At 40.7% G+C, this 288358-nt stretch overlaps 3 protein-coding genes and 1 pseudogene across 7 annotated transcripts; 3 read left to right on the top strand and 1 right to left on the bottom strand.

Moving 5' to 3' along the window:
* The first annotated feature begins 56680 nt into the window (after window positions 1-56680).
* Window positions 56681-69391, top strand: LOC127426401 (bromodomain-containing protein 1-like; annotated as a pseudogene).
* A 49053-nt stretch (window positions 69392-118444) lies between these two features.
* Window positions 118445-131090, bottom strand: traip (TRAF-interacting protein). Its single transcript, XM_051673479.1, has 16 exons — window positions 130951-131090; window positions 130710-130814; window positions 130377-130434; window positions 130177-130263; window positions 130041-130080; window positions 128269-128396; window positions 128051-128145; window positions 127742-127855; window positions 127413-127500; window positions 127097-127186; window positions 124872-124960; window positions 120292-120447; window positions 120176-120215; window positions 119963-120073; window positions 119776-119826; window positions 118445-119281 (listed from the first exon to the last, which is right to left on the bottom strand). Exons 2-16 carry the CDS (start codon window positions 130805-130807, stop codon window positions 119165-119167), a joined length of 1362 nt encoding a protein of 453 aa, XP_051529439.1. The 5' UTR covers window positions 130808-130814; window positions 130951-131090; the 3' UTR covers window positions 118445-119164.
* Window positions 131091-131113: 23 nt separating this feature from the next.
* Window positions 131114-164319, top strand: mon1a (MON1 secretory trafficking family member A). 3 transcript variants are annotated; one of them, XM_051673478.1, is made up of 6 exons: window positions 131114-131186; window positions 138380-138603; window positions 148405-148848; window positions 150895-151660; window positions 153638-153785; window positions 162950-164319. In XM_051673478.1, exons 2-6 carry the CDS (start codon window positions 138474-138476, stop codon window positions 163088-163090), a joined length of 1629 nt encoding a protein of 542 aa, XP_051529438.1. In that variant the 5' UTR covers window positions 131114-131186; window positions 138380-138473; the 3' UTR covers window positions 163091-164319. The 3 variants fall into 3 exon arrangements, with proteins under 3 accessions (XP_051529438.1, XP_051529437.1, XP_051529435.1); XM_051673477.1 differs by having other exon boundaries at window positions 131122-131405; XM_051673475.1 differs by having other exon boundaries at window positions 131122-131400.
* Window positions 164320-168360: 4041 nt separating this feature from the next.
* On the top strand, window positions 168361-235917 carry mst1rb (macrophage stimulating 1 receptor b). 3 transcript variants are annotated; one of them, XM_051673470.1, is made up of 22 exons: window positions 168361-168379; window positions 169276-169332; window positions 172743-174043; window positions 207780-207956; window positions 208092-208214; window positions 210600-210770; window positions 211148-211308; window positions 219610-219748; window positions 221278-221414; window positions 221492-221671; window positions 221796-221895; window positions 222579-222797; window positions 222899-223045; window positions 223189-223342; window positions 223460-223552; window positions 228723-228935; window positions 229167-229247; window positions 230343-230524; window positions 230755-230864; window positions 232598-232763; window positions 232890-233026; window positions 233972-235917. In XM_051673470.1, exons 3-22 carry the CDS (start codon window positions 172841-172843, stop codon window positions 234198-234200), a joined length of 4122 nt encoding a protein of 1373 aa, XP_051529430.1. In that variant the 5' UTR covers window positions 168361-168379; window positions 169276-169332; window positions 172743-172840; the 3' UTR covers window positions 234201-235917. The 3 variants fall into 3 exon arrangements, with proteins under 3 accessions (XP_051529430.1, XP_051529429.1, XP_051529431.1); XM_051673469.1 differs by lacking the exon at window positions 168361-168379 and having other exon boundaries at window positions 169103-169332; XM_051673471.1 differs by lacking the exons at window positions 168361-168379; window positions 221278-221414; window positions 221492-221671; window positions 221796-221895 and having other exon boundaries at window positions 169103-169332.
* Window positions 235918-288358: the final 52441 nt, after the last annotated feature.

The following is a 288358-nucleotide window of genomic DNA, read 5'->3' on the forward strand; positions in this document are numbered from 1 at the left end:
CCCCCTCCAAATACCTAGCGTGGCTAAACAGCGACACGTCACAAGGAGTCGGTAGTGATCATGTCACCAGGTATGATGAGTGATACTTGGGCTGAGCCATCACTGGAGGGGTCTCATCTGTAGCAAGCCTAGCGGTGTGAAGGTGGCTGCAATGGCCATTTAACCCAGTTCTCACTGAAAATGACACAATAGCAGGGTCTTCTCTAGCTTGAGATTTTTCAAGTGTATGAGAATGGACTGAACATGCTCATCGTTAAATGAGCCAACATTGCTACCTAGTTAAGTTTTATTCCTAGGAAGGAAACTTGCTGACTGGGCACCAACATGCTCTTCGTCCAGTTGACCCTGAGTCCCAACTGCTCCAGATGCATGAGCAACGATCTCTGTGCTTGCATGCCTGTGCCTCTGACTGAGCCAGTATAGACAATCTTCGAGGTAATTCAATATGCACATGCCAATTCTACACACTTCATGAATGTGTGAGGAGCCGGAGACACACCGAAGGGTAGGACAGTCACCTTGTAGGCGCAACTTAAGAATGGCCTGTGACAAGGGGCAATCTGCACATAAAAGTATGCATCTTTCAGGTCGATGAATACAAACCAGTCCAGAGGGCAGACATGAGATGTGATCTGTCTCACCATCTTGAACCAAGACTTCCTGAATGTCCGATTCAAAGGTCTCAAGTCCAGTTTGGGGTACAACCCACCGCTCTTTTAGGCGATCAAAAGAATGCTGTAGAAGCCTTTCTGCTCATCGCCTGTCGGTATGCTCTTTATCACATCTTTGTTGAGGAAAATCTGTACCACTGAACATAGAACTGGCGCATTCTGCACCAGTACGGTGAAGAAACAAATGCTGTTGAAGTGTGGCAGATGATTTTTTTAACTGAAGCATGCATCCAGTTTGGATTGTACCCAGCTGGAAATTCTGGGGATACCCTGCAAGTTAGGGGACACAGAGGCTGGTCTGTGACCATTGTGGTCCCTCGGGGGCATTCCCTCAGGTTCTCCCATAAGGTCAGTTTCTGACGCAAAACCTGTAATGAGCTACTACAATATTAATATAGTAAAACCTGTAATGAGCGATAGCAAGACAAACAGACCCAAATGCAGAGGAACAGTTCAAAGGATTTATTTGCAATAAATGTGAGTAGTCACTGTGGATGTCGTGGATCCCGGCACCGGCTGCAGCAGTGGGGAGAGATGACAGAGAAGTGTACGCGGTGGCCACGCTGGGGGCAATCTGTGAAGAGTGTGTTCGTAGAAAGAATGTGTGCGTTGTGGAAGTCAACCACACCCCCGACACGCAGGCAACCAACAGATACACGAGAAAGGACCAACTAGGCAGAAAGTGTGAGGTTAGTTACTTCACACCAAACAATAATGCTCAAAAACTCTGTCAACACTGAGCAACATTAAACATTTAACATCTAACTATATTTAACAATCCTGCCTGGACATGACACAAAGGGGATTAATATAGGCATGAACAAACAAGGGGCAGGTGCTGCTTACAGCTGAAAGTTGGTATGATCAGCATTCCCATGGAAACAATCAGGGTTCCCATGGAAACGCTGATTCCGCGTGCCAGTGGCACCTGAAACACACGAGGGCAAAACGTCCACACACTTGGAACAAAACAAATAGGGAACGATGATACCATGGTCCTCATCAGACAAAAACCCAACCTGACAAGGTGACAGGACCGTGACATCACCGGAGAGCACACAGCGGTAACTTGCGCACGGCAGTAACCAACAACCGGACCCGTGCGCTCACACAAAGAACATACATGAAACACGTGACAGATAGGGGAAGATAATGCCACGGTCCCTTCAGACAGAAACCCAACCTGACAAGGTGATAGGATCATGACAAAACTGTGGTTAATTTTCGCAAGGGGTAATCAAATAGGGGGGCAACATTAATTTGAAAATAAATGTATAGTTAATTCACTAATAAAAAGAGAAAACACCCTATTTTATTAAACTGAATCAAAATATAGTAGAACAGCAGCAATTAACTAAATATTTTGCTTCAGAAAAGAAAACTGACTTCTGGCACAGTACCAGTTATTTGAGCTCTGTGGGGCTCATGTAAATCAGCCAATCATTTATGTGAACTAGCTGATTTACAAGAACTCTCCGAAAGAAAAGACTCACTAAAATGATTTGGAGTTTCCAACTCTAAACATAAGGGAATCATTTATTTTAACCGATTCATTTATATAAATTTTCTCAAAGAATCCATTCACTTAATTTTTTCCCCCTGCGCTCTATGAAAGAGGGGACGGTTTAGGTGTGACTTTTGACTTGATTACTCCCTGGGCTCCATCATTGTGTTCACAGTACAATGTGACAAATGTTGCGTTTTGTGATGCAACAATTCTACTTGTTGGATAATGTAGCTTGTTACTGGAAAAGCTACACTGTTATAACAATAGCTGAGCTACTGTCACGCTACTATAAAAATGTATTCAAGGGCGGACTGGCCATAGAGAGAACCGGGTCTTTTCCTGGTAGGCCGGCTGCAAAACAGGGCCGAACCACATCCCAATCCAAGTTAATCTAGGATTCATTCAATTGTTTACTTGTTTCTTTTGAATTCTTGTTGACAAGTATTTCAAGTACTACCACTTAAATCTCAAACGGTTATCAATTGGTGAGCACAACCAGTTTGGTAAGAGTGAATCAATAATACAGGTAAAACCTTTCCAGTTACTACAGTTTTCTTTAACTGTTTTAATTCTAAGAAATATAAGATGTTTCATAATGCAGCTGAAGAAATGTCCCACAAATCATTAGTGGTACAATTACTTGATCAAGTACATGAGCCATTCATGACTGTTAACTGGCACTATTGGACCACTTCCCTTTTGGGAGAAATAAAAGAATCCACTGGACTATCTATTGCTTTCTCTCTTCCTTTCTCTCACACAAATAATATCCTTTGATATTCTCTTAATGTAATAAGGAGAAACCAGTATGAACTGATTGCTAAAATGAGAATCACACATTAACAATGTCCTGAAGTTGAACTCTAAGCAGTCATGTGGGTTATTGTCTTATTTTTGCCCTGAAGTGCCCTTATAGTACAGAGCTTCTGTAGAATCATTTGATTACATTATTTAAAAGATAGCTAACTAATCTAATCTGTTTAAGGGTTCATTTGTCCTTCAAATGTGAGCAGAGTGTCATTTCCTTTATTTGTGCATAACTGTTTTGGTGCTTGAAACTTTTGGGTGTATTCCTGAGAGGTAGGCCTTACATTAATGTGTCATTTTAAACCTAATATTAGCAAGTAAACCCAGTTATCTTAAACAAGTCTTCAAGGGCAATGTCACACCTGAAAGAATACATTCACATTACGACATTTGATTGTGTTTTAACGGTAAAACATACTGAGTAAGTGCAATGAGGTGAGTCAGCGAACAGTCATAACTTTAGTCTCAGTGACAGTGCCGCTACAGGGCACAAAGGATCGTGAGAATCAACTGATGCGGACATACCTGCAAAACCAGCTGCACTTGCAAAAGAGGAAGAAACCTCATCAAAAGTATCATCCAGAATTTCCCACAATAACAAACCTATTAATTATGTAGGTGTGATTTAAAAAATAATGAGTTGTTTATATATATACTGGCAGCCAAAAGTTTGGAATAATGTACAGTTTTTGCTGTTTCGGAAGGAAATTGGTACTTTAAGTGGCATTCAACTGATCACAAAGTGTAGTCAGGACATTACTGATGTAAAAAAAAACAGCACCATCACTATTTGAAAAAAAATCATTTTTGATCAAATCTAGACAGGCCCCATTTCCAGCAGCCATCACTCCAATAACTTATCCTTGTGTAATCATGCTAAATTGCTAATTTGGTACTAGAAAATCACTTACCATTATATGAAACACAGCTGAAAGCTATTTGGTTCATTAAATGAAACTTAACATTGTCTTTGTGTTTGTTTTTGAGTTGCCACAGTATGCAATAGACTATGTCTTAAGGTCAATATTAGGTCAAAAATGGCAAAAAAGAAACAGCTTTTTATAGAAACTCGTCATTCAATCATTGTTTTGAGGAATGAAGGCTATACAATGCTTGAAACTACCAAAAAACTGAAGATTTCATACAAAGGTGTACACTACAGTCTTCAAAGGCAAAGAACAACTGGCTGTAACAAGGACAGAAAGAGATGTGGAAGGCCCAGATACAACTAAACATGAGGATAAGTACATCAGAGTCTCTAGTTTGAGAAATAGACGCCTCTTATGTCCTCAGCTGACAGCTTCATTGAATTCTACCCACTCAACACCAGTTTCATGTGCAAAGTAAAGAGAAGACTCAGGGGTGCAGGCCTTATGGGAAGAATTGCAAAGAAAAGCCACTTTTGAAAAACAAAAAGAAAAGGTTATAGTGGGCAAAAAAAAAACAAAAAAAAAAACAGACATTGGACAACAGATAATTGGAAAAGAGTGTTATGGATCTTAACCCCATTGAGCTTTTGTGGGATCAGCTAGACTGTAAGGTGCATGAGAAGTGCCCGACAAGACAGCCACATCTAAGGCAAGTGCTACAGGAAGCGTGGGGTGAAATGTCACCTGAGTATCTGGACAAACTGACAGCTAGAATGCCAAGGATCTGCAAAGCTGTCATTGCTGCATGTGGAGGATTTTTGGATGAGAACTCTTTGGAGTAGTTTAAGTAGTTATTTTTATTTTACGTTATTAATGTCCTGACTATACATTGTGATCATTAGAATGCCACTTTGGTGAATAAAAGTACCGATTTCTTTCCATAAGAGCAAAATCTGTACATTATTCCAAACTTTTGGCCGCCAGTGTGTGTATATATATATATATACACACACACAACAGTTAGTTCCGTTCCTCGAATCTGATTGGACGAGAGACGTTCCATGAGCACTGATGGTCTCCCACCATCAGCACTCGGACACTTCACTGTGTGTATCATTCCGCTTGTGTTCGTGCCGTTCTAAACTAAAGTGTATGTGTTAAGAGCTACTGTATGTGTCTCTTTTTACATTGTCTATTTTTATTTTTTTTTACATCACATACGTTAGCCAGCAGGTGGTGGCAAAAGATCAATTTTGTTTGTAATATGAGCCAGTTAGGTGACGTGAAGTGAATCCGCGTCAGCCAGTGTTTACATACAGCAGCACTCCATGATCGCTCGTATTACTACTACACTACTAAAGCTAGGAAATAGCTTTAAATGGCTTTAAATTAACAACTTCAGCATTACGGCTTATCACAGCTGAGAGACACAACAGACTGATTAATTACAGAAATCAAAGCACTTACCTCTTACCGGAGTTTCCACATTGGAGAGGATGTGCTGTTTAAAATGGCGGAGGACATCGCGGTTTCTATAGTGAATGACTCTTGCGCACCAGCTACCACAAAACAGGGAGAAATAACCCCGCTTGGGCGGCTAATTTTCCACTGAGAAAGATGATCTTCAGAAAGTTGACAGCAACTCTGCTTGGGTGTGGCAACAGGTGATCGCACATGCTCTGTTTCTCTCTCTCTCTCTCACACACACACACACACATCCTTGTTTATCCAATAACTTGTTAGAAACAGCCCAAGCCGTGATACTGTTTCTGAAGTGACATTTTTTAATTACTAACGAAGGCTTGGACGCATCATTTGGTTTGAACCACCAAAGGCAGATTCTGATCCGTCGTGTAAGAATGTAGTTCCATGCACAAATGCGTTTTTATGATCGTACTAATTTTTTCCAAATTTTTTAAAATGTACTTGTTCATTGAACTGATATATATGAGCAATATCACACTCGCAATCGTGCTATATGGCCCAAAATCAGCACTGCTGTGATTACCTGCTGATGATGTAGGGCCATATCGCACTCTTGCTCGTGTGATATTGCTTAAATATATACTTTATTAGTTATTTAATGTATTTTATATTATATATGACAGGCTTTATCAAAAATAATTGGAATTTGCAATGGGCCGTATTTGGAAGAACATAAAATTTGGTCAAAAATATTGTATTGTACTGTTGTGGGTTTTCTATTGTTTTTTATTAATAAATAGTCTCAGCTTTTAAATTATGTCAATATTATCATGAATGTGGTTTGTTAAACCACTTTAGCTGTTGTTAATTCAAACGGAAGCACTGCATAGAAAAAAAAATAATAAATTGCCCCTGAAAGATACAGTGCAGTTGGTTGAAAAGATAATCTGTAATGTAATTAGCGAAACAGTGTTTCAACTGCAGCAAGAAATAAATGATATCTGTCCTGAAAACTCCCATCCTTCTCAGCTTCTACAGATTGTACTGACAAATTCCATCACTGTCTGCAACAGATAATGAAAATGGCACAGCACATAACCTTCCTGCCATAGAAAACATCTATGTTGTGCAGTGTAGAAGGAAGGTAATCGTCATCATGAAGGACCTAACTCACCCGTCACATGGCATGTTTATTCCTCTACCTTCAGAGACAACCAGACTAAAGCAAAGTTTTTCAGTTTCTTTCCCCAGGCAGTCTGAATTCTCAAAAACCCTGTCTGAATGCTCACACGCAAATACATAAAGCATCCACACGGACTATGAATCTCCCCCCGTATTCTGTAACAATGCTTTTCTTGCACTGATTAAACTACCTCACCCCAGCCACTTTACAACAATCAGCAAAGTATATTACCTAAGTCACTTTAAAAATGACAATTGCTGCAATAATACAATTTATCTGTCATTGTTACATGATGTTGAACAATGCTGTTTATATACCACTATATTGTGTACTGTTTTGCACCAATTGTCTATTGCTTGTGTTCATATGTCTACAGTCTCTATTGTCCCTCATGTGAATTACTGTCCATCTGTAACATGGTTACACATGCTACTGCGCTGCTGTTTCTTAATATTGAATGTATGCACCAAGGGTTCCCGGGAAACCATATTGTGATTTCTCTCTGCTCTGCAAAGGAAAAAATAAAAATAAAGCTGACTTTGACTTTTGACTTAGATCAATAACTTTCACCCAGGACCGGCGTTGGGTGATCGCTTATCCAATGTCCATTGTTAGTTAGTTTGAAAACTCTAGAGAAGAGCATAATACTACAGTTTTAAATGCCATCACTGTCAAAGATGCGACAACTGATGCAGAGTTGATACAACTCATTTCAGAGTATTTAACTGCTCCAGTGCCAGTGGATGCACAATCTCTGTGTGAGTGTGCGACAGCTCCATCAAGAATAGTACTGAGTTGTGTGAGTGTGTGTGTGTGTGTGTGTGTGTGTATGTGTATGAATTTAATGAATTCTCATTAGTGCACTGAACATCCAAAAGCAGTGTCCCTGCATTATATACTATATATATTTTAGGGGTGTAACGGTACATGTATTCGTCCCGAACCATCACGGTCCTGATGTCACGGTTCGGTGCATGTAGTCAGACGAAGAATACATCTGAGTCAGTCACAGGCGATCCACTCCAATCCAGAAGGGGGCACGCACGGTAATGCAACACTGTTTGTTAACCGCCACAACAGGAAAAAGAGCAGAAGAAGAAGAGACCATCTATGCGCCAACCCAAAACAAGAATGGCTTCTCCTAATGCACAAGTTTTATTTTTCATTATTCTATTTATTTTGTAATTTATATCACAAGAGATGCTTTTCAGTTTTGTAGCTGATTGTAACCAAATACCTTTTTTTTTTTTTCCAACCCTACAAAAAAATATGGCCTATGCAAGAGTGCATTCTGTTTGCTGCTTAGTGCTTAATACACTAAAGGAGGCAGTACTGTACCAACTACCTCAGGGGGGACTAAATGCGGCTAGGTGGAACAAACTGTAATTTGCACTACTGTCTGTTCAAAATAAATGAAAAGAAACCTAGAATTTGGGATTTGTTGCTTTTTCCTGTTGTACTGAACTCGTATCGAACCGTGACCCCAAAACCGAGGTACGTACCGAACCGTGACTTCTGTGTACCGTTACACCCCTAATATATACGCACATAATATATATATATATATATATATATATATATATATATATATATATATATATATATACACATATACATACACACACACACACCAATCAGCCACAACATTAAAACCACCTGCCTAAAATTGTGTAGGTCCTCCTCGTGCCGCCAAAACAGCACCAACCCACATCTCAGAATAGCATTCTGAGATGCTATTCTTTTAACCACTATTGTACAGAGTGGTTATCTGACCAGACTGGTTCAAACTGACAAAGTCTATGGTAACTCAGATAACCGCTCTGTACAATTGTAGTGAGAAGAGTGGCATCTCAGAATGCTTTGGTGGCACAATGGGGACCTACACAATATTATGCAGGTGGTTTCAATGTTGTGGCTGATCGGTATATAAATACCAAATCATGTGTTTCATCAGAAAGTGTGTAGAGGATGTTGTTCCGACCAAAACAATATGGATCTACCCAACCAGAAACCTTGGATTAATAGCGATGTTCGCGCGGCACTTAATGCGCAGACCTCCGCTTTTAATTCCAGGAATGTGGAGGAGCATAAACAAGCCAGTTATGCCCTGTGAGCAGCAAAATGCCAGTACAGGAACAAGACTGAAGGACAGTTTAACATCACCAACTCTAGAAGCATGTGGCAGGGAATTAACATCATCACAGACTTTAAAGGAAATAAAAACTCCGCCGTGAACACCACTGCCTCTCTCCCGGATGAGCTAAATACTTTTTATGCTCGTTTCGAGGGAAATAACACCGCTCTCGTGGAGAGAGCTCTCGCGGCCGAAGCTACAGAGGTTAGTTCACTCTCCGTCTCTGTAGCGGATGTAACCCGATTCTTCCGACGGGTGAATGTCCGTAAAGCCGTGGGTCCAGACGGCATTCCGGGCCACGTCATCAGAGTGTGCATGAACCAACTGGCTGTTGTTTTTACAGATATTTTCAACCTTTCCCTCTCCTTGTCTGTGGTCCCCACATGCTTCAAAACATCCACCATTGTGCCTGTACCAACACAATCCAAAATCACTTGCTTAAATGACTGGCGGCCTGTTGCTCTGACCCCCATCATCAGCAAATGCTTTGAGAGACTAATCAGAGATTACATCTGCTCTGTGCTGCCTCCCTCACTGGACCCATTGCAGTTTGCTTACCGCAACAACCGCTCGACTGATGATGCCATTGCATCTACACTAAACACTGCTCTCTCCCACCTGGAAAAGGAACACTTATGTGAGAATGCTGTTTGTAGACTACAGCTCAGCATTCAACACCATAGTGCCCTCCAAGATTTAGGTGAAACTCCGGGCTCTGGGCTTAAACAGCTCACTGTGCAGCTGGATCCTGGACTTCCTGTCAAGCAGACGCCAGGTGGTTAGAAAGGGCAGTAACATTTCCTCATCACTGACCCTCAACACTGGAGCCCCACAGGGCTGTGTTCTCAGCCCACTCCTGTATTCCCTGTACACACATGACTGTGTGGCAACACACAGCTCCATTGCCATCATTAAGTTTGCTGATTATACGACGGTGGTAGGTCTGATCACTGACAATAATGAAAGAGCCTACAGAGAGGAGGTGGACACTCTGACACGCTGGTGTCAGGAGCACAACCTCTCCCTCATCGTCAGCAAGACAAAGGAGCTTGTGGACTTCAGGAGAAGAGAAAGAGAACACAGCCCCATCACCATCAATGGAGCACCAGTGGAGAGAGTCAGCAGCTTCAAGTTCCTGGATGTCCACATCACTGAGGAACTCACATGGTCTGTCCACACTGAGGCCAGCTGACTTCATGACAGCTTCTTCCCCCTAGCAATCAGACTTTTGAACTCTTGATCTCTCACGATCAATATACATCAGCACTGCACTTTATTAATCTTATTATCTCACACTGGACTGTCATAAATTATATTCTCTCTTAACAACACACTGGCAACTGACTATCAACCGACAGCCTGAATGTCAATACAGTACAATACAACCTACTGTACATTTTATATATACTATATATACTATTTTTTATTGTATAATGTGTATTCTATATTGTGTGTATTATATACTGTACATTGTATGTTATTATTTGTATATTGTATTGTGTGTAATTATGTGTATATTAGATTTTAAATTGTGATGTGTAAATCTGTTTATTGTAAATTGGTATATGTCTCATCACTGTCATGACTGCTATGTTCAACTTGTAATGAAACATGATTTATGCAACTCAAAATCAAGGGCTAAAATATACAAAAAGGTCAAATTACAGTAAAAAGGGGGAATTATTCAAAAGAAAAATATGTATATATGCACTGGTATATAAAATATATGTCTGCATAAATGTGTAAGTGTAATTTTTATTGCTAGTTTTCTGAATTTCAGGTTTTATGCACAAAATCTGTGAAAGAAAGAGAATTCTAAAAGATGGGGTCATGTCTTTGTTGACCAAGCTGGCCTTGTCTTCTTTTCACTGGGCTTGTGGGTAGCTACAATCAATAGCTCTAAACATCTGACAGCACAAATTGACCACTGTCTGACTAATTACTCTGACCAGTGATCTGACCCTGCACTGCCCCTGCTTAGAGCCCATTAGCCATCATACACACACAGACTGCTCTGAGCTTTCCTTTGTGCCTTTACTCATTATTTAAATGCTCAGCATTTCATGAAATATAATAAAATATATTTTACCTCCCCAGATTAAGTTTTCATTTGCAGCATATATACTTTATACAGTATATATACACTCAGCGAGCACTTTATTAGGAAGACCTGTACACCTACTTATTCATGCGATTATCTAATCAGCCAATCGTGTGGCAGCAATGCATAAAATCATGCAGATACGGGCCAGGAGCTTCAGATAATTTACACGTCGACCATCAGAATTGGGAAAAAATGGCAAAAAAGAAACAGCTTTCTCTAGAAACTCATCAGTCAATCATTGTTTTGAGGAATGAAGGCTATACAGTTCTTGAAATTGCCAAAAACCTGAAGATTTCATACAAAGATGTACACTACAGTCTTCAAAGACAAAGGACAACTGGCTCTAACAAGGACAGAAAGAGATTTAGAAGGCCCAGATTCAACTAAACAAGAGGATAAGTACATCAGAGTCTCTAGGTTGAGAAATAGATGCCTCACATGTCCTCAGCTGACAGCGTTATTGAATTCTACCCACTTAACACTAGTTTCATGTACAACAGTAAAGAGAAGACTCAGGAGTGCAGGCAAAATCTGTACATTATTCCAAACTTTTGGCCGCCAGATAGATAGCGTTAAATAGCGTTAATAGGTCTTTTCTCCATCATTTTATTACTGACATGGAAGCGCTGTTGTGTTTGTGTATTGTGGTGTGTACGTCAGTGTAATGACTCCAGGCAGACACAAAAAGGTTCCGCCCTTCCAGCAAGTGTTTATGCTGGTTAAAGCTGTATTAACAGTAAATATGTTATTTTCGATTAAGCAAAAATTTAAATGTGTTAAACCTTTTTAATTAATCACATGCGTTAATGCGTTATTTCTGACAGCCCTAATATACAGTATATACATCCGGGGTAATTTCACTGACAAACACACCACAAACACACAACAGCGATTCTGTGTCAATGATTTCTGTGTAAGGCTAACTTGTTCTACCTTGTACGGTCTGTCGACGAGTGGCTCAAAGTTTAAACAATTTCAACTCTGAACCCATTGCCGCTGATGTTTTAAAGCATAAGCTAAAGATTACCAGACAATTCGGATGAAGTATCACGCGGGGAGTGCCAGTGATAAAAACAGAACAAGACGTTTGATGTGTTTGGAATGACATACTACTTTTACTATTTCTGCCATACATAGATATGCCAGAAGCAGTAAGAGTAGTATGGGCAGTTTACCATTCGGAGCTCGCCTCTTCTCTGCAGCACTTTTCATGTGGAGTTCAAAGTGGTGCTAAACGCTGGATATAAAGAGGACAGTCACATCCTGCCAGCTGATTAATATTGCAGAGGATGAGGGTTTCAGAGATTTCATGCCCATTGCAATGGATACTCAACCTATGGGGACTAGTTCTTTCATATAGTCAACCTCTCACTAAGACTTTGGGAAATATTAGCCGCTTTTACATTTACATTTATGCATTTGGCAGACGCTTTAATCCAAAGCGATTAACAGTGCACTTATTACAGGGACAATCCCACTGGAGCAACCTGGAGTTAAGTGCCTTGCTCAAGGACACAATGGTGGTGGCTGTGGGGATTGAACCAGCAACCTTTTTTCATTATTCAGATTTCCAGTTATGTGCTTTAGCCCACTATGCCACCACCACTCCACCTTTTCTACCATTGGGCCAGTGTGAGCCAGGGCTATCAACTGGTCAGCTGGGGCCAATAGCCTCGGACCTCGAGACCAAAACCAATCTGCATACCCACCATTAGGCCAATAGCCCTGCAGTGCTGCCCTAAAATCGACCCCTCGCTAACCCTCAAAATGAACACGGATTTGTACTGTGCCCTCAGTTTATTTTTTATTTTTCCCGAACCTGTACCGCTGTGCACTGGATACACAACTTGGCAAGTTTGCGACAAGATACTTAAACACGTCTTCGTTCGAAAGAAGCTGTCGATCTGACGTTGCACATTTTAATTAGCCCAAATATTCAGAAGAGCCCTGATTTTGTCTACTGACCAGTACTGATGATTCTCCATTCTCTATTGATCTGTTATGGTAAGATGGTATCTAGAAATTAAAAATTGGGAATGAGTATCCTAGTGCTGAAACCTCTGACTTGACTCAGCTACACTCCGCCTTTGACAATGACCCTGCCTTAATCCCCAGTTGGCCTTCTTTGGCCCAAGGGTAATCAGCAGGCCAAAGGCCATTGGCCCAGAAGAAGCCCCAAAGAGGCATAATGAAGCCCCTGAAGTGAGAGTGGGAATGCAACTGGCCCTGGCATGCACTAGCACGCCCTCATTTGGCCCAGTAGTGGAAACACGGCTATTTAGTGTTACTTGAATTGGTGCTGTTTTAGTGCATTTCTATCTTTATACTATAAAAGGCCTTGTTTGGAAAATGTTAATAAAAGTTATTATTACATATTGTATTTTCTTTTGTAAGAAGGAAATAAATGCATTTTAACAGAAAAAAGTATATATAAAGTCAGTTTTCAGCACTTTCAAAATCTACATTTAATTGCGATTAACTATGAAAAAGCATGCGATTACTCGCGGTTAAATATTCAACAGAAATATTTTATTCACAAACTAAAATGGCCCAAATTAACAAAAGACAAAAGATTGGTTTTTATAGCTGTTGCAAACATGTAAAACATATTCCAAATGGGATCTGGCATCAGACCAAATAGTTCAGCAGTTATTTGATCATCAATACCTATAACATGACTTCTGCAGTATGTGGACTTTGGTGTTTGTCGATGTTGATTTTTTCCTTAACAGAATACACAATGCGTACCCTTTTTGTCTATAACAGTGGTCTTCTCTACCACTTTAATCCTGTTATTAAAACCAGCACTGAATCACTTTCTCTTTTCCTGAGAAATCTCATTCAGGTAAACGAATACATGACTTGAGGTACAGCCAGACATGCGTGATGAGTAAACACTGATTAAAGCGATGTTGAGAGATTTTTGGCTGGTTTTCAGGGAATTTGTTGCTCTGCTCTGTTGATTAACGCATGTTTCATACCACTGATCACAGACACAGGGGTGAATGTAATCAAAGATACACAAACATGCATTCCTGGTGATTCTTGGGTTTAAATTGATTATGTACTGTAGTCATTGCAGAATCTGGTTGTATTCTTTTAAGTTGCAGTTTATTTTTAAGTTGCAGTTTATTTTAAGTATTAAACTTGTGTTTAACTTATCCTGCACTATTTGTGCTACAGACAAGAATTGTAGCCTATAAGCCTATAATGCAGCTTGTTGAGGAGAGATGTGCTATTACTGTACTATGCTTTTTGCCCAGTGGACGATAAAATGGGTGGAAAGAATTCTATACACTTACATTTAAGGACAAATCTGTGCCATGTAGGAATAGAATATTATAGACAGAGCTGGGTGTGAGTGGGTCCCGGGGCATGCTTCCCTGTGATTGTTATTTTTCTTTTTTTTCTTGCGGCTACATTCACCTTGGATCTGATATAAAAATAGCACGTCCAATGTATATCCACAAAAGATGTACACTTTCTACAGTAAAAGTGGAAAAAACATGGAAAGCAAAAAGTAAAAGTGGAAGCGTACAGCATTGTGTCGGCTTGAAGATGTTCACATTGAAAGCTTCACATCACCTTTAGAATGTTCAGAAACTACAGGCCAGACATCAACAACAGTACAGTGGGTATCTAAAATAGAATCGGGTTGTTCGTCAACTGAAGGCGTGATGCGGTGTGACGCGACACAATGGACGCGTTCATTGATTTTAATGGGGGCTATTTAATTAACAAAGTGACAAAGTAAAGTTGTGTTTTTGCTAACTATTTATTGATAGTTGTGGGACTGAATTGCAAAGAAGTAGCTTACTATTTGTAGTACATCTGGAGTTATTAGCTAGATTACATTACTATCCTAGCTCCTTATGAGTATAGGTTTTATTTTATTTTTTCTGTTACTCTTCGCCCAGCAATGCAAAATGGTCTGTTGGGCAGCACTTCTCTTCATCTTGTCATCACTGTGCTTCCCCAGACAGTGAAACACCAGTAATGATGTGTGTTGTAAAAGGAGATTGTGCAACACTAGTTGGACGTTACAAACTTGTACAACGGAGGGGAGACTTCTGTTTTTTGTCTGATTATGTCAGGCTCACAGTCATGCCATTGCAAGCCTTACCATCTCATATTTCATTTTTTTCATCTGTGATTAAAAAATATATAAACAAGGACAGACACATGATTGGGGAGGACAATTCGCCCCCTTCAAAGCATTGGGGGGTATGCTTCCCCCGCCCCCCATAATTCTACGCCAATGTGCAGATCACATACAAATAAATGGGTAGAGCCGTAAACTGACACCAGCCTGTTGCAAAATTGCCTGTGACATTTCTTATAAAACTCCACGCATAGTTCACTCCAAAAGGATTTTTTAGTATAGAACATGTTACAAATTTGCGAACAGGCAGACAATACATTAATCACCGGTCCTACTCAATCTGCTCCGAGCGCGATTCGAAGTGGTGTCTCCTGCATGGGAGGCGGGCACGCTAACGAGGATGCTGAAGGCTACAGCCTCTAGCATCAGCCACTAGTTCACCTCTTCAGTCCAGGGGAGAGAGGTTTACACATACTGCACAGCTATCACATACCAGCTGGCTTCCGTTACACTCACCCCCCTAAACCTCACCCCCATCTGGGTCACGGCACCTCTGTAACCAGTCCTACTCAACCCGCTTCGAGCAAGTTTCAAACCGGCATCTCCGGCATGGGAGGCGGGTTTACATATACCGCACAGCTATCATGTACCAGCTGGCTCCCGTTACACGCATAAAAAAAATATATATATATAAAAAAAATTGCATCTTGTTTTAAGCATGCTACAAACAGTCATATTCGCAGATTTCGTAAAATCACTGTAATGGTCAAAGAGGGTCTAACAGTGCTCTAATATGGCTTATTATCAGCCTGAATTTATTTGCTAGCACCTAGCAAGTAGGTGATTCAGTGTAAAAGACAATTACAGGTGTGTGCTGGAGGTGTTGATTGGATTTAGCCTTACCTGTTATCACGTGCTCCCCAGTGTCCTAAACAAGACAGGACACATATTGTTGAATGATGTTGCTGTCAAATATGTGCAATAGTGGCATGTGAGCATTTTTACTATTTTATTTTCCGCAAGTTCTCCTAGATAGGGTTTACCAAAATATGTACATAAAAATCAAGCAGTACGATAATGTATAGAGATACTTTGCATTTTTATTAAACTCTACTAATATTAAGTGATTGTTTGCCAGCATCTTTGCTCATGGTTCCTTATGTTCTTGCAGTTTCTCTTTCATTATACTGATAAAGACAGAACTGCATTGTTTATCTCAAAGCAATGTTTATTCATTTAACAGATGTTTTTAAGATGACTTTCTTTCTTTGAATCTAGCACTTCCACATACGATCGGTCAGGTGACACTTGAGAACCAATGGCATTCAGCAAAACAAAGCTATTGTATGATTTCAGACTTGGAATAGAGCATACTAGTTGCATGGTGCCCTGCAAATCACAGTAACTATGCTAACACTGAAACATAAAAATGGCTTGAAAGTGACTTTGGTGTGGATTTTGTAGTAACTTCAGATTTCACACTTTGTTTTCTCTGAATTTGAACATAGCTGAGCCAAACACGTTTGTCACTCAAATTTAATAAAATGTTAACGCATTTTGCCTTTGCACTGGATTATGGACTACTGTTACGATATTTCAGTGATTCTTTTTTGTCCTTTTTGGAGCTTGACAACCACTGGTCACATTAACCCCGTTTACATGCACATGCAAGTTTTTTTCTAGAATGCGGCATTATGAAATGTTAACAAGAAAACCATTTCCTTACGCCATTTTTTTATTTTATTTTTTATTTTTTTATCCCCTTTTCTCCCCAATTTGGAATGCCCAATTCCCACAACTTAGTAGGTCCTCGTGGTGGTGTGGTTTCTCATCTCAATCCGGGTGGTGGAGGACAAGTCTCAGTTGCCTCTGGTTCTGAGACTTTCAATCCACACATCTTATCACATGGCTCGCTGTGCATGACACTACGGAGACTTCGCACGTGGAGGCTCATGCTATTTTCCGTGATCCATGCACAATTTACCACATGCCCCATTGAGAGTGAGAACCAGTTATTGCGACCACGAGGAGGTTACCCCATGCGACTCTACCCTCCCTAGCAACCGGGCCAATTTGGTTGCTTAGGAAACCTGGCTGGAGTCCCTCAGCACACCCTGGATTTGAACTTGCGACTCTAGGGATGGTAGTCAGCGTCAATGCTCACTGAGCTACCCAGGCCCCTTCCTTATGCCATTTAAGAGATTAAGAGAAAGTGCTTTCACACATGGATTTCTACAGGAGAACGCGGCTTATGTGGCCATGAAATCGTAATTTTTTTTTCTAGAAAGCGCATTCTTACAGGTTTTTAAAGAATACGTATTTATGAGAAACAGACCGGATAAGTAACATCTTAGAATGTAACCCTGTATCATATCAACATGTCAACTCAGCAGAGAGAATTCAAGATTTCTGGGAGTACAGGGAAAAGGGAAAAGCAAACACACTATAAAGAGTTTTTTTTTTATTTTATTTTTTTATTTATATACATACAATATTATAGGCCTACACAATAGCCAAGTAAATAATAAGCCTATGCTAAATGTCTAAAAATATCTTTATTCCACTAAAATCAGCAGTACATTCTGCACTTATTTGGGCGCAGGAGCAAAACATTTTATTAAAATGACAATTGGATTACTTAACTGTTTTTGAGTCGATATTTGTGATAAACTTGCATAAAATGAGCCAGTCTCTGTCTCTGTGTGAAACTGCCCTTGTCACAAGCACATAAGATACGTCGACCCGATATCATGTTGAACTCATTGGACACACTGTGATTTTGTTCCACAATTTATTTATTTTTTTTTTACATATGTGCCACCACATGAGCTCTGAAAAATCCTTTATGCATCCTGGATAAACTTGTGCAGCTAAGTTTTCCTCTGAGGTGAAAGTCATAAGAATACGTGAGTCGCAACATATGTTCTTAGTTGACAGTTTATATGTAATTTGATTTGCTCACATCGTCGGCGAGCATCAGAATATCATTCTTACAATAAAAATTTTACCATGTCTTATGCTGCAGTTCCTAAAAAATGTTACTGGCTAAATTACAAGCTGATTCCTCAGTCTCTGATGTTGTTTCTTCCTCGATATACCACACGTACAGCGGCAGACTATTTGTACAAATTAAAAGAGCCAGAGCTATATGGCATTATAGAAGATTTGCAAGTGCACAGGACACATTTTGAGCATGCACAAGCACACTCTGAGTGAGAGCAGGGAGATTTCACAAGAAAGCAGCATATATTTGAGAGTGCACGTCCAGTTTTGTGCAAGAGCAAAATAAATCTGTGTATGAGCAGAGAGATTTGCACTCGCACAACCGGAACATGGATGCTCTCGACATTTAACAGTATTATAGCGGCATAGAGCTACGGCCTATTAAGCTGGACTATGGTCTATTAAGCTATTAATTTTAATTTACCTTCACAATACATTTTTATTAGAAATTACATTGCTGTGGAGCAAGCTGCTTACTTACTAGCTGCGTTTACATGGACCCTCATAATCCATTTATAATCTGAATGAAAAAGTCTCATGTAATAATAATTATAATTAATAATTTTCTTTATTTATCACACATTGTACATATACAGTGAAATTCTTCTTTTTCACATATCCCAGCTAGGCTGGGGTCAGAGTGCAGGGTCAGCCATGATACGGCGCCCCTGGAGCAGATAGGGTCAAGGGCCTTGCTCAAGGGCCCAACAGTGGCATCTTGGCAGTGCTGGGGCTTGAACCCCCAACCTTCTGATCAGTAACCCAGAGCCTTAACCGCTGAGCTACCACTGCTCCGTAACCACGTAAATTGGAATAAACCAGCCAAATACGATTTAAATTTCATTTGGATTGAAAGGGGTGGTATAAACCTTTTGATAATCCATTGAGTAGGAAAATATTAGCCATGTATACACTTGATCGGATTGCTTCTGCAATTGGGACTTCCTGACCATGTTCATTACAGACACAAAAATGATGTCATGACATTTCACGCACGCCAAAGTAGCTCTAATTGAAGAAACATGGCGTGTGGGAAACAAAATTGGTCTGCGATACTATGTTCTTGATAAACATTTTAAAAGATTAAAAAACAGTCGAAAGACTAGACGATTGCAAATCATGTAATACCAGTTTATTAAAGCAAGTGTTCAAAAAAACTGCAAGAAGCTGGACTAAACAGGCAATAGACCAAATAAAATAAAACGATGGAAAGGGCTGAAGAGCAGGCACTACAAGGCGAAATCTAAGAACAACAAAAGGGGTGAATCCCCGGCCAATTTTCAACAATATTGTTGAAACAACAAAGTAATAAAGTTGCACAGGTAAGACGAAGGCTAGCATGTGCATCTCTAAAATAATCTTGCAGTCTACTACATGTCAAAAGATTTATTCTGATTTAATGCTTTTGTTATGCACATTTAAATGCACACATCAACCCAATCACTTTATTTCGCGTTTATGTAAACAGTACATTCGGAATCATCAATAGGAATTACTTCATTCCGAATAAAATAAAAAGTGTCCATATAAGTATAGCTACTGAGCCGCATATACTGTATATGGGAGTAAACAGAAAGCCGATAACACAGTGCATGTAAACGCATATGCTGATTTTGAGTCTTAAGCAGCTTTCTCGCAATAAACTGCTTTCTGGTGTCCATGTAAACAAGCTCATTGTTCTCCAACATTGTTTTCCATTGTGTTTCACAGAAGAAAGAAAGTCATATGGGTTTGAAACTTCATTAGGGTGAATTAATGAATACAGAATATTCATTTTTGGGTGAACTATCCCTTTAATAACTTTAAATCTGGGCAGCCAGTGGTTCTTTTTAGAGAGAAAAAGAAAAGGAGTGAGTCTCTATATGTGGCATGCTGAGAAGTTGCACAAAGCCATATCACACACACCAAGACCTGGAGGCATCTGTCCATGTTACCACTCTTTAAAAGTGTTTCGTGAAGGATGTTGTGCACAAATAGCTGCTCTCTTGTTCCACTAAACACATTAGCATTTAAACGGCGGTCATGTGGATTGCATTTTCTCCTTTTCCTCTTTTTCCATTCATTTCTTTCCTTTTATGTGCCCATGTGTACAGAAGAGCTTTGACTGGTAAAACTAAAACATTCTTTGTCAATTATGGCATTAATATATTTCATGTTCCGCTTTGTATATTTCATCATGTCAACATGCACATGATTGGCCCTGTATACTTTGTGTTACCATGATTAATTCACTTTTGATTGTTTTTTTTTTTTTCTTTTCTGTTTATTTCAATGGTTTGTGAACATCTGGTAGGCGGTGGTCTGTTTGGTCTGTAACGGTCTCTGGTTTGGAGATATTTTTAGTTGGTCTGATGATAGATCTGAATAATAAAGACATTTTGATGTTACAGGCCACAGGAAATGGCGCTCACTCTTGACCTTTGACCCAGGGCGTAGCACAGAGCCCCAGTCTGGTTTTTGGGGGGTGCAGAGGGCCAGAGACATCAGTATGTGCGTGAGCATTTCAGTGTTTGTGTCTGGGTGAAGGATGGTGTGTATGTGTGTGTCTGTGCGTAACTATAGCTCTGTTCATTCCCAGTGATCTGTCTACTTAGAAAGTATTTTAAAGCAACAGACAGTAGGCTGTTCCCAAAGGCTGTTCCAAAAGTTGGCAGTTAAAATTATGTGGCTACGATTTTGTGGCCAAATTCTAAAGCATCATTGCATGTATTCTATGCGGAGAAGGCAATCCTAGAATGCAATGCTACAAACTCTGTGACAAAAAAATTATTTAAGATGGCAGAGAAATATTGATTTTAAGATATTTATGAAATACATAGAAGTATTGAATAAAATAGTTAAATCTAATTAATACGTATAAAAATACATAGCACACAAAATATTGGACCAATAGTTTTAATTTTTAGAGATTTGTGTTGTTAGTTTAGCAACAGCAAACTCTGTAGAACAGTGCCTGCCCACATTTTCAGCCATCTTCATTCCAGAAGTATTTTTCCCAATCATGGGAAATTAGGGATTCAGGGAAATTCAGGGATTTCATAAAATCCTTGATAAAAGAGTTCTAAGACATGCACCAAACCAACCAGCTCTGAAGTGAATCACAACATTACAAACTTGAATTGAAGCGAAAAAGTTTTTGAAAATTGGACAAAAAGACAAAGGTAAAAAGATTGTGTACTTAACGTTTTTCATGAGTGAATGAACTACAGTCCCATGAAAAGCATTGCAAATGACGTAATCAAAATTAAAAATGAAGAAAATGGTAAATCTATTTGATTTAAAGTTGTTGTTTATAAGTATTGACACAATGTATTTTTTTTTTATTGCAAAATATTCAGATTTTTGCAAATATACAAGCAGTTGGAGAGTGTAAGGAGACCAACTTGACTGAGTCATTCACAGTTCATGGGAGTGAGCGGTTGCTGCAGAACTCGTTTGCCGCACTTTGTTCAGCGTGATTCTCTGATTAATGGACATTTCCCTTCAGGATCATGGGTAGTGTAGTTCTTCACCGGAAAATCATCTTTTAAACTAGATATTTTTTTTAAATGAAGATGAAATAATGCAGACTGATGGCTTCAAAAGAAGCATATGCCATTAATTAGCAACCTCATGGCCCATGGTAGGTCTGTCTTTAAAGGTTTATAATTAATAATTCAAAATCAATTCCCCTACGGAAAAAAAGAGTGGGTTTTTTACATCTGGAACCAGAATGTTGCGCACTATTGAACTAGATTTGGAGTGGGAGTGATCAAGTGGCAGCATGTGGAGAACTATATGTGTGACTTGTGGAGTTGCTGCCTACAAAGTTAATTTCATATCAGTCACTTATGAGGTTCCATGGCAACAAGAATGCTGCCTTTTGATAAAAAATAAATTGAATGTTTGACCTTGTTACAGACACACAAGATGACACACACAGGTTTAATTGGCAATTAAAGTTTAATTTCCCACACCTGTGGCTTTTTAAATTGCAATTAGTGTCTGTGTATAAATAGTCAATGAGTTTGTTAGCTCTCACATGGATGCACTGAGCAGGCTAGATACTGAGCCATGGAGAGCAGAAAAGAACTGTCAAAAGACCTGTGTAACAAGGTAATGGAACTTTATAAAGATGGAAAAGGATACAAAAATATATCCAAAGCCTTGAAAATGCCAGTCAGTACTGTTCAATCGCTTATTAATAAGTGGAAAATTTGGGTATCTCTTGATACCAAGCCAAGGTCAGGTAGACCAAGAAAGATTTCAGCCACAACTGCCAGAAGAATTGTTCAGGATACAAAGAAATACCCACAGGTAACCTCAGGAGAAATACAGGCTGCTCTGGAAAAAGACGATGTGGTTGTTTCAAGGAGCACAATACGACAATACTTGAACAAAAATGAGCTGCATGGTCGAGTTGCCAGGAAAAAGCCAATGCCATAAAAAAGCCCGGTTACAATATGCCCGACAACACCTTGACATGCCTCACAGCTTCTGGCACACTGTAATTTGGAGTGACAAGACCAATATAGAGCTTTATGGTCACAACCATAAGCGTTATGTTTGGAGAGGGGTCAACAAGTATTGTGCTCCTTGAAACAACCACACCTGTCTTTAAATAAAAGACATGATCTTTTGCATGATCATTCATATTTTCAAAATCAATGCCAAAATTTCACAATTTCTGCCAGGGTATGCAAACTTTTGAGCACAACTGTATATTAAGGGAACATAAGATACTTTTTTTAATAGTTTCTACATGTGTTTAGGATACTGTTTTTTTCATTACAAATTATAGTTTTGTTTTGTTTTAAAGAAACCATAATTACAACTAAACATGGAGATGAAAATCATGGTTTTACTTGTGTTTACCAGAATCTTCCTAATACCACAGTTAATCTCTGGATACTATGCAAGAACTATGGTAAATTCTCATAAGAGCAAGTACAAAGGATAATTTAACAAAAGGGCTTCAAAGCCTGAACACCCATGAATTAAGGACGAAGTTATATGATTTTCTCTAAATATATTCAATTAATATCAGTAAATTTACATCTGCATTCCAACTCAAAATCAATGCTTTACTGACAAATGTGCATTCTATGTGACCAAAATATGAAGTATTAATATTGTTAACTGCATTTGCATTTCAATAATAACTGTTGTAGTCTGCGTTAACACGATACATTGTAAATTTTTTGGAGAGGTGCCCGTCATGCCATAGAAGTATAAATCAGCCTTGAGAGAGACAGAGACAAACTGAGAACTGACTTTGAATAATCCCCTTCGGGACACAGCAGATGTCAAATTTATTTTTCCCATTCAGCACTGTTCAGTAAGACTAAACCAAAAGGGACCTGCTGGTTTGAACCATGGCCCTGTCTCAGACGGTCAGTGTAGACTGTGCAAGAGAGATCATAATTACAGGGTAGATGTTTTTCAGTAAATAAGAGGAGTGGGAGGTGTTCAGAGCATTGCCCGGCACATGCCCAGGTTACTTTTGAAGTCTGATTAAAAAAAAAAAAAATGTTAAAACTTTTTACTAAAATTTATTTAATGACACTGCTGATGATTTGTTATATTTTTGAAAAGTTCTACTTCATTAATTGTAGGTTATAGACAGTATATTAATCTACTATAAATATACAAGATTTTAAACCAATGCAACAACATTTTTAACTCAGACCACACTGATTAAAAATGAACCAATCACCAGCGTGCATTTTTCTAGAATGCATCAAGGCGCTAAATCTACTGTGACGGTCTACCTTTACAATTGTCGTGCGCAATCGATTTCGTGAGGACAATATAAAGAGACATTAAGCGAGAGTAAGCAGACAAGAGACATTAATCCCACAAGTTCAAAATTCAGTTTTGAAGCGTGCCAGCACGTCAGAGGCCCACCCAGTTTCTCCCCCTCAGGTGCTCCCCTCCATCTCCGCTCTCTCTACATCCAGCACACCCACTGTTTAAGTGAATGCTGCAGGAATCTTACAAGCTAATCAACCAATAATAAAGGTAACGTCGTTGTCTTTAATGAAATTGAGGAAAACTCGAGTCTCCTCATCAGTTATCAGTCCAAGTGCTACTCTCCTCTATGCTGTTTGTTGTGAGGACAGATGTTATGTAAATTCTATCATGTGACACAAAATTATTATCATTAATGCCTTTTTTTTAATCAACAAAAAGTGTTTCCAAATTAGTTTTAACTAAATTTTATGTATCGACATGGTTGGCAGGGTTACTTTTGAAATGTATTCCACTACAGATTACAGAATACATGCTGTAAAATGTAATTTGTAACATATTCCGTTCGATTACTCAAGGTCAGTAATGTATTCTAAATACTTTGGATTACTTCTTCAGCACTGGTAGATTTTTTCACTTGTTTTGACTATAAAAACTCTGCCAGTACAGTAAGACAAAATACACTTGTTAAAAATACATTCTCTGAAAAACCTAAATATCTTATGCAGTGTTGTTTCTAAAACAAGATAAATCAATTTGATCTTGTTTTAAGGATTTTTTGATATTTTTACAGGAAAACAATACAAAAATTATTATCAAGAATAAGATTTTTGCCCTAATATAAAAGGGTCTACCTAGAAAAAAAGAAATTATGATCTAACATGAATTTTCATGCCTGGTAACATGTGGATGTAAAATGGCTAGAAATAGCATTTTAGCTTAGCGTAAAGCTGACAATTTACACAAGGTTTATTTCTGTTTCTTCTGCTCCAAACTTACTTCAAACTTACTTCTCTGTCTGCTCGTATGAATGTAACACATCATAAGAAAGTGTTTCACTGCTGTTCAAATGCGCTTTGGATCGCATCATTTATATGTATAAATGTTTTCCATCTGAAAGGACTAAATATTAAATAAACAAATAACAATAAAATGCAAAGTAATCTCTTCAGTAATCAAAATACTTTTTGAATGTAACTGTATTCCAATTACCAATTATTTAAATTGTAACTGTAGTGGAATACAGTTACTTATATTTTGTATTTTAAATACGTAATCCCATTACATGTATTCCGTTACTCCCCAACCCTGTGTATCAACAACATGCATTATTTTCATTCGGGAAGCAAACGTGAGACTTTTTTTTTCTTATGGTTTTATGTTTTCTTAGTCTACATAAAGTGTGATATGCAGTGATGGGCAGTAGCTTCGCCTCAAATAGCGAAGCTATTAGCTTAACTACATTTTTGAGTACCGAGGTGGTAGCTCCGCTAGTTATTAAATCAAGTAGCTTTTCTGTAGTGAAGCTATATTTTTTTATTAGGTAGCACTTAGCTTTGACATAAGCTACACTTCTACATTAAACATCACACTGGTGTTTACTATTGCCAGTTTTTAACAATGAATCGGTCACATATTATGGCAAAGCAGTCTGAATCGGTTCATGATTCAATCTGAATTACTCAAAGCTCACGCACATGCTGCTGAATCATTTGGTGCGCACTCTCACTTGCCAACAGGCTCACGGAATATTTTAAAATACGGAAAATAAAGATAACGGAAAATGGAAACCAAACCTGTCCTATCGTTTATTAGTGATGAAGAAGGTCTTTATAATGTTCAACACGTGTACAGTTTGAATGGCACTGCAGGTAAATATTTGACCACTAAAAGAGTATCAAAACACATCCAAAAAGTACCATGGCATTACCATGTTTTTTACCTGGGAGTGTATCAGACTCGCAAATGCTCTCAAAGAACTCAAGCCAGGGACAACGGATCGGGATCAGTTTATCTCTTTAATTCTGCAAAAACATGGGATACTTCATCAACAGGAATGATCGGTGCATATACGTTTCTCCCCATACACTATTCATAATATCAATGGGGGAGAGAAAGAGAGAAAAACATGTGTCTTGCCTCATCAGCATTCACCAGCGAACTGAGGCTGACGAAACTCCCGCACCAATAGGAATCTAGAGTGCACTGCTGATTAGTGCCCTACCTGAATTGAACACCCATCGTTTTGTTCCCAACATAAATAAAATGAATTGACCAAATGTTTCTTTTGAGTGAAATAAAAAAATAAATTAAAAAAATATTTTACAGAAAAGGTTTTTAGGAAGTTCACAAAAAATAATTGTCTTAAGGTATTTTATCCTAACAAACACCAACAGAAAATGTATTTAATATTTAACCAAGTTACATTCTTCCCCCTGAACTTCACAAAACTTGCCCAGTACTAGTGACATACTAGGGACGGGGAATAAGGGTCAATCCTCTCATGTTAACCACATTCTGATACGCAACATATATGTTAACCAACTACTGGGAAAGTGACAAAAGAAGGTTGGCCAGACTCTCTAATTTCCACTCACTAAAAGGAAGTGCCAGATACACTATCTCAGACTTACTTTGAATGACCACTACTCTAAAATTTGACCACAAATATATTGCACAGGGGACTAAATAGACTCTGCTTTAGGAGATACTAGGCCTTGGGACTCTAAGCATTGGGTTGCGCAAGAAGGGACTGTGGGTCATATTTTGAATCAGTTTATTTACTGGCTTCACAAGTCTGCCTACTCTTGTTCTGATCTGATTGACTACTTCAGAAGTGGGCGGAGCATTATCATTCTGATTGATCTTTTCAGATTTGGTTGGCTCTTGCGCATCATTTTGCACAAAGTCATTGATTACGGACTCAAAGCTTGATTTCCTATCCTCATATGCAGAACATAATTCTGGTTCAGTCAAGTCTGGCTAAATTTCTGCCCTGGGATATGTATCTTTGACCACTTCACTCTTATGACTATTGAGTGGATTTGGACAGGCTGGAGTGTAAACTCTCCGACCTCCTCGAAAAATCATCTGCATTTCATAATTCTATCAAAGTTGTGTCAGTAATACACTCATCACTCCCACAGTCAGATTCTGAATCATTAAAAGTCAGCTCTGAATTCTCATATCCTTCTTCGATAGGTAAGAAGTTGGCCTGCAGCAGCAAGTTCCTATGGACAACCTTTTCCTGGCCGGTATGAGTGTTTCTTACACAGTAGGTATAACATCTTGCATCTGCAGAAACCACAACATACAGGGTGGATTCCCATTTATCGGCTAACTTCCGTCATCAACACTTCCCTTTGTTAGCGATCAGCACATGGTCTCCTTCCTCAATGTCTCGTCCCTTTTTCCTCTTGTAATACTGCTCAGATTGGTGCTGTTGACTTGAGGTTATGTTAGCCTGAGTAAGAAGTAGCTCTTCGAGATCATCCTTCATCTTCCTTACATACTGTCGAAGTCCGTGACAGTATTATCCTGCTCTACATTTTGAAACATTATGTTGACTCAAAATCCAGTTGACACATGAGCCATGCAGTTTCAAGCAAATGTCAGAGTCTGCAACATTTAAAAGATCTTATCATATTGAATCTTTCGACTTTGCCATTTCCCATCGGGTGGTAGGATGTAGTCCATGATTTCTTCACCCCAGCAATCTGCAACAGTTCCTGGATCAACTGGCTTTCAAAATTTTCTCCTTAGTCTCTATGAATCCTTTGAGGGAATCCATAGACACAAAAGTACTTGTCCCACAACTGCCGTGCAATAGTAGATAATAACTTATGTAGATAATAAATTAATTGCAGCCTTCATCAGCCAAATAACAATAAACAATGCATTTGTTTGCACTTCCGCAGTTAATTAGGAATGTACATTCTAAGACTTTAGTCATTAATCTTACAGTTAATACAATATATTTTTGTTTAAACATTGGCCCCTAAAACTCACTTAGTTTACTAATTTTAAATCTTGACTTGTACTACACAAATAACTAATATTGGAATTATATTCATGCTGTTTAGTCAGAGGGGACTGGCCCCCACAGTGAGCCTGGTTTCCCCGAAGGTTATTTCTCTCCTTTAAACAAAATCTTATGGAGTTTTGTGTTCCTTGCCAAAGTCACCTTAAGCTTGCTCACTGTGGGTCTAAATATAAATATAATTGTTTTCTAATATTCATTTTAAGGCACAATTTACAATCATGTTTTTTTTTAACCACACTATTATGAGTCAAAGACATTACTATATTACATCATTTTCTGTTGAAGCATAATTTTCTGTAAAGCTGCTTTGAAATTGTGTGTTGTGAAAAGCGAAATACAAATAAAAATGACTTGACTTGACTTGGGAAGCGGACTGATTCTTACACTGGAAGGCGTGTGCCATTTTTGTAAAGTGGTCTGTCACCACCAATACATCCACACTTTTACCAGTGAACTCCTCAGCAGACCAGACTATCTCCAGTGGTCTAGTTGTTCGGATACTTTCAAGAGGGGCTCTCCCTTCTGGTTCTGGTGTCTTACTTTGTGTTCATGGATGCCTCTCTCCATGGTGACCCATGAGAAATGCTGCCTCACCAGGAACAGTGTTCTGCTTTGGCCCTGATTGCCCACTTCGTCGTGGACGCCACACAGGACTTGGCTGACAAGGGAATCTGGGACGACGAACTGATAGCATGTGGATTTCGTCAATGGATATTTGCAAACTCGGTACAGTAATTCATTCAGTAGTTTCAGCCTTTCCCATTCTTTCAGCACCTTCAGCACCCTGGATGATTCCTTAGACTTCTCCTGCCAGGATGGTCTCCTACCTCAGCTTATATAGAAGAGAACTCTTGACAAAATGGAGTCAGCTTGCTGTTTTTCCTGGAGTTCTTTCAGGGAGAAGACCGGCAGGACACGTTGACCTGGAGGCGTTAACTGCTGTACATCCTGTGCAAGCCAGGAAACAACTCTCTCTGGCACTCATGTCCAACTCTGTATGGTTCTTGAACAGCAGAGACTTGATCAGAGGACATGGAACATTGCCCCAATGAGCGGTCAACACACTGCTTATTTGCGCTCAGTATTTAGGCATACTGCACTGCCCCTTCCTTGATCTGTTCACTCTTCCAGCAAGGATTTATAGGACTCTGCTACTAGCCTCTGACTCATATAGTTGGCAAAGAACAGCTGTCAGCTGAAGGCATCGGCAACTACATTCTTGGTACCAGGTATGTATTGGATGTCAAAATTGTACGGGGCTAACTTGGCCACCCACCTCTGCTCACACGTACACTGGCATGCAAAAGTTTTGGCATCCCTGGTCAAAATTTCTGTTGCTGTGAATAGTTGAGTAGAAGATGAACTGATCTGCAAAAGGCATAAAGTTAAAGATGAAACATTCTTTTCAACATTTTAAGCAATATTAGTGTATTATTTTTATTTTGTACAATTTTAGAGTGAAAAAAAAAAAAGGAAAGGAGCACCATGCAAAAGTTTGGGCAGAGAAAGAGATTTGAGCTCTCAGTTTCTGGAAGCAAACATCACACTATCTGTAAAAAGCTGAAGATGAAAAGAGGATTGCTTCTACAACAGGATAATGATCCTAAACACACCTCAAAATCCACAATGGACTACCTCAAGAGGCGCAAGCTGAAGGTTTTGCCATGGCCCTCAAAGTCCCCCGACCTAAACATCACCGAAAATCTGTGGCTAGACCTCAAAAGAGCAGTGCATGCAAGATGGCCCAAGAATCTCACAGAACTAGAAGCCTTTTGCAAGGAAGAATGGGCGAAAATCCCCCAAACAAAAATTGAAAGACACTTAGCTGGCTACAAAAAGCTTTTACAAGCTGTGATACTTGCCAAGTACTGACCATGCAGGGTGCCCAAACTTTTGCTTCGGGGCCTTTTCCTTTTTTTGTTATTTTGAAACTGTAAAAGATAAATATAAAAAAGTAAAATTGCTTAAAATAATTAAAGAAATGTGTCATCTTTAACTTTAAGCCTTTTGGAAATCTGGCCATCTTTTGCTCGCTTAGCTATTCACAGCAACAGAAATTTTGATCAGGGGTGCCCAAACATTTGCCTGCCACTGTATCTAGCTTTGGCTTCGTTAGGAGGTAGGTTAGGGGATTATTGTCTGTCCAGACTGTGAAGGGATGACCTTTCAGGCAATGACTGAATTTATCGCATACAGACCATTTCAAAGCAAGGAATTCTAGACAGTGAGCAGGGTAATTAGACTGTGCTTGAGTGAGGGCTTTGCTAGGGAAGGCAACTGGACGTGCCTTGGTCTCCCCTTCGGCGACTTGGGACAGAACAGCTCCCAGGCCGTCCGACTAAGCATAAGTAGAATGGATAAATGGGTGACTAAAATCGGGGTGGGCCAACACTACTGGTTTCAAGTGAGCAGTCTTAAGTTGTTCAAAGGAGAGAACACATTCTGTTGTCCAGTCCTTGGGACTAAGACAGTACCACCTCTCGAACAGCCTCTCTTCCCATTTGCTGCAGCAGCCAATGTGAAGAGCGGTTTGGCAATACTGGAGCAGTTGCCCAGAATGACTTGATCTTTATTTGAGAAGGTGAAACTCCATCCTCCATCATTAGATCTTTTTCAGTAATGGCCGAGATGGCTGTGATTTTTGCGGGGTCGGTTACTACTCCATGCTCGTCTAGGATGTTGCCATGGAATTTGTCACTCCTTCTGAACAGATGACACTTTGGGGCTAGTTTCAACCCATGAGCTATCAACAGTTTTGCCCATACCAGGTGCTCTTGCCTGGGCAGCAATGTGACAGCTTGTGCCGACATCGGGCATTTCATTGCCCCTCCACCTATTGATGCCAGAAAGCATGTCAAGAAACTGTTCAACTTCTGTCTCTTTTATCGATACAGGCATACTCATAACGCGCCAGTAGCTTTGACTTTAAGCTGATTCAAGACATATTTAATGACATTGGTGCCCAAAATCAACAGATCTCACTGTCCTGGCATGACCAGCGTGGGCACACCGACTTCACTTCCATACACTCTCATTTTCAACTGGTATGCACCTTTAAGCGTGACTTGGACACCTCCACACCAAATAGTATAATGTCTGTGGGCATCTCACATTAGTCCAGGGACAGGCTGGCACTCTGTAACCGGCACTAGGCATCTTCACTAATGGTGCATGCCACTTACCCATGGTCCAATAAGACCTGTAAAAAGACTTTGTCATTGTTCAGTACATCAGTGTAGAAAAGGCTGTCTGCACGTTTTAACTTGGTCACATTATGGAACAGAATCATGTTGTTTTTACACATCAACTTACAATTTTCCTCATGTATACTTGATGCATCTTCATCCTGGAGGGTTTGAATCTCCTCACCCACACTGTCCCCTCCTCGGTGTGGGTAACTTAGTTAGACTCAGTGGTTGTCCTGGGGCAAGCTTTACGGTGGTGGCCAACTTCCAGACAATTCAGGCATCTCTTTTAAGCCATGCAGTGCGAGCATGTGGAGTGGGTTCTCTCACCACTGACACGACATTGAGATAAGCGGGTCCAGGAGGATGACTGAGTTCTGTCTGGGTGAGGGGCTGGCTGACTTGTGTGTTCGAGCACCCTCTCCAGCACTAAGCACTCATTCTAGTGTGCCTGCATTTGTGGTGTCAGATTTTGTGGCTTGGAAACTTGGGGTACATGCTGCTGCATTCACAGTGGTGCAATCACTTTGTGTAGAATCTGCATTGCCCATGGCAGAGGTGGTTACTTGGAATCACCGTTCCCGGTGGGAGGGAGGGACCCTCTTTTTTAATCTACACTCCCTTTGATATTCATCTATTGCTTCTTGTACTTCTACAAATGTCCAGATTAGTGATTGGTTTGTATTCGAACACGCTAGAAAGCTAATTATCAGGGTAGTTCCTAATGAACACCATGGCAATTTCAGTGGACAGTTCCCCATCTTGCTCCCTTGCTTTTTTAAATGACTGTCTGCAATGCCAGCTGCGTTGTTGAGTCTGACCCAACAGTCGACAGGACTTTCTTTACGTGTGGCCATGTAGCATAAAAGTCTGCTAGAGGGAGACATGACTCTGGGCTCTCACTGAAGTAATGCTTGAGCATTTTGTAAATTGTTTTGGGGGGAATAACCAAGTCAGGTGAGGAGCTACTTTTCAACACTACTCTGACTATATTCTTCGCTCTGCCCAACAGACGACTCAGAATTTCATCAGCTTTCTCTTTAACTGGGCAATCACGGTTATGTAAGTACACCTCCATTAATTCTATCCACTCATGTACAGTGTATTTATCCATTTCGTCACCACGGAATATGGGGGGTTCTCTTATGCCAGATCTCACAGTCAAATTTATTTTAGAAAGATCAAGAGTAATGTTTGGGGTCTGACTTTTAACAGCATCAGGGGCAGTTTGGGGGCTGAAGGCAGAATGGCTTCGATCAGCTAAGAGTTAGTCTAAAATGGAGTCACCAATTTGGTTACCTAGCTCTTCAATGAGCTTTATTAACTGTAACTGAAAATTGTCACTCTTTGGAGTAGGTGTGGATGAAATAGCACCAAAACTTATCTTTTTCTCTAATTTTGAGGGACTCAAATTGTCACCACAAATTTGAACCTTTCTTTACACCTTACAACACCATCTGGGCTGATTAGACCTCTGCCCCTCCCAAAGACTGGTGTAGATGCATCATACATTATACTTTTCATGTTACTTGTAAATGGAGAACAACAACAGAATGATCTAAATGAGTTGGAAGCAATCTGAACTGAATTATTTACACAAAAGTGAACATCATCACTATAAGAATTAAAGTGAAGTAACAAAGTCCATTGATTTGCAGTAGAGAATGGTACTTAATATGTGGTTAAGGTACTTGCAGTAGAGAATGGCTTTGGCTTGACACTTGATACCTGGTGATCAGCTGTGGCTGATCAGTTTGGATCTGGGTCACGGCACCAGTTTTATGTAGCAGACTCGCTAACACTCTCAAAGAACTCAAGCCTGGGACAACAGATCGGGATCAGTTCATCTCTTTAATTCTGCAAAAACATGGGACACTTCATCAACAGGAATAATCGGTGCATGTCCGTTTCTCCCCATGCACAATATCAACGGGGGAGAGAAAGAGAGAAAAACATGCATCTTGCCTCGTCAGCATTCACCAGCGAAATGAGGCTGACGTAACTCCCCCACTAATAGGAATCTAGAGTGCACTGCTGATTAGTGCCCCAACTGAATTGAACGCCCATCATTTTGTTCCCAACATAAATAAAATGAATTGACCAAATGTTTCTTTTGAGTGAAATAAATAAAAAAATAAAGCAAAAAATATTTTAAAGAATTTTTTTTAATTTATTTTAAAATGTATTTATAATTTTATCCCAATGAACACCAACAGAAAAATATATTTAATATTTAACCAGTTACAGGAGCACAATGTTAATACAAAGGAATACAAATAAGGTAGACATATAGTGAAGTACCATAGTAGTACCATGGTATTCTTGAATTACCTTACCAAGTTCATTCAATTGTATATGAATGTGGTAATCATATATCAAATTACCATGTTAGTACCATGGTATACTTTGAAGTACTTTGAAGCACCAGTACACAAATATGATAATTGTATCTCAAAGTACCATGGTATTACCACCTGATACCATCAGATATCACATTGTTATTGCCCAGATGTGCTCAGAGACACGCACACACACACACGCACGCACACACGCACACACACGTGCGCGCATCAGATTTGGCCTCTGATCAGAAGCTTCCAGTACATACAGAAATACAACAGCAAGACAGTATTACAGGATAAGATGAACAGTATATTGTTTGTACACAGAGTTTTTATACATGAATGTGCAAAGGAAATTATGTTCAAATGGGTATGGGTTTGTAGAGGTAGTAGTATAAATATGAAAAATAAAATGCAAAAATAGTGATTTTTCATATTGAACACATAGATTTGTAGAGGTAGTAATATAAATATGAAAAATAAAATGTAAAAATAGTGATTTTTCATTTTGAACACACTATTATATAGGTAGCATGCAAAAATATAAATTTACATGTTTTTTACAGGCATATTATATTGCACCATACTTTATACTTGTATACTCTATTGCACTAAACTGTACTATAATGTACCATGGCTTTGATAAACATTATGTAAGTATTTTAGATGCTTTGTCTGTGACAGTATGCTCCATGCATCTGGTTGAAAAAAATAAAATAAAAATGAAATAGCTTAAATGTAGCAAGCTACTTTTGGTGTGTAGCTTGTAGTGTAACTTGCTACTTTCTCTGAAGTGTAGCTTTTAGCTTAGCATAACACATTTTTATGTTGAGTAGTTGGTAGCTTAGCTTGCTACCGGTGTTGGGTGTAATGCGTTTCAAAGTAACGTGTTACTGTAATCTGATTACATTTTGTGTTAACGCAGTAATGTAACGCATTACTTAACAAAATAAGTAATCTGATTACAGTTACAGACATGAATGAAATTAAGTTTGGATTACTCATTTATTGCTAAAACAATAACTTTAATTACGTAGAATGCATTTTAAAGTGTATTACGTTCCCATGTTGGTACTTTTATGTGTGTTGCTGTGTCAGCTAATGAGCATGCACTCTAAGAAACCACCCTGGCACAGAGATGAGATGAGTGAGCTATGTTACTATGGACGCAGTGGAGTGTAGTTGTTTATTCAAATTGAAAACGAAAGTGAAGCATTTCAAGTTTTCATGCGCTCACAATCAATCTCAGCGAGCTCTGTGTCAGCATGCTCCCAGCCCTGGCTGAGGCATGCGAGGCTGGGCCACCGACAAATCCTCCTTAAATATTCGCACTCCACCCTATCGCTAGTCCCTCTGCAGCTGCCGCGGGAGGAGAGGGTATCGGTTTCAGGTGTATTTGGAAAACAGTGCTCGTTCCCATCTGACAGAGGGATATATAGCTCACAATGTGTGAACATTTGCAGAACGGCGTCTTGAAAAAGGCGTTGCTAAGCAAACAGCTTTTTATGTTCTTTATGTACTGTCCACAATAAAACACAAACGTTACAGATGCGCAAGTGATAAAGGATACTCAATTCGTCCGAGCACAAGCAGGGAGGTAGAAATAATCCACTCACTGTAAAGTAAATGCTGCACATGTACACACACAAACAGACATACATGCACACAGACATGCATGATACAACACACAAGCAAACCTGTCTATGCACACCGAAAAGAAACAACAAGCATTCAAATACACAATGGTTTTACTATCAAAGCTGTCTGCAAATGGGTTTTCAGAAAGGTATTCAGTTCATTATTATTCTTTTTCTGTCTTTTACACCAACGCAAACATAGGTAAACAAGCTTACTGTACACATACATTCCACACACAGCTAAGAAGGTTGTACATAGCGGACACACACACACACACACACACACACACACACACACACACACACACATACTTGAAGATACTACTACAGCATATTTGAGATAAGAAAGTTAAGTTGCATTTTTAGAAATGCATTGGATCTCTTTAGCCAAGTTTCTTTCTTTGTCATATTGTTGTAATTTGGTTAATATTTCAGCCAATATTAAAGTACTAAAAGAGCTATTAGTGTCATATTTGTTTGTTTTTTTCCGCAGGTTTGATTGGTTTTAGAAAGTAACTTCAATGTAAAGTAATTAGTAATATCATTACATTCCAGATTAAGTAATTAGTAAAGTAATCTTATTACAAATTTCCAAAAGTAATTAGTAATCAGTAGTGGATTACTTTTTTTTTTTTTTAAGTAACTTACCCAACACTGCTTGCTACATTTTTTGAGTAGCTTGCCCAACACTGGTGATATGTCTATCTCTATATGTGAAATGAAATGGTCCAGTGGGTTAAAATTATCGGCTCCCAAGTTTCTTGTGACTCATTCTCCTTAATCAAGAGAAAAGTAGTCAATCTTTAGCAGGCCAGCTCACCTTGGCTGTTCCCTGCTGGGTTAAGTGCAATCACTCCACCAATTTCCCCACATCCCTAGTGTGTTCCGCCCCCACTGTTTTCTCCTTATCCAGTTACCTTTGAGCTGTGCAGTTCTAGTTCTCACACCCAACCACACAACCAATCCATCTACACTACAAGCGAGCAATTCGACACATTCAAAACTAGAATGCTCTTAATATAATCAATAAAGCTGCACAATGCTTACATTTGTTCTCATTCAAAAACTGTATTATTATATTTTTCTTCTTCAACTGAACACAAAAAAAGATACTTTGCAAAATATCCAGATAGTTTTTTTCCCATACAGTGAAGGTAGATGGTGACATAGACAAAAGGACAAAACAGTACCAAAATACAAGGTATAATACCAAGTAGTCCATATATTTGTGCTCTAAAAAAAGACATGGGCCTTGATTTACTAGAGGTTTGCGTGCATTAAAACAAGTTTAAACTTGATAGCACACGCAAAAAATACCCGCGCTGATCTACTAATGTATGTTTTCTCAGGATTGCGTCTTTCAAATGTGCAAAATAGCATGTCTTGCCAATTTTTCAGTGTTTATCTAAATTAATATGCAATTTAGAAATGTGCCAATTATATGGGCAAAATAAAGTGTGGCCGCGGCATCGATGCAAATTAATTTAATTGTAACCGTAAACTGATTTAGCATGCCAGAAGGTCATTTCAGAAATGGTAACTATGAAAGCAAATTAATACCACTGAAAGGCACGTATTAATCTGATTCATGCTGTGCACCATGCAGTCATTGTGGCAAAACAGAGACTTTGAGTTTATTAATTAAACTGGGATATTTCTCAGGATTTCTTTTTTTTTTTTTTTTTAATTCAGTTCATTATTTTAGAAAACAAATCCAAAACTGATAATTATACAATTTGTATAAACTCAATTTATGTACAGGATACATCCTATTTAAAAATTTTAAACACTGATTTTAACTGGCAAAACATTGCTTGTAAATGGTGGCTGTCTAAATAGCAGGGATTTTATGATAGTTTCATTTAAAAATATAAATAAATATAAGCCTAATTTAAATGGCATTTATAATAAATCCATCTTGCATCTTACAAATCTTACATTATATCGAATAAAATAAAATAAAATGGTATTTAGTGAGTTGCATGGTTCCCCATTTGCTACAGTTACCACATGTAAGCCTTCTTTTGGAGGGTGTGTATGACATATTTGTACATGTAGTTATTTATGCATTTATTCTTAGTAAATCACACGCAATACACCCATGACATGCAAATGCAATTTGATAGATTGCACGAGCAAATAAGTACCAGTTATTTGGGATCTTAGTAAATTTAGGGCCTTGGAATGAAGTCACGAGACAGCTTTGTGTGAGGAATAGACCCAAATTTCAGTCGTTATTCACTGAAAAATGTTCCCCTTGTACACAGCTGTGAAATCTCAATACCACTTGTGCATATTCAAACTTGGCGCCTCAATGCATCGAACCAGGTTTGACATCAGTGATGATTGTGATGAGACAAGCAAGAACCAGTGGTGTTTGAGTCACTGATAATCAAATCCAAGTATGAATGTGTGCAAATGGGTTTTGAAATATTTTCAATTAGAAATGAAAGTTCTCTCATCATTTATCATCTTTTGACTAAAAACCTCAGCCACCATTCTCTTTCGTTGTATGAACAAAATATGCAATAAAAGTAACACTAGACTAACTATGCTGTGTAAAAAGGAAGAAATAATATTATACGCAATGGCGAGTAAATAATGACAGAGTAAATTTTTGAATATAACAACCTACATTTTCCATTTGTGTTATTCTAAAAATGACATGTTTCTTACCCACCATTGCCATCACATAGTTTTTTCAGTTACAGTTGTTTGACTGGAGCTGAAATAATCATCTGTTTATAAATGTTGTTCTAAAATGACCGTCCACATACTGGCTTTTAGAATAAGACGAATGGAAGCAATATGATGTTGTCTCTTGGTCTGCCTCTATATGAGATAATTTGCATGGCTCTGAAGTTTAGAGAGCTGCTTTCAACCATCTGGACCTCCAATATAAGACTGTCAGTACCTTATAATGAGGCTGAACACACACACAGACACACACACACACCACAAACCATTCACAGCCAAAACCACCAATTAGAGTGTAGAAATAGCAATCAGTTTGAAAGCTGAGAGAGGGAGATTGAAAAGCCAGATATCAGATTCAGATGCCTTTCTGCTCTACTTCTGTGCCCTTTTTTTTTTTTATTGATCTGAAAAGATTTTTAGAAAAGACCTTTTTAAGAAAGTGAGCCTATGGAGCTGGGCTTTGTTTCAGGGTGTTATGTATCTTTCTCTCTCCCTCTCCCTCTGTCTGTGTGTGTGTGTGTGTGTGTGTGTGTGTGTGTGTGATAGATCCAGTGGCGGGCCGTGCATTTAAAGTCTAGGCCTTCAGTGTGATTCATGCCATTAAGAAAATACAGTTTCAAAATGAATAAGACACCCTATGCCTTTGGGCATCATACATTATGTCGCAGCTAACTAGTAATACCAATTGACATTTTAAAAACACGTCCACGCACGAAAGCCGGAACTTGAAACAACACTTAATGCTCAAGCAAGCCTAATTTTAACTGCAGCATGACTGTTTTGTGAAATGAATGTCTCCCGAACAGACATTCAAAATCATAACTTTTCATATGAATCTACCAAGGTCTATAATACCTGGAAAAATCTATCTAATAATATTTGCGATTTAAATGTTGCTTGCAATAAATTTCGTTTCGTCAGGGTACACGGTTATGCTGCGTTCCATTCAAGTTGGATGTGGGATATTCCTACTTGATATCTCCGACCATAAATGCATTCCATTCGGAAGATGACGTTTAAGGAAACAAAACTGCAATGCTCCCGTTAGCTTAGCAGGGGTTTGACTCTCATTAGAGATGTATCCTAGCAACCCAACTGATAAACAATGCTGCAGCGCTTGCATTTGTGCTTCAGGTGGACGATTATCAAAAGAGATTATAATGTTTTATACACCTGTTTCTGCAGGTGTTTGTTAAACAAGCTTTAATATCATGTAATGTGGAAACGAACTCATCTGTCCATATTACTTAATAATGTTAATGTTTATCACTTACTTTGTATATCTCCCTGAGTGTCTACATGTTTGTGTGACATCATGCCCCTGCATCTAGGCGAAATGGGAGTTGAGAATTTCTGCACGAGCCTACAAGTTGCAATTCTAACTTAAAGATGCATTCCATTGCACTTTTTCTAGTAGGAAGTTGTAAAATCCGACTTTCCAAGTTGAATGGAATGCAGCACTACTTTTCAAAACTTGATCCAACACCGAATTCTCAAGCAGCTTAATTTACACTTAGAAAACTCCTGATGTTGCTATAACAATGCAAAAAGCACTTACCAATTTGATTGAAGTGAAAATCAGTCCTCCTTTCCTGTTTAATAAATTAAGCAATCACATGGTCATGCAGAACATCTCCTGTTTTTAAATCCATAAGGATATCTTTCTCAGTGGTGATGTAGCAGAGACAACCGACTCCTCAGCAAGATCTGGCGCTCTTCACTTTCAAATTACCTACATCACTTTAAGTGTGATTGCGTCACTCAAGGCCAGCTAGAAGGCCTCGACCGGCACATATCCTAATGATCACACCCACCAAGAACAAATAAATCAATCTGATTGGCTGATGAATCTGACAATCTGACTTTAGTTGCTCATTCATTTCAGAATCAGAATCAGAATCAGCTTTATTGCCAAGTATGCTTACACAAACAAGGAATTTGTCTTGGTGACAGGAGCTTCCAGTGTACAATAATACAAAAACAATACAAAAACAGCAGCAAGACATAGATAATAATAAAAAATAAAAAAATAGTTATACACATACGTACATACACACACAGACACACACATACATACACACATACACATACGTAGTGTAATCTAATACAAGTCTGTTATCTGTTATGTACAGTGCAAATACAAATCTGTTATGTACAGTGCAAAAGTTGTTTTTTTTTCAGAGGAATGAAATGGTAGAAGATGTTGGATGTGTTGGATAAATATTAAAAAAGACTAAGCTGTGTATTGCACATAGTTATTGCTCAATGGGGCAATTTAACTGTTCATGAGATGGATAGCCTGAGGGAAAAAATTGTTCCTATGCCTGACGGTTCTGGTGCTCAGAGCTGTCCGAATTGTCCTTTGTAGTCTTGAGCTTGTACAGCTCAAGGTTGTTTTGACTGCACCAGACAGCCAGCTGTTCAACCTCCCTTCTGTATGCAGACTCATCATCATCTCGGATGAGGCCGATGACAGTGGTGTCGTCTGCAAACTTCAGGAGCTTGACAGAGGGGTCCTTGGTGATGCAGTCATTGGTGTAAAGGGAGAAGTGTAGTGGGGAGAGCACGCATCCCTGGGGGGCACCAGTGCTGATTGTACAGGTGCTGGAAGTGAGTTTCCCCTGTCTCACAAGCTGCTGCCTGTCTGTCAGAAAGCTGGTAATCCACTGACAGATAGACATGGGAACAGAGAGTTGGTGTAATTTATTCTGGAGTATAGCTGGGATGATGGTGTTGAAAGCCAAACTGAAGTCCACAAAAAGGATCCTTGCATATGTCCCTGGTCTGTCCAGATGTTGCAGGAGATGATACAATCCCATGTTGACTGCATCATCCACAGACCTGTTTGCTCGATAAGCAAATTGAAGGGGATCTAGAAAGGGTCCAGTGATGTTCTTCAGGTGGGCCAACACCAGTCTCTCAAATTATTTCATGACCACAGATGTCAAGGCGACAGGCCTGTATTCATTAAGTCCTGTGATTTTTGGTTTCTTTGGGACAGGAATAATGATTGAGCGTTTGAAGCAGCATGGGACTTCACACTGCTTCAGTGATCTATTGAAGATCTGTGTGAAGATGGGGGCCAGCTGGTTAGCACAGGATCGAAGACACGCTGGTGAGATCATCTTCAGGCCATCTGGGCCTGAAGTTTCCTCGTCTTTTGTTTCCGAAAGACGCGGCTCACATCATCACAGATGATCTTAATGGCAGGTTGAGTAGCAGGAGGGGGGAGGAGGGGGGGTTGCAGGAGGTGTTGGTGTTTGTGTGAAGTGAAGGTCAGAGTGGGTGTGGGGTGTGAGACTGGGCCTTTCAAATCTGCAGTAGAACACATTCAGGTCGTCCGCCAGTTGTTGGTCCACCACAGGGTTGTGGGTAGGAGTCCTGTAATTTGTGAGTTGTTTCATGCCACTCCACACTGATGCAGGGTCGTTAGCTGAAAACTTGTTTTTCAGCTTCTCAGAGTATCTTCTTTTAGCCACTCTGATTTCCTTGTTCAGTGTGTTCCTGGCCTGATTGTACAAGACTTTATCCCCACTCCTGTAAGCATCCTCTTTGGCCTGACAAAGCTGCCTGAGCTCTGCTGTAAACCACGGTTTGTCGTTGAACTTTAAATAAGTCCTAATAGGAATGCACATATCCTCACAGAAACTGATATATGATGTAACAGTATCTGTGAGCTCGTCCAGGTCTGTGGCTGCAGCCTCAAAAACACTCCAATCCGTGCAATCGAAGCAGGCTTGTAGTTCCCGCTCTGCTTCATTGGTCCATCTCTTTACAGTTCTTACTACTGGCTTGGTTGATTTTAATTTCTGCCTGTAGGTTGGAAGAAGTTGAACCAGACAGTGATCAGAGAGTCCCAAAGCTGCTCTAGGGACACAGCGATATGCATCCTTTATTGTTGTGTAGCAATGATCCAGTATGTTCCTGTCTCTGGTGGGGCATGTAATGCGCTGTTTGTATTTGGGCAGTTCACATGTGAGATTTGCTTTGTTAAAATCCCCAAGAATAATAATAACTGAGTCCAGGTATTGTTGTTCCATGTCTGTGATTTGATCAGCCAGCTGTTGCAGCGCTGCATTCAAACACGCATTTGACCCGATATACACACTCACCAGAATAAATGAGGAAAACACCCGCAGCGAGTAGAAAGGCTTACAGTTAATAAAGAGCGCTTCCAAATTAGGACAGCACATCCTCTTTAACGTTGTTACATCTGTACACCAACTTTCATTGATGTAAAAGCATGTTCCACGGCTTCTCGTTTTCCCCGTTAACTCCGCAATGCGATGCGATCCACTCTGAACAGCTGGAAGCCCGGCAGATGTAACGCGCTGTCCGGAATGGCTTCACTCAGCCAGGTTTCTGTGAAGCACAAGGCAGCAGAGGTTGAAAAGTCCTTGTTTGTGTGGGTGAGGAGATGTAGTTTGTCTATTTTGTTAGGATTTGAGTGGAGATTCGCAAGATGAATGCTCGGCAGCATTGTTCGAAAGCCCCGCCGATGGAGTTTGACCAGCGCACCGGCTCGTCTTCCTCGCCTGCGTCTCCTGAACAACAAAGCCACGCCTCCAACTAAAATGTCTAGCAAAACGTCTGAATATAAGCTGTCGAATGTTCAGCAGTTAATCTCTGGTAAAACTGACTGGAAAAAGATTACTAAACACAGGACAAACAAACAAAAACAACAAAACAATAGGAGCACTCCACACCCAAGCGGCCATCTGCGGTGCCATCATGATGTCATCATGATACATCATTTGCACTGTTGAGGGATTCTGAAGAAATTCTGAAGGCCTGAGGGGGTGGAGCTCAAACTCACGCACTGCTTTGGGCATGCGATTTGTGAAACAGTTGTCACACTTTGCTTGTAAGCATCAAGGAATAAATTTTGACTGGATAAACTTTTCATTTTTCTCTATTTGTTTGTAGATTAATTAAGAGTGGAAAGCGGTTAAAAATACATAGGCAAAAAGGTGACTGAGAATGAAAGGATGAAAAAATATTTATTTATTTGGCATGTTGGGCCAGCAGAGAAGGTTGGCTGGCCCTGAGAAATCGCCACTGTATAGATAGATCTATCTATCTGTCTGTCTGTCTGTCCGTCCGTCTGTCCATACATCCATTCATCCATCCATTTAGGCAGAAACTATGGTTACCATGGTCAGTTTTTGTAATAGAAAAGTTTCCAATATATCTCATATATAGATAATTAAAGGCTGATAGTCAACCCTACAGCTTCATTGACTTTGAATGTTTCAAATACTCTTTTAGGCTTATTACCCTTCAAGCTCAACTAATTGAAAGCAGAGAATATTTACAGCAGCAGTTGGTTTGAGGATACGCTGTAACCCTCCTGCTTTAGTATTTTGTCACAAGCCATTCCAAAAGTAACTTGCCTCTTTGAACTCTGTCAAAGAGCCTGTTTATTCTCTGAACAACTTGGTGTACAAATATAGGCAAAATCCAAGGAACAAATTGATATATTGCAGCCAGTATTTCCCGCAGCTTGTTAGGGAAACATCTCTGCTGCTCTTGCCAAAATTTTTGTGTGTTCTGGCGCTGTGTGGCTCAGCTAAAGAGATCCAGGTTGAGTGTGAGTGAATTTACCTCGTAATTTCACCCCTGGATTTGTGTGTGTGTGTGTGTGTGTATACAGTATGCTGTATTTGTAATAAACTCAATTAGATCTTTCTTTTCTTAATTTTTTGGGGTGTTTCCAGTGACACAACCACACACAATTTCTATGTAGGACAGAGATAGGTGCAGCCCTTGATTGACTGCACAATGGATGTCTGGGTTTCCAGCTTAGTCATACTGCATCTTTAGTCACATCGTACAAACTCATTTTTACCCGTTTTCCACCAAAATTTTGCTGATGCCAGAGCCTTGGCCTCTTGGCTGGTGCTCGGCCAGGGGATCTGTAAACCTCTCGCAAAACCGCTTCTAAACGATAGTGATAACATAACTACATTACTACGTAACCTGCCCACAAACATGCCAACAAATGCAGTTATTCGTTTTCATTTACATGCATTTTAAAAGTTAGATTACTGTCTAAACAAAAAATTGTTGCTCAACTTTGTCCTGCAGAGTTCAACAGATCACAACTGGCCTCGGCATTGTGCACATCCTCCAAAAGAAGGAGGTGACTCCCAACTTGTATTTAGGTAAATTGACTGAAACAAAATGGCTAAACTGACCAAAATATTTGAAAAAGGGAGTGTGGGTCATTTTTTCCTTATAAAAATATATTATTATTAATAATTATTATAATCATTATAAATTACGAAACATTAGACACAACTTGTGAATGAAGGAAAAACAATGTCAAGAGAAATGGAAAACAATATGCAGAAAAACCTTTTATGCTGCTTTGTGGGTAAAAAACAATGGAAAAAAGACAGGAAAGCCCCCTGTCTACTTGTTCTCCCCCTTTATGATTCCACTTAAATCATGAAAAAAAAACAACATTAACACTACTTGCTTTACTATAGTTTTGTGCTTACACTTCTGTAGTCCTTGCAAACCTTGCAAGTCCTTTTCACACAATATACACTGATGAGCCAAAACATTATGATCACTCACAGGTGAAGCAAATAACATTGATCATCTCCTTACAAGGCCACATGTCAATGTCTGGATAGATTAGATGGTAAACGAACAATTAGTTCTCGTAGTCAACATGTTGAGTGCAAGAGAAATGGGCAGGGGTAAAGACCTGAGCGACTTTGACAAGAGCCAAATTGTTATGGCCAGACAAGTGGGTCAGAGCATCTCTAAAACGGCAAGGCTTGTGGGGTGCTACCGGTCAGCAGTGGTGAGTACCTACCGACAGTGCTTCGAGGAGGGACAACCCACAAACTGGTGACAGGGTGTTGGGCACCCAAGGGCACCCGATGAGCAAGGACAATGAAGGCTATCCCATCTGGTCCGAACCGACAGAATGTCCACTGTGGCACAAGTCACTGAAAATGTTAATGATGGTTATGGGAGGAATGTGTCACAACACACTGTGCATCACACCCTGCTGCGTATGGAGTTGCGAAGGCGCATACCAGTCAGAGTGACCATGGTTACCCATGTCCACCATCAAAAGTGCCTACAATGGGCACGTGAGCGTCGGAACTGGACCTTGGAGCAGTGGAAGAAGGTTGCCTGGTCCGATGAGTCCAGTTTTCTTTTACATCATGTGGACAGCCGTGTACATGTGCGCTGTTTAACTGGGGAAGTACAAGCTGGTGGAGGTAGTGTGATGCTCTGGGCAATGTTCTGTGGCCATTCATGTGGATGTCAATTTGACACGTGCCACCTACCTAAACATCGCTTCAAACCAGGTACACCCCTTCATGGCAATGGTATTCCCTGATGGCAGTGGCCTCTCTTTAGCAGGATAATGCGCCCTGCCACACTGCACACATTGTTGAAGAGTTCAAGGTGTTACCCTGGCCTCCAAATTCCCCAGATCTCAATCCGATTGAGCATCTGTGGGATGTGCTGGACCAACAAGTCCGATCCATGGCAGCTCCACCTTGCAACTTACAGGACTTGAAGGATCTGGTGCTAATATCTTGGTGCAAGATACCACAGGACACCTTCAGGGGTCTTGTAGAGTCCACAGTGTCAGCACTGTTTTGGCAGCATGATGAGGACCAACAACATATTAGGCAGGTGGTCATAATGTTTTGGCTCATCGGTATACATATTTACCTTCAAGACATTTTGATAAAAACAGAATTTCTATCATTTTCGGGACACACTGTTTGTCTCGCACAAATTGCCTGACTGACTTGTGTCTGACTGGCAAGATTCTAAAAACTAAATGTAGATTCTGCTGACTGCAATAGGACTACCACTCCGCTGGTGTTCACATTTCATACTGTTGTTGCACTTGTGGGTGATATTTCACTTGTTGAGCATTGATTATGATTAAATTTCACCATAAGTGCAAATTACTTTACCTTTGTTAAACATGTGTGAGTAGTGAGAGAGAGGCAGAGGCAGAGGGAGGGAGCAGCGCTACTTCTCCGATTCAATCGGCTGCGATTCCAAACAGTTTTTACAAAATCACACCAAAAAGAATGAAACATTTTGAAGTCAAATTTAATATATGCAATCTAGTTTTGTTTTGTGTTAATCTTTCCAGATTGAGTTGTTGTTGTTATTAAAAGACTTAACTTGTTGCAGATATTATTCAGCCACCCCCACCTATCGGCCTCTGACATTACTGGTTTCTGGTTTGAGTCCAGCAGGTTTTAGTGGCTGGTGCAGAGCCAGTTTTTCCAGACCACAACTGCCTTTTCTTTGGAAAATGGAAAATGGTTCCAGATTGGGCACTGTCATTTAACTTAATAAATCATAACCAGTCAGATCTCAACAGCATGTACAATGATTTTGAACTTATACAGGTCAATCATAGGCCATGTGTTTTCATTTGAGACATATTGGCGGCACTTACTGTTAGTCTCCCCTATTTGTGTGGAACCTGCTAATTTAAGTCACAACCACTCAACATATTAACATCTGCCTGCCTCGGCTTACCCTCAGCCCACCTGCTGGGTTGCTAGGAAACATACGCCTGGCTGCCAGCACCTGCCCAGGTAAAGTTGAGGGCTTACTTCACTGTCCAAGGAGACAAAAGGCTTTGAAGACGGCTGGCTATGCACTGGTGCAGAAAAAGCATCTCAAAGGGAAGAAAAGGCTAACAATGATATGAAAATTCTAGGAAGTGAAACAAAATACAGTGGAGAGAAAAGCTAAATAGACTGCCGTTAACTTGCTTAGATAAACAAAGAATGAAAATTAGCCTTGAATGCTGAAATGTACTGGCTGGCGAGAGCAATAGTTAAAGACAGTAAGAATGCTTTAATGATTGGGTGTACTGTGTCTAAATGTTTTTAGACTTACAGAAATGCAAGTTGTGTCAGAATGACTCAGAAAGGTATCTTTAATCATGTTTCCTTTTGGCTCTCCTGTCATTTTAAACTAATTGCACCTCCACATGTTACTGCAGGGAGCCTTTTGTAAGCAGAGCTTACGCAGTTAACAAAAACATTCTGGAAGGACAAATCTTTCCATTGGCTAATTTGAATTTTTCCAAATGGCTTAACACTGAAATTTGACAACAGTTGTTCGAAAACAGCCAAGAGTTACTCAGCTATGTGTATGGAAAAGCTGAAACTCAGATGGATTTCAACTGAGTCAGACATAGAATAAAAACAAACATTGTTGTAGATCATAGAGTTATGTAACGATAAGTCAAACTTTGCAAAAGCAAAGCTTCTCACTTTGTTACTTCTTTGTCGCAGTGTAGGCTTATGGAATCTTACAATGTAGTTTTGCAATATTTAATGAAGAACACATGCAGTAATGTGTGGTAAACTTTTATTTGTAGATTTATTGTGGCCCCAAAAACTAGTTGGACAATTAAGCCACACTTAAATATGTATTAATTAAATTGCATTATACAAAATATGAAACCAATTGGCATCTCCAAATAAATGTTAGACCTTTTCTCAGGACCAGTGTTGGATGTTATTTAATTACAAAGAAATTAAAAAATTTAATCTAATTACGATTTGGTAGTGTAGTGCATTACATTTCAAATTCTTGTAATTAGATTACAGTTACTGATTTTCAATTAGAGATATATTAATTGCTTTACTTTGGTTACACATATATCTCTAAAATAATATTATAAATGTGAAATACATTTAAAACATGAATTATCTTAATACATACATCTGTTTGCATTTTGTGACAGCTGAAGGCCCTCTAGTGAGTCATCAAATGAGGAAATATAGACCTTTTTTAAATTAGTTTATCGGAAAAACAGAAGCTTTTCTGTGTTTTAGAAAGTAACTTAAAAGTAATTAGTATTGTGATAACTTTTCCGATGAAGTAATCAATAAAGTCAGTAATCTGATAACAATATTAAGAGTAGTAATTTATAATGAATTACTTTTTTGAGTAACTTACCAGACTACTCCCCTGGTAATTTATGGACATGTTCCACTAACATTTGAAAACCAGAAATACTTTTTGTCTTATTGTTTAACAGAAAATCTATTGCTTTGTCCTTTATAACCTAATAAACCTTTTTCTTAAAATGGGTTCTTAATGTTTTTCTGCTTGTGCTCTCTACCTATCTTTTCAAATAAATGCCACTTTGTTTGATAATTTGTTACCTAATGCAGTGACATTCATACATTTTAAAGGGGTCATGAAATGCTCTTTCCCTATCAGTCGCTCACTCGACGTTGTGTCGATGTAATGACACTAGGGGTCACTCTTGGGAGCCCGAGACACCTCTGGTCTTTGATGAAAGGCCAATGAAAATTGGCGAGTGGTATTTGCATGCCACTCCCCTGGACATATGGGTATAAAAGGAGCTGGTATGCAACCACTCATTCAGATTTTCTCTTCGGAGCCAAACGGTCATGCTCACTAAGCTGAATTCCCACGACTATTCATTCACCTCTGCTGGATCTGACAGCGCATTTCAGCGGCTTCTCCCTCCTCTGCACTGGTGCACTGAAGAGAATGCCCCTGTGCACTTCGGCAGAAATAAGAGTATGTTTCTCTAAAAGAATATATTTCTCTAAAAGAGCGGCACACACAGAACGTCTTTTTAAAGACGCGTCTTTTTAAAGATGCCTTTCCAATTGTGTGTTATTCCTGGTTGCGCCCGTTATCTCTCGCCTTCTGACGGTCATGATCACTGTCTTTCGTGTCTGGGCACTGCTCATGTGGAGACAGCATTCATGGATGGTCATGTACGAGGACATGTCCATGGCAACAATGTGGTCGCGGCTCACCTTCGTAAGAAAGCAAGCCACCCCAGAGGCTCCCCGCCTCGGTCCTTTTACCCACGGGTATGAGGCCAGCGCGGCTAGCACTGGGGGCAATTTGGGGACCCCAATGGGACCGCCTCTGCCGGGTATCCCCCCGCAGACCTCCCATTCCCCAGCATGCTCATCTGCCCCAATCAGGCTTCTGGATGAGTCTGCCGGCTCGTCTCACGGCGAGTTCGACCTCTTATTCGGAGCCCGTGAAAGTGATGAGCTCTTGAGCACAGCATGGGAGAGCAGGCTCGTCCAGTCGGACGCGGAAGCCTCAGCTGGGCTTCTTCCTTCGGGGACGATTGCCCAGTCATAGGCTGATGCGGAGATGACGACATGCTTTCCCGGGCAGCCACGAGCGTCGGCTAGAGTGGAACCCTCCGCTCTTCCCTGAACCCTTGCGGCTCGATGATTAGTTCCTGGGTTCGCGGCGCCGCTCAAAGCCATGCCCCGCCCCCGTTCCTTTCTTCCCGGAAGTGCATGAAGAGCTGACAACTCTTTTACTACCTGGTCCCGATCTTTTCAGCTTCCCCGCCCTCACTACCCTTGATGGTGGGGTGGCCAAGGGCTATTCGGCAATCCCCCGGTGGATAAAGGTGCTCGCGGTGCACCTATGCCTGCAGAGCGCCGCAACCTGGCGCAGGTGCCCAAAGCCCCCGTCCAAGGCCTGTAGGTTTACGTCATCTCTGATGGCCAAGGCCTAAGGTGCAGCTGGACAAGCTGCCTCTGCCCTGCACGCCATGGCTCTCCTGCAAATCCGCCAAGGCGCTAAAGGAACTGTACGTGGGTAGTTCCACCCCGGGATTGATGCAGGAACTGCGCTTGGCGACTGACCTCGCTCTCCGAGCGACGGAGGTCATGGCGCGGTCTCTCGGGTGGACGATGTCCACATTAGTGGTCCAGGAGCGCCACCTTTGGCTCAACCTGGTTGAGATGGGTGAGGCCGACAGGACACGGTTCCTTGCTGCCCCCATCTCCCAGGCTGGCCTATTCGGCGACACCATCAAGGACTTTGCCCAGCAGTTCCCCTGCGGTGACTGCACCGGCTCCACCACAGCCCGCCCCTTTGGCCCGGCCCTGGCGTGGAGCCCACCGCAGGAAGCAGACGCCACCTGTTTCGTGGCCGCCAAGAACCCGTGAAAGGCTTCAAAGTGCCCTTGAGATGGGCAACCCAGGGATGACGAAACCCGCTGCTCTGGAGCTGGTTAAGCAGACCTCTCCATCCCCCCCGTCGAAGGCCGGGAGGAGAATCTTCTTGTTACCTTTGCATTTAATTGCGTTGCATGCCCAAGTGGCTGCAGTACTCAAGAGTTCAGCAAGAGCGGTTTCCTTGTTCCCTGGGTCATGTATCCGGTGTGCACAGCCATCATCACGACCACTGTCCACCACTCTATTTGGCAGGTTTGGCGCACCAGCGGCGGTCTCCCGCCCCTGAGCGCCCAGCTGTGGCACAAATCTGCCCCAGATGTGACAGTCTCCACAGGTCACGAGGACAGACCTCTTCCTCCCCTGTCCCAGGCTGTTCTGGGGGTGGTCACAAGGAGCCAGGTAAGTGCTTCGATGTCCCTAGACTCAGCACGGCCACAACATGGTGTAGCACCTCGAGCTCCACCCCGCCGTGAGGCCCCACCTGCCGGTACGTCCGACGACGTTGTCCCTTTGGTCCCCCTTGCATGGAACTTGGACGCGTGGCTTGCACTTTCCAATCCGTCGCGATGGCTGGTCCGGACCATATGACTCAGCTACGCGATTCAGTTCGCCAGGCGTCCGCCCAGGTTCAGCGTTATCCACTTCTCCTTGGTGAAGGACGAAAACGCTGCTACCTTGCATTGCTACCTACTCTCCTACGGAAGGGCACGATAGAACCTGTCCCTCCGGCCGAGTTGAAGAAGGGGTTTTACAGCCCCTACTTCATCGTACCGAAAAAGGCGGTGGGTTGCGGCCAATCTTGGACCTGCGAGTACTGAACCGGGCTTTACACAGACTCCTGTTCGAGATGCTGACGCAAAAATGCATTCTGGCGAAGATCCGGCATCAAGATTGGTTCGCGGCGGTAGACCTGAAACACACGTTCTTCCATGTCTCGATCCTTCCTCGACACAGACCCTTCCTGCGGTTTGCATTTGAGGGTCAGGCATATCAGTACAAGGTCCTCCCTTTCGGCCTGTCCCTGTCTCCTCGCATCTTCACGAACGTCGCAGAGGCAGCCCTTGCCCCGCTAAGGGAGGTGGGCATTCGCATTCTCAACTATCTCGATGACTGGCTAATCTTAGCTCACTCTCGGGACATGTTGTGCGCACACAGGGCTTCGGGTCAACTGGGAAAAGAGCAAGCTCCTCCCGGTTCAGAGCATCTCTTTTCTCGGTTTGGAGTTGGACTCAGTCTCTTTGACAGCGCGCCTCATGAATGAGTGTGCACAGTCGGTGTTGGCCTGTTTGAAGGCATTCAAACAGAAAACAGCGGTTCCACTGAAACTTTTTCAGAGGCTCCTGGGGCATATGGCATCCTCAGCAGTGGCCACACCGCTCGGGTTGATGCATATGAGACCGCTTCAGCACTGGCTTCAGACTCGAGTCCCGAGATGGGCATGGCACCGCGGGACACATCGCGTGGTCATCACGCCGATCTGTCACCGTCTTTTCTGCCCTTGGACCGACCTCTCGTTTCTACGGGCAGGTGTTCCCCTAGAACTGGTCTCCAGGCGCGTCGTGGTCACCTCGACGGACGCCTCCAAAATGGGCTGGGGCGCTGTTTGCAACGGGCACACTGCCGCCGGCTTGTGGACGGGCCTGCGACTGCATTAGCACATCAACTGCCTCGAGTTGTCGGCAATTCCGCTCGCCCTGCGGAGGTTTCGGCCATTGATCCAGGGCAAGCACGTGTTAGTTCGGACAGACAACACGGCAATGGTAGCATATGTCAACCGCCAAGGCAGTCTGCACTCTCGTTGTATGTCACAACTCGCCCGACATCTCCTCCTCTGGAGTCAGCAGCACTTCAAGTCGCTGCGAGCCACTCACATCCTGGGCAACCTCAACACTACAGCGGACGCACTGTCACGATAGGTTACCCTCAGGGGAGAGTGGAGACTCCACCCTCAGGTGGACCAGCTGATTTGGAGTCGATTCGGACAGGCACAGGTGCACCTGTTAGCCTCCCAAGAATCCTCCACACTGCCCGCTCTGGTATGCCCTGACCGAGGCCCCCCTTGGCATTAATGCACTGGCACACAGCTGGCCCCCTGGCATGCGCAAATATGCGTTTCCCCCAGTGAGCCTACTTGCACAGACCCTGTGCAAGGTCAGGGAGGACGAGGAGCAGTTTGTCCTGGTAGCACCCTACTGGCCCACTTTGTCTGCTTTGGTGCACAGCGGAAAGGAAGCAATGTCTCCAAGCAGAGGATCGCCCACTGGCTCATTGATGCCAAAACTATGGCATATCATGCCCAGGACATGCTGCCCCCTGTAGGGCTACGAGCCCATTCTACCAGGGATGTAGCGGCCTCCTGGGCCCTGGCCAGGGGTGCCTTTCTAACAGACATTTGCAGAGCAGCAGGCTGGGTAACACCCAACACCTTTGCAAGGTTCTACAACCTCCGGGTGGAACCAGTTTCGTCCCAGGTAGTGGCACGCAATACAAGCGGATAAGCCCGTGATAGCCGGCCGAGTGTATCACTTGCACATAGCACCTTCCACCTCCTTTTGAGCTTAAGACTTGCGCCATTAATTCCCAGTAGTGTTCACAAACTTTGTTTCCTGGTTGACTTCCTCCGAGCCCTGTGGCAGTCGAGTTTTCGGAGAGACTCGCTGCTGGTCCAGTACACGTGCTAACTAAGATTCCTGTTCTGGGGTAGGTGCTCCGCATGTGGCGGTTCCCTGTAAGGCTAACCCCATGCGATATATATCTTCCGCTAATTCATTTCCCTGTTGGCAAACTGCTTCCTTGGGCAAAGCCCCTCTGCCCCAATCTCCATATTTATAGTAACTCCTCCCCCGTTGGGTAGGATCAAACTTGAAGACTCCGTGGTGTCTTCCCCTTGGGAGGGACACCTCCCGACTAGACCTGGCGGCCCAGTCAGATAATCACCCTTCTTTTTTAGGGAGTGGAAAAAAAGTAGGGGAAAAGAGGCCACGACTGGGTTAGCCTGTCTCTATCTTTTGGGTAGTCGACTTGTACCCAAAGGGCTGTTCGACACTCAAAACTATGTTGGGGGAAGTTACGTGTCGACCTGGTGTGCTGACTATGAGGCACACAGTGGTCTGCCCACCACACACCGCTAGTTCACTTAACACAGTTCAGCCAGTTGTGGCGTTTCGTATAGGGACCCCTAGTGTCACTACATCGACACAACGTCGAGTGAGTGACAGATAGGGAATGTCATGGTTACTTGTGTAACCTCCGTTCCCTGATGGAGGGAACGAGACGTTGTGTCACTCCTGCCGCAACGCTGAACTATCCGTTGAAATGGCCGGACCTTGTCTCGGCTCCTCAGCATAAAACCTGAATGAGTGGTTGCATACCAGCTCCTTTTATACCCGTATGTCCGGGGGAGTGGCATGCAAATACCACTCGCCAATTTTCATTGGCCTTTTATCAAAGACCAGAGGTGTCTTGGGCTCCCAAGAATGACCCCTAGTGTCACTACATCGACACAACGTCTCATTCCCTCCATCAGGGAACGGAGGTTACACAAGTAACCATGATGTTTTTTTAAGTTTTATTATCTTCCCTGAGGTCCACTGATAATGTTAGTAAATTTATATATATCTATATCTATATCTATATATATCTATATCTATATATATATATATATATATATATATATATATATATTTTTTTATTTTATTTATTTATTTATTTTTTGCATTAAAAATTCATAATTTAGCAATATATGATCATTTTCCACCCTGTCTCTGGCCCTCTCTCTGAAATGCTTGGTTTTGGCCTAAGTGCCTCCTTTAAACGTCGATGTAAACTCCCACTATTATGACTGGCTAACATCGTGCAGCCCCTCGAATATAGCCATTTCTGAACTCAGTTGGAAAAAAAAGCACCAAAACATTATAAAACTAAATGTCAGGGTTTACACATAATGCACATCCAATATATTGCATCCGAATATATAAAACTGTTCATCTCAAACACGACTGTTAACACTCATTCCCTGTCTACACCGGACGTGAGAGTCGCGTCAAAAGCAACAGAACCAATTATAATCAATGATGCTGTCTACCACTGAAGCGTCCGTTGCAGTGTGTTGCATTGTGCCAACAGTAAACAGATTGCCTTGTTCCATTTTGTGCAGCACGCGGTTGCGCTACTACTGCCAACAACACAAATAAATGGTGCCCCGTGTTGACATCCTCAAGCAGTTGCATTGCATCGCGTCAACAGATGCTCCCGGTGTAAACAGGGTGTCAGCACCACAAACTATCACACAGTCATTACATATGAAATATACATGAATGAAACGGTTTACTCATGGTTTTTGCGATTGCATCCAAGTGTTTTTAACTGGCCCATCCTTCAATAACAGTTCCTTTGCAAAGCTTGAATCGTATTATGACTGGTATGATATGAGCCGAACATACAATCCACTCTAAAATAAGCTGAAGACACATCCACATCCAGTTTTCAGTATCATTCCATTTCATACACCAAAAACTAAAAATAGCGCAGATGGGCAAAGAATGCGCCCATGACGTGTTTGTGCTCAAAACAGCAAGAGACAGCAGCTGAATGACAGAGAGCTTCTCCTCTTCAGAGTTGTAACTGGACAGCACGTTTTTAAAAGCGGCCCTAGTTATGTATCAAACAGTCAAAGATGTCTGTCTGTGCATGTTTATGTAGAAAAACAGTTAAATCCAGATCCACATTGGATGAATCTCCCATGACAGGCGCCATCTCTCGCCACTTCAACTGTGTGACTGACTAAGTACCAGTGGGCAGGGCCAAGGGTGCAATGATGGAAAAATAGGCATTACATATGCAGATGTATTTGTGACGTCACAAGTTCCACGAATTCCAAATGAGCCATTTTTTGCAGCTTGGTTTAAATAAATGCTCTTTTTCTATTAAGGAGGAAGTTTTCAGTTCTGAAACTTACAGTATGTTTTTATAATACAATGACCTCTTATATATTAAAAGATCAAGAAAAATTTGATTCCTCATGTCATGACCCCTTTAAGGGTGGCTTAAGTGTCTAAATGCTTTTTGGGAATACTGTAAACAAAGATATGATTTTCAAGAAGCACTGTGATTTTCAAAAGCAATAGTGCTTATTTATGTTCAGCTTGGTTTGTGCTACTAAGAATTTAAACTATAGCAAATTTTTCAGAAATACCTCAACTTGTCTGTAGCCAAATGTTATCTAGGCAGACTAGGTTCATTTATGCATGATGACTTCAGACTTGCATTGTTTAACAAAAGAATGGTGGTTAAGATTGGAATCGAGAACGTTTAAAAAAACATCTAATACACCAATGCCTTTTTTATGCCTTCTTGTGTAGGTTTGCCACATTCTTACTTAAGGGAAACATGAACAAGGCATCACCAGTGCTATAGTAATGTACACAGGGTGTAACCAGGTGTCCTACCTCAGTGTGGGGGGTCCTTACACTAGCACACTTTCTCTGACCCCAGGGCCATCTCTGTGGCAACCAACATCTACGGCTCCAATAGGAAACGGTTATTGGATTGTATTCAGATGATCTTAGGCAGACCGTAGTGCTGTCTGGCTGTATTGATTCAATAGTTTAAAGGTTATTAACTAATGCAGCTTCCAGTGTTAACAGTATCATCTAAAACATTGTTTGGTAGTAAAGATGGTGTGTGTGAGAGAGTTTGTCTTGTATGACTAGTTTTCTGTGTATATCTGTACAAGAGTAACTGTAGTGTTTATTAATGTCTTGTTCAATGTGTATTTTATTTTAATAAAGTATTCATAATGTTCTTTAATGTCTTGTCAAATTTTATTTTATGATTATGATTATTATATTAGTTTTATTTATTACCAATATTGCCACCTTACTTTTTATTTATTTATTATTGATTCTTTGGATATATTGTATGCAAAGAAATCATACTAAAAAGAACTTTTAAAATTGCAAATTGAGAGAGGGAGAGAGTTGTGGAACACATGGATATCTGCTTCCGGGTGTGTAAGTGTGTGTGCAAGAAGTTTCATGCTCTTTCTAGTACTGCAGGAAGGTGATGTTTGGGTTGACGCCAGGGTCAGTTGGCTCGGCTTTGACAGTTTTATATTTACCCAATAGATGGCTGGCTGCATTCAGTGGAAGGTTTCATATCTTCACTCCCACTGGTTTGGGTTCCTGCAGGGACTTTCTCTCTGAATCTGAACTGGCTGCAGTATTTATGTTTGTAGAGCTTATGAGACTCAGCCTGTGCCTGTGTGGGCGGCCACTGTCTCCTTTCATGATTGGATGCCTCCCATATTTGGCTCTCCTATGTGTTTATATTTGAAAATCCTGCACCGATACAGGAGCAAACTGCAGGAGAGAAAGAAAGAGAGTTATGAAGTGATCGAGTTGATCTTTTTAAACAGATAACAATATTAAGAAGGAGGAAGTGGAAAGACACAGCGGATTAGTTTCAAAACATCCCTTTTCATCCCTGTTTATTATCTTACTTTTATAGTCTTTTTACTTTACTTTTAAAGTCCTTTCTCTAGCTCAATTCAAGTTCTCAATTTAACGTGCTTTATTGGCTGACAAAACTGTACATTTGTATTGCCAAAGCAGTGTGAAATTAACCAAATTAAATATCAATGTTGCAAATGGAGTAAAAAGATAAAATTACAAACTGTACAAACTATGGTGTAAAATAAAATAAAATGGAAGAACTGACTTTGACTGAGTTAAGGCTTAGATACTTTGTTTATTTCAAAGGAGAAATTGGCATTGTATGAAAAGGAAGACACCATTTAAATATTGTAAGGGGCCTAAGTTTGTAATAGGAAACATTCATGTAATTGTTTTGTTTTTATTCTATTGTGTATTTACCTTTTTGCTGTAAATAAAAAAGTATATGAGATAAATAAATTATAATAAAAATAAAGTAATAAAAAATATAAAACTGCAGAATAAAATTCGAAATGAACTGGAATAACAAAAGAATAAACAAATTAACATTACTTAGTTAAAAGTTATTAAAGATTAAATTAGGCTAAAGATGAAAATATTGGCTTGATGTGCCAATAATAGTAATAATGAGCATAAGTTTAGTAAAGAGACACATCCTCAAGACAGATCACTCATCTTCCCTCATACTGTGCTGCTAACACACAGCAGTCCTTGTGTTCCTCTAATAAGAAGTTCTCTTTCTCCCTTTAGCATTTAATACAGAGCTCCAGATCAGACACAGACGGGCGAGCAAATCTGTTTTCAATATGACTTCTTCCTGTGAAGGCAGGAAATGGCCCTTCACTCTTAAAAGCCCCAACAAAGCCTCCCTGTCTTTTACCACAGCTCTGGAAACTGCCTTTTCAGTGTTTCTGGGGTCAGTTGCTCCCCAGGCAGCCTCATCAAAACTCAAAGCCCGCAGCAGCAGCCTAAGGTGAGGCCATACAAGCCCACCTTCAAAGGTCACCAAAGTCACCTGAAAAATTTGATGCCCGTCAGCAACATTTGGAGCTGATCCGACACCAACTCAATGATGATGATATTTTTACAGGAATAAATATGTGTTTTTCTTTCAGGCGTGCTTGACACACCTTTCTGTGAAGCATTCAGGAGGTATCAGTTCGAAAACATCCACTGGATAAATACCTGCGATTTGGGCTGCATCAGATCCCAGAATTCTTTTTTTCTCAGAGGTTGCTCTTTCATAGCTCAGGAGATTGAAAAGGATATTTCACACACAAATTATAATTCTCTTATCATTTACTCACCCTCATTTGGTCTCAAACTCATATGACTTTCTTTCTTCTGTGGAACACAAACAAAGATATTTTGATTGTTTTTGTACATAACATGGCTCCAAAAAGGACATAAGGGCAGCATAAAAGTAATCCATATGACTCTACTGGTTTAATCCATGTCTTCAGAAGCGATACGATTGCTTTGGGTGAGAAACAGACCAAAATTTAAGTCCTTATTCAATGTAAATCTTGACATTCGCAGTCTCCTTGGAGTGTTCATGAGAGAAGCTCGTTCACACTTTCTCGCGCTTGGTGCATGCGCAGACTGCATGTATAATTCGACAAATTTGTGGTCTCTTATGAGGTTCCACTTTCACAGAAAACTCCACAGCTGTTAAAATTCCAAAATCTATTTAAAATATATGCAGAAAGGATATATGTTATATATGGATATAAGCAGATGTGTTTGATGGCAACAGAATATTCCTCAAGGAGCCATCTGATAAAACATCAAAGTCAAATGTTTTCTTTGTTTGACTGATTTAAGCAAACAGATCTCTTCCAACATGGACATGGCCACATTCTGGGTTCATAAACAGCTACAAAAATCAATCTGGGTCACTTTTTTTTTTCTAAACAATTTTGAGATTCATTATTAGTCTTGCATGCTAAGCCAAGCATCATTATTATTTCTCATATTTTAGGGTAAGGTAGGGTATCTAAACTTCTTACCCGAAGTATCAAAATTCTGCATATATGTGCAGGGGTGGACTGGGAAGAGAAATCAGCCCTGGATTTGAAATAAAACCAGTCCCTTTTCACGGCTGGCCCACTTGGAAAAGTCCCAGTTCTCCCTATGGCCAGTCCGCCCCTGTATATGTGTGATGCCTCAAATATCTCTCTATGCACTTCGGCGGCAGATTTTGCTCACTTCTGCACCACTCACTTCCCATTTCTTAATGTAAAATTGAGTTGTTGTAATAACATTACTGTATTAATTATTTATTGTTAAAGACTGCTACCAACCTCATCTAGGCTAACTACACTGTGCATACTGTTTTATGTATGTTCTGGGACTGTCCACCCACCCTCTATGCCAATTTGAATTGATTTTCAATTCTTTGTATACTGTTATGAGTGCAGTTTGCCTCAGTGTACTTTGTATTCTATTTCATGTGCTGTATTGTGTCTTGTTATGTCTTGTGCTTGTTGTGGGATGCTTTGCGTGTACTAGGTTTACTGTGTATACTTTTACATGTTGAATAATGTCACAAAATGTCCTTTTTAATTGTCTATTTTTTTCTTCCATGTATATTGACACATTTGAATAAAAATAACATTTGCCTTGACTTGACTGTTCTCTGGTAGTTTCTAACAGTTTTAGTACAGTATTAAACATGTTTCTTTGAAATCAGTTGGTAGACATTGTTTGTCTACATCATGTATTGCACGGAATGTTTTCTTCTGCCATAAATAAAACCATCTTATTGTCATTGCTCAGCACACTTACTATGTTTTGTTACTTGGGATATTGTGAATGAACAGTCTCTCTTTCTCTCTCTCAAGGTGATTAACCTGAGGTCAAGCCACCTAATGGCTGACCCCTTTCATTATTTAGCAGTCTGATATCACACCTCCTGCAACATGATTAGGTTCTTAGGTTAGGTATGCCACTGCTAAAATGCCTTTAAACATTCTGAATGCATTTTTTCAGCATGCGCACTGGCTTTATTCAAAAGCAAAAACACATAAAGGGGAGTTTGGCAAGCTCTGTATGGAGAAATGAGGAGTATGTTGCACATGTCTAATCAAATTTTTTCATTTTCCCCAAAAATGTGGGTCAATGACGTGACATTAATTTTTTGTCCAGATGTATTAACCCGTCTACTGCGTTCAGAATATTCATACACCTTTTGCATTCACGGGTCAATTTTGACCAGGTAGAATACATGCTTATAAAGAATTCATAACCCTATGGTTTTCATCTAAAACTATAATGTAAGTCATTAATATGTTTGTAACTGTTCATACATGTAAAAAGATTGATGTTAACTGACAAATATAAAAGTTATTAATTAATATAAAAAAATTTAAATAATAAAATGTAGAAATTGTTGGGCCTCATGTATTCAGATAGAAGACAAAGGCTGGCCTAACACAGTCGTAAAAACCTAACTCAAGCCCCCACATTCCAAGTCGTAAATTATACTGATAAAAATCACACCAAAATCAAACAAAGGGAGTCCAAAACAGACTACAAATCCCATGAAGCCTTGCTCACTAAAGAATCGAACTCTCAACTCCTATTGGATGAGGCACACAACAGAATGTCCCTCAAACCATGACATCATCAGGAGTAGAAATACCTCTGAAATGCTTCCGGGATTTGCTTCCAGCAACTTTGTTTGCAGTGTGTAGACGCAGCTCATCGCTGCTCTCAGGTGCAACCTCGTGGCACAAAGAAGTAACGTCCGACTTGAAACTGTGGCCATACAATCTCCATCTCGCTGGACAAGTTGAGATTACTCTGTGTTCAACCGAATACTCTACGGATCCGAAGGAGACCGCCGAGCAATCCGCATCTTCATCCGTTTGCCTGCAGAAGTGAAGAGATTAAAGATTTCTCTTCCATCTTTCATCTTCAATCAAGTCGACATTTCTGAAGTTCTCCGCCAGCCCGCCGAGAATCAGCAGCCGTACCACCCGCCAACAGAGCGAGGAAATGGCCTCCCGTCATCACACGAGCCTCAAGGAATCGGGTCAGATTTAAAGGATGGATGAACACACATTTTACCTGTGTCCTCATGCGATTCAAGTAAGAGGTTTACATCTGGGCAGAGATAGAATATTATAGTGTGTTATTCTTGTGTATCAAGGTTTTTGCTTGTACAGTTTACGGACCGCCATGTCCGCTCATTATTAATACTCAGGGTATTAATTATCATGAATTTGTTTTGCTGTATTGTGGTCCAACCAAATTGGACTGTTGTGCATTTTCGTCATCGCGGGTGAGACCTGCAAGCTGTTTTGATCCATTAAAAGTCAAAGAACGCGGGACTGTTTACGAGCCGTCCACCGCATCTCTGAGCGATAAACTAACAGCTGCTTTCTCTCCCACGATAGCGAAATCGGCTTTAGGGCCGTCACTTAATTCTCTCTCTCTCTCTCATACTAACCACACACACACACACACACACGCATGCACGCGACCCCTCACAAACATTCAGGTACACATTTTTGGCTCGTAGATAGCTTAATGCTAAAGCCCAGCTTTGTCCCTAAGCTATCGTACAAACTTTGTTTATATTACAAAGAGAAGTGTTTTGGTTTGTTTTGCATACGCTTGTGTCATGCTGACGGGATGTCAGTGCTCGGATTTAAGCCTTCATTCATGGCTTTTTTCCCCCGAAAATTGATATTCTTCGGATGTCGATTTTCCTAAGAAAACAATCTAATATTGAGACTGTTTTACTATCTGGTTATTAGTCCCTGATTCCAGGGTGGTGCCCCGTCAGTGTTAATCCTTATTAATATTCTGTTGATTTTTGATAATTGATAATTATCTTTGATGATTGTTGAATTTGAATGATCAATAAGCTAGTGTTAATTTTAATCAATGTTTCATCAATGTTAAAAATTAACGATTATCTTTGATAATTGTTGATTTAAAGGATTAAAAAAAAAGCTAACACTGATTCTCATCAATGTTCTATTGATTTTAATAATTAATAATTATCCCTAATAACCAAACTTGCTCCTAAACGTAGCACACTACATTTACTGGAGCCCCATATGAGGTTTTAATGACTTAGATTCAATTAATTAATTTAAATATTAATTAATAACTAAATAAATAATTATTAATTATTTCTGAGAGTAACACTGATCTAAACAACCAGTAAAGCCCTACAAAATTATTTGACATTTCAAAATATACATTAACTACAGCAAAACCAATGTTATACATGTGAAGACATCTTTTGATCTAAATATAACAATTATATACAATTTATATTAATATCTAATGTGGGAATTACTAGAAATTTGAATGAATTTCCTATTACTCATAAATGCTCAATACAACTTGGTGTCCAAAAGTTATGAAGCCAACATTTTTTTTTTGTTGTTGTTCAACTAAACATACTCTTTTTTTAAAGTAAAATCTATCCTATTTACTTGAATGAACTGCCGAATATTGATGCGTAAGTATGCTGCAAGCTGGTTCGACATCAGATGGCTGCACAGTAAAATGTGGACAATATCCTCTTTCAAACCTTATTTTGAATGTGTACATCTCTATGATGAACATGTTTTCAGTTACTGAATTAAAAGTCATTTTGATATTTTTTCTGAGGCTTAAAGTAAAAAATTACATGTGGTGTAACTGTCCGGAGACAGTCTCATTAAAAGCTGAGATTCTTCAAAAAAGAAATGTTGGCATAAGTGCAGAATAATCTTTTATTATTATTTCTTAAAAACTAGTGAAGCCATTTTGTTTTAGAATTGTATTAATATTTTTAAAAAAATCCACCAAATCAAAGTCATGTGGTGTAATTACAACATGTATGTAGCCATTAGGTGTGTTCGAACTGAATTGTGCCTTGCCTTACCAATTGGAGAGAGATTTGCCGGTTGCAGTCGAGGGAGGAGTTGAAAAGAGAGCTGTCAAGCTTCCCGTCTTGTACTAAACCTACATCAGTCAAGGCAGATTGCGTGATGTTTGCTTTCTTTATTGCAGACGAAGTGGATGCGATAGAAATTCAGATAGATAGATGGTTGAATTTGATCATATTATAACTATAAACACATATTTATGCAATAAGGCATGAGAGGCTGTGCTATATTGTGAATATAGTCACGGCTGAAGGGTGTTGTTAGGCACAGTGCAAAGCGGATGCCTGCAACCCTTTCAGCTGTGACTATATTCACAATATGGCACAGCCTCGAGTGCCTTATTACTTTTATAAAATGGTCACCACATATTAAATATATTAGTGACAGAAATGTTAGTAAAATGTTATATTTTGTAAGTAAAATCATTAAATGCCATCCTTCCATCAGAAAATATAGTCCCTGGCAGTAAACAGTAAACAGAACGTTACTAGACAACAAAAATAGCTGTCAGCTATGAGTGCTGCGGAGTGATACAAATTGAAGTTCCATGATAGGTCAGAGCTGTGCTTTATCATGAATAAAGCATGGCTGTTGACAGTCAGCATCCAGGACCAGAACTATCCATTTTATTATAATTTATATAGGTTACGTGCTGCTTAAAATAGCGCCTGTGTGTACAAGAAGAAAGTCTTATATAAGCCTATATTATTTTTATACAACATCACAGATAGGGGCATTTGGGTCTTGAAGGTACAGGCAGCATTTTCTGCAGTGTCAGAAAGTGGGCTAAATACTATAGTTGACCACAAACTGCTTTCTGGTAGCCTTCTGCCCTTCACAAAGAAAAACATTAGAGTCTGAACCCACATCTAATTTAAAGAAACTAGCTATTCAAAATAACTTAGATGTTAAAACCATAGGTGTAGAGTTAGCGTAATTTATGGTAGGTGAGCTGTAGACTTTGCTGAGTTTGTGTGTGTGCACGCGCATGTTAGTGAAGGCCACTGGTGCAGATCAGGTAGCCCTGTTGAACAGTAATCTGAGAGGCCAATTTGTGTGCCCCATGCACCTTGCCAAATGCCATGTTTCTCTCTGCCTCATTAGGCTAACACACACCACTCTGGCCATTTACAAAAAACTGAAAGGTGCCAAGAATATCTGTAGACTGTTTTTAGGTCAAGTAAACAGCTTGTGAACTCTGGGGGATCATCCCTGCAACAATAAAACATGCAGCTTTAAAATATACAGTATATTCTTTGAATTGAGCTAAGAGGTCAGCGTGTGACATGCGATGCATTTGAATGGGACTGAATGGAGCACGAAGTGTATTGTGACCACCCCCTTAATGGTTGTCATGTGTATTTTCTTGATTCATGTCTTTTATTTTGAAAAGTTTAGTTCCTGTTTCCTGATCATGTGATGTGCTATTTTCCCTCCTTGTTCATGTGTCTTGTTTTCATTGGTTTATTGGTTGATTATCTTGTTATCAGTTCTGTCTGTTCATTGGTCATTTTTGTCATGTGTTCTCCCATGTCTAGTATTTAAGCCCTCAGGTTTTCCATTGTCCCTTGTCAGGTATTGTTGAATGTAACTTTGGTTGTGTTTGGTAACGTAGTCATAGTTTATGTCAAGTCAAGTCAAGTCCATGTTTATGCTTATGTTTCATGTTGAAAGTTAGGGTTATTTGGATATCACTTTTGTTTAATAAATTGCACTTGGGTTCTTCATTCCATCGTCATCGTCTTCATTGTCAGTGCCAGCAGCATCGTTACAGAATACCTGACCTACAATGAACCCAGCAATCCAGCTCCTCCGCCTATGTCAGGGGAATCGCCCCCTGGAGGACTATGTGGAGGACTTCTGCGCTCTGGCCTGCTGAGTGGACTTCAATGAGGTCGCCCTCAAAGTCTGTTTCCATTTTGGACTGAGTGAGCCAATCTCCTCTTTGATGCCTGTCGGTCGCAGTTCCCTCAGCCTGGCTCAGTTTATCGACCTCGCCCTGCAGATTATTGGTTCCACGTTCACTGTGGGGGAGGCGGATGCAGAGCCAGAGTTCCACGACATGGCCGCCAAAGCCAGAGTTCCACGACATGGCCACCAAAGCCAGAGTTCCACGACATGGCCGCCAAAGCCAGAGTTCCAATACATGGCCGCCAAAGCCAGAGTTCCTCATCATGGTCGCTGAGCTAGCGCCATCTTTTGCTCCTGATCCTGAGCCTGCTCCATGCCACATCACAGCCACGCCTGAGCCTGCTCCATGCCATGTCACAGCCACGCCTGAGCCTGCTCCATGTCATGGCCACATCTGAGCAGTTGGACCTGGAGATGGTTACCGCACTTGTACCTACCCTTAGTTCTCCAGAACAGGCAAGGGGAACTTTCAACCCTCCGAGCTCTGGACTCCGCCTTGGCCTGTCAGTCCCTTGACATCGCCTCGGCTCTGCGTTCTCTCGGCTCCACTGTGGTCCTTCTGCCTGTCAGCTTTGCTGGGGTCCCTTCGGCTCCTCCTTGGTCTGTCGGTCACCTGGCTCTGCCTTGGCTCTCCGATCCTCTGACTGCGCCTCGTCCCTCCGATCCATCAGCTCCACCGGGGACCTCCTTCCCTACGGCTCCACCTCGGTCCTCAGTCCCACCGGCTCCACCTCAGTCTTCTGATCCCCCAGCTCTGCCTTGCTCCTCCAAGCCTCCAGTGCCGCCTTGGTCCTCCCTGCCATCGGCTCCACCCTGGCCCTTCGAATCTTCGGTTACTCTCTGGGTACCATGGTGTCACCCTTCAAGTCTCTCACGGCTCAACTTTCCATGGCTCCGCCCCTCGAGCCTCTCAGGGCCCCACCTTCCATTGACTCTGCCCTGGTTCCATGCCCCACGCCCTGTCTTGTCAGGCCATGCCCCACGCCTCAAGACCCCCCCCCCTCCCCCAGCTCCCTACAGAACTTTGGAACTATGTCATGTTTAATGTGTGTGTTCATGTTTTGGGGCGTCGGGATATGTCATGTGTATTTTGTTGATTCATGTTTTTCATGTCTTTTATTTTGAAAAGTTTAGTTCCTGTTTCCTGGTCACGTGATGTACTGTTTTCCCTCCATGTTCGTGTGTCTTGTTTTCATTGGTTTATTGGTTGATTATCTTGTTATCAGTTCTGTCTGTTCATTGATCACTTTTGTCATTTTAAATTTAAATTTTGGTCTGTTCCTCACACAGAGCTATTAGCCCCTTTCCCACATACGGTCCTGGTACTTCCCCTTTGAAATTTCTAGATGAGAACAATTAAGAGGAACGGCACACTCAAAGAGACTATTCCCTCTCTTGCATTTGCAAAGACAAAGGAAGACGTAGTGACGTCAACTTTTTTCTGACGTTGTTTGCACACGTGATTCAATAACAACACAGATGGAGGATAACAGGATCAGAGCTACACTTTTTTAGGACTGTTTTACACAACCTGTGTCTTCAGGTTACCGTCTTTAAACTGGACACGTAAGCCAGACGGTGCTGCATCCTTGAAGTTGCAATGAGGCGCTTAGCCTAATGTAACCACCAACCACACACTGAACTCAACAAAACATTTTGAAAATGCACTATAAACCTATTTATCCATAAAATCTTTTACAATTAAAGAATTCTATGACTTAACATAAAATACTGTACTGAACTTCTCACCCATTGACTGAAAAAAAAATTTATTGATGCAAGTAAAACACGCAGTAACAGGCACGCAACACTTTCCTCATATAAATTAGATTTCACGATGGTTAAGTTTATCATATATTTAAAATACCCACTCTCGATAAAAATCGTATTATTCATGTCCGTTATCCTAGGAAAAAAATTCAATGTAGTAATCCAGAAATAACTTTATTTTCTGTATAGTCACACAGTACACACAGTCACACATAGGGTTGCCACCCGTCCCATAAAATATGGGATCATCCCGTATTTAAGCTGGTCAGATGGCGTCACGGTGAAATCGTTCCAGATCGCCAATTAACACTGATATAAGTTGGAAAATTTGCCTACGGTGGGTAAGGGACCATCTGAAAAGTCCACACATTGTGCTAAAACGTGCTAATACTGTGGAGGGTTTGGTAAGGAAGAATCTGAAAAGTCCACAAATGGTGGTAAAACTGTGGAGTTTTTTTCTATATAAATGTTCAGTAAGATCAAACAATGTATGAATAAAATCATAAAGACAAGAACAGGTGAAGGAAAAAAATAAACAAATAAAATAAATAAAAATTATATATATATAAACAATATGTAGAAACCATCCAAAATGTATACATAAATAAGATAAAGAAGACAAATAATCAAAAAAATGTAAATAGGGAAGAGATGCGAGTTAGCCTGCTAGCATAGGGCGCCACACACGGCCAGCGCAATAAGGACTGATAAACAGCCGCATTAGCATGGTCGAGCTGCTGCTACCGTGAGCGAGTAACTCCGGCTTTTAAATGTGTATTTTTGAATGTTTTGAATTCACCCATAAAACCCTCACGCAACCGTGAGACCTTGACTTACGCCGAGGCCCAGCGTATAGTCGAGCTGGAGATGGATGGACGTGTTCACAGGCTCAGCATTTACGACAAACTGGATGTTATTGAGAGTGATGACCCTTTAGCTCAGGAGATCATCGAGTGCACCAGCAACAAGGAGAACACGGAAAAGTCACAGCAGGTTCTGGTGCGCTCGGTACGGCTGCAAAAAAACCAGCAGAAGAAGAGTGCCGCATTGACGACTGTGCAAGGTTCACCAGCTCAGGGCAGGCTACCGGAGCCAAAGATCCGAACGGTTGAATATAACCTCCCGGCAATGCTACGGAGGCCGTCTACATACTATACTTATGTGGAGAAGACACCTGATGAGCTTGATGAGGTGGCTGAGTATGATATGGATGAGGAAGATCATGCATGGCACGAGCTAATCAATGAGAAGAGGAAGAGTGATGGTCACAGCCAGGTCTCTCAGAACGTCTTCGTGTTCCTCATGGACTGCTTTGAGAAGGAGTCTTTCTTTGAGACCCAGGGTCAAGGTGACCCCCAGCCACTTATCAACGAGGATGCCATGTGCTGCATCTGCATGGATGGCGAGTGCCAGAACAGTAATGCTATTCTGTTCTGCGAAATGTGTAATCTTGCAGTGCATCAGGAGTTTTACGGCGACCCCCACATCCCCAGCTGACGGAGTGTATATTCTGCCCCAATAAGGGCAGAGCCCTTAAGAGAACAGACGATGACCGCTGGGGGGCACGTTATTTGTGCCATCTGGGTCCCCGAAGTCAGCTTTACCAATACTGTCTTCATCGAGCCCATTGACGGTGTGGCGAACATTCCGCCATCCCGCTGGAAACTCACCTGTTACCTGTGTAAGAAGAAGGGAGTTGGTGCTTGTATTCAGTGCAGCAAGGCCAACTGTTTCACTGCTTTCCATGTGAGCTGTGCTCATAAAGCTGGCCTTTACATGAAGATGGAGACCATCAAAGAGGTTAATGAATTAGGAGCCACCACGTTCTCTGTAAAGAAAACTGCCTATTACTGCTCGCATACACCCAACGGTTGCGTAAGGAGTCCCCTTGCTGTATACGAGGACTCCAAACCCAAGAACGGTTTATGTCAGAAAGGTGCTCATAGGGGAAGGAGGGAAAAGGCAAAGGGATGCCAGAAAAAGAAGAATATAACGCCAGAATCGATGAAGCTCCCACTGTTTCTGGGCCTAGTATTACTACTAAAAGTTTCAACACAATACTCAATCAAGTTTCTCTGCAGGAGAAGAAGGTATTTGTGGAACATGTTCTCAGATACTGGATGCTCAAGAGGCAGTCAAGAAACAGTGTCCCACTAATAAGGTGCCTACAGACTGCAATACAGATGCAAAAACCACCAGAGCAGGTGCAGAGGGAGGATGACTATCAAGATCTGACGGAACAGTTAAAGGACTGGCATCGTTTACGGCATGACCTGGAGCGAGCTCGCTTGCTGCTGGAGCTCATTTGCAATAGAGAGATTAGCTAAAGAGGGAGGAGATGAAAATGCAACAGTCAGTTTTGGATATGCAGCGCTCTCCATTTCCTATCTTGCTGCGAGCGGTGCTTGATCAGCTGCAAGAGAGGGACCAGACCAGAATCTTTGCCCAGCCTGTCAGCATCAAAGAGGTTCCTGACTATCTAGACCACATCAAGCACCCCATGGACTTCACTACCATGAGGAAACACATTGAAACCCATGGATACAACAACTTGGATGAGTTTGAGGATGACGTCAACCTCACTATTAACAACTGCATGAAGTACAATGCCAAGGACACCTACTTCTATCATGCTGCTATACGTCTACGAGACCATGGTGGAGTAATCCTTCGGAAGATGAGGCGGGACGTTGAGAAGATAGGCTTGGACTTTGCCAGTGGAATGCACCTCGCTGAGCCTCCTAAGATTGAGCCACCTCCATAATTGTCCTGGGAAGATGTTGATAGACTGTTAAACCCATCCAATCGAAAACACATGTCTAAGGAGGAACAGTTGAATAAACTGTTGGAGACACAGGATTCAGTGAGTGCCATGAAGTCATGCCCTTCCAGGAGCAAACGGCTCAAGTTACTCAAAAGGACCATCGGTGACATACGGATGGAAATGTGTCGCAAAACTGAGCCCCCTTGTTTGGAACAGAACAGTCCAAAGGAAGAGGAGAATATGCCTCATTAACCCCAAAACTGGAGCCTTCAGACTCTGTACAGCTTCTGACAACTCAGAAAGTCCCTCTGAACCTCCAACACTGAAACCTGTTGACTCCAGCCCTGAAAAGTGGCCGAAAAAGGTCACATTCAAGACGCTTTCTACCTCACTTCTAAATGGATTCTCTTCCCTCTGAAAATAACATGTTTGCTACCTCTACTGTTACCGAACCAGCAAATGCGGTCAACCGATGGACGGCTGTGCTGTTCCGGAAGTCAAAGAGTCCACAGAAGGGGTCAAACATGAGTGAATCCCCAGTAGACTGCCCTCAGCTGGGCTCTAAGACCTTTCTATCAGTAGTCATATCTCGCTTCGAAACTTTACTCCAGCACAGGGAGAGGACACGTAGTGCGAGCGGAGACAGTCAGGATGAAGAGGAGGATGAGTGTCCAATCAAACGCTTGGATACTGGCTTGTCTAATGGCTTTTTGGAGCCGAAGAAAGGGCTAACTGTGGGTCGACCGTCAGAGCCTCGTCGTCGCTATGCTTCAGAGTCCAGCATCTCCTCCAGCAGAAGTGGAAGTGCCCAGGAAAACAAAAGTGATGTCAGTCATGTAAGGAGTGGGAAAGGGAAGCTGGCGATGGCAAGACGAAATACGACAGACGATAAAAAAGAGCTGGTCAGTTGCATGGAAACGGGGAACATTTCCAAAGCCAGTGAGATGGCAGCAGATCATAGGTCCTCAGATGCCTCGACCGGGTTGCCAACTCAACGGCGAGTTCATTCCCACTCCTCCAAGGGATGTGCTCAGGGTCGGAGAGCTGATGCAGTTCAGGTCCAAGGAGAAACTCTTCCTCATCCGTTTCTTCGACAGCATACGCAACTGTGATGCACCAGCAAGAGAAATTATGACAAATCTGTCATCAATCACACTGTCCTAGCATCCCTACCAAGGAAACCCAGATGTAAAGAGCAGACCTGCACTTCTCAGAGCTTCCAGGGTCTCCAGAGTTAAGAAGTCACAGGCGAAAGCAAACAATTTATAAGCACATTTTTTTCCATTTGTTTTAGGAAAGTTTTCATTTGAGATCCAAGTGTTCTAGTCTGCAAAAAGAAGGATCAAGGTATTTGTTCTGCAGGTTCATATACAGAAGTGCAGAGCAAACAATGTTGTGCTCCTCAAACCATCAAGTTATAGATTAACGGCTCTGCCGAACTGAATCTATATAAATATTAAAAAGCATCAAAAAAAATAAAATAATTAAATAAATATATTTTTAACATATAAATGAAGTATTTTTTTATATAAGTCATGGGTCAGGAAAGTTCTTATTTTAGCATAAGAAAGGATATACAATTTTTATTAATTTAGCATATTAACTCAATGCGTTTATTGCTAAAACTGTGGAGGATGTGGTTAGGAGCTGTGATCCCATGAATTGTAATTTTGCAATATATGTAGGAACTGATGACAACTCACATTCAAATGAAGACACAGATCACAAAAGTAACCTTATAAAAGCTGTTTTATTCTACATGGAGAGGGTCCGCACATGGGGGCTGCCATGTTAGAATCACATGACTAGCCAAATACTACTCACTTAATCTCAGTTACCGTCCTGTTATTTGACACTTTCACTCATTGATTCAAGTAATCATAGTTGACTGTGAATACAGAATTTCTACAATGGCATCTGAAACAGAAAACTGTTGATTTTAAATGATGCTGCATCCAAGCCGCTAGGTGTCAGTGTAAGTCCAAGATGACACAAAGACAAAAGTTACTGAGTGCACCTTTAAGTTTTGCTGCTGAACAGCATGACTATGCTTGTCAAGCAGCTAGAACCAGAAAAAGAAAACATGTACGAACAATTCTTTATTGTGTACTCTCTGTGTATTCTGCTAAATCCTAGTATTCATTCAAAAAATCTAAGCAGAAGGCAAAGTTTTTCCACAGAAGCTGGACAGCTTTATGAAAGCACAATAGAGAGGATTACGTTACCAGCATGGACTTTACTTGAAAGGTAAAATAATCTCTGCCTCTTCTTCCTTTAAGAACACTCGTTCACCCCCACAAGAGAACTGTGTTCATAATTTTCATCTTAAACAGAAGTGCTAGTCCAATTCCTCAACTGTCAGAAAGAATGTGATATTGGTTTGGATCAGGGGTGGAAAAAGTATTGAAAAATCATACTTAAGTAAAAGTACTGTTACATCCCAAAAAATGTAGTGTGAGTACAGTAAAAGTACCAGTCCTAAAAACTACTCAAGTAAAAGAGTAGGTCATTTCACCCTTTCCAGCCGGAGCGTTCAAATTTGGGAACAATTATTCCCATGGTTCCTGTTTCAATATCTTCACCGTCCAATCACTGATTTTATTTCTGAAAACTGCCAGATACTCATGACAATATAAGCTAAAAGCACATATGATTGGTTAAGGGGTTACTGGGCGTGAATAATAAATGTATCGTCATCCGAGTCATCCTCCATTTGCCTGGGCGGAGCCAGAGAGGATATCCCGGGAGATTACCTCCAGTGATGTACTTACTGCTTCAAATTGAAAACTGAGATGATCTTTCGAGGTAAGACAAGTTATTTAACATGTGTTGTCAATATTGTTTATTGAAAGTCAAAACATTTTAGTTACGAAGCATTTATTTGTAGGAGTAACGCTAGTTATTTCTGGAAAAAATTACATGACCATCGGCGTTCATTGGACAGGCAGCTAGCCTCTATTTTTAAGCAAATTTCTGTGAAACTTGCTAAATAAACATTAGCTTGCAATACTATGTAAATTTTTAGCTAAATATCAATAACTTTTTTGGCCAATTTTGTCGCTTGTGGAAGATGGTCAAACTTTTTTAGTAACGAAGCATTTATTTGTAGTAGCGCTAGATAGTTTTTTTTTCTGGAAAAAAACGTGACCGTCATCGGCGAGCCTCTTCTTTTTATAAAATGTTTTTTTGGCAGTTTCTGTGAAACTTGCTAAATAAACATTAACTAGCAAGACTGAAGTAATGTGAGACAGAGAGCAGATGCTGTTCAGACTTTTTTTTTTTTTTTTTTTGACGCTGTTCAGACCTGTCTGGAAATTGGCCTGCCAGTTAGATAAGTTATCTAGCTTGTTGATTTTCCCATGTAATAAAAAAAATGGTAGATATCTTTCTATAATTTAGCAGATAGCCTTACCTATCCATCACACAGACATGATTTTAGATTGTGTGTAGCTTCCTGTTCACAAGGAAAGTGTGAGAGGGCTGTCTGCAGCTGGACATTCTGCTTAGTCTGCAATCCTTTGGTGACTATTCAGTGTATGGATTTGTGAAGAACACACTGCTGGCTACCAATTGTGTACTTTTTCTGTTGTAGAGATGGATAGAGACTATAGCTCCCTGCTTTTGAGGGCATGAGCACACAGGAGAAAGATCTGCTGGACCAGGAACTACTGCAGGAAGACTTGGACCACAAGGAGATGGAGGATGAGCTGGAACCTGATCCCCAGCCAAGACCATCAACTGGTTATATATGAATGTGTATGTATAGTTTGTTTCTATTTCTCAAATGACTGATACTCACAGTAACACTAAAACTGTTACTAGCCAGCTAGAAAGCGTAAATGCTTCCCTGACTCTGTTTCTTATCCCTCGTACTCTGACATCGATTCACAGGCACCAAAACCTCTCCCATTTAAGCCTAGCCGTCCATTCAGTATTGACTTAGGTAGCGTGCGTCAGGTTGTGTGGTCAACCTCCAATATGATGTTGCGAGAAATTGACTTTTTTATGCTGTATTTTACTCAGGTTGTAGTTGCTGAGATATGCAGTGTAGGATTGAGGGGAATATACTTGTAATTCAGTGGAAGGACACGTGTGCAGTTACATGCCTCTCCAATTTCCACAGTGCAAATGGCTCAACCAACATTACTAGGTTTGTAAAAAATTATGGCGACTGGACAAAAGAAGAAGCCCTCCAGCCCACTGTCATCAGCGATTATAACAAAAACATGGGCGGTGTTGATAGGTCAGACCAAATTATAAAATCTTACGATGTCCTACAAAAAACTGTGGTAGAAGACTCTTTTTTTTCCACTTCATAGACATTGCTGTCATCAATAGTTTTATATAGTTTAAGGAATGGCAACGCATTCATGCGGCACCAGGGGATGGATGTAGACTGGTGAACTTAACCCAGATAGATTTAAGAGAAAACCTGGCTCGTCAGCTGGGAGGTATCAATATTCATGCAAGTTTCCCTTTGCATACACTAAAGCCTGTAGTCCCTCCTTCGTCATCACTCCACACAACCCATGTCCCTAAATTTGAAGAGTCCTCTAAGAGATGTTGGCTATGCTATCGCAAAAGTAGCATACTAAAGTAGCTTGTTGCGCGCCGGAATGTAATGGCAAAAGACTTTGCTTGGTTCGCTATAGGAACTGTTCCCTATCTGTCACTCACTCGACGTGAGCCGCAAGCATCGGGCTAGAGTGGAACCCTCAGCTCTCCCCTGAATCCTCGCGACTCGATGATTGGTTCCTGGGCTCGCGGTGCCGCTCAAAGCAGCCACATCCTGCTCCAGTTCCTTTCTTCCCAGAAGTGCATGAGGAGCTGACAAGATCGTGGGAGGCACCTTTTACTGCCCGGTCCCTCACTACCCTTGATGGTGGGGCGGCCAGGGGCTATTCGGCCATTCCCCCGGTGGATAAGGTGCTCGTGGTGCACCTATGCCCGCAGAGCGCCGCCACCTGGCGCAGATGCCCAAAGCTCCCATCCAAGGCCTGTAGGTTCACGTTGTCCCTGATGGCCAAAGCCTACAGTTCTGCTGGACAAGCCGCCTCCGCCCTGCACGCCATGGCTCTCCTGCAAGTCCACCAAGCCAAGGTGCTAAAGGAACTGCACGAGGGTAGTTCTGCCCCAGATTTGATGCAGGAGCTTCGCTCGGTGACCGACCTCGCTCTCCGGGTGATGAAGGTCATGCCGCGGTCTCTCGGGCGGGCAATGTCCACCTTAGTGGTCCAGGAGCGCCACCTTTGGCTCAACCTGGTCGAGATGGGTGAGGCCGACAAGGCACGGTTCCTTGCTGCCCCCATTTCCCAGGTTGGCCTATTCGGCGACACCGTCGAGGACTTTGCCCAGCAGTTCTCGATGGTGAAGCAGCAAATGGAGGCTATCCAGCACATCCTGCCCCGGCACAGCTCAAGATCCTGCACCCCACCTGCTCGTCGCCAAGGGCGTCCCCCTGCGGTGACTGCACCGGCTCCATTGCAGCCCGCCCCTTTGGCCCGGCCCTGGCGTGGAGCCCACCGCAGGAAGCAGACACCACCCTTCTCATGGCCGGCCACCAAGAACCCTCAGAAGGCTTCGAAGTGCCCCTGAGATGGGTAACCCTGGGACAAGGAAACCCACCTTGGAGCTGGTAAGCAGACCACTCCATCCCCTGGTGGAGGGCCGGGAGGAGAATCTTTTGTTGCCTTTTCATTTAATTTCGCTGCATGCCCAACAGTTCAGCAAAAGAGCGGTTTCCTCATTCCCTGGGTCACATACCCGGTGTGCACGGCCATCATCACGACCACCCTCCACCTTTCCATCCTTGCAGGTTTGGTGCTCCAGTGGCGGTCTCCCCACCCCTGCGTGCTCAGCTGTGGCACAAATCCGCCCCGATGCGACAGTCTCCATGGGTCATGAGGACAGGCCTCTTCCTCCCCTGTCCCAGGCTGTTCCGGGGGTGGTCACAAGGAGCCAGGTAAGTGCTTCAATGTCCCTGAACTCAGCATGGCCACATCCGACGAGATTGTCCCCTTGGTCCCCCTCGCTCGAAGCTTGGATGCATGGCTTGCGCTTTCCAATCTGTCATGATGGCTGATCCGGACTGTCCGACTTGGCTACACGATTCAGTTCGCCAGGCATCCGCCCAGGTTTAGCGGCATCCACTTCACCTCAGTGAAGGGCGAGAACGCTGCTACCTTGCGCGCGGAGATCGCTACCCTCCTACGGATGGATGCGATAGAGCCTGTCCCTCCGGCCGAGATGAAGAAGGGGTTTTACAGCCCCTACTTCATTGTACCGCAAAAAGGCAGTGGGTTGCGGCCAATCTTGGACCTGCGAGTACTGAACCGGGCTTTACACAGACTCCCGTTCAAGATGCTGACGCAAAAACGCATTCTGGCGAGCGTCCGGCATCAAGATTGGTTCGCGGCGGTAGACCTGAAGGACATGTACTTCCACGTCTCGATTCTACCTCGACACAGACCCTTCCTGCAGCTTGCATTCGAGGGTTGGGCGTATCAGTACAAGGTCCTCCCTTTTGGTCTGTCCTTGTCCCCTTGCGTCTTCACGAAGGTCCCAGAGGCAGCTCTTGCCCCGTTAAGGGAAGTGGGCATTCGCATTCTCAACAATCTTGACGATTGGCTAATCCTAGCCCACTCTCGGGATATGCTGTGTGCACACAGGGACCTGATGCTCTTGCACCTCAGCCGACTAGGGCTTCTGGTCAACTGGTAAAAAAGCAAGCTCCTCCCAGTTCAGAGCATCTCTTTTCTCGGTTTGGAGTTGGACTCAGTCTCATTAATGGCGCACCTCACGAACAAGCGCGCACAGTCGGTGCTGACCTGTTTGAAGGCGTTCAAACAGAAAACAGTGGTTCTACTGAAACTCTTTCAGAGGCTCCTGGGGCATATGGCATCCTCAGCGGTGGCCACTCCGCTCGGGTTGATGCATATGAGACTGCTTCAGCACTGGCTTCAGACTTGAGTCCCGAGATGGGCATGGTGCCGCGGGACACATCGCATGGCCATCACACCGATCTGTCACCGCCTCTTCAGCCCTTGGACCGACCTCACGTTATGACGGCCAGGCATTCCCCTAGAGCAGGTCTCCAGGTGCATTGTGGTTACGAAAGAAGCCTCCAAAACGGGCTGGGGTGCTGTTTGCAATGGGCACGCAGCCGCCGGCTTATGGACAGGCCCGCGGCTGCGTTGGCACATCAACTGCCTTGAGTTGCTGGCAATTCTGCTCGCCCTGCGGAGGTTCCGGCCATTGATCCAGGGCAAGCATGTGTTAGTTCGAACAGACAACACGGCAACGGTAGCATATGTCAACCGTCAAGGCGGTCTGCGTTCCCGATGTATGTCACAACTTGCCCACCGTCTCCTCCTCTGGAGTCAGCAGCATCTCAAGTCGCTGCGAGCCACTCATATCCCGGGCGACCTCAACACTGCAGCGGATGTGCTGTCACGGCAGGTTACCCTCAATGGAGAGTGGAGACTCCACCCTTAGGTGGTCCAGCTGATCTGGAGTCGATTCGGACAGGCACAGGTAGACCTGTTCACCTCCCAAGAATCCTCCCACTGCCCGCTCTGGTAAGCCCTGACCAAGGCACCTCTTGGTATAGATGCGCTGGCAAACAGCTGGCCCCCTGGACTTTGCAAATATGCATTTGAGCCTACTTGCAAGGTCAGGGAGGATGAGGAACAGGTCGTCCTGGTAGCAACCTACTGGCCCACCCAGATGTGGTTCTCGGACATCACGCTCCTTGCGACAGGCCCCCCCCCCCTGGAAAATTCCCCTGAGGAAGCACCATCTGGCACCCATGACCAGACCTCTGGAAACTCCATGTCTGGCTCCTGGATGGGACGTGGAAGACCTAAGCGGTCTACCACCCGTGGTGGTAGACACGATCACTCAGGCTAGGGCCCCCTCTACGAGGCACCTGTATGCCTTTAAGTGGTGTCTGTTCGCTAAGTGGTGTTCTTCCCGACACGAAGACACCAAGAGATGTGCAGTCAGTTTGGTGCTTTCCTTCCTGCAGGAGAGGTTGGAAGGGCAGCTGTCCCCTTCCATCTTGAAGGTGTATGTAGCCGCTATAGCGGCACACCATGACACAGTGGGCGGTAAGTCCTTAGGGAAGCACGACCTGATCATCAGGTTCCTGAGAGGCGCCAGGAGGTTGAATCCCTTCAGACCACGCCTCGTTCCCTCGTGGAACCTCTCTGTAGTTCTTCAGGGTCTACAGAGAGCCCCCTTTGAGCCTTTGCAGTCAGCTGAGCTTAAGGCACTCTTCTTGAAGACTGCCTTCCTGACTGCGCTCACTTCCATCAAGAGGGTAGGAGACCTGCAAGCGTTCTCTGTCAGCGAAACGTTCCTGGAGTTCGGTCCGGGCTACTCTCACATGATCCTGAGACCCCGACCGGGCTATGTGCCCAAGGTTCCCACGACCCCTTTTAGGGACCAGGTGGTGAACCTGCAAGTGCTGCCCCAGGAGGAGGCAGACCCAGCCCTGACGTTGCTGTGTCCGGTGCACACTTTACGCATTTATCTATTTGGATCGCACGCAGAGTTTTAGAGCCTCTGAGCAGCTCTTTGTCTGCTTTGGTGGACAGCGGAAAGGAAGCGCTGTCTCCAAGCAGAGGATCACCCACTGGCTCATTGATGACATAACTATGGCATATCACGCCCAGGACGTGCCGCCCCGGTAGGGCTACGGGCCCATTCTACCAGGGGTGTAGCGGCCTCCTGGGCCTTGACCAGGGGCACCTCTCTAACAGACATTTGCAGAGCAGCAAGATGGGCAACACCTTTGCGAGTTTCTACAACCTCCGTGTGGAACCGTTTCATCCCATGTGGTGGCACGCACAAACAGGTAAGTCCGGGACAGCCGGCCGGGTGTATCGCTTGCGCATAGCGCCTTTCACCTCCCCTGAGCTGAAGATGTGCGTCGTTAACTCCCAGTAGTGTTCACAAACTGTGTTCCCTGGTTGATTTCCTCCAAGCCCTGTGGCAGACGAGTTTGCGGAGAGACTCGCTGCTGGCTCAGTACACGTGCTAACTAAGCCCTGTACGGGGGTAGGTGCTCCGCATGTGGTGGTTCCCCGTAGGTAACCCCATGTGACGTATATCTCCTCTAATTCGTTTCCCTGTTGGCAAACTGCATCTTCCTTGGGCAGAGGCCACTCTTGCCCAGTCACCATGCTTGTAGTAACTCCTTCCCTGTAGGGCAGACCATGTGACGTATTTCCACTTAAATACCCCCCCCCTCCCCCCTCTCTGGGCGGGGTGTGGTCTCCGCGGTGTCTTCCCCTTGGGAGGGACACCCCCCCCCCCCCGACTAGACCTGGTGTGCCCAGTCGGTTAATCCCCCTTTTTTTAGGGAGTGGGGAAAAAAAGGGGATAAGAGGCCACAACTGGGCTAGCCCGTCTCTATCTTTTGGGAAGTCGACTTGTCCCCAAAGGGCAGTTCGACACTCATAACTGTGTTGGGGGAGGTTACGTGTCGGCCTTGTGCGCTGGCTATGAGGCACACAATGGTCTGCCCGTCACACACCGCCAGTTCACGTAACACAGTTCATCCAGTTGTGGCGTTTCATATAGGGACCCCTAGTGTCACTACATGAACACAACGTTGAGTGAGTGACAGATAGGGAATGTCCTGGTTACTTGTGTAACCTCCGTTCCCTGATGGAGGGAACAAGACATTGTGTCCCTCCGACCACAACACTGAACTACCCACTGAAATGCCTGGGACCTTGTCTCGGCTCCTCAGCATAAAACCTGAATGAGTGATTTCATACCAGCTCCTTTTATACCCGTATGTCCGGGGGAGTGGTATGCAAATACCACTCGCCAATTTTCATTGGCCTTTTATCAAAGACCAGAGGTGTCTCGGGTTCCCAAGAGTGACCCCTAGTGTCACTGCATCGACACAACGTCTCGTTCCCTCTATCAGGGAACGGAGGTTACGCAAGTAACCAGGACGTTTTCAGTCTTGGCACTCAGCTGAGTGTGACCAGTTTCGCGAAGAGGCCTAGGTTGGGCTGTATTTACTGGTGTTGTCCTCCCTCTCCCCCTCCCCAGGTATTGCAGTTGTTGAGTATTTATGAATTTATATATATTCTGTTCCTGCACTCTTTATTAAAAATGTATTTACTGTAGATAGTTAAAAAGTTTGATTTTGTATGTTTTGCTGTATAATTTGTGTGTAATTCTAATGTTCATATTAAATAAAGTGTGTGTTTTATTGAACACATAAAATGTATATTTCAGTGTTTGTGTCCTTCAATTTCAGATGCAATTTAAATTTATTATTACAGGTGCTCAAAAGGAGTATTTGAGGAGTGGTCATATGAAATGTATCTTAACATTCTAAATGTTTTTTTTTTTTTTCTGTTTTCCCACTAATCACTAGAATGGTCATAACTTTTAAACAATAGATTATATTTCTAATCTGTCTGCTATTCTACATTGCCCACAAAATTATGTATATTTCATACACTCTAAGTTTCCCTCTAGCTTGTAATTAAAATGGTTGAAAATGCAGTATTCTGATGAACTATGGTGGCCTGAGAGGATTTTTGTAAAAATTGCTGTGTGAATTCTTATTGATAAAGGATTATAAGCCTTAAATGATCATACATATATTTATATCATTTGAAAGCCCTAGTTCTTCTCTTCAGTATGGTATATACAGTTCAGGTGTGTGATGTTATATGAATATCATATTCTGGCACAGAATGGAATTTTCGGAATTTAAGGCTCAGGCTTTAAAGGGTTAAAAGTACTCATGAGTAAAGAGTATTGACTACTGAGTTGCAAAGCTTTGCCCCATTATAATAAAAACTGTATGCTGCAATTTCAAAATGTAGCACACATACCATCATTTACATTCCCTTTTATGACTTTTCATTGCCAGAAAAAAGTATTTGTGACTGCCAACTTTTTTAAAATACACCACTTATCTATGATAAACACTACATGAATCTGATTCCAAAAAATTAAAGTGCGACATGATTACAGAAATGAAAAGATGAAAGTTATTTTAAATAAACTGATCACTATTTTAAATTGTAATGTATGAAACAGTTACATTAAAATCAGTTTGTGTAGGGTCTACAATGCCATTAATGCCGACAAATTGAGTTATTGTTGTGCATAAAACATGTTCAAAACAATGCAAGGAATGCAAAAAAAAAAAAAAAAAAAAAAAGCAGGGTCACTTGGCATGTCATGTCCAGCACAATAGAGGAGGTAGAGCAGGGGTGGGAAAAGTTGTTCGGTACAGAGGCCACGTCGGGCACTAAAGGAATAATTAACCGAAAAATGAAAATTCTCTCATCGTTTACTCACCCTTACATGCCATCACGGATGTATATGACTTTCTTCAGCAGAACACAAATGAAGATTTTTAGAAGAATATCTCAGCTGTTTTGGTCCATACAATGCAAGTGAATGGGTGCCAACATTTTGAAGCTCCCAAAAAAAAAAAAAAAACCCACACCACCACACAAGCCATTATAAAATTAGCCTAATCCATGTGACTCCAGTGGTTAAATCCATATCTTCAAGCAAGATGATAGGTTTGGGTGAGATCAATATTTAAGTCCATTTTTACTTTAAATTCTCCTCCCTGCTCAGTCAGTCTCCACTTTGACTTTCACATTCTTGTGTTTTTGGTGATTCACATTCTCTATCTCACCCATATCTATCATATCACTTCTAAAGTCATGGATTTAACCACTGGAGTTGTAATGACACACCAACTCAGGAGCTGAGATGAACCCAGATGCGGGAGTTTATTGCACGGAACACAGGAAAAGCAGATAAGCAATGGGAGGCAAGTATTCAAGTAAGGTACAAAGTCTTTGATCATACAGTGAACTAAGGCAGTAGGCACAGATCCACCAATGGTTAATTCCAAATCAGTATGTGCCCAAACAGGTAACTTAAACTTCAGACAGGGTCAAAAGGGGAGTCATTTTCATAAACCGAGGAGCAGGTTTGTATAACAAGACATAAAGTACATTCAGAGTTCTCAAAGTCATGTTTCCAGCACATTCAGAGAAGTTTGTTGTATAACAGGCAAGTTTCAAACAGGTGAGTGGATATGCAGTAAACTCAGGTTTCACAAAGTCACTTATTCTTGCATGTCTGGAGCAGATCATTGACAAACAGGTGAGGTTAACACAGGTGAGTAGGTATGCCATATTCTCAGAATTCTCAGAGTCTCTTATCTTGTATATCAAGAACAGATCGTTGACATTCAGGTAAGTAATAAACAGAAAAGCAGTATTCCACTGCAAAAGGGAAATCCAAGGTACCTACAACAAGGCCAGGCACTGACTGAGTGTGAGTGTGGGGTTTAAGTTCACGTCCAAACGAGATGATAATGAGCTGCAGGTGTGCGTGATTAACACTCAGGCGAGTGAGAGCAGGTGACTGACGGTGAGGGAGAGCCCAGTGCACTCCTGACAGTAGTTGTATTGATTACTTTTATGCTGCCTTTATGTGCTTTTTGGAGCATCAACATTTTGCATTGTGAGGACCTACAGAGCTGAACCTACAGAGCTGAAAATTTAAAAAATCTTAATTTGTGTTCTTCTGAAGAAAGAAAGTCATATATATCTGGAATGGCATGAGGGTGAGTAAATGAGAATTTTCATTTTTGGGTGAACTATTCTTTAAGTAGTAAACGGGGGTTCACATTATACTCCTTTTGAGATATAATGCACCGCATTGATTTAGTTCTTCTTTTAAGAATATTTTAAGACAGGAGTCACGTGACACCATGCGAGGAGCAGACGTGTGAGCGGCGAGCTCTGCGCACTTTGCTAATTTTATTACTATTTGTGTCATAAACTGGTGAGATTCGATACACCCTGATTTTTAACTGTTCTAGGAATCCTCGGGCTCTGGAGATATTAAAAGGCACTTACGTGCTCAGGCTGATTCCCTGAAGAAACAGGCCGAAAGCCCCGGACTCAGATCGGATGGTGAACTGAATGAAATCCGGCATGAATTGATGAATGTGTCGACAATGCTGACAAAATCATTGCAGACTTGGAGGATCTTGCTGTAATATGTCGATCAATTACTACCATGGAGACGAAATTCTCTGATTTGGTTACAAGACTGACGGACGTCGAGAGACGCATCGATTATCTGGAGTCATCGGAGAGGGAATTAGCTGCTAATCTGCTAGCAACCAAGATAGATTTGGAATGCATTTGGGAAAAACTGGAGGATTTGGAGAATCGTAATCGATGAAGGAACGTCCGAATTGTTGGAATTCCTGAGTATGAGGAAGGCCGAGATATGGTGAAATTCCTAGACGAGCTCTTCCTGAGTCTGCTCGACATAACAGGCCATAAGCTGGAAATCAAGCGAGCTCACAGAGTCCCGGCTCGCAGATCCGCTGAGGGAGACAGGCCCCGGTCAATTCTAGCCAAATTTCTGAGATCATCTGACAAAGATCTTATGTTACGCGAGGCGAGGTGCAAAGGAAAGCTTTCTTGGAAGAACCATAGCATTTTCTTGCTCCCAGACTTTGCGTATTCGACAAGAGAGAAACGTGATCAATTCAAGGGATGAAATAATCTCTTATATCAACGTAAGATCGCTTTTGCACTGATGTTTCCAGCCAAATTGAGAATAGATACTAAGGATGGACGTAGAGAATTTACATGCCCACAGCAAGCACTGTCTTTCATAAAAACATTGAAGTGAGTATGCCATTTGGTGATTTTCATGTGGCGCCTAGTTGACCTGTCTCATTGAACATACACTCAACTGTTCGAGGAAGCTGGGTGCCTTTTTCGTACATTTTTGTGCTGGTTCCGCCTAGTGGCTGGAGTTTGTTTTGTGTAGTATCATATTTTCGGGACAGCTTATGGATACATCTGCTCGTTTTGGGTGCATTATGCCTCCTGTTGGCTGGAGTTGGTTTTGTGGAATATTTCTTGCTGGACATTGGAGTGAGTTTGAATGTCCGAAGAACTGAACGGCTGTTGTTTTTTTTTTTTTTTTTGCTGGTTACGCTAGCGGCTGGAGCTTGTTTTGTGGAGGCACACACCTTCGAGACAGTTAAGTGGATGAATCTACATGTTTTTTTTTTGTTTGTTTTTTTGTTTGTTTTTTGCTTACTGGCTGGAGTCTGTTTTTATAGACTATCATCTGTTGTGTAATTCTGTCTTACAAATTTTTGTATAGAAACACCGGACTTGAGCAATCAGATGGCAAATGTTTGAGTTTAGAGGGATATGCGCACGTTTTGTTCTGGGGAAAGTTCGGGGGTTGATTGTTGCACCAATGTGGAATGTGGTTTTATAATTTTATTTTTGACATGCAATCTATTTTTTCATATATGTCAAAATGTCAAATGTTAATATGAGTGGATTGTCTCTTTCCACGTGGAATGTGAATGGGTTGGGGCACTCCATAAAAAGAAAGAAGGTTACTTCTTTTCTTAAACGTAAGAAATATGATATAGTGCTTCTTCAAGAAACACATCTTTCTCTGCAGGAAGATGAAAAATTTGGGAAGATATGGGGTGGGCATGTTTTCTTTAGTACGGGCTCAAGTAAGAGCAGGGGAGTCATTACATTGGTAAGTAAACATCTACAATTCAAATGTTTCAAACAGATTAAAGATTAATTAGAAAGAGTCATTATTGTTTTAGCAGAAATTCAGGGTCAAAAGTTGAATTTGGCTAATATTTACGCACCTAACATTGATGATCAGGGCTTTTTTATAGATCTTGAAGGGATGTTACAAGCCGCTGGCACCCTTCATGATATAATATTGGGAGAAGACTTTAATCTTTTGATGGACACAGTCCTTGATCATAGTAAAGCAAAAGTGTGTAAGCCACCTAGAGCAACAGTGATGCTTCACAGGATGTGTAAAAATCTTGGTCTTACAGATATTTGGAGACTTTTGAACCCATCTGGTAGGGACTATACATTTTTTTCATTAGTCCATAAGATTTATTCTGGAATAGATTTCTTTTTGATATCTAAGTCCCTCATTCCATCTGTTGTTGATTGCTCAATTGGAAACATTTTAGTCTCAGATCATGCCCTGGTGAGTTTAGAGGTGATGCCACATATGGAGAAAAAGAAATCATATAGTTGGCGCTTTAATGTATCCCTTTTGCTGAATTCTGAATTCCAACAAATGTTAAAGGCCGAAATCAGTGTTTATATGGAGACCAACTGGTCCTCAGTATCCTCTGTGGGTGTGGCTTGGGAGGCACTCAAGGCGGTTCTTAGGGGTCGTATTATTCAGTATGCCTCATTCACTAAAAAATCCAAAGCACGAGAACTCGTGGAGTTGGAAGGGAGTATTAAAAGTGCAGAGGCAGAGCTGAATCGCCGAATGTCGTCTGATGGCCAGATTGAAATACAGATATAATACTATTTTGTCGCAGAAGGTGCAGTTTTGGCTATTCAGGGCAAGACATTCATACTTTGAGTCGGTAGACAAGGCAGGGAAGCTTTTGGCTAGATATATAAAGCAGAGAGAGTCTTTTTCTACCATTCCCTCAGTGATTTCTGCTGGTGGTAAAATATTTACCTCAGCCATTGATATTAATAATGATTTTAAAGAATTCTATCTTGATCTTTATAGTTCCAGGTCTTCATCTACTGACGAATTAGAGCTCCCTAAACTGACGACTGAGCAAAAAAATTATCTTGATTCTGAGATAACCTTGGAGGAGCTTGATGAGGTAATTAAGGTCTTACCTACAGGCAATACTCTGGGGCCAGATGGTTTTGCTGCTGAATTTTTTAGATCTTATGCTACAGAACTGGCTCCACTTTTGTTAGAAGTCTATACAGAATCATTAAAGAACGGAAAGCATCCGGCAACCATGACATAAGCCCGGATCAGTTTGATTCTTAAAAAGGACAAAGATCCAAGTGAATTTAAGAGTTACCGTCCAATTTCTCTGATCCAACTAGACGTAAAAATATTGTCAAAAATCTTGGCCAACCGATAAAGTTATTACATCTCTTATACATATAGATCAGGTGGGGTTTATTCGGGGCTGCAGCTCTTCTGATAACATTAGGCGTTTCATCAATATCATGTGGTCAGTGGCGAATGATCAGACTCCGGTTGCTGCCATCTCACTTGACACCGAAAAAGCATTTGATATGGTAGAATGGGATTGTCTTGGAAATATATGGGTTCGGGAATACTTTTATTAGTTGGATTAAAGAGCACCTATTATGGTTTTTCAAATATTACCTTTCATGTAGTGTGTTATATAGCTGTTTGTGAATGTAAAAAAGTCTGCAAAGTTTAAAAAATCTAAGTGCACAACAAATGGAGTTATTGACTCCCAAAAGAAAGAACCGATTCTGAACACCTGCAACAAGTCGTTAGTAATTCCAGACTTACTTCTTGTACTATCCTACGTAATTTGGTAACAAAAAACCCGCCTCTGGTCTTCATTGGCTGCTCGCGAACAGTTTTGACCCGCCCTCAAACACAACACTAAGCGGTAGACCAATCACAACAGACTGGGACATCTGACCAATCAGAGCAGAGTAGGCTCTCTGAAAGGAGGAGTTTAGAATGAATCCTTTAGAACGGATCATTGAACGAGTCATATTTGACACTGGGAAAAAATGGTAATGCTACAATTTAAATTATGAGCAAATTAAAGTTTTTTTCGAACTTGGATGCATGTAAATCAATTGTATGAGACTTTTAAAACAAAATTAGGCACGTTTAAAAACCATAATAGGTGCTCTTTAAGTTACTTTATAGACACCCGTTAGCGGCGGTTCAAACAAATGGATAAATTTCAGATTATTTTACTCTGGATAGGGGCACCCGGAAGGGTTGCCCTCTTTCCCCATTATTGTTCTGTCTTGCCCTGGAACCATTAGCAGCCGCGATAAGAAAGGAAGATGATTTTCCTGGGGTGGTGGAGGGAGGTTTAACACAAAAACTTTTGCTTTATGCAGATGACATATTATTATTGGTTTCCGACCCCACTAGATCTATACCTTGCCTCCACAAAATTATTAATTCCTTTCTTTTAAGTTTTCAGGATAGAGAGTCAACTGGTCTAAAGCTGAAGCTTTGGCTCTGACAGCATACTACCCAGTAACGGCTTTTCAGCCGGGCACCTTCCAGTGGCCCAAACAGGGCATTAAGTATTTGGTATTAAGTATTAAGCATTTTATTCCCAGCAAATTTGTGTGAGGGTACCAGTGGGGGTCTTGCTATTGCGATCAACTTAATGAACATCCCTGGTCTAGATGTAGAACATATAGGCTAAGTATAGAAAATACTCAAAAGATTATCATCGATATTGAGGACATCTCTTTTTTTACGATAAACATCAAGATCTTTTATCAACCAAGGGGGGGTGAGTGTTATATCGTCCGACCGGGGGTTGGAGGGGGGGGGGGTGCAAGTGGAGTGTTGTCCGACCTGAGGGGTAGTGTAATTTGAACTGTAGTCCAAATCCATAATCTATAGCACCAAATCTACAACTGCCATTCGAATTTTATATACATGTTTTGATTTGATGTTTTGATTTTGATTTGATTTGACTCTCGTAGCCAATCATGTTGATGGATAAAAATTAAATCAGGACAGGGAAGTTGTGAACACAGACAGAGGGAAAATAGTGCAGCAAAAGTACAGTTACAGCACTTAAAATGTACTCAAGTAAAAGTATACAATTTTTAAACTACTTAAAGTACAATTTCTGGGAAACACTACTTACAGTAATGTGAGTATTTTTAATTTGTTACTTTACACCCCTGGTTTGGAAAAACATAAGGCTGAGTAAATGCTGACAGATTTTTTAATTTTTCTTTGGGTGAACTATCACTTCATGGTTATTTTATAGCACCCACTATGGAAATTTGTCATATGATGTAAATCCATCATAGAAATGAGACCCAGATTCCTTTACTCATTATCACAGGTCTGGTGCCCGGGGTGCTGCTTGAAGATGCTGTAATTCATTCCAGATGAATGTCAGTCAGCGAGACTGCCACTGGTTCAGGGGTCACCAGAGGTCATAGAGAGGGTTTACATTTGCACAAGGGGGCCAGAGGTGACGGCAGCTCTGAAACATAGACACTTGGGTTACCCCCTACTCGGTGATCACTTCGACAAGGAGCTTTGAGTTTTTGACAATTTGGATGATAACAGCCTGTATCTTATTCTAGATCTGATCTTCATCAAAGCACCGTTATCAGACCTTCAACCACACTTTTACCTTCAGCCGTCTGTCATTCAGTGACCCTGGTGGACAAAACTGTGTTTAATTAAATCTGATAGTAGTCTTTAACCTTGTCAGATCCATCTAAACATATTAGCCTGATATTTTAATAATAAACACATTCACTTTGGATAGAGCAATCACTGACCATGATTTTTGTTCTTTAGCTTACAAAACAGCCATGGAATTTAAGTGAAATGGCGTTTTTTGTGAAAGGCCCATTTAAAACTGCTAGAGAAACACTTTGCCCTTCAAGCGTGGCTCTGAGCCTGGACTTGCTCCCCTGACAAAATGTATTATGTCAGTGTGTGGGTTAGAATCAGTGTATAGGGCGAACAGAGACGGTGTGTAGTAAAATGTTTGGAGTGTGTAGAGAGTTTTCAGTTAGGCTGGTGTGTATGGTGAATGTAAAGTTTGTTCACTCAAAACTAATGAATGAGCTCTGGACCAGGCTGACATATGGAAACCATATGGTGGAGAGACAAGTGAAATGTGAAAAGAAACTGAAGGATAAAAAAAATTATAATTGTATAACCATGATTGTGGTTATTCTCCAGAACAAGCCACTCAATTTTAGAAATAATTTAGAGTAAAGAAGGACTTAAATATTGTTCTGTTTCTCAGCAATTCTGAGTAAACTTCTCATCACCTTTGAAGGAATGTAATGTGAATGTTGTACAAAGTAACATTTATCTTTAACAATGCTATCAAAGTCAATAGCAGACACAACATCTCCGCTACAACATTGGCCACCATCTTGATTGTTTTGGGTTGAATGGATTATATGGCTGCATCACATGACAACAAATACTTCATAATTTTCAGATATCTTCATTTCCCCTGTCCACACTACAACGCGAAGACAGCGTTTTCAAATGTACCCACTTGGGAGAGCGTTTTTGAAAAGCTCAGTTTTCACTGTCAAAAAAAAAAAAAATGTGTCTCAATGTGGACGGAAGGAGAAAAATATACGTTTTCAAAGAAAACAAATTAGTGTGGACGTGGCCTTAATGGAGAGCGAATGCAGACTTTTGCTTCTCAGATTATTCTCTTATTAGCGAAAAAAACCCTAGTAATCTTACATGTGTCTCCTCTTGGTTCAGAAGAGATCTCAACAATGTCTCAAACTGTGCACAGACTTTCCAAGATACCTAAGTCTGTGATTAAAAGTCAGAGATGTTATTAAGAAAGGAATATTCAGGGTTTTATACAAGTTAAGTTCAGTCAACAGCATTTGTGGCATAATGTTGATTACCACAAAAATTTATTTCGTCTTGCCCCTTTTCTTTAAAAAGCAAATATTTGAGTTACAGTGAGGGACATACAGTACAATGGAAGTGAATGAGTTCAATCCATAAATGTTAAAATACTCACTGTTTCAAAAGAATAGCCACAAGACGTAAACAATATGCAATGTGTTAACATGATTTCAGTGTGATAAAATCACTTTCTGACCTTTTCTGTATAAAGTTATATCCAATTTTACAACTTCGCTGCCATGATGACGAAACACTGTAAGCCCTAAAATGACAGTAAAAACATTTAGCTCAAATAATACACAAGTTTTAACAGAAGTATTAATATATAATAAGTACTTTTATACAATTTTAAGCTTCACATTTCTGCCTTTAAACCCTCCAAAAATCATCCTGATTCACTTCCTTTATAAGTTCCTTTTTTTTTTAAAAAAGGAGGGACGAGATGAAATTATTTTTTGTGGCAATCAATATTATGCCACAAATGCTGTCGATTGAGTTTAACTTGTATTGAACTTGGAATATTACTTGAATTCAAATTCTTCCAAGACCAAATGATCTGAGCCTTGCTATCAAAATGTTATTGTTTCATATACTCTTACTGTATGTCAAATATTGTCACATTTGTGTCTCATTTTATGTCTCCTGAGGAATTTTAGGAGAAACATCTGAGACAAAGTTGAAATTAAACAAAACATAATTGAGAACTCCATTAAATCTTCTAAGCTATGAAAGAGCAACCCATAAGCAATAATAATAAAAAAAAAAATCCCTGCCTTCTTCTCAGTTTAGCTAACAATTTATAACACTCTAAAATTGTTGCCAAGTTCAACTCCCTGCTGCTGCCACATTAAAGATTCGTTGTTTTCCCTTCCCTGTAGAGGTGAAAAATGAGGGTGAGGTATCAACAGATATTCTGGCACGCTGAGATATAGCCGCATTAAAATAATTACTGTGATTAATCAGAGAGTAAACACACGCAGGTCTGCTCATTATCTCTCTCAGAGAGGGAGTTTGATGACATCCGCAGTCTGTTCTGCGGAGCTCAGCTGGAAGTCTAAAGAATGAAGCCGCTTCCTCTGTCGCGCAGAGATGAATAGACACTCATTTGTATTTGGTCATTATCTACATGTCCAAACGAGAGAAAGCAAAGAAAGACAGAGGATCTTGGGTAGACTTCAGTCGTAGGGTTATAGACAGACTGCACTTGGCTCAGACAAATCTTTGAGTCCTCGATGAAGAAGTTGTGGAAAGAGATTACAGTGGTGTTCTGTTTGAGAACCTAGTGAGCTGCATCATAGGCGCGCTCCCGAGTTGAAGGCTGTTCCAAAAAGTAGGAATTAGGATTATCCTGCCTTGTCACCTAGGCTGCATGAAGGTACTGCGGGGCCCTGGGGCTTACTGCTCTGCTGGGCACACCATCTCTGTGTTTATATTACCGTCTCCCACTGAACATGTTTACAAATAAATCTAAGCTTCAGTGGCGATTCATGCTTTCACTGATATTCACTGATAATGCAAACTTCCTGGATTCAATGCGGGATCCAAACCTGGGTCTCTGACACTGTTGATGCAATGCGAATCCGGTTGTGCCACAAGGGAAGGTAAATATGCTTGAGCCGAAGCAAAAATGTCTGATGGGAGATGTTGCTTGTTGGTAAGTCAACATATTGTGGCTGATCCTAGAGTACTGGAACTCTCTGAAACAACATGCCTGATCAAGCAAGATCCTGAATCTGTGGCATAAGAAAGTAGTTTGACACACAATTCACTTGTTTCGTTGAATTGTTGCGTAATAGCAATAACACAGTATCACAAAAAAACATGCTTTGGTCCGTACATCAAACAGCTGTGGTTACCTGTGGCCTCGTGCCTATGGGCGAATCACAGCCTTGCTGATGTACGGTAACAGCACTCTTGCTCGTGTGATTTTGCTTTAATATATATATAAACATGGCAACAAAATGGCAGACAAGTCAACAGAGATATTGATTATACGGTAAATAGAATTAATTAATTACTAAGAAGTTGGTCCAGCAGTATTTTAGTGCAAAAAAGCAAGTCATTTGTGAAAGGCTGAACTGCCTGCCCCCTCTCTGCTGTTCTAGAGATTCATTTATATAAGGAGATACCAACCTACACTGCTCTACCATAGGACAGAGCGTAACGGTCAACTTGGCTCATGTGTGTCTTTTTAGCCAATCATATAATGGCCCTGATATCAATAAACCACAGTAAATCACTGTTTGCAGATACCATACAAATAACTGGGGAGAGCTGGAAACTGACACGTACCTGTCGCAAAATTGTCCGTGACTTATCTTATAAAATAGCCGTTTTATTGTATGAACCTCCACAAATAGTTCACTACAAAAGGTCTTTTTAGTGTAAAACATGTTAAACATTAGCGGACAGGTGGTCAGTTCATTAAGTGATGAGCTGTTTCCTCACAAAATCAGTCCTCTGGACTTTTTGCTAACTTTAAAGGCTCCCCCTGGCTGCTCTTGTTGACTGTGTCTTGTTTGGAAGGCTATGTCCTCCGGAGGTTGCATTTGTCAGCCGCATATGTCAATGAGGCTGTCTCGTTTCTGAAAAGCGAGTAGGACATGCAGCCTTCGAATGAGACCTTCTTTCACGAGAATTCGGAAGATGCATGAGGTGTATCTTTCGTGGACACTCACAACCCACAATTCTTTGCTTCAACGGAAATGTAAAAAAAAATGACGCCAATTTGCCCGTAAATATGATGTTCAAATGCAAGGCATGTTAATTCCCAAGTTGAAGTACCTCAGTAGATGGGTGCAGAGTATATAATATGTATAATTATATTAATATATAATTAAAATAAAGTATTAGACTAAAAGTACACCTGTAATATCTATTTTCTTTTCTCTTTAAATCATTATAACTCTCCTAAAATGTACCTCATACATTCCCTTCTAAAGGGACTTTGTTCCCTTCTCATTTAAAGCACTCGTGCTTGTTAAAGAGTGGTGTGCTGTCATAGTAACCATGTTACCTTCCGTTTCTGTTTGTCCTTCTTGTTTAAATGAGGCTTGTTTAAAGGAGGACGCTCAGTATACGGCAGCCTTCAAAGGACGCGTCCTACCTAGCACGCAGCCTTCCAAACGAGACACAGCCATTGTTTTGATGAGGTTCGTTGCAAGCTGAGGTGGTGCTGACAGCCCCCTCCTGGCCCTGATTGGTCCAAAATATCAAGGCAGTACTGCAACCTTAAAATGCTCCGCTCATAGAAGAATTCCTTATTACGGAATTGATGTATGGTCAGGAGCATGATACTTTTTTTTTTATGTCATTTTTCAAAGAATTTATCAAATTAAATTAACATATTAAATTTGATAGCCATAATTTTAAAATCAAAAGAAGTTACACACTTCAGCTTTAATATAAATAAAAAGGACTATTTTACCCCAAATGTTGTGTGTGCAATTAATATTTATGCTTAGAGTATTGTGTCATTATCTTAGCAGCAGATTTGGGTCTCCTGAGTTTTTTGTGTGAGGAGCATTATTTGTATGATGCACAAAGTTGCTACTTACAGTATGTTGAGTGTTCCAAATTAGTCACTGAGGTTTCATATCAGTTAAGATGCTGCATAGAAGACAGCTGCCTGTAGGCAATAGGAAGTGAGGGATCTCACTAGGTTTTAGAAACAGAGCCTGGGTGTATGAAGAAAACAGACCCCTCTGATGTGCCAAGCAAATGCATTGCTCATGGTGAGTGAGTATGTGTTCAGCAGACTTAAAAAGAAGTCAGGCAGTCTGTCAGCTGTGTCGGCCGGGGTCTTGGCGAGTGGCCCTTATGGGTGGGAGTCGAATGTGTGTGTATGTCTGTCTATGTGTGTAAAAGGTCCAGACCCTGTTTCCTGTATGTTTTAAAGTGGGTTTCAGGGTGTTTCCGGTGTGTGACGGGTCCCAGACCTCAAGGTCAGCAGGCTGCCCTACTCCAGAGAAAATCCAGCATTACTGTAGTCCTAAACCTAGCATTCATCCAAGGTCCAAACCCAGCAGGGTTTTATAGTTTATGGCAGTGCATCTTTTCACAAACAGCCAAGCCAGGTGGAGGAAAGTCATAATCTATGTGTGTGTCTATGCGCTTGACCCGACTCCCTCACACATTCCCTTGGCAGTCGTGTGAAGGCCGGGCAGTCCTCCAGAGACGGCACACATAAACATTTTCAAGGACACACACACACACACACACAATGCATCTAACAAAAGCATTTTGCTCATTTGCACATGACAAAAGCTTCCATTTTAACCCTACAGTACATTCACAAAGCTTCAACTAATTTAAAAATATGTTTTATGTCTTTTACAAGTATATAGTCTATACTTGCATATTCTTAAAGGGATGGTACACCCAAAAATGAAAATTCTCTCATTTACTTACCCTGCTGCCATCCCAGATGTGCATGACTTTCTTTTTTTCTGCTGAACACAAATGAAGATTTTTAGAAGAATATCTCAGCTCTGTTGGTCCTTTCAATGCAAGTGAATGGTTGCCAGAAATGTGAAGGTCCAAAAGCAGATAAAAGCAGCATAAAATTAATCCATTAGACATCAGTGGTTAAATCTATATCTTCAAAAGTGATATGATAAGTGTGGGTGAGAAACAGATAAATATTTAAGTCCTTTTTTACGGTAAATCTCCACTTTCACAGTCACATATGGCGCCTGTTTAGTTTCACTTTTACATCAGAAAGTGTTTGAGCACGTGTGAGGTCTGTTTTCTGAGTGAAATGTCCATGAAGGGCCGCCAAAAGCAAGTTCTGAAGCACGTTTTTTTTTTTTTTTTTTTTACTGTAAAGGCTGTAATACAGTTAAGAGGAAAGCATATTTTATAAACTGTAACCCTCAACCCAAACCCATAAGCTAAACCTGGGTTTATCAGTGGAGTGAAAAATGCAACCTCCGAATCACGCTTGTCACTGATTATGTGAACGCGAATCCTTCCTGGTTTCAATGCAAACCCGGGTCTCCCACACTGCACATGCCACAGGAGAGGGTCAACACAGTGGAGCCAGTGCAAAAATGTCTGACAGGAGATGGCGCTTGCCTGTGAGTTGGCATAATGTGGCCGATCCTAGGATACCGGAACTATCGGAAACAACATGCCGACTTCCCATGTGATCATGTTGAGTAATTACACAGACTATCTACGTAGGGCAATTTGGGGTTAAATGCCCGGCTCACAGGGGCCTAGTGGTGATATGGTTCTCTCACTAACTCTCAAGTTCACAGGTAGGGTTGCCACCCTTCCCATAATATACGGGATCGTCCTGTATTTAAAGATAAATTGATGCGTCCCATATCGAATCAATACGGGACACGATTTGTACCGTATTTAAGCTGGTCAGATGGCATCACTGTGAAATCATTCCAGATTGCAAATTTAACATTGGCAAGGGACCGTCTTAAAAGTCCACATATTGTGCTAAAGCTTGCTAATACTATAGAGAGTGTGGTAAGGGACCATCTGAAAATTCTATATAAATGTTCAATAAGATCAAACAATGTATGAATACAATCACTGAGTCATGAAGACAAGTACAGGTGAAGGAAAAAACTAAACAAATAAAATATATAAAAAATATTAAAAAATGACAAAAAAAAACTTATAAACCAACCAAAATGTATACATAAATAATATAAAGAAGACAAATAATCGAAAAAATAGAAATAAATATATTTTTAACATATAAAAGATGTATTTTTTATAAGTCATGGGTCAGGAAAGTTCTCATTTTAGCATATAAGAAAGGATATACAAATTTTATTAATAACGCATATTAACTCTACACATTTATTGCTAAAACTGTGGAGGATGTGGTTAGGGGCCATGGTGGCAACCTTATTCACAGGTCGCCCCCACTTAGGATGAAACATGTGACAGAATAAACAGTATATGGCTCTCATACTGCAGACAGAGAGAAGGAAGATATGAGTGGGTGGCTTCTCTTCAGCATGTTCAGACAGTTCCAATGAAACTGACACACCACACTGACTTCAATCAGCAACTCTCCCTCACGTGAACCTACACACACACACACACACACACACACACACATTCTGAATCATGCTGACTGAAAATCTGAGGGGCCAAGTGCCAAACCTCATTCAAGGCAATCCATAGCTGCAGGGCAGGTGTGCACAGGTACACACACAAACACACACACACACACACACACACACACACACACACACACACACGCACGCACACACACACACAAACACACACACATTAACACATACTTAGTTAAGGGGGATGGTGTTTTCTGTCACCTCTCTTTTCTTCCTTGACTAAAGAGTGCTTGTTTGTGCGTGTGTAGATGATCGTGCCAGTTTTTATCTCCTCCAGTTGAATTGCCTTTGGCTACAAGTTTTTTGTATTAGAGGGCTGTGCGCAGTCATAAAGCCAGCAACAAAAACAGAGTGGTTTTGCACAATAGGACTTCAATCATTTAAAGGTTTAGTTCACTCAAAGATTACATTTGTTACATTTGTTAATTAAAGTAACCCATTTGACTCATGCGCTATATTTCAAGTCGTATTAAGCAATACGATGGTTTAATGAGGAACAGACCAAAATTTAAGTCGTTATTTAGAAATGTCGAAAAATGAAGACCGTTTCTCACACAAAGCTACCATATGGCTTCAAAAGACTTATAAAGTGCACGCGTTTTATGAACTATCTTACGGTACATCTTTTTCTTTATTTTTGGAGCGCAATAACCCCAGTCCCCATTCACTTTCATTCCCCATTTAGAATCTTCTAAATTTCTCATTTTGTGTTCCACGTAAGCAATAAAGTCAACAACATGGTGTGAGCAAATGATGACAGAATTATAATTCTTCGTTAACTATTCTTACGCCTCATCATCCAAGTGAGCGAAACAAAACACAAAATTCAATTCATATTATTTCTCAAAAGAAAGCCTTTGACTAAATTTATGATGTTGCTTGAAATGGCTTAGAAAACTTGTTGAAAGCAACACTAAGCAAGTAAGCAAACGAATACAGTGTAATTTTCACAGCAGCTACAGACTGACTTAATTGTGTGTGAAATATTGTTGACATGAGGTCACTCTCCTTGCATGCATGTGGGTTTAAATGTGTATAAAAAGACTCAGTGAAGTGACTACCAGAGCCAGAGGGCTATTTGCTGGCTGTCGTCATTTGTTTTGGGGAAATCCGACACCTCTGGAATCCCAAAGCATTGATTCTGTTCAGTGCTTGCCTACCTGCACAGGTACCTAAGGTTGGTGATGCATGCTCCAAACCAACACCTCCACTCTGAAGTCATGCGTCCTCTATGCACTCCGTCATCTCTCTCTCTCTGTCTGCTCACTCCCTGATCTGTGTCTCAGCTTCAGTGTGGGGCAAAAGCAGAGCTTGGAACAATAGGACCGCCACTCAAACAAAACTCCTGCAGTAGGGTATGTGTATGTGTGTGATGCTTCAAAGAATGGAAAGACTGTGGTGTCATCTAACTGCAAGGAGTTCTTCAGAAATGCATGTATGATGTTTTACTGGAAGCCCCCTTCTCTCACCTCATATTCTTTATTCTGTTATTCTATTCATTTTCCACCTTAAAAGATAAAACACACACACGCACACACTGGGTTGCTTTGAGAGCGGTGCACAGTAATGGACTGGAAGAAAGAGAGTGAGAAAAAAACAACAGAGAAAGAAACCTTGCCAACAAAACTTTTTCAAAGAAGAAACAAAATGTGTGGGTGACTGATCGAGAAACAGATAGAGAGGGTCCTCTATCTGTTCATCAGCAGCTTATTAATTACATGTCAAAAGAATCATAGGCTATGATCGAAATGAAATACTAGCCTACTGCTTACTGCACATTACACAGTAAATACTGCCTACTATTTAAACTAGTATGTGAAACAGTATGCAATATGCAATGACACAGCCTGTGTCCAAAATTATGCACTATACACTTACACTGTATGCATTTAACCATCTAGTGTATACATTTTCAAATTGTGGTATTGTTTAAAATAGAAAACTATTGTTTTTTTACTACATGGAAGCATTTGCCATTTTCATTTGATGGAAGTGACGTTTCAAATGCACATGATGTGTTGCAGCCAGCTTTAACACGTTAGCCAAACTCATTCTAACACTTACAGTATATCTTAAATAACGTACATATTCACACAGCGTAGGGTGATGGTAAAGCATTGAACTCACATTTGAAAGTGCTGTCCTCACAAATGTTTCGCTATTTGCCACATTCACAATAGTTTAGTCAGGCCAGTATCGCAGCCATGTAACCCTGCCCCTTCCGCTAAGTTGGGCATGCTGCGAGCACTGAGTGTATGAAGCGTCTAACATTCCACACTCAGTTATTTCGGTTGAAGGAGTATATCATCCAAGTACTTGTAGTTTAGTGTGAACTCTACTACTTATACACTACTTACACTATAAAATGGCAAAGAATAATATGGAAGTATGCAATTTGGGAGGCAGCTTATGCTCGGAATAGCATACCACTCTTACTAGGGGTGTGCAGTGAAGCCATTATCTGTATCTGTTCATATGACAAAATTATCTGTATCTGTCTCTGTATTCAGATAGAACTGGATGTGGGTGGGGCTTAAACTGGAAATGTGTCGAAATGAAATAAAAATGCCCATTTTTAAATGTTACTCTTCATTTATAAACATGCCTTGTAAATGATTTTTTATAATGATAGCCTAATAATAATAATAATTAATATTATTATTACTATTATTATTATTATTGTAGGCTACAAATATTGTTTAGTTAAATTATTATTTTATTAGTTTTTACTTCCAGATGAAGCTGAATTTGTAGGCTACATTAACTATGGAATATGTTAACTGTGGATTCTCCTGGTATTTCTGATATTAATATCTGCCGAAACAGCATTTTCATAGAATGCATAATATTACTCTGGAGGCAGGAGGTGTCAAGCAAAATGTGAAATGTCAAGCACACACTTTGCAGTGAATATCAAATACAAATTCAAACATGAAAATAAATTAAAATAAAATCAATATAGCCTACAAACAGGTGAAAGTTCCTTAAGTCTATCAGGAATTTTTAAGATAGGACACCATTATTTAGTTAAATAATAATAATAATAATAATAATAATAATAATAATGTTAAATTTATATAGCGCCTTTCCAGAGCTCAAGAACACTTAACATTTTCAAATTTAGCACAGTTTAAAAAAGAAGAAGAAAAGCAAGTTTGCGTTTCTTCATTTACACGAGCAGGAATATTTAGAATAGATGAATACTCTATGGAGCATTTAAACCTTTATGGAGCATTTTTAATTTTTTCGGAATAAAGTCTTAACCAAAAAATTACCTTAATCGCTGATGTGAATATAAATGTGGTCAACTTTAAAAGACGGATATACGAGCTCCAATGTGAAATCATCTCTTTAGGTCAGGAATTTAACATCGCGCTCAGGTTTAGGCTATAAATAAATACATGGGAATCATTACGTGTGAATCGTGTGATACATTAACATAGAATTTCAAGAAGTGGAACATGTATGTGATGTCGTATCTTAATTATTGTTACACTTGATAAGCTCCAGATGCGCACAATTTACAGAGACCGCAGCCATCCGATCTGAAATCACAATGTGCGCATTTTCATTCATAAGGTTTACACTTTAGAAATATTGGCTGCACAGATTCATAAATTTGTTGTAATTTTGGATATGTTTATTTAAAATGTTGCTTTATCCTTGTGCTTCTTGGATAATCAGTCAAACTAATATTTTTTCTATTATTCGGATGAATCCGTTATTCGTTTTAAAGTCATTATTCGTGCCTTTCCGAATAAGGTATTCGGCTTCAGGCACATCCCTAACTCTTACTATTTTTGCAGTATAGAGTTTGGTATATTGTATTTATGGTGTGCACAGTATGCAAATTTTCTCTATGCACAAAATTCAAGAAAAAACTACTGCCTGCTATTTGTTAAAATGTGATGTATACAACAATGCAATGCACCTGACTTGACCTTCCTTTTCTAGTGGGATCAGTGAATAGGAAGTAATTACTGCAACGATTTTTAACATCTCTGTTTTTAAATTATTTCACAAAATTTAATAAAAAACACAAATACCCATTTTAATTTCAAATATAATAAGATGAAGAATCATGTGTATTGGATATTACTGTCAGTTAATTTGTCACACTTGAAGCATTTGCTGATGATGGGGGTCAGAGCAACAGGACGCCAGTCATTTAAGCAAGTTATTTTTGATTGTTTTGGAACAGGCACAATGGTGGATGTTTTAAAGCATATGGGGACTACAGACAAAGAGAGGGAAAGGTTGAAAATGTCCGTAAAAACACCAGCCAGCTGGTTCGCGCACGCTCTGATGACGCGGCCCGGAATGTCGTCTAAGCCCGCGGCTTTGCGGATATTCACCCGTTGGAAAGATCGGGTTACATCCGCTACAGAGACGGAGAGTGAACTAACCTCTGTAGCTTCAGCCGCGAGAGCTCTCTCCACGAGGGCGGTGTTATTTCCCTCGAAACAAGCATAAAAAGTATTTAGCTCATCCGGTAGAGAGGCAGCGGTGTTCATGGCGGAGTTTTTATTCCCTTTAAAGTCCGTGATGATGTTAATTCCCTGCCACATGCTTCTAGAGTTGGTGGTGTTAAACTGTCCTTCAGTCTTGCTCCTGTACTGGCGTTTTGCGGTTCTGGTGGTTTTTCGGAGGGCATAACTGGCTTGTTTATTCTCCTCCGCATTCCTGGAATTAAAAGCGGAGGTCCGCACATTAAGTGCCGCGCGAACATCGCTATTAATCCATGGTTTCTGATTCGGATAGATCCGTATTGTTCTGGTCGGAACGACGTCCTCTACGCATGTTCTGATGAAACATATTACGCTATCAGCGTAAAGCTCGATGTCGTCATCAGAGGCGGACCGGAACATCTCCCAGTCCGTGTGATCAAAACAGTCTTGTAGCGTAGAATCTGATTGGTCCAACCAGCACTGGATCGTTCTGAGGGTGGGTGCTTCCTGTTTCAGTTTCTGCCTGTAAGCGGGCAGAAGCAGAATGGAAGAGTGGTCCGATTTGCCAAATGGTGGGTGGGGGAGGGATTTGTAGCCATCCCGGAACGGAGAGCAGCAATGGTCCAAAATCCGGTCCCCTCATGTGTTGAAACTAATGTGCTGGTGATATTTTGGTGCGACTGATTTTAAACTGGCTTTGTTAAAGTCCCCGGTCACAATGAATGCGGCCTCAGTGTGCGCAGTTTCCTGCTCACTTATAATCCCATACAGTTCCTTGAGTGCCCGGTCTTTGTCGGCTTGTGGGGGAATGTACACAACTGTGATAATGACCGCTGTGAATTCCCTTGGTAGCCAGAATGGTCGACACAGAATCATGAGAAATTCCAGATCAGAGCAGAAAGACTTGACAGAATGTACGTTCCTCTGATCACACCAGGATTTGTTGATCATAAAACATACACCACCTCCTCTGCTTTTACCTGAGAGGTCTTTCGTTCTGTCCGCTCGGTGCACGGAGAACCCCGCGGGTTCAGTGGCTGAGTCTGGAATCTCCGCAGACATCCAAGTTTCCGTAAGGCAGATAATGCAGCAGTCCCTTGTATCTCGTTGGAAAGAGATCCGCGCTTTCAGCTCGCAGAGCTTGTTATCCAGAGACTGAACATTTGCCAGTAGAATAGTGGGTAGCGGGGGTCGATTTGCACGGCGTCTTACTCTGATGAGAACGCCGGCTCTGTTTCCCCTTTTCCTTTTGCGTTTCCGCGGCCGGGCTGCCCAGACAAAGGGCTCCGCTTGCGTGTTTGTAAACAGCAGGTCGGCATTGAGGAATGTGAAGTCCGGTTTACGGTGTGAGATTGCTGAACTAATGTCCAAAAGTGTTTGTCTGTCGTAGACAATAAGGCAGACAACATCCAAGACAAAAAACATAAGAAAAAACAAACAAAACACTACTATGTTGTGTCGGAGCTCGCAACGCAGCAGCCATACTCGGCGCCATCTTGAGTCCAATACTGTATATTGTGTTATATTACCTTTGCATTAATAAAACAAAACAAAAAATCCCAACACTGCTAGGGTGTAGTTTCAAATACAGACCTGACAGGGAGTGACGCTAAATTTAAATCTTTCTCTTTTCTGATTGGTATAATCCAGTGCATATTTTTTACTCCTTTGGAAAGTTTTAGAAATGTAATAGTAGAGTTTTTGTTTTGTTTTTGCCTTTAGAGGTCCATTCTATGCATACAGAACATACTATTCACATTATACATACTACACTGTATACTACAAATAATACTGCGTAAAAGTAGTATGGTTCCAAACATTTCAAAGCCTTGGTCAAGCTCTGAGAAACTAAAAGAGAAATCTTAAGGCCCAGATATACTTCATACAAAATCAAAGAACAAACAGGTGTGACGTCATTTAGAACTAAATCTGGCCAAAAAGAAGGTGTTTTTGCATTCGTTTCAGTGGTTTGTAACAGCTCGCCTGGGCGAACTTTTAGGAAAAATTCTTACCGACTGCTAAACACCTTCTTACTGCCATTGGCCCACATCAGCGGTAGGTGTGACCTGGAGCTCCACCTACCTGGAAGCAGACAGCTAATTTTTTTACATAGTTCAGTCAGTCAAGTTCAGTCAACATAAACACAGTAGCTTGCAGACTTAGCAAGCTGGTGCAAATGTATCTACATCTGTACGATCGTTCGCTTAGAGATATTTTCCAAAACCATGAATATGCAACTTTTTTGTTTTTGTTTAATTAGTCTACAAAAGGAATCAAATCTTCTCAAATATTCTAATGTGCCCATTCAATCATGTGCCTTCTGCAGTGAAAGCCATTCACATATCTTCCCATAGTAAGATATGCATCGTCATTCTTTTGTCTTTATTCTACACATTAACACTTTTATACACTCATCTTTGCAATAGTATTGGTGTCATCACAAATTACAACAACAGTGTAACCGATGCATATTATGGCAGTGTATAGTGTGTTAGCACATTAACTTCATAAATTCAAAGTGTAAACAAGACAAATTAAAAAAAAAAAAACATTTTAAATGACACATTTTAATGTCACATTTGTTAAGGTTTTACATGTAGCGTCCTCATATTTAAATGTACTACTAAACGCCTCCCACAGCGGTGTGATGGATGTCTGAATGTTCGCAAATAGTATATCGTTGCTGTTTAGAACATCTTTTTTCCCCTAAATGAAGAACAAAGAAGAACTTCTCCTGAAGTATATCGGGGCCTTTACTCTGCTCGTACCTTATTTTCTGTCTCTTACACACCAACACCTCCACACTACCCCCATTCTGAGGAGACAGGGATCTGGATCCATTTCACATATCAGTCTAAACAGTGAAATAAGCAAACCTGAATAGTCAGACTGGGTTTGATCATGTATATACATAAGATATTAGTCACCTGATTTCTGTGAACCTGTTGTCTATGTATTTTCATTATTTGCAAAACTGTCTGTTATGTCACTGAGCAGACAGGCCCAGACATGGATCAGGTCAGGTGAGAGGTGGGGTGGCAGAACAGCCCAAAAGGCCAGTATACAATCACTCGGAGACCAGAGGCTTTTTAGGAGTGATCACCATTGTTGTGTTGGAAGGGAGGGTCAACTTGTTTTCTCTGGTTTACTGATTGACTAACATATTGTGAGTGGAGATTATTTTTGCCAACTTCTATTTAAAGGTGCATACATTTTTTGTAGGTTTTATAAAAAAAAAATAAATAAATAAAAAAAATAATTGATAGCACTTTTGAAAAATATTTTTACTAATAAAATGACTTACACTCACATTAGAAGAAGACTCCAGTAATATAAGTGTCCCAGAAAAATCTGTTTTATTCTACATAAGGTGGTCACTCCTCATGGTTAAAATCCAGCCAAACATATAGTCTGTGTGTGTTTGCCCTGTGATGGACTGGCCACCTGTCCAGGGTGTTTCCCTGCCTTTGGCCCGAGACAGCTGTGATAGGCTCCAGCACTACCTGTGACCCTATATAGGACAAGTGGCTTTAGAAGATGGATGGATGGAGAATATCATAACAGCTTTGAAAATCATACTGGTCATTCATTTGGATGAGAATAGACTGATCATGGATAAGAGTTCTTAAATCTATGTTGCTATACTGTATATTGGACTTGGATTTTCTATATAATTTTATTTGCAGCTATGTTATTACTGTATGAGTTTTGCAGGACAGGTTTCTTTGTTTTGACCTATTGTCAAACCTAAGATCAGTTAAATAAACATGAGCACTGTCTCAGATAAAGGTCAAAGCATTAAGAAACTGGCATAAAAGTGCTCTTAGACAAAACAAAAATGTGTCATCAACAGTGGATGAGTCATGGTCAGTCTGGCTTACACGTGAGCTGTGACATTGAATTAATACACTGAACTGAGACCAGCTTAGCTGTTTATTAGGAATCACTCACGGGGGAATGTTTCAGGATCAGAGCTGAAGACAACATCTATCTGGACTTGACATTTAGAACCATAAATGAAAAAACTGCCTTTTAAAAATTACATGCAAAACTGCAACCATGGTGCTAGGGGGTACTGAGTGTGTTTTAGTATGTACTTTATGTGTTGCTAAAGTATGTGGTTGCTAAGTGGTTACTTACTGGCCCAAATCTAAAGACCCCACCCTTCTATGATACTCTCTTTGATATATGTCCCTAAACATGGCTTGGGTTCCTTCAATGCAAGTCGATGATTTTTGTTGTTGTCTGTTTTATCGTCCACCATGCGAAAGTCCAATCACTTTGATAAGTACTAGCATAACTCTTCTCAAGAAGTTGCACAGTTTGGGGTATCATTCACGTTTATAGCACAAATGGTGCAGGGCTGCATTTCCCAAAAGCATTGTAAGCCTAAGTAGATCATAGAAACTATTGGCGCCAATGTTTCTATGATCACCTCAAGCTTGCGATGCTTTTGAGAAATGCAGCCCAGGACAAGTTATGTGACAAAGTGTAATACTTAGGGTTAGGGGTTTATTCAAATTCCTAATCCCAATATGAGCAATAGAAAAAGTGATGCTTACTTATGTGACCATTTCAACTGAACTTGAAAGTACCCATGGTTTCATATAGTAAATGTATATCGACTGACTCTCCTTAATACTCATCCCTTGTACCATTTATTGATAATAAGAGGACAATCAACAGAGTAGTCAAAATTGGACAAGAGAGAGAGACAAGCATACAGAACAGATATTCCCTCTACAATACAATGTCACAACTGAAGACAAAATGTCTACAAAAACCTGTACATTTAAAAAAAAAAAAATAATTAATTAATTTGAAATCAAAAGCATAGATAACCCTCTGCACATGCACTGTGTTATGTTGAATTCAGAGTAGGTTACTTTATTTTAGAAAGCAGCTCAATGGGAGTCTTTCCTGTTTATGGCTCTTTGGTCTTAATAGAGTTTATTCTCGCTTCCCATGATAAAAATACATTTTGACACAGGATGTGAACTTTTGACTGATGTGTCCATGAATAGGTCCAGTCAGACTTGGGGAAGTGGACTGTGACAGAAGCTTTCACACTGTCCTTTTCTGTTTTGTTCTATCATTTTTCCCCCAGTCACCCACATACAGAGGTTTTATCTCATTAGGACGTCCATTTTCTTTTTAACAGGCAAACTGTAATATTGACAGTGATGGTGTCTTGTTGGACTTCCTGGACAAAGATAGTCACTCTTGATATAATTTTATAATTTAATCTGTATAATTAATTTCTTAGGATGATGAAGTTAAAAAAATCACACTGCAAGGCATTAGGATTGAAGAATAAAGATCCACTTAATAAACTTTAAATTTAAAGGGTGAAGTGTGCTGTTTTTTCCAATGTTAAAATCTTAATGTGCAGAGACAGCTATAAGTAAGCCATTTGTAGGTTGATTTCCACAAAAAGTGTAAACACTATGGATCTGTAGAGATTTCAACATTGCTCTGTTTGTTTGAGCAGTTTAACATAGCATCACTGGCTCAACCAATGACATGAATTTGGGCCAGTACAACCTGTTTAACTGAAGAATGGCAACTGGGGTTGACGTATAATAAACCTCATTCTGCGATCCTCTAGCGAGATTAGTATTTGCCACTACCAAGGAAAGGTTAGGTTTGGGTTAGGGTTAGTGTTGCTGTGTGACTCAAAATAAACATTATATAAATGTTGCATGTAAATCTGACAAGACAGAACAAGGGTTACCATCTAATCACAACCCAGATGGGAGTGTTTGGGAAATCGGTTTAGGATCAGCCATAATTTTTGCAATTTTGTTTGGAGCTACTAATGAGAAAACACTGCTCCTTCAAGTGAAGTAAAGTTAATTTTACTGTTTCGTAAGCCAAACACAGTAATTGGTCTATGCTAATGAATTAATTGGTCTTTTCCCAAGCACAGTAATTCCAAAATTGATAATATATATAGAGCTCAGATATAATGCAATTTCAGCCGGGAGCAACAAAACCTGTTATTTAGGATGCAAAACTCTGTAGTCTCACTGAAAGATCCCACAGGCTTATACCACTTGTTAAGTGTTCCCCACTGGAGTTTAGAGATGATAAAGGATTTGTTTGGATGAAAAAAGATCTCAGCAAAGATCTAGGTAATCTAGAATCAATCTCCTGCCCAAAATCCAAACCTATATCATAAGAAAAGACACATTAGAACCAATTTCAGATCTGTATGAAATCTAAGACTGACATGACAGGAAGTGGGGAGTTGCTCTATAGCAGAGACCCTCTCCTGCTTTAGCTCTGCCCACTCGCTGTGGTTCACATGCTTGTCTGGCTGTGCATTCCACCACAGGCTCTATGTAAACACTCTGGGATATGCTTTAAAACAGCCCAAAGGAACAGAACTATCAAATCAGCCACAGATGTTTACACTGCTGCTCCAGCTGCTGCCCTGAACAGGAAGTGGCCGTGGCCTGAGCAACTTAACTCATCTGTAAATATGGCAGTAAATATTCCTCTGTTTTAGAGCAGTGGTACTCAACTGGTGGGTTGCAGATCTGTTTTTATAGGTTTGCTAACAGCAGGGGAAAACTATACTAAATGCAAATAATAAAATACAACTATCCTAATGATCATTCATAGCTAGGATAGCAAAATAAATAGGCTTATTAACAACTTTTGAAACAGGGTTTTCGTTAATGATTTCACAGGCTATGCATCCAATCAAACTATAAGTTATTTTGGTGCAAATTCAGCTGTCACTCTGGTAGAATCCTGTCAATTTAGGCAGATGACAGGTTGCATGATATGCCCTCATCCTCAAAATCCTTGAACAAAACCATGAATTGTTAAAGAAAACACAACCCAGACTACATTAAATACAGTTTACATGTGGTAGTGTTGGGTTGCCAACAGAGATGGCAGAGGATTAGGTGGGTCACTACTTATGAATGGGAGAAATTGCATTAAGGGTGCAAAGGGGGCACTCGCGAGCACACTAATATCTTCTTAATCCTTGTTCCAGAGGTTTTTTATGAAGGTCAAAGCATTCTGAAGAGACCAGGAGGTCAGAGAAGCTGATCAGTTAAATTAAGTTTACAGAGAGATGTTCTGTGGGACTGTGTTGGGTTTGCATGCACAACTTCCTGTCGGTTCTCCTTTCCCATGAGCCTTGTGGACCATAAAAAGACCTTGTATCTTATCTCCCAAAGCTTCATTAACCTAATGAAAACAATTACAGACTATGAGTCAGCCCAGCTGGTTCTTTTAAAGCCAGTTCATTGATTTGATGGGAACATGTTCTGAGAAATGTGCAGTTTTTTTAAGGAACAAAAATTTTTGAAGGGATACAGCATGACAAAACTTTTGAATAAATAATTCACTTAATTGTAGACTTTTGGGCAGTGTGTAATTTCTAGCACACTAGCATCACCAAATGCTAAAGTAAAGAGCAAATGTTGCTATGTTAAGCTGGCCGGGTTACAGTGTTACAGTTTATAGTTAAATCAACCTACGATTCACGTTTATGTCACATAAAAATTTATGAATTTTATTGCATTAAACAATTTTGTTGCATCTGCAAATAAAATGCAAGACATTTTCTCAGAAACGAACTTAATTTTTGTTGAGCTTTTTCACTTTTTGAAATTACTTTTAACCAGTGGCGATTTCTTAGGGCCAGCAAAGCCTTCTCTGCTGGCATAATATGCCTAATAAATAAATATTTCTTCATCCTTTCATTCTCATTCACCTTTTTGCCTATGTATTTTCAATCGCTTTCCACTCCTAATTCATCTACAAATGAATAGCAAAAAACAAAAAGTTTATCCAATCAGAATTAATCCTTCAATGCCTATAAGCAAAGCGTGTCAGCTCTTTCACAAATTGCATGCTCCTTAGCTAAAGAGCACCGTGTGAATCTGAGCTCCACACTGTTAGGCCTTCAGAATTTCTGCAGAATCCCTCAACAATGCAAATGAATGGGCATCTAAAGTCAGATTGTCAGATTCATCAGCCAATCAGATTGATTTATTTGTTCTTGGTGGGTGTGGTCCATTCCAGGCCTTCTAGCTGGCCTTGAGTGATGCAATCATGCTTTAAGTGATGTAAGTCATTTGAAAGCAAAGAGCACGAGATCTTGCTGATGAGTCGGCTATCATCACTGCTGTTATTGCTATTGAGAAAGAGATCCTTATGGATTTAAAAACCTGAGATGTTCTGTATGATCGTGCAATTGATTAATTAAACAGGAAAGGAGGACTGATTTTCACTTCAAGCAAATTGGTAAGTGCTTTTTCCAATGTTATGGCAACATCAGGAGTTTTTTAAGTATAAATTAGGCTGCTGGAGCATCCAGTGTCTGTTCAAGTTTTGAAAAGTAATCGTGTACCCTGATGAAACAAAATGTATTGCAAGCAACATTTAAATCGCAAATATTATTAGAGAGCTTTTTCTTTGTATTAGACCTCCTTGATTGTGGCCTTCGTGTGTGGACGTGTTTTTAAATGACAATTTGTATTATTAGTTAACTGTGACGTATGTATGCATACAGTGTCTTATTCATTGTGAAACTGTGTTTTCTTAATGGCATGAATCGCACTGAAGGCCTAGACTTAAAATGCACAGGATGCCACTGCTTTTAACTAGTTGGTCTCAAGGTCATTTTAACACTTAAATTATTGTTTAATCATTTGAAACCTGCCAAATTTTTTTGTGAAATATTTTGCTTGAAAAGTGTGCTTGTGTGCTATCTTTCTTTAAAATAAATGCCACTTGGTTTTATGTTTTGTAATATAATGCAAAGATATTTATGCATTTTTAAGTGTGGCTTAAATGTCTAAATATTTTGGGGGCCACTCTATATGGGTTGCTTGAGTGTCTTAGTAAAGCAAGACCAACTGACATTATTCACAGCAGCACCATCCTTGATTTTTGATGGGAATGACAAGGCGCAGGCTATGAGGGATAGACACACAGCCTCTTCAATGGGTTGTACAGTTGTTTACAGTGTTTCTGGATTGTTCTGCTGATGAAAATATTATAATATAATATTATAATAATGTCTTTCCAAGAAATTTTAGTAGACAAAAAACTCCAGACAGCATAAGTTGTTGAAAATTAGATGTGATCTTGGAGCTTTTTGATAGCTTTATGCAGTGCATGTCATTGAAGAGATGATTGCCCTGTCCCAGTACTTGCACTTGTGGTCTCGCCCACTTAAGTGCACGTGCACATGGCACCGAGTAAGTCTGCAAGATTGTCCCATGTCTAAAACATGCCAAAGCTCAGTGCACTTAACCCACACTAAATCCACACTAGGCCGAATACCGCTTCTAAACAGTCTTTCAGGCTAAATGTATCCCAGAGTTCACAGATTCAGGAAACCAAACCCCGCCCACCCAAGCAAAGTAGTGTGTTTTTGCCAAGATGATGTCAAGGGAAGCTTTTCAATGTAAGTTATTCATTATAATCAGATAGTAAAACATAAGTGTAGCATACGTCTTTGGTGTATATCTGAATATATTCAATATAAAGCGTTAATGTTCACCACTGATTAGGATGAATTAATAGCATCATCACAATTACTGAAGAAGTATTTACGGATATTTATATTACTTTTTTTTCTTCTCATATTTTACAGCAATTACTGACAATGCAATTTTACAGTTTTAATGTCTGACATATTTTAAATATTTTAATGTGCAAAGTATTGAAAATCAAAACGAGTAAAAAAAAATAACAATTAATTTCACACAATCAACCACAGTAAAAACTGTAATAACATGTTTTTAATAACACACAACACTTAACAACCAGTAGTGTGATGATAAATGAAAGAGTGGGTAAACTGTTCAGTTTAACAAGGCAATTTAACAGTCATCACTTCCAACAACTATCAGTCCTCTGAGAAAAACGATAAAATTAGGGGTAGCAATCCAGACCAACATTGTTAAGTCTACGAGTGTCCCACTGTGTAATCAAAAGTCTTATGCACACTCACAGTCTTCACGTCTACTTGCACACTGTGGCCGAACACTGAAAATATATCACACAAGTGAACAAGTGAAAGACCGGAAGTGTGATTATTGGGACAGGGCCGGTAAATCTATCCCTCACAACAAAGATGGCGTTACTATGAATAAGGTATATGGCCTGTCCTTCCAGATGCATGCAGAACTGCTTCCTGAAGGAAGAACAAAAACTCTATTCTAGCTAGGGGCGGACTGGGACTAAAAAGTGGCCCTGGACTTTCTTGCCCAGAGCGGCCCATCAAACCCAGCCCGCAACACACCACACCATAACACACCGGCTCATTGGTTGCATTTTCAGACTCAATTTAAAATTTTTAAGTTGAAAAAAGATATTTCTATTGACTTCTATTCATGACAACAGGTCCAGTGCAAAGATTGTCATAAATTTAAAACATATTTAACTACTGTAAATGTGATGAGTGGATGTTTTGGAGAAAGCCCTAAAAATAAGCACTTTATAGCTCAGACAAATAACATTTTTTCATAACATAAAAAACTTTTTTCCCCAACATACAGATATTGGTTAAAATGTAAATGAAAGTACAAGGGGAAGTGTGTATTTTAGGTGATTTGACAAGTCTTCAAAGTGTTTAAAGATCTCAACTTTTTTCTAGATGTGCAAATAAACTATTGTCTTAGTAAATATGAGGTTGTGGAAACAACAAGTATAAAAAAAATTATATATTATATACTGTATGTATATATAGTTATACAAGATCATAAAATGTTGTTTAAAATAGTTAGATGAAGAAAGTGTCACAGAAACCCAGACTCAATGATGGTGTTGAACCCGAAGGCAGGAATTTATTGACACACAACACAAACAGTGAAAACAGGTGAGTGGTGAATAAGCAGATCTGTGCAGATGTAATGAACTGAAACCTGATGATGGTTCATGTTGATGCAAGTAGTGATAATCCTTGGGGTGACAAACACACAGTGGAAGGTAAATGTAGGAGTGGAGGCTTGGAGGATCGTTGGAGTTACGGTGGAGAGGAATCGAGGAGAGATCGCAGGTAAGTGAGTCTGTATTCTGAGTTGAGATCAGACAACGAGTGAAGGGAGAGTGGGGTTTAAGTAGAGGAGCTGACTGATGCAGTGATGAGAGGCAGGTGCAGGTGATCAGTATTCAGGAGAGAGGGAGGGTTGTGTATACGTGGCAGGAGGGTCAGGTGAATCCATGACATTATTCCCCCCCCCCCATGGACCGCTCCAGAGGGATGTGCTTCCTGATGTCGTGGCTGATCCCGTCCACGAGGAACTGGACGTTTTGGGTGAGTGTCGTGGAAGTTGGAGAGTAGGATCGGGTCCAGGATGTCATCTCGAGGTATCCATGATCTTTCCTTGGGACCGTAGCCTTCCCAATCTACGAGAGACTCGAGACGACCCCTGCGGTGTCGGGAGTCCAGAATGTCTCGGACTGCATAGACCGGTCCATCTTCCAGGATTAGTGGCTGGGGGGGTTTGTCAGCCAGATCAGGTTCTGAGGAGTGAGGAGAGAGAGATGGGTGGTAAGGTTTCAAAAGGGAGATATGGAAGGTAGGGTGAATGCGATATTCAAGGGGGAGTTGGAGTTGGTACGTGACAGGGTTAATTTGTTTGGTGATAGTGAAGGACCAATGTAACAAGCTTTTTTACAAGGAAGGCGAAACCTGATGTCCCTCATGGAGAGCCACACCTTCTGCCCAGGCTGGTAAATAGAAGTTGAAGATCTCCGGGCATTGGCATGGCTCTTCTGGTGGAGCACTACCTGTTGCAGGTGGTGGTGAGCCAAGTCCCAGACCCTCTCGCTCTCTCTAAACCAATGGTTGACCGCTGTGACGTCTGATGGTTCTCCAGACCAGGGGAAAAAAGGAGGTTGGTGGAAGGCTGACACAGGGAGTTCTGTGCGTACTCGGCCCAGGACAGGAAACGACTCCAACGGTTCTGGCGGCAATGACAGAAGGTTCTGAGGAAATGGCTTATCTCCTGGATCTTCCATTCCATCTGCCCGTTACTCTGCGGATGGTACCCAGAAGAGAGGCTGATGGTCAATCCCATAATAGTAAAGAAGGCCCTCCAGACTCTAGAGATGAACTGGGGGCCTCTGTCGGAGATGATGTCCTTGGGGATCCCATAATTCGGAACACATGGTTAAAGAGGGTTTCTGCGGTTTCTAGGGTGGTGTGAAGTCCCTTGAGGGGAATCAGCTTGCAGGCTTTGGAGAAACGGTCCACAGCCACCAGTACTCAGGTGAATCCCACAAAGTATGGCAGATCCATGATAAAATGGACCCCTAGGTGTGACCAGGGTTGACGCAGGACGGGCAGCTGTAGGAGTTTGCCAGCTGGTAGTTGTCGCGGGGTTCGAGATATAGCACAATCCGGACATCCCTGGACGAACCTTCTGACATCTTTCCATGTGTGGCCAACAGAACCAGTCCTGGATGAGCGAGAGGGTCCTATTGGTCCCAGGGTGGCCAGTGCCCAAGGAGGAGTGTATGGAGTCAATGAGTGTCAGACGTTAGGAAGAGGGTACGTAGGTCTTGTTCATGGGGCAGCCCGGCGGAGCAGGTTCAGTGGCGGCGGCTTCCACGATGCTATCGTCCAGAGACCATTGGATGGGGATTACTATGACGTGAGGAGGAAGTATGGTGTCAGGTTCCTTAGGGTTTTCCTTGGGAGCGTAGAGACGGGAAAGTGCATCCGTCTACATGTTCTTGTCACCTGGACGATAGGAGATGATGAAGCTGAAGCGGGTGAAGAAGAGGGCCCATCGTGCCTGGCGAGGATTGAGACGATGAGCTTCCCGAAGATACTCAAGATTTTTGTGGTCCGTCAGCACCAGGAAAGGATGTTGGGCCCCCTCTAGCCAATGCCGCCACTCTTCCAGGGCCAATTTGATAGCCAAAAGCTTCCAGTTTCCGATGTCATAATTTTGCTCCGCGAGGGAGAGCTTTCTGAAGAAGGCGGCGCATGGATGCAGTCTAGATGGTTTCCCCTGCTGCTGAGGAAGGACGGCTCCTACGCTGTTAGTGGAGGCATCTACCTCCACCACAAAAGGTCTGCTTGGGTCAGGATGGATGAGGAGTGGAGCAGTGGTGAAGGCATCCTTGAGATGCTGGAAGGTGTAGGAGGCCTTGGGGGTCCAGGACAGAGACTTGGGCTTGGACTTGAGGAGGGAGGTTAACGGCGCAGTGAGGGAGCTGTAGTTCCTGATGAACAGGCGGTAGAAGTTGGCGAATCCCAAGAAGCGCTGGAGTTCCTTGATGGTGGTAGGAGTGGGCCAGGATCACACAGCTTCTACCTTCCCCTCGTCTATCTGAACATCTTTGGGGCTGATGTTGTAACCTAGGAACTGGAGGGATGTCTGATGAAAAGAACATTTCTCAGCCTTGATGTACAGGTGGTATGGCATCACCCGGTACTCGTAGTGGCCGGTAGGAGTCACAGAGGTGGTGTTCCATTCGTCTCCCTTCCGGATCCGAATGAAGTTGTACATGCTGCGAAGGTCCAGCTTGATGAAAATTGTAGCTCCTCTCAACAGTTCCAAGGCAGCTGGGATGAGGGTAAGTGGATATCGGAACTTGACAGTGATCTTGTTGAGGGAGCGGTAATCAATGCAGGGCCGCAGGCCTCCGTCCTTCTTCACCACGAAGAAAAAACTCGAAGCAGCAGGGGATGTGGATGGCTGGATGTAGCCCTGGCTAAGGGCCTCCTCGATATATTCCTCCATGGCCTTTTGCTCAGGGATGGAGAGAGGGTATTTCTTGCTGCAGGGCACTGGCTCACCGGGGAGAAGGTCTATTGCGCAGTCCCATGGTCGATGAGGAGGTAGTTGTGAGGCACGTAGGGGGCAGAAGACATCCTGAAAGTGGGAGTAACAGGAAGGGATCTCCACAGAGGTGGAACTAGTATGGCTCTCGATGGTGGTAGTGTTGAGACGGAGTGGAGGAGATTTCTTGACAGATGCCGAGGGTTTTGGAGTGGGACGATTGGGGAAACAGGAAGGAAAGCACTGGGGTCCCCACCTCAGGATGTCACCGGTGGACAGGAGATGACGGGGCAATGTTGTATAAGCCATGGACGTCCCAATCCATAAACAATCAAATACAAGTTTCAAAAGAAAAGACAAAAGCCAATATCTATCTATCTATCTATCTACACACACACACACACACACACACACACACACGATGGACAGCCGAAAAGCATCCGAAAAGCATGGGTTCGCCGTCTGGTTCTGGAGAGTGGACAGAGGGTTGCTGCTGAGGAATAGGTGGAGGCTCTAGCCCTATGGTGCCGTCGAAGGAAGAGAGATGCAGCCGCAGCCTAGGTTCGAGCCCCAGATGGTAGGTGGTGAGGAGAGCGGGCTCATTCCATCCACTGGAGGCAGCTAGAGAGCAGAACTTGAGAGCGTAATCGCTGATGGAACTTTTGCCTTGATGGAGATTATAGAGTTGTTCACAAATGGATGAAGCTCCCACTAGGTGTCCAAATACTTCCCTGAAGTGTTGGGGAAGCTCTCAAGTGACTGAGATACAGGGCTGTTCTGCTCCCAGAGTGATTGGGCCCACTGCAGCACTCTTCCTGCAAGCAGGGAGATGATGTAAGCTATTTTCACCTGCTCTGTGGGGAATCGATGCGGCTGCATCTCTAGGGCGAGCGAACATTGGAGCAAGAAGCCGCCGCAGTTCTCTGCCGATCCAGAGTATGGCGCTGGATTGACCACGGGACTGGCAGAATAGATCGGTAAAGAAGAAATTGCGGAAGTGCTGGTCAAGATCGGAGGTGCAGAGGGGTTGACCTATGGGGTAAGTGCTCAACAGAGAGCATCAACCAGCTCCTGGAAGGGGTCCGGAACTGCTGAGTTCATGGTTTTGGTTGGTCTGGTCTTCTGTCACAGAAATCCAGACTCGATGATGGTGTTGAACCCGAAGGCAGGTATTTATTGACACACAACACAAACAGTGAAAACAGGTGAGTGGTGAATAAGCAGATCTGTGCAGATGTGATGAACTGAAACCTGATGATGGTTCCTGTTGATGCAGGTAGTGATAATCCTTGGGGTGACAAACACACAGTGGAAGGTAGGAGTAGGAGTGGAGGCTTGGAGAGATCGTTGGAGTTACAGTGGAGAGGAATTGAGGAGAGATCGCAGGTAAGTCGCAGGTGAGTGAGTCTGTATTCTGAGTTGAGACCAGACAACGAGTGAAGGGAGAATGGGGTTTAAGTAGAGGAGCTGATTGACGCGGTGATGAGAGGCAGGTGCAGGTGATCAGTATTCAGGAAAGAGGAAGGGTTGTGTGTATGTGGCAGGAGGGTCAGGTGGATCCGTGACAACAGCAGGATGACAATGCTTAAAATTTCATGTCAATTACCCATATAACTATTTGTAAATGTTTATTTAAAAACAAAAAACAACAACAACAACAAAAAACAATGAAATCAAAGTTGGCCAGAATATGTACATATATAAATATAAATAAATATAAATATATGTAAAACAAAACTGTATGTCAAATAATGAGGTCCACACGAGATACGAAGATAATATTAGGACTGTTTGATTCCAGAAATTTGGGAATCGACTTCTGTTCAGATTCTTGGTTTTGAAATCATTGGAATCGATTCCAAGACTAAATTCCAGATTCAATTATTTGATTCTTTATTGATTCGGAAAAGAAACCAGGAGGCAAAGTTAAATCTCGCAATATCTAGCGCACTAAAAAGTGTTTTTTACACTGTTAATAACAGCATGAAAGGCATTTACTATTAATAGATCCATTCTAAAATTAAATCAGGACCTACACTATATTGCCAAAAGTATTCGCTCATCTGCCTTTAGACGCATATGAATTTAAGTGACATCCCATTCTTAATCCATAGGGTTTAATATGACGTTGGCCCACCCTTTGCAGCTATAACAGCTTCAACTCTTCTGGGAAGGCTTTCCACAAGGTTTAGGAGTGTGTTTATGAGAATTTTTGACCATTCTTCCAGAAGCGCATTTGTGAGGTCAGACACTGATGTTGGACGAGAAGGCCTGGCTCGCAGTGTTCGCTCTAATTCATCCCAAAGGTGCTCTATCGGGTTGAGGTCAGGACTCTGTGCAGGCCAGTCAAGTTCTTCCACACCAAACTCGCTCATCCATGTCTTTATGGACCTTGCTTTGTGCACTGGTGTGCAGTCATGTTGGAACAGGAAGGGGCCATCCCCAAACTGTTCCCACAAATTTGGGAGCATGGAATTGTCCAAAATCTGTTGGTATGCTGAAGCATTCAGAGTTCCTTTCACTGGAACTAAGGGGCCAAGCCCAGCTCCTGAAAAACAACCCCACACCATAATCCCCCCTCAACCAAACTTCACAGTTGGCACAATGCAGTCAGACAAGTACCGTTCTCCTGGCAACCACCAAACCCAGACTCGTCCATCAGATTGCCAGATGGAGAAGCGTGATTCGTCACTCCAGAGAACGCGTCTCCACTGCTCTAGAGTCCAGTGGCGGCGTGCTTTACACCACTGCATCCGACGCTTTGCATTGCACTTGGTGATGTATGGCTTGGATGCAGCTGCTCGGCCATGGAAACCCATTCCATGAAGCTCTCTACGCACTGTTCTTGAGCTAATCTGAAGGCCACATGAACTTTGGAGGTCTGTAGCGATTGACTCTGCAGAAAGTTGGCGACCTCTGCGCACTATGCGCCTCAGCATCCGCTGACCCCGCTCTGTCATTTTACGTGGCCTACCACTTCGTGGCTGAGTTGCTGTCATTCCCAATCGCTTCCACTTTGTTATAATACCACTGAGAGTTGACTGTGGAATATTTAGTAGCGAGGAAATTTTACGACTGGACTTGTTGCACAGGTGGCATCCTATCACAGTACCACGCTGGAATTCACTGAGCTCCTGAGAGTGCCCCATTCTTTCACAAATGTTTGTAGAAGCAGTCTGCATGCCTAGGTGCTTCATTTTATACACCTGTGGCCATGGAAGTCATTGGAACACCTGAACTCAATTATTTGGATGGGTGAGCGAATACTTTTGGCAATATAGTGTATATGCAAATACCAAAGCACGATGATTCAATCCCATGAGATAAATTTGAGGGAAGTTTGAGTAGATGCGCCTATATTTCCAAGAACTACCGAAAATAGTCTAAAAAGCACCAATTAACCAATATTGAAATTGTCTGTTACCACTCATGAGTTCTTGTTTAGAAAGAGGTTTAAATTAGAATGTACAGTAATTGTCCACTAACTTTTGCACACTGAATAAAATGTCCAAACAACGCACTTCAGTTTTATTTTAAAAATCCACTACAGATGAACAAACGGAGTGGATATGACTCAGAGTCAGATTGTTGATCGTTAAGATGCAGTCATTTTATAATAATTTTGTAAATTGTATTAGTGCTGTTAGGCTTCTAAAATGTGTAGTATTTCAATGGTTGAGGAAATAAACACAGTCTGAAAATATCAACCGGTGTCCCCGGAAGGAATCGACTCCAGCTTTCAAGTTGATTCTCGATTCCCAGTGCCTCGGAATTGATTCTTTTTGGAATCAGTTCCCAGCCCTAGTTAATACGCACTTATGCATATGCGCTCCGATGTGTATGTAATTTCAAAATAAAAGACATAAAAAAAATCAAAATAAAAGCCATTGTATTAGCTTAAACATACAGAGTTTACTGAATATTTGCACGGGTATGTTGGAGCCCAGGGCAGCTGCCTATATTGCCTGTAGGACGAGCCGATACTTGCACAGCAGCAGGCCGGCCCAAATTACCCAGCGGCCCACAGGAAAAACACCCTGTGCTCCTGATGACCAGTCCACCCGATTCCAGCAGATCAATTTTTATAATCTCCCCCTTTTTCATATACAGAGAAATAAGTGTTTAATTTGCACTGTGAGCTGTAGAGAGTGACCATGTAAGAAAAAAAAAAAAAGAAAAAAATGACACATTAACAGCTGTTACTGGTTTCTCTCTCTCTCTCTCTCTGTGTGTGTGTGTGTACAGGTACCTCAAACAGAATTATGAGTACTCAGGAAGCACCACAAGAGGCTGTGGTGAAATAATAACCTCTACAGCACAATGACCTACTCCATGACAGCCTTTCAAAATCAGTAATGATACCATCAACAAAAGATTCCCTTTGTGTTTGGTGAGTAAATCCCAGACTCCTTAGCCTGATGGAACCCTTACAGAGTATGAACACCATTCAGCAGGTAGTCCACACACCTTATAAATGAAAAAAAATTGACAAAAAAATACGAAGCCTGGATTTGCTTGAGGGGCCACTCCACAAAAAGGCTTACAGGCATGTAATGATGTTGAGTGCCAGAACTGTAGGTAAGATTGAAATGGTTCTCCACAGGATATCACAAAGGTCTTCAATGTGATCTATAAGCTCTGGCTTTACATTAGCTGTCTTAATGATAAATATTTTAAGAAAGGGTTTTTGTTGTGTATGGATGTTAATACCATTAATTATCTTTTTAAGGAGTTCTAATCATTTTCATGATTATTATGTGTTGAAATAAATCAGTATGGTAGCTCTTGCACGGAAAAACATGTCAACATGAAATAGATGCATTGAATGCACTGGTTCTTAGTACTGGACTGACAACATAAAGTAGTTAATCAATAAAAAAAGGAATATACATTAAAATTTAATCACTTTAGATTTTATTTTCTTAATTAAAATGAAATATCTATCTATCTATCTATCTCTCTCTCTCTCCATACACACACACAAATGTGTGTATGTGTGTGTAGATAGATGGATAGACAGATATTGGCTTTTGTCTTTTCTTTTAAAACAGTTTGTATTTTATTGTTTATGGATTGGGCACATTCATTGTAAGTACCTTACTGTTTTTGTTTAATAAATGATGGATTAGTCTAAATTGTTTTTGAGGTAATCAACATTATGCAACAAATGCTGTCGATAGACCTTAATTTGTTTTGAACCTGGAATATTCCTTTAATTTTTTTTAATTTACTGATGTACTTTTGCATGTATCCATCAATTCACTAAATGAATTAGTGATTTGCCAAATGATTTATCAATTGCTTGAATGGAACAAATGACCCTTAAAATAAATGTTCAACTGTCCTTAAAGGAATAGTTCACCCAAACATGTTCTGGTCATTTACTCATCCTCATGCCATTCCAGATGTATATGACTTTCTTTCTTCAGCTGAACAAAAACAAAGATTTTAGAAGAATATTTCAGCTCTGTAGGTCTTCACAATGCAAGTGAACCAAAAGTGGGTTCCAACATTTTGAAGCTCCAAAAGCACAAAAAGTAATCCATACGACTCAAGTTGTAAAATCCATATTTTCAAAAGCGATATGATAGGTGTGGTGAGAAATAGATCATCTTTTTTTGCTATAAATCTCCACTTTAACTTTCAGCTTTTGCCAATTCGTATTCTTTGTGCATATTGCCACCTACAGGGAAGGGAGAGAATTAATAGGAAAAAAGGACTCAAATATTGATCTGTTTCTCATCCACACTTATCATATCGCTTCTGAAGATGTTGATTTAAACACTGGAGTCTTACGCTGCCATTATGTGCTTTTTGGAGCTTCAAAATATTGGTACCCATTCACTTGCAATGTATGGACCTACAGAGCTAAAACATTTTTCTAAAAATCTTTGTGTTTAGCAGAAGACAGTAAGTCATTCACATCTGGGATGGCATGAGGGTGAGTAAATGAGAGAATTTTCATTTTTGGGTGAACCATACCTCGAAATATACTAACTCTTAGCTCCCCCTGCTGGCTATATCAATGAACAGCAAGTACTAACTTGACTGGTGTACTGGGCTTTTGGCAAATAACTCCAAGCAAGATTCAAAAATATGTCCCACCTCATTCAATATTTTTTCTAATTCTGCTTGTTACTGCATATGTAGTAAATAACTGATGTCTAGCTTATCCAATATGTGACATGCTCTATCATTTTGAGTTTTATGAACTAAAGTAAAAAAGGAAAGCATTTATAATAATTACATCAGCCAACATTTAAATGAAATTAACAACGGTTTTGCTAGAAACACAATCATATCATTAGGAAGCTGAGACTTTCATTTTTACTTTAGTGCATAATACTCAAAATGTGTTTTTGGGTCAAAGTGACAAATTTATGAAGCAAGCGCATTTGAATAAATATGACAGATTAAGATTGAGATTAACAAAAAAGCTACAGTTTATTGCTTGTTTCAAAATATACTCATCTGTACAGAGACAAAAATGACACATAAACATACATCTGGGAGAAAAATCAAAGAAGACAAAAAGGGTAAAAATTCAGGGGGAAGACAAATAAACATAATAACAAAAGCTAATTAAATATATAAGCTGCCCATACTAAACCTAAAACTTTCAAAATGTTTAATTAAAGATACTTTAATAAGAGAAATATAGCTTTGTTAAATTTTGACCATGAGTCATTTACGATGGCAAAGTCACAGACAACTCATTAAATAAAATTCTTGTCTGTTGAATGGAGACACACAAAAGTACAATATATTTAAATCAGCTTCAGTCTGTCTATGAGCTAAGCGTGTTGTCAAAGCTCTTCTCATGAGTGGTCTCCCAAACACAACAGTACTGGTCATTTTTCATCATAGATTTTCAGTCTTTGCTGAAAATTACAGAAAAAGGCATTTAGAATATTCTGCTTATAACTGCCTCACTGTGGATCCAGTATAGGCGTCTCGTCCGTGAAAGAGCCGGGACTCACCCAAGGAATGATTGTATGACTTTTCTTGGCTATGAATGACCAAGAATCAACATCAGCAGACATCCCCACTTCCCATATTAAAATTGCTCTAGTTGGGTCAATAGTTCAGCAGGCAATATGGGACAATATCTATTGCAGAAGTCTGAAAAGTGAAATTTTTTATTCCAAGAAACTATCCAGAGTGGTCAGACTGGAGGTAGGCTTGCTTGTAACAGGTCTTGAAACCTTCTTCCTCTTTGACTTCATGGCGAGGGGTCGAATCTCAGAAAGAGGTGACTAGTGCACATACTACTGTTAAGAAAACATTAATAAAGGCAACGTGGGTAGCTAATGCATAACATGCCCGTGGGAATTATTTTTTTAAGGTTAAAATATAAATGAGTGTATAAGGGAAAGTGTACATCTCTTAGGTACTGTAACCGGTCATCATTTCTTTTAAGTATTTTTTAATCGTCTTTTTGTCTTCACTAGTTCATTTTATCTTTATCCTGTGGTGTGACAAATTAATTTGTAAAAGTACAAATATTTCATGTAGTCTCCATTAATGAGCTCATAACAGCTACATAATAAGCAAAATGCTGTTTAAAATAGTTTTAGATGAAGTATAGCATGTCATACCACACAACATGTAAACTTTCAATGTTTACTGTCAGCTACCCATTAACACATATCCATGTTGACAGTTAAACTTACCCAAATAAAAAGAACTTCAAATATTTATCCCCAAGAATAATTGTAGAAATACAATTATTATCATGGAATAAGGATACAGGTTGGATAAATTTGGCTCTTCCTCCAAGTCCATCATAGCCAGTTCTTACCTGGTGTGAATAAAGTAATAGTGCATTAAAGTTGGGAAAAAAGCACATAAATAAGATACAAGTTTCAAGATGTATGCACGTGTTAGCTCAGAATTGTTTAAGGGAAGTTACAAAAAAAGAGAGATATAAATCTCACAGTGCCAAATTTGGATGGGTCCAGCATGCTCCCAAACGTGTTCTTTCTGAAGAGTAGAGAGTTCCGTAACATGGGGCCCATCAATACGCCTTCATCTTTAACACGAGCGTTCTGAAAGCAAAGAAATAAACATTAAATCTGTATACTACTCAAACTGCCTTAATACCAATTTTGCTGTATTCTCAAATATAAATATCTTGATTTGGTACATACATTACGTCCCAGTGCATTTTCCATGTTGTTGGATGAGGATCTGTGGAAATATTTTAAATTAATTAATTTCTGTAATGAACCAGACAACTAAATAACAATACAAAATGGAAACCCACACTGAAGGGTCGAGACGCATCTTCTTAGAAGCGACCTGGACAGGCTTCTTCTCCACATGTTCAGGTGTGTTAATGTCAAAGGTCAGGTTGAGGTCAATTTCCTGAGAGTCTGTGTGCGGACCATGACCCAGAGGCTTCAACTCCAGAGGAGCAGGACTGCAATACAGAGATGAACAAAGCATTAAACTAATCAATCAAATCAATTCTCCTGGATCAAAGTATCTGATCTACCAAAGGTAAGATGTAGCTAAAGGTCAAATAGCAGGGTTTTTCCTGCAGCCGCCAAAGTGATATTTCGGGCCGCAGAAGCAAATTCCATGATATTCATCTCGCATTCAGCTCTTTAAATGTGTCAAATATGCTTCTCGTCTGAAACGCGCATGAGTGTGGCACGGGCCATCACAGAACCTCGCACCGCTCTGCTTTATCCTACTGTATCTCTGTAGTGCTCGCACCTGAGCTGGCCTTCCCATCGTGGTGCAGACCATAAAACGTACAGTATGTGACCCATTTGAATTTTACTGAGAATTTTCTAGTTTAAAGCATTATTTAACAATGGAAGAATAAAAACAGCCAGCCTACTAGGGCTGGGTTGATACAGATTTCCCAATTCGATTCCAATTCATAAGCTCTCGATTCAATTTAATTCCCATTCAATATCGATTCTTATACCACGGGTCTGTTAAAAGAAGTTCTCTCCCAGCTAATGCTGTTAATTATACAGAGGCCCTTTTAACTAGATACATTAAGAAAATACTAATGTTACTAATTTTATTTGTTTTTAATCATTCTGGTCACATTTTAGCTTTTTAAAAATGAACAAATCCATGTATTCAATCATAAATATGATATTATATTGCAAATATTATATTTTGTTACATCTTTTTTAGTTGCATAAATGTACTATTTACATTGATTTGTTGAACACATGCTAAAAATCTGGTACTGTCCGGCATTGCTGTAAAGAACATCGTAAATGAGCGCATGTTAACGAGAGACTGAAATGGCTTCACCTCATCCATGCTATGTAGGGTTAGAATGTTCGTTTATTTTTATTTTTTTATCAACAACTGACTGTAGAGATCAGAAAGGGTATTAAAAGAGACATTATTCAATGACAAATGGGTTGCATGGATCTTGTCTTTGGACACACATTACACAGAAGTTTTTCTCTCAACATGCAGTGAAAGGATCTTGCTGCTGAATACACCACCACTATACTACACAATTACTGGTGAATGAAATCTAAACATTTACCAGCCAGTTACCAAATATAGAAATTTTTAGTCGCATAGTGTGAAATTTGGTTGCAAATGCGAGTGATTTCCTCTCATCGTAGTAGAGGGTTGCGCGAACTTGGGATTTAAGAATCGATATCGTTCAAATGAAGACTGCGATGCATCGGAAAATCTATACTTTTACCCACCCCTACAGCCTACTCACAAATTGTGCTTCTGGGAAACCCTTATTTTTGTTTAGAACATACACTCACCAAGCACTTTATTAGGAACACCTGTACACCTACTTATTCATGCAATTATCTAATCAGCCAATCGTGTGGCAGCAGTGTAACGCATAAAATCATGCAAATATGGGTCATGAACATCAGTTAATATTCACATCAACCATCAGAATGGGGAAAAAATGTGATCTCAATGATATTGACTGTGGTAATTGCTGTTGCCAGACAGGCTGGTTTGAGTATTTCTGTAACTGCTGATCTCCTGGGATTTTCACGCACAACAATCTCTAGAGAGTTTACTCAGAATGGTGCCAAAAAAAACAATAATAAAAAAAAAACAACCAGTGAGCGGCAGTTCTGGGCTTGTAGTGAGCAGAATAGCATCTCAGAATGCACAACACATCGAACCTTGAGGCCGATGGGCTACAACAGCAGAAGACCACTTTATTCGGACCATAGTGTTCCTAATAAAGTGCTTAGTAAGTGTATACATATATATACATGGGCAGGGGTCATTATGGTGCGCAGTCGGTTGACGGAAAGCCGGCGACTAAAACACACTCCGAAAGCACTGATGTCCCGCCGTGCATCACAGTCCCATCTCCCATGCAACATGAGTGAAATGCGGTGCTGTAAACATATGCTCTTAGATGTCGGGGCTTGCAGATGTTTGTTTTTATATGGTACCGCATTGTATTGTGCTATTACTAAACTTTAAAGTTTAAAGTTAGTTTAAATATTTCCACTACTAAGCTTTATAGTCCTATTTGCATCGGAACATGTCGTCTTCGGGACGATATAGTCCCACAGCTTCATATTTCCTTGTCTTTCAGACTGAGAGGATGACAGTGGTTTACGTGTTAACAGCGCTCTTGTGTGTAGATAACATGCCCTACGTGATAATTATTTTAGAGCCTGTTGGATACACCCAAGAAATTACCTCTATGTTGTTTCTTTAATCAACCTCTCTGTTATTTTTTTTAACTGATAATATTTGTCAAACAAATTGTTAATCGGTTAACCGTCTACATTCCTAGACTTCCCACAGGTGTAATTTGTATTACACCTGTGGCAGTTGTAATAGTAGTAGTTTTTAAATGTGTTTATGCTACTTTTTTATTTTTATAACAAATACAAATACTGCTAAGACTAGCATGGTCTTACCTATGCTTATGGCACTGCACTGCAAATATAAGGGCAAGTACATATTGGGCTTTGTAGTCTGAACCTCCAAGACTTATGAACTAACTTGGACAAAATTTTTCTTGTGTAAATATGTTCTGTTCGAATGCTGTTTATTATAAACTGCCCTTGTCTTTGGATATTCCTAAAAATCACTTAAATCATTAAGAGGCTGATAAAAGGAAAACAATATCTGCTATGGAGTAGGAAACAAATATTTTCACTTGCGCAGTCCTAACTCAGTAAAGTGGTTTACTAATGGGTACAGTCTGAATATTATAACTAGTCCTATAATATATATAAGTAATAAGGTGTTAATTAAATTAAGATTCGTTTGATTTGATTTCAAAGCACCATAAAGTAAAAAAATCTGTGCCAAATTCCAGGAGCTTAGACGATGAAAAATAACTAACATCCAATGTAAACATGAAATGCATTTAATTGTTACATATTAATTAACTGCAATTATTTAACAAAAAACAACTATGAGCATGTCTGTTTACATCAACTACCACCAAAGACCCTTTTTGACCAAAGAAAAATATAAAAAGGCTGGGTTGGTTCGTATGTTTGATGCATGTTTTTACTAGATGTACCAATGTAGTCGCAAGTTCAGAACCCAACTTGATCCGCTTTTCCATTAAATAAATTCCAGATCCTGACACCTAGGCCTATTACAATACTGATGAATATAGAAATGCTTACATATAATTAAAAAAACAATATCCAATTATATCAAAAATCTAAAAGGTGTGCATTATTGCTGACACCTACATGCACACTTTGGAGTTGGTTGTATGCCTGTAAGTCATTTGCTTCAAATGTTACTGAAGTTGTATACTCTATGTTATGGAAATGTTTCTAAATGTTTTGGATATGTATGCGCCAATGTTGCTGTATCTTTAGAGATGGTCCCTAAATTTGCAACTATTTGTGAATAAAGAACATCCAACGTCAAGCCAACTTCATTGCATTATTTATTGACGTGGGGGCGCTTGGTCACTTGTTTCTGATTTCGCTGCAGTATTGTGGAGAAAGAAACTACATGTAGCCGCGCCAACGATGCCAACGTAGGATCAGTACATAACGGCACATTCAGCAACATGGAACAGCGGATCAAGTTGGGTTCTGAACTCGAGACTACATTCGTACAGCTTGTAAAAACATGCATCAAACATCCAGACCAACCCAGCCTTATTTTTTTTAAATATGCATCCAATAACCTACAAACAAGGAAGTCCTAAATAATACCTAAACTAAAGACTCTTCTAACTAAATTCATCTGACTCGATACATGTGCTAACGGACTATGATAATGGGCCACTCGGACAACACATTGTTCCCTAGAACTGGCAGATAATACTCAAAACAGACACAAGCAGCATATCTATCAACCACAAATAATATAATATTGAGCAGCACCGGAGTTGCATTGGAGTGACATCACCTCCCCTCTTCGAATGATTGGCTAGAGGAGGAGCTGTCGATCAAGAACTAGAGGACCAATAGGGATGCAAAATGCCCCCTGATTTACATGAAACTCTACTCACAAATTTTGGAAAACCAAGCACAGAACTTGGAAACAAAAGCAAAGAAAAATACAGTGTAAGCTTGTCAGAGAGCACACACAAAAAAAAATAAATAAAAAAAATAATAAAAAAAAACAGTAATATAACCAAGGGAAACATGATTTTGTTTGCGGTTCTGATGACTCTGCTTTAATATTTCTGTTGGGTTTTTTTTTGCAGCATATTTTAAATGTGTTTATATATTTTTGATTCATGCTTGTTATGTGTTGATCTGCAATAATTATTTTGATCTGTGCTTATTATTTTGATCTGCGATTATTCTTTTTTTATCGTGATCGCAATACTTTTGACGGAATTTTGATCCCATAGAAAAACCCTGAAGAGAAAAAATAAACCTGATTCCACACCTTTCAAACACCAGTCTGCTGATGGCCTCATTAGTGCGGGTGGGAGTGCTTAATGTCCTCTGCAGAATTTCCACCTTCTTCTTCAGGCTCTGTTAAGAATCAGATTTCATATCAAAAGTTTAGAACCACACAGTTGAAAGTGAAATCCAAAGGGTAATGTACGCCCTCTAGTGGCTGTTCTGAATAGCAATTTGTTTGCAGCTGCTGTTGACCTACTACACTTGACTGTAAAACACCAAAAGGTATTTTGATTCTCAAATGCATTTTTCTACATACACACTAGGATTATAATGGAAATTCCAAGTCAGTTCATCTTTTCCTTCCATTTCATTTCATTTGTGTACAAATTATGCAACTTTTAACCTTATGATCCTTTTAAAGGAATAGTTCACCAAAACATTTAAGTTCTGTCATTATTTACTCAACCTTATGTCGTTCCAAAATAGAGGTTGACCGATAGTGTATTTTTCCAATACTGATAACTAAGGTAGCGGAAAAGACAGATAACCGATTAATCGGCCGATAGTTTTCAAAATCTATTTATGAAATGTTAACAAAAGAATTCTAAGTCTTTCCTTACAAAGATGGGCATAGACATAGTGTCTAAAAGAGTCCAAAATGAATAAAATCCCAGATGCAGTTTGTTCAACCAAAATCCCAATAATAACCAGAAACAAATGAAGATTTGCTGCTTAACATGGGAGTTTAAAATATAAACAGGCCCAAAACACACAAGGGACTCTTATTTTGAAATTACAGAGACTTGGCTCAGTTACGATCTATATTTAGGTATTTACCATATTAAGCCTTTTATAGCATATATATTTACCAGATGAAGAGTTTTATCTATTTATAGATGAAACCAGATGAGGTTCAATGTGCAACTATCGGCCTAGATTTTTGCCGATAACCGACATTTCCAAAAAAGCCACCATCGGCACCGATTATTTGGTAAAACCGATATATCGGTCTACCTTTATTCTAAACCCCTATGAATCTCTTTTTTCTGTGGAACACAAAATGATCTATTTTTTTTTGTTTTTTTTTTGCAATTGCTGATTTCCATACCATAGCAGTTTATAGTAACGTGTAATCAAAGTAGTCCACGCGACTTGTGCATCATAAGTCTTCTGAAGGCATACGATCACTGTATAATAAACAGATTGAAGGTGCGTCCCAAGCCGCACACTTCTACACTATTTTACCATGTTTTGTAGTGTAAGTAGTGTGAGTAGTATGTTTACACTGAAAATGCAGCAAAAAGAAGTGTACTTTAAGTACCCGGATGATGCACTTTTTCAACAGTCAAAACGGAGTATGGAATGTTGGAGACTTCATGCACTCAGTGCACGCGGCTTGCCGTACATAGTGGAAGGGGCAGAGTTACCTGGCTGTGCCGCTGGTCTGATAAAACTGTTGTAAATAATGAAGAATGTAGCAGCTAGCGAAACTTCTTTGAAGACAGCACATTACAAATGTGAGTTGAATGCTTTACCATCACCCCAAGCTGTGTGAATATGTACATTGTTTAAGAGACACATGCTAAAGCTAGCGGCAACACATCACGTGCGCTTGAACAGTCACTTCCATCAGCTGTTAAACGGTGAATGCTTCCGTGTAGTAAAAAATCGTTAAGTGTTCCATTTGGGACGATACTACACTTTGAAAAATCAGCTGAGTGCATAGAATATTTTGTAAGTGCATAGTGTACTGTGTGTTGTTTGGGACACAGCTTGAAATTTAAGTTGATATTCACTCTAAAATCAGATTATTGATCAATTTGGGTAAACAGAGCACAAATAATATTAATGATGGCGACACATCAAAAACATCAGTCTTTTTTGGCTCTTGCACATCTTCTGTCTAAACGTCATGACACGAACCAATCTGATTTGATTTGAGAGTGATTAATGACTTACATTTCTTTAAGTCTGTTCATCAAACAAAGTGATCGTATGCCTTCAGAAGACTTGGAATGATGCACACTACTTCTATGACACTTTTAGGTGTTTTTTAAGCTTTAAAGTGAGTTACTATTTACTACTACTTTTATATGTAAATCGGTGATCGTGACATTCTTTTGTGTTCCGCAGAATCAAGAAAGTCGTATGGGTTTGGAATGACATGATCATTATTAGGTGAATGATTCCTTTAAATTAGTTTCTATCAAACTGGAAAAACATGATCAATACAGTTAACCAGATAAACAATTTTGATTATCTCACAGTGATCTCTTTGTCTGCGTTGGACAGATCGTTCTGAAGTGCCTTCATGTCCTCCTTTGTTCTGTTTGTCTCTGTTGTGGCTTTCTGCAACTATAGTAAAAATAATAATAAAAATAAAAAAAACATATAAAAGTGTGCGAATGAGACACTTCCACAGTAAAAAGTTTTTTTAATTAGCAATCAGACACAGAATTCAGTGTCTTGACTGTAGGGCCATCGCTAATATTCACAATTTTTTTTTATGTTTGGGCCATAGAGACAAAAGATGACAGCTCGATTTGATTGATATTTTTGATGGACAGTTTCAGAGAGTGACCTTGCTGTTAGAAGAGATCAGTTCCCGTTTTAGCTTCTCACACATCTCATTTGAAGTCTTCAGGCTTCCTTTCAGGTTGTCATACTCCCTGAGGAAAAAGAAAATATGAATTTGAGCACGGTTCTCTCTTTGTTCTCTGAATATAACAAAAAATGCAGCATTTGAGGGGAGGCAAAACTAGTATGTGTGTTTATTAAAGTTTTAATAGGTTGGGGAAGTAAAACTAATGAGGTCTGAGGTTCCAAGCTAAATGATTACACAACATACCAAAATATACAGCAGTAAGAAAGTGTTTTTTGTTGACTACAGGGCAGGAGAATAGATCTTACTTTTTCAGAGAGATGCAGTATATGGATAGCTGTTCAACAGCTGACTGACCAACACCCATATCAGTGATCATGGCCTCCACCTCTGCCCTCTGACCCTGTAACACCAGATCTAAACTACAGGACAAAATAACACAGTAATTAGATCTGCATTTACAACATGCCATGACCCTAAAATGTACAAAAACGGTGACATTTGTTGGTCACTGATGTTGCACTATCTGACAGCATGCAAGATGGAGCAACTACAGGTTTGTTATCTTTATAAAGCAATTGTAATTCAAACATTTAAAAAAGGCACATGATTGGTACCTCTCATATGTTTTCATTTTCACTCTGAGTCGCTTGGCTTCCTCCTTGGCCGCCTGGCTCTCACTTTGTTGACTCTCCAAGTAGTTCATCTGTTTCTGAATTTCAGATACAACACAACGCAGAAAGATGCTGAACTACGACCGCTAGATACAACTGGGCAATTTACCTTACAAATGTACACCAAAAATGTCCAGGTAGTAGAGGATGAAGACACATACCCGGAGGACAGAACACAGCATCTCTTTGTCTCCAATTTCTTTCCTGACTCTATCCAGGTCTTTCTTCTGTCTCTCGATTGTCTCTTTTAGAGCATCCACTGACTTCTGCTTGTCCCTCCATTCTTTTTCTGAAATACAAAACGAATGCAAAGGTTTAATAAAAGCATAGCAGCAGAGTACATCTGATTAAAGGGGTCTTGTCATGAGGAATCAAATTTTCCTTGATATTTTGACATACAAGAGGTCTTTCTACTATAAAAACACTGTAAATTTCAGTACTCAAAACTTAATCCCCTATGCAATAAAAGCTTTTATTGAAACAAAGCTGCAAAAACGCCTCGTTCTGTACTTCCGTGACTACCCTACGCCTTAGGGGGAAATTTATTCATGACCGCCTCTACAGCTCAAAAACATCAATGCCTACTTTTACATCAACACACCCTTGGCACCGCCCACTAGTGCTTCAGTTCGTAAACAGAAAGAGAAGGACAAACAAGCCTACTGTGTCCTAACTATTCCTGAATACTAAAGGGGACCTATCTGGACTATTTTAAATTATTTTTGTATTTAAACATGCACAGACTGACGTCTTTGACTGCTTGATACATATCTCAGGCTGCTTTTAAAAGACGCTGTGTGAAGTTACAACTCTGAAGAGGAGAATCCATTCTCTGTCATTCAGCTGCTGCCTCTTGCTGTTTTAAGCACAAACACATCATGGACGCATTCTTTCGCCCATCTGTATTATTTTTAATTGTTGGTGTATGAAAACATGCACTGTATGGACGTCTTTGACCGTTTAGATGCATTTCCAGCGATGTGCATTTCAGTGCAGGATGATAATGGAAACTGGATGTGTGTGGGTCTAGCTTACACTGTGCTTTGGACTATGTATGTGAGTAATGTGGATGTGTCTTCAGCGTATATTGCTTGTGAACAGTCATAAAATGATTCAAGCTTTGCAAAGGAACTGTTATTGAAGGATGGGGCAGTTAAAAACATTTGAACCTGATGCAAACCAGTAAGTAAACAGTTCCATTCATGAATATTTCAAATGTCATGACTGTTTGATAGTTTATGGTGCTGATATCCTGTTTACACCAGGCACGTCCACCGGGCACAGCTTGAGGCTGCCTACACCGGGTGTGTCGACACAAACTTTCTAAACCATTTATTTGTGTTGTTGGCAGAAGTAGCGCCAGCGCATGCAGCACAAAATGGAACGGGACATCTGTTTACTGTCGGCGCGACGCGCTGCAACGGATGCTTCCATGGTAGACAGCATCATTGATTATAATGAGTTCTGTTGCTTTTTATGCGACGCTCGTGTCCAGTGTAGACAGGGTGTGAGTGTTAACAGTTGTGCTTAAGATTAAGAGTTTAAAATATTCAGATACAATGTGTTGGATGTGCATTATGTGTAACCCCTGAAATTTTGTTTTATAATGTTGTGGAGCTTGTTCATTTTCTTCAGATTAAGTTAAAAAATGGCTGAATTTGATGGGCTGCACGATGTTAGACAATCAGAACAGTAGGTATTGAAGTTTTAAGGAGGCGCTTATGCCAAAACTGAGCATTTCAGACAGATGCCAGAGACAGGGTGGAAATTATAATATATTAACAAATTATGTCTGTTTTAATGCAAAAAACTTAACTAACATTATCAGTGGACCTCAGGGAAGATAATAAAACTAAAAATAGAGAATTTCATGACCCCTGTATGTGTGGGGATGGATGGACATATCAAGATGAACAATTTTGTTTTGTCTTACCTTTTTCACTAAACACTGCTTTCATTCGGTCAAGCTCATTCTGCAATCAAAACAATAAGAATTGAGCCAATGCTGTCAATATGTTGTTTTAATTAACTCTAAGCATAGAGTGAATAAAATTGTAAGGTTTTATCACCTGTAAACTTTCAGGATCCATTGGCATCCCGTCATCCTCTGGGACTATGTCAAAAAACAGTTTACTGATAATGTGTCGCGTGCTGACCTAAAAACAGAAAAAGTGAGGGTTCCAATTCAGTTCAATTTAATCCTCTGATACATAAATACATAGTTTATTCCGAAGATTAAATCAGTTCACAAACTAAGCCAGTGGTTTACCTGTTTCCTGCATTGTGGACAAGTTTTGTTTGGGGCAGACTGAAACCACTGGAGAAGGCTTTGTTGAAATGAATAGAAATGTGAAAAGTCATTACATGTCATTAACAAACATTATATAACATGTAATGTATCCATAATTTATTTACATTCAAATATGAACATAAATGAATCAGTGTTTCATGATACATTGTTTAAACATGCATAAACTAGTGATCTGTGTTGCATTGCATTAGACAATGTTATGGTATTTAAATATTATAAAATGAATTAAAGTGTTACCAATAAAATCGCATCAAGTAGAAATAATCCAGTATGATGGCAGATAACACTCACCAGGCATGGTGAAAAGTGTGACCACAGTGAATTGCAGCAACATCTTTGGAGTTATCAAAGAAATCCGAGCAGATGGTACAGTAAGCTCGAATGGGCATCGTGGATCTATTAGATAATATTAGACACATTTAAGGTCAAAATCACTCTTCTGATTGCAGGTTTCTTGTGTTGTGTTTATTACTATGAAAGTAATACCCTGTACCACATATTTATATCTTTATCTGCATTCGTTTTTACTCACCCAGACGATGCTGAAACGATCGAGAGATATTATATACACAAAGATGATTAATTAAATTAATGTATCATGTTTGTAATGTCAGGTATGTCTTTAGTGTAGATTCGAGGCTCCCGGGTGCAGTGAATTGCCGCGCTTAGTTCATACGTAATGACTCCACCCTCGCGTCATCAACATGAGCCCAAGCGCTGAGAAAATTCACGGAAAACTTATTGGTATCAAGTTAACTGTAGAAAAAGGTAAACGGGATTTATAAGATTTACGTGACTACATTTATTTTTACATGAGAATAATTACACATAGCGGACGTATTACTAATTTACAAAAACATATATTTTCGAGAAACAAACTACATTTCCCGTAGTGCGTTTGCTGCGTGATGACTTCGGTGACAGTTCCGAGTTGATTTTTGACCCAAGACTTGTACACTGATTTGGATTAGGACACTTGGAGGTACAGTAAGTGAAAATCATGATATAATTAGTGCCAATACTTTATGGGCAGCATTAGATAGACGTGGATTAGTTACATATAGCGAGCTAAAGATGTTTTAAAGTGAAATTCAAATGTTTTAACGGTTTAGCCTCGAGGGGTAGCGCTACTGCGTTAGCCTGTGTCGTGGGAGGATTTACACTAGGACTGGGAGAAAAACCGATTCTGTTACAAATCGCGATTCTTGAGCCAAACGATTTTAAAATCGTCTCCCTGATTAAAAATCTATTTTTATAAAAAGTTTGGAATAATGTACATATTTTGCTGTTTAGGAAGGAAATTGGTACTTTAATTCACCAAAGTGGCATTCAACTGATCACATAGTCAGGACATTACTGATGTAAAAAACAGCACCATCACTATTTGAAAAAAGTCATTTTTTATCAAATCTGGTCAGGCCCCATTTCCAGCAGCCATCACTCCGACACCTTATCCTTGAGTAATCATGCTAAATTGCTAATTTGGTACTAGAAAATCACTTGCCATTATATCAAACACTGCTGAAAGCTATTTGGTTCGTTAAATGAAGCTTAACATTGTCTTTGTGTTTGTTTTTGAGTTGCCACAGTATGCAATAGACTCGCACGTCTTAAGGTAAATATTAGGTCAAAAATGGCAAAAAAGAAACGGCTTTCTCTAGAAACTCGTCAGTCAATCATCGTGTTGAGGAATAAAGGCTATACAATGCTTGAAATTGCTAAAAAACTGAAGATTTCATACAACAAAGGACAACTGGCTCTAACAAGAATAGAAAGAGATGTGGAAGGCCAGATGGACAACTAAACAAGAGGATAAGTACATCAGAGTCTCTAGTTTGAGAAATAGACGCCTCACATAGCTGACAGCTTCATTGAATTCTACCTGCTTAACACCAGTTTCATGTACAACAGTAAAGAGAAGACTCAGGGGTGCAGGCCTTATGGGAAGAATTGCAAAGAGAAAGCCACAAAAAGAAAAGGTTAGTGTAGGCAAAGAAACACAGACATTGGACAACAGATAACTGGAAAAGAGTGTTATGGATCTTAACCCCATTGAGCTTTTGTGGGATCAGCTAGACTGTAAGGTGCGTGAGAAGTGCCCAACAAGACAGCCACATCTATGGCAAGTGCTACAGCAAGTGTGGGGTGAAATGTCACCTGAGTATCTGGACAAACTGATAGCTAGAATGCCAAGGATCTGCAAAGCTGTCATTGCTGCATGTGGAGGATTTTTTGATGAGAACCCTTTGAAGTAGTTTAAGAAGTTCTGAACATTTTTTTCAAATTGTAATAGTAATTTTTCACATTATAAATGTCCTGACTATACATTGTGATCAGTTGAATGCCACTTTGGTGAATAAAAGTACCAATTTCTTTCCATAAGAGCAAAATCTGTACATTATTCCAAACGTTTGACCACCAGTGTTTATATCTTTACCTTAATGCTACAATGATTAATAAATAAATATAGGAAGCAGAGTTCCACATTAACAGGTTAGCTCTGAGAAGTTTTGTCTCTTTTAATTCTTTGTTTAGTCCTTTAATGCAGGGTTTCTCAAACTTTTTGAACCCCAAATTCTTCGCAGACCCCCGCCCCACCACCACCATCACGACAAATATTATATTATTTACTAGACGTATAAAAATTATCTCAGTGAGTCCCAATAAGAACGGCCAGGCACTGCTGTCCTTTTGTGTCAGACTTCTGTGCAAAGTGTTTCAATTACATTTACATCCAGCAATTGTACAGCAATTAACAGGTGAGAAATACAACAATACAAATGATCCAAATCAAAGACAGCAAAAACAAACACCATAAAATGTTGCTCAGTTGAGGTTTTAGCACCATCTGCAGGATTAAATATCACGGAGAACCAACATGATCACACTTGAAGTCGGCATGATGTTTCCAATAGTTTCGGTACCCTAGGATCGGCAACTGTATGCTAACGCGCTGACCTGCAGCATTCTTATCAGACATGTTTGCAGCGGTTTCAATATGTTTATCTTTCCACCTGGCACAACTGGCAGTGCATTGCATCAGTTGTGTGGGAGACTAGGGTTCAAAGCTTGGCAGCAACCACTTTTGAATAATCAATGACAAGCATGTTTTGGATGTTTCACTCTTCCCTCTAACATTACTTTTTTACTCAACTGATGGTTAAGGTAAGGTTTGGGTTTGGGCTGGGGGATAGAATCTATAAATGCTTTTCTATTCATTGTATAATGTCCTGTAAAAAAACAACTTGCTTCACTACTAGCTTTTGGTGACCTCTCCTGGACATAAATGGAGCTCACACTTGCCCATGTGCCCTACAACACTTACCGCTTTGGCCACTGGGGGCAGTGTTTTGAAATTTTGGTCAATGTATACCGATTTGACGAAAGAAAAGTCGGTCTACTCTTTCCGATTTCACTGGGAGATCAGGCTGGGAGAACACCACAAAGCTCAAACAGTAGCTTATTGATTTTTTCATAAATTATTATAATTTCCTCCATAGTCAAAGTATGAGTTTAAACATGAGTAAAGCACCATATTCTTATGAAGAAAAATAAACAGTTGAGGATTGATAAATTCATTTTATTTGTTACTATCATATCACATTATTCTTGATAATTAAACAACAGTAATAATACAGTAACACAATTTAATCATTATTTAATGTTTCAAATTATGTCATTGTTAACTGTCACTTTTTGAATTAAAAATTTAATCAAAAGTTTTAATAAGTAGGCCTATTCCTACAGCTCTCTTCCTTTCGGCCATGTGATTTATATTCACATAAATGACAGTTATACTAAAGTGAAAAATAAAATATTTATATATATATATATATATATATATATATATATATATATATATATATATATATATATATATACTACATAAATACAATGAAATATTGTTTTTAAAAATATTAAACCTAATATTGACCACTATTAGAAAGATGGAATGGTTAAAATAAGGGACACTGTGTGAGGAAATATATGATCACATTTGACGTGAAGCTGGATCGTCAATTGTCATATTATACTAACTTATAATTTTATAGTAGCATATTTTAGCAAGATTAACCAAAATAATTGTGTATGTATGTGTATATATATATATATATATATATATATATATATTATGAATATATGCAGTCAGAAATGGGGACCTTGCTAAGCCAGTGCTAGTCTATGGCTTGTGAATATTCACCCTCATTGTGGTCGATAACTTAAAATACATGTTGTTAAACCCCTTCTTCTTTTTACTGGATGGAGCAACAGCTCCGTGTCTTGATGTCAGATGGATATTGTCCAATGTCATCAGCAGACTCTTCTGTAAATAAAGCGTGTAAAGCGATATTCATTCACCAATAAGAGAAGTTGCTGTCACAATGGAAAAAGGCGGATTTCCCCACATTTAAATTTGCGGTCCAGAATCTACAACTTATAGACTATAGGCTGTTTGATTATATTGTTCAAAACTTCTGTGTCATATTTTTATAGTAGTCAATAGCTTTTTATCGAGTAGTTTATTATTGATTTTCATTGCCTATTTGCTTACAACAATGCAACACAATGTTCACAATTCAGGGATTTCCCACGGACCCCCTGGCTATTTTAAAAGGACCCCAGTTTGAGAAATGCTGCTTTAATGCACCGCTGCTGCAGCCACCATGTGCCGTTTGTTCACTGTCAGACGTCAAAATCCTCTGCTGTGATCGATGTTCCTGTTATTATGCATAATCCAAAAGTTAATTTGAGAGGAGTTGTGGAAAGTATTTGTCAGAAGTCATTCTGCAGATTCTGTTTGACACTGCTTTAATAAATAGTTTAGCTGTTAAAAGGTTTATCAAACTGTTGGATGCTGTAAACAACATGTTTTCGCGCCCCCGCAGTATTTATAATCTAACAGCCAGGGTATTCATGCACTGTCGACAAGAAATGCCGCAAGACACAAATACGCGTGCTTGAGGAAACACACTTGATTCTATTTTGAAGAACAGATGACAGCGCGTTTGATTTGCTTTTTTGTTCAGAAGTTCATTTGTGATTTGGCGCCAATGCGCACAGCTCAATCGTCTCTCGCCTGTTCTTCAATAAACATTTCTGAGAAAAAGGAATTAAAAGTTTTTTTATTTTATCTTTTCAAGAAGTTTTTATATCAAAACATCAAATCACCATACTTATAGAATCACAATATGACAATACATATCGCATTGGCTAGGAAATATCATTGTAATATCGAATCGGGAGGTCTGTGGCAATTCCCAGACCTAATTTACACACACACACGCACACGAGAAAATAGTTTTCCATACCATGAACAGTACTGGGTAGTAACATTACATGTAATCTGTATTATATAATCAGATTACAAAAATCAGGTACTTGTAATTGGATTAAATTACTTTTTAAAATACTCATAATCAGACTACAGTTACTTTTTATAGATTACATGATTATATATTAATGTCGCCATGAAACAAGTTGCGACCGACTTCTGTATTGTGACGTATTTCAGAGTGAAACAGCTTATCGAACAAGAAAAGAATGTAGGGAAGGGATTTGAGTTTATCCATTGGTTGTTGATTGGATTGTGAAAATATGGGCATTGCATAGTGGAACGGAGGCAGATCTGAGTGCGAGTTTGCAGTGGACACACGCACCCTTACCACCGTGCTGCTTGATTCAGAGCCGGTTATCGGTGAAATTGAGCAGCGATCTCAACACATTTATGATCAAACTGATAATGTAAACACATGAGTACATCACGGTCTTTGCTTACGAAGAGGCTGTAGCCATTGAAAAAATGAGTGATTAAAAGATAACCATATTTTAACGTTTTGAATCACAATACACTAAATATAAAGTGCTGTGCATCCCAAGATAACTGCATTCAAAAATCTAAATATATAAATAATTTCAAACTGGTGGTGGCGCTATATAGTTTGTTCCAGAGACCCCAAAGTTGGTGTGTTGGGCTATTCATACCAGCCCCTATCAAAGTGTGCCAAAATTATTTTCTTATGTACAGTTTTATGGGTTGCCATAGACTCCAGTAGCGGAAGAATAATAGCCGAATAATAATATAAAAACTAACAAACACAATAGGGACTACGCCCTTTCAGGGCTTTGCCTCTAATAAAGGGTAATAGATTTGCATGTCAACGGTTCCTTCTGACTATTTTACATTTGAATGAGTTTGTGCTAAGAGTTGCCAGGCATATTTAAATCCAGATCATTTCTCTAAACAGTGTGACAGGGTTCCCACGGGTCCTTAAAAAGTCTTAAATTTACTTTTTTAAAATTTAAGTCCATAAAAAGTCTTAAATATCCTAAATAAATTACAAGAAGTATTACATTTTGAGGTGTGAATAGAGCCGCTTAAAACAGCAATATCTGCGTGAGTCAAAATAATCTCTCTCTCTTTCTCTCTCTTTCTCTCTCTCGAGTGCATCCATCATTTAGCAGCTGATGCTTGAGATTAGTGTGAGTGAGGGAAGCGCAAGCAAGCGCATTTTTACTGAACTTACGGGCAAGTCTATCCCTCACAGCCTTGTTTCCATTTCCATTAAAAATCAAACATAGACCAATCCTCTTGTTTATTAAATTTCAGCGCATACGCAGTAAGTGATGGCAGAAAGCCCATTGACTGTTGTGTTATGCTGCCTTCACGTGCTATTGGATTTATCTTAAATACAAGTTTCCCACTCGGAAGTCGTAAATATGACTGGGAAACTCAGAAATAATTTTGATACCAGAGTTTCCAACATGGGCGGAGTCCTAAACTTTCAACATGGCGGAGGAGAGTACAGTTTCTGTTGTGAATGACAGGTTTTGTTCATTTTTCTAAATACAACAAATTGTTAGTGCTTGCCGTTTTGGTCAAATTCATTTAGGTATATCAGCAACCGTTCTAAGATGTTGTACATTTTTACACTGAAAATAACTTGTATTTGACCAAAATTCCATTATCATCGGCAAGCTAACTGAGTGATATTTATTATGATGTCAAAATAAAAGTTCCTCAAGAAATATGTATGAATGAACCTGGCGTTGTTCATGTTTCCCATTCTTTCCGACAAAGCACGTGAACACGATGTACTCGTAATTACCACTTTAGAAGTGGGAAATAGGATAATTCCAATAGCACATGAAGGCAGCATTAGATCTGACAGATTAGATGAATAAACAGATTATGACACAAAACCATCATAAACACAAACCTATTTTTAGCGATACAATTACTATAATGATATGAAACATGTAATCATGTTCGCTATAAATTTTTGCTGCGAAGTCCAGTCAGCCCTGTTGATGGCTTGAAGCCATAGCAGTCAACGAGAGCCCTCGAAATAATTTTTCAACAACGTAATCCGATAAAAGTTTACTTTTTGCGCGCGGTTTTTGCCACCACTTCCGTGTTTGGCATAAACGGTGACGTTGCCAATGGATTGGTCTATTGCGTCACGTCTTGCTGGAAAGCAAGTGACTAAAGAAAAGGGTCACAATATGGGCTACATACTTTAGGCTACATGCATTCATAATGAATTCATATAGAGTTTTAAAGTTGTATTAACTTATTTTAAAAAAGAAAACACACAAATGCACAATAAAATATAAAAAACATGTATGGAGACATCAAAGTAGCCTCATTGGTTTTGTATTTACCTGCAAATTAATTATTTAATGTGGTCTTAAATGTTTTTTTTTTAATTTGGCCTAAAAAGTCTTAAATTTCATTCCTTCGAACCTGCAGATACCCTAGTGTGAATGATTCCTCTTTTAATATTTCTGTTTGTCAGTAATGGCTATAATTGTTCTTCCAGCCACTGGTGGAAACTCTATGAATTGTACTAAGACCTTCAGGGCTGCTTAATAACACTCTTCGTCTCAGCCTCATTGTGTATAGTTTCAATAGTGTGTATAGTAAGCAATAATGTTTATTATTTCTTGTCTTTGTGGTGTAGGGATCATGCAGTGAATCAAGTTCCTGGCACTGACTGGTGGTATAGGACATTGTCCCCTCTCTTCTGCTGGGTTTGTCTTGTGCCCGTTACCAGGATGGCAGCAGATGTCCACAATAAGGGTGTACCCTGGGAGGTTAAAAATGGCAACTTGATGCCTGTGGATCGACTCCAGCAGGACCGATCGGACAGTCCGACCCCTGGCCTGGTGGAGGGGACTGAGCCAGGTTAGTTTAATAATTCACGCTGTGTGAATTATTTTTTTTTTTTTTTGTCTGGGATGTTTATTTCTTTTTAGAGACCAAGTGAGGTGAGTGAAGTTTTATGTTGCTTTAACCAATTAGTTTGAGACACTTATAGTTCATAAGCCAACAAACAGGATTTCTGTGGAGAAACCACACCTTGTTTCTTAGTCATTCATATCCTTGAAGTTCCCCATTGAATTTCTTTTTTCAGTGATAAAATAACTTGCATATGTATGGATATATATGTTAGCTGACTAGAATCTTAGAAATAGTTTAGCCATGTGAATGATTCATTACAGAAGTTGAGGTTTGTTGTAACACAGGTTTCATAATCAGAATCAGAATCAGCTTTATTGCCAAGTATGCTTACACATACAAGGAATTTGTCTCGGTGACAGGAGCTTCCAGTGTACAACAATACAAAAACAGCAGCAAGACATGGATAATAATAAAAAATAAAACTAATTAAACACATACGTACAGACACACACATACATACATACATACACATACACATGGGTAGTGCAAATCTAATACAATCTGTTATCTGTTTTGTACAGTGCAAATGTTTTTTTTGTTTTTTTTTTTCTCAGAGGAATGAAATGGCAGAAGAGGTTGGATGTGTTGGATAAATATAAGAAAGACTAAACTGTGAATTGCACATAGTTATTGCTCAATGGGGCAGTTTAACTGTTCATGAGATGGATAGCCTGAGGGAAAAAACTGTTCCTGTGCCTGACGATTCTGGTGCTCAGAGCTCTGAAGTGTCGGCCAGAAGGCAACAGTTCAAAAAGGTAGTGGGCAGGGTGAGTGGGGTCCAGAGTGATTTTTTTTTAATTTTATTTCCAGCCTTTTATCCTCACTCTGGAAGTGTATAGTTCTTGAAGGGGGGACAGGGGGCAACCAATAATCCTCTCAGCAGTCCGAACTGTCCTTTGTAGTCTTCTGATGTCTGATTTCGTAGCTGAACCAAACCAGACAGTTATTGAAGTGCAGAGGACAGACTCAATGACTGCTGAATAAAACTGTATCAGCAGCGCCTGTGGCAGGTAGAACTTCCTCAACTGGTGAAGGAAATACAACCTCTGCTGGGCCTTTTTCACAATGGAGTCAGTGTGGGTCTCCCACTTCAGATCCTGTGAGATGGTAGTGCCCAGGAACCTGAATGACTCCACTGCTGCCACAGTGCTGTTTAGAATGGTGAGGGGGGTCAGTGTTGGGGTGTTTCTCCTAAAGTCCACAATGATCTCCACCGTTTTGAGCATGTTCAAGGTTGTTTTGACTGCACCAGACAGCCAGTTGTTCAATCAACCTTCTGTCATCGGCCTCATCATCATCTCGGATGAGGCCGATGACAGTGATGTCGTCTGCAAACTTCAGGAGCTTGACAGAGGGGTCCTTGGCGATGCAGTCATTGGTGTAGAGGGAGAAGTGTAGTGGGGAGAGCACACATCCCTGGGGGGCACCAGTGCTGATTGTACAGGTGCTAGAAGTGAGTTTCCCCTGTCTCACAAGCTGCTGCCTGTTCATCAGAAAGCTGGTAATCCACTGACAGATAGACATGGGAACAGAGAGTTGGTGTAATTTATTCTGGAGTATAGCTGGGATGATGGTGTTGAAAGCTGAACTGAAGTCCACAAAAAGGATCCTTGCATATGTCCCTGGTCTGTCCAGATGTTGCAGGATATGATGCAATCCTATGTTGACTGCATCATCCACAGATCTGTTTGCTCGATAAGCAAATTGAAAGGGTCCAGTGATGTTCTTCAGGTGGGCCAACACCAGTCTGTCAAATGATTTCATGACCACAGACATCAGGGCGACAGATCTGTAGTCATTAAGTCCTGTGATTTTTGGTTTATTTGGGACAGGAATCATAATGATGTGAGATGTTCAAAGAAGTCTCCCTGAGGTTTTCCCAGAACATTATATATGGAGGTGGGAGTGTTTTAGAGGTGTTTCCTGAAGTTTACTCATCATTTACCCACCCTCACGCTGTTCCAAACCTGTATGACTTTATTTCTTCTGTGGAACACAAAAGCAGATGTTAGGTATTGACAGCCCCAGTCACCATTCACATTTATTGCTTCTTTTTTCCATATAGTGAAAGTGAATGGTGACTGAGGCTGTCATTCCTTAACATTCTACCTAGCAGATTTGTTTTCCATGGAAGAAAGTCCTACTGTCATTCATTTTGGGTGAACTATCCCTTTATCCCTTAATCAGCAAGTTTTTTATGAGACCCTAATTCTAGTGTTCGACTGATACGTGTTTTTCAATGGCCAGTACTGATATCTAGAGAACAGGGTGGCTAATGACTGATATACTGATGGTACCCAATCAGAATGAACTTTTCCCCACTGCAGCTACCATGGCAACTGTCCACTTGCTGCTCTAAACCGATATATGGCACTAGAATTAGGAATGCAGCAAAAGTTCAGCTCCCAAAAAGTTTTGGCCAAAAGAGGGAAAAAAAGGCAGAAAATCTTGGCCGAAAATTTAAACAGAAACCGTTTCTTTAAAATCAGATAACAGAAACACTCACATGGAGAAAAAGCATTGTTTATGTTGAACATTAAAGTCCATATCCCCAGAAGTAAAGTGATCACTCTATTGATCATTAGCGCATTAAAAAAAAATAGCATTTTTCAGTAGAGTTGGGGTACTTGAGTTCGGACACGGACTCAAGTCCGGTCTCAAGTCCAACTTTTAATGGACTTTGATTGTCACAGACTCAGATGCATTTTTACTCTGATTTGTCATGGATTCGAGCCTATGGGACTCTTTCCAAGTCCAGCCGAGTCCATGGTATTTTTGACGCATTTAAAAAGAAAGAAAAGAGAAAAGAATTTAAACAAAATTACAATAACGAAAACAAGGAATAAATGAACGCATATCTGTCTGTATGCAGCTGTAGCACCCCTGATGCCATAGCCAGAGTTGTTTCACTGTGTTGAGCACACATACGCAGACACACATGCACACTTATCAGTCAACCAAAACTAATGGTACTGGGGAGAATAATGTACATCGATTACTGATTTGGCTGACACGACTGTCAAAGTCTACTGACATGTGGAAAGAAAACATAAAGACACGTATGTAGCCAACGTACTATAAACTAAAAGGCAGTTTCACACGGGACCCGACAACCAGTAAAATCGCACACAGCTACTACCTTCCCCTTAGTGGGCTCGTTTGTGCAGTCAAGCCGGTGCTCGTGTTGCAGTTTTATCATGGTTACAATCAAGAACAACAAATGAAATAAAAATAGAGAAAAATAGTATAAATATTAGGCTATCAAGTCTTTTTAGGCGTAATGAATACACACATGTAGGCTATTATTTCTGTTGTCTCTTGCAGTACACGCAGTATTGTCAGCTTGAACTTGAAGCCCGTCTGGGAGATTCATAATTGCTTAATAAAGTAACTGTTAATATTTTAAGATAGCTTAGTTGGTAAATCATTATTGCTAAAGCAGACAGTTGCTCCAGACTGATTAAATAGGACAGCACCTATTTATTATTGATATATATCTTCAAATTATTGAGCATATTTCCACTATTTACAACATTCAACAATGCACAGTCAAATATTAGAATATTATGGGCAGTGTTTTGTTTATAATTTAATTATTGACTATGAAATGTATAATTCAATGGCAGAGTTTGTGTATGAAGCTAAACTTCATGTAACTAGTTGAAGTTAGTAATGGCGTTTGTTTTTTTGTTTTTTTCTTCTTTATTTTTGTAAACCACCGGGTAACTTATTCACTTCATGCTTTTTTAATAAATTAAAATTTTACAGAAGGACAGGCCAACGTGGCCACCGCTCAAGAAAATATCAAATAGTTTTACCTTTGGCGGCAGCTGCTGCGAGATGCACACGAATGGATCAGTGATTTGCACTTATCTGCTTTCTGCGATTGAACTAGACGCTTGCAACTGTTATGTCCCATGTTAAATGGCCCTAATAATGTTAGAGTGGACTTTTTCAGTGTTTCGGGTGTAGCATTTGTAGTCAAAGTTCTCAGCGAGTGCTAATTACAACTAGGGATGTGCCAGGGTGGTTGACTAATCGACTAGCCATCTAACTGACTAATTGGTTAGAGGGATTGACTACTAACATTAATATTTTTAGTGGTGGTGGTTTTAATGGTGGTTTAAATTAATTGACTGATGTAACTTCTTAAGGGGTGGTCACACCGTGCTTCATTCACTCCCATTCAAATGCATCCAAATGCGGGAGACCGGAAGCGCAACTCCATGTGAAGATATTTCGTACAACGCTGCGTACCAAAGTTCAAGCATGTCACACGCTGACCTCTTACCATGGTTTCTATATAACAAAAATGGCCTTTTGAAATAAAAAAAAATAGTAGTCTAAATACATTTAGATATTATTTCTGTTAAAATGCCATAATATAGTTGCTCTAGCCCCTTTCACACATGCAAACTTGTAAATTGCAGTAAAATGATTGGATTGCCTTTACTGGTAAATGTACCACATCTGCTATTTTAAACATGAAAACAAAAGGGATAGTTCAAAGTATAGTTTAAATATTAAAGGGATAGTTCACCCAAAATTGAAAATTCTCTCATCATTTATTCACCCTCATGTCATCTAAGATGTGTATGACTTTCTTTCTTCTGCTGAACACAAACGCAGATTTTTATAAAAATATCTCAGCTCTGTAGGTAAATACAATGCAAGCGAATGGTGACCAGAACTCCAAAAAGGAGATACAGTCAGCATTAAAGTAATCCATAAGACTCTGATGATGACTTCTGATGTATTATGGTTTTGGGTGAGAACAGACCAAAATTTAACTCCTTTTCATTGCAGTCTCTAGGCCCGATCATGATTTCAAGCCCAATTACACTTCCTAGTGCTTGACGTATGCGCATGGTGCTATAAGAAGTGTAGTGATCAAGCTTGAAATCATGATTGCCAAGGAGACTGCTGTCAGGATGTACAGTGAAAAAGGAGTTATATTTTGGTCTGTTCTCACCCAAAACCAACTGGATTGCTTCAGAAGACATTGATTATTGATCATTTTTGGAGCTTTAGCAGTTCTGATCACCATTCACTTGCATTGTATGGACCTACAGAGCTATTAGAAGATATTTTCTTCTAAAAATCTTGTTTGTATTCAGCAGAAGAAAGAAAGTCAAACACATCTGGAATGGCATGAGGTTAAGTTAATAATGGGAGATTTTTAATTTTTGGGTGAATTATCCCATGCGTGCCATCAAAATTAGTGATACTCAAATTGGCAGGCTTGTTGAGGAGAGGTGCTATTATCAGACGTACAATATCAGACTGCCGGACGAAAGAACTGGTGTAAAAATTTGGGGGTGGGCTCTTTTGACATTTGCATTAAGCAACTTCTCACAATGTCCTAGCAACCACCCAGCTCATTAAAAGCCACTAAAAAGACCGTAGCAACTGCCTGAGCAGTTAACCAAAAATGCCCAAGTGTCTTGGCGACGAGTTTTGCAATGCCAAGCACCATCACATTTTCTTTAGAAAATCTCAAAATCTAGTTCAAATCTGAAACTTAAATAGCTTAGTGGCCAAAACTGAAAATTCTGGAGACATGGGGCCGAAAACCAAAAATGCTTTATATACAGTGTGTGTGTATGTATGTACGTACACTGGTGGCCAAAAGTTTGGAATAATGTACAGATTTTGCTCTTATAGAAAGAAATTGGTACTTTTATTCAACAAAGTGGCATTCAACTGATCACAGTGTATAGTCAGGACTAGAGCACATCCAATATGGGATTTATGAGACCGATACCGATTTTAGAGGGGGGAAATTCACCGATTACCGATATGGTGGCCGATATAGTAAATTTTTGAGCTGGAATGAAAACAGACCTTTTCTATGTGGATTGTTCACCGATTTTGCACCGATATGACTATGCAAAGGTATTCAGAAGGCTGCTTTCTTAAACAAATATTTTTATCAAAGAATATTTGACATTATTATTATACATTGTCAGCAAATTCTAGAAATGAACACTGAGAAAATAAAGAATAAATAGAAATACAATAAATAGCTTAAAAAACATCAGTACTGTATATTCAGTATCAGTCAGTTGTTGACCATTTAAATAAAGAATAAATAAAAATACAATAAATAGCTAAATAAACATCAGTACTGTATGTTTAGTATCAGTCAGTTGCTGACCATTAAAATAAATAATAAATTCAAATAAAATAAATAGCTAAATAAACATCAGTACTGTATGTTTAGTATCAGTCAAATGCTGACCATTAAAATAAAGAATAAATAAAAATAAAATAAATAGCTAAATAAACATCAGTACTGTATGTTTAGTATCAGCCAGTTGCTGACCATTAAAATAAAGAATAAATTCAAATAAAATAAATAGCTAAATAAACATCAGTACTGTATGTTTAGTATCAGTCAAATGCTAACCATTAAAATAAATTCAAATAAAATAAATAGCTAAATAAAAATCTGTACTGTATGTTTAGTATCAGTCAGTTGCTGACCATTAAAATAAAGAATAAATTCAAATAAAATAAATAGCTAAATAAACATCAGTACTGTATGTTTAGTATCAGTCAAATGCTGACTATATTAGTACTGCCAGTCAATTAGGGTCAGGTTGTAAAACAAGAAGCTTTTACACCTGCCGAGTCAAGAGATATACAGCGGCAGCAGTGTTACACCGTATTCTGCTATACAAGTTCAGGGGAAACTTTCAACGGTGGAAAACCAGACTTTTAAATATTACATTTTATAAATGCAATGACTGGAATTGTTCGATTGAAGGGGGTACCAAACTGTGAATCCTAAACAAAACAGTTTGGTGAATACATGTTTACACATTAGCTTCCACTCCGCTGACAAGCAATGAAAGTAGCTACATGGTTAGCTAGTTAGCTATAAGCTCATTGTCACAGCGAGTAAAAGATGGACCAGCATTGCGTCTCACCAACTGAGTCTTCTCTTTACTGTTGTACATGAAACTGGTGTTGAGCGGGTAGAATTCAATGAAGCTGTCAGCTGAGGACGTGAGGCGTCTATTTCTCAAACTATAGACACTGATGAACATATCCTCTTGTTTAGTTGTACATCTGGCCTTTCACATCTCTTTCTGTCCTTGTTAGAGCCAGTTGTCCTTTGTCTTTGAAGACTGTAGTGTACACCTTTGTATGAAATCTTCAGTTTTTTGGCAATTTCAAGCATTGTATAGCCTTCATTCCTCAAAACAATGATTGACTGATGAGTTTCTAGAGAAAGCTGTTTCTTATTTTGCCATTTTAGACCTAATATTGAGTCTATTGCATACTGTGGCAACTCAAAAACAAACACAAAGACAATGTTAAGCTTCATTCAACGAACCAAATAGCTTTCAACTGTGTTTTATATAATGGCAAGTGATTTTCTAGTACCAAATTAGCAATTTAGCATGATTACTCAAGGATAAGGTGTTGGAGTGATGGCTGCTGCAAATGGGAACTGTCTACATTTGTTCAAAAATGACTTTTTTCAAATAGTGATGGTGCTGTTTTTTACATCAGTAATGTCCTGACTATACATTGTTATCAGTCGATATATATATATATATATATATATATATATATATATATATATATATATATATATATATATATATATATATATAACTCAGCAAAAAAAAGAAATGTCCCTTTTTCAGGACATTGTATTTTAAAGATCATTTTGTAAAAATCCAAATAACTTTACAGATATTTATTGTAAAGGGTTTAAACAATGTTTTCCATGCTTGTTCAATGAACCATAATTAATGAACATGCACCTGTGGAACAGTCGTTAAGACACTAACAGCTTACAGACGGTAGGCAATTAAGGTCACAGTTATAAAAACTTGGGACACTAAAGAGACCTTTCTACTGACTCTGAAAAACACCAAAAGAAAGATGCCCAGGGTCCCTGCTCATCTGCGTGAACGTGCCTTATGCATGCTGCATGGAGGCATGAGGACTGCAGATGTGGCCAGGGCAATAAATTGCAATGTCTGTACTGTGAGACGCCTAAGACAGCACTACAGGGAGACAAGGAGGCGGCTCATCAGGAGAAAAGGCTGAGAGAGGCTGGACTGAGGGCTTGTAGGCCTGTTGTAAGGCAGGTCCTTACCAGACATCACCGGCAACAACGTCACCTATGGGCACAAACCCACCTTTGCTGGACCAGACAGGATTGGCAAAAAGTGCTCTTCACTGACGAGAAGCGGTTTTGTCTCTCCAGGGGTAATGGTCGGACTCGCGTTTATCGTCGAAGAAATGAGCGTTACACAGAGGCCTGTACTCTGAAGTGAGATCGATTTGGAGTGGAGGGTCCATCACGGTCTGGGGTGGTGTGTCAGAGCATCATCAGACTGAGCTTGTTGTCATTGCAGGCAATCCCAATGCTGTGCATTACAGGGAAGACATCCTCCACCCTCATATGGTACCCTTCCTGCAGGCTCATCCTGACATAACCCTCCAGCATGACAATGCGACCAGCCATACTGCTCGTTCTGTGCGTGATTTCCTGCAAGACAGGAATGTCAGTGTTCTGCCATGGCCAGCGACGAGCCCGGATCTCAATCCCATCGAGCACATCTGGGACCTGTTGGATCGGAGGGTGAGAGCTAGGGCCATTCCCCCCAGAAATATCCAGGAACTTGCAGGTGCCTTGGTGGAAGAGTGGGGTAACATCTCACAGCAAGAACTGGCAAATCTGGTGCAGTCCATGAGGAGGAGATGCACTGCAGTACATAATGCAGCTGGTGGCCACACCAGATACTGACTGTTACTTTTGATTTTGACCCCCCCCCTTTGTTCAGGGACACATTATTCCATTTCTGTTAATCACATGTCTGTGAAACTTGTTCAGTTTGTCTTAGTTGTTGAATCTTTTTATGTTCATACAAAAATGTACATGTTAAGTTTGCTGAAAATAAAAACAGTTGAAAGTGAGAGGACGTTTCTTTTTTGCTGAGTTTTTTTATATATATATATATCTCAACTGATTTTTGCCTAACAAGCAAATACTACCCTACAAAGTGCTAATAAAGTACTTATGAATACACAACAAAGGACAAAAGCATACCTTTTCAAGTTCAAGTTTTCTTTGAATCTGTCCATCATCCATATTGTCAATATTGTTGTTAGTGGGGAAAAATAAACTGAGTTTATTTGTGACAGTGTCACTCACTGGTCCAATTTCAGTGTTCCCGTTTGCGTGAGCAGCGGATGCAAAGCGTGTTGAATTGGACTCGTGTTTGACACCGCTGATTTAGAGTGCAGCTCGGCTCGAACAGTAATTGGGATATTTAACCATGATATGTGATGGTGGCTCAAGCTAAACGGCCTCACAGAAAAACGCTGTATTTTCTTCATGTCAGTGTCTCTGTTAATTGATTTTAAAGTAACTGTTTTTGTTCAGATTTTCGGCTTTTTTTCTCTTTCGGACGAAACCTAAAATAGCATTTTCGGCCAAAAATTTTCTGTGGCCGAAATTTTGGTGTATCCCTAAAATAGCTAGAGAACCAAAATATTTGGATACTACCAACACTTTCAAAAGAAGGGGTTTCAACTAACAGAGTGAAATCTCTTAAATTTTTAAGCTTTAAAATGCTGCTCTGAATTGAAACAGGTACTCCGCCTCATTCTAAATACTCTAATGTCAATTACATGCTAAAATGTAATTGACATTATTCATATTCATGTCTCTGTCACTTGCTTACACGAGCATTCATAATTCTTGCCCTGCCTTGATAGGTGCTGGACAGGAGAGTGCCATGTTTGTTCACGCCCAGTCCTTTGAAGACCTGACTGCCGAAAGTGAGTCCAACACTGCTGACAAATCAGTAGAGGTGGGCGGCACGACTCTGGAGACATCTAATGAAGCGGAGGTAAGAAACAGTCAAGAGGAGGCTCTGGAAAGAGATGAGGAGGAGGTGCAGGAAGTAGTCTTGGTGGCTGAAAGGGAGCAGAAGTTGAGGCGGACAGAGACAGTGTGGAGCAACAAGCCGAAAGAGGAGGATGTGACGAGCGAAACGTGGCGGAGTCACAGAAAGCATGTGTTTGTCTTGAGTGAGGCGGGAAAACCCATCTACACACGCTATGGCACAGAGGAGGCGCTCTCTAGTATCATGGGAGTCATGATGTTGCTCATGTCCTTTGTGGAGGATAAGAAGAACATTATCCGGTCCATTCATGCAGGTAAGAAATTACTAAATGGCAGCAAAAGAAGCATTTATTTATTATTTATTAACATTTAAATGGCCCTATTCTACTCTTTATTACATTTATTTTGTTCCCTGAAGTCCACTTATGATGTTAGTCTTGGTGACCTGCACAAAAATGTTGTTTTCAATTTCCATTTTCTGACCCTTAGACCCCGTTTCCACCTGGTATTAAAATGCATTTCGAGTGATCTGATCACTTGTGGTCAGCCCTAAATACAGATCTAAATGGGGTCTAAAACTATTTGCGACCAGATCATTGTGATCGATGTTGTGTTTGTGCTTAGATCAAATTTCAACCGCATCTGGTAGAAAGAGCACACTGTGCTTTAATATCATGCAGTAACGTACTGACATAGTGATTGATGTATGTTGTCACGAAACAGAGACCCTCCCCTTCAAATTTCTGGTCACAGGAGATGCATTTAGGTGACCAGGTGTAAACAGGAATGTGTCACCTGACCACATGTGATCAGATCACCCAAGACGCATCTTAATACCAGGTGTAAACGAGGTCTAAAAAGTTTTTTCATCGGATCACAAAAAACACTTACAAGTGTTGTCAAAAATGCATGTGACCACATCGCATTTGAGGTGTAAATGCTAATCTGTCCTGTGTGCATCCCGGAAGCAGTGAAGCGCCACCCCTCACCTGTCAATCAACCGCTGCTCTAAAACAAGAGTTTAAACTTTGCCGGTTATGAGTGGCTTTAAAAGTAAATAACCGTCCGTTCTGAACTTTTTAAAAAGCGGATAGATACACAATCACGAGCGCTTCACAGATCTTCTTTAGTGTGTCTGATATCAACACAGACAAGAAGCATGAACACCTGAAGCTCCTTTAATATAGGTGATAAACTTAAATAACGGATACTTCTGCTTGACATGTTGTGTTTATGCTTAAATTAAATTTCAACCGCATCTGGTAGAAATAGCACACCGTGCTTTAATATCATGCAGTAACATTCTGGCATAGTGATTGATGTATGTCGTAATGAAACAGAGACCCTCCCCTCCAAATCCGAACACAGTGGTCACAGGAGATGCATTTAAGTGACCAGGTGTAAACAGCCATGTGTCTCACCTGACCAGATGTGATCGGATCACCCGACACGCAACGTAATACCAGATGTAAATACCGGGGTCTTAGAGTTAAGCAAGATGTTTTTGTACCTTTAAGAACTCAATATGTAAACAACCTCTGTTGTGTCTGGCTAACCTCTGCGTCCAGGTTTCATTCATCAGGACGAGGCACGTTGCTAACTATTGAACAGATGTTCACGTTAACTTGGGCGGTCAAATGTTAATGTGCTTATGGTTTTGAAGTCACAAAAAATACCGTTTCTGAATTACCATTTTTGTAGTAGTGTTCCCACAGTCAGAGAATTTTAAACTAGGGATTTCCAGGCCTTCAAAAAGTCATGGAAATTAGGTAAATCTTGTAGTAAAGTCATGGGAATTTCTGTAGTGAATTTTCATTTTTCAAGTTATGCTGTGCTATAAAGCATTTCATTGGCTAGAAATTGCTCTTTATGAGTGCAGTCTTTATAAATTATTAATTTGTAATTATTGATAAAAAACATTTTTATATTGTAATCATAGAAAATAATGAAAAAAATAATAGAAATACAGTGGTTAAATGATGTGGGAACCCTGTTGTAGCCTAGTTTCAGTAAATGGGTGGATTGGAAATGGTGCTTTTGTGTTGTGTAGGTTAGAGAATAGATTTTAGGTTTAAAAGGTAAATCATATTTTCAATTACAGTAATATTACTACTTTAACTGATATAAAAAATATTTAAATGCAGACAAAATTACAGTACATGTACAGTATGTTTCATGAAGGGTTTAACAGATTACTGATTTGACACAAGAATAATTTGACATTGGACCACAGGACAGGACAACATGGTAGTAAGGTACATCTGAGAATGTAGGGAAATTAAGTATGTGGTGTGTGGAAAACTGCATATAAATAGTAGAGAGATAGTAGACAGAATTTTACAATTTTAATGTATTTTCAGATGGCTACAGGGTGGTATTCCTGCGGAAGAGTCCTCTCATCTTGGTCGGAGTCTCCCGTACGAGCTGCTCTGACCGCGAGTTGTCACGGGAACTTCAGTACGTCTACTACCAGATCGTCAGCCTGCTCACCCTCACGCAGCTGAACCACGTCTTCCAGCACCGGCAGAGTTACGACCTGCGCCGCCTGCTGGCCGGGTCTGAGCATCTCACCGACAACCTCCTACGACTACTAGACCAAGATCCGGGCCTGCTGCTGAGCGCGGTGATGTGCCTTCCACTTGCCAGCTCAGCACGTGACATCGTCTCCTCCAGCTTGCAGGCTGCTAAAGCCAAGAACCTGGTATTCTCTATCCTGCTTGCAGGAAACAGGTTGGTAACATTGGTGCGTAAAAAGGACCAGTTCTTGCACCATATGGACTTGCACTTGCTTTTCAACTTGGTCTGTTCCTCATCCTCCTTCCGAGAAGGCGAGGGGTGGACACCCATATGTCTGCCCAAGTTTAACCCAGCTGGCTTTTTCCATGCCCATATTTCGTACGTGGAGCCATTCTCAGATCTGTGTCTGATCCTGGTGTCCACTGATCGTGAGGACTTCTTTAACCTCTCTGAATGCAAGAAGAGGTTCCTGGAGCGTTTGCGCAAACGCAGTGCCTACCAGTCCCTGCAAGAAGCACTGAGCACACCCAGTTATCCTGTATCACAGGTCGGCATTCCTGAGCTGCTACACTTTGTGTACAAATCTAAAAGCTCTGGGCTCTATACAAGGTAAGAGAGCATGTCTAGATTAGAGTCATGGTCATTGAAAAAGGTCATGAATTAAATGAACAACCCATTCAAATAGAGGTCACAGCTTTCAGAGGGTGACAGTTTTTGGTCAGACAATTTATTATGAGCCTAAAAGTCCTATAGATGGTTGGATTTATATATATATATATATATATATATATATATATATATATATATATATACAGGTGCATCTCAATAAATTAGAATGCCGTGGAAAAGTTCATTTATTTCAGTAATTCAACTCAAATTGTGAAACTCGTGTATTAAATAAATTCAATGCAAACAGACTGAAGTAGTTTAAGTCTTTGGTTCTTTTAATTGTGATGATTTTGGCTCACATTTAACAAAAACCCACCAATTTACTATCTCAAAAAATTAGAATACATCATAAGACCAATAAAAAAAACATTTTTAGTGAATTGTTGGCCTTCTGGAAAGTATGTTCATTTACTGTATATGTACTCAATACTTGGTAGGGGCTCCTTTTGCTTTAATTACTGCCTCAATTCGGCGTGGCATGGAGGTGATCAGTTTGTGGGACTGCTGAGGTGGTATGGAAGCCCAGGTTTCTTTGACAGTGGCCTTCAGCTCATCTGCATTTTTTGGTCTCTTGTTTCTCATTTTCCTCTTGACAATACCCCATAGATTCTCTATGGGGTTCAGGTCTGGTAAGTTTGCTGGCCAGTCAAGCACACCAACACCATGGTCATTTAACCAACTTTTGGTGCTTTTGGCAGTGTGGGCAGGTGCCAAATCCTGCTGGAAAATGAAATCAGCATCTTTAAAAAGCTGGTCAGCAGAAGGAAGCCTGAAGTGCTCCAAAATTTCTTGGTAAACGGGTGCAGTGACTTTGGTTTTCAAAAAACACAATGGACCAACACCAGCAGATGACATTGCACCCCAAATCATCACAGACTGTGGAAACTTAACCCTGGACTTCAAGCAACTTGGGCTATGAGCTTCTCCACCCTTCCTCCAGACTCTAGGACCTTGGTTTCCAAATGAAATACAAAACTTGCTCTCATCTGAAAAGAGGACTTTGGACCACTGGGCAACAGTCTAGTTCTTCTCCTTAGCCCAGGTAAGATGCCTCTGACGTTGTCTGTGGTTCAGGAGTGGCTTAACAAGAGGAATACGACAACTGTAGCCAAATTCCTTGACACGTCTGTGTGTGGTGGCTCTTGATGCCTTGACCCCAGCCTCAGTCCATTCCTTGTGAAGTTCACCCAAATTCTTGAATCGATTTTGCTTGACAATCATAAGGCTGTGGTTCTCTCGGTTGGTTGTGCATCTTTTTCTTCCACACTTTTTCCTTCCACTCAACTTTCTGTTAACATGCTTGGATACAGCACTCTGTGAACAGCCAGCTTCTTTGGCAATGAATGTTTGTGGCTTACCCTCCTTGTGAAGGGTGTCAGTGATTGTCGTCTGGACAACTGTCAGATCAGCAGTCTTCCCCATGATTGTGTAGCCTAGTGAACCAAACTGAGAGACCATTTTGAAGGCTCAGGAAACCTTTGCAGGTGTTTTGAGTTGATTAGCTGATTGGCATGTCACCATATTCTAATTTTTTGAGATAGTGAAATGGTGGGTTTTTGTTAAATGTGAGCCAAAATCATCACAATTAAAAGAACCAAAGACTTAAACTACTTCAGTCTGTGTGCATTGAATTTATTTAATACACGAGTTTCACAATTTGAGTTGAATTACTGAAATAAATTAACTTTTCCATGACATTCTAATTTATTGAGATGCACCTGTGTGTATATATATATATATATATATATATATATATATATATATATATATATATAAAAGAGATAGACACCGTAAGAAGCATAGAGAATTTGTCAAAATTTGTCACAGCAGTCTTGCAGATATATATTGTGTTTTGGATCTTCATGTGAACATCCATTGCTTCCCTCAACCTTTCATCTAACTTACTTTTCCTGACAGCCCTGACCTTCCTGCACCATACCAGGGTGAAGAGGAGCACGAGAGGGTGATGGGGTTGTACCAGTACCTGCACAGCTGCCTGCATCACCCCACACGCCCCTTGCGCTACATTTACCACTGCGCAGAGACTGAAAACCTCTGTGCCTTGGTGAGCCAACTGTGAAGTGTATTAGACTGGTATTATTGGACACCAGTCAGAGATTTTTAAATGTGTTTGCATAAATAAGGAAGTATAGAATTAATGATGGTGATTTCTGTGCTGTATTACCAATCTTGTTTTACAGTTTGGTAGGAATTGCATTCTATTTTGGTGCTCTTTATTCTTTGATGGAATAGATAACCCAGTAATGAAAATTCGGTCATAATTTATGCACAGTCATGTCGTCGCAAACCTGTATGAACAAATTTTTTATGAATATCCTAGATATATATACAAAAGAGTGATCTATTCTATAACCCCAATTCCAAAAAAGTTGGGACAGTATGGAAAATGCTAATAAAAACAAAAAGGAGTGATTTGTAAATTATATTCATCCTTTGCTATATTGAAAGCACTACAACTACACATTATATGATGTTTTTCCTTGTGAATTTCATTGTTATTTGAAAATGTACAGTAATTTCAAATCAGATGATTGTAACATGCTCCAAAAAAGTTGAGACAGGGGCAATTTAAGACTAATAACAATTTTATGAGTTGAAATAACAAGGCGATGTGAAACAGGATATGTTAAACAGGTGTGGCAATCGTGTCATAGTCTATAGGGAGCCTCCAAAAACAGCCTAGTCCTTCAAGAGCAAAGATCATTCGAGACTTGACAATTTGCCAACAGATGCTTCAGCAAATAATCCAGCACTTTGAGAACAATGTTCCTCAAAGACAGATTGGAAGGATTTTGGGCATTTCACCCTCTACAGTGCACAATATAGTTAAAAGATTCAAGGAACCTGGTCAAATCTCGGCATGTAAAGGGCAAGACGAAAACCACTTCTGAATGCGCGTGATCTCTGATCCCTCAGACATCATTGTCTTAAAAAACATAATTCATCTGTAATGGATATCATGAACATGGGTTTGGGATTATTTAAGTACATTTGTGTTAGTCAACACCATTCACCGCTGCATCCACAGATGCAAGTTAAGACTTTACTATGCAAAGCAGAAGCCCTACATCAACACTGTCCAGAAGCGCTGCCAACTTCTCTGAGCTCGGTCTCATCTTAGATGGAAAGTAGAACAGTGGAACTGTGTTTTTTGGTCTGAAGAGTCCACTTTTCAAAAAGTTGTTGTGTTATCTGGGCCAAAGAGGAAAAGGACCATCCAAGCTGTTATCAGCATCAGGTCCAAAAGCCAGTGTCTGTATGGGCCAGGGGTGTGTCAGTGCCCATGGCATGGTTAACTCGCACATCTGTGAGAACACCATGAATGCAGACAGATATGTACAAATTTTGGAGCAACATATACTGCAATCCAGCACTGTCTTTTCCAGGGAAGTCCCTGCATTTTCCAGCAGGGCAACTTCAAACCACATACTGCCCGGATTTCTAGTGCATGGCTGTGCAAGCAGAGAATGTGGGTGCTAGATTGGCCTGACCGCAGTCCTGACCTGTCTCCAATTGAGAATGTGTGGCGCATTATAAAGCACACCATACGGCAACAAAGACCTTGTACAGTTGTGCGCTAAAGACCTACATAATGGATGACTGGGGGAAAATTCCACTTTCTAAACTTAACAAACTTGTGTCTTTAGTGCCTAAATGCTTAATAAGTATTATTAGAACAAATGGTGATGTTTCACAGTGGTAAACACTCGACTGTCCCAACTTTTTTGGAGCGTGTTGCAATCATCTGATTTGAAATTACCGTACATTTTCAAAAAACAATGAAATTCACAAGGAAAAACATCATATAATGTGTAATTGTAGTGCTTTCAATTTAGCAAAGGGTGAATATAATTTACAAATCACTCCTTTTTGTTTTTATTAGCATTTTCCATACTGTCCCAACTTTTTCGGAATTGGGGTGGTATATAATGAAAGTGAATGTGAACTTTGGCTGTCGAGCCCCCCAAATGACAAAAGAAAACACCATAAAAAGTAGTCCATATGACACATGCTCTATATTCTGAAGCCATACAATAGCTTTGTGTGGTAAACAGACTGAAATCTGAAGACATTGTTCACTTTAAAAATGTCCCCTCTGATCTAGCTTTTAAACCAAATATGGCACCATTGATGTCAATGACACTTGGTCCTAAGGCATGTGAGAACCAATGACTTTTGGTTTTGATGTGCCTTTTCTGTAGTCCAAACAACTTTTTTTGAGCTTCGTCGAAGGGGAAGATTATCAGCAGCCAGGTTTTTCTTCTATTGTTCTTTAAATTTTTTGGGTTACACAAAAGTAAGATAGTCTAACAAGTTTGGAACGGCATGAGGGTGTTTAAATGATGACAGAATCTTCATTTGTGGGTAAACTATTCCTTTAGGTAAACTTAAGCCGCTTTTCCACCATTAGGCCAAACGGTTCTGAGCACAGTGAGGAACAGTTCCAGTAGCATTTCCACTTTAGTACGGTTCGGCCCGGATTTCTTGGCACGGTTAGCTAACCATGCTTAAAGGAATATTCAATACAAGTTAAGCTTAATCGACAGCATTTGTGGCATAATGTTGATTACCACTAGGGCTGGGCGATGGGACGATGTAATCGTATATCGGCGATGTCTTACAAATCTCCTGATGCCGATTTCGACACTCATTGACAGACGATGATTGACAATATCAGTAAATGGAAAAATCATGGATCTGGGAAGTTGCCAGATACACTATATTGCCAAAAGTATTCACTCACCCATCCAAATAATTGAATTCAGGTGTTCCAATCACTTCCGTGGCCACAGGTGTATAAAATGAAGCACCTAGGCATGCAGACTGCTTCTACAAACATTTGTGAAAGAATGGGCCGCTCTCAGGAGCTCAGTGAATTCCAGCATGGTACTGTGAAATTTCCTCGCTACTAAATATTCCACAGTCAACTGTCAGTGGTATTATAACAAAGTGGAAGCGATTGGGAATGACAGCAACTCGGCCACGAAGTGGTAGGCCACGTAAAATGACAGAGCGGGGTCAGCGGATGCTGAGGCGCATAGTGCGCAGAGGTCGCCAACTTTCTGCAGAGTCAATCGCTACAGACCTCCAAAGTTCATGTGGCCTTCAGATTAGCTTAAGAACAGTGCGTAGAGAGCTTCATGGAATGGGTTTCCATGGCCGAGCAGCTGCATCCAAGCCATACATCACCAAGTGCAATGCAAAGCGTCGGATACAGTGGTGTAAAGCACGCCGCCACTGGACTCTAGAGCAGTGGAGACGCGTTCTCTGGAGTGACGGATCACGCTTCTCCATCTGGCAATCTGATGGATGAGTCTGGGTTTGGTGGTTGCCAGGAGAATGGTACTTGTCTGACTGCATTGTGCCAACTGTGAAGTTTGGTGGAGGGGGGATTATGGTGTGGGGTTGTTTTTCAGGAGCTGGGCTTGGCCCCTTAGTTCCAGTGAAAGGAACTCTGAATGCTTCAGCATACCAAGAGATTTTGGACAATTCCATGCTCCCAACTTTGTGGGAACAGTTTGGGGATGGCCCCTTCCTGTTCCAACATGACTGCGCACCAGTGCACAAAGCAAGGTCCATAAAGACATGGATGATGAGTTTGGTGTGGAAGAACTTGACTGGCCTGCACAGAGTCCTGACCTCAACCCGATAGAGCACCTTTGGGATGAATTAGAGCGAAGACTGCGAGCCAGGCCTTCTCTTCCAACATCAGTGTCTGACCTCACAAATGCGCTTCTGGAAGAATGGTCAAAAATTCCCATAAACACACTCCTAAACCTTGTGGAAAGCCTTCCCAGAAGAGTTGAAGCTGTTATAGCTGCAAAGGGTGGGCCGACGTCATATTAAACCCTATGGATTAAGAATGGGATGTCATTCAAGTTCATTTAAGTTCATTTAAGTCTAAAGGCAGATGAGCGAATACTTTTGGCAATATAGTGTATATTAAACAGTAGCCCAGGGTGTGAAATTTGCACCTGCCAAATGTAATGAGGCTGAATCCAGCTCCTTATTCGCAAGCTCCTCATCCAAATGCAGGTATCCGCAACAGTTGTGGCCGAACTGTAAGACGTCTCGGAGTAAAACATGACAAGAAATGCTGTTAGACACATAGACATGCGCTTGAAGAAACACACTTTATTATATTTTCAAGAACAGACAAAAGAAAAGCCATCCGTTCCCGTGTCTGATGCACTGTTTGTTCAGAGGCATGCAGCGGTAGGTAGTCTCGTGGAACAGTCATATGAAAACTGTTTGCAAGAATAGTGTCCTGTATGAGAACACTGCAATTGACCTAAGACCATCTCGGGAGGTGCTTAACATGCATTGCGAACACAAGTCTGCAGGTTTGCTCGAATAAATCTTTGTATGAAAGAAACAAAGACTAAATTGATTAAATCATAAAATAATACAAAACCACATTCACCGTGAACCTGAAATTGAGTTCTAATTTATTTTCTTTAGGCAGCATTTACTGTATTATCAAAACGCAATACAAACACAAATTCGAGAAGAACACATTTGGCAGCATTAAAGCCACCAAGTAAATAAAACCAAACCAACTGAAGTGGCTGAATCCAGACACAAGACAGAATCGAGCAACTCATAAGTGTCAGGGCTCTGCCACAAAAGTCAAAGAAAACAAAACTAAGGGCAGAACCCTGACACTATTAGTAATTTCCCATAATTTCCCACCTGTTGTCGTAGACCAGGGGTCAGCAACCTATTGCACACGGAAGGGTAATCACTGGCATGGCAGCAATGGCGAGAGAGGAGTGGACTATTTTATTTATATAAATTCCGCACATGCATTTCAATCTAGATAGATAGATTTTTATTGTCATTGTTTTAAAAACAACGAAAAACAGTTTAGCAGCTCTTAAGGATTGACAGTAGACACATAATAGCAAAACATAAATAACAATAAAGATAACCACAGTGAGGTGATATTTACACAATAGTGCAAAATGAAGGTAATGTAAATTAAAGTGCCGGGGGGGGGTATTGCATTAAATTGCCTCTGGGTAGAAACTGTTCTTTAATCTACATCTTGATGTAATCCTTCCTCATGATCACACAGTGTGTATTCAGGAGCTGAATGGGAGGCTAACAAAAAGTTAAAATGTGACAAGACTACAGTATACCCAACAGATTAGTTCAGTGCGTGCAACCATTTGCGCATCATAAGCCGGCAGCGCTTCACTTTCGAGTAAACGTGCCCCCTTTGCTTCGGTCACTATTAATCCTTGAGATTTCCAACCCAGCCTACAGGTACACCCTCCTTAAACCAGTTTCACTCAAAATTACATTTCATGTCTATTCAAAATATACCTGGAAATAAAGTTTTAGAAATTTGCAGGTGAGATTCACAGAAAAGGGCTGAATAGTTGATCGGCTTGTGATGTGCGAATGGCTTGCATGCACAGCGCAAGTCTCATCACACTTTAATAGTGTTTAGCCTGCGATTCAGCTGATGAAAAGCATCGGTACAGCCATTGACCAACAAAATAAAAAATAGCGCTCCATGTTAAAAAGGTTGCCAACCCCTGTCATAGATGAATACTTGCCTGATAGCAAATGGGGCCGTTGGAGACAGTTAATGTTTGGATTTGGGAAGGTGGTTATATAAGATTTTTTGATCATTTCGTTATTTTAAAAGTGCACTTTTCCTCATTAAAAAAAGTTTAACTTTGAAAGACATGAATTTTAATTTTGCAATATATGTAGGAAATCAAGACCACTCATATTAAATCAAGAATCCGGTCATATCAGTAACCTTATAAAAGCCATTGTATTCTACATGGAGAGGGTCCGCATGTAGAGGCTGCCATGTTAGAATCACATGACCAGCCGAATACTACTCGCTTAATCTCAGTAACCGTCCTGTTATTTGATACTTTCACTCATGGATTAAAGTAATCATGGCTGACTGTGATAACTAAATTTCTACAATGGCATCTGAAACTGAAAACTATTAATGTTAAATGATGCTGCATCCAAGCCGCTAGGTGTCCAAGATGACTCAAAGACAAACGTTACTGAGTGCACCTTTAATTGCTTTTTCATTTAAAGTGCAATTTGAATTTAGAAATATATTTTACATTTTTAGTGTTTCAATAAATGAATTTAAATTTTCAAGAAAATTTTCAAATCTTAAAATCAAAAATCAAAAATCTTACAGTGAGATACTTACAATGGAAGTGAATGGGGGCCAACCCATAAATGTTAAAATATTCTCTGTTTCAAACATATAGCCACAAGACCTAAACAATATGTGTGATTATATCGCTTATTAACCTTTTCTGGATAAAGTTATATCCAATTTTTACAGCTTTATTGCCATGACGACATAACATTGTAAACCCAGTAATCCCAGTAATTTAGTAGTCTGCCAGAGGAAAAAATAAATAAATAAAATAAATATATATATATATATACACACACACACACACAGCTCAAAAGTTTGCATACCCTTTGGAGAACTGGTAATATATGTACCATTTTTAAAGAAAACATGAGTGAGCAGGCAAAACACATTTCTTTTATTTCTTATGGGATTCATATTCAACTGTAGGTTATAACAGAATGGAACAATCATAAAACAAAACATTGCAACAAAGAAAAAAATAAAATGACCCCTGTTCAAAAATCTGCATACCCTTAGTTCTTAATACTGTGTATTGCCCCCTTTAGCATCAATGACAGCGTGCAATCTTTTGTAATAGTTGTCTATGAGGCGCCAAATTCTTGCAGGTGGTATAGCTGCCCATTTGTCTTGGCAAAATGCTTCCAGGTCATGCAAAGTCTTTGGTCGTTTTACATGAACTGCACGTTTGAGATCACCCCAGAGTGGCTCAATGATATTAAGGTCAGGACACTGTGATGGCCACTCCAGAACCTTCACCTTTTTCTGCTATAACAGCTGGAGGGTCAACTTGGCCTTGTGCTTAGGGTCATTGTCATGCTGGAAAGTCCATGAGCGTCCCATGCGCAGCTTTCGTGCAGAAGAATGCAAATTGTCTGCCAGTATTTTCTGATAACATACTGCATTCATCTTGCCATCAGTTTTCACAAGATTCCCCGTGCCTTTAGAGCTCACACCCCCCAAAACATCAGTGAGCCACCACCATGCTTCACAGTGGGGATGGTATTCTTTTCACTATTGGCCTTGTTGACCCCTCTCCAAACATAGCGCTTATGGTTGTGACCATAAAGCTCTATTTTGGTCTTGTCACTCCAAATTACAGTGTGCCAGAAGCTGTGAGGCATGTCGAGGTGTTGTCGGGCATATTGTAACTGGGCTTTTATGTGGCATTGGCACAGTAAAGGCTTCTTTCTGGCAACTCGACCATGCAGCTAATTTTTGTTCAAGTATCGTCGTATTGTGCTCCTTGAAACCACCACACCGTCTTTTTCCAGAGCAGCCTGTATTTCTCCTGAGGTTACCTGTGGGTATTTCTTTGTGTCCCAAACAATTCTTCTGGCAGTTGTGGCTGAAATCTTTCTTGGTCTACCTGACCTTGGCTTGGTATCAAGAGATCCCCTAATTTTCCACTTCTTAATAAGTGAGTGAACAGTACTGTCTGGCATTTTCAAGGCTTTGGTTATCTTTTTATATCCTTTTCCATCTTTATAAAGTTCCATTACCTTGTTACGCAGGTCTTTTGACAGTTCTTTTCTGCTCCCCATGGCTCAGTATCTAGCCTGCTCAGTGCATCCACGTGAGAGCTAACAAACTCATTGACTATTTATACACAGACACTAATTGCATTTTAAAAAGCCACAGGTGTGGGAAATTTACCTTTAATTGCCATTTAAACCTGTGTGTGTCACCTTGTGTGTCTGTAACATGGCCAAACATTCAAGGGTATGTAAACTTTTGATCAGGGCCATTTGGGTGATTTCTGTTATCATTATGATTTAAAAAGGAGCCAAACAACTATGTGATAATAAATGGCTTCATATGATCACTATCCTTAAATAAAAGACTGTTTTTTTTTTTTTTGTTTTTTTTTTTGCATGATCAGTCATATTTTAAAAATCAATGTCAAAATTTCACAATTTCGGCCAGGGTATGCAAACTTTTGAGCACAACTGTATATATAAATACATTACTGTGCAAAAGTCTTAGGCACATAAGATGCTTCACAAAAACATTTGTCTTAAGATGGTTATTTATATTTTCAGCTTTAGTGTGTCAATAGGAAATATACATTTTAGACTCCCAAACATTTCTTTTGCAAATAGAATAGAATAGAAGAACAGGGAGCCCTGCAACAGATGGCATGGTCCCTACAGAGCCACCCACTGAATATTGTATCAGTCTGTGATTACAAGAAGAGACCGAAGCAAATGAGACAGCCGAAATAGATAGAAAAACTGTGGCAAATTCTTGGAAGCTTGGAACATCCTATCTGCCAACAACCAAGAAAAACTTTGTCCATGTGTACCTAGGAGAATTGGTGCTGTTTTGAAGTCAAAGGTGGTCACACCAAATATTGATTTAGCTTTTTTTTTATGTTTACTGGACTTTGTATGACGTTAATTGATAAATGAAAAATTTATGGCATTATTTTTGAAGACATCCTCACTATGCAACATTTTTCCCAAGTGCCTAAAACTTTTGCACAGTACTGTGTGTGTGTGTGTGTGTGTGTGTGTGTGTGTGTGTGTGTGTGTGTGTGTGTGTGTATATATATATATATATATATCATTATATTACTTGTACAATATTTTGTCATTAAATGTCCTTTTTAGCTAGTCTTGAAACATTTAACTTTTCTGTTTGTTCGTGTCTGGTGACATGCAAAACCCTTTAGCAAATGATGGTAAACCTCTCACATTATTCTCTATGCTTTCCTTTTTGCGACTTGGGACATGTCTTTCCTGTGCTTAGAAGAGTAAAAACCAGGGGAAAAAGCAGTCCTAAAAACTGGAATATGCGATCATCCTCCATAGCACACTCACTCCAATGTACCTCTCACGCTGTCTCCAACTGACATATTTTTTATGCACATTCAAGCACCAGTGGAAAAAGAAACCGTAACCATGCCAACTGATCCAAAGATCAGCATGGAACGGCACGGTTTGGCAACGAGAACCATTTAGCCTGTTGGTGAATAAGCGGCTATCCATGTCCTGTCTGTTCAAACAATGGTGCCATTGCTGCTTTCTGATTAGTTGTTTTGTCAAACCCCACCCCTTCTGTAGGTTACAAGTGGCTTTGAACTCTACCTCTGCTTCAGTCCTCTTGGAACAAAAGCGCTCGCTGTCTCTTCTGTCAGTAAACTGCTGAAGTGGATCAGGAAGGAGGAAGATCGTCTGTTTATACTCAGTCCCTTAACATACTGATCCAGTTTATGCCTTGTCCACCAAAAACACTAGTGAAATTCTGACCCCAGATGATCGAGAAAGCATCATATGCCAACACATAAGGATGTTGTTGATAACCTTTTGAAGCTCACTGACCCCAGACATGGGCCTGATTTTACTTTGCATACATTGGTTCACATTTACTAAAAAGTCTACTGTCTAAAAATTTTAATAATGTTGGCAAATGATACATCTGTATATTTGTCAACATTATGAACATTTTTGGACAGTCGACTAAATAGTAAATGTGAATGAATTTAAGCAAAGTGAAGTCAGAAAACAGGTTTTTTTAAGGGTTACTCAAGCTGGTGTGTAGATGATTGTGTTGGTTGTATTCAGAAATGTTTGTCTTTCTAATGTTACAGGGTAAAACTGATTAAAAGGATTTTTAAACTTTCCTATGAGTAGTCATCATCACAGTATGAAATAAAATATTTCCTGATGATAGCGATTTAACATGTCTTTTTACACAGCATTAAAGATGGAAGAATTAGCACTAACAATTAATGAATGCTCACAATGTCAGCACACTACTGGAACTAAACTGAAAATCTTGGCCTATGCTTTATATAATAGACCTGTCGCTGTTTCAACTTTATGTATAATAACAGAACTTCTCTAGTTTTAAATAAGCCAAGTTAACAAAAAATACTGATTGCATTACTGGAATATGTTAAGAGTCGTGGTCTTGCTTTAAAAAAAAAAAAAAAAAAAATGATGAGTAAATAAATGTGAGGGTTTGATTGCTGTAAACATAGCTTAAAGTTGAATTATATGTTTCCAGTTGGGAACATTCCAAGAGCATATTGAATTGTGGGACAAAGACTTAACCAAACTGACTTCATTTCTGTATAATATGCATCTGCATGTACAATGACCATTTCACTTAAGAGACTCAACTGACTTGGTGCTATTGTTACAAATACATGAACCACAACTTGATTTGAAGCAGTATCCACAAGTACAATGATTTGTATGAAGTTAATGATCTCCATGTCTATGTGAAAGGATTCAATGACTGACTAAGCTTTGCTACTGAGGGCTTCTCCCAAACCTGGTTCTAAGGACCACTCATCTCAGAGATAACTCCAAAAAGTTATGTAACTTTTATATTATGATTTTATTTTGTTTCGTAGATGCACATGACTGTTAATTTGCTACTAATGCTTCAACATAAATCAATATAAGTGAAACTTGTGTAAAACCTTTATGTTGTTTTGGTTTTTCATTGTCTTGTAGGAAATGATGGGCTTAATGACATATATGTCAGAGGAAATTTGTTTATAATTTGAACTAATGCACACATAATTTAGCTATGCCTCAAATGAACTCAGTAGATCAAAGTGAATGCAATGCACCAAGCTGTAAAATGTCAAAAGCAATTCCAATAACCTCAAACACATTTAGTGCTGATTTATAGGGGATATCATACATTTTCCCCCTTTGCTTGGTTTACTTAATGGGTTCATGACATGCCTTTATTTTTATTATTTTAAAATGTTCCTTAAGGTTTACTTCATATTCGATTTTTGCACACAAAAAAACAAAAACAAAAAACAGTCATATATTTGTAAAACATGATAATTTTCCACCCTTATTCTGACCCTATGTCAGAAACACTCGGTTTTGATGCTGCTTCTCATTTAAGACTTCACAGCAAACACCCATTGTTTGATTGGCTCTTTGCTCTTGACTGACCTGCTCTCTCTACTTGCCATCTCACTGCTCACTGCTACTGGGTGGGCTAATGAAGAGATAAGGTAAAGTAAGTGTTGATATGTTTTTGTGGAGGTGGTCAGATGCAAATGTCTACCACAGTGTGCGGTGGGAGAAAGGTGCCTCAGGTTGTTCCTGGTAGGGTACTCAGCCTTACAGGCCACAAATGGTTAGGATTAGGGATGGGGGCAGGGTTAGGGCATCTGCTGCTTGCCAGGAACAAACCCAGGCACCTTTGTACAATGGGCACCACAGTGTGACATCACAATGTGGAGGAAGTAGAGAACGAGTCATTTAGGCTGTTTGGTTTCATTTAGGCTGCTTGGTTTCAACAAATGCTCTTTTTGCAGTGAGGAGGAAGTTTTGAGTTCTGAAACTTGCAGTATGTTTTTATAGTACAATAAACTCTTATATGTCAATAGATCAAGGAAACTTTGATTCCTTATGTCATGACCCCTTTTATCATTTCTTAAAGGTGCAGTATGTAAGATTCAGAAACCCTTGTTATTAATGACACCTGTGGCCCTTAAGTGAACTACAGCCAGCTACCTTTTGCTCGTGCTCGCACTCATGCACACACTCCATAGGGACGCAAGCATAGGCCAAAACAATGACGTAACGTACAAAGAGACTGAATGTGATCCACCGGCATCATGCTGACAGATGAGGTAGCATAATTAAAATTACACAGTTATGATTGTTTTACTACAAACTTTGAGACTGTATATTATATTTGACTCTCCAGTGATGGAACAGGGCTAAAACAAAGTGTGGATATAGGTCTGGTTATGCAAGACTAGTTTGAAGTAATCACTTTTCTTTGCATGATACATTGACTGCATTTATACGATAGCCTATGTCGCGTTAGCTAGCTAGCCAACTTTATCAATAGCTGTTAGCTAAATTTGGTGTATGATGACAGTAGCTGTTTATAAAATAGACTGCACATTATAAATATGCTGACAATTCAGTATTGATGTGATTCTGTCACAACTGTCATTTTGATATATCGATGCGCTATTGTTTTATTATAATAGAATGTATATATTTTCTGTATAACCAAGTTATGTTACACTAATGAATGAGTCTTTTTTGCATTTTCTTGAACATTGTCTAGCATTCATTTCATGTGTTATTGTAGTTTAGCTAAAATTACACGCATCAATCCTTATGGCACTATATTTCACATGCTTTGCAGTTATGTAAGCTTACCTGTCCAATAAGAAGAATGCCAATTCAGGGTCGGTTTTGATCCCTAAAGCTGAACGAAGGTCCCTCCAGGAATCAAATGCCCTGCCGATGTTCACTCTAGTTTTCGCTCGACCACGATCACGTTCCTGCTTAGCCAGACTGGATTCAGCAGATGCATTTTTTTGTTTTTGTTTTTTTTGGCTGATTCTGAGTTTGTGTAGGAGTCGGTGTTGTGCTGGGAGCCGGACGCTTGCTGGATTCCATGTCTAAGATAACATTAACTAGTTTTGCAGATTGTTGTCGCTGTTGAATAGCGGAAGAGAAGCTTTTACTGTCTGAGGCAAGGCTCGCGGGAGCGCGCATAAACGTCACATCCTTTGGATTTTCCCTGCAAAAGCGACCCGCTCCCTTCGCATGAAAATCAGTCTACAGGCTTTAATAGGCAACATAGGAAGTCCGGGAAGGACTCATTTTTAAAGTTGCGTTACAAGCCGTTCACACACTGGCAAAAAAAAGGGCAAATATTACATGAAAATTTTTACATATTGCACCTTTAAATGAAAGGATACAGTTGAAGTCAGAAGTTTACATATACTTAGGTTGAAATCATTAAAACTCAGTTTTTAACCACTCCACAGATTTAATATTAGCAAACTATAGTTTTGGCATGACAAGTAATTTTTTTCAGCAATTGTTTACAGACAGATTGTTTCACTTTTAATCGACTATATCACAATTCCAGTGGGTCAGAAATTTACATTCACTAAGTTAACTGTGCCTTTAAGCAACTTGGGAAATACCAGAAAATGATGTCAAGCCTTTAAGCAATTAGCCAATTAGCTTCTGATTGGAGGTGTACCTGTGGATGTATTTTAAGGCCTACCTTCAAACTCAGTGCCTCTTTGCTTGACATTATGGGAAAATCAAAAGAAATCAGCCAAAAATAATAATAATTGTGGACCTCCACAAGCCTGGTTCATCCTTGGGAGCAATATCCAAATGCCTGAAGGTACCACATTCATCTGTACAAACAAAAGTATGCAAGTATAAACACCATGGGACCACGCAGCCATCATACCGCTCAGGAAGGAGATGCATTCTGTCTCCTCTAGAGGAATGTAGTTTGGTGCGAAAAGTGCAAATCAATCCCAGAACAACAGCAAAAGACCTTGTGAAGATGCTGAAGGAAACAGGTAGACAAGTATCTATATCCATGGTAAAATGAGTCCTAAATCGACATATCCTGAAAGGCTGCTCAGCAAGGTAAAAGTCACTGCTCCGAAACTGCCATTAAAAAGCCAGTCTACAGTTTGCAAGTGCACATGGATAGAAAGATCTTACTTTTTGGAGAAATGTCCTCTGGTTTAATTAAACAAAAATTGAACTGTTTGGCCATAATGACCATCGTTATGTTTGGAGGAAAAAGGGTGAGGCTTGCAAGCCGAAGAACACCATCCCAACTGTTGTGTGGGTGCTTTCCTTCAGGAGGGACTGGTGCACTTCACAAAATAGATGGCATCATGAGGAAGGAAAATTATGTGGATATATTGAAGCAACATCTCAAGACAGCTAGGAAGTTTAAGCTCGGTTGTAAATGGGTCTTCCAAATGGACAATGACCCCAAGCATACCTCCAAAGTTGTGGCAAAATGGCTTAAGGACAACAAAGTCAAGGTATTGGAGTGGCCATCACAAAGCCCTGACCTTAATACGATAGAAAATGTTGGGGCAGAAATTAAAAAGCTTGTGCGAGTGTGACGCTCTTGTTCTACTCGCTCCGTACGGGACTCGAACTGGTGTCTCTGGAATGGGAGGAGGGTTTGCTATTAAACAGGCTAAAGGAGAGGAGAAGAGAGTGAGGTTTATACACATTGCACAGCTATCAGCTGGCTCTCGTTACACGAGCAATGAGGCCTACAAACCTGACTCAGTTACAACAGTTCTATCTGGAGGAACGGGCCAAAATTCCAGCAACTTATTGTGAGAAGCTTGTGGAAGGCTACCCAAAACTTTTGACCCAAGTTTAAAGGCAATGCTACCAAATACTAACAAAGTGTATGTAAACTTCTGACCCACTGGAAATGTGATGAAAGAAATAAAAGCTGAAATAAATAATTCTCTCTACTATTATTCTGACATTTCACATTCTTAAAATAAAGCAGTGATCCTAACTGACCTAAGACAGGGAATGTTTTCTACGATTAAATGTCAGGAATTTTGAAAAACTGAGTTTAAATGTATTTGGCTAAGGTGTATGTAAACTTCTGACTTCAACTGTATATGATAGTGTCCATCATGTGGCACAACCTGTGATTGAGTCATGCAGTGAGCTGTCATGTATGCAGACATCGAATTGACACAGGTTCTTATTTTCCATTGAATACTGATTTAAATAAAATGCTAATCTGAACTCAAGTGTTTTATGAATATGGAAATGAGAGTGCATTGCAGGGTCTGTTATTCAGTCTTGTATAACTATAGCTATAGCTTGTAATTATCTTGTAATTAACTATCAACACTAACAAAAATGTAGTTTCTGTATGCTACCATGGTTTCTGGATACGTACCATGACAATATCATGGTTGTTTGGACTTGCCATGGAATATAATGTAAATGTTGTACATTAATATGGAAATAATTAAGTATTAGTATTTAGTAGGCTACCATTAGCATCTGATATCAAATGGTACGACCTTGGGCTAGTACTTTTTTTGTAAATGAAACCGTTTAGTTTTAATTAACCATATTAATTATATTATTATTCATTAACAATAATGCTGAGGCAATTTGAACGTAACGTATGTATTCCTTAACAATACCTCTATTATGAATGTTGGGCTCATGAATATTAATTAGGTTAGACTACGCGACAGATCGCTCTAGACACGTTACAGTGTAACTTCCAAGGAGTTCTTTGACATAATTCATATTTATGAGTTATGCCTGTGCCGTAGTAGTACTCGTTATTTCGGTGGCCCGTGTCTGCGGTTGCGTAATTTTGGTTTAGCCGTAATGGGCGGGGCCTGTCAGCTCCGGTCAATGCCGCTCATGCCTCAAATATATCTCAAAAGTGCTCACCAATATCCTAACACATCTTTCTAATCAGATATATATTTTTTTCCTTTTCAAGTTTGTATCATTATTTTATTCTATGCATACAACTAGAATTAATATACTGTGAAATGCTATTTGAAAAGTTATTTCTTCCCTTTATTTATATTTCTGTTCCTGAATGTTTAACTGGGTTGGATATGCAGCCATTGTTTTTTATTCTGCCTAAAATCAAGATTTCACGGATTGATTACCAGTAACAGGTAAGCGACTTTTTATTGCCGATTTAGTTTAAGATTTAAAAGTAGCCTACATTTATGTCTTGCAAAACATCTCTTCCTCATAGTTGGCTCTTATACTAAGTTAAGCAATACTTAGTATTGGCTTGTATTTAGGCCAATATATATATATATATATATATATATATATATATATATATATATATATATATATATATATATATATATATGTGTGTGTGTGTGTGTATATATATATATATATATATATATATATATATATATATATATATATATATGTGTGTGTGTATATATATATATATATATATATATATATATATATATATATATATATATATATATATACACACACACATATATATATATATATATATATATAATGGAATAACACAATTTGTTTGCAAGAAATTAAGAAAGAAGCTTGTTTTGATTGAAAAACATCTTTAATCACAAATATAAAAGCCTCCCAGCAGGGGGCAAAAGACCTCCATGGGGATAATATACAACAAATATAGGGCCAGTATTCATCATATGCAAATACGTATGATATAGCTTGATATTTCTTTACGTATTCAATATGCAGTAAATACTTTAGCGAAGGGTGTACCATGTTCTCTATATTTTAATAATTTTGGGTATGTTTTAAAGTATTCTAAAACAGCTCCTGTATTATTTTGCTTTTAGTAAACGAACAGTGAATATATTGGAGTTACAGTGTTAGTATACAGACATTTCACAAATGAATCTGCATGATTATGATATTCTTTCTTAAGACTATTCCAAATCTATTCTCTATTAGAGCAGACATCACTTCAGAAAGCAACCAAAGACACTGTTATTTTAGATATCCCTGCAAGCTTTGGGATTCCTTAAGATTTGTGAATTACCATCACATTTCACATAGCTCAGAGTGAGGCAATCATTAAAGTTATCTTACACTTGATTTTTAGGATATGTGAGTGAGTCAGCAAACATGCATATGCCTAAATGAAACCAGTGGAAAGTTGCTAAATATTTTATAAAGAAAAAAAAAAAAAAAGACTGCACATACTAGGGAAGATCTATTTCTAAAAGTAAAACTGTGCCATTCATTTATTATTATTATTATTATTATTATTATTATTATTATTATTATTATTATTAATGATATTAGTATTTTTGGGTAATTGCAAAAGTTAACTCACCTTGAATGCATGCTTGTCTTGCTACAAACAGCTAGAATGGATAGTCACTAAAGATGCTTTCAGTTATTGGTTAGTGTTAATATGTATGCTCATGTGTGTCAAAAACACACCTTTAATTTAAGTGTTGACCTGCATTGAAATATAAACCCCATGTGTTATTCTGTGTATTATTGATCATGAATGGCATTCAATCTAAATGTCTAGATTTGTCATCTATCATGTATTTAAAGAATTATGTAGGCTATTGAACTTTGTACATCGTTTTACTGAAGATTAATACATTCTGCACATTTAGTCCCCATGTATTTAGTGCATAGGTGCTAATGCTGTGACACGCTTTGGAACAGTAATTAGTTCACTTGTTACTTAAAATGGCACCTGGCTGAAACGCAAAACAGTTTTTAAAAAAATCTTTTGGACAAAAAAGCACGTTGAGGGTGTGACAAGAATGTCAATTAAAGAGGCCCTCAGTCCAGAACATGGTGATGAGCTGTTAATAAATTGCTAAGTTGAACATTGTGTTTTGAAGCCAACCACATATGGCTTTTTAAATGCTTTTTGCCCATTTTAGCCCAGAGGTGCTTTATCAAAACTCTGGCTATGTACAGAAGTTTTCTGTATGCATATAATACAGCATACTACTGTTTGAAATGTACCTGTACTATGTAGTTTCACATACTATTAGTATACAGTGTGCACTATGCAGTAAGCAGTGATTTGTGAAACTGTTTTTTTTTGCAAGTTTCCTCACAATCAGTTTGTTTCAGAAATATTTTTCCCATTCATGTTTTCCATAGGAATTTCTTAAAATTAGCTTTCAGCTAATACGGTTACAATATATATGATATACAGTATATATTGAATTTTCCATGAACAAATAAACAATAAAATAAATGTAAAAAAAGTTCTTCTTAAAGAGTTCTACACCATGAACCAAACCAGCCAGCTCAGAGGTGAATCACAGCATTACGAACTTTGATATGAAGTAAAAAAGTATTTGCAAATCAGACTAAAAGACAAAGGTACAAGACTGTGTATTTAACATCTTTAATGGGGGACTGAACTACAATTAGAGTTGCCAACTGTTTTTAAAGATGTTTTTTTTTTTGATTTATTTATTTTTTAATTTTTTTTATGAAGTTCAAAAATAACATAGAATAATGATTTCAACAGAAGCGTAAACCATTGATTCACAACCTTGGGACTCATGGTAGGTCTGTCTTTAAAGAACAGTTCAGACACTTCAAAATTATCATTAATTATCAATACCCTTATGGAAAATATAAATGGGATTTTTACTTCTGGAACCAGACTGTTGCACTCTATTAGAATGCATGTCATTCACTAAGTTCTGCCCTATCATCAGGGCCGAACCTAGCATTTTGAGGGCCCTAAGCAGATTTTACACCTATTCAAACACACCCAACATCAATAACCAAGCAAGTATAAATTGTGCAAAACTAAATGTTACTAAATCACTGGCAGTGGGAAGAAACGCACATGATGTGTCACATAATGGTACCTTGTCACTGCTGTCTTTAAATGCGGAGCACGGCTATAGAGCCGAGTGCATAAAGCTGGGCTATGTGTCCAGTGCTATATATACTTTGTAACAGGGTTTAAAATGGGCAAGGAGGAGGCGGGAACCGGCTGAACAGTCAAAGTAATATTTAATGAAACAAAAAGACACAAACATATATCAAACATGGCAGCTGCGTGTGGCTCTCTCTCTCCTGAACTGCCACATCCAGCTCGGTTTTATCCCTCTCCTTGGCTGATTAGCCCAATTGGGGGCCGGCCGTGCACACTCATGGCCCGGCCCTGCCCTCCTCCTCATCACACACTTACTGCAAATAATTATTTGGCTACACTGAACCCGAGGTAGGGGGGCCCCTGGTGGCCACAAATGTCACTTAATAGGCAGGGCCTGCACAGCCTTTCATACATAGCCTTTCATGTTTGTTCGTTTATTTATAATTTTGCCTGATTTGATAGTTTTCAGCTATCAGTAGTGTAGATCTCTTAGCTCTTCACATATTTTACCATGTTTAAATCTATTCTGCAGAACTCATCAGTTTTTCCCACAAAATCAGCAGAGAAAATGTGAATGGAGGCTTAGGTTGCTTCATCTGAAAAATAATGAAGTCATTACTATTTGCACACATTTTCAGTCAGTGTTCAATAATAATAATAAAAAAAATCTTAAGTCCTTTGTTATTTTTCTGCTTTCAGGGATCCCTTGTCTGCTGCTCAGGATGTCTTCATTGAGATACATTTGCTGGAGGTAACCACAACGCACTACGGACATTTTGTTACACCCTGGAGTGGACATGGTCCACTGGGCCACTCATCTGATGACATGTGTCTGGATTCAGGCTGTAATGTCTTCTGCATTGGATACTTGTCCCCCAACAGCTCCCATTGCTGTGGACTTCTCAGTGCCGTACCCTATGCCCTACTTTCAGACCAGGAACCCCATCCAGAACATAGTGACCAACTCCCTTTTCCAAGAGGTCTACGTGGCCTCACAGAACATCATTGAGGCAGTCAACAGCACTCTTGGTAAGCTATGGCAACTCTGTACGGGGCCCGTGGGGAGCCCAGAGTGTGAAATATGTGATTTGTGTGATATTGAAAAGGATCCTTTCCACGAGAACACAGACAATGAGGTGTTGTTACTGGACACATTTCTTATGTACCTGTACTCCTGTGGGAGTTCCCAGTACGGAGTTTGTTATTTCCATCAGCTCCATGAGAATGGAAGGCCTCCTGGCCCCTCCAAGTGTTTATTTAGGAAAAAGTTCAACTCTCCTGACTTCTGTCCGGATTGCATCGCCAGTCCTTTGGGAACAAAAGTCTCCATGGTGGAAGAGGGCCAAACAGTTTACTTCTTTGTTGCTGCAACCGTGAACGACAGCGTGACACAAAGATACGGCCGCATGTCCATTTCTGTACGCCGACCGGTAGCAACCGAGGATGGTTTTTACACTGATGTCAGAGGGTTGACAGTTTTGCCTGGTCTACGCCAAATGTACAGCATTGAATACGTCTACAGCTTCTACACGCATGACTTTGTCTACTTCCTCTCTGTTCAAAAAGAGAGAACCGACTTGGATTCATCACCCTATCAGACGAGACTTGGCCGTCTGCCACGCCACGAATGGGAGATGCGACGGTACCGAGAGATTGTTTTAGAATGTCGCTTTGAACCCAAACGGCGAAGGAGAAGCAATGGTAGTGAGCCTTTCAAAGACGTGGTCTACAATGTGGTGCAAGCAGCTCACTTTGGCAAGGCTGGGCGGGAGCTGGCAGATGAGCTTGGTGCGGAAGAAAAGGATGATATCTTATATGGTGTGTTTGCTGTAACTGATGACTCAGGTGTTCCTGAACATGACTCAGCACTTTGTGCATTTCCCATGGATACGGTGAACACGGCAATAGACGACGGAGTGGAGGACTGTTGCAAGTCGGGACCAGAGCAGCTCTCCAGGGGCCTTTGCCACTTTCAGCCATGTGAGAGCTGTCCACATGAGGTTGGTGCATTTGCAGCTTATTAACCCCTTAATCCCACAACATTAGGATGAGTGAATATTGACAAAATTTTAATTTTGTGTAAACTATCCCTTTAAGTGGAATTGATGCTGCTATCATGTGCTTTTAGAATTATTCAACTTCCCACTTATTAAGTTATAATTACAAGTACGTCAAGTTCAAGTGCTTTGTTGTCGGAAAGAAAAGGAAACACAGTGGATGCAAGGTTCATTCTTATTTCTTGTTGAACTCTTATTTTGACACCGTAATACATGTTAGTCAGCTTGCCTTGCTGACGATCGTGGAATTTTGGTCAAATACATGCTATTTTTTGTGTAAAAAATGAACAATATGCATCAAATTGTTACTGATATACGTAAATGTAGATGACCAAAACAGCAAGCGATAACAACGTATCTGCATTTAGAAAAATTAATAAAACCTAGCATTCACTACAGAAACCGTACTCTCCTCTGCCATGTTGAAGGATTACTTGTCCTTCCAACTTAGAAAATCGAGTAGAAAGGTATCTTTTATGCCGTTCAGAATGTCTTCTCGGTGCAAAATCTGACATAATAACCGTGTCATGTACAACGAATTAAAAAAAAAAACATATGAAATCCGATATGACCGTTCAGACTGAGACGCATTAACAAAAATCTCAAATAAATGTTTTTAATCGTATTTCAAACCACCTACGAACTTGCTTGTAAAAATCAAATTTTATGTGTTTCTGTCCTGTTCAGACTACAAAAACCTAAATGGATTTGAGTCAGATAGGCCAAAAAATCAGAATTTTTCTGCCTATGTGAACATAGCCTTTTTAGTGGTAGTGATTTTGATTAGTTTCACTGACTCGATACTTTCGATTCTGTTCACCAAAAAGATGCGTTCAGATTCCCTCATTGGGCCTCATTCATGAAACACGAGCAGAACAAATTTTTGTGTAAACCTTTTTTAAAGCCGTTCTGACCTAAATTTTCGGATGAATGAAAGTTTTCGTATTTTCAAAACGTTAGTTGGTATGAACAAAATGTATATCCGCTCCCGACCACGTGTAAATCACATGTATGACATCCGAACATGTGTTCTTTCAAGCAAACTGATATGATTACATTTTGATAGAAGTGAAATTAAATAAGTTAAGAAAAAAATTTACTAAAAATTAAATAATTAACCTTAAAAATAACATAAATTTAAGTCCATAGCCTATACTTTTGAAACGGATCTTTGCTGCTTGCATTTATTTTTTCAAAATATAGTTTTTTTACCTCCAACTCTGCTTTTCGTTTTTCCAGCAAAAGTAGTTGACATGGTGTGAAAAGTTCATGGAAAGACGTAGTTTGCGTTTGATTTTCTCAAAAAAATGTATGCCCTCAAACGTGACTGGTTGGACAGTTTTTTTTATTTGATATGAGCTCTGTAATTTAGGTTTCATAATTTAGCATTGCCATCATTATCAGCGTTCAGTTGATAATGTATGGTCAATGCTAATGCTGTTAAACCCATAAATAAAACACATTGCCGCAGGTGCATACACAATACTACGTGGAAAAAAATAGAAAAAGCCTGCACACTGTTGTATAACTTGCAAATCTGTATATCATACAGCGTTTTGGTCAAAGATCTTCTTCGGGTATTCTATTAATTTCTCTGAAGATTGTTCCAGTTGCAGGTATTTCACTGTTACCATCATGATATACCCAAAAAGTTTCACAAATTGATGTTGGCGATGTGCTATGAACTGAACCAGAAATGTTTAATGGTGGTGGACATTATCCTCCCGGCATGAACTGAACATTTTGTAGACACGTCAAACCATTTTTATTGACTTCTTGAACTGTTTGATTCACAAAAGAGCCTTCGATGTCAGAAAAAACCTGCAATGACAGTAAGTCCTTACTTAATACGCTATTGTGATTGCTAAATCAAAATTTTACGATGCCCTTCATTCATAAAAATTATTTCATTACTTTTCAACAGCATTCATTAGCAAGTCTAGTGCCTTCCTTATACACTGATCAGCCACAAAATAAAAACCCACTGACAGGTGAAGTGAATAATATTTATTATCTCATTACAGTGGCACCTGTCAAGGGGTGGGATATATTAGGCAGCAAGTGAACAGTCAGTTCTGAGTGAATTTAGATCTGAGTGACTTTGACAAGGGCCAAATTGTGATGACTAGATGACTGGGTCAGGGCATCTCCAAAATGGCAGGTCTTGTGGGTTGTTCCCAGTATGCAGTGGTTATACCTACTAAAAGTGGTCCAAGGACAACCAGTGAAACGGCGACAAGGTCATGGGTTCCCAAGGCTCATTGATGCGCGTGGGGAGCAAAGGCTAGCCCATCTGGTCCAATCCCACAGAAGAGTTACTGTTGCACAAATTGCTGAAAAACTTAATGCTGGCCATGATAGAAAGGTGTCAGAACACACAGTGCATCGCAGCTTGCTGCGTATGGGGCTGCGTAGCCGTAGACCGGTCAGAGTGCCCATGCTAACCCCTGTCCACCGCCAAAAGTGCCTTCAATGGGCATGTGAGTGTCAGAACTGGACCATGGAGCAATGGAAGAAGGTGGCCTGGTCTGATGAATCACGTTTTCTTTTAGATAATGTGGACGGCTGGGTACATGTGCATTGTTTATCTGGGGAAGAGATGGCAGCAGGATGCACCATGGGAAGAAAGCAGGCCGGCAGAGTCAGTGTGATGCTCTGGCAATGTTCTGCTGGGAAATCTGGGTCCTGATATTCATGTGGATGTTACTTTGACATGTATCACCTACCTAAAGTTTGTTGCAGACCATGTACAGCCCTTCATGGCAGCGGTATTCCCAGATGGCACTGGCCTCTTTCAGCAGGATAATGTGCCCTGCCACACTGCAAAAATTGTCCAGGCATGGTTTGAGGAACATGAAAGAGTTCAAGGTGTTGACTTGGCCTCCAAATTCCCCAGATCTCAATCCAACTGAGCATCTATGGGATGTGCTGGACCAACAAGTATGATCCATGGAGGCCCCACCTCGCAACTTACAGGATTTAAAGGATCTGCTGTTAACGTCTTGGTGCCAGATACCACATGACACCTTTAGAGGTTTTGTGGAGTCCATGCATCGACAGGTCAGAGCTGATTTGCCGGCACGGGGGGGACTTATACAATATTAGGCTGGTGGTTTTAATGTTGTGGCTGATCGGTGTATGCCGTTTTCATGGCAGTGGATTATAATCATTTTGAATGAATGTGCACATGCCCCCTATTTAAGAATGTTTGGAATTCACTTACATACACACGTTATTCTGGGGAGTATGACGCGTTTGTGAATCCGGGGGAACGTTTTTGGGAAAGTCCATTTTTAATTTGCAAATTACTCTGAATTTACTCATATATTTAAGAAAGTTTAATGAATGAAAACAAAAATGAAAAAAACTGTTTTGTTCATTGACCATTTCTGCAAGTTATGCCTTTGCCCCGTAGATGGCGGCAAATGACATCTTTTAATTAATTGCATTGAACCAAAAGCATTATTTCATGAACAGAACTTAAGAATTATCCTTAATTAAAATTTGCTTGTCTAAAATTTTAGTGAGATTTCATCATAAGCGTTTCCCCACAAATGACAACAAAAGCATCGCTATCATACTGTGAACTGCTGAGCAAGACTATGTATCAAGCTTGTAGCTGTAAAAAAAAAAAAAGACAGCAATGCTAGCATACAAATTAATCACAGGTTTCAATAACATACGAATGTCATTGTATGGTGTGGTTGTCACTCACTTTTATTCATAATTAATCTGACCCCTTTTTTTGTTCAACAAGATTGATGAACTGAACGAGCGGCATGCAGCTCCTTCTCTCGTTCAGCTGATCCTCGTTCAAGAATGAAATGACCGACTGGATCAGTAAAGGGTCATATTCATTCAGCGGGTCAAACCAATGATATGCACCGTTGCCCTAAAACCCGCCCTTAATACGCCGCCCTGGAACCAATGTCACTCTTCCCGCCCATTTCACATGCAAGAGGGAACTAAAGCTGAGGTATCAGACTCTGGAGACTAACTAGCCCTCGAAATGAACATGGATTTGTACTGTGCCGCATGTTTTTTTCGGAACCTGTACCGTTGTGCAGTGGATACACAACTTGGCAAATTTGGCGACAATATACTTAATCATGTCTTCGTTTCGACAGATGCTTCCGACCTGATGTTGCAAATTTTCATCAGCCCAAATATTCAGAAGAGCATTGATTTTGTCTACTGACCAGTACTGTCGATTCTCTGTTGATCTGTTTAGGTAAGCTGGTAGCTAGATATGAAAAATTGGGAAATGGGTATCTTGGTGCTAAAACCTCTGACCTGACTCAGCGAAACTCCGCCTTTGCCATTGAACCCGCCTTCTTTGGCCCAACGGTAATCGGCAGGCAAAAGTCCACTGGCACAGAGTAAGCACCGAGGAGGCTCGATGAAGCCCCGGAAGCAACAGTGGGAACGCAACTGACCCTGGCACACATTAGCATGCCCTCGTTTGGCCCAATAGTGTAAATGCATTAATATTTGCACGTGAAGACCAGCCGGGCGGAAGAGCGGAGCCTCGCCACTTTGGAGCTGACATCTGGTTAGAAGTCGATCCGTTTGCACTGGTGTAGAATTGACCCTTGATGTCTGCTGGCGAGCCATAGCATTAGCTCACACACAGAGGTAGGTGTGTATGCGGACAATTAATGGCCCCATTAAAGGTTTTTGGTGTGGAAGTACGGTGGGCTCTATCCACTAATACTTGCCTGTCCAAAGCATCAGTGACAAATATCTCCAGTAACAGCATATTCACAAAGTCCGATGATTTCGGCTGCTCAGCTGCCTTGGGCAAACCCACTATACGAAAGTTTTGTCCTGCGAGTAATAAAAAGGGAAAGCCAGTAACAGATTATTGCATTCAACAGAGTAGTGTTGCATTTTTATTTTTTTTAAATTTTTATACAGAGGCATAAATGTATTATGTAGCTTATGAAGCTTTCTAGTTGATGATGTGGTACCATGACATCTTAAAGAAGCCTAAAGCCTTGTTTGTCCTCTTGTTTTGAGTGCCACAGTATGGGTCATACAGGTCCATTGAGTCTGCTTGAGCACTCTGTAGTGTGGGCTTATTTGGATTGCCACTTCTGTGGAGGATAATAAAAATGCTAAATGAGGTACACTCATAAACCATAACCCATCTATGGACTGATTGACAAAAAAACTTTAAAAAACCTTTTGTAACCCCTTTTTGAACACCAAGGCTCTCTAAAAGCTCTTGTTCAGACACATTTGAACAATGTTATGTCTGCGGCACAAACAAAATGCAGACTGTTTAGGGGAAACGTTTTGTCTTTTTTGTAGGATCAACAGCTATTTTGACTTGTGGCACAGAAAAACAACCATTTGATCTGTGAACTGCTGATGTTGGGGCATCAAAAGTGGTTTAATAGGAATCCTTAAGGGAATGAGACAGTTGGGCCCTTAAAGAAAGTTGTTTAACAATGTACAAATTATAAACTATAATAAGGAGTTTATCATGTGGTGTTGTAAGTTCTTATAAACCTCTCTGTCATGTACATTTAACTCCAACAATAAACATAGTGTACAAGTGTACAGTATGTCCAGCAATAAAAATAAAAAAAAGTCATTTTAATATACTGTATGGCTGTGACAATAATTCAGGTTTATTGAAAGATACGTGAGTTTGGTGTTGCTATATACATTTGAAGTCAGACGTTTACATACACCTTAACCAAATACATTTAAACTCAGTTTTTCACAATTCCTGACATTTAATCATAGAAAACATTCCCCATCTTAGGTCAGTTAGGATCACTACTTTATTTTAAGAATGTGAAATGTCAGAATAATAGTGGAGAGAATGAGCTTTTATTTAATTCATCACATTCCCAGTGGGTCAGAAGTTTACATACACTTTGTTAGTATTTGGTAGCATTGCCTTTATATTGTTTAACTTGGGTCAAACGTTTTGGGTAGCCTTCCACAAGCTTCTCACAATAAGTTGCTGGAATTTTGGCTCATTCCACCAGACAGAACTGGTGTAGCTGAGTCAGGATTGTAGGCCTCCTTGCTCTCACACGCTTTTTCAGTTCTTCCCACAAATTTTCTTTTGGATTGTGGTTAGGGCTTTGTGATGGCCACTCCAATTCCTTGACTTTGTTGTCCTTAAGCCATTTTCCCACAAGTCTGGAGGTATGCTTGGAGTAATTGTCCATTTGTAAGACCCATTTGCGACCCAGCTTTAACTTCCTGGCTGATGTCTTGAGATGTTGCTTCAATATATCCACATAATTTTCCTTCCTCATGATGCCATCTATTTTGTGAAATGCACCAGTCCCTCCTGCAGCAAAGCACCCCCACAACATGATACTGCCACCCCCATGCTTCACGGTTGGGATGGTGTTCTTCGGCTTGCAAGCCTCACCTTTTTTCCTCCAAACATAACGATGGTCATTATGGCCAAACAGTAAAATTTTTGTTTTATCAGACCAGAGGACCTTTCTCCAAAAAGTAAGATCTTTGTCTCCACGTGCACTTGCAAACTGTAGTCTGGCTTTTTTATGACAGTTTTGGAGCAGTAGTTTCTTCCTTGCTGACAACCTTTCAGGTTATGTCGATATAGGATTCGTTTTCCTGTGGATATAAATACGTGTCTACCTGTTTCCTCCAGCATCTTCACAAGGTCCTTTGCTGTTGTTCTTGGATTGAATTGCACTTTTTGCACCAAACTACGTTAATCTCTAGGGGACAGAATGCGTCTCCTTCCTGAGCTGTATGATGGCTGCATGGTCCCATGGTGTTTATACTTGCGTACTATTGTTTGTACAGATGAACGTGGTACCTTCAGGTGTTTGGAAATTGCTTCCAAGGATGAACCAGACTTGTGGAGGTCCACAATTTTATGTTTTTTTTTCTGAGGTCTTGGCTGATTTCTTTTGATTTTCCATGATGTCAAGCAAAGAGGCACTAGGGATGGGCGGATCGATATTAAAGTGTCGATACTCACACAAAAATATTGATTCTAACATTAAATTTTTTTAAGTAGATATTATCATTTGGTAACCATGAACAATAATCATAAGCTTGAAAGTGAAATAAAAAGGATAAGGCCATATTAGCAAATACTTGTGCAGGATGGGAACTATTTTTCCTCCGCTCATACTTAACATGCAGCTGAAAGACACAAGCAGACTAGCTTGCGACATCACAAGGATCGTTCAAACAAGAGGGATCAGTGCCTTGTAGAGGTAATGATAGAAAATCAGAGAAACAGCTTCTGGAGAAAATTCACACTAAAATAACAACATATCTAAAGGTGACATTTCTTATAATGTCACCTTTAGATATGTCATATTCTTAATAATATCTGTGTGGTAATTGTGTGGTAACTATGGTTTAACTAAATACCATGGTTAAACTATAGCTACTGTAGTGAAACCATGGTTAATTTTTGCAAGGGTAAACAAAACAGAAGTCTAATAATTTTCTCTTTAGGCTCACACATGTAAAAAATAAAATAAAATAATGGCTTGAATACTGAATAAAAAGAATATTTTAAATTACCCATTAAATCCCAAGAAAAAAAAAGAAAAAAAAAAAAGAAAATCAATTTAATAGAAGTATTGATATCGGTATCGACGATGTTGGACTTGAAATTATTGGTATCGGATCGAAAAGAAAATAAGTGGTATCGCCCATCCCTAAGAGGCACTAAATTTGAAGGTAGGCCTTAAAATACATCCTCAGGTACGCCTACAATTGACTCCAATTAGCCAATTAGCCTATCAGAAGCTAATTGCCTAAAGGCTTGACATCATTTTCTGGAATTTTACAAGATGCTTAAAGGCATAGTTAACTTAGTGTATGTAAACTTCTGACCCACTGGAATTGTGATATAGTTAATTAAAATTTAAACAATCTGTCTGTCCAACAATTGTTGGAAAAATTACTTGTGTCATGCACAGAGTAGATGCACTAAATGACTTGCCAAAACTATAGTTTGCTAATATGAAATCTGTGGAGTGGTTAAAAAATTTGTTTGAATGACTTCAACCTAAGTGTATGTAAACTTCAACTGTAAGTAATTTCTTGCAACTGGCCCATGTCTGGCCTGTTGACATAATAACATTGAAGCCTAGGATTTCCTTTTGGATTTTGTCATATTTTAGCAGTTTTGGTGATTTTATTTTCAAAAGAGCTGCTTTTGTCATTTTGAATTTCATTTAATCATTAAGTTCAAAACGAAGCACTTTGCTGTAGTTTGTTTCTCTTTTCCTCCCATGTTTCTGTCCTTCCCTTTTAAATGGACCAGCTTAACCAGCATACAACTCCCATGCTGGTCTAAGCTGGTTAGATGCTGGTCTAGCTGGTGGACCAGCATAAACATGCTTTTCACAAGCAAAACCAAGCTTGAAGTTGATTGAGACCAGCACACCACCATTCCATGCTGGGCGACCAGCCCACAAAACTATTAGGCAGTTGGTTTTAATGTTGTGGTGTATGCCGTTTTCATGGCAGTGGATTATATTCATTTTGAATGAACGTGCACATGCCCCCTATTTACAAATGTTAGGAATTAACTAACGTACACACATTATTCTAACAAATCTGGGGAGGATGAAGCGTTTGTGAATCCGGGGGAAAGTTTTCGGGAAGGTCCATTTTTAATGCACAAATTACTCTGAATTTACTCATATATTTACAAAAGTTTCATGAATGATTGATTCATTCATTGACCATTTCTGCACTTTATGCCTTTGCACCTGTAGATGGTGGCAAATGACCATCTTTTAATTAATTGCATTGCACCAAAAGCATTATTTCATGACCAGAACAAGTCTAATTATCCTTAATTAAAACGTGCGTGTCTTCAGTTCTACTGAGACTTCAGCACTGCAGAGTGTTCAAGCATCATAAGCGTTTCCCCACAAATGACAACAAATGCATCGCTATCATACTGTGAACTGCTGAGCATGACTATGTATCAAGCTTGTAGCTGTAAAAAAAAAAAAAAGACAGCAATGCTAGCATACAAATTAATCACAGGTTTCAATAATGTGCGTATGTCATTGTATGGTGTGGTTATCACTCACTTTTATTCATAATTAATCTGACCCCTTTTTTTGCTCAACAAGATTGATTAACTGAACTAGCGGCATGCAGCTCCTCTCATTCAGCTGATCCTCGTTCAAGAACGAAATGACCGACGGGTTCAGTAAAGGGGTGTATTCATTAAGTGGGTCAAACCAATGATATGCACCGTTGCCGTAAAACCCGCCCTTAATACGCCGCCCTGCAACCAATGTCACACTTCCTGGCCATTTCACATGCAAGCTAAAGTTGAGGTATCAGACTCTGGAGACTAACTAGCCCTCGAAATTAACATGGCTTTGTACTGTGCCTGCTTTTTTTATATTTTTTTGGAACCTGTACCGTTGTGCGCTGGATACACAACTTGGCAAGTTCGGCAACAATATACATAATCATGTCTTCGTTTTCGGTGCCGCCAACCTGACGTTGCACATTTTCTTTTCTTTTTTTATAATAGTTTTATTAAGCAGATTTCAAAATGATTAGTATACATAACAATCTGCCAATTTTCTATTTTTACATACAGTATGTGTATGTGTTAACAATTTTGCAAATATACAAACAGAACAACCCTGTGTCCCCCTCCCACCCCAACCGAAGATACACCCCCTCTCCCCCCCAAAAAAAAAAGAAGAATAAAGAAGGTCATATCTGCAGGCAAATTTATATTCAGAGATCTAGTGATGTTAGTGTATCGAGGATTCCAAATTTTATAAAAAGAGTCGACAGAGTCTCTTATGGTATACTTAAGTTTTTTCCAAGTGAAGAAAGGACATTAAGTCCTTCAACCATGAGGTAGTAAAAGGGGGGTTTGCAGATTTCTAATGCAGTAATATGCATCTTCTGGCTATAAGGGAAGCAAAAGCAATAATGTCAACCTGGCTCTTGTTGCAGAATCCTTCCATAGGAGACACTCCAAAAATTGTGACCAATGGGCAAGGGCTCAGAGACATTTTGAGAGCCTTTGAGAGTGTGCTGAAGAAGGATGACCAATATGAATACAATTTAGGACATGTATAGAATGTATGTGGTGGTCTGCTGGGGATTGTGAGCATCTAGTCATATGTCATCCTCTACTAATGACAGTTTTCTCAATTTTACATTGGTATAATGAATCCTATGAACCACTTTAAATTGGACCAAATTCAAACTGGCACAAATATAGGTGGAATTAATTTTAGCTAGTGCATTCTCCCACAGATCCTCCTCAGCTCCTAACTCCTTTTCCCAGGCTTCCTTAAGCGGGGAAAGAGAGGGTAGTTGTGTGGAATATAAAAGCATATATATTGAAGAGATACGACAAAGAGATCTTGGAATTGACTTTGGCTGATGAGGAAAAGAGGTGAAGTGAGTTCTTGTGAAGTCACAGTTGAAAATATCTGAATAAGCTAGATTTAGACACATTGAACTTGGTAACCAAGTCATAAAATTATATAAATGTATTGTTAGAAAACAATTAGTGAAACGACACCAAGCCCTTCTCCCTCCACCGCATAAAAGTTGAAACCGTAGTGGGCGGTAAAAATAAGTGGTTACCACAGATAGGCATAAGGGCAGACAATGAATTTAATCCAAAATGCTGCCGAAACTCTTTCCAGATCTTTAATGAGGAAAGCACAATAGGGTTATTAGTGTACTTGAATGGGTGTGTTGAACGGGATTCGAAAACGAATGCAGGTAGAGAGGACAACGTACAAGAGTTTGCTTCTATATTTCACCAGTTGGTATTTGGAGAATTACACCACCCAGTAATTAACAATTAACGAAAATGGTAAATTACTTCAGCGTTGAAGATATACTTTAATGCATTCTATCAGTTTATAAAAATTTTCTCTGTGTAGTGATTTAAACGAGTGTGAGATACTGTATGTACTCCCAAATATCGGAAACACCCCGGAGACATATGAAAAGGAAATTTACTTATGGGGATTTGTTTGCCAGGTCATTGATGGGAAAACATTTGCTTTTAGTAATATTTAGCTTATAACCTGAAAAGGATCAGAACTCCTTCAGCAAATGCGCTATATCGTTCATGCAATTAATTGGATCCTGAACATATAACAAAAGAGTGTCCGCATATAACGAGACACGGTGCTCCTTCCCTCTTCTGCGTATGCCAGAAAACTTTTTTAAGTATATTTTAAAGCAGTAGAGAGGTACTCTATAGCTAGTGCGAAAAGTAAAGGTGAAAGCGAACACCCTTGACGGGTACCGTGGGTAAAGGGAAAATAAGGCGATGTCTCCAAATTTGTTTTCACACTAGCTGAGGGGGCAGAATATAATAAAGGTACCCATGAAATTAATTTAGGCCCAAATCCAAATTTTTGTAGAACTGTAAATAAATATTCCCATTCCACGTGGTAGAATGATTTCTCTGCATCTAATTAAAGGACCATTTCTGGTTTTGGGAGCTAGATGGAAAAAAGATTACATTTAATAATCTGCGTTCATTGGACGACAATTGGCGACCCAATATAAAACCTGTTTGGTCATCTGACACAATGCTATATAGACAAGCATCTAGACGCTTGGCCAATATCTTCACTAATAACTTAACATCATTATTGATTAAACTGATGGGCCTATAGCTGCTGCAAAGTTTAGGGTCCTTGCCCTTCTTCAGTATTAAAGAGATTAAAGCTTGGTTTAAAGATGCTGGTAAAAAGCCCTTGTCTAATGAGTCATTAAAAAGATCCAATACATAGGGGGATAGCTTTGCAGAGAATTTTCTTTTAAATTCTACAGGGAAGCCATCGGGGCCGGGAGCTTTATTATTCCACATAGCAGCAATACAGGAAGTAATTTCCTCCAAGCGAAGAGGCTCATTCAAGTGCTTAGCCATATCTGAATTTATCTTAGGGATATCTAATTGGGAAAGAAAAGACTGCATGACAGTGGCATCTAAGGGCAGAGGTGGGTAGAGTAGCCAAAAACTTTACTCAAGTGAAAGTACAATTACTGAAAAAAATAATTACTCAAGTAGAAGTAATAGTAATAATGTAAAAAATTACTCGAATAAGAGTAAGACAGTATCCAATAAAATTAATACTCAAGTAGTTAGTAACTAGTTACTTTCACATATAACATAATTGATGTTTACTCTCCTATATTCCAGTACATGATACACATTTAACATGCATTACAGAATGATTAATAATAATAATAATATTGATATTATTGTTAATAATGGAAATTGTCATCATTCACCACCATGTTCTTTCATGCATCAAATTAAAGGGATAGTTCACCAAAAAATTTTAAATGCTCTCATTTTCTCACCCTCATGCCATCTCAGATGTGTTTGACTTTCTTTCTTCTGCAGAACACATATGCAGATTTTTAGAAGAATATCTCAGCTCTGTTGGTCCATACAATGAAAGTGAATGGTGACCAGAACTTTGAAGCTCCTAAAAGCACATAGAGGCAGCATAAAAGTAATTCATATGATTTTCAGAAGCAATATGATAGGTGTGGGTGAGAAACAGATAAGTATCTATAACTTTATAATATATAAAGTCCTTTTTTTACTATTAATTCTCCTCCCTGCCCAGTAGGTGGTGATATGCACAAAGAGTTGAATCACCAAAAACACAAGAAGAAGAATGTGAAAGTGGAGATTTATTAGTAAAAAAGGATTTATATATTGATCTGTTTCTCACCCACCCTTATCATATCCCTTCAGAAGACATAGATTGAACTAGTGTCATTTGAATTCCGTTAATGCTGCCTTTATGTGCTTTCTTAGCTTCAAAGTTTTGGTACCCATTCACTTGCATTCTAGTATAAACTAAGAGAGCTGAGATATTCTTCTAAAAATCACTGTGTTCAGCAGAAGTAAAAAAAAAACAAACACATCTGGGATGGCATGAGGGTGAGTAAATGAAATACAGAATTTTCAATTTTGGAAAAATTATTCCTTTAAGGAGATGTTAGACAGAATGCTAACCTTAATCAACATTTACTTTCACTGCATGTTTTTTTTTTTCCCCCTCCATATTTTGAAAATGAATGGTGACTGAGACTGTCAGCATACAACATATTTTGGGTTCCACAGAATACAAAAAGTTTCACGGAGTTGGAAGAGCATGAGGGCAGGGAAATGATGATATAATATTAATTTAATGCTGAACTATCATTTAAAGGATGCTTCTCAGATTTGGACGAATCTGTCAATTAGAAGAGAGGTTTGGAAACCTTTTTCTAGTAATTATTACGGTGAAAAATGTGAACAATGTGAACAATGTCACACAGTCCAAAGTTATATTTAATGTTTAATTATAAACTGAAGCAAGATCATGCTTTATTCATGCCTTCTGTCTTTATTTCACAGCTTTTTACGTCCTGCATGAATTTAGTTCAGTGTAGTTCCAGTATTGTCACTGTCGAAAGAATTTAAAGAAGTAGTTTTGTACACTAAGGGTGAATTGCACCTTATCTCTGTGTTCGGAACCTTGTTTTCCATAAGACAAAGCCGCCCGCATCTGTCAAACGCTGAGCACGTGCCAACCTTGCACGTGCAGAAATGCTCACAATCGCTATAGGCAGGGCGAAACATTTGCACTTAATGTGGATGTTTACAAGGATTTATAGTGTAGGTACTGATATGTTGCAGCGCTGATATAAAAATTTACAATTAGAAACTGAGGTCATAAGAGCCCACAGTTACAGATTCATGCTGATAATGAATACGTTTCACCATGACACAGACAAGCCCACATTGTCACAATCTCTAAAACTTACCTCACCGTGTTTTCTTAAGTTGGAGCTGCAGTTTTAATCTTGAAATATGTCCTTGTCTTGGTGTAAAATGACGGCATTGCGTGGAGTGAAGAAATGTATGTTTTGTGTGCTTGCTGCTGTAGTGTTGAACGCAACTTGTGTGACAGCGTGCAGCTGTGAAGTTCCGCTGTCGTAAGAATCCCATTCAAAAATCTCAATAAATTACGTATTTATTAACACTTATTAAATTAAAACCAGTATTGTAACGACAGGAACGCTACTCATTGTAACGAAGTAAAAGTACATTTTTTTCATCAGAAATTTACTTGAGTAAGAGTGAAAAGTACCCACCATAAAATCATGCAAGTAATTGTTTTCCCAAAAAGTTACTCAAGTAAATGTAACGGAGTAAATATATTGCGTTACTACCCAGCTCTGTCTAAGGGTGGTTCAAATTCATAAAGATTAGCATAGAAAGAAGAGAATTCCAAATTAATTTTAACTGGATCCGTTATAAGCCTGTGTGAGAAATCATATATCTGTGAGATAAGGTGGGATGCAGATTGGTGCCTAAGCTGGGAGGCTAGTAGATGGCTAGCTCTGTCTCCATGCTCATAATATCAGAATCAGAATGAGCTTTATCAGAATGAGCTTTATTGCCAAGTATGCTTGCACATACAAGGAATTTGTCTTGGTGACAGGAGCTTCCAGTGTACAACCATACAAAAACAATACAAAAACAGCAGCAAGACATAGATAATAATAAAAAATAAAAAATAATTATACACATATGTACAGACAGACATACACATGGGTAGTGCAAATAGAATACAATCTGTTATGTACAGTGTAAATACAAATCTGTTATGTACAGTGAAAAAGTTTTTTTTTTTTTTTCAGAGGAATGAAATGGCAAAGGAGGTTGGATGTGTTGGATAAATATAAGAAAGACTAAACTGTGTATTGCACATAGTTATTGCTCAATGGGGCAATTTAACTGTTCATGAGATGGATAGCCTGAGGGAAAAAACTGTTCCTGTGCCTGACAATTCTGGTGCTCAGAGCTCTGAAGTGTCAGCCAGAAGGCAACAGTTCAAAAAGGTAGTGGGCAGGGTAAGTGGGGTCCAGAGTGATTTTTACAGCCTTTTTCCTCACTCTGGAAGTGTATAGTTCTTGAAGGGGGGGCAGGGAGCAACCAATAATCCTCTCAGCAGTCCGAACTGTCCTTTGTAGTCTTCTGATATCTGATTTCGTAGCTGAACCAAACCAGACAGTTATTGAAGTGCAGAGGACAGACTCAATGACTGCTGAGTAGAACTGTATCAGCAGCTCCTGTGGCAGGTTGAATTTCCTCAACTGGCGAAGGAAGTACAACCTCTGCTGGGCCTTTTTCACAGTGGAGTCAATGTGTGTCTCCCACTTCAGGTCCTGTGAGATGGTAGTGCCCAGGAACCTGAATGACTCCACTGCTGCCACAGTGCTGTTTCGAATGGTGAGGGGGGTCAGTGCTGGGGTGTTCCTCCTAAAGTCCACAATCATCTCCACCGTTTTGAGCGTGTTCAGCTCAAGGTTGTTTTGACTGCACCAGACAGCTAGCTGTTCAACCTCCCTTCTGTATGCAGACTCATCGTTATCTCGGATGAGGCCGATGACAGTGGTGTCATCTGCAAACTTCAGGAGCTTGACAGAGGGGTCCTTGGCGATACAGTCATTGGTGTAGAGGGAGAAGAGTAGTGGGGAGAGCACACATCCCTGGGGGGCACCAGTGCTGATTGTACAGGTGCTGGAAATGAGTTTCCCCTGTCTCACAAGCTGCTGCCTGTCCGTCAGAAAGCTGGTAATCCACTGACAGATAGACAGATAGGAGTATAGCTGGGATGATGGTGTTGAAAGCCAAACTGAAGTCCACAAAAAGGATTCTTGCATATGTCCCTGGTCTGTCCAGATGTTGCAGGATATGATGCAATCCCATGTTGACTGCATCATCCACAAACCTGTTTGCTCGATAAGCAAATTGAAGGGGATCAAGAAAGGGTCCAGTGATGTTCTTCAGGTGGGCCAACACCAGTCTGTCAAATGATTTCATGACCACAGACCTCAGGGTGACAGGTCTGTAGTCGTTAAGTCCTGTGATTTTTGGTTTCTTTGGGATGGGGATGATAGTAGAATGTTTGAAGCAGCATGGGACTTCACACTGCTCCAGTGATCTATTGAAGATCTGTGTGAAGATGGAGGCCAGCTGGTTAGCACAGTATCTAAGACATGCAGGTGAAACGCCATCTGGGCCCTGTGCTTTCCTTATCCTTTGTAGTCGAAAGACACGGCTCACATCATCTTCACAGAAGATTGAGTAGCAGGTTGAGTAGCAGGAGGGGGGAGGAGGGGGGTTGCAGGAGGTGTTTGTGTTTGTGTGAAGTGAAGGTCAGAGTGGGTGTGGGGTGTGAGATTGGGCCTTTCAAATCTACAGTAGAACATATTCAGGTCGTCAGCCAGTTGTTGGTCCACCACAGGGTTGGGGGCAGGAGTGCTGTAATTCATAAGTTGTTTCATGCCACTCCACACTGATGCAGGGTCGTTAGTTGAAAACTTGTTTTTCAGCTTCTCAGAGTATCTTTTATTTAGCCAGTCTGATTCCCTTATTCAGTGTGTTCCTGGCCTGATTGTACAAGACTTTATCCCCAACTCTGTAAGCATCCTCTTTGGCCTGACGAAGCTGCCTGAGTTCCGCTGTAAACCATGGTTTGTCGTTGTTAAATGTTAAATAAGTCCTAGTAGGAATGCACATATCCTCACAAAAACTGATATATGATGTAACAGTATCTGTGAGCTCGTCCAGATTGGTGTCTGCAGCCTCAAAAACACTCCAATCAGTGCAGTCAAAGCAGGCTTGTAGTTCCAGCTCTGCTTCGTTGGTCCATCTCTTTACAGTCCTTAATACAGGCTTAGCAGATTTTAATTTCTGTCTGTAGGTTGGAAGAAGATGAACCAGACAGTGATCAGATAGTCCCAAAGCTGCTCTAGGGACAGAGCGACATGCATCCTTTATTGTTGTGTAGCAGTGATCCAATATATTTCTGTCTCTGGTTGGGCATGTGATGTGCTGTTTGTATTTGGGCAGTTCACGTGTGAGGTTTGCTTTGTTAAAATCCCCAAGAATAATAATAACTGAGTCCAGGTATTGTTGTTCCATGTCTGTGATTTGATCAGCCAGCTGTTGCAGCGCTGTGTTCAAACACGCGTTTGGTGCGATATACACACTCACCAGAATAAATGAGGAAAACTCCCACTGCAAGTAGAAAGGCTTACGGTTAATAAAGAGCGCTTCCAAATTAGGACAGCACATCCTCTTTAACGTTGTTACATCTGTACACCAACTTTCATTGATGTAAAAGCATGTTCCACCACCTCTCGTTTTCCCCGTTAACTCCGCGATGCAATCCGCTCTGAACAGCTGAAAGCCCGGCAGATGTAACGCACTGTCCGGAATGGATTCACTCAGCCAGGTTTCTGTGAAGCACAAGGCAGCAGAGTTTGAAAAGTCCTTGTTTGTGCGGGTGAGGAGATGTAGTTTGTCCGTTTTGTTAGGGAGAGAGCGGAGATTTGCTAGATGAATGCTCGGCAGCGTTGTTCGAAAGCCACGCCGATGGAGCCTGACCAGCACGCCTGCTCATCTCCCTCGCTTGCATCTCATAGCGCGTTTAAACAACACAGCCGCGCCTCTGACTAGAATGTCAAACAAAACGTCCAAATATTCGAAATCCAGGAAAATATTTAATGGTGTATGCTGTCGAATGTTCAGCAGTTTGTCTCTGGTAAAACTGACTGAAAAAATATTACTAAACATAGGACAAACAAAAAAAAATAACAAAACAATAGAAGTGCTCCACACCGAGGCGGCCATCCGCGGCACCATCATGATGTAACTATCTAATAGTTATACAACTAATATGTAGCTTTTGTTCGTTTCAGTAAATACTCAGCTTTATTGGTTGATAGGAAGTCAAATTCTGTTTGTAATTTTAAGCATTGAGTTTTCAAATTGGGGCTTGATGTGCTTGCATTTTGCATCTATTTCTAATATTGCATCAATGAGTTCCTGCTGTTTCAGTTTCCTAGCTTTGACCCGGTATGCATTAAAAGAGATAATGCTGCCACGTATAAATGCTTTAAATGTTTCCCACAATAGTGTTGGCAATACTGTGTCTGATTTGTTAGTTTCCAGGAAGAAATCAATGTTCTTAGAGATGAAATCACAGAACTCTTTATTAGCCAACAACCCAGTATTAAGCTTCCAGCCGCTGGAGTGTCTGTATGAATTTGAGTGGAAAGAAAGGTCTAAAATATGTGGGGCATGATCCGAAATTACAATAGCTGAGTATTCTGTAGACCTAACTAGAGGTAGAAGGGCTTTATAAATAGAAAAATAATCGATACACGAGTAGACCCCGTGGACATTCGAGAAAAAGGAAAAATCTTTAGAAGTTGGATGAGAAAAGCGGTAGGGATCCACACATCCTATTTGGTTCATAAGGGATAAAAATGTCTTAGACATCGAAGTGGGAGACTGGATCAATCGTACAATTTAAACCCCCTCCTAATATAAGACCGTGTGTGTCTAAATTTGGAAGATGCGAAAACAGCATAGTCACAAAACTAGGACTATCACAATTGGGTGCATAAACACTAACTACTATGATGGGAGTTTCGTATAAGATGACACATACTATGATATATCAACCCCCAGGATCAGAAAGTTTTGAACGGGACAAACTTTAGCCATTTATGTATTAAAATAGCAGCACCCCTGGCTTTGCTGTTGAAACCCGAATGAAAAACTTGTCCAACCCATGGTTTACGAAGCCTAGCCTGGTCATTGATTTGAAGGTTTGTCTCCTGTAGAAAAGCGATATCAACAGACAAACTCTTCAGGTGTGAAAACACTTTAGATCGCTTAATCTGTCCACCTTGTCAACGTATATTCCAAGTAATACATTTAACAGCATATCCAGCAAACCCCCCTGTGTTCACAGTAGGACAATTCATTTATAATATAGCAAAACGAAAAATAGAAGTAAAAATGAACTATCACTCATCTTTTCAACATGACAAGATGCCAGAACCTGTGATTACACAACCGATTTACCATGTAGTCTTGTCAACTCCTTAAAAGTAGATTAGAACACCTTGAACAAATATCTGAATATTAGTAAAATGTTATTCTGTGACTTAAAATGGTAATAAAACCAAGGCAAAGCAGTGCAGCATTCATATATCCAGTATCTAAAGGACTGTCACAAAACAGTGTGCCACATGTAAATGTAAAAGAAACAATAATAGATAAAATTCTGAAATGACTAGTAACAGTTTGTTTTAAGATGCATATGTAGAGCGGTTACCACTCATTTAAAAAACAAACTCTGAGCAACCGTTAAGTAAGCTTACGGTGATTCGTGATCAATGAGTTTCACATCCAGCGACTTTTGCTTAAAAGGTGTAGCAACATCAGTCTGTTCCCTCAGGAAAGTTCTGACAGTAGAATGTCTCAGCTGCCTCGGGGGAGTCAAAAAGTTCTCTGACCCATTATAGCTGACTCGAAGTCGAGCAGGGTATAGCATGCCAAACTGCACACCTTGCTTGTAGAGAGCATCCTTGATTCTGTTGAAAGCCACCCGCTTCCTTGCTAATGCTGTGCTGTAGTCTTCGTACAACTTGATTTTATGGCCATTATAGGAAATGTCCTTGTGCGTTTTTGCCCATTTTAAAACCATCTCCTTCACAATGTATCGATGAAATCTGATGATAAGTGGTCACGGATTTTCCTCAGGCTGAAGTTTGGGCTTCAGGCTGCAATGGGCGTGATCCAACTTGGGTCGTTCAAAGAGGGAGTCACCGAGTAATTTGTGGAACAAGCTAGACATGAACTGCCTCACGTCCTTCCCTTCAATGCCCTCAGGCAATCCTAATTTTCCTAATATTCTGAATTTTCCACATTGGCTTTAAGCTCCACATTTTCCTCTTCCACGCGTGCCAGTTTTAATTGCAGGGCGTTCACGTCAAGCTCTAGCTGTGTTATTCGGTCACTATGATCAAAGAGGCTTGTTTCCATCTCGCTAATAGTGGATGCTTGAGTTGCCAATGTTGCACCAATTGAGTCAATGGAAGATCGAAGTGGTTCCAATGAGCTATTTAACAAAGCGACAAACTCTTCAGTCATGTCTTTTCTGAATTTTTCTAGTTCTTTAATCAGAGACCTGATTGTCAGCGTTGTAGATCCAGACTCGTTATCCACCATTTTGCTGCCTTCGTGGCCGGCCTGCGTGTGTTGGGCTTGAATATGCTGTTTACCACCGGAACTCGTCAATTTGCTCATTTGGATTGAAGCTCGGCAAATGAGGTACACAGAGAAAAATAGAATGGGTTCGGTATGAAGACAAAATAGGGTGTAGACACTGCACGTCTTAACACCGCATTACCTAACCAGAAGCCCTGACGCTGCACATTTTCATCAGCCCAAATGTTCAGAAGAGCACTGATTATGTCTACTGACCAGTATTGATGATTCTCTGTTGATCTGTTTAGGTAAGCTGGTAGATATGGGAAATGAGTATCTTGGTGTTAAAACCTCTGACCTGACTCTGCGAAACTCCGCCTTTGACAATGAACCCGCCTCAGTCCCCTATTGGCCTTCTTTGGCCCATTGGTAATCGGCAGGCCAAAGGCCATTTGCCCAGAGAAAGCTCCGAGGAGGCTCGATGAAGACTCGGAAATGACAGCGGGAATGCAACTGACCCTGGCACACACTAGCATGCCCTCATTTGGCCCGATAGTAGAAATGCAGCTAATATTTGTACAGGAAGAGCAGAGCCTCACCACTTTGGGGCTTACTTCTGGGGCTGGATTCACAAAAATGTTCTTAAGAAAAAAATTAAGAAAGTCCTTAGGATAAATTATAAGAAGTTTGTAAGAATGTTCCTAAGGGCAATTCTTGAAAAATTCTTAAGAAGTTCTCAAATATTTTCTTAAGAACATCTTAATTTTTTTCTTAAGAATAAAAAGACAGGCTTTGAAGTTGTCTGATCAGCCTGCTCATAGGCTTGCCTTGTCACATAGCCAAAGTCAATACTTCAGCACTGCTAAATCGTAATGATACATTTATCTATTAATCTTTTTTTTTTTTTTTTTTTTTAAGTAAAAAGCACCTCACAATCATTTTATGTTATGTAAAGTGCGTGAGATGTGTTCGTTTAACGACACTACCTGTCATAGGAGAATTTACTTGCTGCTAACCATTTGATAACTTTTAATTTGACATGGAGGAAAAGAAAAGAAACAAAAACTTCAGTAGACAAGAGCTGAGGAAATTACTGCAAGGAAAAAGTTATCTTGGGAAGCTTGATAATAATAATTATTATTAATAATGATTGGTCACCACATTAATAAGCTTCAGAACAACATTTATTGTTGTTTGAAACATTTACATGGTTTGAAAGCTGAAAATAAAAATATCATTAAAAACAAAACTGTCAAAAAAAATGTTTGGGTCTAAAATCACAAACAGCCCATTGTGACTCAAAATGAAAAACCCAGTAAATTAATTAAACATCTTAACTTTTAGAATATAAGACTAATGTGAGGTTATCCTAACTTTAAGATGCTTGAATGCTTCATACGTTTTTTCTTAAGAACGATCTTGAGAAAAAAGATAAGAACTTTCTTAAGAAGTTTTTTTGGGAATACAAAATATTCTTAACTATTTTTTGAAGTTAGAAATTAAGAAGAAAATGGTAGTTAAGAAGAAATTCTTCTTAAGAACGTTTTGTGAATCCAGCCCCTGGTTAGAAGTGGATCCGTTTGCACTGGTATAGAATTTACCCTAGATGTCTGTTGGTGAGCCATAGTGTTAGCTTACACACAGAGGTAGGTGTGTATGTGGACAATTAATGGCCCCAGGAAAAGGTTTTGGTGCGGAGGTACGATGGGATCTGTCCACTAATACTTGCCTGTCCGAAGCATCAGCGGCAAATATCTCCAGTAACAGCATATTCACAAAGTCCGCTGATCTCAGCTGCTCAGTTGACTCAGGCAAACCCCTGTATATGAAAATTTCGTCCTGCGAGTAATAAAAAGGGAAAGTCAGTAACAGATTGTTGCATTCAAAAGTGTAGTGCTGCATTTCTTTTGGTTTTATGCAGAGGCATAAATGTATTATGTAGCTTATGTAGCTTTCTAGTTGATGATGTGGTACCATGACATCTTAAAGAAGCCTAAAGCCTAGTTTGTCCTCTTGTTTTGAATGCCACAGTATGGGTCATAAAGGTCCATTGAGTCTGCTTGAGCACTCTGTAGTGTGGGCTTAGTCGGATTGCCACTTCTATGGAGGATAATAAAAATGCTAAATGAGGTACACTCATAAACCATAACCCATCTATGGTCTGATTTAAAAAAAAAAAAGTAAAACCTTTTGTAACCCCTTTTTGAACACCAAGGCTCTCTAAAAGCTCTTGTTCAGAAACTTTTGAACAATGTTATGTCTGTGGCACAAACAAAATGCTGACTGTTTATGGGAAACGCTTTGTCTTTTTTGTAGGATCAACAGCTATTTTGACTTGTGGCACAGAAAAACAACCATTTGATCTGTGAACTGCTGATGTTGGGGCATCAAAAGTGGTTTAATTGGAATCCTTTGGGAATGAAACAGTTGGGCCCTTGAAGAAAGTTGTTTAACAATTTAAAAATTATAAACTATAATAAGGAGTTTACCATGTGGTGTTGTGAGTTCTTATAAACCTCTCTGTCATGTACATTTAACTCCAACAATAAACATAGTGTACAAGTGTTCAGTATGTCCAGGAATTTAAAAAAATAGTCATTTTAATATACTGTATGGCTGTGACAATAATTCAGGTTTATTGAAAGATAGTTTGGTGTTGCTACTGTATATAAGTATTTTCTTGCAACTGGCCCATGCCTGACCTGTTGGCATAATAACATTGAAGCCCAGGATTTCCTTTTGGATTTTATCATATTTTAGCAGTTATGGTGATTATGGTGATCTTATTTTCAAAAGAACTGGTTTTGTCATTTTGAATTTTCATTTAATCTTTAAGTTCAAAACTAAGCACTTTGCTATAGTTTGTTTCTATTTTCCTCCCATGTTTCTTCCCTTCCCTTTTAAATGGACCATCTTAACCAGCATATAATTCCCATGCTGGTCTAAGCTGGTTAGTGCTGGTATGGTGCTGGTCTAGCTGGTGGACCAGCATAGCCATGCATTTCACAAGCAAAACCAAGCTGGTGAAGTTGGTTGATACCAGCACACCACCATTCCATGCTGGGTGACCAGCCCACAAAACACAATGTAAGCTTGCGACCAGCAATGCTGGTCTTTTCAGCAGGGTTCTCAGCCCCTCACCTACCCAATGATGCGTAAATGCATAGCTTGTTTTTTTAGTGAAATCTGGCAACACTCTTAATCGCTTTGATGCATATGCTGCCCCTCCCTTGGAATAATATATTTGATAGGATCAGTGGTCAGTGCTAACCAGAGTAGACATGGGTGTATCTATCAGTAACAGAGGACCTGGAAGATTGAATAACTAGCATCTATTGAATGACAGACTGAAACACAATGTTTTCTTGCTCTGAAGTACAGCAGGATCCTCAAAATAGAGTCCTGCATCCTCATTCAGAATTTTGCTGCATTGCTGCATTCATTGTGTTTTGAATTCAAACCTCCAGGAAGCTTTTTGACAATGGAAAAAAGACAATAGAAAAACAATGCACTTGTAATGCAAAGTGGTCTAGAGGAGCATTTTTGGCAAGCAGCCAGACCACTTTGTAGATTTTTGGCTCCACTAAGATGTTCAGGAAACTTTAGTGCTAAGTGCCTCATAACGATGCAGGGTACCGAGTTCATTGTCATGGTAAGTGTTTTAAATCTACCATAAATACTTGAACACCATGAAATCAAAACTGGACATTTGTGACTATTAATCCATGTCTTTTAGCTTTGAGGTCATCTATATACCATCATATTCCTAAAAGTTAACAAATAACTTTTTAGCAGCTATACATATTTTAAATTTTAAATACTTTTCGGGGAAAATTGGCCCAAAGCTATTCACTCATATTACGCTCATGGGCATATCCACATTTTTATACCATAAAATGTTGTCTAGAATGCGAATGTCCCCTCCTAATACTTGTTTCTCATAAGCAATGCATCACCACAGCGGCATTTTTCCTGCACCATGAAAATGTCACAGACAGAATGGTGCCTCCTGAGTTCAGATGATTCTGTCACAGGCTCAACAATCTTCAAATATTAACATGTATTTAACCGCAAAATGTTTTATTATACTTAGAAATACATTCTTTTACATTATACTATCATATCAATATTTGACATACCCTAACCTAACCCCATTCATAAAACTAACCAATTATCAACAACAATATAAAACATGTAACAAACAGGTAAATTTAGTCGCAACAATTTTAGTAAGATTGCACAATTATATAGATATTTTGAAGGACCTTACCCCACCCCTACACCTAAACCTAACCAGTACTCAATAATACAAAAGTAATAATGTTACAAGCAAATACAATTTTTTTTCCGAAAATGACTAAAAGCAATATAGTGTATTCCAAATGACTCATGCTGCATTCAAAGTCCTCCGGTGTCACATGTGAAACATGTGAGAAACATAGTGAAACTAAAGGTTCTACTTGCTGAAATTTTCCTCTCCGTGAAGACAGTGAAGTTTTTTCTTGAGAGTGTGTTGGCACATTATATATATTTACTGTATAAATGGAAATTCCAAGGCCCCAAAAAGCCACACTTAAACGTATGAATTTCAATGCAAAAATAAATTAATTTCTTTACAAAATGAATCACATAAATCAGGGGTATTCAAACTGGGCTCCGAGGACCCCCGGGGGTCTGCAAGGAGGTAATAGGGGGTCCGCAGAAAATATTAGACAAAAAAAAAAAAAAAAAAAGTATAAAAATGGCAAAATGAAAACCATTACATAAAAAAATAAATAAAATAAAATAAAACAAAGTTAACATTTACAGAATTTGACATTTATTACCATTTCATTCTGCTTTACAAAGACTGGTCGTAAATCACGAGAATAAACTTGATTATTTATTCTATTAACAGCCATAGATTTTTAACAGTAAGGAACATAAAAAATTCTGAATATAGTTTCATATATTCTGAAATACTATATTATATAATATATTATGTATTTCTAAGTGTTCGTCTCTCCTTCCTTTCCAAACTATCAAACATAGTTTGTGTTTGTGTATCTCTCTAAAGAGTTTCTCCCTGTTAGGGAATATTCTCTATAAACTTGCTTTGAATTTGTATTAGATTATTTATTTATTTATTTTCCTCCCCTTTTCTCCCCAATTTGGAATGCCCAATTCCCAATGTGCTCTAAATCCTTGTGGTGGCGTAGTGACTCAATCTGGGTGGCGGAGGACGAATCTCAGTTGCCTCTGCGTCTGAGACCGTCAGTCCACACATCTTATCACGTGGCTTGTTGAGCACGTTCCTGCGGAGACCTAGCGCGTGTGGAGGCTTCACGCTATTCTCCGCAGCATCCATGCACATCAACTCACCATGCGCCCTGCCGAGAGTGAGAACCACATTATAGCGACCACGAGGAGGTTAACCCAACGTGACTCTACCCACCCTAGCAACCGGGCCAATTGGTTGCTTAGGAAGCATGACTGGAGTCACTCAGCACGCCCTGGATTTGAGCTTGTGACTCCAGGTGTGGTAGTCAGTGTCTTTACTTGCTGAGCTACCCAGGCCCCCTTTTTTTATTTATTCTTGTGTGTGAAAGCACTGTACCAATAGATTTAAATTGAAATTGTTGTTTAATTGCTTACCTTCAGGTTTATACATCTAACATTACTCTAATAGTGAGTAGAAAAAAACTACTGTAAACTTCAGTAAATATTTCACAGATAATATCTGAATTATTTAAGCTTTAGTACAATGATAATATAAAAGGCAATTATGTTTTTTATTTTAAATTTTTTATTTAAAATCAGTTCCCCTCAAGTTCACACTGGTGTTTTAGCAGAGTAACCACAGATAGTTTGTCACCTTAACTATGGGTATGCTCCATCCAATGTTGGACATCCAGAATGGGTCCACATATTTTTTATCCTAATTTTGAGCTGTTGACCTATTTTATTATTAAAAATTTAATAGACTTATTTTGTGAAAGGTTTTGCTTGAAGTGTGCTTGTGCTGTCTTTCGTTTAAATGGCACATGGTTTAAATATTTTGCTCTATTTTGTTCTTTATCTAATGCAATAGGATTTATTTTTTTACCTAAAGCTTAAGTGCCCAAATACTTTTTGTAGCAACTATATATATATAAACTAAAACACCTAATTAAACAAGACATCATCCAAATATCATACATTATCCAAAGGATGTGACTGTGAGTTTGATATAAAACACTGTGTACAGAAAGAGGGTGAGTGTGTGTTCTTCCATGAGGTCAAAGTTTCCAGGAAATGAGTCAAAGGAGAAAATAACAGTGACGGTGTAATTTTAATGTGACATTCCAAAGAGAAAGACATGCACACAACATCACTCAAATTGGATATAGGCCTACTTCTTTGCATTTCTTTTTCCAAAACACATGAAATGCATAAAGCATTTTTGAGAATTATGCTGAATTTATTTGATAGGAAGGCAAATAGGGAAAATAAAAATCTATTTTCAGGCCAAGTTGTTAGTTCAGAACAAGTTTAGATAGCAAACTTTAACTATATGAAAAGTTCAGAGTACTTTTCTTCACAATGTTCCAGTTAATGGCTAGAGCCATTATTTAGTTGGCCGAGGTTTGTATGATTTATTTCTCTAGTTTGGAAAATCAGATTCCCAAACAACTCATGAAATGTATCTGATAGCCACGTCTGAGAGCTTGAATCACAGCACAACAATGCAGTACTGAAGTGCAGAGGTATTTGAGATCCTGTTGTTATGTGTTATGTTTGGAACTTGTTTGAATTTTTGTGGTAAATATCAAAATTGGCAGTCTAGGTTGCTGGAATATCCAAAATGTATTTCTCAAAATAAAATAAAATAAAAAAACAGACTGATCTCACAGTGAATATGGAAACAGCAGGTTGACTTTTCTTGAGCTTGTGCTTACAGAAATTCGAAGCACTGCGCCTGGTGGCCGAAGCCGGAAGTGTTATTGAACATAAGAGAATGTGTGAGCACCAGTTTCTGGGTAAATTATTTTTTACCCAGAAACTGGTGCTCATACATGTTTTATTAACTGTACCCCCAAACCTCAACCCTAAATCTAACAATCAGTGAGTAAAAAAGTAGTCTAAGGGGGAAAATCGAACCTCTGAATTGAGCTCATCACTGATTTGCAAACACATTTACTTTCTGGTTTCAATTTGGGACGAGAATCCACCCTAGTGAAAAAATAATATACTTAAGCACACTTTATTCTTGGGTGCTTCAGTATAGTAAAGTGTATTGCTGGCAGACTATAAATTGGTATACTTAAAGTCTGCTAAATTAGAACAACTAATTTTGTACTTAATGCACTTAAGTTTGCCGAAAGCAGTGCTGTGGTGCAACTAAAGATGTGTTAAGTATACTTGGTTGTGCTAAAATGGAACTGTTTCAAGTATACTTTAATACACTTTAAATATCTACCCTTGTATTTCATTTTTGAAATACACAGAACTGAATCAATGTGAACATATAATGTATTTTGCTGACATTACAATTGCAACTCCATAACACTGTAAGAGTGCTGGACATACTTTAATGTTATATAGATAATATATTGCTGGCCCACACCACAAATGAATTTCAGCTGGCATTAATATATGTACTTCTCACACTTCTATTAAAAGTATTTTAGCATGGGTATTACTGGGAAGAAAGTTGGAGAAAGAAAGCATTGTGTTGTTTTAATCACTGTTAATTAACAATATACACACTGAATAGCTGCATTTAATAGTTCACTAATATACACAGGATCACAGCTGTCTCAAAACAACACTAATCTCATTCAGGGTAATTAAAAAATAACCCCTTTTCATAAAATAAAATGACATATTTAACATTAAGCTGAACTCTAAACATAACTATAACCCAATTACTTTTAAATGTTAGTTAATAAAACCCCCAAACAGTCCCCAAAACCTACACAGACCTACCACATTAATTATGCAAACACAACAGCCAATAGCAAGTCCCCAAGCAGAAACATCAACAAACACTGCAGTATATTCCTGGAAAGGACTGTAATTCTATGTAGTTTTAACCCCTGACATTTTTTAAAAATAGGTAAACGTGCCATTTTGCCTTCTGCACAAAGTGAAAAATTGCAGACGTCTGATTGATCCATCTAATCACTGATCTACAAAGGCCCCTGGCCAACAGTGGCTAACTTGCGGGTAATAAAGTTACAAAGTCAGCAGCATAAGACAAAATGGGATAATGAACAAATATTGCTTTGCAACCTATTATTGGGAATGAGGAAATTACTTCAACCCTTACCTCTTCAAGTCACACAATGTCAAATGGAATATGCTGCATTAAAAATGGTATAAAACACAGGGCATACTGTACTTGTGTAACATTGTTGAATGCAGACACAAACAACAAAAGACTGATTGAGACTTATTTAATAGATACATCAAGAGGAGGAACCCATACACAAGATCCCACAGTTGAACCAACTCAGTGTTCCAGTAGAATCATCATCAATGGCTTAACAGACAGCATTTCATGTTGTTGAAAAAAATGTTTGAGCAACGATTTGTGTGAACTGAAAATAATGACAAGCACATAGCCAGTCTCTCTCAGCGGAAGCATATTTAAATATTTTTAGTTTGATTGCGTCAACATTCGAACTGTGTAAGGGGACAGTTTTAGACTAATATTTATTTAGATAAATAACTAATCACTGTGATTTTGACAATCTTGGAAGCTGGTCTGGTATAAATTGGGTGTACAACACACTCTGCATACTGCCTACTTAATGTTGTTGTGATGATGTCACAACCAGCCTATTTGAGGGCCCCCCACTTCAAAACGGGTTCTGGCGCGGTGACTGCTGCACATGTAAATTTAGTATCACTCTTATGTTTTAAGGAATGTGCAATGTGCAATTAAAAAAGTACTCAAAATAATGTTTTAAATATAATTTTTGAATTAATAAGTTTCTAGCATTAGTAACCTCTTGCTATAAGACATCTGAGTTATAAGACGTTTGTTCTCTGTTAATGTGATAATAGGATGTTGAAATGCAAATGAAATATGCATTCTTATAAGTTCTCAGAACAGACATGGCATAATTTAAAATATACTGTATACATACAGTATATACAGTATATTAGGAACATATTTCTAAGTCATATTACTCATTTGTTTGTGCTTGAAGAAAATTGTTATGACAATTACATTTAACACTGTTCAAACAAGTTGTAGAATCATAAAACTTGCTGTAGATGTAAAAGTTGTAGATGGAAACAAGCACCTAACCAGTGCACTTTCTCAAAGCACACTATATTTGAACTATATACTTCTTCTAATTGCGTTTGTAAAAGCTATACTTCTTTACCACTTAATTTGTAATGATCAAAATTCCTCTGTATGCATTTGAAGAAAGCATGAAATAAGTGCAATTACATGGTACTTTCAATTAGTACATAGATATGTTAATGTATTTGTAGTATACTTATCATGAAATAAATTTATTTTAAATACAATTTGGTGTATTACTTTTTCACTAGGGCAGGTCTCCCATACTACTGATGCAACACTCGTGCAACAGGTGAAGGTAACTGATGCAAAAATGTCTGATTAGAGATGGCTCCGATTTCAGGGTACTGGAACATTTGGGAAGCAACATGCCGAATTCCTGTGTATTCATGTTAAAAAAGCATGCTGGAAGTAGTGTCCTGTTATTTTATATTGTTTTATTTGTGTTATTTATTTTTTGTACTTTTTTATTCTTGTGCTTTTCTTTAAAGATATGAACTGCTAATCTTATTAAAATTACTTTATAAAACAATATTAAATTGTGTCTGGGTAAATGTCTATTTTTAGAAAATAAATGAAAGGTGGAATTTGTAAAAATTGCACCCAATGAACCCTTTTCAAAGACTGTGATGCATTTCTGCCTTAATTTAAGAAGTGTACATAAATCTAGCAAACTTTTTCATATCTAATTTTTTTTTTTTATTATTTAACATAAATTTATAGCATTCTTTGTTATATTACCCTGGCATTCATTAAAAAAAAACAAAAAAAAAACAGTCAATACAGCTGTAAAAGGGCTTTATATACAGCTGCTGAGGGAGTGACAGTAAATTTGCCATATTTCTCTCTTCTGACTGCCGTATTCCATCTTTCTCTATTTTTGTCCTCTTTTTGAAAGTTGTGGAATTATAATAGTTGCTGTTGGAGCAAACGAGAACACAAAAATAATAACTGCTATGGTTTCCCAATTACCTCTATAGAAGTTTACCCCACTGTATTTTACTTTCACAAGTTTGCATGTCCACCTGAAGTGGAAATGGTAAACAGATTAGTAAGGGTAAAATATTTTGCTAGCTGTCCGTAAAGGAGGGGCTTGAGCATGAGGCTTGACTCGAGCTCTATGTTTCCACAGCAAGCCCTTTGTATGGCCAATAAATAAGTTCACATGTTTTAGTTATATACAGGTGCATCTCAATAAATTAGAATGTCGTGGAAAAGTTCATTTATTTCAGTAATTCAACTCAAATTGTGAAACTCGTGTATTAAATAAATTCAGTGCACACAGACTGAAGTAGTTTAAGTCTTTGGTTCTTTTAATTGTGATGATTTTGGCTCACATTTAACAAAAACCCACCAATTCACTATCTCAAAAAATTAGAATACATCATAAGACCAATAAAAAAAACATTTTTAGTAAATTGTTGGCCTTCTGGAAAGTATGTTCATTTACTGTATATGTACTCAATACTTGGTAGGGGCTCCTTTTGCTTTAATTACTGCCTCAATTCGGCATGGCATGGAGGTGATCAGTTTGTGGCACTGCTGAGGTGGTATGGAAGCCCAGGTTTCTTTGACAGTGGCCTTTAGCTCATCTGCATTTTTTGGTCTCTTGTTTCTCATTTTCCTCTTGACAATACCCTGTAGATTCTCTATGGGGTTCAGGTCTGGTGAGTTTGCTGGCCAGTCAAGCACACCAACACCATGGTCATTTAACCAACTTTTGGTGCTTTTGGCAGTGTGGGCAGGTGCCAAATCCTGCTGGAAAATGAAATCAGCATCTTTAAAAAGCTGGTCAGCAGAAGGAAGCATGAAGTGCTCCAAAATTTCTTGGTAAGCGGGTGCAGTGACTTTGGTTTTCAAAAAACACAATGGACCAACACCAGCAGATGACATTGCACCCCAAATCATCACAGACTGTGGAAACTTAACACTGGACTTCAAGCAACTTGGGCTATGAGCTTCTCCACCCTTCCTCCAGACTCTAGGACCTTGGTTTCCAAATGAAATACAAAACTTGCTCTCATCTGAAAAGAGGACTTTGGACCACTGGGCAACAGTCCAGTTTTTCTTCTCCTTAGCCCAGGTAAGACGCCTCTGATGTTGTCTGTGGTTCAGGAGTGGCTTAACAAGAGGAATACGACAACTGTAGCCAAATTCCTTGACATGTCTGTGTGTGGTTGATGCCTTGACCCCAGCCTCAGTCCATTCCTTGTGAAGTTCACCCAAATTCTTGAATCGATTTTGCTTGACAATCCTCATACGGCTGCGGTTCTCTCGGTTGGTTGTGCATCTTTTTCTTCCACACTTTTTCCTTCCACTCAACTTTCTGTTTACATGCTTGGATACAGCACTCTGTGAACAGCCAGCTTCTTTGGCAATGAATGTTTGTGGCTTACCCTCCTTGTGAAGGGTGTCAATGATTGTCTTCTGGACAACTGTCAGATCAGCAGTCTTCCCCATGATTGTGTAGCCTAGTGAACCAAACTGAGAGACCATTTTGAAGGCTCAGGAAACCTTTGCAGGTGTTTTGAATTGATTAGCTGATTGGCATGTCACCATATTCTAATTTTTTGAGATAGTGAATTGGTGGGTTTTTGTTAAATGTGAGCCAAAATCATCACAATTAAAAGAACCAAAGACTTAAACTACTTCAGTCTGTGTGCATTGAATTTATTTAATACACGAGTTTCACATTTTGAGTTGAATTACTGAAATAAATGAACTTTTCCAAGACATTCTAATTTATTGAGATGCACCTGTATGCATTGTATGCATATTGACAAGTGTGAACAGAAAGTTGGTTGTGCGAAGGCAAAAAAAGAGAGAAATGTCTGTAGTCTTCACTGACCCAAAACAACACATATGAGCAGAGCAAAAGAGAAATCAAATTACCTAATTGACAGGGAGGAGGGAAGCACTGCAGCTGTGATGCAGGAGCTAGTAGTGAAAGAACCACTGAGACAGTGGAGTAGCTGAGACTGAATAGATAAGGAGCTCCTGTGGCAGCAGAGTAGAAGCACTACTGCGGCAGTGGAGTAGTTGAAACAACAGTAATAGTTCTCCTGCGGAGGTATAGTTAAAGTACTGCTGTGGCAGTGGAGTAGTTGAGCCAAGATTTAGGTTGTTACTGTGGTAGCAGAGTGAAACTACTTGCTGCGACAGTAGAGTAGTTAAGACTGAATAGCTAAAGGTGCTCCTGTGGTGGAAGGCAGGGGAAAGCATTATGACAGGGAAGTAGTTGAGACAGATTAGTGAAGGTGCTCCTGTGGGAGAGGGGACTGAAAGCACTGCTGCAGCAGTGGAGTAGTTAGGACAGTAGAAATGGTGCTTTGAAGGAGATTAATAAAATCCATGCTGTTTTATGCAAATGAGTTAAATAAAACTGTCATGTGACTCCTGTGAGGGAAGCAATAGAGAATCTACGGATACAATTGTGAAAGAACAGTGCAGATCCACGGATCTGAAAAGGAAGTTGTAAAGGTCACAACACGCAACTGAAAGGTGGGTGGGGGTAAAGAAAGCCAGCTGATGTATCAAGTGTGGAAACACTTGTAGATGCACTTCAATAAAAATGTGTCAGAAACTCAGAAACTGTGAGCACTTGTTGAGTAAAATGGAAATTGTCCTGCAGATACACCTGTAAGGGAAGCAAAACGTTAGGACAATTATTTTTGCAAAATATAAATAATTTTGCATTTATAACATTTACAAATAATATAGCAGTAAAATTATTACATTGTAAAAATGTAAAATTAACAATCGAAACTGTGGTTGATTTTGTCAAGTTCTGTGTGTCGTATCGCTGTATTTGGGCTAATTTTAGTCAGGAGCATCTGCTATAAGTAACCATGTGTGTTTTCATATTCTGTTGTGTTTTATGAAATAAGTAAAAATGCAATGAAAAGCCACATCTCTTTATAGCTTTGTGCAAGTCATATCAAAAACCACCTTCACTCGCAATAGTAGAAGATAAAGTTCACCCAAAAATGAAAATTCTCTTATAATTTACTCACCCTCATGTCATCCCAGATGTGTATGACATTCTTTTTTCTGCTGAACACAAATGAAGATTTTTAGAAGAATATCTCAGCTCTTTAGGTCCTTACAATGCAAGTGAATGGTGGCCGGACATTTGAAGCTCAAAAAAATCACATATAGGAAACATAAAAGTTATCCATATGACTCCAGTGGTCAAACCTCAGAGGTTCTACCTCAGAGCATCCATAAAATGTATGCAGCAAAGATGAACAGATATGTGTAATGAAAAATGTAAGGTACTGCAGATTATCTTAGTCTTTCAAATGTTGGTAAAACAAGCCCTGATTATTTTAATACATATCTGTGAACAGAGCATGGAACACAACATGACCTGCAGAGACCAGCCCACCTTGGTGTCTCAGCCATACTACAGAGTGGACCTCTTCAACAGACAGATGAGAGGTGTACTGCTCACCTCGCTTCTGGTCACCAGCATCGAGAACAAAACAATAGCTCATATAGGCACATCAGATGGGAGGCTACTGCAGGTAGGTCCTATAAATCATAAAGAAAAAGACATTAACTAGCTTTTCCAGTTTTATTAATTTCTATATTAACTGAAGGTACAATACTGTATGTGTTATATGTTGTGGAGTTTAACTTCAGTTCTTCTCAAATTACAGCTTGTCCTGAGAAGGTCTAGCCCTATAATCTTTGCCAATTACTCCCTTGTTGAGAACCAGAAGGTGTCATCCACCGCAGCGGTTCTCCCCCTAGAACATCTACTGTTTGTTGTGGGAGATAAGGTACATTTAAAAAAGAAAATAAAGAATTTTTCCAATTTGTACATTCTATAAGCAAACACAGAAATGCTTGAAAAATATCTCATGTTCAGAATTGCATACTACCATACTACTTGTTCTATTCAGTTTTGGGGGGTAAAAGTAGCGACGCTACTAATTTAAAGGGGTCATGAAATGCTCTTTTTTTATATAGTTTTACACAATAGTTTTGCACCAAAACGGTCACAATTTAGTAATATATGATCATTTTTCACCCTGTCTCTGGCCCTCTGTCTGAAATGCTCAGTTTTGGCTTAAGTGCCTCCTTAAAACCTCAACGTAAACAACCACTGTTAAGATTGGTTAACAGCATGCAGCCCCTCGAAATCAGCCATATTTGAAACTCAGTTGGAAGAGAATGAATGAGCCCCTCAACATTATAAAACTAAATTTCAGGGTTTAAACATAACGCACATCCAATACATTGCATCCGAATATATTAAACTGCTAAGCTCAAGCGCAACTGTTAACACTCAGCACTATAAACTATCAAACAGTCATGATATTTGAAATATTCATGAATGAAATGGTTTACTTACTGTTTTGCATCGGGTCCAAGTGTTTTTAACTGCACAGTCCTTCAATAATAGTTGCTTTGCAAAGCTTGAATCGTATTATGACTGGTTCACAAGCAATCCACACTGACATGAGCCAAAAAAACATACATTCCATGCTGAAATACGATGATGACACATCCATATGGCGCACACACATAGTCCAAAGTACGGTGTGAACTAGACGCACACACATGCAGCATCACATCACCGGAAACATATTAAACCAGTCAATGATGTCCATCTAGCGCATGTTTTCATACACCAACAATCAAAAGAACACGTCTATGATGCGTTTGTTCTCAAAACAGCAAGAGGCAGAGCAGCTGAATGAAAGATAATGGAGTCTCCTCTTCAGAGTTGTAACTTGACATTGCGTCTTTTACAAGCTGCGTGAGATATGTATCAAGTGGTCAAAGATTTCTGTCTAGAGCATGAATATATAAAAAAATTATCTTAAATTGGGGTGGGGCCAAGGCCAAGGGATTTTAAGTAGGTGTTGATATTTTTTCGTTGAAGAGGCGGTCATGAATTAATGTACCCCTAGTGACATAGGGTAGTCGAGGAAGTAGAGAACGAAGTGTTTTTGCAGCTTGGTTTCAATAAATGCTTTTATTGCATAGGGGATTAAGTTTTGAGTTCTGAAATTTACAGTATGTTTTTATAGTAGAAAGACCTCTTATATGTCCAAATATCAAATGTATTGAATTGGTTGTTAAATTAAACAATTCACCAATAATTAGTAGTAGAAAGTCTGTTTCATTTGAGTGAATTGGTTTGTTCGGACAGTTCATGTAAATAAACAAGTTCAAATAAATGATTCTCCAATTCACTTGCATGAGCCCCTGAGATTTTTTAACGTTTTTTTTTATGGAATTATTTAGTCAATTTCTGTTGTTTATCACCAGGTTCGAATAGGGTGTTTTCTAGTTTAATTTATTCTGAATCAGAATGGTATTTATGTGGCACAAAAGCAAAAGATCTTTTTAAATATATAAAAATAAAATATTATATTATAAATATAACTAAATTTATTGTCAATATAACTATATTTATATGTACTAATATATAGAACTATTTATGAGATAACAAAATTTAATTCTGTAAATAATTTTCTTTCTTAAATAGCTCCAGTCAAACAGTCAAATACAATTCAAAATGCTTGTCTGGCGAGGTATTAATAGAAACACAGTCAGTTATGTTATTTAAAAAATGTTATCAAAATATTTGATCTGTGCATTAGGACTAGTGTAAATGCAGGCTGATAGACCTTTCGCTGTCTATATCGTTAATATTAATCAAACAACAACAAGAAAATGAGACAGCCATTCATTGCTTTTGGCTGGATAACTTTAGTAGCTTTAAAAATTATTATTATCATGCTGTGAAGACTGCTATCTATGTAGTTTTGTTACATTTAATTACTTTTTTCAATTTCTGAAAGTTTACTTGAATACTTGAAACTGCTGTTAGAAACTTTAAGGAATGCTTTCTTAATTTGTTTCTTTTTTCTTATTTTATTACTGTTTACTTTTCACAAATAATTACTTGAAAAGTTGAAACACTGTTTACCTAATTCAGAAATTAGTTATTATTATTTTTGGTACTGAGAATCGTCAAATTTCACTGGTATTGGTGAAGACTACTGAACTTTTGGTATAGTGACAACACTGATTACAATGCATGGTAGATCTTATTATAATGGCATAAAGAAAAAAGTAGATCTCATGCCATAGAAGTGTGAGCACCCCTGCTTTAGCCCTATATTAACAGTATTTATATTCATAACTAACAGATGATTCAGGTTCCTCAAAGAGGCCCCGGCTGTCGTCACTTTCTGACATGTGCCATGTGTCTGACCGTGCCCAAGTTCATGGGTTGTGGCTGGTGCTCTGGCCAGTGTACCTGGGCATCTGAGTGCAGGGCCCACTGGGGAAATGAGTCATGCCCGCCTGGCATCACAGAGGTGAGATGTGACCAAATGTAATTAAACAGATCCTTTATGTTTGATATTACAAACCAGGGGCATACTTGAATGCTGTAGCAAGGTAGAATAATGTCCAAGTATATCTAACTGCAATCCATGCCTTGAATTTGTTGTCAACGGTGACTCTTTTACGCTTACAATCTGCAAAAAGATAGCAACACTAGAAATAAATGTTGGATCAAAATTTAAATGCATTTTTAACCCTTCCAGAAATTTAGATATTTTCCAATCTGGTTCATAGTCTGGAAAATATTTGAACTAGTTGTCTATAGGAACATTGGTTTATTTGGCCAACATCCTATTTGTGCTAGAATTTTTATTTATTTTATTTTTTTGTAAACAAATGTTCTGTGTAGTTTTTCCCCAAGACAGCGCCCCCTGATGGTCAGACTGAGATGACTCTTTGCGGATGGGAGTTCCAGTCGCCCCTGAGACCCGCTATAACGACCAGAACCCATGAAGTGAAGCTGGGTGAGACCACCTGTGTGGTCCAGCCTCACAAAAGCAACAGCACCCAGTCAGTATTGTTGAATCCCTGTTCTTACAGAAACGACACAGCTGTTAAAGTTGCTTTGTTAAAGCTAAAATGTGTAATATGTGTAACACCAAACAGAATTGCAAAAACAATCACTTTTATCTTACAAATTTCAGAAGCGAGAGAACTCTTTTAAAAGCACCAGTGTTACACTTTTAGATGAAATCAACCTACAAGTGTCTTAATGATAGTTGACTGCATAATCAGCTGGAAAACGAGAGAATTTTAACTTTTAAAAAATTACACACATCAGCTTTAACATAATACTGAAAGGTGCACTCAGTAATTTTTTATGCATGTTGTCTTGGACTTAAACTGACACTAAGGGGCATGGATGCAGCATCATTCAAACTCAGTTGTTTTTAGTTACTGATGCTATTGCTTAAATTCACTATTTACAGTCAGCCGTGATTTTTTTAATTCATGAGTGAAAGTGTCTAATAATAGGGCGGTTAATAACTGAGATTAAGTAGTATTTGGCTGGTCATGTGATCTTAACATGGCAGCCCCCATGAGGGGACCCTCTCCATGTAAAATCAAACAGCTTTTATAAAGCTACAGATATGACTGGCTCATGTGAGTGGTCATGATGTTATATTAAATAATTTGTTAAAGATACACTATGTGTCAGAGCTGTAGCCTAGCGGGCTGTGCTTTTGACATGTGGTGCTGATGCATTGCAGGTGACCTGAGTTTGAGTCCTGGCTCATAAGGTCCTATCCCATTCCCACTCTTCTCCCCCTCATATTTTGTCACCTCTCTACTTTCCCTATCCCATTAAAAAGCCAAAACATCATAAAAAAAAGAAAAAAAAAAGATACTATGTAACTTTTGGCCGTCTAGTGGTTGAAGCATAAAACTGCAAGTTACTTGCGGTGGAACATTTTACGTGAGTTGTGATTAAACACTGCTCTTCTGGCAGATTAATCTAATGGTTTGAGTGAGGACTCGGAAGATTACCTACAGAGCGGAGTCATGACGAGCTATTTTCATGTTGATATTATGTTATTTGAAAAAAATGTATAACCAATATATTACTTACTATTATATATTAATATAATTTTCCACTTTCAATGAGTTAATTTTTTTAACCAACATCAATCCTGATCAATACTACCAAATATTCATTAATTTTCAGGATTTTAACCCTTTAAATGCCAGTTTATGTCAATGATTAGCAACAACATTGATTTTGATGCATTATAATATTTTGTGCAGTGTCAGATAAAAAAAACCCCCAAAAAACACTCAGGACCTTAGAGGACAAAAATGTCAGCGTAAAAAAAAAAACTGCCATAAAAATATTATATAATAATATTCTTTTCTACTTTCACTGACTTAGATTTTTAACCAACATCAGTCCTGATCAAAACTACCAAATATGCATTCATTTCAGGATTTTAACCCTTTAAATGCCAGTTTGTTTACACAATGCCACTGCTGTTTTTCACACACACACACACACACACACACACACACACACACACACACACACACACACACACACACACACACACAAATTTCTCAATACACACATACAAAACACACTCACACAATTTTAGCTGCATCATTTATTCAATTGGCCTGCAGTGCTCTATAATACTGCAAACAGAAAATAGGAAAATAGCATGTATTTGCTCCATAGGATAAACATGAGAAAATGGCGTCATCTGGTTTAATGGCACTGGGAACAAATATTGCAGTTTTAATGGGGACTTTTTTGTCCTGAAGGTCCTGAGTGAAACTATTTTGTGTACACAGTGTATTATAGATGTATTATAGGAACTGAGGTTGAAATATCAAAATTCTCCCAAAAATAAACACCTTAGGCTGACACCAAAATGATCGAAAAACAAAAATGAAAAAGACAAAAATGTCCCGAAGGTTGCACAAGGGTTAAGAGGTGAAACTAGTGAAATGGCTGATATGAGTCCAATTGTAGACACTTTATTTTTATATTACAATCTACAGCCTAAGTGGACAATGCAAGTGAACCATCATACTACAATAGTAGGTCTATGCACTGCAAACAATAAAAGACTGTATTATAAAAATGCAAAACGAGAATTTAAAAAAGAAAGAAATACTTTATTGAACATGACAATAATATGCAGGAATATGCAATATAACAATTACAATAATACATTTGTAATAGTTTTAGAAGTTACAACAGAGAGATGGTTACACGCTAAACAAATGAATAAACATTTCTGTTCTTTGAAATTGGTACATTATAGACAACTTGAGATGAGCATAAATTCATGGGGAACCACCTTGTACCTATTGTGGATTTTTAGATCTGTTTAAACATCTGCTAAAAGTATAATCCATACATGGATTTATTGCTTCAAAAATACTTTTTTGGCTTACACGTGCTTGCAACGTTTAGACCGTCTCGGTTACTGTCGTAACCTCCATTCCCTGATGGAGGGAACGAGATGTTGTGTCAATGTAGTGACACTAGGGGTCGCCCTTGGGAGCCCCAAACACCTCTGATCTTTGAGAAAAGGCCAATGGGAATTGGCGAGTGGAATTTGCATGCCACTCTCCCGGACATACAGGTATAAAAGGAGCTGGTTTGCAACCACTCATTCAGGTTGTGTGCTGAGTAGCCGAGACAAGGTCCTGGCCATTTCAGCGGGTAGTTCAGTGTTGTGGCAGGAGAGACACAATATCTCGTTCTCTCCATCAGGGAATGGAGGTTACGACAGTAACCGAGATGTTCCCCTTCTGTCACTCACTCGACGTTGTGTCGATTTAGTGACACTAGGTGTCCCTATACAACACGGCACGACTAACTGAACTGTGTTACGTGGACTGGCAGTGCGAGATGAGCAGACCTCTGCGTGCCTTGTAGCCAGCGCACCCGGCCGTCACGTATCCTCCGCCCCAAATTAGGGACCGGCTGACCTAGCCGTGGCCTCTTCTCTTTTTTCTCCCCAAAAGGAACGAAATCGTTCAGCTGGGGGCCATATAGGGTCCATTCGTCAGGGGGTGTCCCTCCCAAGGGGAGAACACACCCTGCCCGGAGGGGGGGACATTTGAGTGGAAATACGTCACATGGTCTTACCGAGTCTTGTCGGAAGCATCTCATGTGGAGAAGTCCCGTGGTAGGTCCTACCCGAGGGGGGAGGAGTTCTACAAACCAGGTGACCGGGGGCAGAGAGACCTCTGCCCAAGGAAGAAGCAGTTTACCAACAGAGAAATTTTTTTGTGGAAGATACATCACACGGGGTTACGTATGGGCAACCAGTGCATGTGGAGCACCAGGGCCTAGTTAGCACACATACTGGGCTGGCAGCGAGTTTCTCCGTAAACTCGCCTGCCACAGGGCTAAGGAGGAAGGACATCCACAACTTCGTGAACACGACTGGGGGTAAAAAGAGCACGTCTTCACCTCAGGGGCGGGGAAAGTTGCTATGCGTAAGCAGTACACCCGGTCAGCTGTCCCAGAACTTACCTGTTCGTACCTGACAACACATGGGACGAGACCGGCTCAACCTGGAGATTATAGAATCTCGCAAAGGTGTTGGGTGTTGCCCAGCCCGCTGCTCTGCAGATGTCTGCTAAAGATGCACCATTGGTCAGAGCCCAGGAGGCTGCCACACTCCTAGTAGAGTGGGCTCGTAGCCCCAAGGGGGGCGGCACATCCTGGGCGTGATATGCCATAGCGATGGCGTCAATGACCCAGTGGGCAATCCTCTGTTTGGAGACAGCGCTCCCTTTCCGCTGTCCACCAAAGCAGACAAAGAGCTGCTCGGAGCTCCTAAAGCTCTGCATGCGATCCAAATAGGTGCGCAAAGCACGCACCGGACACAGCAACGCCAAAGCTGGGTCTGCCTCCTCCTGGGTCAGCGCTTGCAGGTTCACCACCTGATACCTAAATGGGGTTGTGGGAGCCTTGGGCACATAGCCCGGTCGGGGTCTCAGGATCACATGAGAGTAACCCGGACCGAACTCCAGGCACGTTTCGCTGACAGAGAAAGCCTGCAGGTCCCCTACCCTCTTGATGGAATTGAGCGCAGTCAGGAGGGAAGTCTTCAAAGAGAGTGCCTTTAGCTCCACTAATTCCAGGGGCTCAAATAGAGCTCCCCGTAGGCCCCGAAGGACCACAGAGAGGTCCCACGAGGGGATGAGACACGATCTGGGGTGTTTAACCTCCTAGCGCCTCTCAGGAACTTGATGAATAAGCTGTGCTTTCCTAAATACTTACCGTCTACTGCATCTTGATGTGCCGATATAGCGGCTACATACACCTTCAAGGTGGAGGGGGACAGCCGCCCCTCCAGCCTCTCCTGCAGGAAAGAAAGCACTGATCCGACTGCGCATATCTGGGGGTCTTCGCATCAGGAAGAACACCACTTAGCGAACAGATGCCACTTCAGGGCATACAGGCGCCTCATAGAAGGAGCCCTGGCCTGAGTGATTGTGTCTACCACTGCAGGTGGTAGGCCACTTAGGTCTTCCACGTCCCGTCAAAGGGCCAGACATGGAGGTTCCAGAATTCTGGTCATGGGTGCCAGATGGTACCCCGTCCCTGAGAAAGAAGGTCCTTCCTCAGGGGAATTCGCTGGGAGGGGGCTGTCGTGAGAAGCGTGAGGTCCGAGAACCAAGTATGGGTGGGCCAGTAAGGTGCTATTAGGACGAACTGCTCCTTGTCCTCCCTGACCTTGCACAGCTCACTTGCGTAGCCCCGGGGGCTTGACCGAATCGACTCCAAATGAGATGGCGGGTGAGTTGCGACATGAGACGATAGTGCACACCGCCTTGGCGGTTGATGTACGCTACCATTGCCATGTTGTCCGTCCAGACCAACATGTGCTTGCCCTGGATTAATGGCAAAAGCCTCCGTAGGATGAGCAATACTGCCAGCAACTCGAGGCAGTTGATGTGCCAATGCAGTCGTGGACCAGTCCAAGGACCGGCGGCTGTGCGCCTGTTGCCCTTGGAAGCGTCCATCATAACCACGACGTGCCTGGAAACCTGCTCTAGGGGAACCCCTGCCCGTAGAAATGCCAGGCCGGCAGACGGCGGCAGACCGGTGTGACGAGCACGCGGCATGCGCCATAGTGCGATGCCCATCTCGGGACTCGAGTCTGAAGCCAGTGCTGAAGCGGTCTCATATGCATCAACCCGAGTGGCCCCAGGAGCCTCTGAAATAATTTCAGTGGGACCGACGTTTTCCACCTGAATGCTCTGAAAGTGCACACTCGCTCGTGAGGCATGCCATCATTGAGACTCCATGCCGAGAAAAGAGATGCTCTGAACCGGGGAGAGCTTTCTCTTTTCCCAGTTGACCCGAAGCCCCAACCAGCTGAGGTGCCTGAGCACCAGGTCCCTGTGCGCACACGACAAGTCCCGCGAGTGAGCTAGAATCAGCCAGTCGTCGAGATAGCTGAGGATGCGAACGCGCACTTCCCTTAACGGGGCAAGGGCTACCTCTGCGACCTTTGTGAAGGCATGAGGTGACAGGGACATACCAAAGGGGAGGACCTTGTACTGGTATGCCCGGCCCTCAAAAGCAAACCGCAGGAAGGGGCCCCAAGCTCTGAGCGAGGGGGACCAAGGGGACAATCGCGTCGGACGTACTGGCAGGTGGGGCCTCGTGATGGTGTGGAGCCTGAGGTGCCAATCATGGCCGTGCTGAGTCCAGGAACATCGAAGCACTTACCTGGCTCCTTACACCCACCGTAGGAGCGGTCTGGGACGGGGGAGGAGGGGAGTTGTCCTTGCGACCCATCATGACCATCATGTTGAGGGTGGGATTGTGCCACAGCTGGGCATGCGGGGGCGGGAGGCCCACCTCCGAGGCGCTGTACCTGCCAAAAATAAACGGAGCCCTGTGGTTGTGATAATGACGGCCGTGGATGCCGACTGTGTGACCCAGGAAGTGAGGAAACCGCACTTTTCTTGAAAATGTGGGCAAAATGATAAGAAAAGGTAAACAAGGATTCTCCGCCCGGCCCTCCACCAGGGGAAGGAGTGGTGCTCTTACCAGTTCCTGTGTAGCGGGTCTCCGACTTCCTGGGCTGCCCGTCTCAGGGGCGCTTCGAAGCCTTCCTTGGGTTCTTGGCGGCCGGCCATGTGACGGGTGGCGTCTGCTTCCTGCGGGCAGCTCCATGCCGGGGCCGGCCTGCAGGGGCGGGCTGTGGCGGAGCTGGTGTTGTTGCCGCAGTGGGACACCCTTGGCAACGAGCAGACGGGGTGCGGGATCAGGGTTGGATGGCCTCCGTCTGCTTCCTCACCGTCGAAAACTGCCGGGCAAAGTCTCAGATGGTGTAGCCGAATGGGCCAACCTGGGAGATGGGGGCGTCAAGGAATCGTACCTTGTCAGCCTCCCTTGACTCGACAGGTTGTGCCAAAGGTGGCGATCCTGGACCACCAGGGTGGACATCGCCTGCCCAAGAGTCCACGCCATGACCTTTGTCGCCCGGAGGGTGAGATCGGTTGCCGAGCGCAGCTCCTGCATCAGTCCTGGGTCAGGACTACCCTCGTGCAGTTCTTTGAGTGCCTTGGCTTAGTGCACTTGCAGGAGAGCCATGGCATGCAGGGTGGAGGTGGCCTGTCCAGCAGCACCGTAGGCTTTAGCCGCCAGTGACAATGTAAGCCTACAGGCCCTGGATGAGAGCCTCGGATGGTTCCGCCAGGTGGCGGCGCTCTGTGGGCACAAGTGCACCGCGACGGCCTGATTCACCTGGGGAATCGCCGAGTATCCCTTGGCCGCCCCACCATCGAGGGTAGTGAGAGCGGAGGAGCCCGCGGACCAGGTCCGGGCAGTGATCGCTTGAGCTCATCATACACCACCGGGAAGAAAGGTACCGGGGCAGGGCGTGGCCGTGAGCGGCGCTCTGGGCCCAGTAACCTATTGTCGAGCCGCAAGGGTTCAGGGGGGAGTGGAGGTTTCCACTCCAGCCCGACGCTCGCAGCCGCCCGGGCAAGCATGGCTTCCAGTTCTGCATCAGCCTGTGACTGGGCTACCACACCTGAGGGTGGGAGCCCAGCCGAGTCCTCCACGCTGGACTGGACGAACCCGCTCTCAGATGCTGCTATCGATAACTCATCCTCCTCATGAGCTCCAAATGAGATCGCGAACTCGCCCTGAGATGAGCCTCATCCCAGCATCCCGGTGGAGAAGCTCCCACTGAGGTCCCCAAATCACCCCCGGTGCTAACCATCTCTGCCTCATACCCGTAGGTTGAAGGACCGAGGCGGGGAGCCGCTGGGATGGATTTCCCTCTGATGAAAGAAAGCTGCGACCGCAACGTTGCCATGGTCATGTTCTCGCAATGAGGACACGAACCATCCACGAAAGATGTCTCCGCGTGGGAAGCACCCAAACATGTGAGACAGCGATCGTGGCCGTCAGATGCAGAGAGATAGTGACCGCAACTAGGAATAATACACAAACGAAAAGGCATCTTGAAAAAGACGCTTTCGTAAGTGCCACTCTTTTAGTAGAAAATATACTCTTTATGAGTAAAGAATATACTTTTTTAGCTGCTGAAGTGCCCAGGGGCGTTCTCCGCACAACACCGTTGCAAGAGGGGGAGAAACCGCTGTAATGCGCCGTAAATCCAACAGCTTCACTCGATATAGAGGTGAATGGATCGGCAGAGTAATTCAGCTCGCTGAACACAACTGCTCAGCTCCGAAGAAAAAACTGAATGAGCGGTTGCAAGCCAGCTCCTTTTATACCCGTATGTCCGGGGGAGTGGCATGCAAATTCCACTCGCCAATTCCCACTGGCCTTTTCTCAAAGATCAGAGATCTTTGGGGCTCCCAAGGGCGACCCCTAGTGTCACTACATTGACACAACGTTGAGTGAGTGACAGAAGGGGAACATTAGGTCTTCCTCAGGCAAAAAATTAAAAATGAGAAAAAATAGCTTAAGATATGTATATCTATCTAATATAGCCTAAGAATGATGTATGCCTGCGATTTTGCACCGAATCTAATGCGATAGCTCAAATTCCCTCAAAATAAAAATCATTTTTGTAGACTTACTGCAGTAAATCGGGGTAAGACAAAGACACGGTTTTGAACATGAATTTTTTATGTACTCACTATGTACTCAGTTTTGTTAATTGTATCCAAAAAAATCTGACAAAGTGCAGCTTTAAGAAGTACAACACAACTTTAACATGAAAACAAACTTTAACATGAAAACAAAAGACTTGATTTTACATATTTTAGTTGACATAAGCATTCATAATTCTCACAAAGATAACTGCCACCAGATTTTGTATGCTAATGCATTTTATATTCCTATTATTTTCTGTCCAGCCTAGTGTGCAAGATCCGCTCTGGGGTGTCAGAGCCACTTTTTAAACCTGTGAACGTCACAGCCAAAGTGCATGAAGGCCGAGTAGAAGGCCGTTACTATATTGAAGGAAGTGCAGAGATGCCTGGATTCACCTTTGTGGTAATCAATACATTTGTTACATAAGCAAAGCATAGTTAAAGTGATAGTTCATCCAAAAATGAAAATTCTCTCATCATTTACTCACCCTCATGCCAACCCAGATGTGTATGATTTTCTTTCTTCAGCAGAACACAAATTAAGATTTTTAGTAGAATATCTAAGCTCTGTAGGTCCTTACAATGCAAGTTAATGGTGATCAGACCTTTGTAGTGCCAAAAATCACATAAAGGAAACAAAAAAGTTATCCATATGACTCCAGTGGTTAAATCCATATCATCAGAAGTGATATGATAGAGAGGGTGAGAAACAGATCAAATTTTTTTTTTTTTTACTAGGGTGACCATATTCTGGTTTTCCAAAAAGAGGACACCTTTTGGGTGATTGGGGTGGGGTGGTATAATAGGGTTCAAAACAGTGTTACTATGAATGCAAACTTTAATACAGTGAAAAAGACACTCTATTAGCATAACATAAATATATATAAATAAATAAAACTTTCCAACATTCTTTTGAATGTCCATGTACTAAAATAAAATATTTGATGCCATGAGTGTACCTTCATTTACTATTACTATTATTTTGAATGGCCATGGAAAATGAAGCAATGTGATAACAATTTTACCTGGTTGCAAAAAGTAGTCCTTTAATTTACCTGATGAACTTTCACCTTTTGCTGACCCTTTATGCTTCCAAGAGCTAATGTGTGCTTCTAAATCACTGACACATAAGTGCCAGCTTTACATGTCATACATTCTGTTTCCCACGGATCTCAACCTGGACGAAAGCATGGGAATTTTCTGTGCAAATCTTCTGTAAATTTGCACTTTCTTTTGGGCATTGTTTCCACTCAGCTGTCATTTGCTGCTACTTTCAAGCAACTGTTTGATGCTGAACACAACAGCGCTTTGCGTGTTCGTGGAGAGATTGACAGGCAGGAATTTGGCCAATAGTTGCTGCAAGCCTCTTATAATCGACCAATTGGTGTGCGAGAAGGCGGGACTTACAAAGAGGGGTTAAAGCAATGCAAATATGCGTGCACACACAATGAAGTATTAGATCAGATGCACATCATAATGCAACTAAAGCCGAATCCCAGACATTTTTTAGCAAATTTAGAAATCCCGGCCAGATGCTTTTTTAAGGTCCGAAAAAGAGGACATGTCCAGGAAAAAGATGACATATGGTCACCCTATTTTTACTCTTAATCTCCACTTTCACTTTTACATCTCAAAGCCACATGTGGTGCCTGTTTAGTTTCACTTTCACATCTGGAAGTGAAATTGGAAATTTAAAGTAAAAAATGACTTGAATATTGATCTGTTTCTCACTAACATCTATCATAGGGAATGAGGGTGAGTAATTAATTAGAGAATTTTCTTTTTTTGTTGAACTATCCCTTTAATATCCTCTTTTGAAAATCCTTAAAGGACCAGCAGCTTACTTGACCGGAAGAGCTGATTAACATTCGTTGACCTTTTCCAGAATATCTGGCCAGCCTGTTTACTTATAAACACTGTGTATCTGTTCAGGTTCCAAACATCACTGAAGTTCAGCCTGATTATGGGCCTGTGAATGGGGGAACCCTAATCACCATCACAGGCCCTTACCTTGACTCTGGGAAGAACAGGAAAGTTACTCTTGATGGGGAAATGTGTCCCATCCAAAGGTGTGTAATGGTGTGTTGTGATTTTAAATTGTAATGGAACAGGTTCCTTTAGAGTGAATGTTGTTCTCTCTCTACAGTGTATCTGTGGCCAGAGGAAATCTGTCCTCTATCATTTGTCTCTCTCAGCTTGTAACAGAGGTAAAAGATGTGGTACTCCGTGTCTATATTGATAAATCCCGTGTCGCCACCACTAAAGTCTTCCGTTACAAGATGACACCTGAGGTTCTTGCCGTGCTGCCGGATTGTAGCTTCGACAGGTATAGATGCAAAGAGTCACTGCAGTTACTCTCTGGCATTTAAAAAAAAAACTTCAAATGGACACAATGGATTCTAAAATGCTATAGAATGTCTAATATGATTTATTTTTTTGCTAAATTGCAGTGGGTCAAGAATCGTCATTGAAGGCAGGAATCTGGACTCGGTCTACAGAACTGTTATTTATTTTAAACCCAAAGAAAACCACCTAAAACCTGTTGTAACTGTATGAACTGTAAACCTTTGGTTCCTTTATAGATATCTTACAAATGATTAATCATTTCGCTTGCAGTGTTGATTCATTACCCTATTTCTTTAAAAGCTACAATATTAAGTTATATGCCGTTTTTCAAATTTTCCTTGTTTAAAGGGATAGTTCACCCTTAAATGCAAAGTCATCATTTACTCACCCTCATTTTGTTCCAAACCTGTAAAAGTTCATGTCTTCTGTTAAACACAAACAGATATGATAGGCAGACTGTTAGGAACTGACAGTCTTTGACACATTTCACTATCACTGTATGGACAAAAATGCATCAAAAAATGAATCGTGCTTGATACTAACATTCTGCCTAATATGTCTTTTTGTGTTCCACAGAAGAAAGTCATTTGTGTTTGGAACAACATGAGGTTGAATAAATTATGACATATTTGTCATTTTTGGTTAAACTATCCCTTTATGATTATGTACGGTGTATACGTTTGGGTGATTTCTGCTCTTTATCTTTAATGACCACAACAATTCATAATTTTCCCTAAGCTTTTACCTCTTAATTAAAGATATTCTGTTTAAGACACATGTGCAGTGCATGTCAGAGTTTATTATTGTTTATTTTGAGCTTGTGGATTGCAACTTCAAAGCATCAGTCATTCTCTTTGTTTCATGTTTCTTATTGGTATTTTCTGTAGGAGTGCAGGGGTAAAGCCAATCCCACCCGACTGGAATGCATCACCCCTGTTTTCCATCGAGATGAGACTGAAGAGGGTGAGCTCTCATTTGATATGGATGGAGTGCTTGGCCTGTGGAAACAAGACTTCTCTTACCACCCCTATGGCAGGCCCATCCCGTTTGAGACTGAGGGTCACATACTAAGACTTTATCCTGGGTTTGATGAAGTGTCCTTGCATGTATGTGGATCAGTCAATCAGTCTGTCTATCTATCTATAACTAAAATTTGTTGAAGGTGTATGTCACCACATTTGTTGTTGTTTATTTTTTTCTTCCACAGCACCAGAAGCTGAACCTTGTGAGTTCTTGCATGTCGATCACAATGACGGTTGGAGATGTTGACTGTGGTGCTACAGTTCTGGATAATGAAATCACCTGCAGGATTCCTAATAATCTCACCATCCCAAGTGAGGGCTTACCTGTGAAGGTGAGAGTTGGAAGTATTAATGTATTACATTTTAAGTCTTTAACCAAAGAAACTAATTTGATTAGGCAGTAAGATGCTCCACTTAGTTGGACTATCTTACAATAACACACTCTCACTCTGACATCAATGTTTTCTTTTGCCAGGTAACAGTTAACGGGTACACCCATAATGTTGGTACTGTAATCTTGGTCAGTAACCACTACATGGTTGGTATTGTGCTTGGCATACTGGCAGCTCTGGTGACTGGTGCGGTACTGGCCTTCATTGTCCTAAAACACCTGAGAAAGCAGAAAAAAGGTGAGCAGAAATATGTCAGTGCTTGTTAAGCTGTTTCATGGGTTCTTTAAGCATAAGAAACAAAAACTTCAAACTAAAATTTTGGTCTCACTAAACAGTGTTTTTTTTTATCCCCAGATTCGCTGACAGAGAATCGCCTGTCTTATTTTTCCCACAGTCGTTCCCGTAACAATAGTGTGGAATTAAGTCCCTTAGGAGACTACAGACGTGGTGAGACAACAACATCAGTACATCAACAACAAATTATAATCTCATACAATCAATTATCAGTGTTTTATTATCAGTTTTTTAATTTTTCACTGAAAGTGTAAGGTTTTTAGATTTGATAAAAACCAGAAAGATCCAGTGTTGGAGTAACTTACTAAAAGTAGCTACGCTACTAACTTAACTACATTATTCAGTACCATGACAGTAGCTCAGTGTAGCAGGTTCGTTATCTGTGCAGTGGGTCAGGAGGCAGCGGACTGTCAATGTGAGTATTTTTATTACTGCTTCAGCGTCATTCACAAAACTTAAACAAAAAGGGCACACAGTGGCCAAGTAGTTACACACACAAACAAGTAAATGCTTCTGTCACGCACACACAGGCACAGTCTCTCTCTGATCTCTCTCTCTGCCACTCTGCCACCTCGTGCGCCTTTTTATGTCTCCCTCCACCATCACTACAAGAAACAGGTGTTAGAGATAATGATAACTCAGGTGACGAGCCTTACCGCACTCTCTCTCCTGCAGACAGATACACGACCGCGCCCCCATCACCACATATCCCCACCGCCCGACTGAGGCCAGGGCAACATCCGGCCTGCCAACCCCTCCATTTCTGGAGAGAAAGTCAGCCATAGCCATCTGCACCCCTGGTCTGTGGATCACCTCAAATTTGAACGGCTGAAGTGCCAGGCATCAACGGATGATCCGTGCATTGGTATCCTTCATGCGGTGGAGCCACTGGAGTGGGGCATGATCTGAACAGAGGGCGAAGGCCTGCCCCAGCAGGTAGTAGCGGAGAGTGAGGACAGCCCACTTGATCGCTAGACACTCCTTCTCCACGGTGCTGTACATAGTCTCTCTCAGCAAGAGCTTACGACTAATGTACAGCACTGGTCACTCCTCCCCCTCCACCTCCTGTGAAAGCATCGCCCCCAGCCCTCTGTCTGATGCATCCGTCTGTAAAATAAAGGGGAGAGAGAAAAGCATATAAAAGCGGCCCCCAACAAAGCACAGATTTTATTTTTAGGAAAGCCCGTTGGCACGACTCCGTCCACTGGACAGGATTGGGTGCCCCCTTTCTAGTAAAATCAGTCAGCGGGCTGGTGACGTCAGAGTAACTAGACACAAACCTTCGATAGTAGCCAGCCAGCCCCAGAAACTGTCTCACCTCCTTTTTGGTCTTGGGCGTCAGACAGGCCACGATCACTGCGGTTTCGTTAACCTGGGGACACACCTGCCCGTGACCCAAGTGGAACCCCAGATACCGAACTTCCACCCACCCAGTTGCACACTTCAGGTTGGCCATGAGCCCCGCCTGTTGCAATGACCTCAGGACAGCTCTCAGATGTTGCATGTGCTGTCTCTAGTCATTACAGCAGCATATGCTGTATGTGGTCTGAGAACTTTATCCACGAGACGCTGGAACGTGGCGGGGGCCCTGAACAAACCGAACGGAAGGGTCACAAATTGGTGTAAGCTGAACGGTGTGGAAAAAGCCATTTATTTCTCGGGAGATTGGAGTTAAAGGGATCTGCCAATAACCCTTTGGTAAGTTCAGTGTCGAATAAAACTAAATAAAATTGAGCCGCGCCCAACCGATCGAGCAACTCGTCAATATGAGGCATTGGGTATGCGTCAAATTTGGACACTGCATTCACTTTGCGATAGTCTGCACAGAACCAGACCGTCCCGTCACTCTTACGTACCAGAACCACCGGGCTGGCCCAATCGCAGTGTAACTCTTCAATGACACCAATTCTTCCTGAACAACCCTTTTTTGTGTTCAGGAAAGCGAGAACACGTCTACGAATTCCGCTTGCAACTTGGTCACATCTGTGAGCTGCAACGGTGAGAGGTGGTCTCCACACGGGACCTGGGTGAATGAATTAGGTTTGAGAGTCACCTACGGCCCAAGCTCCGCCCTCTCCAGGACTCCCGTTGCCAATGCCACAGGGACTGCCTCCCTCCACAATTTTAGGAGGCTGAAGTGGTAAATTTGACCTGCAATGCCCCTGTCCATTCGCCTAACCTCAAATCGAGATCTCCGACTCGCCGTGTGACCTCAAAGGGCCCTTGCCACTTGGCGAGTAATTTAGAGCGTGAGGTGGGCAGCAATACAAGCACTATCTCCTGGTGCAAACTCCCGTAGTCGAGTGCCCCGTCATACAGTCGGCTTTGATGTTCCTGAGCTTGGAGCAAATTCTCCTTTGTTAACTGACCCAATGTGTGGAGTTTTGCTCTAAGATCAAGAACGTATTGAATTTCATTCTTACCATTTGAAGGTCCCTCCTCCCAAGCTTCCCGTATGATGTCAATCACATCGCACGGCCGATGCCCATACAGCAGCTCGAATGGGGAAAACCCTGTGGAGGCTTGTGGGACCTCTCGCACTACAAATAAAAGGGGATCGAGCCACTTATCCCAATTTCTAGCATCTTTGTATACGAACTTACGAATCAAATTCGTTCCACCAACCCATCCGTTTGTGAGTGGTAAACACTGGTGCGAATCGATTTAATACCTAATAATTTGTACAGTTTGCGTAGTGTTCGTGACATAAAGGTAGTGCCTTGATCAGTGAGGATTTCTTTTGGAATTCCCACTTGGGAGATCATTCTGAAGAGTGTTTCCGCAACACTAAGTGCTGAGATGTTGCGTAGGGGCACTGCTTCCGGATATTGTGTTGCATAGTCCACCAGAACTAACACAAAGCGATGCCTGCGTGTGGTCTGTTCTAACGGCCCGACGAGGTCCATGTCAATAATTTCAAAGGGGACCTTGATTAGCAGTAGAGGGTGCAATGGCGCTTTTGGGATGGCAGGTGGATTCACCAACTGGCATTCACAGCACACCGCACACCACTTGTGAATGTCCCCATGAATGCCCAACCAAAAAAACTAGGCCATTATACGGTTGAGTGTTTTTTCGTGACCTAGATGGCCATCCATTGGATTATTGTGAGCCACCTGGAAGAGGGTTTCCAGACAGCTCTTCTTTACTAAGAATTGGGTTGTATTTTCTTTTTTTTTTTTTTTAGTGTCCTGCGTCACTCGATACAACCTATCTTTGATAATTGAAAAATATGGGTTTGTGAGTGTGATGTCAGGCTAGAGCTGTTGATCATCAATTACTCTCACATGGTCAAACGCGTGTTTGAGAGATTTGTTACGTGACTGTGCTAGAGGGAAATCCCCCTCAGGAAACCCCCTGAGGATGGGAACTCTCTCTCATGCATCATCTTGACGCGGAGCAGACGTAGATGGCTCCGGCACCGCCTCTCCAGCCATAGCATCGCACATCACACACCGAGACAACATTTTACAGGACCCATCCACACATAGGGAATCCCTTAATAGATTCTTGAAATCAGGCCAATTCATTCCCGAAATCAGTGGATGGGTGAGGTGGGAATTAACCGCGGCCTCTACTCTATACTTTTTTCCCCTGAATAGTATTTCAGTGGTGAATATCCCTGTGCACACACCGCACCCTCACCCGTTTACCCATGCCCAATGCCCCATCTTGCACCAAGCGTTGGTGAATGGAGGTTTAATAACAGCCTGAATCCACCAAAGCTTGGTATGTATCCCCTTTTAGACTTACGATACATATGATATGCCCCTGCCCAATCGGGGGTGGCCTGTGGAGCATTAGGGATCCGAACCAGTGTCGCCACCTCCATCGCCGAGCACTGATCCTGGAAGTTCCCGGCTTCCCCGCAGTCCCAACAGAGCAGCCCAGGCTTCCCTACCTCACTCGTGAGGGCGGTCCCTTCATTCTGGGGAGGAGAGCGGAGAGAGACAGGAGAAGTGGGGGACACAGACAAAGGGAAGGACCCCCTAAATCGGGGTAAGGGGTTTGGGTGGGGTTGAGATGCAGGGGAGAGAGAGAGAGAAGAGAGAGAAGGAAGAGCCTCTGGTTCACTGCCTCCCGGAAATGCCGCCATGTAGTCCTCAGCCAGCTGGAAGGCCTCCTCCAGCGACGCAGGGCGGTGGCACTGGACACCCTCTGCCATCCCCCGAGGAAGCTGGTAGATGAATTGCTCCAGTGTTACCAGGTTGACGATCTCCCTCAGCCAGCAACCATTTCTGGCAGGCATCCTGAAGCTATTGTGCAAAAGCAAATGGGCGGCCATGTTTCCCGAACTTCAGGGACCTGAAACGTTGGCGGCTCTGTTCGGGACTACGGCCAACCCGTTGCACAATGGCCTTCTTCAGGTCTTTGTACTCAAGGAGGCAGTCAGCAGGAAGTTGCTGGGCCACTAGCTGTACTTCCCCGGAGAGTAGTGGTAACAGGTGGGCCTCAGGATCATCGCTTGGTCCCATTTTGATGAGAATCACTGGTGATATGGGCTCCAGGGTCACAGCTGCAGCCCCCTCTCGGTCCATCAGGCTCCGGAACATCTGTCGGTCCTTGAGCCTGGAGCAGGAGTTGGAAATGCTGCTCCTGCTCCAGGCATAACTTCATGAGGGCCTGGTGTTGTGTTTGCTGGATGCTGGCAAGGGACTTGATGACTTCGCCCAGTGGTGAAGACTAAATGACGATGTTGTCCTCCAATAAATCTCACACACATACGAGTAAATGCTTCCGTCATGCACACACAGGTACAGTTTCTCTATGGTCTCTCTCTCTGCCACTCTGATGCCTTGTGCACCTTTCTATGTCTCCCTTCACCATCACTACAACAAGAAACAGGTGTTAGAGATAATGATAACCCAGTTGACGAGCCTTACCGCTCTCTCTCTCCCGCAGACAGATACACGACCATGCCCCTATCACCACACTCAGCTAATTTCACAATAGTGTAACTTTTCGAGGAACGAAAAGAGTAGCGCTGTATCATCAAAGCTACATTTGTAACATTACTGCACAGGCAGCAATGGAGCCGAGGGAGTGATCAAATATGCTCACCTAAATTGTTCTCTCTCTCTCAAATGTAGTGCTGGAAAATCCAAATAATTTAAGTAAGTCAGCTTGTTTGGATGGTTTATGAAAACAAACTAGTTAACATAAATGGTTCACTAATTCACTCAAGCCCCTGTGCAGCCTTAGAGGGACTCTGTTTACTTCTTAAAGTTATGAGTAGCTTGCAGCTTAGGAAGCTACAGTTTCAAAGTAGCTTCCCCAACATTAGTATCATTAACCCTTTCATTTTGTTCTTTATCCCTTTTAGAACTACCCCTCACAACTATTACTACACCCAGCGCGGCCGTGGCGTTTCCTGGCCTGGTCTATACCGGTGCCCTGGACACAACCCTGACCCCACTTATGCCCCCAGAGAAGATTACCATCACCAGCTTTCGCCCAGAGCTCCTGGAAGAGGTGAAGGATGTGCTGATCCCAGCCTCCATGCTGAAGGTCCACCACCACCAAATCATTGGAAAGGGTATGTTTATGACAAAAAAGCATGGCAGGCAAAGGGAGTTACACCATATGCTGAAAACAGGTTTTATACACATTTTCATTTTGGTCACATCTAAGGTTTTGGTGGGGATTAACAAGTTTCTTTTCTTGTAAAAGTAATTAGAAATAGTATAAGGTCATATTTTGGACATGCTTGCTGGTTTGAACATGAAGATGATTTTCAATATAAATAAACATGTACTTTCTTCTTTAGGCCACTTTGGCACAGTTTACCATGGTTACCTCACTGATCACAACAACAGAGAAATCCACTGTGCAGTAAAGTCCCTTAACAGTAAGTAACACCTCAATAGAAAAAGCTTATAAAGTCACTGAAAATGTTTTGCAGAACATAACCAAAATTTCGTAAATTTCCGAAATTACACCACTTCCTGTTGCCTGAAAAATTAGGCCTCTCTTTTTAGTTGAACATGATAAGCATGTGCTTTGATTCTGAAGGAAAACACTGCATCACACATTTCTTTCCCTAATTGCACGTTAATAGCCTTTCATGACATGCTGAAGACCTTTTTGACAACTAAATAGCCTATCATCACCACATATAAATGCACAGATATTTATTAATTAATTTTAGATGGCCACATGGGAAATATTATAATTATTTTTGGGATATATTTAATATTAAGGGTACATTTATTGAAAAGACATTCTTTTATATGCTGATCCCCCTGCATGGACAACAATTGGGTATCTTATTTTTGCTTATTTTAGTAAGGCAAGTCACTCATTTTGAGCTTGTTTTTCGAAACTGGATCACTTGTTTCTTTTGTGAGCTCTGGGAAAACTGCAACTGATATCACCCGCCCTTAGCACAGATTATTTTCATGTTAAAAAGAATGTTATTAACTGTTGTTTTATTTTGTTTTAACCAGTTATCATTTGAAAAGAAGGCTGTGGAACGCTGGAGTCGGTTACTGCTTAGAATGAAAAGAAATTGAAAACATTTAGTTTTTAATCCCTAATTATGGCATTCAGTGTGGACAGACAAATTGCTAGTCACTGGAATCTTATGGCATCGTGTCTCAGTTTTACCCTAAGATGACAAGTGTATTGCAAAAATGTAATGTCACTAATAATTTAACAACAATATTTTATGCAAAATTCTTTTTCATTTCAAAACATTTGAAACATTGCTTCAGAATGCCAAAAGTTCCTGTCAGTTGTCTTGCTTTAATAATGAAGCATGCCGTTTGGCTGTGCCTTCAAAAGGGACATAAGGTGACAAATCTAAACTATGTGGTTACCACATCCTTAGACATAGGTCAGTTTTTTTAAGAGACCACTCCATCTCTGAATGTATATTTACTGATATAAATGCATGCATGACACCTGTATTTTCTCTTACTGTCATTTTGTCTCTGTCTGCTAGGAATAACAGATGTGGAGGAAGTAGAGCAGTTTTTGAAAGAGGGAATTCTGATGAAGGGTTTTCATCACAGTAACGTTCTCTCTTTGCTGGGTATCTTGCTTCCCGAAGAGGGGCTCCCTCTGGTGGTCTTACCCTACATGAAACATGGAGACCTGCGTCACTTCATACGCTGTGAGAAGAGGGTCAGTTGCAAGAATGTCAAATCTAGCACATCTTAAATATGTGGCATTCTTTGCTTTCTTTCTGTCTTGCACAGCAGGTTTACATTCAGATATGAATTTCATTAACTCTGAACCTGGGAAGACACTATTGCACAACCTCCAGCAGTCCAATTCATGTTGTCAAAGACTTAAGTTAGAATGACCCAAAATCACAGTCTTATGTACATGTATTGTCCTGTATCTTACCACAGAATCCCACAGTTAAGGATTTGATAGGCTTCGGGCTCCAAGTTGCTAAAGGAATGGAATATCTGGCACAAAAGAAGTTTGTACACAGAGATCTGGCAGCACGCAACTGCATGTGAGTTTTTTGCATGCTGTCTTCACACAAAGCTAATCCAGTATTAGCAATGATTTGAACAAATTTACAGATTCTGGATGCAAGCTTTAACAGAATAAAATTTGAATTAATATGAATGAAATAACCCTGCTGAAAACACCAGCATTGCTGGTCACCAACTTATTTTGTGTTTTGTGTGCTGGTCTCCCAGCATGGGATGCTGGTGTGCTGGTATTCCCACCAGTCTTTTAAGCTGACTTAACGAGCTTCACCAGAAAGTCCATGCTAGTCAACCAACTTCACCAGGTTGGTTTTGCTGATGAAAAGTGTGGCTATTTTGGTCAACCAGCTAGACCTGCACCAAACCAGAATTAACCAGCTTAGACAAGCATGGAAATTTTCCGCAATTCCTGTCAAGCAGACGCCAGGTGGTTAGAATAGGCAGCAACATCTCCTCATCACTAACCCTCAACACTGGAGCCCCGCAGAGCTGTGTTCTCAGCCCACTACTGTATTCCTTGTACACACATGACTGTGTGGCAACACATAGCTCCAATGCCATCATTAAGTTTGCTGATGACACGACGGTGGTAGGTCTGATCACTGACAATGATGAAACAGCCTACAGAGAGGAGGTGCACACTCTGACACACTGGTGTCAGGAGCACAACCTCTCCCTCAACGTCAGTAAGACAAAGGAGCTTGTGGTGGACTTCAGAAGAAAAGACAGAGAACACAGTCCCATCACCATCAATGGAGCACCAGTGGAGAGAGTCAGCAGCTTCAAGTTCCTGGGTGTCCACATCACTGAGGAACTCACATGGTCCATCCACACTGAAGTCGTTGTGAAGAAGGCTCATCAGCGCCTCTTCTTCCTGAGACGGCTGAGGAAGTTTGGAATGAACCGCCACATCCTCACACGGTTCTACACCTGCACTGTGGAGAGCATCCTGACTGGCTGTATCTCTGCCTGGTACGGCAATAGCACCGCCCACAACCACAAAGCACTGCAAAGGGTGGTGCGAACTGCCAGACACATCATCGGAGGCGAGCTTCCCTCCCTCCAGGAAATATATACAAGGCGGTGTGTGAAAAAAGCTCGGAGGATCATCAGAGACTCCAGCCACCCGAGCCATGGGCTGTTCTCACTGCTACCATCAGGTAGGCGGTATCGCATCATCATGACCCGCACCAGCCGACTCCATGATAGCTTCTTCCCTCAAGCAGTCAGACTTCTGAACTCTTGATCTCCCACGATCAAAATACATCAGCACTGCACTTTATTACCCTTACTCTTATATCTCACACTGGACTGTCATAAATTATATTATTATTATTATATTATGTTCTCTCTTAACAACTGACTATCAACCGACAGCCTGAATGTCAATACAGTACAATACTGTACATTCTATATATATATATATACTTTTTTTTATATATTTTTATTTTTAATTTTTATTGAATAATGTGTATCTATATAGTAAAAAAAAAAAAAAAAAACAGCGTATTGTATACTGTACAGTGTATGTTATTTGTATATTGTTGAGTGTAATTATGTGTATAACAGATGTTTAAATTGTGTTGTGTTAATTTGATGTTATTGTAAATTGGTATATGTCTCATCACTGTCACGACTGCTATGTTGATCGGAACTGCACCCAAGAATTTCACACACCATTGCACTTGTGTATATGGCTGTGTGACAATAAAGTGATTTGATTGATTTGATTGAATGAACACATTTTTCTCAGGCTTGATGAATCATACACAGTAAAAGTGGCAGACTTTGGTATGGCTCGAGATGTCCTAGAAAAGGAGTACTACAGCGTCCAGGATCACAGGAAAGCCAAATTACCCGTCAAATGGATGGCCATTGAGAGCCTACAGACTCAGAAGTTCACAACCAAGTCAGATGTGGTGAGACAAAACTAAAACATATTTTAGTTCTAATCAGTGGATGAGAAGTAGAATTCTTCTTGAATTTCTGAGCTTTTTCTTCTCAACTCTGTTCTCACACTCTCTCTCTTTATGCCTTTACTGTAGTGGTCTTTTGGGGTTTTAATGTGGGAGATGCTCACACGAGGTGCCAGCCCCTATCCTGAAGTTGACCCTTATGACATCACACATTACCTCTTAAAGGGACGGCGGCTGCCACAACCACAATATTGTCCAGATCCATTGTAAGTTTCGAAGAACATTTTCTCCTTTTTCATTTAAAAATTCTTAGTGTAAGATAAAGAAACACAATATTTATATACACTACAACTTCATTTTTTCACTCAGCTAAAGGGATAGTTCACCCCAGAATGAAAATAAGTCGTGTTTTTCCACCATTTGAGGTTCAGAGGGTTTAGAGCTTACTCAGTATTCAGAGCTGTGGAAAAAATCAACCAAAAGGTTATTGTGAATGTCCCTTCAGTTTCCCAACTTGTCAAGCACTAAACAAAGTTAATCATCATTCACTCTCAAAGGGAGCAACTCAATGAACAGACAGTGGGAACAAACACTGTCAAAACAGACTTTATGTTTTCTGAGTGACGCTGAGTGATACGTACAAGCCACATAAAATCACTTTGCAAAAATATAGGTATAGTAATGTGTTTTTATAAGACATGTTTCTTTGAAAGGATTAGTCAGAAAAGTCCACACTAACAAAAAGTACCATCTAATAACATCATTGTACTGTGGTACTGCTATAGTGCTTTGTGGTTAGAAAAAAACAAAAATCATTCTAAAAACTAAAGAATTGGTTAGTGATTGAGAATGTACTAACAGGATGTGGAAACATGACCAGTGACAAGGTTCAGCCACAGAAAGTGTGTGTGAGTGTGATTCTCTATGCAAATGGGTGGTAAAACGCATTGACTCGGAGGTCTTTCAAGTTCACTTTTAAGTTAAAAAAAAATCTGCATGACTTGTTATGCAAGGTTTTTGTATGATTTCACGAAGACAGAATGGCTAATTTCATGTGTGAGAATTCATTTAGAAATAACACATTTAAAGACATTGTTTATTAAACACAATTAAATAGACAAAATGTGGATACTTAATTACTTTTAAATACAATTAATCAGTTTGCACTTTCCAAGCTGAGACATGAGTTAAACTCACCTCTGTATCTGCAGGTATGCCATTATGTTACAATGTTGGGACCCCGATCCAGAAAGGAGACCAACCTTTTCTACACTAGTTTCTGCTGTGATGAGTATTTTGTCAAGCCTGGAGGGGGAGCATTACATCAGCCTGAAGGTCACCTATGTCAACCTGGACCAGCCACGCCCCTATCCCGCCCTAACAGACTCTGCCGATGAATACGATTCATCAGATGCTGATGCACGCTCAGTCTCTAGCTGATTGGCTCACTGGTTTGGTACTCACAAGAAAGGGAACTCTTGCCTTGCTGACAAGATTGTGGCTATGTTTGGAATTGCATACTACCATACTATTTTAACAGTATGAAGTATGTATACTGTTCACAGTATGCAGATACTTCTGTATGCATGGAAAACCCAGAAGAACTACTACATTTGTCAAAATATGCAGTTTACACCACACTGAACGGGATACTGTATCTCGCAATGGTAATGATATCGACTTGACATTCCATTTCCTGTGTGATGTATAAACTGAAACCATCGTGATTTTAACATTTCCTTTTAGACTCCATTATTTCATCCGACAGCCATAAGTTAAGAGGCAAAAGCATTTATTTCTTAAGGCGATAACTGGACAACAACATGCAGTGTGGGAAGGTCAAGTGACAACAGCATGGCATACTACCGTTTGAAACATTTAACTTTGCGTAATGCATACTGATTTGCATACTAGTTTCTTTAGTAGGCAGTGTACAGTATATACTGGACAGTATGCAGTACACCAGTATTCTGTTCCAAATATAGTCCAATATGTGTCGGAATGATGATCAAGGAACATGTTGTTAAACTGGTAAAACATCAAAACCCTAGAGCACTGTTTGACCAATACATGGCTGAGCTCTTAGTCACCATCTAGCCTTGTATGTGGTGTATTTTCCAACTCAACTACAGCCAAATAATGAAGACGTTTTGACTGTAAAGTTGCAAATAAGATACCGGTGCATGTCACTGCTATAAAGGCAACAGTGACTGCACTGAAAGTGTTAACATGCATTTATGTATCACACTGAAGCACTGTCCTCCCTAGGATATATTTGAGTTATAGCGGATGTATATTTAATTTATGTTAAGATTACTTTTTTATTACTTTTTTCTGTAATTACATATACAGTATATATATCTTGGTCTGCACTTTAATTTGAAGGTACATTTGAATCAATGACCCTTTATTTGGCTTGTGATTATATCAGATGCTTCTTGCAAAGATACTTGGAATGAGCCAGCATTGAAAAGGAGTTGAACTGAATGTAATGTATCATTTGCAGGTTTTGCTTCAATAATGCAGGCTGTTGAAATAAGTGAGATTTTGATAGTGGCATTGAAGTTTGACGCACATCTCAGAATAAAGCCCAGTTTCAAGTTAAGAGTGTTTTTGTGTGTGCTTGAATAATCTTGGGTAATTCTTATGTTTTTAGAACATTAAGAAATTTAGCATTGTGACATTTTATTATAACAAATTAGACAATTTATAACAAGTGAAGCACATTTTACCCAACATCCCCCATTCTCAACTGTAATGCAAAAAATAAATAAATTAATTATATCTATCTATATATATATATATATATATATATATATATATATATATATATATACAGAGAGAGAGCGAGAGAGAGAGAGAGAGAGATTTAAATTGTGTACAATAGAGCTACAAATAGAGTACAAATTCAACTCAATTTGTAGAAGAACCGGAAGGCTAATTTGCCATGGTTTTGCTTTGGAATGGTGTCCTATAGGTTTTTATGATGCTTTTTTTTTTAATTATTATTATTATGAGTAAAATAAGGTCTGTGGTAAACATTACTTGAATACGTGGACTTGAAATCTTGGACTTTTTGTTACACAATCATATCTCAAACATGAATTTTGAAGTTGCCATGTTTAAAAAAAAATGTAAGTTGCTAAATAAAGACAAAAACCACAACAAACGTGTGAGTGTACGTGCCTGATGAAACAGAAAACCATTGCAGACAGTCCTTGGGTGCCTCCAATGTATTTCTAGCAAATCAGTCCACTGGCGGCCATCTTTGGAATGCTCCCGGGAAGCTATTTCCAGTCATGAAAGTGTCCTATCCACTTGAATGGGGGAACACTGAAATCTGAAAAAGTTGGTCAATATTACTATCAAGGAACATATTTCAAATCAGCAGTAAAATCTGACAACACTGGAATCATAATTTGTGCTCCTTTACCTTAGATTACACTTAAAAAAACAAAATTGTCTCGGCTTGTATAGCTAATGTGCATGCGTTTTCTCGAGTTGTTTGACAGGCGATGTCTGTATCTAAAAGGTGATTGGCTGTTTTACCTGTAAGACTGGACTTCTAAATCCGTTGACCATAGGCCATTCCAATTTCTCCTATTCATTTCAACAGAAGTGGCCTGTCTCTGACTAAATAGTCTCTGGTTCTCCTCATTTCTTAAATCGTGCACCCTCATTTCCTCGCTCCTCCGTCCTCACGTTTCCTTGCTTCCTTTCCTCGTTTCCTTGTACCACCCTCTCAGGAAACGAGGAAAGGATGAAAGGAAAGGAAATGAGGACTGTGGAATTGTGTAATGTTAAAACAGGAACTAAACTTCCAAAATAAAAGACATTAACAAACCATGAACAAAAACAAATAAAACCATGACATATCCCCCCACTAGGACCAAACAAAAACACAGAGTTCAAGAGGGAGCTGGGGGGGGGGTGTGGCGACTTGACATGGTTACATGGCATGACATGATAACATGGTACGGCAGGATCCTGACTTGGCTGTGGAAGGCGTGGATGCTGACTCGTAGCCATGGCAGGCATGAGTGCAGGACTGTAGAGCAGAGGCGGGCCTGGACCATGGCGCAGAGGCGGGCCTGGACAGTGGAGCAAAGGCTTGCTTGTGACATGGCATGGAGCAGTCTGGGGCTTGGCTGTGACATGGCGTGAAGCAGACTGAGGTGTTATTGTGATGGGCTCAGGCGTTGCTGTGACATGGCGTGGAGCAGGCTGAGTTGCTGTGACATGGCGTGGAGCAGGCTGAGGCGTTGCTGTGACATGGCATGGAGCAGGCTAAGTGTTGCTGTGACATGGCATGGAGCAGGCTGAGGCGTTGCTGTGACATGGCATGGAGCTGACACTGGTGTGGCTGTGACTTGGCATGGAGCTGACTCAGGATCAGGGGCAGAATGTGGTGCAAGCTCTGCAACCATGACGTGGGACCCTGGCTTATCGACCATGATGTGGGACCCTGGCTCGTCAACCATGACGTGGGACCCTGGCTCTTCGAGCATGACGTGGGACGCTGGCTCGTCGACCATGACGTGGGACGCTGGCTCAGCGACCATGACGTGGAACTCTGGCTTGGCGACAATGACGTGGGACTCTGGCTTGGCTTCCACCTCCCTCACAGTGAACAATGAACCACATATCAGTAGGTCGATAAATTGAATCAGGTTGTAGGTACTCCGTCCACCAATCTCTGGAGGAGATTCAGCCCAAAGCGAAAACAGTCCTTGAGAGCAATCACATTAAAATCGACCCTGCTGGCCAGAACACAAAAGTCCTCTACATATTCCTCCAAGGGATGATTCCCCTGACATAAATGAAGAAGCTGAACTGCTGGGTTCATTTTGCAGTCAGGTATTCTGTAACAATGCTGGCAATGACAGGCAGACGATGATGATGAAGCGTAAAACCCAAGTGCAGTGTTTATTTACATCAACATGAAATCCAGAAACTGTGAACAGAAAACATAAACATGAACTAAACTAAACTAGACATGACATGACATGACATGACATGACATGACATGACATGACATGACATTACATGACATGACATGACATGACCAATCCAACAAAGTTACATTCACAATACCTGACAATGGACAATGGCAAACATGAGGCTTAAATACATGGACAAGGGAGAAACATAACAATGATAACCAATGACAAGACAGAACTGATATCAAGGTAACAAGACAATAAACCAATGAAAGCAAGACACATGTACATGGAGGGAAACATGAAATCACATGACCAGGGGACCACATGACATGAAAGAGGGAATCACATGACCTGGCAGGGAAACAGGAAATAACATGACATGGAACACATGACTATAAAACAGGAACTAAACTTCCAAAATAAAAGACATTAACACAAAACATGAACAAAAACAAAAACACATAAAACCATGACAAATTGAAGCAAGTAGGATTTGTAAAATGGAATGGCTCACTCACTCAATGGCCCTGAACTCTAACTGAGCACATCTTAAAACCCTCCTAAAATCTCTGCGCTCTAGATCCCATAGTCTTGTGTCTCACTCATACGGTCTCTTGGGAGCCACAGAGGAGCAAGCGATAGGAGAGGAGAGCGGCTTCAGCTTTGATAACAAAAGTGAGCCGAGAGCCAAGTTTCATGCGCTCACAGTGAATGCAGTCAGTTTCAGTGAGTACTGTTTAGAAAAAAAAAAAAAAAAAAAAATATATATATATATATATATATATATATATATATATATATATATATATATAAAAATATATAAATAAAATATAATATAATTTTGATCATAGTGCCGTGGCGTGTAAGTGAAATGAAATTGTCTTGTACCTCATGGGTCATTGCAAATAAATGTAGTTGGACTAAGTAGCATGTTGTTGTTCAGAGCGCAGCAGTCGTGTTGAAAACATTAGAGGACAGCAAATTTACTAATCTTACTATGGTGAATATTGAACTCATTAACAACAATGCGGTTGTAGTTGGTGTTAAAATAGTTCATCCAGATTAATTTGATTATAGTGCTATGACTCTGTGGAGGTGATGGCATGGTCGAGCGCCTGTCTGACGAGAGAAAGCGGTAAGGACATCCACCTGAGATTAATTGTGACTAATTATCATCTCTATGTTCACAGTGAGAGTCGGAGGAGATAAAGGATGGCCAGTCCACAAAAAGAGAGGAGAGTGTGTGATCAGAGACTTTTTATTATTATATACTGAAAAGCTGGATGTGGTTTCAATTTATGCTGAAAAGCAGTCTTCTGTGTGATATACACTGGAAAATGATTTCTGTTTTATTTTAATAAAATCTGACTCCCTTGGATCGTGGAAACCGGCTCCTGCTTCCTCCTTTATCTGCCCGACAATGAACCTTTGTTTCAGACTCAATTTCAAACAAGTATTGAGTACACTGAATTGTGTATTGAGTAGACTGAATCAACAACTGAAATGTGTCATTCAAATCTGTAATCCATAAATTCTTCAGTTTCACAAACATTTGTTATAATGCACAGTTAGAGAAATTAATTTTGAACTAAATGAATTATAAAATATTTCAGTTCCTTAATATCACCATAAAGGGGAAATACCTATATTAGTATTTCTTTTTTAAAAATATAAACAATTCATACATATAACATTCCAAGACAATTGTTATTACATTTTCATCAGTTCTGATGCAACTGCATCCAACAAATGGCTTATGAAAACCAACAGCACCATCTACTGAACTGTAAATTATACTCCAATTCTCACTGAAGCTATAAAGACATAAAATTAATCTAAATATGAATGCACAATAATGTTCAAATATGATGAGACAGAATCCAATAAAAGCCCATGTCATTCATTTATTTATTCATAAGGAATGTGCTTAATGTGTGGTTGGCAATTCTCAAAAAAGTGAGTGCTGACTTGAACTCACTGTTTCCCAGTTTCTGGTTTCGGTTTTCTTTTCCCGTAACTCTCTTCTGCTCACTCTGTTATGCTGCATTTTAGTAATTTAGTAATTTACATTTTCATTTATGTCATCAGACAAGAGGATGAACTAATGGACATTTTTATGCCATTCCAAATTGTGATAATGTTGCAGTGATTTTGCCTGTCTATATATTGATTTATATTAATTTCTTTAAAGGGTTGTAAACGATTCTCTCTCCTCACTCCAAAAATGTGTGCTATACATGAGGAAGAGGTGGTAAGATGAGCTGATTTTTACATATGTTGTCCCCTATACAAGGACAAATTATACAGAGTATCAGTGTATCTGCTATCACTTAATATTATAAAAATGAGTCTGTGACAGAAAGCCACAATCAACTGATCTTTAAAAAAAATTATTTAGGTCAGCTTGCCCCAGGTTAAGGGTAAGTTGCTTCTGGTCAGTGGGTAAGCCATCCGAGGGTAAGTTGTCCAATTGAATTTTTTCCAATGATACACTGAATACAATTCCACAATTATTTTATATCTATAATTTCTAATCTATTATCTATTTATTTGTTAATTATAATATCCTACTTTACTCTTGTTTCCTTTAACACTGAGGATTGTTATTGCATGTAAAGGATGGAAAAATTCAGATCAAACACTTAGCATAGCCTACAGTAAATACCTAAAGAAAAATAAAAACTCCCTTCTGTAAGTCTTCTTTTAACTTCAAACAGAACAGTTACTGGAACAAATTTGTTCTCTATCTGTCACTCACTTGATATTGTGTCGATGTAGGGGTCGCACTTGGGAGCCCCAAACACCTCTGATATTTGAGAAAGGCCAATGGGAATTGGTGAGTGGAATTTGCATGCCACTCCCCTGGACATACGGGTATAAAAGGAGCTGGCTCGCAAACACTCATTCAGATTTTATCTTTGGTTGTATTCAGTGAGCTGAATTACTCTGCCGATCCATTCACCTCGAAAGCTGTTGGATTTATGGCGCATTATGGCGGTTTCTTCCCCTCGTGCACTGGTCGAGTGCAGAGAACACCCCTGGGTGCTTCAGCAGCTAAAAGAGTATATTCTTCTACTGAAAGAGTATATTTTCCCTTCTAAAAGAGTGGCACTCACGGAGAGCATCTTTTTAAAGATGACTATCTGTTTGTGTTTAATTCCTGGTTGTGGTCGTTACCTCTCCGCTTCTGACAGCCACGATTGCAGTCTTACGTGCTTGGGTGCTGCCCACGCGGAGACAGCGTTCGTGGACGGGTCATGTCCTCACTTCAAGAACATGACCATGGCAATGTTGCAGTCGCGGCTTTCTTTCGTCAGAGGGAAAGCCACCCCATCAGCTCCCCGCCTCGGTCCTTCTACCTACGGGTATGAGGTTGTGTCGTTTAGCACTGGGGGCGATTTGGAGATCCCAATGGGAGCCGCTCCGCTGGGTAACCCCCCACAGACCTCCCATTCCCTAGCACGCTCGTTCACCCCGGGCGAGTTCTGGGATGGGACCGCCGGCTCATCTCAGGGTGAGTTCGCGGTCTCATTTGGGGCTCGCGGAGAGGATGAGCTGTCGATCGCGACTGGGCGACCTCACCTGAAGGTGGGAGCCCAGCTGAGTCCTCAGCGTCAGACTGGACGAGCCCGCTCTCCAATGCTGCGATCGACAGCTCATCCTCTTCGCGAGCCCCAAATGAGACCGCGAACTGGCTTCAGACTCGAGTCCCGAGATGGGCATGGTGCCACAGGGCACATCACGTGGTCATCACGCCGATCTGTCACTGCTTGTTCAGCCCTTGGACGGATCTGGCATTTCTATGGGCAGGGGTTCCCCTAGAGCAGGTCTCCAGGTGAGTCGTCGTCGTCACAACAGACGCCTCCAAGTCGGGCTGGGGCACACAGCTGCCGGCTCCTGGACGGGGCCGCGACTGCGTTGGCACATCAATTGTCTCAAGTTGCTGGCAGTGTGCTCGCTCTGCGGAGGCTTCGGCCTTTGATCCAAGGCAACGACTCAAGTCGTTGCGAGCCACTCACATCCTGGGTGCTGCGGACAAACTGTCACGGCAGGTCATGCTCAGGGGAGAGTAGAGACTCCACCCCCAGGTAGTCCATCTGGTTTGGAGTCAATTCGATCAAGTACAGGTAGACCTGTTCGCTTCCCGGGAATCCTCACACTGCCCACTCTGGTATGCCCTGACCGAGGCCCCCCTCGGCACAGACGCACTGGCACACAGCTGTCCCCGGGGGCTACGCAAGTATGCATTCCCCTCAGTGAGCCTACTTGCACAGACCCTGTGCAAGGTCAGGGAGGACGAGGAGCAGGTCATCCTAGTAGCACCCTACTGGCCCACCCAGACTTGGTTCTTGGACCTCACACTCCTCGTGACAGCCCGCCCCCAGCAAATTCCCCTGAGGAAGGACCTTCTTTCTCAGGGACGGGGCACCATCTGGCACCCGTGACCAGACCTCTGGAATCTCCACGTCTGGCCCTTGGATGGGACGCGGAAGACCTAAATGGCCTACCACCCACGGTGGTAGACATGATCACTCAGGCTAGGGCTCCCTCTACGAGGCGCCTGTATGCCTTAAAGTGGCGCCTGTTCGCTAAGTGGTGTTCTTCCTGGCGTGAAGACCCCCAGAGATGCGCAGTCGGGTCAGTGCTTTCCTTCCTGCAGGAGAGGCTGGAGGGGCGGCTGTCCCTCTCCACCTTGAAGGTGTACGTGAATGCTATAGCGGCACACCATGACGCAGTTGATGGTAAGTCTCTCGGGAAGCACGACCTGATCATCAGGTTCCTTAGAGGTGCAAGAAGGCTGAACCCTCCCAGACCACGCCTCATTCCCTAATGGGATCTCTCCGTGGTCCTACGGGGCCTGCGGAGAGCCCCGTTTGAGCCCCTGGAGACAGTTGAGCTAAAGGCACTCTTTATGAAGACTGTCCTCACGTCCATCAAGAGGGTAGGGGACCTGCAGGTGTTCTCTGTCAGCGACACGTGCCTGGAGTTCGGTCCGGAATACTCTCACGTGGTCCTGAGACCCTGACCGGGCTATGTGCCCAAGGTTCCCACGACCCCATTTCGGGATCAGGTGGTGAACCTACAAGCGCTGCCCCAGGAGGAGGCAGACCCAGCCTTGTTGTTGCTGTGTCCGGTGCGCACTTTGCACATCTATTTGGATCGCACGCAGAGCTTTAGACGTTCTGAGCAGCTCTTTGTCTGCTTTGGAGGACGGCGTAAAGGGAGCGCTGTCTCCAAACAGAGGATCACCCACTGGGTCATTGACACCATCACCTTGGCATATCACGCCCAGGACATGCCGCCCCCCTTGAGCCTACAAGCACACTCTACCAGGAGTGTGGCGGCCTCCTGGGCCCTGACCAATGGTGCCTCTTTAGCAGACATCTGTAAAGCAGCGGGCTGGGCAACACCCAATACATTTGCGAGATTCTACAATCTCCGGGTTGAGCCGTGTATTGTCAGGTACGAACAGGTAAGTGTGCGGGAAAACTGGCCGGGTGTACCGCTTGCGCATAGCGCCTTTCCCCTCCTGGAGGGGGAGACGTGCGCCTTTACCCCCCAGCCGTGTTCATGAGACCGTGGACCCTGGATGTCCTTCTTCCTTAGTCCTGTGACAGGCGAGTTTGCGGAAAACTCGATGCCGGCCCAGTACGTGTGCTAGTAGGCCCTGTACTGGGGTAGGTGCTCCACATGCGCTGGTTGCCTATCTGTAACCCCATGTGATGTATCTTCCGCGAGATGGTTTCCCCGTTGGTAAACCCGCGTCTTCCTTGGACAGAGTCCCCTCTGCTACCAGTCGCCATGTTTGTAGAGCTCCATCCCCTCTGGGTAGGATCTACCACGGGGACTTCTCCACATGCGACACTTCTGACAAAACTCGGTAAGACCATGTGATGTATTTCCACACATTACCTCCCCTTTGGGCAGGGTGTGGTCTCCGCGGTGTCTTCCCCTTGGGAGTGACACCCCCCTGACGTGGGCACTTATGGCCCCCAGTCGATCAATTTCCACTCTTTTTTGGGGAGAAAAAAGAAGAGAAGAGGCCACGGCTGGGGCAGCCTGTCCCCATTTTTGGGCAATCGACTTGTCCCCGAGGTGCAGGGGACCATAAGACACTCGTAGGAGCGTTGGGGGAGGTTAAGTGATGGCCAGTTGCGCTGGCTACGTGGCAAGCAATGGCTTGCCCATCTCGCACCGCCAGTCCACGTAACACAGTTCAGCTAGTTGTGGCGTTTCATATAGGGACCCTTAGTGTCACTACATCGACACAATGTCGATTGAGTCACAGATAGGGAACGTCCTGGTTACTTTCGCAACCTCCGTTTCCTGATGGAGGGAACGAGACGTTGAGTCCCTCCTGCCACAACACTGAACTACACACTGAAATGACCTTGTCTCAGCTCCTCAGCACAAAACCTGAATGAGTGGTTGCGAGCCAGCTCCTTTTATACCCGTATGTCCGGGGGAGTGGCATACAAATTCCACTCGCAAATTCCCATTGGCCTTTTCTCAAAGATCAGAGGTGTTTGGGGCTCCCAAGGGCGACCCCTATTGTCACTACATCGACAGAATGTCTTGTTCCCTCCATCAGGGAACGGAGGTTACGAAAGTAACCAGGACGTTATGATACAAACTTATAGCTGTACTAAAATCTTTGGCGAAAAATAAAATCACTCCTTTAGGTCCTCGCTTAATTGTAAACATAAACCGAACCGTTAGTTTATTAGAACAAATTTGTTTCATCAAAAACCAGTGGCTCAACTTTCCCGTGACTGTTCGGTTAATTTTGCCACATAGTGACGATTTTGGAAAAAAATCACTAGCTTAGTGCTTCAGGGCTAATATTGTGGCTTGTGCTAATCAAATCTTGGATATTTATACAAGATATACACTGTTATGCATGATGTGTCATTTTGTAGGCCTACCTGAATAAATTTGCTGTGGCACAACAATCAGTAAGCCTCAAATGTAAAAAAAAGTACTTTGGTCAGCAAAAACACTTTTTGTATAAAAAAAAATACTTCCCTCTTTTTCCATGTGCTTCTCCTCTTCACAGCCAGATAGAAATTATGGCAAAAAAAATATTTACTGCTGCCTAAATACATTGGGGGATCAACTTACACACAGGCTCATTTTACCCCAATCTCCCCTACTGTTTATAACAACTCCCTGTTATCTCGTCGTCTAAAAATTATTTTCTAATAGCACACACAGAAACAGCAATACATATTCCGTTACAGCAGACAAAAGGCATTTACATGAGGCAAACATAATCTACTGTAAATATGACACTGATGTTTAAGCACAAAAAAAACAAAACAAAAAAAACCCACGTACGCATGCTGTTCAGTTTGTGTAAAAACATTTTCATGTCAGTTTCTGCCCTATATAAATCCTGATTTGTTCCTCACTTTAAATTTAGGATTACTTAGGAAACTATGTTAACACATTAACTATGACCACATTTTCTATCATGTAGGTCTATGAAAGATAACTTATGGGCGGAGCGACACGTGTAGCGCCACCCCCCGTTCTGCCGGCTGCAGCCTTGACATCAATTTGTAGGCGAAACCAGAAGTCTAATCCCTCGGGATTTTCCTATGGGTTTTTATAATGGGGTTTTTGAACTTGTGTAAAATGTGTAAAATAAGGTCTGTGGTAAACATTACTTGGTCATATGTGGACGTTTTGTTTGACAACATAAATTACACAAAGTCATACATTAAACGTGAAATTTGAAGCTGCCGTGTGCGTTTTTATTTTTATTTTTTAAATATGTAATTCAATACAGCTTAAAAATTCACGTTTGAGGTATGACTGTGTGTGTAATTTATATTATAGAACAAAACATTAATTAATATATATATATACAGGTGCATCTCAATAAATTAGAATGTCATGGAAAAGTTCATTTATTTCAGTAATTCAACTCAAATTGTGAAACTTGTGTATTAAATAAATCCAATGCACACAGATTGAAGTAGTTTAAGTCTTTGGTTCTTTTAATTGTGATGATTTTGGCTCACATTTAACAAAAACCCACCAATTCACTATCTCAAAAAATTAGAATATGGTGACATGCCAATCAGCTAATCAACTCAAAACACCTGCGAAGGTTTCCTGAGCCCTCTAAATGGTCTCTCAGTTTGGTTCACTAGGCTACACAATCATGGGGAAGACTGCTGATCTGACAGTTGTCCAGAAGACAATCATTGACACCCTTCACAAGGAGGGTAAGCCACAAACATTCATTGCCAAAGAAGCTGGCTGTTCACAGAGTGCTGTATCCAAGCATGTAAACAGAAAGTTGAGTGGAAGGAAAAAGTGTGGAAGAAAAAGATGCACAACCAACCAAGAGAACCGCAGCCGTATGAGGATTGTCAAGCAAAATCGATTCAAGAATTTGGGTGAACTTCACAAGGAATGGACTGAGGCTGGGGTCAAGGCATCAAGAGCCACCACACACAGATGTGTCAAGGAATTTGGCTACAGTTGTCGTATTCCTCTTGTTAAGCCACTCCTGAACCACAGACAACGTCAGAGGCGTCTTACCTGGGCTAAGGAGAAGAAGAACTGGAGTGTTGCCCAGTGGTCCAAAGTCCTCTTTTCAGATGAGAGCAAGTTTTGTATTTCATTTGGAAACCAAGGTCCTAGAGTCTGGAGGAAGGGTGGAGAAGCTCATAGCCCAAGTTGCTTGAAGTCCAGGGTTAAGTTTCCACAGTCAGTGATGATTTGGGGTGCAATGTCATCTGCTGGTGTTGGTCCATTGTGTTTTTTGAAAACCAAAGTCACTGCACCTGTTTACCAAGAAATTTTGGAGCACTTCATGCTTCCTTCTGCTGACCAGCTTTTTAAAGATGCTGATTTCATTTTCCAGCAGGATTTGGCACCTGCCCACACTGCCAAAAGCAACAAAAGTTGGTTAAATGACCATGGTGTTGGTGTGCTTGACTGGCCAGCAAACTCACCAGACCTGAACCCCATAGAGAATCTATGGGGTATTGTCAAGAGGAAAATGAGAAACAAGAGACCAAAAAATGCAGATGAGCTGAAGGCCACTGTCAAAGAAACCTGGGCTTCCATACCACCTCAGCAGTGCCACAAACTGATCACCTCCATGCCACGCCAAATTGAGGCAGTAATTAAAGCAAAAGGAGCCCCTACCAAGTATTGAGTACATATACAGTAAATGAACATACTTTCCAGAAGGCCAACAATTCACTAAAAATGTTTTTTTTATTGGTCTTATGATGTATTCTAATTTATTGAGATAGTGAATTGGTGGGTTTTTGTTAAATGTGAGCCAAAATCATCACAATTAAAAGAACCAAAGACTTAAACTACTTCAGTCTGTGTGCATTGAATTTATTTAATACACGAGTTTCACAATTTGAGTTGAATTACTGAAATAAATGAACTTTTCCACGACATTCTAATTTATTGAGATGCACCTGTATATCTTCTGGGTTTTTGGACTAGAACCTGAACAGCTCTATCCACAGTTTTCCTGAGCAACCACTGGGCGGCGCCATGATGATTCTAATCTGTTTTGTATTTCTAATCTTGAGACGCCAAGTAAAAACTGCCAAAACGAGCAATACAGAGGAGAACAACAACCACTGAAGTGTTACTTGGTGTAAAAATGAATTACAGGCTCAACTTGTGCAGTTGTTGGCTCATAACAATAACAATAATTAATGATATCAACATGACTAACCTTGACCAACGATTCATTTCATCTACACACCCAGGTGAGGCACTGTCTATAAAAAAAAAAAAAACAGTCATCTCGACTCTGTGAAGTATCGGCATGTTTTTTTTTTTTTTTGTTTTTTTTTTTTTACAAATGTAATATCTAAAACATTACATTACCCACTAAGAATATGCTGATGCGAGTGAAAACACTGGAGACCGGAGACAGTTGAATCGTGGAACACTTCCACGTTCAGGAAAAAGGTGGATTGACATGTTTCATATGACGTCACTGTATGACTGCGCCACTATGTTTGTAATCAAAATTCCATATACCTTCAATGTGCTACGCTGTGGGATGCGACAAAAGTTGGCAACATTTTTGTTTCCAATTATAAATCTTGAAAAGGTGATAATGCTGTTTCATCACCAGAGCCTAAATGTAATTTTTCTTTCAATATAAAGTTTCTCTTTTAAGTGACACGGCTTCATTTTGCCAAAGACAAGCAGTGATGAAGGGGGAGAGCAGGGATGAAAACACTTGTGGGTCTTTGCTAATTTATTGAGACATGTAAGTTATCTGCACACGTGTCAATTATATTTATACAGTGAAACTGGAAATGCACATAGGATGATGTTATTTATTACACCCAGACTGTATAAAGGTATCTATGCCATGTAACACAATGTAATAAATAAAAAAGCACTATCATGTAAAAATATAGTATATATTTAATGTGTAATTACTGTAATGTTAGTCAATAAACAACACATCATAAGATTATGAAGCACAGACTTTATTCACACCTCCAGACTACAATGTAAAAATATGTGTATTCTTCATGAGTTAAAAGCAGCTCTTATATTCATACAGACAGGATCATCACAGACATTTTGTAATATTTTTACCAAATCAGAACATATAACCACACAAACGTGTAACTTCTGAATGAGAAATTTTTACAGTGATGAACCGATAGACGTGTGCAGGGCCGTAGATAGTGAGGGTGAAAGGTGGCAATGATTCTAGGGGCCCAAAGGTCCAGGGGAGCCCACAACAAATTTGAAACTGTATTATTTTAATAGGTAAGGGGCCCAGAGCAATATATATTCATGGGCCCAGAATTCCTTGCTATGGCCCTGGACGTGTGTCACACATCAGACTCGTTGGTGTACGGAGATGAATCACGGATAAAATATATTGAAATGTCTGCGAAAGTAAAATTTGGCAATATTTGTGCTGACATCAGACCTGTATACAACTTTCCTGGGAATTGGCATGGATCAACAGCACTTTTTGAGATTTTCTTGATATCGTTTTTCATGTGTTTTTCCATTAACTGCCATTGTTTCCTCCCGCTGATGGTCACAAATATGGCGGCTGTGGGGAAAAAGTGACATCACTGAAACAGGTCAATACACTTGGGTCCTTCTCGTACAGTTTGAAAAGGTTTTTAAGCTAATACTTCAGGTTGGCACTAGGGGTCAATAAAGGCCTTTTTAATGGTGGAGCAAATGCTGATTATTCTCATGATATGCTGCACAATAGGGAATAATACACTATTTTGACATTTTAAATATACAATTTTCCAATTACACTATTTTGACTTTATATCATTTCACATTTTAAATATTCAGTTTTCCAATAAATACTATTAATGCAATGTGATTATGCCTTTTTATGAGTGCGAGTCTTGCAATACTATTGAACTGCAGTATAATAGTGATCTATAGTCACTATATGCCTAATATTAAATTATGAATAACCTTCATTGTAATTCAGAGTCTAAAAACAATATAATACAACCTGAAACATTGAGCTGTGAAACTGTGCAAAACATGTTGGCTGACAGTGTCTATCTGACTGGGGAGAGAAAGAGTGCTGCCTAGATGACAAAAGCTATAAAGAACTCTAAGTTCAGAGTAAGTCAATACAAAATTGGAGAACAAACATCATAATGTTGTTTTCATCCCTCTTATGTCCCTTGCTCACTTACTTTGTTACAAGATAAAAAGAACAAGAGTAAATTCTCAGAAGATACAGCCTTTGATTGTTGCAGAGACGAGCATGTGTGTGTGTGTGTGTGTGAGACAGAGAGATTGAGAGAGAGAGAACATTTACTACTGGGTGAGCATGGATGGAGAGCAAGTTGTAGACAAAGGCCATATAGTCTCAACCTGCATCCTCATACACTTTCATTGTGTTCTAACTGCTTAGATTTAGACCTGTGTGACCTGTGCTCTTCCAACCGTACACATCATACGCCAACATACAAATCACAAGTCTCTTGAAAGCAGAAGAATTTTTAGTTCATTTTACTTGCAGTTTATTTAATAGTATCACCAGTGGAAATGGCAGGTTTGTTTTGACAAGTCCAAATGCTAATGTGAAGTAATTTTTATTTTCAACCTTGTTTTGACTGACAAACTAGACATTTCTTTAAAGCAAACTGCTGCTTAAAGCTAGAAACCTCATACACACTATGAACCTGTCATCTGTCACAAAAACAAAAAACTCCTCAATCCAATCCACAATGAATTAAAAGTGTGTTCCATTGCTATTTTGTCTAAAATAAGGTGCTGTCAGTGATTTGTTTCTTGCCAATTATTGAACTTTAAAACAGAAATAAACAGTAATAATAATATAATAATAATAATAATAATAACAACATTTAAAATTATGGTTTATCTCAATAAACTCGCTTTACCTCAATAATCCCCTGTAACTGAACACTTTCACTTGCAAAATACAGGGTGGTAAAAAAAAAAAAAAAAAAAAAAAAAAAAACTGCCAATGAAAACTATGCTAAACGATTTACTTATTCAGAATCAGAATCAGAATGAGCTTAACTGCCAAGTATCCCTTTTCCTCACTCTAGATGTGTACAGTTCTTGGAGGGTGGGAAGGGGAGAACCAATGATCCACTCAGCAGTCCGAACTGTCCTTTGTATTCTTCTGATGTCCGATTTGGTAGCTTAACCAAACCAGACACTTACTGAAGTGCAGAGTACAGACTCAATGTCTACTGAGTAGAACTCGATCAGCAGCGCCTGTAGCAGGTTGAACTTCCTCAACTAGCGAAGGAAGTACAACCTCAGCTGGGCCTTTCTCACAATGGAGTCAATGTGGGTCTCCCACTTCAGGTCCTGTGAGATGGTAGAGCCCAGGAACCTGAATGACTCCACTACTGCCACAGTGTTGTTCAGAATCGTGAGAGTGGGTAATGCTGGGGTGTTTCTCCTGAAGTCCACAATTGTCTCCACTGTTTTGAGTGTGTTCAGCTCCAGGTTGTTTTGGCTGCACCAGATAGCCAGCTGTTCAACCTCCCTTTGGTATGCAGACTCCTCAGCATCTTGGATGAGGCCGATGACAGTAGTGCTGTCTGCAAATTTCAGCAGCTTGACAGATGCTCCTTATTTATTTATTTGTAACAAGTTGTTGCTCACAACGACTCAGTGACGTCAATTTGTTGTTTACAAAAAGTCGTTGAAGTACGGCAAAATTCATGCAAATGCCTTTATGCATTTTTAAGATATGAGCAATCAAACATAGTGGTCCTGTTTTTGTGGGCCACCCTGTATATTAATCATGGCTGACTGCACATGAGTGCATTTCCACAATGACATCGTTAACTGAGAACTTCTTTTTAACCTTGATGCTGCATCTACGCTGCAATATAAACACAATTATTACTGATTGCACCTTTAATTTCTTTGTTTGAGTGGAGCTTGACCTGTGAACCCTGAGAATGCACGTAATATTCCGGAACCTTAAAATTATCCCACTAATAACATTAAATGTGATGACTTGAAATGTACATAAGTTTTTCCTATACATATAATTATTTTTTCTTCTTAATTCCTTATGTTTTGCCATGGACACAAGATGTCTTGCCATAGACACACACTGTATGTGTATGTACAGACACATTGATGACCCCTAAAAAAATACTTTAATGTTATAATTTAAGTCAGTAATTTCAAACAGCTTTGCTTTTGTGATGATACATGGCTCATAATTGAACAAGATTGAAAACTGTGATTAAATTGGCAGGAGTGTTAGATTGATGCTACAGGTATGAGAGAGAGAGAGAGAGAGAGAGAGAGAGAGAGAGAGAGAGAGAGAGAGAGAGAGAGAGAGAGAGAGAGAGAGAGAGAGAGAGAGAGAGAGAGAGAGAGAGAGAGAGAGAGAGAGAGAGAGAGAGAGAGAGAGAGAGAGATATTTAGGTGGTTATGTTAGAAAGACAGCTCCAGAGCTACCTCGCAAAGACAGAGAGATATGGGTAGAGAACCAAATCCATTCCGGCATGTGTCAGGGTTTGAAAACACATCCAGGTTTGGGTTCTGAATCTGATCCGTGGGGATCTGTTCCAGAAGTGTAGCTCTAACTCACTCATTATTGAGCTCCAAACAAAAGTTCTGCAGGGGCTGGGAGAAGTAGTGGGGTAAAAAAAGAAGACTCACTCTACTGGAGCTCTGTCAACACCTCAATAAAAAAAAAAAGCTTCCCCCCGTAGATGTATCCTGCATCTTTAATGGCAGCCATCAATAATTTAGCTTTTTTTTTTTTATTTTATTGTTTTTTTATTTTAGATAGAAGATAGGCAAAGAATATATCATGTTGTGTGTGTGTGTGTGTGTGTGATATATATATATATATATATATATATATATATATATATATGCAAAAGTTTAGGCACTTGTGAATAATGTTGCATAGTGAGGATGTCTTCAAAAATCAAATCAAAATCACTTTTATTGTCACACAACCATATACACAAGTGCAATAGTGGGTGAAAGTCTTGGGTGCAGTTCCGAGCAACATAGCAGTCATGACAATGATGAGACATATACCAATTTACAATAAACATCAGATTTACATAACACAATTTACATATCTAATATACACATAATTACATACAACACAATATACAAATAATAATATACAATGTACAGTATACAATACACACAATATAGAATACACATTATACAATACAAATAGTATATGTAGTATATATAAAATATATAGTAGGTTGTATTTTACTGTATTGACATTCAGGCTGTCGGTTGATAGTCAGTTGCCAGTGTGTTATTAAGAGAGAATATAATTTATGACAGTCCAGTGTGAGATAATAAGATTAATAAAATGCAGTGCTGATGTATATTGATCATGAGAGATCAAGAGTTCAAAGTCTGATTGCTTGGGGGAAGAAGCTGTCATGAAGTCGGCTGGTGCGGGTCCTGATGCTGCGATACCGCCTGCCTGATGGTAGCAGTGAGAGCAGCCCATGGCTCGGGTGGCTGGAGTCGCTGATGATCCTCCGAGCTTTTTTCACACACTGCCTGGTATATACACTATATTGCCAAAAGTATTGGCTCACCCATCCAAATAATTGAATTCAGGTGTTCCAATCACTTCCATGGCCACAGGTGTATAAAATGAAGCACCTAGGCATGCAGACTGCTTCTACAAACATTTGTGAAAGAATGGGCCTCTCTCAGGAGCTCAGTGAATTCCAGCGTGGTACTGTGATAGGATGCCACCTGTGCAACAAGTCCAGTCGTGAAATTTCCTCGCTACTAAATATTCCACAGTCAACTGTCAGTGGTATTATAACAAAGTGGAAGCAATTGGGAATGACAGCAACTCAGCCACGAAGTGGTAGGCAATGTAAAATGACAGAGCGGGGTCAGCGGATGCTGAGGAGCATAGTGCGCAGAGGTCGCCAACTTTCTGCAGAGTCAATCGCTACAGACCTCCAAAGTTCATGTGGCCTTCAGATTAGCTCAAGAACAGTGCGTAGAGAGCTTCATGGATTGGGTTTCCATGGCCGAGCAGCTGCATCCAAGTCATACATCACCAGGTGCAATGCAAAGCGTCAGATGCAGTGGTGTAAAGCACGCCGCCACTGGACTCTAGAGCAGTGGAGACGCGTTCTCTGGAGTGACGAATCACGCTTCTCCATCTGGCAATCTGATGGATGATTCTGGGTTTGGCGGTTGCCAGGAGAATGGTACTTGTCTGACTGCATTGTGCCAACTGTGAAGTTTGGTGGAGGGGGGATTATGGTGTGGGGTTGTTTTTCAGGAGCTGGGCTTGGCCCCTTAGTTCCAGTGAAAGGAACTCTGAATGCTTCAGCATACCAAGAGATTTTGGACAATTGCATGCTCCCAACTTTGTGGGAACAGTTTGGGGATGGCCCCTTCCTGTTCCAACATGACTGCGCACCAGTGCACAAAGCAAGGTCCATAAAGACATGGATGAGCGAGTTTGGTGTGGAAGAACTTGACTGGCCTGCACAGAGTCCTGACCTCAACCCGATAAAGCACCTTTGGGATGAATTAGAGTGAAGACTGTGAGCCAGGCCTTCTCGTCCAACATCAGTGTCTGACCTCACAAATGCGCTTCTGGAAGAATGGTCAAAAATTCCCATAAACACACTCCTAAACCTTGTGGAAAGCCTTCCCAGAAGAGTTGAAGCTGTTATAGCTGCAAAGGGTGGGCCGACGTCATATTAAACCCTATGGATTAAGAATGGGATGTCACTTAAGTTCATATGCGTCTAAAGGCAGATGAGCGAATACTTTTGTCAATATAGTGTATGTCCTGGAGGGAGGGAAGCTCACCTCCGATGATGTGTCTGGCAGTTCGCACCACCCTTTGCAGGGCTTTGCGGTTGTGCTTTGCTGTACCAGGCAGGGATGCAGCCAGTAAGGATGCTCTCTTCAGTACTGGTGGAGAACCTTGTGAGGATGTGGTGGTTCATTCCAAACTTCCTCAGCCATCTCAGGAAGAAGAGGCACTGATAAGCCTTCTTCACAACGGCCTCAGTGTGGACGGACCATGTGAGTTCCTCAGTGATGTGGACACCGAGTAACTTGAAGCTGCTGACTCTCTCCACCGGTGCTCCATTGATGGTGATGGGGCTGTGTTCTCTGTCTTTTCTCCTGAAGTCCACCACAAGCTCCTTTGTCTTGTTGAAGTTGAGGGAGAGGTTGTGCTCCTGACACTAGTGTGTCAGCATGTGCACCTCCTCTCTGTAGGATGTTTCATCATTGTCAGTGATCAGACCTACCACTGCCGTATCATCAGCAAACTTAATGATGGCATTGGAGCTATGTGTTTCCACACAGTCATGTGTGAACAGGGAATACAGGAGTGGGCTGAGAACACAGCCCTGTGGGGCTCCAGTGTTGAGGGTCAGTGATGAGGAGATGTTGCTGCCCATTCTAACCACCTGGCAACTGCTTGACAGGAAGTCCAGGTTCCAGCTGCACAGCGAGCTGTTTAAGCCCAGAGCCCGGAGTTTCACATAAAGCTTGGAGGGCACTGTGGTGTTGAATGCTGAGCTGTAGTCTACAAATAGCATTCTCACATAAGTGTTCCTTTTTTCCAGGTGGGAGAGAGCAGTGTGTAGTGTAGATGCAATGGTATCATCAGTGGAGCGGTTGTTGTGGTAAGAAAACTGCAATGGGTCCAGTGAGGGAGGCAGCACAGAGCAGATGTAATCTCTGATTAGTCTCTCAAAGCATTTGCTGATGATGGGGATCAGAGCAACAGGATGCCAGTCTTTTAAGCAAGTGATTTTGGATTGCTTTGGTACAGGCACAATGGTGGACATTTGAAAGCATGTGGGGACCACAGACAAGGAGAGGGAAAGCTTGAAATTGTCAGTAAAAACACCAGCCAGTTGGTTCGCACACACTCTGATGACACGGCCTGGAATGCCGTCTGGACCCACGGCTTTATGGATATTCACCCGTCGGAAGGATCGGGTTACATCCACTACAGAGACGGAGAGTGAACTAACCTCTGTAGCTTCGGCTGCAAGAGCTCTCTCCGCGAGGGCGGTGTTATTTCCCTCGAAACGAGCATAAAAAGTATTTAGCTCATCCGGGAGAGAGGCAGCTGTGTTCACAGCAGAGTTTTTATTCCCTTTGTAGTCCGTGATGATATTAATTCCTTGCCACATGCTTCTAGAGTTGGTGGTGTTAAACTGTCCTTCAATCTTGTCCCTGTACTGGCGTTTGACTGCTCTGATAGTTTTGCGGAGTGCATAACTGGCTTGTTTATGCTCCTCCACATTCCCGGAATTAAAAGGGGAGGTCCATGCATCAAGTGCCACGCGAACGTCGCTATTTATCCATGGCTTCTAGTTGGGGTAGATCCGTATTATTTTGGTCGGAACAACATCCTCTACGCACTTTCTGATGAAACACTTTACGCTATCAGCATAAACCTCGATGTCGTCATCAGAGGCTGGCCGGAACATCTCCCAGTCCGTGTGATCAAAACAGTCTTGTAGCTTAGAATCTGATTGGTCCAACCAGGACTGGTTCGTTCTGAGGGTGGGTGCTTCCTGTTTCAGTTTCTGCCTGTAAACGGGCAGAAGCAGAATGGAAGAGTGGTCCGATTTGCCAAATGATGGGCAGGGGAGGGATTTGTAGCCATCCCGGAAGGGAGAGTAGCAATGGTCCAAAACCTGGTCCCCTCGTGTGTTGAAACTGATGTGTTGGTGGTATTTTGGTGCAATTGATTTGAAATTGGCTTTGTTAAAGTCCCCGGTCACAATGAACACGGCCACAGGGTGTGCAGTTTCCTGCTTGCTTATACTCCCATATAGTTCCTTGAGTGCCCGGTCTGTGTCGGCTTGTGGGGGGATGTACACAGCAGTCATAATGACCGCTGTGAATTCCCTCAGTAGCCAGAATGGTCGCCACAGAAGCATGAGAAATTCCAGATCAGGAGAGCAGAAAGACTTCACCGCTTCATAGAATGTACGTTCCTCTGATCACACCAGGATTTGTTGATCATAAAACATACACCACCACCTCTGCTTTTACCTGAGATGTTTTTCGCTCTGTCCGCTCGGTGCATGGAGAACCCCGCGGGTTTGATGGCTGAATCTGGAATCTCAGCAGACATCCAAGTTTCCGTAAGGGAGATAATGCAGCAGTTCCTCGTCTCTCGTTGGGAAGAGATCTACGCTCTCAGCTCGCAGAGTTTGTTGTCCAGAGACTGAGCATTTTCCAGTAGAATATTGGGTAGCGGGGGTCGATTTGCGCGACGTCTTACTCTGATGAGTACACCGGCTCTCCTTCCCCTTTTCCTTCTGTGTTTCTGCAGCCGGGCTGTCCAGACAAAGGGCTCCGCTGTCGTGTTTGTAAACAGTGGGACGGCATTGAGGAATTTAAAGTCCGGTTTACGGTGTACAATTGCAGAACCAATTTTATCTGGAGCAGATGGGTCACAAAGAGCCAGGTAAGTACTTCGATGTCCCTGAACAGCGCCATGACATAGTGTGGCACCTCAGGCTCCGCCCCGCCATGAGACCCCACCCGATTGTCCCCTTGGTCCCCATCTCCTGGAACTTGGACGCGTGGCTTGCGCTTTCCAACCCGTCGCGACGGTTGGTCCGGACCGTCTGACTCAGCTACGCAATTCACTTCACCAGGCGTCCGCCCAGGTTCAGCGGCATCCACTTCACCTTGGTGAAGGGCGAGAACACTGCTACCTTGTGCACGGAGATTGCTACCCTACTACGGAAGGATGCGATAGAGCCTGTCCCTCCGGCCGAGATGAAGAAGGGGTTTTACAGCCCCTACTTCATTGTACCGAAAAAAGGCGGTGGGTTGTGGCCAATCTTGGACCTGCGAGTACTGAACCGGGCTTTACACAGACTCCCGTTCAAGATGCTGACGCAAAGACGCATTCTAGCGAGCGTCCGGCATCAAGATTGGTTCGCGGCGGTAGACCTGAAGGACGCATACTTCCATGCCTTGATTCTACCTCGACACAGACCCTTCCTGCGGTTTGCATTTGAGGGTCAGGCGTATCAGTACAATGTCCTCCCTTTCGGCCTGTCCTTGTCCCCTCGCATCTTCACGAAGGTCGCAGAGGCAGCCCTTGCCCTGCTAAGGGAAGTGGGCATTCACATCCTCAACTATCTCGACGATTGGCTAATCCTAGCTCACTCCCGGGATGTGTTGTGTGCACACAGGGACCTGGTGCTCTTGCACCTCAGCCGACTAGGGCTTCGGGTCAACTGGGCATCTCTTTTCTCGGCTTGGAGTTGGACTCAGTCTTGTTAACAGCGTGTCTCACGAGCGAGCGCGCACAGTCGGTGCTGACCTGTTTGAAGGCGTTCAGACAGAAGACAGCGGTTCCACTGAAACTGCTTCAGAGGCTCCTGGGGCATATGGCATCCTCAGTGGTGGCCACCCACTTGGGTTGATGCATATGAGACCGCTTCAGCATCGCGTGGCTATCACGCCGATCTGTCACCGCCTCTTCAGCCCTTGGACCGACCTCACATTTCTACGGGTAGGCGTTCCCCTAGAGCAGGTCTCCAGGCACGTCGTGGTTACGACAGATGCCTCCAAAATGGGCTGGGGCGCTGTATGCAACGGCCACGCAGCTGCTGGCTCATGGACGGGCCCGCGGCTGCGTTGGCCCATCAACTGCCTTGAGTTGCTGGCAATTCTGCTCGTTCTGCGGAGGTTTTCAGCCATTGATCCAAGCATGTGTTAGTTCAGACAGACAACACGGCAACGGTAGCATATGTCAACCGTCAAGGCTGTCTGCGCTCCCGTTGTATGTCACAACTCGCCTGCCATCTCCTCCTCTGGAGTCAGCAGCACCTCAAGTCGCTGCGAGCCACTCACATCCCGGGTGACCTCAACACTGCAGTGGACAAGCTATCACAGCAGGTTACCCTCAGGGGAGAGTGGAGACTCCACCCTCAGGTGGTCCAGCTAATTTGGAGTCGATTCGGGCAGGCACAGGTAGACCTGTTCGCCTCCCAAGAATCGCCCCACTGCCCGCTCTGGTATGCCCTGACCGAGGCACCTCTCGGTATAGACGCGCTGGCACACAGCTGGCCCCCTGGACTTCAAATATGCATTTCTCCCAGTGAGCCTACTTGCACAGACCCTGTGCAAGGTCAGTGAGGACGAGGAGCAGGTCATCCTGGTAGCACCCTACTGGCTCACCCAGACGTGGTTCTCGGACCTCACGCTCCTTGCAACAGCCCCCCCCTGGCGAATTCCCCTGAGGAAGGACCTTCTTTCTCAGGGATGGGGCACCATCTGGCACCCGCGACCAGACCTCTGAAATCTCCATGTCTGGCCCCTGGACGGGACGTGGAAGACTTAAGCGGCCTACCACCCGCGGTGGTAGACACGATCACTCAGGCTAGGGCCCCCTCTACGAGGCGACTGTATGCCTTTAAGTGGTGTCTGTTCGCTAAGAATGACTCTAATAAATCAGAACATGTAACATAACTGTATATAGGAATTAGTATCTCCTTGTTTTTATTTGATTATTTATTGTATTAGAGCAGCAAATGCATTGTGCTGTTAATGAAGTAGGAATGTAATGAGCAATACCAACCACTAGGTGTCAGAGCGCACACAGCAATAGATGATACTTCCGCTTTAAGAGGAACAGATTTGTAGACACTGAAGTCAAGAAAACACTCCGTGATTTAACGAGCGATAGGAGCACCAACAGAACGCGAGAAGCATCGTCTTAACAGATGTAATCAGATCCCATACGTTGAAGTACTTATGCATTATGACGTGCATGAACATTGGAGCCTCATTCCCCAATGGGACAACGCTCAGGGCTTGTTTACCTGCGTGATCCAGCTGCCACGCTGGCGGAACGCACGATAACATGATAAGTGAGAACCAATTACATTAGTAAAATTAAATATTGCCACTTGAAAAGCGATTTTGATAAGGGATATGGTGCACAGATATTTTATATTGAATTGAGAGAATTGATAGCAGAAAGTCTAGAACCCCATCATACACCAACTATTTGCATTGACGATTGTTCCGCTAAAGAAAATTAGATGGAGAATTTAGCGTATTTTCCTGATGAAGACCAGCTGCGCTATGGAGCGTGAACATCATGGTGAGTAGACCACGATGTATAATCCAACATGAAGCGACTGGAAATGAGAGGCATTGCGTGTGATGTGAAAACAACGGAAGTATGCCAACATTGAGAGACAGTTGAGAGGTCTTATAAAGTGGAGGCTGTATTGTGATTGGATGGGATCCTTAATAGAATGAATCCCGAGATCTTCCCACTAAAACTATGCCTACACTTGTAGTATGCAAACGTAGAAGGTCATCAAGGTGCATACAGAAATTAGCATACTGATCACAGTATACATAGTAAGGTATTATGCTATTCCAAACATAGTCCTGGGGCCTCATGTAAAACATTGCATACAATGTTGCGTACACCGCTTCTCACGCGCATTATGAAATTTATAAAAAGTAAAGTTGATGTTAAATGTGTGCACCACAACGAAAGTGCTACCCCTTGCGTTTGCACTCTTTTACTGCTGTGTGTGAATTGGTGACTCCAGCTGGAAGTAATGAACTGAACAGACTGATCATAATCTCTGCTTTTCATTTAATAAGCCAAATTTAGTATAAAAAAGTATGTAGTTAAGCACTTGAATCAGAAGTTATCCCATCAGTATTACGCTGTATTAATTTTATGTAACTAATTGAAAAGGCATTAAAATATAACCTGTTAAAAGGAAATATTGGCAATGGATGCACTGCGTTTGGAGGACTTTCCCGTGGCATAATATAGAGGGAACATACTTAAAATGACAGCAAGGATTTCTTGGATTGTGATATTTTTGGTTTGCAGAGGCTGTGCACTCGGAATTATGTTATAATACAGAAATCATGCCCTAAAGTGAAAACAGCATTTGATGCGCACTTGACTCTTACTGACTTGAAATGGTTGGTAAAACAGATGGTATAATGATAGACACTGCCGGACACATTCAGTAGTCGAGCAGACCAATAGAGAGACTGTATTAGGGTGTCCGGATATGTCTCATCAGTAAAAAAGTACTGTAATGCTGCAAACAGTTACAGCAATGCACATAAAAAGCACATAAATTATGTTGCCTGCTCCCTTTCATCCTGATAAAAAACATAATGAAAATAACTTTTGCCATTTAGCTGTTTTTCGAATATAAAACATCCGTTCGAATATAAAACAAAATTTAAGCTTGCACATTTAATTTTTTAAAGTTATTTTAGTAATCTAATAATAACAGACAATTGTTTAACACTGCACAAATCATTTTAACAGTCTTTGTTTTGTTTCCGGTATTAAATATTTAATTTCTCCATAAAAACACCCTTAAAATTATTTAACACATTTTCTGAGAAGCAAAATTGCATAGGTTAGATTTAAGGGATATTCAAGATATATTCTCTGAAAAAGTTAATATCTTATTAAATAATGTTTCTCCAGCATCTAACTTATGGGCACAGTCTGTATTATCTCCAATAATCATAGTTTCTCGTACCCGTTATACGCCATAGTCACTTGTCTGGATGGCGATATGCATATGGTAATTGTATGCAGATGAGGTTATGCATAGTAAAAACAGGCGTTGTACACTCCATATATGGTTATTTTGAGGAGGAGACGGGCGGGTAATAAATCACGTGCATGTAAGCACAATCTTCCGCTAGCTGGGATTTATAAAGGGAACTGTGCGCGGGTTCAGGCATACGTATGGTTTTATAAATCTGTGTGGAGCAGGACGTGGTCGTGTGTCTGTCAGTGGGGAGAGAGAAAGCGGAAAGAGCCATCACCTGGTGATTATTGATACTAAACATCTGTGTCTCATTACAGTGACGGTGGAAACGGGCTTGAAAAAGGCCAGCGGAATGCCAGAAAGGCAGAGAGAGTACGAGCCACACACACACCGTGAAGCTCCACGCTGAAAAGCTGTTATATGGACTGATTTAAGTTTGTAAAGCTGTGTGTGCCAAGTGAAAAACGCTTGCTGGAAAGCAATTTGAGTTAAAATTCTGGAAATAAAATTGAACTTACGTGGACTGCACCGCCGACTCCCGCATCCTCCTTTCCCCCTGATCTTTGACGAACGTTACACTGGTGCAAAAACCTGGAAGTGGGAAGAAGACTGGTCGCCATGGACACCTCACCACTGGGCAAAGTCATCCGTACCCTGGCTAGCATCCAGGAGACTCACCACCAAGCCCTCCTTGCCCAGGAGCGGCATTTCCAGGAACTCCTCCAAGCACAGGTTGAGGATCAGCATGCCTTACGGAGCTTGTCAGCTCCAGGCGGGTCCTCCGCTGCAGCCCCGGAAGCAGCGATGAAGCCACACCTTCTGCTCTCAAAGACGGAGCCCCAGGATGATCCGGAGGCATTTGTGAGTCTGTTTGAGCAGTCGGCCACCTCCTCCGGCTGGCCGCGAACCTAATGGGCCCTCCACCTGCTGCCACTGCTTTCCGGGGAGGCCCAGCTCGCGGCGAAGCAACTACCCACTGAGGACTGCCTGGACTACACAAAACTGAAGACAGCTGTCCTGCAACAGGTTGGCCACACCCCAGAACAACACCACCAGCGGTTCCACTCCCTCACACTGAGCGAAGCCGGCCGCCCATTCGCGTTTGCCCAGCAGCTCCGTGATGCCTGTCGAAAATGGGTGCTAGACGAGGAAGGCCACGGCATGGAGGATGTCATCGAGCTGATGGTGCTGGAGCAGTTGACTGTTTGTCTGCCCCGAAGAACCACAGAATGGGTCCAGTGCCATCGCCCCACGTTGGTGGATGATGCAGTCTAGCTGGCCGAATCCCACATGGCGGCCTACCCGGAAGCTGGTGAGCAGCAATCCAGATCTCTCTCTCTCTCTCTCACACTCTCTCCCTCTTGTTGCTCCTCCCCTTCTTGTCCCTCCTGCTCCTCCCTCTCGCCCTATACCTGCTCCCCGGAAATAGGGAGTGTTCCCAGCCAAACCAGCGCCCCGCTTCCGTGGGCTGCACTATGCGCTGGCCCTCTACCCCTCTCCGTCGCCCTTCCCAGGATGATGTCTCTGCCGCCACGAGTGCAGCCGGGGAGCCTGGGCTGGTCTGTTGTAGTTGCGGGGAGCCAGGACACATCCAAGACAGGTGTCCAGTAATGGAGGTGGGGACGTGGATCCGGGTCCGCGACACGCCACAGACCTCCCCCGATCGAGCTGGGACCGGTAAGAATTAACCCTTTCGCACGTAAATTCTAAATGATTAAACTGATCCCCCCAGCATGAGTTTTTTTTTTCAGCGGTTATTATAAAATGTATAAAATTTTAAACTCCAGTGTGACACATCAAGCTTGACACATGACACTGGGCAGTCACATGACGGTTCACAGCTGACTCGTCTCGCTTGGAGCTGGAGGGTAGAGTGTAGGTAAGTGATGCAAGTCTTGTTTTGCTTTTTTCTTCACTTTAAAACCTTGCTTATTTGTTTAAAACATGTATAAACTATAATAAATGTTTTAACCAATGGCTTATAATGACATTTATTTCTTTTATTTTATCGTGCTTTGAATTTCGCTCCCACGTGCAACTTTTCTGCCAACGCATTACAGGATTGCTACTAGTGAGTACATTTTAAATATTTTTCGATTGAGAAGCTCCCAAAATTGTTTGCAAACACGTATAGACCATGATAAACCCAAGATAAACGCATGAATAATATGTTTATGATCTGTATTTATTGTAGTTTGTTGTAGTTTACGTAATGCTCTTGCTGTTCACTGCTTGTGTAATATTGTGGGCATATTGCACATACGTGATCTAATGTTTTATCGTGTTCACTTTGATCAAATGCTATTGTGTGAGGTATAGCCCAGTGGCGGACTGGCCATTGGGAGAGCCGGGAATTTTCCCGGTGTGCTGGCCGTGAAATGGGGCTGACACGGTGAGTCGGGGATCTCGATTATGAGATTAAACGAACGGATAGAGGCAGAGCATGTCAAATTTACCACCTCAACCTCCTTAAATTATGGAGAGAGGCGGTCCCCGTGTCCATGACAACGGTAGTTCTGGAGAGGGCAGAGCTTGGGCCGGAGGTGAAGTTCAAAGCCGATCCATTCACCCTTGTGGAGACCACCTCTTGCTATCCCAGCTCGCGGAGGTGGCCAAGTTGCAAAAGGAATTTGCGGATGTATTCTTTCCTCTTCCCGGTCACACGAACCTCATATAACATCATATCGAGACTCCACCAGGAGTAGTAGTACGTAGTTGGCTGTACTGCTTGCCCGAACACAAGAAAAAAGAGATTCGGGACAAATTAGAGGCAATGCTCGAGATGTGGGTAATAGAAGAATCGCACAGCGATTGGGCCAGTCCGGTTGTTCTCGTACCTAAGTGTGACGGGTCAGTCCGGTTCTGTGTAGATTACCGGAAAATCAAAGCGGTGTCTAAATTTGATGCCTTTGATGAACTGCTCAATCGGTTGGGTGTGGCTCAATTTTATTTTGACACTGGATTTAACAAAGGAGTATTGGCAGATCCCATTAACTCCATTATCCCGAGAAAAAACAGCATTTTCCACACCGTTTGGATTACACCAATTCATCACTCTTCCATTCGGTTTGTTCGGGGCTCCCACCACGTTCCAGCGCCTCATGGATAAGATTCTCCGGTCACACGCCGCATACGCCGCTGCCTATTTAGACAACATCATTATATACAGTAATGACTGGCAGAGACATATGCAGCATCTGAGAGCCGCCCTGAGGTCACTGAGGCAGGAGGGGCTCACGACAACCCGAAAAAGTGTGCAATTAGACGGGTAGAAGTATGGTATCTGGGCTTCCACTTGGGTCATAGGCAGGTACGGCCCCAAGTTGATAAGACCGCAGTGATAGTGGCCTGCCCAAGACCAAAAAGGAGGTGAGACAGTTTATTGGGCTGGCTGGCTACTACCGAAGGTTTGTGCCTAGTTTCTCTGATGTCACCAGCCCCTTGATGGATCTCATTAAAAAGAGGGCATCAGATCCGGTCAAGTGGACGGAGGCGTGCCAACAGGCTTTCACGAGAGTGAACTCTGACTCTGTGGTGGGCCGCATTTACATGCTCCAAACTTCTCTCACCCCTTCATTTTGCAGACGGGTGCTTTAGAGAGGGGGTTGTGGGCCTTGATCTTGCAGGAGGTGGAGCGGCCCGTGCTGTACATTAGTTGTAAGTTCTCTTTGAGGGAGACTAAGTACAGCATGATTGAGAAAGTGTGCCTGGCCATCAAATGGGCTGTCCTAACCCTCCGCTATGACCTGCTGGGGTGGGCCTTCATCCTCTGCTCAGATCACACCCCAATTCAGTGGCTCCACCGCATGAAGGATACCAGTGCACGGATCACTCATTGGTACTTGGCAATTCACCCGTTCAAGTTTAAGGTGGTCCACTGGCCGGGGCTGCAGATGGTTGTGGTTGGGGGGTTGTGGGTGTTAGCAGGCCAGATGGGGCCCAGGCCTGAGTCAGGCAGTGGTGGTATGTGGAGAGGGACGTAGTCGTGTGTCTGTCAGTGGGGATAGAGGAAGTGGTAAGAACCATCACCTGGTTATTATTGATACTAAACACCTGTGTCTCATTTCAGTGATGGTGGAGACAGGCTTGAAAAAGGCTGGCAGAACACCAGAAAGGCACGAGTACGAGCCACACATACACCCTGAAGCTCCATGCTGAAAAACTGTTATATGGACTGATTTAAATTTGTGTTGACTATTATCATTGAAGCTGTGTGTGCCAAGTAAAAACTGCTTGCTGGAAAGCAATTTGAGTTACAATTCTGGAAATAAAATTGGACTTGCGTGGACTGCCCTGCCAACTCCCGCGTCCTTTTTTCCCCCTGATCTCTGACATACGTTACAATCTGATTTTTTTTTTAATTTAATTTTTTTGTACGCAACAAAATTCGACTTTTGTGCTTACACACACTTTTAGGAAGAAATCAATGCAGAGTATTATTCATGAGGCCCCTGATCAATGATTGAAATATGTCACAGTACCTCAACCAATCATATGCTCAAATTCCTTAACCAATAATGCTCCTTCACTTCATCTGGCAAAACAATTTAGCATTTGGTGATCCTTTTAGAAAATTAAATTGATTTTATGTTGAATGTATTTGCATGATGAGTAATTCATCACAAAATTGAATTGATATTTGTAATTATAATGATTTAGAACAGACTGGTAGTAATTTTTGTTTGCAGTGCATGAAGACACTATAGAAAAGAAAATGGGATTGACCAACTCTGTTGGGTGAAGATGATTGGCATCACCTCCCTAAGTGTGGATGCAGGGCATCTTTTGTTATTCTATTGGCATCCAAGCCCAAACAGACACCTTTGAATTGCAGAAACAAACTAGTTAGTCTCAAGCCCAAAATAATCATTAAAATGGCTTCCTTTCCTCTAAAACCAAATATAGCGAAGACAAATGACAAGCATCTCTGGCCTATTCTTGACACCAGTATGGCTAAAGAACTAAATTGTTTGATTCCTGGCGTGACTATCTTATCTCCTGCTGAATATTACATGAATGCTTTAGTTGAACACAGTCTAACTGCCAAGGTCAGTCTCGGTGAATATTTAGTCGGGAGTAGCGAAATTATTTAATCACAGGCATGCATAATTTTCATATATCAAGGTTGTTATTCAGATGCTCTGTATTAAGTTGTGTCGATTACAAATACAAACATCAGTGAGTAATTTTGTTTGTGAAATAGTGCATTTGTAGCTTCTTATTAATTAGTGACTGGTAAAATTAAAATAGTGTTGGAGAAGCTACTTTGAGACTTGCCAAGCTACTCATAAATTAAAGCAGTTAAAGTACAGTTAAACTACCCTTTTCAGTAGTAAAGGTAGCTACACTACCCGCTATTAACAAAAAGTAGCTAATTAACTACATGGAAGCTATTCAAAGGGGGCATTAAAAAAAAAAATATATATATATATATATATATATATAAGCGATATCACACGAGCAAGAGTGCAGTATGGCGCTACATCAGCACTGCTGTGATTCAGCCGCAGGCCTGGATTAACTACTATTTCCGTCAAGATTCTGAAGTGCACATCGACTGGACAGTTTACCACGAGTTGGACAGCTCTTTTAAACTGTTACTGTTTTATGAATACTGAGGATTCTGACATTCTACTTCACTGACGTATTGTTTTTGGCATACTACTGTATATAGTAGGGCAATATGGATATTTGGACTCAGCTACTGTGAATTTGGTGACAGTAGGTTAAAAGTTCTGCTGAAATCAGTCTGTGCTTACAGAAATGTGCCTCCCAGTGGCCAAAGCTGGAAGTGTTGATGAATGTATTGGCTTGTGTGAAATTCAGTTTCCTGGTGAAATGTCCACTGAGTGGTGCCAAAAGCAAGATGTATTTTTAGTTATTAATGATGTAAGAGTCAACAGATATGCATATTGTATTTACCCTACCCCCTAACCCAAACCCCAACACTAAACCTAACCGTCAGTGGAGTCAAAATTTAATTTTAGAGCAAAACTGCAACATCTGAATCACGCTCACTATGGTTTACATAAATGTGATTACTTCCTGGTTCCCATGGGACCAGAACCCGGTCTTGGAGGTTGCCTGGAAGTTTCTTTAACTGTGAATAATTTAAATTAAATTACTTTGACTACCTTCGTAAAGGTTTTGTTTTTTTTTTAAAGTTTTTTTATCCAATCATGAAACGTTTTGGACTCACCTGTTGACACTTGTATTTAAGGCTGACCCCTTGTGATCAAATCACCCAAAACGCATCTTAATACCACCTGTGTAAGCGTTGTCAGTGTCTGATGGAGTATGGCGCTTGACAGTAATTCGGCAGTATGGGTTGATTTTAGGATACATGAAATTTCAGAAGCAACATGTTGAACGTGTGATCATGTTAAACAAACTGAGCAAGAATGGTAACTGTGAAGAATTGATGTTGAACATAATAACATAATATAATGAAGTCTGTATAAATACAGTGGCCCCAAAAGTATTTGGACATTTAAGTCACATTCAAAATTGCATGAATGTCATTGCATTATATACAAAATATCAAACAAGTGACATCTACATGCAAACAAATGGTGCTAGACATTTTTTTGAACAGAATATCTATTGTTCTATCATTTAAAACCTATCAAACTTCTTTTTATTATTATAATTTTTTTGCTTAAAAACAGTCCTTGTGCAATCTTTATTTAAAATAAATGCCATTGCTTTCATATTTTAATATCTAGTGCAATGATAATTAATACATTTGTAAATTTTCAAATACTTTTTGGAGCAACTGTATATATAAACAAATGTACAGTACCAGATTAGATTGAAAAAGAAGAATTTCTAAAATATGCAGAAATATTGTATACTACAGAAAGGGAAGAAGAGAAACAGACTGGATTGTATGAATAGATCAGAGAATAATAACTTGATATTTAAATGAATTGAGGCAACATCTCTTAAAAAGATGTTTTACCCAGTAAACAGTAACATTTTCATCACAATAACTTTTTTATCTGTACCTTTATTGAAACAAACTCTCACTCAGATTTCAGCCTCAGTAGAATTAAATTGCATTTATGACAGTGACAACAACTGCAGTACCTGTTTTTTCACATTTTCATGTTATCTACACCCACACAATCCCACAAGAGATCTCCCTCATTTCAGGTACTGACACCAGCTCTGCCTCTCAGATCAAGGAAACTGGCCAAGACATAATATTCCTGCCACTCTGTGTTACTGTCCCAGCATGGTGATAAATCTCAGACTGTGAGGAGTTATAATGGTTTATTTTATCTATAGCCATGAGTGCCAGCCAAAAGCTTACTGATGCAGGATACCATAATTAAACCGAGCAGGACTGCAGAAGCAAGTGCCTGATTGACATGAATTTTTAAGCATTTTATGTGCTTTTCTAATGTCTCTGCATTAAGTTAGACAGACAGTCAGAAACCCTTCACACAGTATACAGTACTTTTTTGTGTCTATTTGCACTGTTTTAATGTTTTTCTAAGTAAATGTGCTAGATGGATGACTTTGACAGTCACACCATGTCTTGCTAATTTTCAGGGTCTCTCGTGCATGAGTGTGCAAAATAAGGCAATAAATCAAGCGGTTCCAATGCATTTTGCGAAGACTTTTTTGTAGAATTTAGTTAAATGTTGCTGTTCATTTGCATGTATTCAAAGTTAGAGAGTTTAATGTTGTCAACACAGTTAAGACCCTTTTAATGTTTTTGTTCCATATAAAGACACATTTTCAACAAATTATATCATCATAGTGTTAATATATTTAACGTTTTGTTTAAAACATTCTTTTTTAAAACAAATTATTATGAGAAGTGCCCTTTTTTTGCACTTGAGCCCCTGCCCCCCATAATATCTGTGCACGTCCCTGCCCAACATCACTGTTACACAGCTTCACAGCAGAAGGGAAGGAGAACACAGGGAAGCAGGTTTTTCCAGGCTCAGGTAGGACATTTAATCGCCCACTTCAGTGCTTTACAACTTCACAAACTCATCAGCTTCACAGGCACGTAGTAACTTAAACACATCAGCTTCACAAACATAACAGATCAAATGTAACAGCTTCAAGGAAGGTCTCTCGTCCAATCAGATTCGAGTACCGGAACTAACTGTTGTGTATGTATATGTATGTATATATATATTATACGTATGTATATATAATAATATATATACATACATATACATACACAACAGTTAGTTCCGGTACTTGAATCTGATTGGACGAGAGACGTTCCTTGAGCACTGATGGTCTGACACCATCAGCACTTGGACGCTTCACTGTGTGTATCACTTCGCTTGTGTTTATGCTGTTCTAAACTAAAGTGTAAGAGCAGTGCATATATGTTAAGAGCTACTGTAGGCTATGTGTCTCTTTTTACATCTATTTTTTTTTTTTTACTTTACCAGCCAGCAGGTGTAATATGAGCCAGTTGGTGATGTGAAGTGAATCCGCATCAGCCACTGTTTACATACAACAGCGCTCCGTGATCGCTGCTACACTACTAAAGCTAGGAAATGGCTTTAAACGGCTTTAAACTAACAACTTCAGCATTACGGCTCATCACAGCTGAGAGACACAACAGACTGATTGATTACAGAACTCAAGGAGCTTACCTCTTACCGGAGTATCCACATTGGAGAGAAAATACTGTTCAAAATGGCGGAAGAGATTGAGGTTTCTATAGTGAATGACTCTTGCGCACTGGCTACCGCAAAATAGAGAGGAATACCCCACTTGAACGGCTATTTTACCAATAAGAAAGCTGATCCTCAGAAAGCAGACAGCATATCTGCTTGGGTGTGGCAACAGGTGATTGCACACGCTCTCTCTCTCTCTCTCTCACACACACACACACACACACACACACACACATCCATCCTTGTTTATCTAATAACTTGTTAGAAACAGCATAAGCCCTGATAAAAAAAAAAAAGAATTTTGTCTCTTTCAGGGATTATCATAAACTACATAAATTTGGATTTTTTTTTTTAAATGATTAAATATTAGATAAAATTTACCTCAAAACCAAACTATAGACATTGCAGGCAATGATCTCATGGATCAGTAATATTTTGCAGTGTATAGGGACAAACAGGTGTAAAGGAAAGTGGTGGTTGTTTTTGCTACTGTTAAGTGTTTTGGAACTTGAGAATAAGGGACAAAACATGTCCTACAAAAGTCCTATTTATTTAAAAAATCAAGACATTCATAACAATAAAAATACTGAAAAGGAAGTGTGTATACTCAGGGCATTTATTACTTATATTTCTAAATAATTTCATTAGATTTTGTTTTTTAAATGCATGCAAGAGGTCACAATGTTAAACTGCAAAATAAAAAGTGTTTAAAAATAAAATAAATTCATAAATAATTCAGAATGCAACAGCACACACACACACAAAACAATTGTCTGCATTCAGAAAACTTGCATATAGAATGTTTCCAGTCTATGTTTAAGGTTCTGATTCAGCAACTTATTTGCACAGAACAGGAGCCACAGAGCTTTCTACTGGTTGGTCAAGGCGGACTTATTTACCACTACGATCTACCAGTGGCGGGCCGTGCATTTTAAGTCCAGGCCTTCAGTGTGATTCATGCCATTAAGAAAACACAGTTTCACTATGAATGAGACACCCTGTGCCTTTGGGCATCATGCATTATGTTGCAGCTAACTAGTAATACCAATTGACATTTTAAAAACATGTTCACACACGAAAACCAGAACTTGAAATGACACTTAATGCTCAAGCAAGCCTAATTTCAGCTGCAGCGTGACTGTTTTGTGAAATGAACGTCTCCCAAACAGACATTCAAAAATCATATTTTTTCATATGAATCTACCAAGGAGGTCTATAATACCTGGTAAAATCTATCTAATAATATTTGCGATTTAAATGTTGCATGCAATAAATTTCGTTTCGTCAAAGTACACGGTTATGCAGCGTTCCATTCAAGTTGGATGTGGGATATTCCTATTTGATATCTCCGACCATAAATGCATTCCATTCCCAGATATTCAGAAGGTGACGTTTAAGGAAACAAAACTGCAATGCTCCCGTTACCTTAACTGATAAAACTGATAACTGATAAACAATGCTACAGCGCTAGCATTTGTGCTACAGATGTACGATTATCAAAAGAGATTATAATGTTTTATACACCTGTTTCTGCAGGCATTTGTTAAACAAGTTTTAATATCATCTAATGTGGAATCGAACTCATTTATCGATATTACTTAATAAAGTGAATGTTTATCACTTACTTTGTATATCTCCCTGAGTGTCGACATGTTTGTGTGACATCATGGCCCTGCATCTTGGCGAAATCAGAGTTGAGAATTTCTGCACGAGCCTACAAGTTGTAATTCTGACTTAAAGATGCATTCCATTGCACTTTTCCTTGTAGGAAGTTGTAAAATCCGACTTTCCGAGTTGAATGGAATGCAGCACTACATTTCAAAACTTGATCGGACACTGAATTCTCAAGCAGCATAATTTACACTTAGAAAACTCCTGATGTTGCTATAACAATGCAAAAAGCACTTACCAATTTGCTTGTGAAAATCAGTCCTACTTTCCTGTTTAATAAATTAAGCAATCACACAATCATGCAGAATATCTCCTGTTTTTAAATCCAAAAGGATCTCTTTCTCAACGGCAATACCAGCAGTGATGACAGCCGACTTGTCAGCAAGATCTCGTGCTCTTCGCTTTAAAATTACATCACTTAAAGCGTGATTGCGTCACTCAAGGCCAGCTAGAAGGCCTCGACTGGGACATAGCCTAAAGATCACACCCACCAAGAACAAATAAGTCAATCTAATTGGCTGATGAATCTGACAATCTGACTTTAGTTGTCTATTCATTTGCACTGTTGAGGGATTCTGAAGAAATTCTGAAGGCCTGATGGGGTGGAGCTCAAACTCACACGCTGCTTCGGGCATGCGATTTGTAAAACAGTTGTCACACTTTCACACTTTGATTAAAAATACATAGGCAAAAAGGTGATTGAGAATGAAAGGATGAAAACTATTTATTTATTTGGCATGTTAGGCCAGCAGAGAAGGCTTTGCTGGCCCTGACAATTCGCCACTGCAATCTACTAATGTAAACAGCAATAATTCTATGCATTTACCTCCATTTTGATGGGACTGATCATAGCCTAACATTGCATGTTGTAAAAATACAACATGCACAGATAGTTACCAACAAATATTCTCTGCATCTTAAAACCAACCCTGGTGTTTTGCATGATTTCTAATGTAACATCTGGGATGTACATATGAACAGTTCCTTTATCTGTATTAATAGAGCGAGCATTACATTGCTTTTACATATAAAGAAGAGTTTCTTCTTTGCATCTGCACCAAACCCTTTTGGATGACAAGAAAAAGATGGATCTGGCATCTTCTATGTTTGTGAATTCCCGTATGGCAAATCTGAAATGTAAATATGCCATAACAGGACAACCAGAATGGAATGGCTGTGGTTGTGTTTTTGGTATTTGTGTCTTGGTATTTCTAAAAGATTGTGTTTTGAATGCTGGTCGAAAAACATGGGATGCTCGTGTTCTAACAAGGCTTTTAAATAAGAAAGTCTGCCTTGGTTAACCAGCATTACCAGAAAAAATAAACATCAACTGGTCAACCTGCTAAGTTTTGCTGGTGAATTGTCAATAGTTAAATGATGTCTATAAACAAAGACACAATGGCTGTTCTGACATCGATTTTTAAGCTGCAAACAAAAAACCTATAAAACGTCGAGAAGTGTCAAGTCCAAATGAAAGAAAGACTTTGGAAATTTGGTATTTTTAATGGTCTTCACAGTAAAAAAGATAAAGTTTATTAGTGGTACAGATATTTGTTTCCCGGAATGATGGTTCTGCTATGCTTTTATGTAGGGTGAGAGCTCAAAGCTTTTAACCTTTTTCAGTTGTTAAATATTGGACAGATTACATAAACGTCAAGCCAAAAAACAGCTTTTCATTTAAGTGACTGGAGCCAGGTGGTTATGCTGTATGCCCTTGTCTTATGCCCTTGTTTTAAAGCTGCTGTGTTAGAGAATTCTTTTGTAATGTGATCCATTGAATAGCTTACTGAGTCTTGATCTAAGGGACAAAACATGTTTTACATTTTTTTTTTATTATTATTAATTTTTATAATTAATTAATTAATTAATTGTTATATTTGTGACAAAGGTCTCAGCTAATGAACCATGTAAGGGAAAAGGTTTTTTCTGTTAACTCCATCAGACACACTTAAAGCATGCTTTTTTAATTTGATCCTTCCAACAAGAGTGTAAAGTCTTTAATTATCTAAAAATGACTTTCAGTAAAGGAGTATTGTTTAGATCATTCATGCTTTACAGCCTCATAGAAACACATTATATGTATGTGATTATGTGCAGTGATGCTTACTGTCGCAACTGTGTGGTATAAACATCTCAAAATAAGTCAAACATGTTCTCCCACTCAAACAAACCATGCTGTTGTGCAAGTCCAGATGAGCAATGTTCTTTCTCTGCCCCTTGACACACAACCTGACTGCTGGGAAAGCAGCAGCGTTACTCTAGCTTATGAGATGGGTTTGCTGCAATATCACACCAACAAGTTCGCTCTACACATTCACATCCATATTTAATATGGGGAGCTGGCTGCGCTGCCACCTGTCAAGTACCCCTCACATACACACAAAAACACACATATGACCCCTGTGGGTTTGCAGAGGGAGATGAGGGCTCTTGTGAGCATCAAACTGAAGCTGCATTGAATTGCATGGGTACTATTGTTTCTGTACCAGTCAAGAATTACCATTATATAAACCTGACATCATGCTTTTCATAAACGCGGATAGTTGGGTGCATGATTTCAACAGTGATGTCAACATTGTGCGTATGTTGTTAGTTATATTTTATATTTTATAGATGAATACTCTGGGGAGATTGATGTTTAATTAAAACCTGCTTCTTTTTTTTCTTCTTTAATTTAAAGGTTAAGTGTGTAATTTAAATTTAAAAACAGAGCCGTTTACATTGAAATCAATACAAAAAGAGAAAATATTTTACCATTTGAACAATTTATGTGTCAAAGTAGGCTGTTAGCCTCCTTTTTGCATTCATCACGTGGTTCCAACAATTCTTGCCTAGGGTACTGCACATGGAAAAAATAAGTATATATATATATATACACACACACACACACACACACACACATAAAAGGAATAAGCTGCAACTGTCAAAGTTTATTTTTTACCTCCAAAATGAATAAATATTGAATACTGGAGAGATATGCTTTGATTGAAGAGCAGTGAAGGATAAAATGTGAGAATATATACAGCCTGTGTTTTTGCTTGGTGAGGTTTTGCTGCATTCAGCCATGGCCAGCACACTGCATACCACAATCTGATGGCTTTCACACTCCGAATATCATCTCTTACTTACTGTATATATGTACAACAAATCCAAGAAGGTGCGCTTAACTGCATGCATAATGAGAAAAAACATGCATACATGAGATATTTGCATCATTTGTTGTACATGCATGACATTATGGGACAAAAGAACAGTACAGGCATTTTTGCATATAGTATTTAAACGCAAAATCTACATCTTATTCACAAACCATGCATTATCTAGTTTAAGCAGGTACAATCAGTGCTAATATAGCACTGCATCTTGGGTATTTAAAGTAAGCCATTGCCATTCATTTCTGCACAAACACGGCTCATTTCTAAGTAAATTAGGCTCATTATAGATTTTGCCTTTTCCACAAAACTCTTTGCTATTTGCCCGGTGCAGTTAACATTACACTATTACCATCAAAGGAAAGCAGGTGGTAAACTAAATTTTATTTAAACGAAATGGTTTTGTACATTTTCTGTCAATCATGGAAGTCGTTATTCATCAAATAATGATCAAATATTGGAGAAGAGTGTTATAACCTGGCATATGTCCAGTCAAGCTCACTTTCGGCATGTTAAAGAGATGATTTGGGTGTCTGAATCACAGTAGTGGAGTGATGTTGTACAGTCCCGGCAGAGTGAACCAGATCACGGTCGTCTGCTGCATTTTCTGCGATATATCACTCAGAACCGGCCCACAGATTTTGTGGGATTTTGTGAAAGTTATTAATTAGAGACATTTTGTAAATCAAAGGCTATTATTGACTGGTATGTTAAAAGATCTCTTTAGGTTCTCTATTCAGCCAGGCTATGAAAAACTGTAGCTAATACACTGCCTGGCCAAAAAAACAGTTGTATACTCTAATATTTTGTTGGACCGCCTTTAGCTTTTTAGATTATGGCATGCATTCATCATGGCATTGTTTCGACAACCTTATGCCATGTCACAACATTTATTTCCATCCAGATTTGCATTTCATTTTGGAGATCTTGTGTTGATGACGGGAGAGTCAAACCACTCCTTAAAGTCTTCTCCAGCACATCCCAAATACTTTCAGTGGGGTTAAGTTCAGGACTCTGTGGTGGCCAATTCATGTAAGAAAATGATTCCTCATGCTCCCTTAACCACTCTTTCACAATTTGAGCCAGATGAATCTTGGCATTGTTTTCCTAGAGTATGCCCGTGCCGTCAGGGAAGAAAAAATCCATTGATGGGATAACCTCCATTGATGGGATAACCACTCAGTACATTCAGGTTGTCAGCTGACTTCATTTTATTGCCGCACAACTTTGCTGATTCTATTTACTATGACCAATAGAAGTAACCCCAGATCATAACACTGCCTCCAGTACGAAGGTAAATCGGTTGCAATACTCGAGAGCGTGTAGATTTGAATTTGAGAGCTTGTACAATAAATATTTGTATTTATAAGTTGAAATTTACACTCAGCAACAATGAGAACACTTGTCAAATAAAAATCTGAAGTTGAATGTTGCAATCTGCACTCAGACAATAATCAAAATTCAAAGTTGTAGACAAATAGTCACAAATGTCAAATCAAATCAAATCACTTTATTGTCACACAGCCATATACACAAGTGCAATGGTGTGTGAAATTCTTGGGTGCAGTTCCAATCAACATAGCAGTCGTGACAGTGATGAGACATATACCAATTTACAATAACATCAAATTAACACAACACAATTTAAACATCTGTTATACACATAATTACACTCAACAATATACAAATAATAACATACACTGTACAGTATACAATACGCTGTTTTTCTTTTTTTTTTTTTTTACTATATAGATACACATTATTCAATAAAAATTAAAAATTAAAATATATATATTAAAAAGTATATATATATATATATATATATATATATATATATATATATATATATATATATATATATATATATAGAATGTACAGTATTGTACTGTATTGACATTCAGGCTGTCGGTTGATAGTCAGTTGTTAAGAGAGACATAATATAATAATATAATTTATGACAGTCCGGTGTGAGATATAAGAGTAAGGGTAATAAAGTGCAGTGCTGATGTATATTGATCATGAGAGATCAAGAGTTCAGAAGTCTGATTGCTTGGGGGAAGAAGCTATCATGGAGTCGGCTGGTGCGGGTCCTGATGCTGCGATACCGCCTACCTGATGGTAGCAGCCCATGGCTCGGGTGGCTGGAGTCTCTGATGATCCTCCGAGCTTTTTTCACACACCGCCTTGTATATATTTCCTGGAGGGAGGGAAGCTCACCTCCGATGATGTGTTTGGCAGTTCGCACCACCCTTTGCAGTGCTTTGCGGTTGTGGGCGGTGCTATTGCCGTACCAGGCAGAGATGCAGCCAGTCAGGATGCTCTCCACAGTGCAGGTGTAGAACCGTGTGAGGATGTGGCGGTTCATTCCAAACTTCCTCAGCCGTCTCAGGAAGAAGAGGCGCTGATGAGCCTTCTTCACAACGACTTCAGTGTGGATGGACCATGTGAGTTCCTCAGTGATGTGGACACCCAGGAACTTGAAGCTGCTGACTCTCTCCACTGGTGCTCCATTGATGGTGATGGGACTCTGTCTTTTCTTCTGAAGTCCACCACAAGCTCCTTTGTCTTACTGACGTTGAGGGAGAGGTTGTGCTCCTGACACCAGTGTGTCAGAGTGTGCACCTCCTCTCTGTAGGCTGTTTCATCATTGTCAGTGATCAGACCTACCACCGTCGTGTCATCAGCAAACTTAATGATGGCATTGGAGCTATGTGTTGCCACACAGTCATGTGTGTACAAGGAATACAGTAGTGGGCTGAGAACACAGCCCTGTGGGGCTCCAGTGTTGAGGATCAGTGATGAGGAGATGTTGCTGCCTATTCTAACCACCTGGCGTCTGCTTGACAGGAAGTCCAGGATCCAGCTGCACAGCGAGCTGTTTAAGCCCAGAACCCGGAGTTTCTCATCTAGCTTGGAGGGTACTATGGTGTTGAATGCTGAGCTGTAGTCTACAAACAGCATTCTCACATAAGTGTTCTTTTTTTCCAGGTGGGAGAGAGCAGTGTGTATTGTAGATGCAATGGCATCATCAGTGGAGCGGTTGTTGTGGTAAGCAAATTGCAGCGGGTCAAGATTGAGTGGCAAGACAGAGCAGATGTAATCTCTGATTAGTCTCTCAAAACTGACATCAGTTGTTCCAGCTCTTGTGATTGGTCACAACTTCGTTGGCCCCGCCCCCAAATGTGTAAAATGACATTCACATAAATACAACGACAGACACAAACTTGTATTACTTATTTACTTTTGTACTTTAATTCACTTTCGCAGTACAACCACAAATCGGCACTTACCTGTACAACCTCTCAAATCTGGCACTGTAACTTCAAATCTTCTCACCTTGACTTTTGATTCTACTTTTGCAATAAACCTTTAGCAAAACTCGCTTGTGCACTTGTAAACCCAGATACGAGAGAGTAGGCTACCAGTGTTGGGTGGGGGCGGGGCCAACGAAGTTGTGACCAATCACAAGAGCTGGAACAACTGATGCCAGACCTATCAAAATGGATCATCTTAAAACGTGATGACGTCACACAACTGCGCCAGCACCTTTTTTTGTAGCAAAACAAGTCCAAAGGCTGGTTTATGCAGTGGCAGGATAAGTAATTTGACTATATTTTTATTTTTTTATTTTATTTATTTATCCCCTTTTCTCCCCAATTTGTAATGCCCAATTCCCACTACTTAGTAGGTCCTTGTGGTGGCACGGTTACTCACCTCAATCCGGGTGGCGGAGGACAAGTCCCAGTTGCTTCTGCTTCTGAGACTGTCAATCCACACATCTTATCATGTGGCTCGTTGTGCATGACACTGCAGAGACTCCCAGCATGTGGAGGCTCATGCTACTCTCCGCGATCCATGCACAACTTACCACATGCCCCACTGAGAGCACGACCACGAGGAGGTTACCCCATGTGACTCTACCCTCCCTAGCAACCGGGCCAATTTGGTTGCTTAGGAGACCTGGCTGGAGTCACTCAGCACACCCTGGATTCGAACTCACGACTCCAGGGGTGGTAGTCAGCATCAATACTTGCTGAGCTACCCAGGCCCCTACAAGTTATTTGACTATTAAATTATTTAGAGTGAGTTTATCATGTAACAAATCAAATGAGACAGTTGATCAACACAGAATTTGGTGCCGACAGATCACACAAGGATGGCAATGAGAAATTCTCTGAAGAAATGTTACTGCAGGATGTTTGTATTCGGTAAAACTACATGAGGTGCATCAATCCAGCCAACTGTCATATGCCACGAGTTCCATGTTTCCATGAAAAAATTAAACAGAGGTTAGGTACCAATAGGTATATGAGTGAAGAAAGAATCTCAGTTATCACCAGAGAACTGTTCCTAAATTTTTTATCTTTTCCAGATAAAATGAGATTAATTATTGATGAAAACAGAGACAGCTGATAAATCCTTAAATTGTCAGATTGCAGTGTTCTGCTATATTTCAGTAATTTTCTGACATTTATTTATCTTCTGAATTATTTATTTTTTATTAAAATCTTTAAACTGAACAAAGTCTGGTATCATGTTATTGCTTAAGCTTGGACGGAAACATTTCTGATTGTTTTAAAGTGGAAAACACACAACAACTTGAGTGTTATTCTTTCCAAAAAAATTCTCCTCATTTTCACATGAATGGATAATTATATTAATCATGCTTGCTGACAATCTATAGAAGATTAAAAATCATGCCTTTATTATTTCATTATTATTATTTCAGTTAGTTGTTTCCCTTATATGTACTTCTACTTCAATGCTGTAATATTGCATTGTTGCAAATTAGCAAGCAAAGGTTAAATCTAAGTAAGCCATTCTTACTTAGATTAATTGTAATGGTACTGTAATTATTGTAAGAAACCCACTTGTGAAAAAAGATAATATTGTACACAGTGTGCATTCTTGTTTGAAATGAGACTCTTCGTATATTTATCCATTCAGAATAAAACTAAGGTAATTTTTATGTCTTTTACTTGACAGTAATTAATTTCATAGTTCGAGTTAAAAGTCTGTTTAAACTGTTTTATCATCCCATCCATGCTAATCAATCCTTAAAATCAAGCAGTAAAAAAATACACCTTGACACCTTAAGAATAAGATATACACTATATTGCCAAAAGTATTCGCTCATCTGCCTTTAGAGGCATATGAACTTAAGTGACATCCCATTCTTAATCCATAGGGTTTAATATGATATCGGCCCACCCTTTGCCGCTATAACAGCTTCAACTCTTCTGGGAAGGCTTTCCACAAGGTTTAGGAGTGTGTTTATGGGAATTTTTGACCATTCTTCCAGAAGCGCATTTGTGAGGTCAGACACTGATGTTGGACGAGAAGGCCTGGCTCACAGTCTTCGCTCTAATTCATCCCAAAGGTGCTCTATCAGGTTGAGGTCAGGACTCTGTGCAGGCAAGTCAATTTCTTCCACACCAAACTCGCTCATCTATGTCTTTATGGACCTTGCTTTGTGCACTGGTGCGCAGTCATTTTGGAACAGGAAGGGGCCATCCCTAAACTGTTCCCACAAAGTTGGGAGCATGGAATTGTCCAAAATCTCTTGGTATGCTGAAGCATTCAGAGTTCCTTTCACTGGAACTAAGGGGCCAAGCCCAGCTCCTGAAAAACAACCCCACACCATAATCCCCCCTCTACCAAACTTCACAGTTGGCACAATGCAGTCAGACAAGTACCGTTCTCCTGGCAACCGCCAAACCCAGACTCGTCCATCAGATTGCCAGATGGAGAAGCGTGATTCATCACTCCAGAGAACGCGTCTCCACTGCTCTAGAGTCCAGTGGCGGCGTGCTTTACACCACTGCATCCGACGCTTTGCATTGCACATGGTGATGTATGGCTTGGATGCAGCTGCTCGGCCATGGAAACTCATTCCATGAAGCTCTCTATGCACTGTTCTTGAGCTAATCTGAAGGCCACATGAACTTTGGAGGTCTGTAGTGATTGACTCTGTAGAAAGTTGGCGACCTCTGCACACTATGCGCCTCAGCATCTGCTGACCATTTTACGTGGCCTACCACTTCGTGGCTGAGTTGCTGTCTTTCCCAATCGCTTCCGCTTTGTTATAATACCACTGACAGTTGACTGTGGAATATTTAGTAGCGAGGAAATTTCACGACTGGACTTGTTGCACAGGTGGCATCCTATCATAGTACCACGCTGGAATTCACTGAGCTCCTGAGAGTGGCCCATTCTTTCACAAATGTTTGTAGAAGCAGTCTGCATGCCTAGGTGCTTCATTTTATACACCTGTGGCCATGGAAGTGATTGGAACACCTGAATTCAATTATTTGGATGGGTGAGCGAATACTTTTGGCAATATAGTGTATAATTTAGAACTTATTAAAATACATAATTGCCTGACCACGATGACTCACTTTAATCATGATTATTTGAGATTACCATGGTCATGTGCACTTTTAATTTAAATCACATATTGACATCTAAATAAGGGAAATTAGCGAATACTAAAAACACCAGAAAATGCACATTTCTATAGTGCATCCGGAAAGTATTCACAGCGCTTCACTTTTTCCACATTTTGTTATGTTACAGCCTTATTCCAAAATGGATTAAATTCATTATTTTCCTCAAAATTCTATAAACCCCATAATGACAACGTGAAAGAGGTTTTTTGAAATCTTTGCAAATTTATTAAAAATAAAAAACGGAAAGAAAAAAAAATCACATGTACATAAGTATTCACAGCCTTTGCTCAATACTTTGTTGAAGCACCTTTGGCACCAATTACAGCCTCAAGTCTTTTTGAGTATGATGCTACAAGCTTGGCACACCTATTTTTGGGCAGTTTCTCCCATTCTTCTTTGCAGGACCTCTCAAGCTCCATCAGGTTGGATGGGGAGCGTCGGTGCACAGCCATTTTCAGATCTCTCCAGAGATGTTCATTCGGGTTCAAGTCTGGGCCCTGGCTGGGCCACTCAAGGACATTCACAGAGTTGTCCCTTAGCCACTCCTTTGTTATCTTGGCTGTGCGCTTAGGGTCGTTGTCCTGTTGGAAGATGAACCTTCACCCCAGTCTGAGGTCCAGAGCGCTCTGGACCAGGTTTTCATCAAGGATGTCTCTGTACATTGCTGCATTCCTCTTTCCCTTGATTCTGACTAGTCTTCCAGTTCCTGCCGCTGAAAAACATCCCCACAGCATGATGCTGCCAACACCATGCTTCACTGTAGGGACGGTATTGGCCAGGTGATGAGTGGTGCCTGGTTTCCTCCAGACATGACGCTTGCCATTCAGGTCAAAGAGTTCAATCTTTGTTTCATCAGACCAGAGAATTTTGTTTCTCATGGTCTGAGAGTGCTTTTGGCAAACTCCAGGCAGGCTGTCATGTGCCTTTTACTGAGGAGTGGCTTCCGTCTGGTCACTCCACCATACAGGCCTGATTGGTGGAGTGCTGCAGAGATGGTTGTTCTTCTGGAAGGTTCCCCTCTCTCCACAGAGAAATGCTGGAGCTCTGTCAGAGTGACCATCGGGTTCATGGTCACCTCCCTGACTAAGGCCCTTCTCCCCCAATCGCTCAGTTTGGCCAGGTGGCCAGCTCTAGGAAGAGTCCTGGTGGTTCCAAACTTCTTCCATTTACGGATGATGGAGGCCACTGTGCTCATTGGGACCTTCAATGCTGCAGAAATGTTTCTGTGCCCTTCCCCAGATCTGTGCCTCGATACAATCCTGTCTCGTAGGTCTACAGACTATTCCTTGGACTTCATGGCTTGGTTTGTGCTCTGACATGCACTGTTAACTGTGGGACCTTATATAAAAAGGTGTGTGCCTTTCCACCTGTGGTAAACAGAATTTACCACAGGTGGACTCCAATCAAGTTGTAGAAACATCTCACGGATGATCAGTGGAAACAGGATGCACCTGAGCTCAATTTTGAGTGTCATGGCAAAGGCTGTGAATACTTATGTACATGTGATTTTTTTTCGATTTTTATTTTTAATAAATTTGCAAAGATTTCAGACAAGCTTCTTTCACGTTGTCATTATGGGGTATTGTTTGTAGAATTTTGAGGAAAATAATGAATTTAATCCATTTTGGAATAAGGCTGTAACATAACAAAATGTGGAAAAAGTGAAGCGCTGTGAATACTTTCCGGATGCACTGTATATCTCTAGTTCAGATTCAGCAGGAGAATAGATTCAGCCATCAAGTACTATGATCCATTTTGATTGGTCCGGCATCAGTTGTTCTAGCTGTATTAATCACAGTCTGTAGCTGAAGGCCAAAAAGTGCCTCTTCCACCAGTCCTCCATTAAATGTCTGGGGTATATCATCATTTGCAGCAGAATTCAGATGGACACTTCCAAAGTGCAGGCCATAACTACCTGGCCCCAACATACCACTGTGAAGGAGTTACAGAGGTTCCTTGGTTTTGCCAACTTTTATCAGAGGTTTATCCAGAACTTCAGCACTGCCGTCACCCCTCTCACCAGCCTTCTAAGAGGTAAATCCAAAATCCTCTCTTAGTCTCCAGAAGCCTCTAAAGCCTTCCAGCTTTTAAAGACTTCCTTTACATCAGCGCCCATTCTCAGACACCCCAACCCAGACCTTCCCTTTGTCGTCGAGGTAGATGCTTCAACCTCAGGGGTAGGGGCCATACTCTCCCAGCGTCAAGGCAATCCTCCTAAACTGTTCCCTTGCACTTTCTATTCCAAGAAACTTTCTCCATCCAAGTCTAACTATGACGTTGGGAACAGAACTACCCGCCATCAAGCTGGCACTCAAAGAGTGGCGCCACTGGCTGGAGGGCACTCATCACCCGTTTACTGTTATTACCGACCATCACAACCTCAAATGTCTGCAATCTGCTAAACACCTAAACCCACGTCAAGCTAGATGGACACTGTTCTTCACACATTTCAACTTTACAGTCACTTATCGCCCTGGTTCCAAAAATATTAAAGCAGACACCCTTTCCTGGTTGCACTCCTCTGACCAGTCCACATCATCACAGAACCCATACACCCTCCTTCACTCTTCGTCAACCCCTACAGTGGGACATTGACCAACAAATTACCCAGGCAGCTGCCTCGGAACCAGCACCAGCAGCCTGTCCACCCGGCTTAACCTACATTCCATCTGCACTCCGCACAGCTCTCCTTAAGTGGCTCCACTCTTCTCCTGGATCTGAACACCCTGGAATCTCCCATACCCTTGACCTACTCAGGAACAAGTACTGGTGGCCTCATCAAGTCTGGGACGTTACCAGAGTGTGCCATGGAAAAAGCACCTCGACATCTCCCGGCAGGTAAGCTTTTGCCTCTTCCCATTCCATGCCGTCCTTGGTCCCATATTGGTGTGGACTTCGTTACTGACCTTCCTCCTTCTCAAGGGTTTACTTGTGTCTTAGTAGCAGTAGACCGGTTTTCCAAATCATGCCGGCTGGTTCCCCTCAAGGGTCTCCCCACAGCCATGGAGACCATGGAGGTACTTTTCCAACATGTCTTCCGGAACTTTGGACTGCCCGAGGATATAGTATCGGACAGGGACCTCAATTCATCTCAAGGGCATGGAAGGCCTTTTTTAACCATCTGGGTGTCTCAGTTAGTCTCTCCTCAGGTTACTATCCTCAGTCCAATGGTCAGATGGAGAGAAAGATCCAGGGGATAGGACAGTTCCTTCGTACCTACTGCCATACCAACCAGCAGGAGTGGAGCCGCTACCTACCCTGGGCAGAATATGCACAGAACTCTCTCCGCCACCCATCCACTGGTCTCACCTAGTTTCAGTGTGTCCTTGGCTACCAACCACCTCTGTTTCCCTGGTCTGGAGAACATTCTGAAGTGCCAGCTGTGGATCACTAGTTCCGTAATGGCGAACGAATCTGGAATGCCGCTCACGTACACCTTCAACGTGCTGTTCGATGCCAGAAGATCCACGCTGATGCCAGATGCTCTACAACACCCAAGTACCATCCTGGGCAGAAGGTCTGGCTCTCCACCAGGGACATCCATCTCAAGCTCCCCTGTCGAAAGCTAATTCCTCGTTACATCGGCCCATTCACTATCATAAAACAAATTAACCCTGTCACTTACCGTCTAGCACTACCTACACAATATCGCATCTCACCTTCATTCCATGTATCCATTCTGAAACCTTATACCTTCTCCCCATTCTCTTTCAACAGAGCCTGATGAGGGCGACCGTCCATCTCCGCTGCTGCTCCTAGAGGAAGGCCCAGCTTACATCATCAGGGCCATCTTGGACTCTCAGCGTCGCTTGGGTCGACTAGAATACCTCATCGACTGAGAGGGCTACGGTCCAGAGTTGTGGTCTTGGGTTCCCCGACATGACAATCCTGGGCCCATCACTCGTTACGCACTTCCATAGTCAACATCCTGATCACCCAGCTCCTTGTGGTTGAGGCCGCCCTAGATGTCGAGTTTTCAGGAGCTGCCCGTGGCGGGGGGGGGGGGGGGTACTGTCATGCCCTCGTCAGCCTCTGCTCCTCCAAACTCCTCTCACTCTCCTGATTATTAATTATGTCCACCTGCTCCCCATCAAACCATCACTCAGAACACTATAAAGTCTCACTACTTTCCTTCAGTCCTTGTCTAGTCTCGTTTGGATTCGCTTCTAGTGTGTTCAGCTCCTCCTTGAATCCTCTGTTCGTGAGTTATTTACCAGTTGGTTATCGATTATCTCTGTTACTTAGCATCCTGATGTAATCTGTGGTTTTCCCTTGTGTTTCTCTGTTTACCTCTGAGTTGTGCAATAAACTGTATCTGGGTTCTACACCTTGTCTGGGCTTCCTAACAATATATGGATATGCATATCACAAGGACTCAGATCATCTAGTTCCTATAAACGAGCAGTTAACCAGCCCCGCAGCAAATTACAAACACTAATGCAGACTACCACAAAATGTCATGACATTATGATTAGCGGTATCTAATGCAAATAAAAATGATCCTTTCATATATGCCATTCTATGCTCTGACATTACCTTATATTAGTTTACAAATCAAGCAATAATTGCAATGGGAAACAGTGTGCTGTCTATGTGTATTGGTCTTTTGGTGCGCTAGTTACTCTGGTCTCTCATTAGAAGTGTGTTGGGTCATGCATAGAATTATATACAGTATTCTGAAAAATGCCCCATATTGTGTATTTTGAACCCAAATCCAAATTTAACCCAAATTAATTCTAAAAAGTTAACCTTGGTAACATAGCTCATAATCACTCTTCATCTCGCTGAGATGAGGAAAATTACGTGCATTATTGATTTTTTCAAGCGAAATATTAAAATCTGTTTGTAAGATGCCAAATATTGTGGAAATATGAACTTCATTAACAGCGTAGATGGTACCCACATCACAGCTATTTAAAAAATAGATTTTTCCTTAATAAGCTGTGGTTTCATGGAAATATGCTCATGTTCTTCAGTAGAATGGACCTGAGGACAACATGTTTAAAGCAAGTTATGACATCAATGCATCAAACTATTTTCTATAAGGGCATTTAACATTGATATTAAATGAAACTCTGAAACAGCAATGTGAATTGCAGAATGCTCCCCTTTGATTTTTATGTGAGCAATCCTAATTGGGTTCTTTTTTTACAAACTCATTAAATGAACACTACTAATCACAGAAGGGAGAGAATATATGTATGGCAACCTCTTTAACACATTATTTTCATGTCAGCATTGCTATGAAACTAATTATCAGAGGAAATTGGAGTACAACAGTTATAGAAGTGTTGAGTTTGGCTTCAGTTAATCTCAGGGCAGATCCTGTAGGACAGTATTGCTATTTGAATAAAGATTTGTGTTTGCATGTGCCAAGTTTTTAATTAAAAATAATAACAAAAAGGTAATAAAAACAAAAAATAGTTACAAATTCTTGTATTTATAGGTTTAGAGCATGACTATTATTGATTTATTTTTGTATGTTAAAGGTGAATTGGGTTTATCTATGTTAAAAGACTTTCTTCTATCTCAACTTAACATCCAAATACAATGAAATGTAAGTAGGCCTTTCAGGTGAATTTAGGAGAACTCTGGGGTGAGTTAGGTGAACTTTTCGACGTGGTAATTCAGTGCACCTCAGTCTCATTATAGATCATGCTTTATTCACAAATTTAAAGTTATGCATATAACTACTGTTCCCAGAGGTACAACATTTGACTTTGGGCCATTGCGCACTCGCATACACATACTGAAGACACCTCCATTCAAACCTGAAAGGCAATTGATGCACAGTGATGGCGGGTAGCCCCGCCCACCCGGAAATTATAAAAATACTGTTGCCTGCATCGTATCCATCACTCAAATAGGCTCTTCACTGTAGCTATGACATAGTGGGGCTGCGATGTGTTGTACCTCATTTACCTCTGTCTGGGAACAGTAGTTATATACATAATTTTATGTTCCCATTCAGTTGGTACAACACATTGACTATGGGATCTTTATTCAAACCCCATGATGCCAGAAAAACACAATGTTATAAATAAGAAAAGTTTAGTTGACTCACTGGGGTGAATAATTCCTCTGATACAAGATAACACAGAGTGAGCCACCAAGACTGCTGTGACATCCAAATGATAATGGCACATAAGAGTGTGCCCAAGTGGCCACTGCACAAATACCCTCCGCCAAAACCCCTTTGAACAGTGCTCATGAAGAAGCCATGCCACGAGCTGAGTGCATGCACACTGATAGGGAATAATGTTCTTCTGATGACACAATGATTCAAAGGCATGACATTTAAAGGAAAAAACGCTTCTCGTAGTGAGAGCTCTAGCACTTTGAACTGAAGCAACAAAGTTGGATGGCAACCCTGTATTGATTAAATTATCCCTTTCAATGGGAAGGCCCACAGAGCCCACAACTACAGCGAGTGATGCAGAATCTCCCCCTCACTTGGGTGAGAAGATCTGTGTGTAATGAAAGACACCAAGAAGGCTGATGATGTCCGTATACCATGTTTTTAATGGCCAACGAGGGGGTGCGAGAATTAGTGATAAACCCTCCTGACGCTCTCTGTCCATTGGAGAAAATGCATAAAGAAGTGTTTTTGGCCACTTATGCGTGAAAGTGTCTATTCCCAGGGGAGCACATCGATCCATTATGGAGTAGAACATGTGACAATGTATGTTTTCTCACGATGTGAAGAGATCTACTTTGGACTTGCCAAACCTATCCCAGATATGAGAAACAACCTTGGGTTGAATACACCATTCCCTGATGCAAGGTCCTCCCTGGAGAGGTGACCCAGCACATGCTCTGAGAGGTAGAAGATCAAAAGCCTGGAAACAGTCATAATAGCCTTAGGGACTGCATCCCCACCTGTCTGTTCATATATGACACAACCTTCGTGTTGTCCGTTCGTATTAGAACATAACGGTCTCTCAGTATGGAAAGAAAATGCTTTAGGGCAAGAAAAACAGGCAGAAACTCCAGTTTATGTGGAAAGTTGCTTGTTTGGCTGACCACACCCCACTCACTAAATCAATACCAATACTAATACCTCCATTAAATAGATTTTTGGGGGGATAAAATGGGTAATTTTTTTTTTTTAAAGCTATATACAATAATATATACTTGTTACAAACCGTTTTAGATCTAGGGGAATTAGGGTGCAACATTTAAAACACTGTGCATGTACTGGGAAGCAATCACACAAACGAGTTTAATATAAGGTAAAGTATCAGTATTTATTATAGAGAATAATGGGAGAAAAATTAACCCATAATAAGTATTTACATAAATTTACAAATATACAACTTTGAACCAAGCAAAAATTATAAATCACAAAAGGAATGGGGAAAAGAGAAAAGAACTTGGACCGTGCCAAATCAAATAAATAAATAAAACAATAACCAATCTTACTAAAAGAAAATAAACACTCCTAATCTAACCCAACAATTAAACTTCACAAGAAACCCGAATCAAAAGAAACTCTTTAGCGCCGAAGTGCCCTAAATAAACTACTCTCACTATAACCCAAAAATACAAGGGATGGCATACGTCACTAACCTAGTGTTCTAACACATTTGAAACCTCAGTGTGGCACATGTATATCACATGATATCTTACCTGTCCTTTTTCTTTTCCCCGTTTAATAACATCGGTTTTACAACCA

The sequence above is a fragment of the Myxocyprinus asiaticus genome, chromosome 35 (genome assembly GCF_019703515.2).
Source record: "Myxocyprinus asiaticus isolate MX2 ecotype Aquarium Trade chromosome 35, UBuf_Myxa_2, whole genome shotgun sequence".
Taxonomy (NCBI): domain Eukaryota; kingdom Metazoa; phylum Chordata; class Actinopteri; order Cypriniformes; family Catostomidae; genus Myxocyprinus; species Myxocyprinus asiaticus.

Coding starts and splice junctions, on each gene's coding strand:
- mst1rb (XM_051673470.1), top strand. CDS start 172,841: ATGGTCCACTGGGCCACTCATCTGATGACATGTGTCTGGATTCAGGCT. Junction 174,044..207,779: donor GTGAGAGCTGTCCACATGAG/GTTGGTGCATTT, acceptor ATCTGTGAACAG/AGCATGGAACACAACATGAC. Junction 232,764..232,889: donor TCACAACCAAGTCAGATGTG/GTGAGACAAAAC, acceptor CCTTTACTGTAG/TGGTCTTTTGGGGTTTTAAT.
- mon1a (XM_051673478.1), top strand. CDS start 138,474: ATGGCAGCAGATGTCCACAATAAGGGTGTACCCTGGGAGGTTAAAAAT. Junction 148,849..150,894: donor TATCCGGTCCATTCATGCAG/GTAAGAAATTAC, acceptor ATGTATTTTCAG/ATGGCTACAGGGTGGTATTC. Junction 151,661..153,637: donor AGCTCTGGGCTCTATACAAG/GTAAGAGAGCAT, acceptor TTTTCCTGACAG/CCCTGACCTTCCTGCACCAT.
- traip (XM_051673479.1), bottom strand. CDS start 130,807: ATGCCCATTCGAGCTTACTGTACCATCTGCTCGGATTTCTTTGATAAC. Junction 127,501..127,741: donor TACTGCATCTCTCTGAAAAA/GTAAGATCTATT, acceptor CTTTTTCCTCAG/GGAGTATGACAACCTGAAAG. Junction 124,961..127,096: donor ACGCAGACAAAGAGATCACT/GTGAGATAATCA, acceptor GATTCTTAACAG/AGCCTGAAGAAGAAGGTGGA.